General features: G+C 41.1%; 4 protein-coding genes and 106 non-coding genes across 110 annotated transcripts; 5 read left to right on the top strand and 105 right to left on the bottom strand.

Annotated features, from left to right (window-relative positions):
- Positions 1-34,927: 34,927 nt before the first annotated feature.
- LOC141363815 (uncharacterized) lies at positions 34,928-38,448 on the top strand. The gene is made up of 2 exons (XM_073867336.1): positions 34,928-36,208; positions 36,499-38,448. The coding sequence occupies exons 1-2, from the start codon at positions 35,122-35,124 to the stop codon at positions 38,301-38,303; spliced, it is 2,892 nt and encodes a 963-aa protein (XP_073723437.1). The 5' UTR covers positions 34,928-35,121; the 3' UTR covers positions 38,304-38,448.
- Positions 38,449-83,619: 45,171 nt separating this feature from the next.
- On the bottom strand, positions 83,620-83,735 carry LOC141364035 (U5 spliceosomal RNA). Its single transcript, XR_012369785.1, has one exon. It is a non-coding gene; the product is annotated as a U5 spliceosomal RNA (small nuclear RNA).
- A 2,064-nt stretch (positions 83,736-85,799) lies between these two features.
- On the bottom strand, positions 85,800-85,915 carry LOC129415172 (U5 spliceosomal RNA). The gene has a single exon (XR_008634757.2). It is a non-coding gene; the product is annotated as a U5 spliceosomal RNA (small nuclear RNA).
- A 1,024-nt stretch (positions 85,916-86,939) lies between these two features.
- Positions 86,940-87,011, bottom strand: trnag-ucc (transfer RNA glycine (anticodon UCC)). The gene has a single exon. It is a non-coding gene; the product is annotated as a tRNA-Gly (tRNA).
- A 972-nt stretch (positions 87,012-87,983) lies between these two features.
- On the bottom strand, positions 87,984-88,099 carry LOC129415140 (U5 spliceosomal RNA). Its single transcript, XR_008634727.2, has one exon. It is a non-coding gene; the product is annotated as a U5 spliceosomal RNA (small nuclear RNA).
- Positions 88,100-89,123: 1,024 nt separating this feature from the next.
- On the bottom strand, positions 89,124-89,195 carry trnag-ucc (transfer RNA glycine (anticodon UCC)). The gene has a single exon. It is a non-coding gene; the product is annotated as a tRNA-Gly (tRNA).
- Positions 89,196-90,168: 973 nt separating this feature from the next.
- LOC129415158 (U5 spliceosomal RNA) lies at positions 90,169-90,284 on the bottom strand. The gene has a single exon (XR_008634742.2). It is a non-coding gene; the product is annotated as a U5 spliceosomal RNA (small nuclear RNA).
- A 2,071-nt stretch (positions 90,285-92,355) lies between these two features.
- On the bottom strand, positions 92,356-92,471 carry LOC129415113 (U5 spliceosomal RNA). The gene has a single exon (XR_008634700.2). It is a non-coding gene; the product is annotated as a U5 spliceosomal RNA (small nuclear RNA).
- Positions 92,472-93,495: 1,024 nt separating this feature from the next.
- Positions 93,496-93,567, bottom strand: trnag-ucc (transfer RNA glycine (anticodon UCC)). Its single transcript has one exon. It is a non-coding gene; the product is annotated as a tRNA-Gly (tRNA).
- A 973-nt stretch (positions 93,568-94,540) lies between these two features.
- On the bottom strand, positions 94,541-94,656 carry LOC141364036 (U5 spliceosomal RNA). Its single transcript, XR_012369786.1, has one exon. It is a non-coding gene; the product is annotated as a U5 spliceosomal RNA (small nuclear RNA).
- Positions 94,657-95,680: 1,024 nt separating this feature from the next.
- Positions 95,681-95,752, bottom strand: trnag-ucc (transfer RNA glycine (anticodon UCC)). Its single transcript has one exon. It is a non-coding gene; the product is annotated as a tRNA-Gly (tRNA).
- A 973-nt stretch (positions 95,753-96,725) lies between these two features.
- Positions 96,726-96,841, bottom strand: LOC129415144 (U5 spliceosomal RNA). The gene has a single exon (XR_008634730.2). It is a non-coding gene; the product is annotated as a U5 spliceosomal RNA (small nuclear RNA).
- A 1,024-nt stretch (positions 96,842-97,865) lies between these two features.
- Positions 97,866-97,937, bottom strand: trnag-ucc (transfer RNA glycine (anticodon UCC)). The gene has a single exon. It is a non-coding gene; the product is annotated as a tRNA-Gly (tRNA).
- A 973-nt stretch (positions 97,938-98,910) lies between these two features.
- On the bottom strand, positions 98,911-99,026 carry LOC141364037 (U5 spliceosomal RNA). The gene has a single exon (XR_012369787.1). It is a non-coding gene; the product is annotated as a U5 spliceosomal RNA (small nuclear RNA).
- An 852-nt stretch (positions 99,027-99,878) lies between these two features.
- On the bottom strand, positions 99,879-99,950 carry trnag-ucc (transfer RNA glycine (anticodon UCC)). The gene has a single exon. It is a non-coding gene; the product is annotated as a tRNA-Gly (tRNA).
- A 973-nt stretch (positions 99,951-100,923) lies between these two features.
- On the bottom strand, positions 100,924-101,039 carry LOC129415160 (U5 spliceosomal RNA). The gene has a single exon (XR_008634744.1). It is a non-coding gene; the product is annotated as a U5 spliceosomal RNA (small nuclear RNA).
- A 1,024-nt stretch (positions 101,040-102,063) lies between these two features.
- Positions 102,064-102,135, bottom strand: trnag-ucc (transfer RNA glycine (anticodon UCC)). Its single transcript has one exon. It is a non-coding gene; the product is annotated as a tRNA-Gly (tRNA).
- Positions 102,136-103,108: 973 nt separating this feature from the next.
- On the bottom strand, positions 103,109-103,224 carry LOC129415165 (U5 spliceosomal RNA). The gene has a single exon (XR_008634750.2). It is a non-coding gene; the product is annotated as a U5 spliceosomal RNA (small nuclear RNA).
- A 1,024-nt stretch (positions 103,225-104,248) lies between these two features.
- On the bottom strand, positions 104,249-104,320 carry trnag-ucc (transfer RNA glycine (anticodon UCC)). The gene has a single exon. It is a non-coding gene; the product is annotated as a tRNA-Gly (tRNA).
- Positions 104,321-105,293: 973 nt separating this feature from the next.
- Positions 105,294-105,409, bottom strand: LOC129415151 (U5 spliceosomal RNA). The gene has a single exon (XR_008634737.2). It is a non-coding gene; the product is annotated as a U5 spliceosomal RNA (small nuclear RNA).
- A 1,024-nt stretch (positions 105,410-106,433) lies between these two features.
- trnag-ucc (transfer RNA glycine (anticodon UCC)) lies at positions 106,434-106,505 on the bottom strand. The gene has a single exon. It is a non-coding gene; the product is annotated as a tRNA-Gly (tRNA).
- Positions 106,506-107,478: 973 nt separating this feature from the next.
- Positions 107,479-107,594, bottom strand: LOC141364038 (U5 spliceosomal RNA). The gene has a single exon (XR_012369788.1). It is a non-coding gene; the product is annotated as a U5 spliceosomal RNA (small nuclear RNA).
- Positions 107,595-108,618: 1,024 nt separating this feature from the next.
- Positions 108,619-108,690, bottom strand: trnag-ucc (transfer RNA glycine (anticodon UCC)). Its single transcript has one exon. It is a non-coding gene; the product is annotated as a tRNA-Gly (tRNA).
- Positions 108,691-109,663: 973 nt separating this feature from the next.
- On the bottom strand, positions 109,664-109,779 carry LOC141364039 (U5 spliceosomal RNA). The gene has a single exon (XR_012369789.1). It is a non-coding gene; the product is annotated as a U5 spliceosomal RNA (small nuclear RNA).
- Positions 109,780-110,631: 852 nt separating this feature from the next.
- trnag-ucc (transfer RNA glycine (anticodon UCC)) lies at positions 110,632-110,703 on the bottom strand. Its single transcript has one exon. It is a non-coding gene; the product is annotated as a tRNA-Gly (tRNA).
- A 973-nt stretch (positions 110,704-111,676) lies between these two features.
- Positions 111,677-111,792, bottom strand: LOC141364040 (U5 spliceosomal RNA). Its single transcript, XR_012369790.1, has one exon. It is a non-coding gene; the product is annotated as a U5 spliceosomal RNA (small nuclear RNA).
- A 1,024-nt stretch (positions 111,793-112,816) lies between these two features.
- trnag-ucc (transfer RNA glycine (anticodon UCC)) lies at positions 112,817-112,888 on the bottom strand. The gene has a single exon. It is a non-coding gene; the product is annotated as a tRNA-Gly (tRNA).
- Positions 112,889-113,861: 973 nt separating this feature from the next.
- Positions 113,862-113,977, bottom strand: LOC141364041 (U5 spliceosomal RNA). The gene has a single exon (XR_012369791.1). It is a non-coding gene; the product is annotated as a U5 spliceosomal RNA (small nuclear RNA).
- Positions 113,978-115,001: 1,024 nt separating this feature from the next.
- On the bottom strand, positions 115,002-115,073 carry trnag-ucc (transfer RNA glycine (anticodon UCC)). The gene has a single exon. It is a non-coding gene; the product is annotated as a tRNA-Gly (tRNA).
- Positions 115,074-116,046: 973 nt separating this feature from the next.
- LOC141364042 (U5 spliceosomal RNA) lies at positions 116,047-116,162 on the bottom strand. The gene has a single exon (XR_012369792.1). It is a non-coding gene; the product is annotated as a U5 spliceosomal RNA (small nuclear RNA).
- A 971-nt stretch (positions 116,163-117,133) lies between these two features.
- Positions 117,134-117,205, bottom strand: trnag-ucc (transfer RNA glycine (anticodon UCC)). Its single transcript has one exon. It is a non-coding gene; the product is annotated as a tRNA-Gly (tRNA).
- A 973-nt stretch (positions 117,206-118,178) lies between these two features.
- LOC141364043 (U5 spliceosomal RNA) lies at positions 118,179-118,294 on the bottom strand. The gene has a single exon (XR_012369793.1). It is a non-coding gene; the product is annotated as a U5 spliceosomal RNA (small nuclear RNA).
- A 1,024-nt stretch (positions 118,295-119,318) lies between these two features.
- Positions 119,319-119,390, bottom strand: trnag-ucc (transfer RNA glycine (anticodon UCC)). The gene has a single exon. It is a non-coding gene; the product is annotated as a tRNA-Gly (tRNA).
- Positions 119,391-120,363: 973 nt separating this feature from the next.
- Positions 120,364-120,479, bottom strand: LOC141364044 (U5 spliceosomal RNA). The gene has a single exon (XR_012369794.1). It is a non-coding gene; the product is annotated as a U5 spliceosomal RNA (small nuclear RNA).
- A 1,024-nt stretch (positions 120,480-121,503) lies between these two features.
- Positions 121,504-121,575, bottom strand: trnag-ucc (transfer RNA glycine (anticodon UCC)). The gene has a single exon. It is a non-coding gene; the product is annotated as a tRNA-Gly (tRNA).
- A 973-nt stretch (positions 121,576-122,548) lies between these two features.
- LOC129415149 (U5 spliceosomal RNA) lies at positions 122,549-122,664 on the bottom strand. Its single transcript, XR_008634734.2, has one exon. It is a non-coding gene; the product is annotated as a U5 spliceosomal RNA (small nuclear RNA).
- Positions 122,665-123,688: 1,024 nt separating this feature from the next.
- On the bottom strand, positions 123,689-123,760 carry trnag-ucc (transfer RNA glycine (anticodon UCC)). The gene has a single exon. It is a non-coding gene; the product is annotated as a tRNA-Gly (tRNA).
- A 973-nt stretch (positions 123,761-124,733) lies between these two features.
- LOC129415148 (U5 spliceosomal RNA) lies at positions 124,734-124,849 on the bottom strand. The gene has a single exon (XR_008634733.2). It is a non-coding gene; the product is annotated as a U5 spliceosomal RNA (small nuclear RNA).
- Positions 124,850-125,873: 1,024 nt separating this feature from the next.
- Positions 125,874-125,945, bottom strand: trnag-ucc (transfer RNA glycine (anticodon UCC)). The gene has a single exon. It is a non-coding gene; the product is annotated as a tRNA-Gly (tRNA).
- A 973-nt stretch (positions 125,946-126,918) lies between these two features.
- On the bottom strand, positions 126,919-127,034 carry LOC141364010 (U5 spliceosomal RNA). The gene has a single exon (XR_012369760.1). It is a non-coding gene; the product is annotated as a U5 spliceosomal RNA (small nuclear RNA).
- Positions 127,035-131,457: 4,423 nt separating this feature from the next.
- trnag-ucc (transfer RNA glycine (anticodon UCC)) lies at positions 131,458-131,529 on the bottom strand. Its single transcript has one exon. It is a non-coding gene; the product is annotated as a tRNA-Gly (tRNA).
- Positions 131,530-132,405: 876 nt separating this feature from the next.
- On the bottom strand, positions 132,406-132,521 carry LOC141364011 (U5 spliceosomal RNA). Its single transcript, XR_012369761.1, has one exon. It is a non-coding gene; the product is annotated as a U5 spliceosomal RNA (small nuclear RNA).
- A 1,027-nt stretch (positions 132,522-133,548) lies between these two features.
- Positions 133,549-133,620, bottom strand: trnag-ucc (transfer RNA glycine (anticodon UCC)). Its single transcript has one exon. It is a non-coding gene; the product is annotated as a tRNA-Gly (tRNA).
- A 973-nt stretch (positions 133,621-134,593) lies between these two features.
- Positions 134,594-134,709, bottom strand: LOC141364028 (U5 spliceosomal RNA). The gene has a single exon (XR_012369778.1). It is a non-coding gene; the product is annotated as a U5 spliceosomal RNA (small nuclear RNA).
- A 1,024-nt stretch (positions 134,710-135,733) lies between these two features.
- Positions 135,734-135,805, bottom strand: trnag-ucc (transfer RNA glycine (anticodon UCC)). Its single transcript has one exon. It is a non-coding gene; the product is annotated as a tRNA-Gly (tRNA).
- Positions 135,806-136,778: 973 nt separating this feature from the next.
- Positions 136,779-136,894, bottom strand: LOC141364012 (U5 spliceosomal RNA). Its single transcript, XR_012369762.1, has one exon. It is a non-coding gene; the product is annotated as a U5 spliceosomal RNA (small nuclear RNA).
- A 1,024-nt stretch (positions 136,895-137,918) lies between these two features.
- trnag-ucc (transfer RNA glycine (anticodon UCC)) lies at positions 137,919-137,990 on the bottom strand. The gene has a single exon. It is a non-coding gene; the product is annotated as a tRNA-Gly (tRNA).
- Positions 137,991-138,963: 973 nt separating this feature from the next.
- Positions 138,964-139,079, bottom strand: LOC141364013 (U5 spliceosomal RNA). Its single transcript, XR_012369763.1, has one exon. It is a non-coding gene; the product is annotated as a U5 spliceosomal RNA (small nuclear RNA).
- Positions 139,080-141,150: 2,071 nt separating this feature from the next.
- Positions 141,151-141,266, bottom strand: LOC129415164 (U5 spliceosomal RNA). Its single transcript, XR_008634749.1, has one exon. It is a non-coding gene; the product is annotated as a U5 spliceosomal RNA (small nuclear RNA).
- A 1,016-nt stretch (positions 141,267-142,282) lies between these two features.
- On the bottom strand, positions 142,283-142,354 carry trnag-ucc (transfer RNA glycine (anticodon UCC)). Its single transcript has one exon. It is a non-coding gene; the product is annotated as a tRNA-Gly (tRNA).
- A 974-nt stretch (positions 142,355-143,328) lies between these two features.
- Positions 143,329-143,444, bottom strand: LOC129415153 (U5 spliceosomal RNA). Its single transcript, XR_008634739.2, has one exon. It is a non-coding gene; the product is annotated as a U5 spliceosomal RNA (small nuclear RNA).
- Positions 143,445-144,467: 1,023 nt separating this feature from the next.
- trnag-ucc (transfer RNA glycine (anticodon UCC)) lies at positions 144,468-144,539 on the bottom strand. The gene has a single exon. It is a non-coding gene; the product is annotated as a tRNA-Gly (tRNA).
- A 973-nt stretch (positions 144,540-145,512) lies between these two features.
- Positions 145,513-145,628, bottom strand: LOC129415111 (U5 spliceosomal RNA). The gene has a single exon (XR_008634699.2). It is a non-coding gene; the product is annotated as a U5 spliceosomal RNA (small nuclear RNA).
- A 1,011-nt stretch (positions 145,629-146,639) lies between these two features.
- trnag-ucc (transfer RNA glycine (anticodon UCC)) lies at positions 146,640-146,711 on the bottom strand. Its single transcript has one exon. It is a non-coding gene; the product is annotated as a tRNA-Gly (tRNA).
- A 973-nt stretch (positions 146,712-147,684) lies between these two features.
- On the bottom strand, positions 147,685-147,799 carry LOC129415109 (U5 spliceosomal RNA). Its single transcript, XR_008634697.2, has one exon. It is a non-coding gene; the product is annotated as a U5 spliceosomal RNA (small nuclear RNA).
- A 1,597-nt stretch (positions 147,800-149,396) lies between these two features.
- LOC129415169 (U5 spliceosomal RNA) lies at positions 149,397-149,512 on the bottom strand. Its single transcript, XR_008634753.2, has one exon. It is a non-coding gene; the product is annotated as a U5 spliceosomal RNA (small nuclear RNA).
- Positions 149,513-150,536: 1,024 nt separating this feature from the next.
- trnag-ucc (transfer RNA glycine (anticodon UCC)) lies at positions 150,537-150,608 on the bottom strand. Its single transcript has one exon. It is a non-coding gene; the product is annotated as a tRNA-Gly (tRNA).
- Positions 150,609-151,581: 973 nt separating this feature from the next.
- LOC129415141 (U5 spliceosomal RNA) lies at positions 151,582-151,697 on the bottom strand. The gene has a single exon (XR_008634728.2). It is a non-coding gene; the product is annotated as a U5 spliceosomal RNA (small nuclear RNA).
- Positions 151,698-156,120: 4,423 nt separating this feature from the next.
- On the bottom strand, positions 156,121-156,192 carry trnag-ucc (transfer RNA glycine (anticodon UCC)). The gene has a single exon. It is a non-coding gene; the product is annotated as a tRNA-Gly (tRNA).
- Positions 156,193-157,068: 876 nt separating this feature from the next.
- LOC141364014 (U5 spliceosomal RNA) lies at positions 157,069-157,184 on the bottom strand. The gene has a single exon (XR_012369764.1). It is a non-coding gene; the product is annotated as a U5 spliceosomal RNA (small nuclear RNA).
- A 1,027-nt stretch (positions 157,185-158,211) lies between these two features.
- trnag-ucc (transfer RNA glycine (anticodon UCC)) lies at positions 158,212-158,283 on the bottom strand. Its single transcript has one exon. It is a non-coding gene; the product is annotated as a tRNA-Gly (tRNA).
- A 973-nt stretch (positions 158,284-159,256) lies between these two features.
- Positions 159,257-159,372, bottom strand: LOC141364015 (U5 spliceosomal RNA). Its single transcript, XR_012369765.1, has one exon. It is a non-coding gene; the product is annotated as a U5 spliceosomal RNA (small nuclear RNA).
- Positions 159,373-160,396: 1,024 nt separating this feature from the next.
- On the bottom strand, positions 160,397-160,468 carry trnag-ucc (transfer RNA glycine (anticodon UCC)). The gene has a single exon. It is a non-coding gene; the product is annotated as a tRNA-Gly (tRNA).
- A 973-nt stretch (positions 160,469-161,441) lies between these two features.
- Positions 161,442-161,557, bottom strand: LOC141364016 (U5 spliceosomal RNA). Its single transcript, XR_012369766.1, has one exon. It is a non-coding gene; the product is annotated as a U5 spliceosomal RNA (small nuclear RNA).
- Positions 161,558-162,581: 1,024 nt separating this feature from the next.
- Positions 162,582-162,653, bottom strand: trnag-ucc (transfer RNA glycine (anticodon UCC)). The gene has a single exon. It is a non-coding gene; the product is annotated as a tRNA-Gly (tRNA).
- A 973-nt stretch (positions 162,654-163,626) lies between these two features.
- Positions 163,627-163,742, bottom strand: LOC141364017 (U5 spliceosomal RNA). The gene has a single exon (XR_012369767.1). It is a non-coding gene; the product is annotated as a U5 spliceosomal RNA (small nuclear RNA).
- Positions 163,743-164,768: 1,026 nt separating this feature from the next.
- On the bottom strand, positions 164,769-164,840 carry trnag-ucc (transfer RNA glycine (anticodon UCC)). Its single transcript has one exon. It is a non-coding gene; the product is annotated as a tRNA-Gly (tRNA).
- A 973-nt stretch (positions 164,841-165,813) lies between these two features.
- LOC141364018 (U5 spliceosomal RNA) lies at positions 165,814-165,929 on the bottom strand. The gene has a single exon (XR_012369768.1). It is a non-coding gene; the product is annotated as a U5 spliceosomal RNA (small nuclear RNA).
- A 1,016-nt stretch (positions 165,930-166,945) lies between these two features.
- Positions 166,946-167,017, bottom strand: trnag-ucc (transfer RNA glycine (anticodon UCC)). Its single transcript has one exon. It is a non-coding gene; the product is annotated as a tRNA-Gly (tRNA).
- A 974-nt stretch (positions 167,018-167,991) lies between these two features.
- On the bottom strand, positions 167,992-168,107 carry LOC141364019 (U5 spliceosomal RNA). The gene has a single exon (XR_012369769.1). It is a non-coding gene; the product is annotated as a U5 spliceosomal RNA (small nuclear RNA).
- Positions 168,108-169,129: 1,022 nt separating this feature from the next.
- Positions 169,130-169,201, bottom strand: trnag-ucc (transfer RNA glycine (anticodon UCC)). Its single transcript has one exon. It is a non-coding gene; the product is annotated as a tRNA-Gly (tRNA).
- A 973-nt stretch (positions 169,202-170,174) lies between these two features.
- On the bottom strand, positions 170,175-170,289 carry LOC141364033 (U5 spliceosomal RNA). The gene has a single exon (XR_012369783.1). It is a non-coding gene; the product is annotated as a U5 spliceosomal RNA (small nuclear RNA).
- A 1,004-nt stretch (positions 170,290-171,293) lies between these two features.
- On the bottom strand, positions 171,294-171,365 carry trnag-ucc (transfer RNA glycine (anticodon UCC)). The gene has a single exon. It is a non-coding gene; the product is annotated as a tRNA-Gly (tRNA).
- Positions 171,366-172,338: 973 nt separating this feature from the next.
- Positions 172,339-172,453, bottom strand: LOC141364029 (U5 spliceosomal RNA). The gene has a single exon (XR_012369779.1). It is a non-coding gene; the product is annotated as a U5 spliceosomal RNA (small nuclear RNA).
- A 1,016-nt stretch (positions 172,454-173,469) lies between these two features.
- On the bottom strand, positions 173,470-173,541 carry trnag-ucc (transfer RNA glycine (anticodon UCC)). Its single transcript has one exon. It is a non-coding gene; the product is annotated as a tRNA-Gly (tRNA).
- Positions 173,542-174,515: 974 nt separating this feature from the next.
- LOC141364020 (U5 spliceosomal RNA) lies at positions 174,516-174,631 on the bottom strand. Its single transcript, XR_012369770.1, has one exon. It is a non-coding gene; the product is annotated as a U5 spliceosomal RNA (small nuclear RNA).
- Positions 174,632-178,549: 3,918 nt separating this feature from the next.
- Positions 178,550-187,404, top strand: LOC141363890 (uncharacterized). The gene is made up of 6 exons (XM_073867430.1): positions 178,550-179,449; positions 179,545-179,643; positions 179,748-180,942; positions 181,146-182,229; positions 185,807-185,879; positions 186,003-187,404. The coding sequence occupies exons 1-6, from the start codon at positions 179,224-179,226 to the stop codon at positions 187,055-187,057; spliced, it is 3,732 nt and encodes a 1,243-aa protein (XP_073723531.1). The 5' UTR covers positions 178,550-179,223; the 3' UTR covers positions 187,058-187,404.
- Positions 187,405-189,041: 1,637 nt separating this feature from the next.
- On the bottom strand, positions 189,042-189,157 carry LOC129415118 (U5 spliceosomal RNA). Its single transcript, XR_008634706.2, has one exon. It is a non-coding gene; the product is annotated as a U5 spliceosomal RNA (small nuclear RNA).
- An 832-nt stretch (positions 189,158-189,989) lies between these two features.
- trnad-auc (transfer RNA aspartic acid (anticodon AUC)) lies at positions 189,990-190,061 on the top strand. Its single transcript has one exon. It is a non-coding gene; the product is annotated as a tRNA-Asp (tRNA).
- A 119-nt stretch (positions 190,062-190,180) lies between these two features.
- On the bottom strand, positions 190,181-190,252 carry trnag-ucc (transfer RNA glycine (anticodon UCC)). The gene has a single exon. It is a non-coding gene; the product is annotated as a tRNA-Gly (tRNA).
- Positions 190,253-191,226: 974 nt separating this feature from the next.
- LOC141364024 (U5 spliceosomal RNA) lies at positions 191,227-191,342 on the bottom strand. Its single transcript, XR_012369774.1, has one exon. It is a non-coding gene; the product is annotated as a U5 spliceosomal RNA (small nuclear RNA).
- Positions 191,343-192,365: 1,023 nt separating this feature from the next.
- Positions 192,366-192,437, bottom strand: trnag-ucc (transfer RNA glycine (anticodon UCC)). Its single transcript has one exon. It is a non-coding gene; the product is annotated as a tRNA-Gly (tRNA).
- Positions 192,438-193,411: 974 nt separating this feature from the next.
- Positions 193,412-193,527, bottom strand: LOC141364031 (U5 spliceosomal RNA). The gene has a single exon (XR_012369781.1). It is a non-coding gene; the product is annotated as a U5 spliceosomal RNA (small nuclear RNA).
- Positions 193,528-194,551: 1,024 nt separating this feature from the next.
- Positions 194,552-194,623, bottom strand: trnag-ucc (transfer RNA glycine (anticodon UCC)). The gene has a single exon. It is a non-coding gene; the product is annotated as a tRNA-Gly (tRNA).
- A 973-nt stretch (positions 194,624-195,596) lies between these two features.
- On the bottom strand, positions 195,597-195,712 carry LOC141364032 (U5 spliceosomal RNA). Its single transcript, XR_012369782.1, has one exon. It is a non-coding gene; the product is annotated as a U5 spliceosomal RNA (small nuclear RNA).
- Positions 195,713-196,736: 1,024 nt separating this feature from the next.
- Positions 196,737-196,808, bottom strand: trnag-ucc (transfer RNA glycine (anticodon UCC)). Its single transcript has one exon. It is a non-coding gene; the product is annotated as a tRNA-Gly (tRNA).
- Positions 196,809-197,781: 973 nt separating this feature from the next.
- LOC141364021 (U5 spliceosomal RNA) lies at positions 197,782-197,897 on the bottom strand. Its single transcript, XR_012369771.1, has one exon. It is a non-coding gene; the product is annotated as a U5 spliceosomal RNA (small nuclear RNA).
- A 1,024-nt stretch (positions 197,898-198,921) lies between these two features.
- On the bottom strand, positions 198,922-198,993 carry trnag-ucc (transfer RNA glycine (anticodon UCC)). The gene has a single exon. It is a non-coding gene; the product is annotated as a tRNA-Gly (tRNA).
- Positions 198,994-199,967: 974 nt separating this feature from the next.
- LOC141364025 (U5 spliceosomal RNA) lies at positions 199,968-200,083 on the bottom strand. Its single transcript, XR_012369775.1, has one exon. It is a non-coding gene; the product is annotated as a U5 spliceosomal RNA (small nuclear RNA).
- Positions 200,084-201,106: 1,023 nt separating this feature from the next.
- Positions 201,107-201,178, bottom strand: trnag-ucc (transfer RNA glycine (anticodon UCC)). Its single transcript has one exon. It is a non-coding gene; the product is annotated as a tRNA-Gly (tRNA).
- A 974-nt stretch (positions 201,179-202,152) lies between these two features.
- On the bottom strand, positions 202,153-202,268 carry LOC141364022 (U5 spliceosomal RNA). The gene has a single exon (XR_012369772.1). It is a non-coding gene; the product is annotated as a U5 spliceosomal RNA (small nuclear RNA).
- A 1,024-nt stretch (positions 202,269-203,292) lies between these two features.
- Positions 203,293-203,364, bottom strand: trnag-ucc (transfer RNA glycine (anticodon UCC)). Its single transcript has one exon. It is a non-coding gene; the product is annotated as a tRNA-Gly (tRNA).
- Positions 203,365-204,338: 974 nt separating this feature from the next.
- LOC141364026 (U5 spliceosomal RNA) lies at positions 204,339-204,454 on the bottom strand. Its single transcript, XR_012369776.1, has one exon. It is a non-coding gene; the product is annotated as a U5 spliceosomal RNA (small nuclear RNA).
- A 1,023-nt stretch (positions 204,455-205,477) lies between these two features.
- Positions 205,478-205,549, bottom strand: trnag-ucc (transfer RNA glycine (anticodon UCC)). Its single transcript has one exon. It is a non-coding gene; the product is annotated as a tRNA-Gly (tRNA).
- A 973-nt stretch (positions 205,550-206,522) lies between these two features.
- LOC141364023 (U5 spliceosomal RNA) lies at positions 206,523-206,638 on the bottom strand. The gene has a single exon (XR_012369773.1). It is a non-coding gene; the product is annotated as a U5 spliceosomal RNA (small nuclear RNA).
- A 1,024-nt stretch (positions 206,639-207,662) lies between these two features.
- trnag-ucc (transfer RNA glycine (anticodon UCC)) lies at positions 207,663-207,734 on the bottom strand. The gene has a single exon. It is a non-coding gene; the product is annotated as a tRNA-Gly (tRNA).
- A 974-nt stretch (positions 207,735-208,708) lies between these two features.
- LOC141364027 (U5 spliceosomal RNA) lies at positions 208,709-208,824 on the bottom strand. The gene has a single exon (XR_012369777.1). It is a non-coding gene; the product is annotated as a U5 spliceosomal RNA (small nuclear RNA).
- Positions 208,825-209,847: 1,023 nt separating this feature from the next.
- On the bottom strand, positions 209,848-209,919 carry trnag-ucc (transfer RNA glycine (anticodon UCC)). Its single transcript has one exon. It is a non-coding gene; the product is annotated as a tRNA-Gly (tRNA).
- A 974-nt stretch (positions 209,920-210,893) lies between these two features.
- On the bottom strand, positions 210,894-211,009 carry LOC129415163 (U5 spliceosomal RNA). The gene has a single exon (XR_008634748.2). It is a non-coding gene; the product is annotated as a U5 spliceosomal RNA (small nuclear RNA).
- A 1,023-nt stretch (positions 211,010-212,032) lies between these two features.
- trnag-ucc (transfer RNA glycine (anticodon UCC)) lies at positions 212,033-212,104 on the bottom strand. The gene has a single exon. It is a non-coding gene; the product is annotated as a tRNA-Gly (tRNA).
- A 973-nt stretch (positions 212,105-213,077) lies between these two features.
- Positions 213,078-213,193, bottom strand: LOC141364030 (U5 spliceosomal RNA). The gene has a single exon (XR_012369780.1). It is a non-coding gene; the product is annotated as a U5 spliceosomal RNA (small nuclear RNA).
- A 1,024-nt stretch (positions 213,194-214,217) lies between these two features.
- On the bottom strand, positions 214,218-214,289 carry trnag-ucc (transfer RNA glycine (anticodon UCC)). The gene has a single exon. It is a non-coding gene; the product is annotated as a tRNA-Gly (tRNA).
- A 971-nt stretch (positions 214,290-215,260) lies between these two features.
- LOC141364034 (U5 spliceosomal RNA) lies at positions 215,261-215,375 on the bottom strand. The gene has a single exon (XR_012369784.1). It is a non-coding gene; the product is annotated as a U5 spliceosomal RNA (small nuclear RNA).
- Positions 215,376-218,047: 2,672 nt separating this feature from the next.
- trnag-ucc (transfer RNA glycine (anticodon UCC)) lies at positions 218,048-218,119 on the bottom strand. The gene has a single exon. It is a non-coding gene; the product is annotated as a tRNA-Gly (tRNA).
- A 974-nt stretch (positions 218,120-219,093) lies between these two features.
- On the bottom strand, positions 219,094-219,209 carry LOC129415159 (U5 spliceosomal RNA). Its single transcript, XR_008634743.2, has one exon. It is a non-coding gene; the product is annotated as a U5 spliceosomal RNA (small nuclear RNA).
- A 1,025-nt stretch (positions 219,210-220,234) lies between these two features.
- On the bottom strand, positions 220,235-220,306 carry trnag-ucc (transfer RNA glycine (anticodon UCC)). Its single transcript has one exon. It is a non-coding gene; the product is annotated as a tRNA-Gly (tRNA).
- Positions 220,307-221,278: 972 nt separating this feature from the next.
- Positions 221,279-221,394, bottom strand: LOC129415114 (U5 spliceosomal RNA). Its single transcript, XR_008634701.2, has one exon. It is a non-coding gene; the product is annotated as a U5 spliceosomal RNA (small nuclear RNA).
- A 1,015-nt stretch (positions 221,395-222,409) lies between these two features.
- trnag-ucc (transfer RNA glycine (anticodon UCC)) lies at positions 222,410-222,481 on the bottom strand. The gene has a single exon. It is a non-coding gene; the product is annotated as a tRNA-Gly (tRNA).
- Positions 222,482-237,361: 14,880 nt separating this feature from the next.
- LOC129419880 (zinc finger MYM-type protein 1) lies at positions 237,362-243,420 on the top strand. Its single transcript, XM_073867432.1, has 8 exons — positions 237,362-237,904; positions 238,185-238,265; positions 238,406-238,495; positions 238,635-238,724; positions 238,871-240,246; positions 242,857-242,955; positions 243,084-243,140; positions 243,239-243,420. Exons 1-6 carry the CDS (start codon positions 237,847-237,849, stop codon positions 242,857-242,859), a joined length of 1,698 nt encoding a protein of 565 aa, XP_073723533.1. The 5' UTR covers positions 237,362-237,846; the 3' UTR covers positions 242,860-242,955; positions 243,084-243,140; positions 243,239-243,420.
- A 27,142-nt stretch (positions 243,421-270,562) lies between these two features.
- On the top strand, positions 270,563-273,981 carry LOC129413370 (uncharacterized). The gene is made up of 2 exons (XM_073867337.1): positions 270,563-270,676; positions 271,060-273,981. The coding sequence occupies exons 1-2, from the start codon at positions 270,584-270,586 to the stop codon at positions 272,152-272,154; spliced, it is 1,188 nt and encodes a 395-aa protein (XP_073723438.1). The 5' UTR covers positions 270,563-270,583; the 3' UTR covers positions 272,155-273,981.
- The last annotated feature ends 6,323 nt before the right edge of the window (positions 273,982-280,304 follow it).

Below are 280,304 nucleotides of genomic sequence, written 5' to 3' on the forward strand. Positions count from 1 at the left end.
AGCAGTGAAAAAAAAATCAATCGAAAATTACAACAGAAATTCAAATGAACACATATTTGCTAAAAGAAAAGTGAAACATGTTCTGCAATAATATTGGCATGTTGTGCAATTCATCCTCATAAAGAATATAGTTAACAGAACGAAATAATGAACAAAAATTTAATTTTCGTCAATGTGTCCGTCTGGCGGAGCAGATATAGATGCATTTACGTAGACAGATAGATAGATAATTAAGGAGATATATAGATAGATAGATAAATAAATAGATAGATGTATTAATTGTCCACTGGGGAAAGTTGTTTTCATAGTAAACCATATCTTCATAATCTACGGAATTATGGTATTCATGCATATGCCTTTAGTGTGTTTTATTTTTGATAAAACAATGTATGGCGTATGTCTAAACCATTCAGAAAGCAACAAGAAATTACATTTGCGCTGAACATTGTCCCCTTTCCCCCACCCGTGGCAGACACACTCTGGCGATGGAGCGCTAGACGTTTTTTTTGCCTCGACTTTGATGTCCGACCATTTCTTTTTTATTTCGGCCCCGGTCCGAGGTTGTGAGGCTACAGCATTTAAGGCGTCTGCCACCGTTTGCCACTCAAGTGCCTTTTTTGGCATTAGTAATGCCCACACTGTGCCCTCCAAACAACATTTTTCTCCTCTTGTCCACCTCGCCAACGATAACTTCTACTTCACATTGAGTGAAGTTACGTTTTTTTGATTTCCTCTCTGTGTTTGCCATGATTTCGCAATCAATGCATATTAACTTGTGGGCGTTTTACGGACTATTTATGGGCAACTATGGGCGTGTCATGAAGCCGCAAAAGCTGCGCTACATTTAGAATTGATTGTGATTTATCAAGGGAAAAATGCGTAGGATGTGCGTGTGCACGGTTTTATAAATCCGAATATTTCTGTGCGTACGCACGTCCTATGTTTCATCCGTACGCCACTTCTGACGCAAATCCTACGCAAAGTTTTATAAATGAGGCCCCAGGTCACTGCATGAAAGATCATGGTGAGGGCAACTTGTTTCAGGTCGATGAGAAAGTCAAATAACATAAACTGAGTGTATATGAAAACACGAAAGACAGCTAAAATGCATTTTAAGCAGATGTTTTTGTGGGTTCTACATCTGTGCATAGACAGGCTAAATCTGTTCATAAGTGCTTCAGTTTAAAGCAATAGTCCACTTTGAAATTAAATTCTGATATGTTTTAGCTTACCTCAAGGGCATCCAAGATGCAGGTGTCTTTGTTTCCGCGGTAGTTCCACTTTTGATATTTTTATGTAACACGGGTTAGAATTCAGCAATATATGAAACAGAGGGAAAATAATATAATTTTCAAATAATTTTAATTCTAATAAAATGCTAAAAGTAGTAAACAAAAAAAGCTGATTAAAGTCATTGTAGTTTAAAATAATAAATAATAAATTGATTAAAAATGATTAAATGCTTAAGTGATGTAATCAGTCTAAGCCGAGACTGCGTGTGATGTCATAGACGTGAGACGCAGAGCAGTGAGAGACACGCATTGCTGATCGCGAGAGAAACACCAAAGTGAATCTAAGGCAAATATCTAAATAATCCTTTCTGATATTCAAATAATATGATGCATATTATGTTGTAGACCTATTATTTAACTATATTGGGTGATTTTTAGAACGGGATTATTGATATTGTCGCGGATGATTCCTGATTGAGAACCCCTGTTAAAAATCCAATGCGGGTATAAAAGTGTATGAAACCCCCCGGATTTGGTGAGTTTCAACCTTATATTGTTCAAACTATTGAAAACTTGAATGGTTTATATGTTTACTGAAGTTCTATATTCCAATTAAGCACTTAAATGCTGTTTTGCACATGATTACATATTCTTGTATATTTTACATATGCTGAATGATATAGAAAATGATTTTGTGTGTGAAATAGTTTCTGAAGAAGTGTGAAATGCAATATAATATTCCATTTGAGCACTTAAATGTTACACAGTACATGATTACATATTCTAGTATGTATATATGTTGAATATGAGATGTTAAAGGTTTTTGAATACTATTTTCATATAGATAGTTAAATGATGAATGTGTAGTGTATATTGAGATGTTCTAAATAATATGGTGTAAATGCTTTTGAAACTTAAGATGCTGTTTGTATAAACAGGTCAGGTTTTTTTTTGTGATTGGATCAAACCCTTCATATACCGTGATGGCGAGCCTCCCAACCGAACTGTTGATTTGAGAGAACTGCAGACGAAGAAATCCTTTGCAAACCATTGGATTAGTGTTTACTACTGATCAGGTGGAATTCATTTCATTGTGTATATTCTGATCGGAGGGAAATCAGATTTTCCTTCATTGATTTCTTTGCACTACTGACTATTGAAACACAGTTCTCATCTACACTGAAGGACTTTTGCATACACTAACATATCTTTTCATTCGGATGACAAAAGAACATTCATTTATACACAGACTGAGAAGATATTGACTGATATATTGCCTGATTGTTCAAAGAGTTAAACTGTTCTAATTGAACTATTGTGATGAGGTACTTTTAAATGATGTACTTTTCTTTATTTTGATTGTTTTATTTGGGTAAATCTTTTCTATGAGTAAAATATAAAAGGTTGAACAGGAGAACACTAAAACTCAAATATAAGAAAAGCTCTTATTAAACTGAAAGTTAGTGAAACTAAATATCTATAAACCAAAATAGAAACTAAACAACTTAAACATAAATAAAATAACTAGAAGCAAATAGAAAGTAAACTATTTAAATAGTTAAAAGAGCTCAAAGAGAAAAGAAGAACAAAAGGACAATTATTTCATTTTTTTATTTGTTTTATTTTTATTGTGATTGTGATACATTTGTTTCCAGTATTATTTTGCACTAACAAAAATACAATTCAGTCGTTTCTACGTATTATCTGTGTCCTTGTGTGCCTTAATTACTTACCCTCCTGTAACGAACCTAATCACTGGTCCAATATCAGGTATTTAGAGCAACCTGTACCTGTTTTAGAAACTGTGGTTACAGAAGTGGCGAGCCAGCAGCCAGGAGTGGTATAGTTTGTAAAGTCTAAAAATTTTAAAAGGCACAGAAAAAAAATCAAACTAAGTGGTGCAAATAGTCAAAATGGAAGTAATCGAGCTTGAAAACGTTGTAATTGAAAATGCAGTAATAATTAGGGGACTAACCAACACAGAAATTGATGAAGATCTAACTGACTTCCTGAACAAATATGGTAGAATCCATAGACACCTTACCATTGACGATCCCAAATCGCCTTACCATAGAGAAGTAATTGTAGAGTATGGCAGTCATTCTGCAATAATGGCTCTCAAACCCCGGTTGCCCTACATTTTCAATAGCCCACACAACGTAGCTTACCACATAAAGCTTCTAGCAAGTGTTTATGCATCAGCAGTAACTGAGAGTGCTACAACGCATTATTTTGCTGAATTGAAGATGATAGCAAAGCTCAGTGGGAAAACTTTCGACGATCTCTTGAAAGAGCAGCTTCTTGCAAATGCAACTGATGTCTTTGACAATCCAGCAGACGAAGATGACCGTGAGTCAATTAAAATTACTGGTCACTCTCCCTCTGACATTCCGCTTCCAACCAAGCGAACTGAGCATTCAGATGAGAGATGGAACTCTGATACAGCCAGAAGAGTCAGTACAGGAAGTTTCTCACCCATACTTGAGACAAAAGATGTAAACCCACCTGAAGTCCAAAGAATGATCATTGAGCACATTGTAAAAAGTGAGGGAGCTTCAAACTCTAGTGCGTCATTCAGGCTAAGAGTGTTCTCAGGCAAAGTTCCCAGACCGATTAGTGAAGTCGATTATGATACCTGGCGGAACAGCGTAGAATTAATTCTCCAAGATCCTTCTCTGTCTGACTTGCATCGTTCCAGGAAGATCTTAGACAGCTTGCTGCCGCCAGCTTCGGAGATTGTCAAGCAGTTAGGTGCAAAAGCCTTACCTGCTGCTTACCTTGATGTTCTTGATAGTGCTTTTGACACCGTAGAAGATGGTGATGATCTCTTTGCTAAGTTTTTGAACACGCTGCAAAATGCAGGGGAAAAACCTTCCTTGTACTTACAACGATTGTACACCAACCTTCTCAAAGTGATGAAAAGAGGCGGTATTCCTGTCCATGAAGCTGACCGACAGCTCCTAAAACAATTCTGTCGAGGCTGTTGGGATGAGACTCTAATAACCAACCTTCAGCTTGAACAAAAAAGGAACAAACCACCTGCTTTCCCTGAACTACTTTTGCAATTGAGAAGTGAAGAGAACAAATACTTCACAAAAGAAAGTCGCATGAAGCAGCACTTAGGAGTACAGAGACAGAAAGCTAGTTCTCATGTCGTCACTGCAAATCCTCTTGATCTTAACCACAATGAAGTTTCAGAACATACAGAAGTGGCCGAATTAAAGAAACAAATCGCTACACTTCAGAGCCAGCTCTCTAAGCAGAGGAGCGTACCGACAAGACAAAGTGAATTGCCGTCAAATGATCCTGTTCTTGAGCTAAAGCAACAAGTCACAGAGCTCCAGAGTCAGATGACCAAGCTCAGAATACAAAAGAACTCCGAGCCAAAGAGCAATTTAAGCAAATCAAAGCAAGGAAACACACAAGTTCGCAAAGACCCTCCTACAGCTGACCATAAGCAATCTCACAGGCCTAAGCCAGGCTATTGCTTTCGATGTGGCGAGGATGGACATGTTGTTTCAATTTGTGAGAATGATCCAAACCCATCCCTTGTGAATGATAAGAGAAAGCAGTTAAAAGAACGTCAAGTCCAATGGGATAGTCAGTATGGTCCAAGTGCCTCAGAAACTTTAAACACCACCCAGCTCTTGTAGCGAGACGTACGAGGGCTGTCACTTGTCATAATAGTCTCAAGAAACCAGTGAACATGTGCAACTTGAATTCCCATGCTAAAAACCGTCCAGTTGGTATACCCAAAGGATTAATTGGTACCAAATGCACTGCTCAAGTGAACATTGAAGGAAAACCTTGCTCTTGTCTACTTGACACAGGGTCTCAAGTGACCACTATTTCCCATTCGTTTTATGAACAGAATTTACCTGGACTAAGCATAACTTCTCTAGACGACCTGCTGGAAATAGAAGCAGCAAATGGACAAGCAGTACCCTACCTGGGGTTTGTTGAAGTGAAAATTGCATTCCCCAAAGACTTTCTTGGATCTGACGTTGAAGTCTCTACTCTTGCCCTGGTTATTCCAGAAACTGGTGGCACTGCCCAACCAAAGGTGCTAATTGGCACGAACACCTTGGATCTCGCATACGACAAACATCTTGAAACAAATGATTCAGTCTGTCAAGCCGTCCCCTTTGGTTACAAAGCTGTGCTTCAGACTATCGAACACAGACGTCAGCAGAAAATAGACAGCAGCATAGGAATCGTTAGGCTTCCTGATGTTACCCCCACTGTTGTTCCTGCGGGTCAAAATGTTGTTCTTGAAGGAGTGGTTAGTGTAAAGGGACAAGTAGCTGAAAAATGGGCTGTGATGGAACCTCCTTCACGTTCACCTTTTCCAGGAGGATTGCTAGTTGCCACTTGTTTACTTAACCTACCTCGGCATCCATCACATAGAGTCCCAGTGGTGTTGAAGAACGAGACCGAGCATGATATCATCATCCCTGGGAAAAGTGTGATTGCGGATATTCATGCACTGCAGAAAGTGATGTCAGACAATGTTGTGCAACCTGATGGTTCAGAGTCAAGTGTCCATGCAAAATCCACAAAAGAACTTTCCTTTGACTTCGGTGATTCCAGTTTGCCAGAAGAGTGGAAAAGAAGAATCACTCAGAAACTGCGCGCCATGCCCGAAGTTTTTGCATTGCACGACATGGATGTTGGACAAACAAGCAAAGTAAAACACACCATCAAATTACATGACGAAACCCCCTTCAAGCACAAAGCAAGACCGATCCATCCCAACGATCTTGAAGCTGTCCGCAGACATTTAGAGGAATTGCTTGATGCTGGTATCATCCGTGAATCAGAGTCATCCTTCTCTTCCCCTATTGTCGTAGTAAGGAAGAAGAACGGCGACATAAGACTTTGCATCGACTACCGCAAGTTGAATACGCAAACTATCAAGGATGCATATGCCTTACCTAACTTGGAGGAAACCTTTTCAGCACTTCGAGGTTCAAAATGGTTCTCAGTGCTTGATCTTAAATCTGGGTATTACCAGATCGAACTAGAAGAGAAAGACAAACACAAGACCGCTTTCGTATGCCCTTTAGGTTTCTGGGAATTTAACAAGATGCCTCAAGGGATAACGAATGCTCCCAGCACATTCCAAAGGCTGATGGAGAAATGCATGGGCGACATCAACCTCTCAGAAGTCCTAGTGTTCTTGGATGATTTGATTGTCTTCTCAGATACCCTAGAAGAGCACGAAAGACGTCTTCTCCATGTTTTGGGACGTTTGAAAGATTATGGATTAAAGCTTTCGTTGGAAAAGTGCAAGTTTTTCCAAACGTCAGTAAAGTATCTTGGTCACATCGTTTCAGAAAGTGGTGTGGAGACAGATCCCCAGAAAGTAGAAGCCATCAAGACCTGGCCAAGTCCGAAGAACTTGAAGGAGTTGCGTTCCTTCCTGGGATTCTCCGGTTATTACCGACGATTTATAAAGGACTATGCAAAGATAGTGAAGCCATTAAATGAATTAACTGTGGGATATCCTCCGCTTCAGAAGAGTTGCAGGATGAAAAGTAAGGAAAGGACTTACCTTGACCCCAAAGCACTTTTCAAAGAGCGATGGACAGCTGACTGTCAGCAAGCATTCGAAACACTCATCTCAAAGCTTACTGAAGCACCAGTGTTAGGATTTGCAGATCCTGGGTTGCCGTATGTGCTACATACAGACGCGAGCACTACTGGACTAGGTGCAGCACTCTATCAGGAGCAAGAGGGAGTGCTACGAGTAATTGCGTACGCCAGTCGAGGGTTGTCAAGAAGTGAAGCCCGGTATCCTGCTCACAAGCTAGAATTCCTAGCCTTGAAATGGGCGGTTACGGAAAAGTTTTGCGATTATCTCTATGGAAGCAGTTTCAAGGTGATCACTGACAGCAACCCCCTTACTTATGTATTAACTTCAGCCAAGTTGGATGCAACAAGCTATAGGTGGTTGTCTGCCTTGTCTACTTTTTCCTTTACTCTTCAATATCGACCTGGAAAGAACAATCTCGATGCGGATGCACTTTCGAGACGACCTCATGGTGATCTGGTAAATGATCCTACATCTCAAAAGGAACAAGATCGAATACGCCAGTTTACTTTGTACCATTCACCTGAAATGACAAATTCCAGCTCTGTTTCCATGGATGCAATCCAAGCAGTCTTTGAAAGACATTCCTTATGCGAAGCAGGTGACAGTAATTGTATCACTCTTGTTGAGTCACTTTCCATGAGCCCAGAAGCAATTCCTAAAGATTATGAGCAAATGGAAGGATCTTCTGTTGTTCCCAGCATGACAGAACAGGAAATGAGAGAGAAACAGAGAAATGATCCAGCCATGCGGGAAATAATTATTCAATTGGAGTCAGGATGTACTATCTTACCTGTACTTAGACGTGAGCTTTCAGAACTTCCTTTCCTGTTGAGAGAATGGAAAAGACTTGAGTTAAAGAATGGAGTTCTCTATCGCAAAAGAGCCGTAGGAGACTGTACAACTTACCAGCTTGTCCTACCACCTGACTTAAGAGCCATGATCATGGAGAGTCTACACGATAATATGGGTCACATGGGAATAGAACGGACCCTTGATCTCATCCGGTCCCGTTTCTATTGGCCCAAAATGGCCATGGATGTGGAAAATAAAGTCAAGACCTGTAATCGCTGTGTGTGCAGAAAAACCTTACCAGAAAGAGCTGCCCCACTAGTGAACATCCAAGTTACCCGGCCACTAGAGTTAGTGTGCATGGACTTTTTGTCATTGGAACCCGACCGTAGTAACACCAAAGACATCTTGGTAATAACAGACTTCTTCACTAAGTATGCAGTCGCGATTCCCACCCCAAATCAAAAAGCCAGAACGGTTGCAAAAACTCTGTGGGAACACTTCATAGTGCATTACGGTGTGCCTGAAAAACTCCACAGTGATCAAGGACCAGACTTTGAATCCAAAACGATCAAAGAACTCTGTGAAATTGCTGGTATCAGAAAAGTCAGAACTACACCGTATCATCCTAGAGGGAACCCGGTTGAGCGTTTCAACCGCACGCTGCTAGGAATGCTCGGTACCTTGAAGGCTCAAGAGAAAACCAGATGGAAAGAATTTGTGAAACCACTTGTACATGCTTATAATTGTACAAAGCACGAAACGACAGGATTCACACCGTACGAACTAATGTTCGGACGACAACCAAGGTTGCCAGTTGATTTGATTTTCAACACTACAGTAAGTCAAGACAATCCTAAGTTCCACTCGCAGTATGTGCAATCACTGAAATCTCATCTCCAAGAGAGCTATAAATTATCTCAGAAGAATGCAGCTAAATCTGCGGAAAGAAACAAAGTCCTTTTCGACCGTAAAGTAATTGAGTCATCTCTCGAGGAAGGTGACCGTGTCGTGGTCAGAAATGTGAGAATACGCGGAAAACACAAATTGGCTGACAGATGGGATCCCGTGGTACACATTGTAGTGAGTCGTGCTGGTGAATTACCTGTCTATACAGTGAAACCCGAAAGACAAGAAGGTCCCTTACGAACATTACACAGAGATTTGTTGTTACCCTGTGGATTCTTATCCCCGCTGATGGAAGATGAAACTGATGTAACAAAACCTCAGAAAAAGCGGGTAACTAGACAAAACAGAGATGAGGAAACCGACGACTGTCAGGAGAACTATCAAAGTTCCGATGAAGATGACTATGTACCCCAATTCTCTGAAGTTCCAACCATTACCACACAAAGGTTCATCAAAGAGTACAATGTGGTCAGGAAACCTAAAGACATTTCTTATAACTCTGACTCTGAAATTCAAACTTCTGTCCCAAGTCATGGTTCAGATACTGTGAATGCAAGAAATGTACACAGAGAAAATGATTCTTCTAAAATGGAACACTTACCTGATGTTCAGTACTTACCTGAAACCCAGACTTCATCCCTTGGAACAGGACCTGTAAAGGAAAACCTGGAAGAAAGAAACAACTTACCTCAAGTAGAGCAGCAAACACTAGATGTACCTGATGGAAATGAGGACAATAACACACAAGCTGTCCAAGTTGAGGAAAATGTAGCTGATGTTCCATTAAGGAGAAGCAGAGCAGAAACAGCTGAATCTACTGAACTTACTGAACCTGTGAAAGAAACAGATCAAAGTGAAAGTGAGGATGAAATTCAGTTAAGAAGGTCCAAAAGAGTGAAGCAGAAGTCAAAAAGACTGACTTACCCAGAAATGGGAAACCCAATGATATCCATTATCCAATCCCTGTTGCAAGGACTGAACACTGCTTTTGTAGAGTCACTTGCAGAACATCCCAAACCTATAAGACACCCCAAGGTCTAAAGTCTTAGGTCTTAGCTATGCAAAGGGACTTGCATAGATTTAAGAGGGGAGGGTGTAACACGGGTTAGAATTCAGCAATATATGAAACAGAGGGAAAATAATATAATTTTCAAATAATTTTAATTCTAATAAAATGCTAAAAGTAGTAAACAAAAAAGCTGATTAAAGTCATTGTAGTTTAAAATAATAAATAATAAATTGATTAAAAATGACTAAATGCTTAAGTGATGTAATCAGTCTAAGCCGAGACTGCGTGTGATGTCATAGACGTGAGACGCAGAGCAGTGAGAGACACGCATTGCTGATCGCGAGAGAAAAACCAAAGTGAATCTAAGGCAAATATCTAAATAATCCTTTCTGATATTCAAATAATATGATGCATATTATGTTGTAGACCTATTATTTAACTATATTGGGTGATTTTTAGAACGGGATTATTGATATTGTCGCGGATGATTCCTGATTGAGAACCCCTGTTAAAAATCCAATGCGGGTATAAAAGTGTATGAAAGCCCCCGGATTTGGTGAGTTTCAGCCTAATATTGTTCAAACTATTGAAAACTTGAATGGTTTATATGTTTACTGAAGTTCTATATTCCAATTAAGCACTTAAATGCTGTTTTGCACATGATGACATATTCTTGTATATTTTACATATGCTGAATGATATAGAAAATGATTTTGTGTGTGAAATAGTTTCTGAAGAAGTGTGAAATGCAATATAATATTCCATTTGAGCACTTAAATGTTACACAGTACATGATTACATCTGCTAGTATGTATATATGTTGAATATGAGATGTTAAAGGGTTTTGAATACTATTTTCATATAGATAGTTAAATGATGAACGTATAGTGTATATTGTGATGTTCTAAAGAATATGGGGTAAATGCTTTTGAAACTTAAGATGCTGTTTGTATAAACAGGTCAGGTTTTTTTTTTGTGATTGGATCAAACCCTTCATATACCGTGATGGCGAGCCTCCCAACCGAACTGTTGATTTGAGAGAACTGCAGACGGAGAAATCCTTTGCAAACCCTTGGATTAGTGTTTACTACTGATCAGGTGGAATTCATTTCATTGTGTATATTCTGATCGGAGGGAAATCAGATTTTCCTTCATTGATTTCTTTGCACTACTGACTGTTGAAACACAGTTCTCATCTACACTGAAGGACTTTTGCATACACTAACATATCTTTTCATTCGGATGACAAAAGAACATTCATTTATACACAGACTGAGAAGATATTGACTGATATTGCTTGATTGTTCAAAGAGTTAAACTGTTCAATTGAACTATTGTGATGATGTACTTTTAAATGATGTACTTTTCTTTATTTTGATTGTTTTATTTGGGAAAATCTTTTCTATGAGTAAAATATAAAAGGTTGAACAGGAGAACACTAAAACTCAAATATAAGAAAAGCTCTTATTAAACTGAAAGTTAGTGAAACTAAATATATATAAACCAAAATAGAAACTAAACAACTTAAACATAAATAAAATAACTAGAAGCAAATAGAAAGTAAACTATTTAAATAGTTAAAAGAGCTCAAAGATAAAAGAAGAACAAAAGGACAATTATTTCATTTTTTTATTTGTTTTATTTTTATTGTGATTGTGATACATTTGTTTCCAGTATTATTTTGCACTAACAAAAATACAATTCAGTCGTTTCTACGTATTATCTGTGTCCTTGTGTGCCTTAATTACTTACCCTCCTGTAACGAACCTAATCACTGGTCCAATATCAGGTATTTAGAATAACCTGTACCTGTTTTAGAAACTGTTGTTACATTTAGGTCAAACCGTTCTTGTCTGTCAGTCATATAATGCAGGTCTATGGTCACTTAGTAAACCTTACTTCAAAGAGCATGCACAGAGAAGTCCAAATTAAACAATTCCCCATCGTAAGTACCGGATGGCCTAAGACACGAAACGAGTGGTTTGTGTGAGAAAACGAACACTATTTATATAGTTTTTGCCTCTGGTACACAACCACGTCCGAGTGATCTGTGTGCTTAGTCTGCGCATGTGCCGGAAAGCGCCGGAAGTGATCTCTCGCGCATTTACGTCACTCATTGTTTACACAGAACATAGATTGTAGGTAAGAAGGCTAATAGAGATGGTACTAATTTGTGCTTATCCGGGATGTTTAAACCGACGTAAAAGAAAACAATTACGTATGCTCGCGCGAACTCATCCAGGACTGCTAAGTTTTCACGAATTCCCAATGTCTAATCCTTATCTCTTGGAGTTATGGTTAATTGCTCTTCGGCTGGATATCAACACACCCATGAACGTAATAAAGTTGTGGAGGGTTCTGCAGCTATCATTTTACCCCTGATGATTTTACAACCCGATGAGAGGATCGCATAGTACTGAAATCATCAGCTGCGCCTATGGTGTTTTCGCATCCAACATAGGTATGTTAACAACGTCTTTGTATGTACTTTCTATTTGTAAAGCGGGCATTACATGATTTTTTTTTGGGGGGGGGGGGGTACTTGCATTTCTACTACAACTTTTTAATATGGGCACAATATATTTGGTAAGAATGGTTTTACATGAGAGAGATATGTAGTCAAACCAATGTGAAACTATGTACTACTTATAAGGGTGCAGTCAATGATACTACTACTACTACTACTACTACTACTAATAATAATAATAATAATATTAATACACAGTGTATTCATGTATGTGGAGCTCTACTTAGTGTTGACTTAGTAATTAGGAAAGTGTACATGTACATGAACATGAACCACACCAGCCAACAGAACACAAGTCAGATAAAGATCAAGCAACAGAGTGCCTTGGTGCATACATCGAATTTAAAGATGTTCCACAATCAACACCTCAGAAGGCAATGAAAACTGATGCTGAAACATGCAATGGACAAGAAGATAAATCACACAAGCATTTGCTGTTACTACTAACAAGTCCCGAGTCGTCTGAAAAACATACACATCCCTCCACATCTGGGACATATTATGCTATTCCAGCTGCAAGGAGCCAGCTTGTAAGTATGAGACTGGGTCTTAATTTTACATGTCAGCATAAAAATAGTTCCATGTCCTGGTAACACTAAGACCTGTAAATCGAATACAGTTGATTTTAATGTTAAATTGTACTAATTGTTTTTAAACATATCTACACAAGCTGTTAAAAATAATTCCTTTTGTCTTGAAGGATGAACCACCATCTGAAAAGAAAGATGTTAGTTTTGTTCCACACAGTTCCACATCTGCATCCAGTTCAACCACTACAACAGATGAAGAGGAGGAACAGACATGGCAAGAATGGAAATGGATTGTTAATAAATCAGCTTTGAAGCAACAATTAAGAAGATGTCAATACTGTGGTGCACTGATCTCTGGGAAAATATCACATCTGTAGGGAGCCTAAATAGCATTATTTGGCAATGTGAACAAGGACATAAGGGGCACTGGAAATCTTGTTCTGATGTGCGTCGAATGCCATCAAACAACTTTCTAGTTTCAACAAGTACTGTGTTTACGGGGTCCACATATGCAGACATCTCTGGGCTTAACCTTCAGGTCCCTCACAAAACAACTTTTAATGCAATACAGTTTTCATACCTCATACCTGCAATTTATGAGGTATTCAAAGAACAACAGAGTGCCGTACTGGATACTTTAAAAGCAGGAAGCACAGAAAGAAAGGAAATTCATTTATCAGGAGATAGGAGATCTGACAGGTAATTTTATAGGTTAGTGATAATTTTTGATGTGATGTTAAGCAGTTTTTTAGTTACAATTAACTTCTTTTATATCTCAACATATCTCAACATAGTGGATATTCAGCGAAGTACACCACATACAGCTTGATGGATGACATCAAAGACAAAGTGGTACACTTTGAACTGGTGCAACTATGTGTCCATGAAAATAGTGAAATATGTTTTGGTTATTTTATAATTACTCTATCAAGTGTAACCACTGTTTTTATTTTTATTACAGGTTACAGAATCATCAAGCTCTGTAACAATGGAGTCAACTGGTTTTCGGAGAGAGCACTCAACAAAATCCTAGATGACAACATTGGAGTAAGTGTGGTGACAACAGACAGATCCCCATCACAAAAACATGCATCATGAGTTTGATGTATGGCATTTGGCAACAGGTATGTTTTTGAAAACAATGCCTACTGCAATCTGGTATGTTAATTTTTATACTGGTATGTAGTGATAGAAAAATGCAGCATTCAACTGTACCAATAAGTCAGATACAAATAATGACTGTGATGTTGAACGAATCATTTTGAATGAGGATGAACAATGTTTTATTTTGTTATAGGAATGATCAAGAAACTGGCTTCACTGTCCAGATACAAAGACAACAGAGTACTTCAGCCATGGATTTAGAGTATAGGCAATCATCTGTGGTTTTCATGTTCATCTTGTGGGGGTGACCCAGATGTATGTCTCCTGATTGTGAATCTTTAACTTGTTTTATACGATACACTATAGAACAAATTGAAATATTTATATTCAATTTGTCAGGAACTAATTAAAAGGTGGAAGTCACTTCTGCACCACATTTGTGGTGTTTATTCTTGGATCGAAAACGGAGAACCACAAAAATGTATGCATAGTGAGCTTAGCTCAGAGGAGCAAAGAAAAAAATGGATTGACCAAACTTCCAGGGCATTCATTACCTTAGAGCAGTGGTTCTCAATCCTGGTCCTGGAGGCCCACTGCTCTGCACATTTTGTATGTCTCTCTTATCTGACAGACAATGAGATCTCTGCTAATGCGCTGATTAGTGATGCACCGAAATGAAAATTCTTGGCTGAAACCGAAAACCGAAAAAAGGAAACCAAGGCCGAAAAACCGAAACTGAAACACTGAAAGAAATTATTATGCCAATTATTAGTACAATTGCATTTATGGCTATCACTGTGTGCTAACTTTACTAAGGGTGTGTGACGGATAAAAAAACTCACAGTTCGGATCACATTACAGTTTTTGAGGCACAAATCAGATTATTTTTCGGATCAGCAAAAATCTAATAAACAATAAAGAAATTGCAAACATTTATATAAGAGAACAAAGTTGTACATTAACTCTTTCCCCGCCATTGACGGGATATCTCGTCAATTAAGAGAAAACGCTTCCCCGCCAATGACGAGATTTTCTGTCTTTCCGCAATACCGCTATTATCCACCAGGTGGCACCCTTCCGCAACTTTTCAAAACCGGAAGTATTGCCCTATGACAAGCTGCTGCATGTCCGTGTCTGTTTTAAAGATCGCTCTGAATAGGATCTCTATGAAAAGTCCGTCACAAAAATGGAAATATCTCTGCTTTTTGATCAAAATGTGGTGTTTTTGCAGAAACCTACCCATATTCAAAAGCTGATTACAAAAGAACTCCTAAAGGTAGGATGAAACGGTTTTTTTTGTTTGAAAGCAGAGGGTCTGTTCTTTCATTTGGTATATTGTATGTTTATATATTTGAATAAGAACATTTTCTGGAAGACATTAAACTTTTTTGAAAATAACAAAACGCTAGCGCTGGCTGGCAACTTTTTTAAAAAACGCTGGCGGTGAAAGAGTTAATAAGGTCTGAAATTACCATTAGGTACAGAAATCAAATTAAATTAATCATAACACAATAAATTTAATATATTATTATTTTTTAGAGCTATTTGTCTCTTTGTCATGGGTTGTTTGATCAACATTAATGACACAGACTTCAGTAGGTTAATCTGACTGTAATCTATACTGACATAAACAAATGTTTTTATTAGAAAAAGAATACTGTGGAGAGAATTTTGTTTATATGTGCCCTGTCAATAACAGAGAGAATTTATGTTTGCTTGTTTGTTTTTAAACGCGTCTCTATTCAAATTATTACTCTAGTGCAGCACTGATTTGGAGACATTTACAGTACATTAAAACATTAGGATAGGTGAAGAAAAGAAACCGATCCACCATTGCAAACACAGTTTAGAACAAACAAAAAGACAACAAAGAACAGGAATCAAACAATATGGTAACAAACATGCTCCACAGCTTTCTGTTTATGGATGAAATAAAATTAAAGAAGAAAAACGATAGTATGTGTGCAAATGCTGTCTATTTCCTTTGTATAATTGTTTGTAGTGGAGTGTCCTATCTAAATATTTTCACGCGCATGCGATGTTGTACGCAGACTGTACGCGCACTGTCCGTGCGATCTCAAATTTTGGGCTGCACGCGGACGGTCCGCGCTGCCGGCCGCGGACCCTCCTGATGACGAAAATGATGGCGCGCATACGCGGACGTCCCTAGTATACTTTCGGCTTTAAGTGCACTTAAACGCATGCATATACAGAGACTGATGGTGAATCCCAAACAGCGCAACAGTCGCTCCACATAAAAACGTTACGTTGTGTTTCATTGCTTTATTCGCCAAATGTACGTTAATGGATTACAGTAAGAGACACATAGCGCGACTCTCTCTAAAGTTTACACATCAAGACATTCTTAATCTTTGCAGACGCGTGCAAACAGCTGGACCCTGAGTGAGCACGAAGGGGAGGGGTGGGAGACGACTGATCACCGTGAGGCTGAGTGAAACCCAAGCGCTAGTGCACAGATGAAAGGGGCGCGGTTGACATTCATTTTCGGTTTACATTTTCGGATGGATTTTTTATTTCGGCCCGAAACCGATAATGCCATTTTCGGACGAAATTTTCGGCGACCGAAATTTCGATGCATCCCTAGTGGAGTGGATAGAAGACGTAAGCAGATGGCCAAAATAAAGTTGCCAGATAAATATATACGTATATTATTATATTATATTAGTGCAACCAAACGCAACAACCGGACATTTTGATGTTGGGAAACCGTTTTAATAAACTTTCTAAGTTGCTACCACGTTAGAACCAATGGGGAATAACACCACTTCCGTTGCCCAATTGCGCGCGCAGGCTATTTGATCACGTGAGCTGTAAAAGGGTCTATTTAAGCCAATTTAACAAGAATGGACTACAGTTGAAGGAACACTTCCTCCTTATTCTTGATAAATATATTTGCTTCTAGGCCTAAGTGCCACTCCCTGGCTAAAGCGCAGAACAGGGCAGTTTTATGGACAGAAGTGCATGAGCTTATATTTTGGGTTAAGCTGAGTTGTTTCTACATTGTGGTTAATAATATAAAATAAACAAAATGTATTAGCCTTTTTACCTGTTATTATCAATCTAAAATCTACTGCGAAATATGATATTTTTAGATTTTACTTTGACTTTTTAAAGGTCTGTTTATTGAAGCATTGCTAATTTGCCTACGCTACCCAACATAAAATTAATTTCGCATTCATTATTTTAAATGATCTATAACAGTTTCTTTTATTCTAAAAGGGAATTCATTTTATTTAAACTTTTCGTTAATTTAAATGTATGAAGCTGGTTATAAATTAAGCTATAGCCTAGTGTTCTTTATTTATAAGGCATACAGTTAGTTCATTTATTTTTTCTTTAAATTTCATTTTACTTTATTTACATTTCGTTTTTCTTTATTTAAATCTACCCTTTTAAGTAAAAAAGTAAAGTAAAAATATTTGACTACCTTATTAAAAGTATATGTTGTTAACAGACCTGTGCGCCACAGTTAACAGTGCCAACAGGCAAGGTTGGGGGGGGGGGGGGCTTTGGCTTAAGGGGGCCCGTACATTTTTTTTGCATATGGGCCTGGGACTGACTTGCTACGCCACTGAATGGAAGTGTATTCTTTTGGGGCAGTACTTCAGGAGCAGTGAATGGAACACTTCCAGCTTACCTTTATAAAAATTTCGGCCGAAAATTTCGTCCGAAAATGGCATTATCGGTTTTGGGGCCGAAATAAAAAATCCAGCCGAAAATGTAAACCGAAAATGAATGTCAACCGCGCCCCTTTCATCTGTGCACTAGCGCTTGGGTTTCACTCAGCCTCACGGTGATCAGTCGTCTCCCACCCCTCCCCTTCGTGCTCACTCAGGGTCCAGCTGTTTGCACGCGTCTGCAAAGATTAAGAATGTCTTGATGTGTAAACTTTAGAGAGAGTCATGCTATGTGTCTCTTACTGTAATCCATTAACGTACATTTGGCGAATAAAGCAATGAAACACAACGTAACGTTTTTATGTGGAGCGACTGTTGCGCTGTTTGGGATTCACCATCAGTCTCTGTATATGCATGCGTTTAAGTGCCCTTAAAGCCGAAAGTATACTAGGGACATCCGCGTATGCGCGCCATCATTTTCGTCATCAGGAGGGTCCGCGGCCGGCCGCGCGGACCGTCCGCGTGCAGCCCAAAATTTGAGATCGCACGGACAGTGCGCGTACAGTCCGCGTACAACATCGCATGCGCGTGAAAATATTTAGATAGGACACTCCAATACAAACAATTATACAAAGGAAACAGACAGCATTTGCACACATACTATCGTTTTTCTTCTTTAATTTTATTTCATCCATAAACAGAAAGCTGTGGAGCATCTTTGTTACCATATTGTTTGATTCCTGTTCTTTGTTGTCTTCTTGTTTGTTCTAAACTGTGTTTGCAATGGTGGATCGGTTTCTTTTCTTCACCTATCCTAATGTTTTAATGTACTGTAAATGTCTCCAAATCAGTGCTGCACTAGAGTAATAATTTGAATAGAGACGCGTTTAAAAACAAACAAGCAAACATAAATTCTCTCTGTTATTGACAGGGCACATATAAACAAAATTCTCTCCACAGTATTCTTTTTCTAATAAAAACATTTGTTTATGTCAGTATAGATTACAGTCAGATTAACCTACTGAAGTCTGTGTCATTAATGTTGATCAAACAACCCATGACAAAGAGACAAATAGCTCTAAAAAATAATAATATATTAAATTTATTGTGTTATGATTAATTTAATTTGATTTCTGTACCTAATGCTAATTTCAGACCTTATTAATGTACAACTTTGTTCTCTTATATAAATGTTTGCAATTTCTTTATTGTTTATTAGATTTTTGCTGATCCGAAAAATAATCTGATCTGTGCCTCAAAAACTGTAATGTGATCCGAACTGTGAGTTTTTTTATTCGTCACACACCCCTAGTAAAGTTAGTACACAGTGATAGCCATAAATGCAATTGTACTAATAATTGGCATAATAATTTATTTCGGCGTTTCGGTTTTTCGGCCTTGGTTTCCTTTTTTCGGTTTTCGGTTTCGGCCAAGAATTTTCATTTCGGTGCATCACTACACTCCACTATAGTACATGGATCTGGAAGCTGTGTTAAAAATGTTGATAAAGTCAACTTTTTAAAATAACTTACTGTTTGTGTTGCTTCACTGTTGATTCTTACGATACTTCCGTTGCCTAAATGCGCGCCCATACGCTGCCACGTCATCATTGTGTACAAACAGTAAAAGGGTAGATAAGATAATTGTAAAAAAAATTGTATTGCATTTTGCCAGATTTTATAGTGTAAACATATTCAAAGCACGAATAATGACAACTTCAAATGGGATGCCAAAAAAAACCTTTTTAAACACTTTTAAACTACTGATCTTGGCACGGCGGCCAAAGTGCAAAAACATAAAACTACTCAGTCCTTTTGGCACGGCGGCCAAAAATGTAAAAACACAAAAACTCACTAATTTTAGTTGCATTCTCCGGGCCTTTCTTTCGGCAAATTCATCCACGATGAACGTGGTGTTTAATTCATGGCTTCGTGCATTCTCGATGGAAAGAATTGCCAGTCCCGATAATAAATAATTTTTTATTAGTTTCAGTTTTGAAAATGAGCGCTCCGCTGAAGCAACAGTAACAGGAATTGTAAGAAAGAGAAATAAAACGGTGCACATGTCACTGAAGCTAGATGTGATGGAATTGTTCTCAACAATCAAAAAATTGGCCAGATCTTAAACTGTTTTCATCCCAGAGATTTGTCTTTTAAAGGCGGCACGGAATGCGATCAATTGTTGTGTAAGGGCTGGGGACAACTCTTGGTTGTAGCTCTCCACTAACCTCTGTGCCCCTTCGTATATTGTGTCCTTCTCTTCAGTTGCAAGTATACGTGGCTGGATCACTCTAAAGAAATCGGCAACTGATCGCAAAGTTGAAAATCGCAGACTCAGCTGCGAAATGATAATGTCTAGGCAAGCGTTAAAAACATTTACCTTGAAGTAACTTTCAGCATCAGCCAAACGTTCATCCTGACAGAATTCATTGAAATGGCGCTTTGCTCTTCTAATTCTTTCATTTTCAAAGATTTGTTTCGCTCCCCACTTTTCAGCCATGAATTGTGCTGTTGCTTTTGCCTCCTCGAAATTTTCCCTGAACCTTGTCAACTCCACGATGGCAGTGTTGAATAATTCTGTAGCTTTAAGGAGATCAGCATCCTTTGCCTGTAGCATTTTTGAAGTGACATTGATCTGTTCCAAGACTTCACTTTGAAAAACTAAAATAAAAACAAAGTCAAATCTTTCCATCAGCTTTATCAAAGACATAGACTCGTTGCGCTCATCTGTCTTTTTACTGGTAAGCGAAATTTTGGCCAGGGCCTTCAACACGTCAACATATCTGTATCTGAGTGCAGACACGGCATCATTACGCGATGCCCACCTAGTAGTGCACAGTAGTTTTTTCAGTGTGACACCCGCACCAGGAGTGGGTTTTTCAGTCATTTCAACCAATACATTCCACCTCTTTATACTGTGCGCAAAAAACACGTATAATTTTTCCATGGTGTTGTAAAACTTTGTCAGCTCGTTTATTGACTTAACGGAATCATTGAGGACCAGATTTAAATTATGGGCAGCACAGTGTAAATAAGTGGCATTTGGTTGTCTCTCCTGTATCCTTGCCTGAACTCCCGTGTATATGCCACTCATGTTCGCAGCCCCATTAAATCCTTGGCCGCGGCATTTTGAAATATCAAGACCCATTTCCTCAACCGAACGTAAAATTTCATTGGCTAATGTGCCAGCGGACGAGTCAGGCATTTGCTGGAATCCCAGAAAAGACTCGTTGATTTTCACAGCCATTACAGCACCCTGGCTATCTCTCTCTACGGTTACATACCGAAAGATTTGACTCATCTGATCCACTTTAGATACATCTTGAGTCGTATCCATGATCACAGAGAAAAACGGCGCAGCTTTAATTTCACTGATAATTTCTTTCTGGACAGACTCAGAGAGTAAACCAATCAGTTAATTTTGAATTTCTGGGCTGACTGAGGGCGACTCAGCAGCTCCTTCAAATATGGATCATACTTGGCCAGTAGGTCGATGATGGAGAGAAAATTACCTTTATTTACACTTTTAGTGTCTTCGAAGTGTCCACGAAATGCAAGGTTGTTTGATGCCAGAGTTAAAGTGACATTAATGATGCGCCCTACAACCTGCCTCCAAAAATTAACTTGTTGACGGATTTGGTGTTCTAATGCTTCGTCGATAGTTCCATGCAAACGCCACTGATCATAAACACTGCAAGCTGCTACATGGCACTCTGCGCTTTCATGCTTGAAAATTTTATTTGACAGGGTTTGCCATGTTCCTATTCCTCGTGTCCATGCCATGTTGTAGCTTTTGTGACTACGGTCAGCAAACAACCAGCATGGTTCACAATATGCAGCGTCAAGCTTAGGCGAGTAACACAGCCAGGATCTTGGTAGCTGAATACCAGCTTTTGTTGTGTGGAGTAAAAACTCGTCGAAAAGCACCTGTCACCTTGCAATGGATCTCGAGGAAATGGACGGGGCGGTTTGCATGAACCTTGCGACACAATAAAATGCTTTACTTGCCCATCTGTTACTGTGTCCGGATAATTAACTTTATCTGTTGGGTAACCCGGTGACATATTTCCCACCGAATAGCCAGCTTTTGGCTAGTCTGCGACTGCTTCTTCGCTGTCCGACTCTATGCACCTCATTAAGCTGTCAGCTGCATTGTTGTTCTCATCCAAAGACGTGCAACTGCTCTTAGCTGTCAAAACTTCCCTCTCACCTTCGACATCGACTTCCCTATCACCTTCGACGTCGTCGTTGTTGTTCTTCGCACTAACGTTAGGTCGGCAAAAAAAACTGTCTATTTTCGGTAGTTTTTGTGTCGTTACTAACTTCTCTGCCTTTTTTTTTCTCTTTAAGGCTCCACTTTTGTTTATATTTGTCCATCCTCACGGTTCATATAGAAAGCCACTGTTGTAACCTCTCACACTGTGTTTTCTTTTTTTTATGGCCACGGCGATGCGTCATGTAAAAAAATGATGGCGTAGTAGTCTCCAACAGCCGCGGAGTGCAAAAAATAATAAACGCAGACAAGAAATGAGACATTACAGAGAAATAAGAAATCACCACACATGATATGCATACAAAAATATTTTTATTTCAGCCACAAATAAAAATTAAATTGAAGGAAAAAAATGTTTAATTAAAAGCTGGGGCGGAGCCGGGCCCGCAGCTGGGCCCCCTATTGGCCCGGGCCCATTTGCACGTGCATACCCTGCATGCCCAGACGCTACGCCACTGCTTCCATTACACTTCAATGCTTGCACGTACCCAGTTAGCAGTGCTTGACCACAATGAGAATGTTCATAGACAGCAGGCCAGAACCAAAACTGGTAAGTTTGACTTATAATATATAACTGACTATAATGCCATAATGCATTAAAAAAATATTTAGCATTCATTTAATTAATTAATTTACTTTAAAGGTACACCCAGGTTCAATGTATTGTTCCCAAAACACTCCAAACAGTGGGTGGCCAAAAAGCTTTATGATTCCCCAACTCAAAATTTCAGAGTAGAACTCGTACGGCGCGTACTTCAGAGGCACATGGACAACAGTACTATTTACAGGGACTCTTCTTCACATTTGGAAAAAAAAACCTCTACCAAAGAACATAGCACAACAGACAAAACAGTCTAAGGAAGACACAGTTTCAAAACATTTTTCACGATTCTCCAATTAGTTTTTTACAGACTGACAACGGTGTAAGTTCCCTTTCAGTTGGTCACTACGACGTCACGTTGCTGATCCCTGTGCGCATCATCAACTGAGCATCTAGAGTGAATTTCCCTGAAAGAGTGATACAGAGAGCTTTGTGCCTTGTTAAAAGCAGCCACTCTCTCGTATAACCGGAGATCAGCGTCCTTTTCAGGATGGCTTTTCGTCCGTGTGTTCTTGGATGCGGCAAGTACATGGGTCCAAAGGACGGTCACGAGCGCTGTCTTTCATTCTTGGGCATCGAGCATGTGGAGGCTGCGTTCGCTGGGGGTGCATGTTCTCACTGTGAGGAGATGTCCCTTCTGGATTTACGCAGACGGTTGTTGTTTCTACGGGAACGGTGTCTGCGTCCGGTGAGTTCTGACCGCCGCCATGGTGCGGCCGCGAAGCTCTCTAAGGACGATCTGCGTCTAACTGTGCTGAGCCGGTCGGGGGATTCGTCCTCCGGCTCTCAGCCTTCCCGTCCTCAGCCGGTAGAGGTGCCTATGGAGACTGCAGCATTGTGTTCTACGAGCGTTGTAGAATCCAGTGTGCCTCCCTCTGGACCCGCTTCGACCGCAACAGCCGAGGGTGGAGCCCCTCTTTCCGAAGCTGACTCCGACGTTCTTCATCCCTCTGGTCGGGTCGTGACGCCGGAGTTTGACCCGGAGACGGTGGCTGTGCTCTCTCGAGCGGCGGAGACCGTAGGGTTAGAGTGGGTTAACCCCTCCTCAGGCCGAACCGTCCCGCCTGGATGATTGGTTCTTTGGAGCTGCCCGGGCTGCAGATCCATCAAGCGAAGGCCTTATGAGATCTGCATGAGGGAGGGCACGATTCACCCGTCTTCTCGGAGCTCCAGGCTGCCACTGATTTGGCTCTCCGCGCAACGAAGGTGACGGCGCAGGCGATTGGTTGTGCGATTTCTACACTCGTGGTCCAAGAACGCCACCTATGGTTATGTCTTGCTGACATGACGGAAGCGGACAAGAACAAGTTCCTGGATGCTCCAGTGTCACAGACTGGCCTATTCGGCAAATCGGTGGAGTCTTTTGCTCAGCAATTCACCGCCGCTCAGAAGCAGACTGAAGCGATCTCCAAGATCATGCCCCGGCGCAAGAGGCCTGCCTCTCATCCACCAGCGCCGGCTGCCCAGTCTGCTCCTCGCCGAGGGCGCCCTGCGGCGGTTGCCTCCGTCCCCCCCAGGACGTCATCCAGGCAACGGAGGGGGAACAACCGTTGACAGCCTGCCCCGCCCGCTCGATCCGCTTCCCGTGGTGGCAAACGGGGATCTAAGCGGCCCTGAGACGGGCGACCTGGAATCGGATGGGATCACTCTTCGGGAGACGGCGAACGCACCACTCCTTCCCCCGGAGGAAGGGCCGGGTGGAGAATCTTTGGTTTCGTTTTGTTTCTGTTCCGCCGGCTTCTCAGCCGGCACCCACAAAACCACTAAAAGAGTGCATTCCTATTCCTTCTTCAGGTCTTCAGAGGATCGAGAGAGCCGTGAGCGGGCGTTCATCTGCTCATCCTCCCTCTCCTTCATCGCCAGCGGGTGTTCTGAGGAGTCTGAGCTCTCCACTGCAGAGACCGGACCACCAGCACCCTCAGCGGTCTCAGGCCAGTGTCACAACCCACACATTGTAGTTGCGTGCGCTCCTACGGTGCGCGCACCGGCAGTCTCACCTGTTCCCCTCGTCTGCCCCACCGCGAGCTCTCCGGTTGTGCCCTGGAAGCTTGGCTTCAGCTTACCAGCCTGTCCCGATGGGTATTACGCACGAAATTCAATTCAACCGGCACACACCCAAATTCTCGGGCATTCGTTTCACTACAGTGAAAGCATCCGATGCACATGTACTACGTGCAGAACTCGATGTCCTCCTGGCGAAGGACGCGATCGAGCCGGTCCCTCAAGCCGAGATGAGCTCAGGCTTTTACAGTCCGTATTTCATAGTTCCAAAGAAGGGCGGTGGGTTAAGACCGATCTTGGATTTGCGCGTTCTGAACCGATCTCTCCAAAAACGATCCTTCAGAATGTTAACACCGAAACTGATATTTCAGTCAATACACACCCAAGATTGGTTTGCAGAAATAGATCTGAAAGACGCATACTTTCATGTGTCCATTCTCCCTCGCCACAGACCGTTTCTGCGCTTTGCGTTCTAGGGGCGGGCATAGCAATACAAAGTACTACCATTCGGGCAGTCTCTCTCTCCCCATGTATTCATGAAAGTAGTGGAAGCGGCGTTAAAGCCCCTGAGAGAGAGCGGTGTTCGCATATTCGCTTACCTCGACGATTGGCTTATAATAGCGCATTCTCGGCGGACACTTTGCCAACACAGAGACTTGACGCTTCGGCATCTTGCCCATCTGGGTCTTCGGGTCAACTGGGAAAAGAGCAAACTTTGCCCCACGCAGAGATCTCTTTTCTCGGGATGGAACTGGACTAGATCGATTTATCGGCACGTTTAACAGAAGCGCGCGCCCAATCAATTCTGACTTGCCTCGGTTCTTTCCGAGGGAAGAATGCGGTCCCTCTGAAACAATTTCAGAAGCTCCTGGGACATATGGCAGCAGCCGCGGCCATGACACCGCTCGGGCTGCTCCATATGAGACCGCTTCAGCGTTGGCTTCACGATCGAGTCCCGAGGAGAGCGTGGCGCCCCGACATTCACCGTGTAACCATTACACCTGCGTGTCGTCTAACATTCACCCCGTGGTCAGACCCTGCGTTTCTGAGAGCAGGGGTTTCCATGAAACAGATTTATTGGCATGCTGTTGTACACACAGATGCATCCAACACGGGGTGGGGAGCCTTGCAGCTTCAGGGGTGTGGACAGCACCCCAGCTGCACTGGCATATCAATTGCCGCGAGTTGTGGGCTGTATATCTGGGACTCATCGCTTCGCTACGGAGCTGCGAGGGAAGGATGTACTAGTATGCACCGACAACACTGCGTATATTTACCATCAAGGCGGTTTGCGCTCTCGTCACATGTCGCATCTCACCCGTCATCTCCTCCCTTGGAGTCAGAAGCATCTGAGGTCCCTTCGTGCCATTCACATTCCAGGTTCGCTCAATACAGCGGCAGACGCACTTTCCCGAGCTGCGCGCCCCGGAGAATGGCGACTCCACCCCCAGACGGTCCAGCTAATTTGGAAGAAGTTCGGTCGTGCGCAGATAGATCTATTTGCGTCACCGGGTGATACCCACTGTCGCCTATTTTATTCACTAACCGAGGGCAGCCTCGGCGTGGATGCGCTGACACAGCTGGCCGCGGGGGATACGCAAATACGCATTTCCACCAGTGGGTTTAATCGCACAGACACTGTGCAAAGTCAGGCAGGACGAGGAGAGCCTTCTACTGGTCGCACCTTACTGGACGACCAGGAATTGGTTTCCAGAACTGATGCTCCTTGCGACAGCCCCTCCCTGGCGGATTCCCCTGAGGAAGGACCTTCTTTCTCAAGGAGGGGGCACATTATGGCACCCGCGCCCCAACCTGTGGGATCTCCATGTATGGTCGTTGAGCGCACGCAAGGTTTAGGTGATTTATCGCAAGCGGTATCTAACACCATTGCCGCGGCTCGAGCTCCGTCCACAAGACGGGCTTACGCGCTTAAATGGAACCTTTTGGTTGATTGGTGCTCTTCGCAACGCGAGGACCCCCGAGAATGCCCCATTAATATCGTGCTTTCATACCTTCAACACCGGTTAGATGGTAGGCTGTCACCCTCCACCATTAAAGTTGATATCGCTGCAATTTCTGCTCATCACTCACTTATTAACGGCAGATCAGTCGGCCAGCACGACTTAGTTATTAGGTTTTTAAGAGGCGCTCGTAGGCTAAACCGCTCGCGCCCTCCCTCTATTCCTCCTTGGGACCTGTCCATGGTGCTGAAAGCCCTGCAGGGAAACCCATTCGAGCCTTTGCAGTCTGTGAGTCTGAAGTTTTTATCAATGAAAACTCTGACCCTGCTCGCATTGGCCTCTGTTAAGAGGGTAGGTGACCTTCATGCATTCTCCATCGACCATTCGTGCCTTCAGTTTGGTTCTGATGTCTCGAGCGTAACACTCAGACCCAGACCAGGCTACGTGCCCAAAGTTCCCACCACTCCCTTTAGAGATCAGGTGGTGAGCTTGCAAGCGCTGCCCCCGGAGGAGGCAGACCCAACCATGGCTTTATTATGCCCTGTACGAGCGTTACGCATTTACGTGGATCGCACACAAAGCCTCAGGACTTCAGATCAGCTCTTTGTTTGCTACGGTGGTCAGCAGAGAGGGAAAGCTGTCACTAGGCAGAGGATGTCTCATTGGATAGTTGATACTATTGCCCTTGCTTATAATCTGCAGGGCATTCCTTGTCCATTTAATTTGAGAGCTCACTGTACTAGAAGTGTTGCCTCATCTTGGGCACTCGCTCGTGGTTCCTCGCTAACAGACATCTGCAGAGCTGCTGGTTGGGCGACACCTAATACGTTCATTAGATTTTACAGTGTTCGTGTCGGGTTTGTCTCCTCTTGTGTTCTTTCCTCGTTAGGGGAAGCACAGAGAACAGGCTCGCAGGTCGGCTTGCAGCCTCCGACTGCTGCTCCAAACTGAGCTCAGTATGGAAGGCCATCGAGGCAAAAACGCGTAATAATTTGTTTTGCCTTCCTCCGCTGCCTTGGCAGCCTGATGTTGCGGAGCATCCACTGCCAGCCTCTCACTAGCTGCATCCTCGCAAACCTGTGTTTGGCTCGGGCATCCACATTGCGTCCCACCGGGTTTCTTTGTATTTTTCCGCGGGGTTAATCCTACTAGCCCACGTTTCCCTCAGTAGAGCACTGCTTTGCTTACACAGCCACGGCTATCATTTATACCTCAACTACGGTTGACTTTTGCCCACCAATAGCCCTTAACGGGGCGGTGGCTTCCGCAGCGTTTCCTATACCGCTCAGATAAGGTGCTTCCCAGTCGCTGGCACTACTGTGGGGTTAAAGGAACATCTAGTGCCCAGCCTTCTGCCTTAAAACCTAATTCTCATTATTCTTAAGTGGAACCGGAGGGCTTTACGCAGACACTGGAAGAGGTCAGCCCTCAGTGGCGTTTTGGTAGGGATTCCCAATTCGTCGGTCACGACGTGACGTCGTAGTGACCGACTGAAAGGGAACGTCTCGGTTACGTATGTAACCCACGTTCTCTGAAGGAAGGGAACGGAGACGTCACGTCCCGTCGCCACAGGGTTGCTCCCTGCTGTTTATCGGCCGGTCACACTTTCCGGCTTTCTCAGCGAAACAAAGCTAATTTCCATATTTGCACCTGAGGCTTATATGCGCACCTGGTGGGGTGGCGCCAGCATTATGCAAATATCTCAATGCCAAGTTCATTGGCGTTTTAGTAGTTATCGAAGCAGATTGGTCCCTCTAAGCGAGTTCCCAATTCGTCGGTCACGACAGAGACGTTATCTTTACAAAGTAATGGTAATATATTCCACATTCCATGGTGGTTTTCTTAAGTTGTACAAGGTAATTTTATTGTGATTATCGATTGGAAATTACACCACTTTTGTTGCCTTTTTTGTATTTATTAGGCCTTTATTTTATTTTTCTCTTTGATTTGCAACTATAGTTTTGTTTGATTCCCTTGTTGCTGAAAAATACTGTTCATTTGTGAATGTTACAGAAATGCTACAGAAAAATAAACTTACAATGCTTGCTTTTATGTAAAGTGTCATTACTCTTTATTCTAAATATCTATATATAAATATGAAGCCATTATAATACAGATTGTTAATTGGTGCAAATTACAATGCAAATGTATTGTGAATTTATTTTTATTTTAGAAATTCAAATTTTACAATATAATGCCAACAGGCAGCACTTTCAGAAAGTCCTTGATTGCACATTTGTCAATGAAAACTGGTAATTCCTGTAAAATAAGGAAAAGGCTTACATTACAAGGAAAAAAAATATAGAACGTTGTGACAAATTATAACACAATTTTAATACAAATTTCTACAACATTGCAAATGCATTGTCTGCCTTTGTGAAGCCAACATAACGTCCGGAGGGGGATGGATATTTATCGCGGATGGCTTTCACCACACAAGAGGGTAAAAAATTTCTATTACGTCTGCCCAGAAATTCCCCCTTCAGCATCCACTCCAAAACCACACGATACGCCACCAATCTGCACTGTCTAAAATATAATGCAGTAATTGTAATTAATTAATTGGTTTATAATGCACCCTATAATCGTTGCGATAATATTAAAAATACATTACTCACTCTATTGACAGCGTGCCATTGAGTCTCTCTGCCCTTGGACGTCGCCTCCAGTTTATATGTGGTAAACTAAACACAACGTGCAAAACGCCGTGGCTCAACAGCGGAGAAAACTCAGGATCTTCAGTCAGGCAGTTGTATGATAGGATACTGTCAATGTCGTCGTCTTGTAGTTGTGGCATTGCTATGTTCCATTCGTGACAACATTGTCACGGTAGAAATAAAGAGAGAACCCAAACACAGACAACTGTAAAATAAACCAAAAGTTTATTTAAACAATAAACACAAAAACCCACAAGGGGGTAAAACAGGTGATGAATGACGATATAAATAACAAAACCAGGAACAAACACTGAATACAAAATAACAGAAACTCTGAGGACTAGATTCAGGTGACACGGAAAGACGTGAATCACACACATTGAATCTTAGACGAACGAACGAGCACAAGACAGAGAACGAGAGGGCATTATAAAGACAGCAACACAAATGGGGAACAGGTGCAAATCATTACATAATCAGGACGGGAGCACACAAGGGAGTGGGGTAAAAGTGACAAGACACTGGGAACACGTGGCCAAAACACACAATGATACTCCACATGTCCCCACACAAAACACAGTACTGCAATAATCTTGCCCTATGGAATCAGACCTCAATCTAACACAAAGGTCTGATAAGACCATGACAGCGACAAGACACTGGGAACACGTGGAAGCCACACACACAATATGACTCCACGTGTCCCCACACAGAACATAGTACTGTCATGGTCTTGCCATATGAACTCAGACCTGAATCTAGCACAAAGGTCTGGCAAGACCATGACAAACATATGTTCTCCACTTCTGTTGGCATCTCACAACACTTGCTTACAAGAACACCACCAATTTTGAAGAGATCTCGGTCTCTCTGAGGCTTGAAAACGTGCTGCTACAGCGGATGCTTCCTCCATCTCTCTGAGTTCTTGATTTGTGTATTCTGGTTCAAATAAATATGGTTGTGAAAAAAATTCAACGCTGTCTGTTGATATATCGAAATCGTCTTCCGTTGCGATTTCCTGTATGTCTAAATATGTTTAGATTAAAGGTTACACCTCCGAAATCTCGGTGTAAATAATGAGTGATGTACACGCGCGAGAGATCACTTCCAGCGCATACGCAGACTAAGCACACAGATCACTCGGACGTGGTTGTGTACAAGAGGCAAAAACTATATAGATAGTGTTCCTTTTTTGTCACACAAACCACTCGTTTCGTGTCTTAGGCCATCAATCTGTACTTACGATGGGGAATGTTTAGTTTGGACTTCTCTGTGCATGCTCTTTTGAAGTAAAGTTTACTAAGTGACCATAGACCTGCATAATATGACTGACAGACAAGAACGGTTTGACCTAAAAATATAAAACGTGAAATTACCACGGAAAAAAAGACACCTACTTCTTGGAAGCCCCTGAGGTAAGCTAAAACATATCAGATTTTAATTTCAAAGTGAACTATCCCTTTAATGACAGTAGCCTACCCAGATAGCACAGGTACGTCTGCAAGATGTCTGGTAAAGATCTGGAGATCTGGAATCCATCTGGTGTGTAAAAACATCTTATAAAGGTCTTAGAAAGAGCTGCTTTACATACATTCTAAATCAAAAACGTCTTGCAGACATCTTCAATATGTCTATATGACATCTTTTAGGAAACGTCTCAGAGACTTATTGCAGATGAGCAAACAATCTAAATAATACGTCTTGCAGATGTAAACGCAGACATCAAATAGACGTCTTCGAAATGTATGTGTGCTATCAGGGTAGTAAATAGAGTTTACATGTGTCATATTTAGAATCAGTTTACATATAACATTGATTCTTAATTCTTAATATTGTTTAATGTCATTTATTCACAGATTGTATTAAAGGACTCTTGTTGTGTAATACTGTCACAGAGCAGTTTGTTCTTGTGTTGCTGGGACAGCACATTGTTGCACTACTCAGGGCTTGGCATCAGTGAAGTTCACAGCTGTACTGAAACGGTTGAGAGCTGACACAGACCTAGAACAATGGTAATTTTTATTTAATCTACATTTTACTGTAATGTAGTATTCCAAATTTTGCTGTAATTTGTATTAATGTTAATATGGCCACTGTGTGTTTTCTGTGTATTTTCAGAGGTCCTGTCTGCAAGACACAAAGAAAGGAAGCTTGCTGAAGTATTAAGGTACAACACAAACATTTTGCAATGTAGTACTTTACACACACAAACACACACACACACACACACACACACACACACACACACACACACACACACACACACACACACACACATTCTGGTTTCCATGTTTTGTGGGGACATTCCATAGGCGTAATGCATTTTATACTGTACAAACTGTATATTCTATTCCCCTTACCTACCCCAGTCCCTAACGCCAACCATCACAGAAATCTTTCTTTTACCTTAGATTTTCAATAAACATCATTCTGTTTGATTTATAAGCTCAAAACGTCACAAAAACACTGGTATTCCTATCAATTGGTCCCCACAACGTGATAATTACCAGGTACACACACACACACACTTCCCAAAAGACATACTGTATGAGATCAGGCTCATTTCACTGAAAATGTTTATGTAACAGATAAAGTCCATACGAGTGGTTATTACAGAATAATCCATTACAATGTGCAAAACAATAGTCCTGTCCAGATTGAGGCTGCGGTGTGACATTCAGGACGTCAGACGATTAGAAGTATTGCAAACTGCCATGTAATAAGAAGCAGTATTTGATAAAAAAATATGAAATATTAAAACTGCAAGCAGTGATGGAAAGGCCCTCGCACACATGACACCGCCACACAGTGGCATAAGTATTAAAGGGAACAGTAGTAAATAGGCATTTAAGCATGTAAACATAGGTGAACCATGTAAAAGTGTAGTATAATGTGCCACAGTTCCTGTTGCTAATTACAAATGACAGTGAGGTAGCATCGTGTAAGATAGCATGAGCGAGAGAGCTAGTGTGTGAGTGTGAGAGTGAGTGTGTGAGTGAGAGAGTGAGTGTGAGTGAGAGAGACTATATGTAAATATTGGCACGTAGATGTGTTCAGTCCAGGACTCTTAATTTATTTATTTATTATTCTTTATTACAGACACATAGGTCCATATCAAAAAGACATACAAACATACTTATTTACAAACAATACACACAAGAAAGGAGGGGGGAAAAGACATTTAAAAAAAATACAGGCTTTTACTCCAGTGCTTTCAGAAACGGGAGTTATCCCTTGTGTCACTCAATTTAATATTGTTTAACAAAACTATAATACTATTTTTTTATGATAATGACAAATGTAGGGCAGATCTGACATTGAATAATCATTGTTGTAGCGATTCAGCGGGAGGAGGGGAATAACGGTATTTGAAACACTATGTACCTCCAACCGAAACACTACGGGGATTCCCAAGGGAATCTTAGATTTTAGCTCAAGAGGGAATACTAGGTATAATTAACTGTAATTAACTATACAAATTGATCAGGGTTTACATGGGGTAGCAGAATTAATAATAACAATTAATTCATATGTTCGTCCACATACCCATAACCGTACATTAACGTCTAAGAAATGTTAATTTCATGGCCTTTAAAATTAACTTTCTCACTGATGTACAGTGCTACTCGCAGCTTGTAGCTGGATCAAAAGGCAGAAATAGCTCATTGTGATCTTTAAACGTGATTTCATCAGAGACATATAGTCCGTGCCCCCTGCTGTGTCTCTGGCAATTGTCATTCGATCGGCTCTCAGGTTTCTCTGGTGGAATTCCTTTGAAGCTCATTTGAAGAATGCATTTGTTTTAATTGTTGCCCATTTTACAACCTTGATAGGTGATAGAGATCTGGGTGATTGTGTTATGAGGAGACAGGGTTATCTAAAGTCACAATTTTAGAGCTGTTACGATCCAGATGCCCAATGGCCTCGATCTGACTCTGAGCCATCTGTTACATTGTAAACATGTCACTTCTTTTTGCCAGCTGGTGGTGATATGGCCATAAGTGACTATTGGCATGTAGATGTGTTCAGTCCAGGACTCTTATCAATCATGTGGAGTTTGTGACAGATTGGACAATGCATAATCATTTTAAACATGTCACTTCCTGTTGCCTGCTGGTGGCGCTATGACCATAAATGACTATTGGCATGTAGATGTGTTCAGTCCAGGACTCTTATCAATCATGTGAAGTTTGGGACAAATCTGACATTGTATAATCATTGTAAACATGTCACTTTCTGTTGCCAGCTGGTGGTGCTATAACCATAAGTGACTATTGACATGTAATCATGTGAAGTTTGGGACAGATCGGACACTGTATGCCTGACTTCCAGCAACCTGTTTCATCAAATTTTGGCGGGCCGAAACAGACACAAATTTTAATATAGAATCAAATCCTTCGCAATTTAGCATCACAAAGGCCTTAAGATGAGACTCGCCAAATATGATGATGATCCGACGAAAACTGTATTCAATTCAATTCAATTTTATTTTTTATATAGCGCTTTTCACAATTTGGTAATTGTATCAAAGCAGCTTTACATGTAGGAGGAGTTAGTTAAAGTATGACTGCTGGAAATGAGAAAAACTGAGCCAAAATCTGAGAAATAATTCAAAATAGCTGACTTCCTGTTTGGTGTAGGGCGTTGCTCCAAGATACTTTTTTGTAGGGCTTGTAATAATACATGAGCATACCGAAATTCGTACATGTAAGTTAAACACAGTCCAAGGGCTGCTTCATTCAATATTTGAAAGTGGCGCTAAAACATGTCCCTTCAGGTTGCCAGTTGGTGGCGCTATGACTATAAATGAAAATGGGTATGTAGATGTGTTCAGGTCAGGACTCTTAGCAATCATGTGAAATTTGGGACAGATCGGACATTGTATGCATGAGTTCCAGCAACTTCCTGTTTCATTGGAAAACATCAAACTTTGTCGGGCCAGAACCGACACAAATTTTTACGTAGAGTCAAATCCTTCGCAATTTAGCATCACAAAGATGACACTCACCAAATATGAAGATGATCCAACGAAAACTGTAGGAGGAGTTAGTTAAAGTATGACGCCTGGAAATGACAAAAACTGCGCCAAAATCACTAAACTAACTCCGAATAGCTGACTTCCTGTTTGGTTTACGGCTTCGCTCCAAGAGACTTTTTTGTAGTTCTTGTCATGCTACAGAAGCCTACCGAATTTCGTAATTGTACGTCAAACACAGTCCGAGGGCTGCTTTGTTGAAAATTTGTAGGTGGCGCTATAGAGCCATTTTCCCACGCCTAATTCCAAAGCCTATACCACATGTACATTTTCATCACTCTTGACATCTGCGCAAAATTTCATGAGTTTTCGAGCATGTTTAGGCCCTCTAAAGTCCCGCTGAAGTCGGAGAGAAAAAAAATAAATAAAAATAACTCCTTGAAGAACAATAGGGTCCTGAAGATGAGATGAAAATGTCTTTAATCGTTTAAAAGGTTCTTAACGGGATATATGAACGTGCACCCGGCACATTCTCTGTCACCGCCGGTGAGCGATCTTTAATGCGCGTGAACATAGAGAGCGGGGGTCGTGAAAAGACTCACGGATCTCGTGAACCGGTTAAAATTTTATTTAGTTTAGACTTTAGTCTAAAGATTGTAGTATTGATGACCCCCGAAGGTTATGGCATAGGGGATTGCTTAAACTATACACGTATACGGAATATATTAAATATTTGTGATGTTACAAACTTTTAGACTCTGCAGTGTTTGCCATAAGCGCTGGTGCTCCACCTAAAATCTAAAATAAACTTTTCTTTTTACTTTTCGGCAGAGTGGACCGTATTACATTTTACCAATATGGTTTTAAAAGTCTCTAACTCATTAGTTTACAATCTGCCCTTGCTGTGAATTATCTCACACGCACACACACACACACACACACACACACGCACACACACACACACACACACACACACACACGGTCATAAGAGCAGCTTGTGAAAGCTTGTGGCTGATCAGTAAAATAGCCTATAGTTGAAAAGATAATATCAGATTTAGGTTTAACCAGATACATAAAATATTTGAAATCTTGATCGTCTATAAGAAACTTTTGACAAAACAAACGTTTATATCAAGCTGTATTTGTGCTCAGAGCCTCCATGTGCCACTAGCCGTCCCCCAAAGTCTTCTGTCCGAGGCAAAGGTGCGAATCAAGTGGCCACAGGCCTGTAAAACGGCAGTCTGGAGGCAGTTTGACGAGGACATTGACAAGGTGCTTGAAGCAACAGAGAAGGGAGATGTGGATCGAAGGCTTCAGGCAATGACGACCATCATCTCCAGCCTAGCTCGGGAGAGGTTCGGTGCTGAGGAAAAGCGATCGACTCCAACCACCTACTCCATGAACCACAGGGCAGCAAAGATCCACAAAATCCGGCAGGAGTTAAAGTCCCTTAAGAAGCAGCACAAGGAAGCCAGTGATGAGCAACGGCATCCCCTGAAGGAGTTGACAGCTATCTTGAGGAGAAGGTTAATGAGCTTGCGCAGGGCAGAATGGCACCGAAGGCGCAGAAAGGAGAGATCCAGGAAGAGAGCTTCGTTCATTTCCAACCCCTTTGGCTTTACTAAACAGCTCCTTGGACAGAAGCGTGACGGAAAGTTGCTCTGTTCAAAAGAGGAAATTGACCAGCATCTGCAGAGCACTTATAGTGACCCTCAGCGGGAGGAAGAGTTGGGTCAGTGTAGCATTCTTGTAGATCCATTGCCCCCCACCAAGGAGTTTGACAGTAGGGAACCACTCTTGAAAGAAGTTCAAGAGGTTGTGCGGAAGGCACGATCTAGTTCTGCCCCTGGTCCAAGTGGAATCCCATACAAGGTTTACAAGAACTGCCCCTTGCTACTCAGGCGACTCTGGAAGATCATTCGAGTCATTTGGAGAAGAGGAAAGGTGGCACAACAGTGGAGATTTGCTGAGGGAGTCTGGATCCCCAAGGAGAAAGATTCAAAGAAGATCAATCAGTTCAGAATAATCTCATTGCTGAGCGTGGAAGGAAAGATCTTCTTTAGTATAGTAGCAAGGCGTCTGACCAACTTCCTCTTAGCTAACAACTACATAGATACATCTGTGCAAAAGGGAGGAATTGCTGGAGTGCCAGGTTGCTTAGAACACACAGGAGTGGTGACTCAGCTCATCCGGGAAGCTCGTGAACATAAGGGAGACCTTACGGTACTGTGGTTAGACCTAGCCAATGCATATGGGTCTATCCCCCACAAGCTGGTCCAGACCACCATGACCAAACACCATGTGCCACATCATATTGCAGATCTGATCTTGGACTATTACAACCATTTCAGGATGCGAGTCTCTGCAGGAGGTGTGACATCAGATTGGCACAAACTCGAGGTGGGAATAATAACTACACTTTATATTTATATACACACACACTTTATTTATTTAACACCATACTTAGTATACACTTAAATTTTGCACACAATATATGTATATACATAACTTTACTGTGTAATATACCTGCCTACAATTGTCATTTGTGTACTATCATTCACTGTCTATATATTTGTATTTTTTATTCCTTATTACGTGTTTTTTGTTCTGTCACTGTCATTCTGTTGTATTGCGGAGCTTCTGTCACGAAAACAAATTCCTCGTATGTGTAAACATACCTGGCAATAAAAAGCTCATTCATCACAGGCTGCACCATATCAGTGATCCTATTTGCTGTGGCGATGAATATGATTGTCAAATCGGCAGAGCCTGAGTGTCGAGGGCCCCAAAGCACAGGAGGAGTCCGCCAACCACCAATTAGAGCATTTATGGACGACTTGACAGTCACCACAGAGTCAGTGTCAGGAGGCAGGTGGATACTACAAGGGCTGGAAAAGCTCATCCGGTGGGCTCGGATGGAGTTCAAACCAACCAAGTCCCGTTCACTAGTGCTGAAGAAGGGTAAGGTCACGAACAGGTTCCATTTCAGCATCGAAGGGGCAAAGATACCACCACTGTCAGAACAGCCGGTGAAAAGCTTGGGCAAGGTTTTTGACAGCAGCCTCAGAGACTCCGCATCAGTCCAGTCAACCTGCCAGGAGCTGGGAAGCTGGTTAAGAGCAATAGACCGTTCTGGCCTCCCCGGCAAGTTTAAAGCATGGATCTACCAACATGGTATCCTGCCAAGAATACTCTGGCCACTACTGGTGTATGAGGTTCCCATTTCTACGGTGGAGACCTTGGAAAGAAAGGTCAGCAGCTGTCTCAGGAGATGGTTAGGGTTGCCCAGGAGCCTCAGTAACATTGCCCTCTATGGGAACACCACAATGCTCCGGTTGCCGCTGAAATCCTTGGAAGAGGAGTTTAAAGTGACTCGGGCACGTGAGGTGCTGATGTACAGAGACTCCAACGACCCAAAGGTGGCCCAGGCAGGAGTGCTGGTGAAGACAGGGAGAAAGTGGAGCGCCCAAGCCGCTGTGCTGGATGCACAGGCTCGACTGCGGCACAAAGAGCTTGTGGGAGTGGTGGCCCAAGGCAGAGCTGGCTTGGGGATGTTCCCAACACCTCCTCGACATAAGGAGTTGAAGGGGAAGGAGAAACGCAGCCAAATACAGGAAGAGGTCAGAGCTGCTGTGGAGGAAGGAAGGACGAGTAGAGCAGCTGGAATGGGGCAACAGGGGGCCTGGACCAGGTGGGAGCAGGCCATGAATCGCAAGGTCACCTGGACGGAGCTGTGGCAAAGTGAGCCGCACCGCATAACCTTCCTGATTAGGGCAGTGTATGATTTCCTGCCTAGCCCAGCAAACCTCTGTATGTGGGGGAAAGCAGACACACCAACTTGCCATTTGTGCCCAGCTCGTGGAACATTGGAGCACATTCTCAGTTCCTGCCCAACAGCGCTCGGCCAGGGTCGGTACACTTGGCGTCACAACCAGGTGCTGAAATCTATTGCAGACACCATCAGCAAAGAGATCAGCAAAGGCGGCCGAGGGAGCAATACAAATTGCTCAATCTCATTTGTTAGGGCAGGAGAACAGCCACAAGCAGGGAGGAAGGCACCAGCAGGGATCCTGGCATCAGCCAAGGACTGGAAACTCTCTGTAGATTTGGAGAAGCAGCTTAAATTCCCCCAGCACATTGTCAGCACAACGATGAGGCCAGATATTATCCTAGTCTCAGAGAGCACCAAGAATATCATCATCATGGAGCTGACTGTGCCATGGGAGGACCGTTTGGGAGAAGCCCACGAAAGGAAGATGACCAAATATGAACATCTGGTCACAGACTGCCGAGCACAGGGCTGGAAGGCGAAATGCATGCCTATCGAGGTTGGCTGCAGAGGATTTGTGGGCCGCTCGCTCCACAAAGCCTTTACTGCGCTGGGCATTGTAGGAACAACAAGGAGCAGGGCCATCAAGAACATCACCGATGCAGCCGAGAAAGCTTCAAGATGGCTCTGGATTCGTAGAGGAGCACCATGGGGGCAAGCGAGTGCTACCTGAACACAAGTCGCGGTCTGATCAACCGTGGCTGGGTCACCTGGGCGAGGGTGTCTGATGTTGAAAGACCCGAAACACTTGAGGACCTCAGGTTACATCACTGATGATGTGTTCAGGTGCATCTGAAGATGTGTTTCAAGAACTGTCATTAAATACACGCTGCCACTTCACCTAAAATCTAAAATAATACTTTATTTTTGTCAGAGCAGATAATATAAGATTCGTTATATTCACTCTATTGTAACCGCCGGTGCGCGATCTTTAATGGTGTGATCAGAATACTATGCATGAAAAGATTCAACTTTTATTTAGTTTAAAAAAATAAACTTTAGTCTAAAGAATGTAGTATTGATGGCCCCCGGTGGTTTTGGCACAGTTCATTGCTATACACATACTGAATATTTCATTAAATAATTTGTGATGTTACAAGCAATAGTTTTATTTTTGTCAGAGTGACCATATTACACCTTACCACCGCTGATTTAAAAGACATTAGTTTACAATCAGCCCCTGCTGTGAATTATCTCACACACACACAGATGCTCACAGAGCAGCTTCTGTAAGTTGACTGATCAGAAAAATAGCGTATAGTTAAATAGATAATAGATAATCAGATTTAAGTTTAACCAGATAGAACTAAAATATTTGATTCTTGCTTGACTTTAAAGAAGCTCTTGACAAAACAAACATTTATATTAAACAGCATTTGTCATAAAATACACGCTGCCACTTCACCTAAATCTAAAATAATACTTTATTTTTGTCAGAGCATACATGATAAGATTAGTTGTATAATATACACATATTCACACATGGTTTTAAGAAGCCTATAATAAAAAACAAACCCTGAAGATGGGATGAAAACCTCTTAAAACATTTAAAAGTTTATTAACGTCAGATATAAGTTCTCTGTCACCGTCGGTGCGCGCATTCACATGTTTTAATCAGAGACTTGGTTCAAGAAATCCCTTAATCTAAAATAAACCTTTATTTTGCCAAAGCGGACAGAATTACATTTATTACGTTTATTTTAAAATGGCAGAAATGAACGCGCACGCAGTTCGTTCTCTATCACCACCGGTGAGCGAGCTTTAATGCGCGTGAACATAGAGATAGGGTCGTGAAAAGACTCACGGATCTCATGAACCGGCTAAAATTTTATTTAGTTTAAAATATACAGGTTTTCATCTAAAGAAACAGACAGGACCTCTGAACACCGGCCCCCGCTGTGAGACACGCAGTGGGGGCGAGAAGCGCGGACGGGAGGGGAGAGCACACAGACCGGTTGTAAAAACTGACAGCCCAGAAACTGGACAGCCTAAAACATTAAACTATTTTGACAGCAATAAACATGACAAACATTCGCGTGACAAAAAACACACACACAGAGGAATAACAACATGTTGATTGACACATCGTAAAACACGCACAGCTCCGGACAACCGCTGTCTAAAAGACCATAAAATACGACTCTCAATACTAGACAGCATGTACACCTTTTGATTGATAGTCCCTCCCACCTGTCAAAGGTGGTCATAAGTCAATCAAATTTTGACAATAAGCGACCTCTACAACTACTCACACAAAATCACAGCAGCAGTGACTGATAATGGCTCTAATTTTGTTAAAGCATTTAAGAGGTGCCAGCCACTTGAGGAAAGTGATTCTGAAGAAGACAATGAAGATGAGGTGACGTTTACAGACATTAATGATACTCTACATGCAACTGATCATAATGATGGTGATGTTGTGATCACTTTGCCCCCCCACAAGAGATGTGCATCACACACACTAAACCTGATTTCATGCACTGATGTTGAAAAGTGGCTGCTGTCAAAATCTGGAACAAAGGCTGTTTATAGAAGTGCTACTGCCAAATGTACTGCCCTATGGAACAAGACTAGTCGATCTGCTTTGGCTACTGAAACAGTTGATGAGTTGGTGTCAAAAAAGCTGCTTGTACCTTGTACAACACGATGGAATTCCTTCTATGATGCCCTGGCTAGAATCTGTGAAATATCAATGGTTGACCTTAACACCATTTCATCCAAATTAGGACTGGCAGCGATAACAGAAAGGGAACACCAGTTTTTAAAGGAGTACTGTACTGCGATGAAGCCCCTTACCAGGGGCGTAACTACCGGTAAGCAGGGTAAGCGTTGCTTACGGGCCCGGACCAATCAGGGGCCCGCCCGACTGGAAGAATTTGATTGACAGTCGGCGGGCCCTATCACATATTCGTAACTATCCGCTGTTCCCAGGCTTTCTCATGGGTTTTCAATAGGCTTGTTCGACTTCATGTGGCGCCGTGGGAACCGGCATCCGGGTGGCGTCAAGGTTCCGCGAGAGCGATTTAAAAGCAAACTCCTCCTTATGGTTTCGCGAATCACTCTCGCGGTAATTTGACGTCACCCAGCTGTTAATTCTTATGGCGCATGAAGTCGAACAAGCCATCGCCCAATGAAATCACCGCTAGCAATAGAGCCCAACCAATCACAGCCCAGAGTTTCTGTGCACATTTGAAATCGGCTGGTTTGTATATTTTGGTTTCTTAGCACAAACAAGAAACGATAACGTTTTAAATACCCAAACACTACACAAGACACATAAAGCAAAGCACAAAGTGCAGCAGTAAGTAAACACATGATTTTAAACGGTATGGATACTCCTGCGTATGTAATGATTGAGCTGTGTTTTGTCTGAAGTGCTGTGTGCATCATGCCATCCAGAAGTGAAGCCCGGAAAATGCCTCTACAAATTATAATGTGGTTATAATGTAACGCTATAGCCTATAATGTAAGTGAGCATCTTTTTATGTATTTAGACCTAGGTGTGTGTGTGTGTAGTCATAGCAGTGAGTAACAATATGTTATAGTGTGCTGTCACCAGCAGTGTTTTTTCATATGTTATGGTGTGCTGTCACCAGTGTTATGTTTTTGTTGTGGTGCACGTAGGCTATTTCTGATTTTTCAGTCATCTAATGTCTCTATGATCCTGTCCTGTTAGGGTGACCAGATGAGATTGGCTGAAATTCGGGACGGGGGGGGGGGGTCATCCAATAATAGTTTTATTTATTAATTTTATTTAATAATAAAAGACAATGAATTTCAAACTAAATCAATCATATTAATATAAGTACATATGCTTATAAATAAATTGATATAATACGTCATATTTTATACTTTATACAATAATAGTTCGTACAATAATAGTTTTCTTTATTTTTATAAAAATAAGGAATTTCAAACTGAAGTTACTGAACTAATCATATTTTTATTAATATAAGTATTAAGTACATATGCGTATAAATTTATATAATATGTATAGAAGTTTAGAAATTTTTTTAACAAAGTGCTTTGCGTGCACTCGACCAATCTGACTCCTTCACGCGACTGACTGTCACTGCCTGCACTTTCAACTGTCCTCGCGGCTGCTGCAACTTTCGCTCTCTTAGTCAACTCTATAAAACAAAAAGGTCCTATTGTCTTTGTGCATATAGATGAATTAGATAAATTAATAGAAACAATAAACGTCAGCATATTTCGCGGAGGTTTTAACTGCTGCCAGCACAATGAGAGCCTACAGTATAAAAGCAAGATGCTGCAGCCAATGAGCAGCTGGCGGCGGCTGGCTGCAGCCAATGAGCAGCCGGCTGGGGCTGGCTGCAGGATGACTTAACCTCCTCGCTCATGTTTTATCAGACAACTACTACTCAAAATTTTGCTTTAGTATAATTTTCGGGGAAATTAAAGCGCGATTCGGGATTAAGATTTTGCTTCAGTATGATTTTCGGGACAATTAGAGCAGGATTCGGGATTCGGGACACTAGCTTAGATTTCGGGACTGTCCCGAATTTTTCGGGACGTCTGGTCACCCTATGTCCTGTCCTATTCATTGTAGCCTGCATGTGGACATTGCGCCATCACGTGTTGTAGTAAAGGGCCCGCCTTGATAATCCTGCTTAGGGGCCCGGTGCTGGCTCGTTACGCTACTGCCCTTTACAGTTGCCTTGGATATACTTCAGGGAGAAGACAACTGTTTTTATGGTACACTCTTACCAACGATCGAGACATTAATGTTGAAGACAGAAGCCCTTAAAGTGACCTGCAAATACTGAGGGACCTTCCTGATGCCATAGTAAGAACTTGAATTTGACATTTTATTATTTATTAAGTGAACATTGCTATAGTACACATAATAGTAAATACAACTGCTACTAATTATGATAATAATAATAATATCACTGATTTGTGTTGATACATGCATTTAATGTTATTATTCTTATCATTTCAGTCTATCAAAACCAGATTTGCTGACGTCCTGGGAAATGAAGAGGCTATACTTGCTGCTGTAACTCTTCCAAAATTCAAACTTCGCTGGCTGCGTTCACAGGAGTTAAAGGATAAGGCTAAGGCAAATTTGCTGGCAGAGTGCCGAAGAATTGTCCTCGACGAACCACAGCCAGGTCCCAGCACATCTTCACATCACACAGATTCAGCCAAAGAGAACGATTTCTTTTCCTTTGAGGAGGATGAGGAGGAAACCTCATCTTCAGCAGAAAACCAAGTGGCAGACTATATTAGATCTTCAGCACAAAACTTTAACTCTCTGTGTGAATTTTCTTTCATCAAGAAAATTTCACTACGTTACAATGCTGCTACTCCATCTAGTGCACCTGTTGAGAGACTGTTCAGCCTGGGCAAGCTTGTCTTCTCTCCGAAGAGGAACAGACTTGGGGTGGCCATTCGTGCCAGTTCCGTCGGACACATCCCGAACATGTTTTTGGGTTCGTTCTCCGGAAGTCGTGTTGGTCGACCGCATACGTCATCAAGGTTTAATATTTCGGGTTTAATTTCAGAAAAGCAACCGTTACATTTCAAGGTAAGAATGAAACTACAATGATTGTATGTCTTAAAAGAAATAAATCTTAATTTTCGAATGTATTTTAACTGAAATGTGAGAACCTCAATGACGTATGCGGTCGAGCAACGCGACTTCTGGAGAACGAACCCGAAAACATGTTCAGGACGTGTCCGGCGGAACTGGCACGAAAGGCCACCCTAAACAGACTGTCAGACAAAAGATTCGAAAAGCTTCTCCTCCTACGTTACAACCACTGGTTTAGTTGTTAGATGAGAGGAGTATTTTAGTATAGATTAATGTATTGTTTATTCTCACTGAGAACAAACAACATGTTAATCTACATACATAGAGAGTTGGATAGTGTTCTGTTTATTGTGCAATAATATACAGGTACAGAGATTTATACTACTTAATGGCCAGATCTTCCTTTGTTTGTTTTTACACAAGTTTATATTTGTTTGTCTTACTTTGCACTTGATTGCAAAGTGTGTGAATAACTGAATATTATATATTTTTAATATTTAATTTGTATTACTTTACTGAATATTTAAGAGTTGGATAGTGCTATGTTTATTGTGCAGCATTATAGAGAAACAGATAATTGCACTAATTAAAGGCCAAATTTTCCTTTGTTTCTTATTACACAAGTTTACAGTTGTGTGTTTTGCACTTGAATGCAAAGTGTGTGAACATTATTTATTTTCAATATTTAATTTTGTTACTGTACTGAATATTTAAGAGTTGGATAGTGTTCTGTTTATTGTGCAGTAGGCCTAATATAGAGTTACAGAGATTTGCACTAATGGCCAGGTTTTCCTTTGTTTCTTTTTACCCAAGTTTACATTTGTGTGTCTTAATTTTGCACAATATTCATTTTTTACATGTTTTTATTTCTATGCATATATGGCAGGCTGCAATCTATTGAGTTCAAATAAATACCAAATGTTCTAAAATACTGTATATAGTGTTTTTATTTTCAGTTAATATACATCTTTGATATTAAAGATGTTATAGAACGTAATAGCGTTATACAACATAAAAAATAATGTCACAGTTACTTTGCTGAGTAACTAATTACTTTTACAATGTGGTGACTGAGTTACTAACTCAATTACTTTTTGGAAGAAATAATTTGTAACTGTAACTAATTACTTTTTTAAAGTAAGATGACCAACACTGCCCTGCACTATAAATGTTTACATGTCGTGTCAAATAAAAACATGAAAACGTATAACAGCTGTTAGTATTAGTTTAAGCAGACTGTGTTTCTCTATTGTTGTGACTTAGATGAAGATCAGAACACATTTTATGACCAATTTATGAAGAAAGCCCAAAGGGTTCACATACTTTTTCTTTCAACTGTATATCTACATGTTTGTATTTTTGAGAGAAAAATGTTTATGCTTGGTTTTTAAAAAGCAAAATTTTTAACTCACTGATATAAGTCCACAAAACCCATACTAAACATGTTTTCACAAGACTTTTCTAAACAGAATCTAGTAGTCTAGAGTTTTTTCCTATAAAATGATGTGAAAATCATTCTGTCTACTCATATTGATTAAGAAATTGTAAGACACTTTTTGTTTAGAGGGGCCGTATGCGAGAAGGATTGATTGACAGCTGAGGAAACAAAAGACTCACGTAATGAGCTGCATAATGAGTCTAACTACAGTAAAGAATGTGAGGACAAAATAAATGTATACATGTTTGTTTGTGGTTTATTAAGAAGTTAACAATATAATCAAAATAAAAAATAAATGTCAGTGGGACATTTTCAGTTTATTTGGAAACAAACCCTATTCAAAAACTTAACTTGTATAAACTAAGAAGCTGCTACACAACAAAGCTATAAACTTAATGGGGCTCATGTTACCATATAACTTTATGTCCAAAAGTGTGAATATGTTTTTCCACTTCATAGAGGCTGTTTACACTTGGTATTAACATGTGTTTTCGTTGATCGGATCACAAGTGGACGACGTTAATGCCAGGTGTAAACGGTGTTCAAAACATTTTGAGCTCGTCCACTTTCAACCACATCCAGAGGTGGTCGAAACCACTTTCGATCGGATTGCTTTGGAGTTGCGGAACGCACATGTGGTTGAATGCGTTCGAACAGCCACACGCGACCGCCCTCTCTCCGCCCATTTATCTAATCTGAGGTATTAAACACAAGTTTTACGTCTTTTTTGACTTCTGGCGTGAACATTCGGTGAACAGCGCTATTTTTAGCATTTCATTGATAAAACTAAGCGGCTGATCTCCGTAGTTTCGTTTTGAAAGCGTGTGAAAGTTGCGCGATCCTATTTCATCAATTGCGCTGAAAATTCAAAGAAAGCTCTTACATACTCATGTACAAAACACTGTGCAGCATGTTTACTTGCTAAACAAGCAGTGCACTCCGACAAAATATTAGTTTGCGTCCATATAAACTCATAATTACTCCCGCTCGGGTTTGAATGACAGCAGAGAGACTCGCGCACCGTCTCACAGACCACCCCCTCATAGTATTCAGCACAGAAGTGGTCGAAAGTGGACAAAAGAGACGGATTTAAATACCAGGTGTAAACGTAATGTGTCTCTCTCGTCCACTTGTGATCCGATCGATGAAAACACATCTTAATGCCAAGTGTAAACAGCCCGATAGTGTTTTACTAATGAGAGGGATGCAGACCTGTAAGAGAGTTAAATAACAGCTGTTAGCATAAATTGTCCACAGAAATACCACATACACTTACATGCATAACTGATGGGTAAATGTCACTGATAGCACTACAATCGGATAAACTATCATGTACATAAACTAAATTCAGAACATCTCAGATAAACATCTGCAGTGATTAGTTTTATAAAAAGCTGTTTTCAGATGACTGTTTTCAGATGCCAATCGACTAATCGTCTAGCTTCTGTTCTTAACAATGTTTTAATGTGTATTTGTAAGCGCATATGAACTTTAAAAACACATTGCGCGAATACTCGCGTCTCAACGTAAACAACGCATAAAAAGGTGTTGCGTGTAAAGCGCAATGTATGGAATTACGTTGCATGTAAATAATATATTGAATCATATTACAGCACACACTTAAAAGATCATGCAGTGTAGCCTTACTGAAAGTTGCCATGAAGGATACGAAAGTGAATTACTGTGTTTAACACTGTACGGCATGTAACTTATCCGCCATTAAGTTACGGCATGTAAGTTATCCGCCATTACATGCCAGTACACACGTCCTCGTTTGTAAACAATGCAAAAGTTTTTCAATCCGAAGCGTGCAGTCTGCTGAGGTCACTTATGTAGGCTGAACTGCACGAGCCATAAGCATATTACATGATAGCAAATATAAATGAGGATAAATTACTTAACTTACTTGAGGAATATATCCTCCTCCATTGTTCTTCATCTTAGGTAATGTTAACATTAAAGATAAACGCTTCTCTTCCTCAATGTCCAGACATAAATAATGATCTTCCTCACGTGTGTGTATAAAGTTAATAATCCAAGCATGCGGTAAAGTCTTTAAATCTGATAAAACTTTGTTTTGTTTTTCATTGTTTGAACTGTTCGTCTGTTCATTACCATGTGAACAGCGGGAACCGCCTGTTGGCATGACTGCATTAGAGATAATGAAGCCAGCCAGGAAAAACAGTACTTCAATGCAGATTATATAAACAGGCAATATTTGTTTTTGATTATAATTAGTTTAAACGTAGACATTTGAAGCTTTCTTTAGATATTTTTTAGTTTATTTTAGTTTATTTATTTAAGGACAGTGCACATTAATAAACATTTCTGTAAATGTGCCAGTATTACCCAGCAGGCTAATTTTCAACTGTAGTCCATTTGGCAAGATGTTATATGCACATAGTAGCTAAAAACGAAACATATCAAATCACAGAACAATTAATATACATACTGCCATAATACTGGCTACAGTAAACATAAATTCATAAAACCTAAAACATATAACCAGACAGACATACAACTGTTGGGAAATTAATAAAATTACCATCTATCAGTCATACATAGTATACCATAAGTTACATAAAGCTAAAATGTAAATACAAGCATATATAAATTATTATGAAAAATGCTCACATCTTTGTGTACACAGAAGCCAGTCCTTAATATAATTTTTGAATGTATTGTATGAGGTGGGATTTCTGTCCTCTGGCAATTGGTTCCATAATTTAGATGCTCTCACAGAAAAACATAATTGACCAAAGGAACTGAACCTAAGAGGGACTACACAGTCCCCTCTAAAGGCAGACCTTGTGGTTCTGCTGCCAATTAACTTTTGCTTTATAAAAGTACAAAGTGGAGGTGGGGCATTCCCATTAATGATTTTAAAAATGAGGCATGCATCATTATATTTTAAAATATTTTCCCAATTAAGTAGACTGTATTTGTTAAGAATGTTACAGTGATGATACAATTTGTTTTTTTATCTAAGACTTTAAGAACTTGTTTGTAAAGTGTTAAAATTGGCCTTAGCGTTGTGCTACATACTTGGGTCCAGCTAGTCATACAATATGTTAAGTGTGGAATTATCATAGTATTCATGTATAGCTTAGCTACAGGTGTTGACAAACAGTTCCTTATATACCTAAAATTTGCTAGGTTATATTTTGTTATTTGCACAACCTTTCTCACTTGTTGTTTAAATGATGTTTTATTAACAAAGTTCGGGAGGAACATGTCAAATAAAATACCTAAGTGACTTCAGCTGTTTTCAATCAGTAGTCAATGGCACCAGCCGCTTTCAATCGGTAATCAACAATACACCCAATCAGCTCGAAAGCAAGCCATATATAAATCACAGTTGAACTCACTGAAAATCCTTGGCATCTTTCAGAATCCCTCCTCCACCCTGTCTCCTCTCACTTACCAAGTTATTTCCTTAAGGGGGGGGGGGGGGTACTCTGTGTTTCAGGCTCATTCCCTGCTCAGAGCCCTCTCCCCGGACAGCACGCCAAATACATTTACTAATTTAATTCTTTTAACTTATTTGTAAGTGTGAACTCGTGAAATGACAGTGTAGAGTCAAGAATAATGCCTAGATATTTAAATTGTGTAACTGTTTGAATGACCTCCCCAGACACACAGACATTGCTTTCACTGTGAGATACAGTGTTGCTTTTGCTAAAAAACATACAGACTGTCTTCTTAACATTAAGATTCAACTGTGAGCAAGTAAGCCATTTACATACATGTATCATTATGTCACTGAGTTTAGCAGCAGCTTGGGCTTTAGTTCTCGCATGAACATAAATTACTGTATCATCAGCATACATCTGCACCTCACATCCAGTGCACACTAATGGTAGGTCATTTATGTAGATGCTGAACAAAATAGGCCCTAAGACAGATCCCTGGGGTACACCCATTTCATTTTTCAGGGGTGGTGATGTCACACTGTTTACTCTCACATACTGAACTCTATTTGACAGATATAGACTCAGGAGAGAGTGTGTACGTAGTGTACGCACTTTTCTTAGTGACGTATGACAAATCGGAGGGCGGGGGACAGAGCAGCAACAGAGAAACCGCTGTCTATGCTGCGTAAGCGCTCATCCTGAATGCATATGACTCTAAAATGGCGGCGCTACCGGAAGCTAGTTAATAAAGTTAATAACATTTTAAATATGGATATTTCTACAACAACACCGCACGGATTACCCCCAGAAGACCTTTGTTTATCATCCTGGAGCCGTTTGGATTTAATTTGTGAAGGATGGACGCACTTTTTTTGGACTTAAAGGTTGTGGACTAATGCTGGACCCCGTAACATTACATTTAATCACAAGAAAGATCTAAAATATTTTCTAAAATATCCGAAAATGTGTTTGTCTGAAAAACGATGGACATATGCAACTCGGACAGCTTGGGGGTGAGTAAATCATGGGTTTAATATCGTTTTTGGCCGAACTATCCCTTTAAGATGCTTAGTCAATTGCTCAGCAACGCATTTCTCTGAGATCTTAGACAAGACAGGTAAGATACTAATTGGCCTATAATTATTCATATCAGTTTTATCTCCTGATTTATAGACTGGCACAATAATAGGTGACTTCCAGTCATTTGGAAATTTTTCCTCCTTAAAGGAGGTGTTTATGATTTTAGTAACAGGCCCTGTGAGGGAGGTCGCATGCTTCTTTAAAAACATGGAATCCAGTCCAAATATGTCTTTTGATTTAGTATTCTTAAAAGAAGTTATTATGGACTTTTGTGACGAGAATTTGCGGAGTTTCAATTGATTTTTGTAACGTGTTTTGAGAGACAGCTGGCGGAGACAGAAATGTCTGAATGCGCACCCTGTTTATTTTCTTTATTTGACAAAAACACAAAGATGTGTTGTTATTGTGAATGTAAACAAATGAAAGAAGACCCTTCCCAGTTTCAAATGATGTCAAGCACGTAAGTGTATGATTATTAATGATGGAGTATTTTAAGTTGATTCTGCTATGATAAGGAGAAAACACGTCAAAATGCGGAGCCGCTTTTTGGACCCCAGGGGGTTAAACTGCAATCCTACAATAGGATGAAGAGATAGGCCTAAACCACTCTAAATACGTCCCATTAAAACCCACTTAATGAGAAAGCTGGTTTATAAGAATCACATGGTCTATGGTATCAAAGGCTGCACTCAAATTCAATAAAATCAGAGCTGCAGAATTACCTGCATCTCTAATTATAAGAAGGTCATTTACAACTCTTTTAACGCAGACTTAGTACTGTGACCTGCCCTAAAACTAGACTGAAATTTATCTAGATTCTCATATTTACTTAAAAAAAGACATGAACTGTGAAAAAAACACCTCTAAAATTTTTGAGAAGCAAGGGAGTTTTTAATAATGTATAAAACTTGGGCCAGTGAAATCTGTTTTAAGTGCATAAAACTCAGGCCGATGACATCACAGACTCAACTCACGGTGTAGCCAGCCCAGGGCTTTGAACCAGAATTTTTTTCCAATTGGTTCGTTCCGAACAGAAACATTATTTTAACGTTTCCGGTTTTCTGTTCAACACTAAAGTTGATGTTCCTGAACCGGTTAGAACAAAAAAAATAAAGTTCCCGAACCAGTTAATAGCGTTCCATGTCAGCTGTGGGACATATAAATAAGTAGGCTGATCATTAGGACATTTAACTTAAATTATTAGCCTACATAATTTTTTTCTCTATCTTGTCATCAAACATAAAAAAGGCTACATTATGTAAGCAGCATAACCATGGGCGGCGGTAGAGGTGGGCTAGCGGGGCTTGAGCCCCGGACCTATTTTGTAAAGCCCCGATTGTTATAATATGGGCTTCACTAATTTTAATCCGTTAAAATATTTTCTATTACAGCCGAACTGTAAATCTCTCGTCAAGAACTGTCAACTTGCTCGTTTGATTATTTATGTAAACGGTTAAAACGCGTGTTATAGACCTTTCTTTTCCCTTCCAAAGCGCGTGAGAGGTAGCGCGTCTTTCGTGGCCATGTACGCAACCATGAGCGCGCTCTCCGTGACGGCGAGTAAACTAATTAATGCATGATCGGATTTAAATTGCTCATATGCACCACACGTCAATCATATCATTGCCACCATGCAATCAGTTAATCTTGTCGGGACTTTGGAGTTTTCGTCTAGAGAAGATCTGTTACTCTGTCTGTGGGGTTACTCAGCTGTTACTCAAAGAGCTGCGGTAAGGTTAAGAAAATGTTTATAATGTTAAATATACAGTGCAATATAAACAGTGGTTACTGTGGTAAATAATAGAAAAATATGTAATTTACAGAAATATTGTGTATTTTATGTTAAAAAAGCTTTGCAGCCCTGCAACAAGATGTCAATCTTGTGTTTGAGTTTGAGATCCAGGAACATATCCTGGATGAAATTTTTATTTATCCTGGATGAATTGAGTGTGAGTGTGAAAGGGGGGAAAATATTACATTAAAAAGAAATCCAACAAGAAAAAATTAAAATGTATATTAAAGAGAGAACAGTTGTGGTGTCACGGCTAGTCCGTGACATGTTTTGTGTATTGCACTGATCCGTCTCACCTGGACTCTCATTTACTCATTACGCCAATACACCACACCTGTCTTATGTTAATTGTCTTTGTATTTATATGCCTTGTTTCTGTCACACCGGTTGCCGGATCATTGTCATTGTCATAACTTCCCTGTCTGTTCCTGTTTCTTGTATTGGATGTTTCCTTTGTTACCTGCCCGTTGTTTTATTCTCGTGTTTTGTTTCTCGTTTAGTTAATAAATGTTATTTATTTCAATGTGAACTCTGCACTTGCGTCCTAGCTTCCTCACTCCTGCATCCGAGTCGTGACAGAATGATCCGGCCAAACTGGACGCAGCAAGTTCACGCAGGGCGGCTCCCCCAGGAGTTTCGTCGAGGGGGAGTAGTGACATCGGGGTTCATTCCCCATCAGCCCCGATGTCTCTTGGGGACCACCGTGAGCGATCGCTCGCTCCTGCGGGCCTGCGGGAGGAGGATCGGCCCAGGCGGTCCCCCAACGGTTGAGTCGTCGTCGACGGTCCCTCGGAGGACCACCGTAGGGGGATCCGGAACGGACCACGCCCGATCATTTCCCTGTGGTGGCTACCGAGTGAGGGTCTCCATTTCCGCGAGGGGACGGGAGATGACTTCCGGGGGGCACCTCATTGTCGACAATTCCCAGAAGGGGGGTAATTCGTCTGCCTCGGTTCTCTGAACGATCGCTCCGGTTCTCCTGGCGCAGTCCGGCCCACTGTTCTGTTAGTTTCGTCCTGGCGGCTGCCGGCTTCGCCAGGGTCCCCAAGCCCTCCACCCCTCCCTTGGACTCTCGCTACCAGACTTTGTTTTTGTTTTGTTTTTATGTGAGTGTCTGGTAGCCACTCGTAGAGGGAGGGGTTATGTCACGGCTAGTCCGTGACATGTTTTGTGTATTGCACTGATCCGTCTCACCTGGACTCTCATTAACTCATTACGCCAATACACCACACTTGTCTTATGTTAATTGTCATTGTATTTATATGCCTTGTTTCTGTCACACCGGTTGCCGGATCATTGTCATTGTCATAACTTCCCTGTCTGTTCCTGTTTCTTGTATTGGATGTTTCCTTTGTTACCTGCCCGTTGTTTTATTCTCGTGTTTTGTTTCCCGTTCAGTTAATAAATGTTATTTATTTCAATGTGAACTCTGCACTTGCGTCCTAACTTCCTCACTCCTGCATCCGAGTCGTGACATGTGGATAAAATAAAGGAACAATGAATTAAGTGGAGAGTAAAAAAGAGCCAATATGTTAAAAAAAACTGTTTGCCCCCTTTGACTTACATTAGTAAAAGTCATTGGGGAGAAGTGTTAGGGTTACCAATATTTTTCTAAATATATTATTTTGTGTTCTGCAGAAGTCATACAGGTTTAAAATAACAAGAAGTGGAGGAAAAAATGACAGAAATTTCATTTTGAGGTGAACAACTTCTTTGATATCAGTGTTCTCAGTTTAACTCAGTGGAACATTGTTATTTTAATGAGCACTATTAAAAAGTTAATCTAGCAAAAATAATACTACTTAGAAAAAGTTTATCATGTTTTAGCTATTAAAATTGTATTTTTGACACATGATTGGATGTCTTTGGGCTAAGCCCCGGATATCCACTGACCCTAGAGCCGCCCCTGGGCATAACTGTAATTCTGATATGCCTACATTTGTTGAGTGCACTTGAACCCGCGTGCACAGACAGACAGAGGATGAATTCCAAACGGCGCTTCGGGAAGAAGATGCAGCATACATACATACAGTCGCTCCACATAGAGTGAAAATTAAGTTGTTTTTCAGTGCTTTGTTCCCTAGATGTATTTTAATGGACTATAATATGAGACACAGTAGCGCATCTCTCTCTCTAATTTATACATCAAGAGTTCTGATCTTTGAAGGGCATAGGGATAATCATGTTTAATTGGAGTTGGACTGGATACATTTAACCGTATGTGCGTCTGTGCGTACAGAAAATTGCTCACTTAAGTGCCTATTTGTGGTTAAATTGTTTAAAATCTCTTAAGTATGAACATTTGCAAGCATTTGAAACACGTGCAAATCATCAAATTTAACCTATCTGAATTTGTGTATAAATCCGTGAATCACATACGAGCCACGCCAAGTCACGCCTCTTTCAAAACACATGAACATGCACAGATCAGACGGTCACATCTCATGTCTCATTCACCAGTGAGAAAACTTTGCAGTACAAAGTGAATACAGTGTTGCCAACTATTTTCAATGGAAAGTAGCTAAAGCTTGCTTGGAAAGTCGCTAAATGTCGCTAGATTACGTCATTGCCTCATTAGCATACCAGTGACGTCATCACGTCGTATTTGCATTCTTACTACATTGGCTGTTTCATGTTTCTCTTTCTCTCTGAACTTTCACAAATTTAATTTTAATACACATAAATGCCTAAAAGTGTTTTCTCGTTCGTTTATCTGCTTCTGTTCTTATAAAACGAAACGTGTGTATGTTTATATTTAAATGTCCAAACAGTCCAATTTCAAAACATATGAGGATACGCTGATAAATGATGGAAAACATTGTTTTCTAGGTACATAGCTCATTAACGCGTTGATCAGCTCCATAACAGTTTGTCTGTTCTGAATGTGTTGCTGCTCAGCTCACTCAAATACATTTATTTTTTAGGTACATTGATTTTTTTTATTCAAAGATCATTTTACATTTACACCCTAGTATAAATGTAAGTCATTGAAGGATCAGCCAGCTCCGGCTTCCCACATGCACGATTATGCCGTCTGAACGCTGAGAGGTTAAACACATCTCCTGCCCTGACTGTATGCAGCTGGGAGAGAACTGGTCTGCTGCGCGAGGACTACCCCGCCTGTGAGTGCTTTGGCATGGGGGTGGCGCCTTCGGAAGCGGCGGCAGCTGCTCGTTGAGAAGAGTAAACGACACGCGCTTTCACGTCAAAGTCTCCAAAAGTCTCCAACAATGCCAAAAAAAGTCGCTAGATTTGTCGCTAGTCGCTTTTTAAAAAATAAGTCGCCAAGGGGGTCTGAAAAGTCGCTAAATCTAGCGACAAAGTCGCCAAGTTAGCAACACTGAGTGAATAACACTTCCAAAATAACCAACATAAACAACTGGTTTACATCAGAATAAGTTTAAGCACACTTTCGGTTGTGTAGACATAGTAACTATATCGTTACGCTAATACGTTAACGAACACAAACTTCATAAGCAACACAATGTTTCATCAAAGTAGAATATCTGAATCCATTTGCAAACTTGCCAACACTTATTCCTTTAAATCAGGAGACTTAAATCCTTTTAAGTGGAATCTACAAAGCTCACATATGGTTTAAGAAATGCCTTACAGATAATATCTGATCACACTGTAAAGGTTTATATAACTGCATGGCAGGTTACATCTGATCACATAGTAAATGTTAAATATAACTGCATGACAGGTAACAGCTGATCACATAGTAAAGGTTTAATATAATTGCACAACATCTGATCACATTGTAAAGGTTTAATATAAATGCACAACATCTGATCACACTGTAAATGTTTAATATCACTGCATGACATCTGATCACATATGAAGGTTTAATGTAACTTTACAACAGGTAAAGCAAGACCACCCTGCAATAAATTAAGACACAGCTTTATCGGAGTCATCAGGAGCTGATCCCAAGTGTATATCTGGAAGCTGTTGGTGTATGTACTGGTAAAGTGCTTGGTGACTGTGTAATGGATGCAATATCAACCCTCTGTAAAGCTGACACAAAGATGGTTGTTTCTCAGCAGAGATATGTACATTTGTGCCAGCTCAACACATTCCCTGATAGCACACAAACATCTCTAAGACGTCTATTTGATGTCTGTGTTTACATCTGCAAGACGTATTATTTAGATTGTTTGCTCATCTGCAATACGTCTCTGAGACGTTTCCTAAAAGATGTCATATAGACGTACTGAAGACATCTGCAAGACGTTTTTGATTTAGAATGTGTGTAAAGCAGCTCTTTCTAAGACCTTTATAAGACGTTTTTACACACCAGATGTATTCCGGATCTCCAGATCTTTACCAGACATCTTGCAGACGTACGTGTGCTATCTGGGTTGAAGCAGATTCTCGGACAGGGTTTACAGGACTAGGATTTAATTATATTAGGACATTTTCGTTTTTACAAACAAACCCTACAAAAAAAAAACAAGACTGGTGCGCATCTTGTGACAAAACAATGGCACTCATATATGTTGAGGTATGTCAGTACCAGTGTTGGGGGTAACGAGTTACAAAGTAACGGATTACAGTAACTATATTACTTTTTTGGGTAACGAAGTAAAGTAACGCATTACACTAATAATATTGGTAACTACACTACTTTACTAGACTATAGGAACGCGCTTTCCTGCGTTACCCAAGCAGTGTTTGCCTGGGTGTAAAGTTCTGTCTGTTTAAGTGGTGCGTGCATGCGTGTCCCTGTACGTGTGCCGTTGCCATAGAGATTGATTTGACGTAGCTGCTGGTGCAAAGGGGAGCGGGAAATAAAGACGGAGGGTTTCAGCCACTGGGGCGATATTCACATTACTTTCAGCGTATTGCTCGAAAGTACAAAAATATTCGTGTGAAATGCACACTATGCCCACACGACAAGTGTCTTTCAACTGCTGACAACGCGATGAGCAACCTGTCTGAGCATTTGTAAGCCCAGCATGGCAATACAACACTTGTGGCGAAAGATCCTGCTTAATTTAACGGTCAGGGATCGAGAGGTCCGAACCCGAAGACGGAATTAGGTAAGTTAATGAACCTCAATCGAGTCAGACCCAGAGCATAATTCTTTTAAAGAAAATTATTTGAACGTAACACGAACAGCAATGTCGCGTGCGCCCAATTTATAGAAAAAAGCCAGGAGTCAGAACCGCTGTTTTCTTCATAATCTTCCTTCCAAATCTAATCCTATAAACTTTTCGGTGTTTCATGAATCGCTGTTACCGCCCTGCCAGACTGTCTTAAATAGAGAAATAAGTTAATTCCTTGATTTGCGTTGTTGATTCATTTATAAATAATTCCCCCAAGGGTTTAGTTTATGCGCAAAAAGCATTAAAATGAATAGAACGTGATGATTACGTCTTTCTTTGGTGAAAAAATAATAAAATAAATAAGCCTATATGAAATGTGTTTCACTTAAATAATTAGCAAATCAACAAAACGAATTCAAAAGTAGCCTATAGCCTATATGAGTTTATTTTTTGTGTGACGTGCTCCCAAACCGATGCAGCACAAAACACTTTTTACCTATTTAAAATAGCACAATGTTTTGTTATTATTGCGAGTGTTACTTTACATAAATAAATGTACACATTACAGTTTTGAATGTTGTTTTACTTTTATTTGTATGACCATAATTTAAGGTAATTTAAGGTAATGCAAAATGCAAGCTCCTCACGCGTTTCATGCCATCACCCGCGTGGGTTTACACAGGGCAGCGAGAAAGAGACATTAAACTTTAAACATTTAACATTCTACTTGAGTTTTTTTGGACATCCCTTTGAAATCACTGCAATCATATCATCAATTTATAAGGTAATAATAAATATAAGCGCAGCACTTATGAGTGTTCAAACACTGCTGTCCGCTCAGCTGTCAATCTGCCGACCCTCACAAAGTTTCACATTAAATGATAATATATTTGAACAGTCATGGTCCTGTGCTTATTTCTGTCAATGTTCTGCATGAAGAACTTTAAAGGTTTCTACTTACATCACGATTTGCGGTGCGGCCGGTCGCAAACTTTATGTAAAACGGTATGAAATAAATTGATGCTGATGTCGGATAACGGGTCAACTGTTATTTTAATCGCGCGGATGCGGGTTATCAAACAGGACTGTGCATGACTCGTATAAGGAAAATGGAATGACAACATGAAAATTATAAAATAGCCTAACTTGCGGTGTTAAAGGGACAGTTCACCCAAAAATAAAAAATTCTGTCATCATTTACTCTCCCCGATTTTGTTGCAAACCTGTATGGATTTCTTTGTTCTGATAAACACGAAGCAACATATTTTGAGAAATGTTAATAACCAAACCAAGCATGAGCCCCATTCACTTCTATAGTATGAAAAAAATAATACTATTGAAGTGAATGGGGCTCATGGGTGGTTTGGTTACAAACATTCCTCAGAATGTTTTCGTTCGTGTTCACCAGAGCAGGGACATTTGTGCGGGTTTGTGGCAACGTGAGGGTGAGTGGATTATACAGAATTTTAATTTTTGGGCGAACTATAAATCCGATGGGGTCAAAAATTAGGGTGCACCTAACTTTTGTGCTGGTGCACCTAAGAAAAAATGTTAGGCGGACCAGTGCAACCAGTGCAAAAAGTTATTGTAGAGCCCTGGCCGGTCATTTAAAGTAGTCACTCATCATCAGCCGACCCCGCCTAAACCATGTCCTTGTATCTATGTGGTAAATTAAGAAAAAGGAAAGTAAAGTAATAAGTAGTGAAGTTACTTTTCAAATGCAGTAACTAGTAAAGTAATCTCATTACAATTTAAAGAAGTAACTTGTAACTAGTAACTAATTACATTTTTTGAGTAACTACCCCAACACTGGTCAGTACAAGGTGTTTTTAAATTATTGTAGCTCAAATATGCATTTTAGCCTGGTACCAGGATAAGCCCTGTCAGGGAAACTGCACCATTGTTTTCATATATCAGATGTAGGTTCCTTCAGGTTGAGTTGTGATTTAAAAGTGTAGTTGTGGTCAGAGACGGATGGATCCTCCCATTGTGTTTCTGCATCACAGTTTAGGAACATGTTGAATGTATCATCCTCACAGTTGTCCACTGCATCACTAAACATCAATGCATCTGTGAAAATAATATAACCATAAACAGTTTTATGTTAGTATTTAAAATAAACTTGCATCATGAGAATTAATATATAAATGGCACCCATACTTAAACAGAACAGTGTGTAAGAGAGAGATGCATTAAAAAGAGACAGTAACATTATACACACAACCTTTAACTTCAGTGTTAAATAATACATTGTTTAATAGGTCATTATCAATATCTGAATGAGAAATGAACTGACATTCTAGCATCTGAAATCTCAGTAACTTTTAGGAATCACGTGGGCTACTGTAAGAATATAATGTAGTACTATAATATCTCGTTGTACTATCGTAAATATAAAAATATAGGTGGACAATTAAAACCATTCAAATAGTTGCATTTTATAAACTAACGTTACTGATCTTAAGTGTATTTGTAGAACGGACTTCACAAATCTAACTATAGGCAAACGAGCACAAAGTTAGCTAAGATAGCTTACCTGAAACTGGCCACCTTTTCAACACCCGGCATGGTTTAAAGTTGTTTAAGTTGTTTAAAGTGGTTTAAACCGGAACATCGTAGTCGAACCATTACTTGGGATAAGGGTGTTCCTCAGTTGGCATAAATTGGTAAGAAACAAACATAAAGGCGCTCGAGTGAGCTTTTTAAGCTTAACGCGTCGCCGTCAGTCACTGCCTCAGCTGCTCATCGTTTATGCGGCCGGAAGAACGTTGACAAAATGAGCGCAATGGCGCCACCCTTGTTGTCGTGAAAAATAAGGTGAATAGCCTAGCTACAAAACGAAACGAAATAAACATGATACCGAATAAACACGCAACCTGCCTTATCTTACAACTTCGCTATGCATAGGCTATATATATATATATATAGGTCCTGCTGTTAATAAGCAACAGCTGCATTGTAAATCTGTGGCTGGCTGTGCTTATAGCGGACTCGTGCTATAGGTTAAAAGTCTTACTACGTTTGTTTTGCAATCATCGTCTGTCAAAATGTTATTTTAATTAAATTAAAAAATATAAAAAGACGGAGAAGCCTAAATAAGCCCGAGGTCAGCCCGCATATCAGCTTTGACGTTAAAGGGACCATTTAAAATATCCGCCAAAAAAAAAATCAATTCATACTCCACACTCCAAACAGACGGGGGCAGTATACCTCCAGAAAGTGAGTTGGTCTATTTTAATTAAGCAGCTGCAAATTTAGCAGCATATATCAAGTTTGATTTACATTAGCAACTAAGTTATCATTAGTCACAAAAAAAAACATTCAGTCACAAAAAAAAACATTCGGTCTCATTAAAATTGCAATGTTTTCCGCTACTTTTCGTGCGTCCATTTGGTGTTCATTATCATCGAAGACATTTCAAGCTTCTTAGCTAATGTTACATTTTAGCATTAGCTTGGTAGATAACGGGTGAAAACCGGATCGGATCTGTGGGTAGAGCTAACTATTAAACGCTAACAGCTAAGGATGCGCGATAATTTGCATGTGATAGTTATTGCGCTTCTCGTCAGTGAAGCCTGTTTCTTGATTAAAAGTGAATCGCCATTAGCTGCTTTCAGATGGAGCCACATTTACTGCACAAAGCCGTAGTTCATGTACAAGCTGAGCATAGGTTATCGCAATGTATATTATAAGTGAACTTTTAGCGAAATACTAACAGCATCTTACTTACCAATCGAAAAGAAATGTTGTCATTTCGGAGTCGAACCTCATTTCTTTCATGTCCATTAGTTGTCTCCAGCGATGAAAAGCAGTGCCAGTATTTACTCTGGTTCGGTTCCTTTATTTATCATATTTTATTTGTGATTCTGAGCGCGTTGTTCCCTGCAGCAAATGGTTGTGGTAGTGGTAAATGTCTCTTGCTTTAGCCATTCTTCCGCTCTCTTCCCTGAACTGAAATACGTCCGAAAACCCTATTGCAAGGCAGGAAGGCATGTCCGAATCTATGGCTGTCCGAATTGCATTTCTCTGAGCTTCCTTCATGCTTCTTAAGTCAACAAGTCAGCTTCGGACGCAGCGGTAGTAGTAGAGGGCTGTACTCCCACACACGTGACTTATTCGTGTATTGCAGTTTGGCTGGCGGTTATGTGCGTGGCCCGCATACCGCCTCCCATGGTCGAAACTGGTATTACAACACCAGTCGGGCTGTAGCTAGTAATTTAGCATGCTAATTCAGATTTATATTTCTGCAGCACTATACCTTGTCATTTTTTTAATGACATCTTTGCCCTTATTTCTTCTCATTCTTTTGATGCATGTAGCTAATTTTCTAAAATCTTCTACCTCAATTATTACAATTGGCACCTTTAAAATTGGCTGAAACCCGACCTGAGAGGTGTAAAAAGGTCGGGCTTGGGCTGAAATGCAGGGCTCTACCATCAGTTGCATTCATTGAGAAAAATGTAATGCATGCTCATCATGAAAGCTCTTTACAAAATAATATCCCTCTGGGCTTTTGGTTCAAAGGCGTGCATGTTTAGAGAAATATTGATTGAGTTTATATGTTTACTTCAAATTTCTAAAGAGAGGAGTAATATTTATTCAATTTTGTCCAAACACGGCATACTATTAGCTGAAGTTGTTTTACTGATATTTCCAATAGTCTGTGTTCATAATTCATACGTGATTATGATATTTTGTGTCAGTATACAGTGTCAGTACACTGAAAAAAATTATTCATTGAATTTAATCCGTTTTTTTAAGGTAAGTGGTTGCAATCAATTTATTTAAGCTACATTTAAACAAAAGTTTTATATTTTATTTTACTTTACTAATCTTTTTTGTTTAAATGTAGCTTAAATAAATTGATTGCAACCACTTACCTTAAAAAAATTATAAAATTCAATGAATCCTCTTTTTCAGTGTACTACATTTAAAGGTGCAGTGTGTAAATTTTAGAAGCATCTAGTGGTGAGGTTGCAAATTGCAACCAACGGCTCAAGCCTCTCCCCCCTCGCTTTTGAAACGCATAGAGAAGCTACAGTAGCCGCCACCGGTAAAATATGTCATTGTCAGAGACAACTTAGTAAAAAAAGTTTGTCCGTTAAAGGTTTCTGTAGAAACATGGCGGCACAAAATGACGACCTCCACGTAAGGAGACCCTCTGTGTATGTAGATAAAAACGTCTCATTCTAATGTAATAAAAACATAACGGTTCATTATAAAAAGGTCTTTATACACCCCTGATAATATAGTTTTGTATATTATTTTGCATTTCTATCAAGAGATCCTTCTAAAAATTACACACTGCACCTTTAACTAAATGTTTTATACAATGTATAATATGGAATATTCGTGGGTCCTGAATCTGATAATGCCAAATGTCTTGTTACCAGTAAAAAGTAAGGGGTGGGGGGCCCTCTAAGATTATCTTGTCAGGGCCCAGGCAAGACTGTCAGCTGGCCTGATCACCAGTACCTATCTAGTATGATAAGAATAGGGGCAGTTGGAAAATGATAACAGATGCAGTCGCAATGTACACTGCTAAAGATATGGTCCCCATATATAGGCTACTGTGGAAATAAAGTTAAAAACTTGTTTTGAACAATTTCTTTGCAAGCTGCAGAATGATTTTTCAGTAGGGGGAAAAATCGATTTAAATCGTAAATCGGATTTTTGTGAAAAAATCGGGGATTTTTATTTTGGGCCACATAGCCCAGCCCTACTTGGTAGCCTACAATAGTTACCTCTTATGATTGAGCATTAGAGACTTGGGCTTGAGTAGCTACTTCAGTGTTTCCCACAGGATTTTTTGTTAAAGATTTTATTCACTTTCTATTGCTGTTCATCAATGTGTTTATCCTGTAATAATATCAGTTATGTTGTAAGTTATATTGCATTGTGTAAACAGTGCTAATGGTGTAAAATGTGCCATTTAAGACACGTCTGATTATATGTTATTGGGTTAATGTATGAGGAGAAGCTGTAGCTATATTTGTTAATGTTATGTATGTTTATGTGCATTAATGTTACTTTGGGAATCCTGTTGTTATCTGTTGCAGGGAAACCACATCTCCACCTGCCTATCTGGCTAAGCTCTCAAATATACAGTTGTTTTCAAAATTATTCAATGCCCAATGCTATAAAGGGTTTTAGGGATTTTAGTGTACATTTTTAATTGTATTCACAATGAAATCCTACAAGGACTTCTTAAAGAACAATATGCAACTAAATGACATCAATTGGTTTTGTAATACAGTAGTAAATGTTTCTTTTGTGAATTCTTCATTGACACAATTATTCAACCCCTTAAAGACTACCACTCTGAAGAACAGAGGTTCATTGAGGTGTTTTCAATCAGGTATTGAAAACACCTGTGGATGTCAGGGAGCAGCAATAAAGCCTAATAAGCACCAATTAGGCAGCTTTAAAATGACTGTGATACTCAGCTCCTTCTAAACATTTACTGGTGTGGTTACAAACATGGTGAAGTCAAGAGAATGGTCCAGGAAGACAAGAGAAGAGATGATTACTCTTCACAGGAAGGGCAATGGCTATAAGAAGATTGCAAAGATGTTAAGCATACCAAAAGACACCATAGGAAGCATCATTCACAAATTCAAGGCAAAGGGCACTGTTGAAACCCTACCTGGTCGTGGCAGAAATAAGATGCTGACTTCGACTGCTGTGCGCTACCTGAAGCGTAGAGAGGAGAAAAGTCCCCATGTGACTGCTGAGGAACTGACAAAAGATTTGTCAGATGTGGGTACTAAAGTTTCTGCTCAGACAATACGGCGCACCCTGCGTACTGAAGGCCTCCATGCCAGAACTCCCAGCTGCCCCCCCTTGCTGTCTCCAAAAAATAAGAAGAGTCGACTGCAGTATGCCAAAAGTCATGTGGACAAACCACAGAAGTTCTGGGATAGTGGTCTGTGGACTGATGAAACAAAATTAGAACTGTTTGGGCCCATGGATCAACGCTATGTTTGGAGGAGGAAGAACAAGGCCTATAAAGAAAAGAACACCTTGCCTACTGTGAAGCATAGCGGGGGGTCAATCATGCTTTGGGGCTGTTTTGCTTCTGCAGGTACAGGGAAGCTTCAGCCTGTGCAAGGTACCATGAATTCTCTTCAGTACCAGGAGATATTGAATGACAATGTGATGCAGTTCGTCACAAACCTGAGGCTTGGGAGACGTTGGACCTTTCAACAGGATAATGATCCCAAGCATACCTCCAAGTCCACCAGAGCATGGTTGCAGATTAAAGACTGGAACATTTTGAAGTGGCCATTGCAGTCACCAGACTTAAATCCGATTGAGAACCTCTGGTGGGACTTAAAGAAAGCAGTTGCAGTGCGCAAGCCTAAGAATGGGACTGAACTGGAGGCTTTTGCTCATGATGAATGGGCGAAGATACCCGTAGATCGCTGCAAGACACTTGTGTCAAGCTATGCTTCACGTTTAAAGGCAGGGTAGGCAGGAATTATCTAAAAAACTTTTTTACAAGTTTGTCTTAACTGTCTTTATATACAAATGCATAATTAAAATGTAAGTACTCTGAAAAAGAGAGTATAAAACTCGGGTGTCTGTGGACCTCTCACGACTGTGTTAAACGCAGTTAATTATTTCCATCCGGGACGAAACATATGATTAGCTTGCTCAAATATCACTCTCTCTCGCGACCATGGCTCCACCCGTTGCTATGGGATCTGCCCAGACATGCGCACACCCGATTGATTTGAACGTGCACAAGGCAATAGGAAGAGCAAAAGTACAGCAGAGAAATAGCATTCACAACTCACAGAAACTGCATTCACATCTTACAGTACCTGCATATCCAGTCAGCGAAGGCAAAAAAGGAATAAACGAAGCAATCAAACGAGAGTAAATATCGCGTGGCTTTTCCTCGAGTCGATGATGCGGTAGCAGTATTGTCTGCGGAGTGTAGCCCTCGTCAGAGTCAACAATGCTTTCATCACAGAAACTCTTCCATGCAAAACACTGGCTGAGTGAGTACTAAAAGCCATCCGTTTATAAAAGCCATCTGTTTATATTCCTAGTGATAAAGTTAGGTGTATTATTACATGTGATTGTGACTTGATGTTATTACATGCACCACCGCGCTCCTTCCTCTCCGCTTGTCTGAGGTAATTTGCGCGTTCATGTGTTCTGGGGGCGTGGCTTAAGAAGAAACCCAGAAGGGAGGGGGTGGAGTGAATGGAAAAGTTAGCTGTGTTTAAAACAGTGCTGAGAGGTCTACAGACACTCGATTTTTGTGCTCTCTTTTTCAGAGTACTTACATTTTACTTATGTATTGGTGTGTAAGGTCAGTTTAAACAAGTTTGTAAGGAAGTTTTTTTTGGATGGTTCCTGCCTATCCTGCCTTTAAAAGCTGTTTTAACTGTAAAAGGATGTTGTACTAAGTACTAAGTTTGAATGTCACTTGGGGGTTGAATAAAACTGATAATGATGTGAGCACAGAAAATACATTTGTGGTTATTTCATTATAAATGTTATGTTATATTTGTCTGACCTACACGTGCCTCTTTGATTTAATTGTAAGCAGGATGACTGAATGATCAAATCAAACCGGCCAAAACAATCAATTTCAGTTGGGGTTGAATAATTTTGAACACAACTGTAGCCAGGCACTCATGCATCTCCATTCACATGTCATGCAACCAAGCTCATAAATACAGCTATGGCCTGTCTCTACTAAAGGAGCATACCCTCATCCTGTGCACAGCTTCAATAAAGGACTACTACCAGTATTCACCATTACCTTCATCAACGCCTGCTCTGCTCTCCACTACGTTGTGCCTTTCATCAGAGATGGGGAGTCGAGTTTGAGACTTAAGTCGCACACACAGTGACTTCAGACTCAACTTGAGACTCGACCCTCAAAGACTTCAGACTCGACCTCAAGCCGCGCGACTCGTGAACAATGTTTATTTTTAGGAAACGTCTGATGAGCTCGCTGTCATAGCTCCCTCCGTTACCTACAACCTGCCCACGAAGTAACACGTGACGTATCTGCTCCGCGCGCGCGGCCGCAAACATACATGTCGACTGTACCTGCAGGCAGCCGCTGCTGTGGCATTCATCTGAAGCTTTGGGTAGTGCTGTGACGGATCCGCGGTTCGGCTCGCATGTGATTTGCGGATTAATATGCAATTTAAATAGGGTAAGTTTATCATTAACGTGTTTCTAAGGCTTGCAATTGTTTAAATGGTTAAACAATTTAACAGCAAAAAGGCGCTCAAGTGAGCAGATTTCTGTAGCAGCCTGTACGCACATGCAGTTCAGTGTATCCGGTCCAGCTCCAGTCAGGTCCAGAGTTGCGCTACTTTGTGTCATACTGTAGTCCATTAACATACATTTGCTAAATAGAGCAATGAAAAACAACGTAAGGTTTTTATGTGAAGCGACTGCTGCATCTTCTTCCTGAAGCGCTGTTGGAATTCGCCCTCTGCCTGTGTTTGAGCACGCGTTTAAGTGCCCTCAGTAGTTCACATACAGAGAGAAGTGTTTCAAAAGTTAAGCCAACATAAAATCTTTCTTTTCTTGACAAGGCACATACACGCAAAATGATCTCACAGTATTCTTTTTCTAATAAATTTTTTTGTTTATGTCTTAAGAAACCAGTCAGAAACCAGTCTGAGCTTATTTGTTCTTAATAAAGAGACAGTAACCTCAATTAACCTACTTAAGTCTGTGTCATTTATGTTAATCAAACAACCCAAGACAAACAGAAAATCACTTCTATTGCTCAATAACAATAATAATAATATTTAATTTGTACAATAAAGACAGTGTTATTATCCACTTAATTTAATTTCTGTACCTAATGCTAATTTTAGAACTTACTTAATGTGCAACTTTGTTTTTTTTATAAATGTTTATAATTTCTTTATTTGTTATTAGAGTTTTATTTGTTACAACGAGACTTGAGACTTGACTTGGACTCGAGCCCAGAGACTTCAGACTTGACTTGGATTCAAGCTCAAAGACTTCAGACTTGACTTGGACTCGAGGTCAAAGACTTCAGACTTGACTCGGACTCGAGCTCAGAGACTTGTGAACATCTCTGCCTCTCATTCAGAGTTCTGTGCTGTGTGTGCTACCTCATAAATAGACCTGTTTGAGTCATGACTCACTCGGATCTTTCACCCGGATCTTTAAATTAACTCATGAGTCGTGAGTCTCTAGTATCATTAACCCGGATCAGTTGAGTCCTACTACAATTCAATGTAAAACCATAAACAGCGCCACCACACACACAAACTTCTTTCAACATTATTAATGAGACTTCGCTCGCTCTACAGATCCACTCGTAACCGGCTTATCTGCACAATAACTGACCCGAGATTATCACTCAGAGCCGGGAAACATTGCAAACTTGAGAGACCTGCTGATCCGCGTGAGCTGCGAACTGACCTGAGATTCTCACTCGGAGCCGGAAACAATGCAAACTCGAGAGACATGCGGATTTGCTCTGACTCGAGAATCTCTCAACTCGTAACCGGCTGATCCGTATCCGCGCGAACTGTCTCTCGAATCAAAGCCGGAAGCACTGCAGATTCGCAGATCCGCAGGAAACATTGCAGACTCTCCGGGTGAAAGATCCAAGTTTTTTTTACCCCGGGGAGGTAGCCTGCTTGGGCTTAACTTAGCTTCTTCTTCTAGACGTTACATTAGTAATACGCTCGCTCATAATGTCGAGTCATAGCCGCAGCAAATTTGACTGCTTATGCTATTGTGTATTATGTTGTGCTATCTGTCGTTTTTTTGTGTGCTTTTACTGCTTCTATTAATGTAAAGCTGCTTTGAAACAATTAAGTATTGTGAAAAGCGCTATATAAATAAAATTTAATTGAATTGAATAATCAGGACACAGTTTTTTCTACATTTTCTCTATATTATTTTGATATTATTATTAGGCCTATTTTTTTAAATGGTCGACCATACACACCAAATCTAAAACCTATAAGCATGTTTTTCAGAAGTTTTCTTTTGTTGTGGATTTGTTTTTGAGGAGACTTCAGTCGCTCTATATATCCACTAGCCGGTTAGTGGATCTGTAGAGCGAGTGAAGTCTCATGAGTCCCATGGTCTGCGAGTCTGCAATGTTCCTGCTCTGAGAATCTCGAGTCGAGTGGATCAGCCGGTTACAAGTGGGTCTGTACTGAGTTTCCTTGGCGATTTAGCAATACTGACTCAAATGACTCAAGTGACTCACACAACCCGGATCACTTTAGTGAGTGACTCACAGTAACCCGGATCCTTAAAAGGAATCGTGTTTGCCAGGCCTACTCATAAATACTGAATGCTGGCTCTCCCCTATCTAATGTATGTTCTCTTGTGTGCCTAGTAAACGGCTCAAGTTGATTTAACGCTCTCTATTCTGTTCTGACAGACACCCTGGTACACTGCTATATTCATTCGTAACTAGCCCCCTACACTTCAGAGTAGCGTTCGCTACCATCATAGTTACGTGGTGACATTTGCTTACAGATAGTTTGTATCTAACGTGGCACATTTTATTATGACATGACAAAACAACTCTTTTACCTCGTTCTCAGACTACAGAACTAATCATTTAATTACACATTATGCATTATGGTATGTTTTAAATGAACAAGAAATTTCTGTGGTGTCTACATCTTAATGGTAAGAAGGTTTAATTTGTCAAAACTGTTAGATAGTCTTACAGTGTTGTTTTTTTATTTTCCCTTTATGCTTTGAACAAGCTTATGCTCTTACTGCCATTAACAGTAAAATTCATAGATGTAAGCTGGATTTTTTCACAAGTATGCAATCAAACAAGTGGTATGTTATTTGTTTTTTATTTTGTGTGAGTTATTTTAGGAGGAAGTGCAAATGAGTGGGGGTGCATTCAGCTGATGGAGATGTTTGCCTAAAAGGGATATGACAGACTCTACTTGACCAGGTGCTACAGATGATCAACAAAATGCCCCCTGAAAGGTCCTGAGCGGGGAATTCTCTGAAGTAAAGGATAAATTTGTGTTCATATTTCAGGTTCAAGAGGAAATTGATTTTTTTGTCATACTGTGTTAATGAACAAGGCCTGAAGGTCAATGCTGTGTTTCTCAATCAGCAATTGCAGTAGACAGGAGTGAAAAGCGTAAAATCCCTGAATTTCAGACTACTTTGAGGGCTTTCACAAACCTCTCCTTAAAAGTCTCATTGTTCTGCTTATATACTACTTATAAACCTAGGTTAAAGTAAAGCAGTCTATCTCAGTCCTCCAACATCACATAACGTGTCATTAAAAAAAATCTTAAACACACACTGACTGTTTTCTGACAGTTAACTGTGTCTTTATTTTCATGTTCACAACTAAATTTGGCTGCATCTGCCTTTAAACAAGCTTACAGTAAGCAAAAAAGAATGTGTGTGTCTGTTTGTTATCATGTTTTTATATGAATAGGTTATTTTCATTGCCATTAATGTGCAATTAATGAACATAAGGAGCTTGATAAAATGCTTATTTTAGAATTTCAAATGGAACTTTTCTGTTTTTGCAAATCAACTCTACATTTATTATAATATATAAAACATGTTTCTTTAAAAACATACTTTATTCTTTTATTTTTATAAGTATATAGATTCTTTAGGAAGGAATTAAATAAAATACAATCCAGTTTTTATTCGTATGTATTTTCTACATTTAAGTAAGGTGTCCGGTTATGTGTAGGGGAGAACAGGCGAAAAGTAAAATTTTTCAGAATTTTTTTTTTTAAAGTTTTTTTTTTAATTTTTAAAGATAATGTTTCAGACAGAGATAGATTTTTGCTGTTGTCAGTAACTATCAATACCAGGTGGAATTTTGAACAAATGTAAAATTACTAGTATAATTTCACTTTGAACATAAGTGGTGAATTGTAGATTTTCGTGTTACACTTGTTTTTATTAACTATACAAGACTATGACCTCTTTAATATGTAACTGCAAACATATTTTGTAATTTATCTTTGTAAAAAATAATGAAATTATATTTTCATTTTAAATTTCAGTTTTATAAGAAGAGTTACACCGCACTCACGATCAATAAGGTGCCAGACAATAAAGTAGTCAATGAAAATAAAGACGTCTTATTATAATATTATTTCACACACTGTTTTTGTCATATGCGCTCTTGTGCAAGCAATGAAAATTACTCTAACCTTACAAACAACACACGTTCACATCTGCACATTTCCATATCATTTCCTCATAAAACTAAAATTGAACAGCATAATGTTAAGTCTTTCATTAATAATACGGGGAAACCGGGGCAAAAGTAACGCTGGACGAAAGTAACAAAGCGATTTTCTCAGAGGACTGATAACATTTGCATCCCAAACTATGACAGCATCTTTGCAACTCTTGACAGAGCTGACAAATATTGCGTTATTTACTCACCATTTTCCGGGTGTAGATCCAGAAAGGTGTTTTCAACCATAAGTAAATTCCAAAAGCGGTCATTGTTTTCTTATAACGCGTTGTGTTTCTCGTTTCATCAATCTTCAGGTTATTTAGTGCTCTAACACATCCTGAAGTTTGACTTCTCAAGAGTTTTTCAAAATAAAAGTAAATCGGGTTTAAATGTGAGGAGATCCTGTCGGGACGAAAGTAACACTTACTTTTGTACCATTTATATTATTCTAATTTTATTTAATTTAATTTTCATAGGGGTGGTTTCCCGGACAGGGATTAGACTAGTCTTAGACTAAAACATTTTTAAGTGCTGTCCAAACTGTGCAAATCTTGCACTGACATATCTTAAAATACATCAGGGCCCTTTGTTTTGCCTCACAATGCACACAGGTAATATTTTTAGTAAGATATGTTTGTTAAAACTAGAGCCCTGCACGGGCCGGAAATCTAGGCCCTGACCCGGCCCTGGCCCGAGACGCTTAGGCCCTAGCCCGGCCCATGTCCGACAGCTTATCAGAATTCTCAGCCCGAGTCCGACCCGAGTCCGAACTTTTTAATTCTCCCCATTAGAAATCTGTGTCCGCATCACTGCATTGCGTGTGTTTGTGAGTAGACGTCTGTGCTGTCTGCTGTGAGGTTTTTATGAGAGAAACACAAACTTTTTAATAGCCTATTTAATATGTAAACTTGAATTTGAAATAAAACTTACTGCGGAGAAGTTAATGAGATCTCTCTTGCTACGTGACGCGACAATTATTTATTATTTAAAACCGGTTAACAAGATAAATATATAAACATTGTGATGTTAAACTGATGAAATTATCTTGCTATACGCTACATTCATTATGAGAAGCTTTTTCTTTTTACTCTTACACTGTAGACAGTAATATATGTAATTTATATAAAACTCTATGGTCGTGACAGCACATTTTCCATTATCTGTTGGTTCATGTTGGTCCAGTTTAATTCAGGGTAATCCTTTAATAAAATGTATAATATAGTTATAAAATATTTTATTGTTTTGTAATATTCACAGCGCACATTCTCTCAGATCATTTTAAAACATTTGAAATCATTCTGCAAAATTCCGCATAGATTTTGCAAAAGAAATCCAAAGAAATAGCAAAAAATAACTCCTTACACAGCTTGTACAGCTGTACTCTTGCAGCAATTAAAGCAGTTCAGTTTTGTTTTAAATGGCAAAATAGTTATATTTCTTTTTTTATTAACATTTTAGAGCATTTTTTGTTTAAGTTTTTTATTATAAGGGGTTAGCAGCCGACAGCAAGTTGACGACATGTTTGATGAATTGAGCCTCTCAAATCAACACTTCACTTGCCTATAATAACAACTATATAAAATATATATTTTCAGCATATCACAATGTTAGTTTAAACGTTTATTATAAACACACTATATTTTTAAAAAGCGAAGGCAGGTTGCTCTGCTGCTCGCAGTTGCAACGGGAGCAGAAATAAAAAAATAAAAAGGGCTATATAAAACGAAACGAAATAAACATGAAACAGAATAAACATGAATGTTGCCTTATCTAACAACTTCGCAATGCATATACATTTTTTTTAAATGTAAGGACTTACCACAGAACATGGCTATATGTATCCACTCAACAGTTAAACTAAGAAAAAAAGTCGATCCATACACAAACAAGAAATAAAGACACAGCCTTCTTACACGAAATGAATACAGGGAGAAGTCTTTAATAGATTATGTCTTGGATGCTGTCTGCATAGATTATGTACAGTATCCAAGGTTTTAATCTAGTACTCCATTTATAATTTTTCCTGGTGGGCTGAAGGTCCTGCTGTTATACGCAACAGCTGCATTGTATATGTGGCTGTGCGTAGCGGACTCATGCGATAGGTTAAACGTCTTCCTATGTTTGTTTTGCAATCATCAATGTCTGTCAAAAGGTTCTTTTAATTAAATTGAAAAATATAAAAAGATGGAGAAGCCTAAATAAGCCCGAGGTCCGGCCCGCGTATCTGCTGTGACGTTAAAATTGGCCCGAAACCCGACCCGAAGGGCGTAAACAGGTCGGGCCCCGTTGGGCTCGGGCTGAAATACAGGGCTCTAGTTAAAACTAGTTATATTTCCTAATTAAACTAAGGCCTAGTCCTGGATTAAGCTAATCCCTGTCCGGGAAACCGCCCCATAGTGTTCAAACTGTTGAATTTAAGTTTGGACTATTGGTTGCTTTTGAAACATTTGATAAAACTGAAATTTGATGAAAATAAAGACGTCTGCACACTTAAATCCTTAGCAGCAGGTTTTAATAACCAAGCTTTCGGTCAAAAGACCATCTTCAGGGTATACAAACAACAAATGCGGCACATCGCTTAACCATGTTCAGATACATCAAGACAATCAACAATGATTGCCGCACCTGTGAAAGTCATGTGGGAGAGTTGTAGTTCAGTATTGGGAGTTGTAGTTTTTACTTCTGTAATCAACACCACAATCTCCCCATAGTGAAAAAGACATCAATTCACAAAAGAAATGTAAAGAAAGAAACATACAGAAAAATATAAGAATACATACATACTCAATAAGTACAAGAAAACTGCACAAACATCAGTAACACACTTCATAAATTGCAGTATTCAAGACTTAAACTGGTTTTATATACAACTTCAACTATAACATAACACTCATATCAAAATCCACATTTAAACCTTTGGGATGTAAAGTGTCCAGCGTGTGAATCCAGTACAATTCCCTTTGACATAACACTTTATCAATGTTGCCACCTCTAGGTAATTTAATCTGTTCAATTCCCTGGAAACGTAAAGAAGAAACTGCATGAGCATACTCAGTGAAATGGCAGGCCACAGGGTAATTAGGATCAGCACGTCTGATAGAACTTTTATGTTCACTAATTCTCTGTTTTAAACACCGCGTGGTCTTTCCCACGTATACCATGTCACAAGGGCATTTCAAAATGTAGATAACATTTTTAGTTTTACATGTGATGAAGCCCTTAACTCCATACCTCTTGCCGGATCTAGGGTGTTTAAAATTACAGGTCTTATGTGTATTATGGCAATGAGCACAATTACCACATGGATAGTTCCCATCTCTAAGAGGTGCTAAAAGTGTTTGGGAAGGAACTGATCTCATACATGCTCTAACCAGCTTGTTACGGAGGTTATGGCCCCATCTAGATACAAATAGAGGTGGATCCTTAAACTTGTCTTGAAGAGAATCATCATCAGCTATAAGGTGCCAGTACTTCATAATAGTGTTTTTAATGATAAAAGATCTAGGGGTATAAGTTGTAATGCAAGACACAGAGAATTTTTTTTCTTTTTTAACACTTTTCTTTAGAAGTTGTGGACATGGTGTAAGGAGGGCGATATTATAAGCCTCTTCAATACTCTTAATACAGAATATCCCCTATCTAAAAATCTTTGTTTCATATCTATACTGTAGCATTTTCTTTAAACTATTCAATCGAATGACAAATCCGTCTCAATCTATAGAATTGGCTCTTAGGTAAACCATTTTTTAAGTTGTAAGGGTGTGAGCTACTAGCCGAAAGGAACGAATTTCGGTCAGTCTCTTTTCGATAAAGAGTTGTAGTCAGTTTCCTATTTTCCAGTTTAATCCACATGTCTAAAAAATGTACACGTTTGGAGTCAAATTCCATAGTAAATTTAAGATCTGGACTCATCCCATTCAGGTGAGAGGTAAATTCGTTCAACTCATCATGAGTCCCTTTAAAAACACATAGGACATCATCTAAATATCTGAAGTATCTGATGATTTTACTGAAAAAGGGGTTTCTATCCTCATTAAAAATGAACTGTTGTTCAAAGAATCCAACATACAGGTTAGCATAGCTGGGTGCAAAAGTACTCCCCATACTAGTACCTTTAATTTGGAGATAATATTCTCCCTGATGGAAGGCAAAGAAATTTAATCTGAGGATTAGCGCAGCCAAATCACAGATAAAAGTGTTAGGAGGTTTTTGTTCCTCTAAACGATACTGTAAATAATACTCAAGAACTGTAATACCTCGTTCATGAGAAATATTGGTGTACAGGCTTTCAACATCAAACGTAGCTAGGATAGTATTAGAAGGGAGATCCCGGAGTTCAGAGATTTTGTTTATCACATCAGTGGAATCTTGTACATAAGCAGGTCAGACCTGCAAACTCCTCAGAGAAAAAAAGGTGACAGTCCCAGATGGCATGCAACCATTGAGACAATGTTGGAAATCGTTGATTTGTCGGTGTTGATACCATTGAATCAATATCGGGTTTGCACCCTCCATTAATATTGAAAAAATATTGACATTTCAACAAATCACCATTATCGTGATCATTGTTTGCTTTAGTTGGGCCCTTTACCCTTGTGTTTTAATGGTAAGTTTTCTTTGACTGCTGAAGCAGAGTTTTAAAATACATCTGCTATTGCAAATAAAACAAAGATCTAATGTTATCAAGAAGTTTAATTCTTGTAGATATACCTAAATGATATTAATGAAATACTGTTAAAGTTATTAAAAAAAATGGATTTTACAGTACTAGTTGGAAACAGTGTCAGGTCTGTTATTTTGAGATTTACATAAAAACATATAGAAAGCGGAACTACGGAATCTATCTCTGACATCATGAATCGGTCTATGAATCTCGTCAATGGTGACGATCAACAAAAGAAAGCTTCATGCTGCAATGCATGCTGGGTATCATCGTAGTACTAAACTAATTTATAACTCCCAGCATGCATTGCAGTTGATAGTTTTATATGAATTTGTTTGATGATTGTCACCATTGTTGAGATTTGTAGGATGAGTAATGATGTCTAAATGTGTCAGCTGTTGTTCTGTTTGTCTTGTCACAATGTACTTACAAACCAAAACAATTATAAATGTCAAAAAATGGATCAACATAATCATGTAAAGCAGCTTAATTTTATATAATCTTGACTTCTTCACAATAAGCAATCAGTTTTAACTTAACTTTGAAACACATATTTCTTTTCCAGTGCACATGTGTTTCTACATAAACACATACAAACACTAAAAAAAAGAAAAGAAAGATTTAACTTAGTGAATAACAGGAGTCAAGGACCCAACTAAAGCAAACACTGATCACAATAATGGTGATTTGTTAAAATCTCAATATTTTTTCAATATTAATGGAGGGTGCAAACCTGATATTGATTCAATGCAGTTAACATTGACAAATCAACTGTTTTTAACATTGTTTCAATGGTTTGCATGCTATCTGGGAGTGTCACGTTGGGGGGGGGGGTGTGCTTTTGGGGCGGTTACCCCAGCTCTATTTTTTGTGTGATTTTAATATGATTCTGGACGTGACTTAACAAAAATCACCATACTTTAATCAAAAATCAATTTTAAAACATCCTTGAAGCTTAAGGAGAATGACACATTTAATATTTTACAAATGTTTTTATTTACAACTCACGGAAACGCCTGGAAGTGTTGTGAAGCATGACACTGAAATAAAAAATAACAAGAGACAGACAGAAATAAAAATATATATATATATTTTGCCGATGTTCGTGCGACAGAGCCACTTTGTCCTCAGCCGGCATCTGTGCAAGGATGACGATGATGGGCCATTGTGAATGGCAGTGAGTGCTCAACCAAAGTGCCCAGAACCATTGCCTGAAAGTAAATTAAAATCATTAAAATATAACCTTGCAAACTATCATACATAGGACTAATATGATAAAACAACGTGTCTCCATACTGTATGGCTGATATGCAGTGAATATCAACATACATTTCTGTTCAATAATTATTATAATAATGAATTTTATATGTAGGGCTCCTTATATTGAATAAACAATCTCAAAGTGCTAGTGTTCATAATGTAAATTCAACTTGCAACACAATGTAAAGATTTCATTGACAGACTTTGATGCAAAATGTAGCCCTTTATTATACAGAAATTTGCTGTTGGTGTATTAGCCTAGGACAACACGCTCGCCAGATTGTTTTGTCTAAACAGCCCTGTTGTTAAAAAATACTGTTTACCAGGTATACAGCCACCAGGAATAAACGGGGCTAGGCTTAATCACATTCACAACGCGATGTACAAAGATTAAGTGCATGCATTTAAAAAATATAGGTATGTATTAATTAGTTTAAGTTGAGGTAAGAACATAGTAAAATATTGAAAAACGGTGGGTTTTCCTTTAACATTACTCTCGCATCAGCTATTGTGTAAACATTTACCCACATCACGAATGACTGCCTGGCCTGCGCAAGCGCGCACGCCAGCCACCGTAATGAAGTTATTCAGGGTAACGTTACCTCAGAGTTCGAGTAGTAGCCATATATCTCGGAACTCAGGGCAGAGAACTCGGGTAACGATAAGCCTAGCTAACATTCGTCCTGCTAAGTTAGCTAACATTAGTCATTTTGCTCGAAGCATAAGCAAACTTTATGCAAGGTCTACGTTTGTGCATTACTCGGCGTAGACTCGTTCCTAAAAATACAATATAAGCGGTAGCTAACGCTAATTTAAATCAAGCAAACAAGTAGTTGTTGTTTTTGGTCCAAAAAAGTTGACTTACCTTGAATAAGATGGTTCCTTCACGTTAAAAGTGTCCATCAGAGTCGCGTGGTAGCCAGGTGTGTCTCTCATCCAAAGGACAGCGCTCGCGCGCTGTCTTCAAGATTCTGAAGGAAGTGCTAAGATTCCGATTGGCCCAGAGAAAAGCAAATGCCAAGATTCCGATTGGCCCAGAGAAGTGTCAATTATAAGAATTATCCAATAAGGTTTGGCAATTCTAGCCCGCATGGCATTCAGATAAAGGGCAGCCTCCCGACCCCCCCCACCACCTCAAAAAAAAAAAAACTCTCCGGTTCTACGCGATTCACGTGAATGACCCAATTGACCAAGAAAACGGCGATTGTCGCCGAAAAGCGACAAGTTTGCAGGTCTGGCAGGTAAATCCTTCACAAAAGGTTTAATGAAATAATCCGCAAAGTTTGATAATGGCTCCAGTAATGACTCATTACTCACCACTATGGGTCTACCCTTAGGTTTGATAAAGCTTTTGTGTATTTTAGGAAGCATATAGAATACTGGAATAACCGGATGTTGTCTATTGAGGTAACTAAATTCCTCTTTGGTTATCCAATTTAATTCTAAAGCCTGGGTCGTCAGTTCCCCAATTATTTTTTGAAAATCAACAGTGGGATCACCCTTAAGCTTCCTATAAAATGTTTCGTCATTCAATTGACGATATGCTTCTGTAAAATCACGGAAAAACAAAATAGGAAACCAAGGAAGACGAGGAGAGGACAAAAGAAACGGATCGGAGATGGGACCAGTGACACGCCAACAGGCCAGAGTCCGGTCGTGAACCTCTCTGACAAGGTACTTACTCCTCAACATTTTGCGGCCCTAAGCAAGGGACTAAGTTTTGTTCCAACAAGCCATACAAACTGTTTTGAGATTAAGACTGATTTGTTCCTTTTCTTTAGAAGGATAAAATTGAGACATATGTTTGGGTCTATGAATGGAAATCAGAGTCTAACTAAACCTAATTTTAAACCTAAAAGTACTTTTGTACCCCATGTTAACCATCCCTCTATCGATAATTTTGTAGAGTTGTTGAAAAAGAGATCTTTGAGAAGTTACAGACAATGCCTTACTCCCATCAGTTAAATTTATGTCAGGATGAAAGAAATGCCATTCAGGAACTGGCTAAAGATACTGATATTATTATTAAACCTGCAGATAAGGGAGGAGCTATTGTAATCCTCAATACTAGAGCCCGACCGATTTATCGTTTTGCCGATTTTATCGGCCGATATGAGCATGTCGCAGATATATCTGTATCGGCGTATAAGCCGCAGATATGCGCAGATATGAACGTTTGTTACAGAACACATTAAATGCATTTGAAAGATGTAAGTACTTGTTTGTCCAGCAGAGTGCGCCATACTGGTTGCTAATGGCGACCCAGATCACTCACTGTAGTGACACCAGCCAATCCCCCACCCCCTTCACTTCAGTTCAGTCAGTCACTCTCTCAGTTCAGGTGGCATGGAAGCAGTCACGCAGTGTCTTCTTCACAACATTGTTACACCTGGTATTAAGACGCGCTTTGGTCGATTGGATTATAAATGGACAAGAGAGATGCATTCCCGCTTACATTTGGTGTTTTTAATCCGTCTCTTTGTCGACTTGCGAGTTAAAACGCAAGCGGGAGAAATGACGCGAGACGGAGAAATGACGCGAGACGGAGAAATGACACGTTTAAACTACACGCAGCCGTGCACTTATATATCACTATATGAGATTACTGCTGCTTGTGTTGTTAGGTAACATGCTCATTTCAGAGCAATTGATTCAATAAGCTCACGCAACTCTACACCCTTGCTAAATAAAAGAGGCAGAGCGAAGGCGCTTTATTTTTATAAAAGTCTAAAGTTTGCACGGAACCCTGGGTTTGTGTTATAAAAACGTTGTGCACAACATTAAACGTAGTGTACATTAGTATGTGCTCCGTCAAGCATTGTCTTCGTAACTGTGAGTGGCTAACGTTAACTAATTTGTGAAGAACACAACTTACTGTAAAGCTAATATTAATCAATGACTTCATAAGTTTCTCTTTATAACGTTCTCGTCAAAACTGCAAATGATGCAAGTTTTATGTATTTTGTTCTCTTTGTGTTTTAAAGTTATTTATAATAAGTCAAGTTTACTGTTTAGTGCACTGATATCCAACTAATTTTGGATAATAAAGTTTATTGTTAACTTCTTGCCTATAGTACATATCTTTGTCACATCAATATAAGTGTTGGATCACCACATTTGTGAGTGATCACCACATATGTGAGTGATCATTGCATTGCATTGTATTTATTCATATACAGTATATTATGTTAAAGTATATAGTGTATTCTATGTACAGTACTTTAGTATAATATACTGTAGTATATACTGAACTATAATATACACATATAGAATATCGGCCGATATATCGTTATCGGTCTTTTTTTACTCCCTAATATCTGTATCGGCATCGGCCCCAAAAAACGGATATCGGTCGGGCTCTACTCAATACAACTGATTATGTTACAGAAGCATATCGTCAATTGAATGACGAAACATTTTATAGGAAGCTTAAGGGTGATCCCACTGTTGATTTTCAAAAAATAATTGGGGAACTGACGACCCAGGCTTTAGAATTAATTTGGATAACCAAAGAGGAATTTAGTTACCTCAATAGACAACATCCGGTTATTCCAGTATTCTATATGCTTCCTAAAATACCTAAAAGCCTTATCAAACCTAAGGGCAGACCCATAGTGGCGAGTAATGAGTCATTACTGGAGCCATTATCAAACTTTGTGAATTATTTCATTAAACCTTTTGTGAAGAACTTACCTTCTTATGTACAAGATTCTATGGATGTGATAAATAAAAGATCCCTTCTAATACTATCCTAGCTACGTTTGATGTATAAAGCTTGTACACCAATATCTCTCATGAACGAGGTATTACAGCTCTTGAGTACTATTTACAGTATCGTTTAGAGAAAATTAATCCTCCTAACACTATTATCTGTGATTTGGCTGCGCTAATCCTCAGATTAAATTTCTTTGCCTTCCATCGGGGAGAATATTATCTCCAAATTAAAGGTACTAGTATGGGGAGTACTTTTGCACCCAGCTATGCTAACCTGTATGTTGGATTCTTTGAACAACAGTTCATTTTTAATGAGGATAGAAACCCCTTTTTCAGTAAAATCATCAGATACTTCAGATATTTAGATGATGTCCTATGTGTTTTTAAAGGGACTCATGATGAGTTGAACGAATTTACCTCTCACCTGAATGGGATGAGTCCAGATCTTAAATTTACTATGGAATTTGACTCCAAACGTGTACATTTTTTAGACATGTGGATTAAACTGGAAAATGGGAGACTGACTACAACTCTTTATCGAAAAGAGGCTGGCTGAAATTCATTTCTTTTGGCTAGTAGCTCACACCCTTACAACCTAAAAAATGGTTTACCTAAGAGCCAATTCTATAGATTGAGACGGATTTGTCATTCGATTGAAGAGTTTGAAGAAAATGCTATAGATATGAAACAAAGATTTTTAGATAGGGGATATTCTACTAAGAGTATTGAAGAGGCTTATAATATTGCCCTCCATACACCACGTTCACAACTTCTAAAGAAGAGTGTTATTATTTCCTTTATTTAGCCAGGAAAATCACATTGAGATATTTCTATCTCTTCTTCCAGTGAGACCTGGTCAAGACGACGGCACATTGAGTTTCATACAAAAAGAATACAATTGACAACAACACAATTTACAACAATCACATAATGAAAGGTCTAAAACAAGAACGCACATACAACAAATCAGTTAAAACAATTGCAAGTATCCATTAAAACCTTTTGTAAAAGACGTTTAAAAGTGCTTAGAGTTGGAAGTGCATTCAAATTAAGAGTATTTTGCAATTCATTCCAAGCCCGAGGAGCATAGGAAGAGAAAGCACATTTGCCAAATTCTGACAATACCCTTGGGACTTTTAAGCGAATATAAGAACCAGATCTAGTACCATGAATATTTGTATAATAATTAAGAAGATTTGATATATAAGAGGGTAATTTGCCTAAAAGAGCTTTTGCGATGAATAAGTACATATGTAATCTTCTCCTTTGATGTAACGATGATCACGCTAGGGAAGTGTATAAAATACAGTGATGCGTCCGTGGCTCTGCGCCGGAGACAAAGCGTAAAGCTGCGTGATACACAGAGTCTAGTTTTTTAAGTAGCAATGTAGTTGCGTGCATATAAAGAAGATCACCATAATCTTTTTTCTTAAAAAAGAAAAAAAATTCTCTGTGTCTTGCATTACAACTTATACCCCTAGATCTTTTATCATTAAAAACACTATTATGAAGTACTGGCACCTTATAGCTGATTATGATTCTCTTCAAGACAAGTTTAAGGATCCACCTCTATTTGTATCTAGACGGGGCCATAACCTCCGTAACAAGCTGGTTAGAGCATGTATGAGATCAGTTCCTTCCCAAACACTTTTAGCACCTCTTAGAGATGGGAACTATCCATGTGGTAATTGTGCTCAATGCAATAATACACATAAGACCTGTAATTTTAAACACCCTAGATCCGGCAAGAGGTATGGAGTTAAGGGCTTCATCACATGTAAAACTAAAAATGTTATCTACATTTTGAAATGCCCTTGTGACATGGTATACGTGGGAAAGACCACGCGGTGTTTAAAACAGAGAATTAGTGAACATAAAAGTTCTATCAGACGTGCTGATCCTAATTACCCTGTGGCCTGCCATTTCACTGAGTATGCTCATGCAGTTTCTTCTTTACGTTTCCAGGGAATTGAACAGATTAAATTACCTAGAGGTGGCAACATTGATAAAGTGTTATGTCAAAGGGAATTGTACTGGATTCACACGCTGGACACTTTACATCCCAAAGGTTTAAATGTGGATTTTGATATGAGTGTTATGTTATAGTTGAAGTTGTATATAAAACCAGTTTGAGTCTTGAATACTGCAATTTATGAAGTGTGTTACTGATGTTTGTGCAGTTTTCTTGTACTTATTGAGTATGTATGTATTCTTATATTTTTCTGTATGTTTCTTTCTTTACATTTCTTTTGTGAATTGATGTCTTTTTCACTATGGGGAGATTGTGGTGTTGATTACAGAAGTAAAAACTACAACTCCCAATACTGAACTACAACTCTCCCACATGACTTTCACAGGTGCGGCAATCATTGTTGATTGTCTTGATGTATCTGAACATGGTTAAGCGATGTGCCGCATTTGTTGTTTGTATACCCTGAAGATGGTCTTTTGACCGAAAGCTTGGTTATTAAAACCTGCTGCTAAGGATTTAAGTGTGCAGACGTCTTTATTTTCATCAAATTTCTGTTTTATCAAATGTTTCAAAAGCAACCAATAGTCCAAACTTAAATTCAACAGTTTGAACACTATGGGGCGGTTTCCCGGACAGGGATTAGCTTAATCCAGGACTAGGCCTTAGTTTAATTAGGAAATATAACTAGTTTTAACAAACATATCTTACTAAAAACATTACCTGTGTGCATTGTGAGGCAAAACAAAGGGCACTGATGTATTTTAAGATATGTCAGTGCAAGATGTTTTCAGTTTGGACAGCACTTAAAAATGTTTTAGTCTAGGACTAGTCTAATCCCTGTCCGGGAAACCACCCCTATGAAAATTAAATTAAATAAAATTAGAATAATATAAATGGTACAAAAGTAAGTGTTACTTTCGTCCCGACAGGATCTCCTCACATTTAAACCCGATTTACTTTTATTTTGAAAAACTCTTGAGAAGTCAAACTTCAGGATGTGTTAGAGCACTAAATAACCTGAAGATTGATGAAACGAGAAACACAACGCGTTATAAGAAAACAATGACCGCTTTTGGAATTTACTTATGGTTGAAAACACCTTTCTGGATCTACACCCGGAAAATGGTGAGTAAATAACGCGATATTTGTCAGCTCTGTCAAGAGTTGCAAAGATGCTGTCATAGTTTGGGATGCAAATGTTATCAGTCCTCTGAGAAAATCGCTTTGTTACTTTCGTCCAGCGTTACTTTTGCCCCGGTTTCCCCGTATTATTAATGAAAGACTTAACATTATGCTGTTCAATTTTAGTTTTATGAGGAAATGATATGGAAATGTGCAGATGTGAACGTGTGTTGTTTGTAAGGTTAGAGTAATTTTCATTGCTTGCACAAGAGCGCATATGACAAAAACAGTGTGTGAAGTAATATTATAATAAGGCACTGCACAAAGTGACACTTACCGCCGTGTTGTTTCAGGTTGGAGCTTGAATTCCTGTACGCTGAGATGTCAGTTCGTTTTGGTGCACAAAGCATACATCGCATTATGAAACTATTCTTTTTGACCTTTTGTAGTGTAAACATAGACAAAACTTGAGGCCACGCGTGATCTGCCTCCGATAGCTTGCATAGGTCATCCTCCGCTTCAGTCATCTCCTTTCATCTACGCGCGCTAAAGGGTGATACGTAGCCACCCCTCGCAGCGCACGCAGCCTCTCTAACGTCTCGCGAGACTTTCAAACAAGCCATATAAACTTAAAAAATTAAATATATTCATTAATTATTACCATTTGAAAGTAGCGTAGTAACGCCACCGAATGTAGCGAAATAAAAGTACAGTTTTTTCATTAGAAATGTACTTGAGTAAGAGTAAAAAGTACCCATCCTTAAATTAACTCTAAAAGTACTAGTTACCCAAAAAATTGACTCAAGTAAATGTAACGAAGTAAATGTAATTCGTTACTACCCACCTCTGGTCAAGCCAAGCCAGATTTATTTATCTAGTGCTTTTTAGAAAGTTGCATTGCTTCAAAACAGCTTTACAAGAATGAAGAAAAAACAGGGAAATTTCTAAATTAATAGTAAATGTAATAGGTTATATAGTATTATTACAAACGGCTTTAAGACGTCTTTAAGATTGTAGCCAGATTATTTCAAGAAAAGCTATATGCTATATTAACAGAATTTACAAAACGCTAAGCGTAGTTAATGTCATCAGGAAACAAATCAACACGGCAACAGAAAGAACCGAAACGCCACGTGTGGGGAAAACAACTGTGAAAAACTGGTTTTAATCAATTTAAATTGACAAATATTAACCTTGACGTACCTTACCACAAAGTGTATTACGAGAATCCCTAGTAAAGAATTATTGACAACTGTAAACAGTGCCCGTTCAAAATAGTGTTAAAGCAGATCTTTCCAAACATTTTACACTTTATTTTACAAAATAATAGCAAGATTTGTATTAAAACATGTTTAAAAAATGTTTTGAACTTAATTAAGACATAATTAAAAGTGTATTGTGTGTTTTTCAGTTGTATTTAGGGCAAACAAATCATTAAAACCATCTCCCCTTTTAATTATGCACATTTTTGTCATTAAATCTGATTTTCGAAACGATTCGAAACAGTTATGACGTAATGAAGCCTCGTTTGCTAAAATCACGTGACTTGGCCAGTTTGAAACACGCTCCGAGCCGATTGACTCGAAACAAAAGATTTGTAAAAGTTTCGAAGCCTCACGAACCTGCGCTTCGAAAGCGACCATCGTTACTGAACACCTCGCGACAAACAAAACCATAAAGAAAGATTTTCTACAATTGACCAAAGTTACGCAGCTCTGCTGTGCGCAGAGCACCCAAAAATACAATAAACTCACAACGGTCCCCCTCCACGGAAATCTTTAGTAAAAGGCGAAAGATTTATACGCAGTTGAAGGAAAACTTGAGTCATGCCCAACAAACCTCGACCCAGTGTGCTCCCTGTGCCACACCATAATGTTCAAAAAGGGTAATTTCTGGTTCAGGATCCACCCAGACCCTTCCACCTGGGAGGAGCCAAAGAGGTAGAAATACCTTCCTGCCCAAAATAAAGACACAGGCACAGGCTACTAACATGTCACAGTGTGATCTTTTGCTGAGAGGTTTTGGGGAATGAAACTCTGTGCACATTACACAGAGGATGCACCGGCACAGGTTACCTCCAATCTCCATCCCATTAGGTTTTCAAATCTCAAAAAACAAAAAAATAATAAAAGCCAGCCCAAAATTGACAGAAGAGGAATTTTCTTCCAAGCCAGGGGAATCTTCATTCATTTCCATAGCCTCTAGAAAATAAAAGGAAAAAGAAAGGGCCCCAACAGAAGAACAAGGTCTAAGACCTTCAGCTTAATAGATCATTTTCAATTCAAACATTCTTTTTGGGGCTATGATAGCTGGTGTTAGGGCAGGGTGTAGTTTATGGTTAATTTATTTCAGGTAAATAGTAAAAAAGCAAGGGGATGGGTTGAGCTTCAGAATGGGGTAGGGTTGTCCTTTTAAAGGACCAATCTAGGGGGTTTACTGATTTTGGGGTAAGGATGGTAGTTGGCTGGGGAAGTAGAAGGGAATGTTTTTTAAAAAAACAGGTAAAGAAACTTTTTAAAATAGAAACAAACACACAAAATAAACAAACAAAAAATAAACGGGGAGAATAAACAGGAAGGCTGTCATCACAAATGGGGAGTGTGTTATAAGCTGCGTTCTGGGTTCACTATCCGGCTCGGCGACTCAACCCAGACGTGAAGTCCTCGTTAGTATAGTGGACAGTATCTCCGCCTGTCACGCCGAAGACCGGGATCTGTGTTTCCGAAGATCTGTGTTTCGTTTGACTTCTCAAACAACTTGCGCGAGCCACCTTTTACGAATCAAAATCGGCTGTAGAAGTGCGCTGCTTTGCTCTCCTCCTCACGATGGGGTCGAGCGAAAAGCGATGCGTTGGCCGGGAATCGAACCCGGGTCAACTGCTTGGAAGGCAGCTAGGCTCACCACTATACCACCAACGCAGGCGGACAGGTGTTGCTCAACAGGACTTGTGAATATCCTGAACCAACTGTTGTTTCAGAGCTGCACTGAATTGATCACGGATTCAGTCGATTCCCTTCCATGCCTCCTGCTGGTGTCTGTAACTTGATAACCACAGAATCCCAAGACTACTCTTTCGAAGGGGAGGTTGGCGGGCGTGACGCCAGGGCGAGAGAGAGAAGTCCTCGTTAGTATAGTGGACAGTATCTCCGCCTGTCACGCGGAAGACCGGGGTTCGATTCCCCGACGGGGAGGTTTGCTTTGTCTATGCACTGCCGATTGAAATGCAAGCGGTATGGCACAAGCTGAACGCTGCTGTTCGTCCGCCGTTTTCGCACCTCTTGCCGTCCCTATGTTGGAGTCACAAGGCGCCTTTGTTTAAAGCCACTGAACACTAGTGATGGCAGAAACGAAGCTTTTCGAACTTCGAATCAATTGAACCTATTGCTTCGGATATTGATTCAGTTTTTCGAAGCGTTCGAAACACCACACTCGCTGGCGACACCTGCTGGTCAAAATAGTGTTAAAGCAGATCTTTCCAAACATTTTACACTTTATTTTACAAAATAATAGCAAGATTTGTATTAAAACATGTTTAAAAAATGTTTTGAACTTAATTAAGACATAATTAAAAGTGTATTGTGTGTTGTTCAGTTGTATTTAGGGCAAACAAATCATTAAAACCATCTCCCCTTTTAATTATGCACATTTTTGTCATTAAATCTGATTTTCGAAACGATTCGAAACAGTTATGACGTAATGAAGCCTCGTTTGCTAAAATCACGTGACTTGGCCAGTTTGAAACACGCTCCGAGCCGATTGACTCGAAACAAAAGATTCGTAAAAGTTTCGAAGCCTCACGAAGCTGCGCTTCGAAAGCGACCATCGTTACTGAACACCTCGTGACAAACAAAACCATAAAGAAAGATTTTCTACAATTGACCAAAGTTATGCAGCTCTGCTGTGCGCAGAGCACCCAAAAATACAATAAACTCACAACGGTCCCCCTCCACGGAAATCTTTAGTAAAAGGCGAAAGATTTATACGCAGTTGAAGGAAAACTTGAGTCATGCCCAACAAACCTCGACCCAGTGTGCTCCCTGTGCCACACCATAATGTTCAAAAAGGGTAATTTCTGGTTCAAGATCCACCCAGACCCTTCCACCTGGGAGGAGCCAAAGAGGTAGAAATACCTTCCTGCCCAAAATAAAGACACAGGCACAGGCTACTAACATGTCACAGTGTGATCTTTTGCTGAGAGGTTTTGGGGAATGAAACTCTGTGCACATTACACAGAGGATGCACCGGCACAGGTTACCTCCAATCTCCATCCCATTAGGTTTTCAAATCTCAAAAAACAAAAAAATAATAAAAGCCAGCCCAAAATTGACAGAAGAGGAATTTTCTTCCAAGCCAGGGGAATCTTCATTCATTTCCATAGCCTCTAGAAAATAAAAGGAAAAAGAAAGGGCCCCAACAGAAGAACAAGGTCTAAGACCTTCAGCTTAATAGATCATTTTCAATTCAAACATTCTTTTTGGGGCTATGATAGCTGGTGTTAGGGCAGGGTGTAGTTTATGGTTATTTTATTTCAGGTAAATAGTAAAAAAGCAAGGGGATGGGTTGAGCTTCAGAATGGGGTAGGGTTGTCCTTTTAAAGGACCAATCTAGGGGGTTTACTGATTTTGGGGTAAGGATGGTAGTTGGCTGGGGAAGTAGAAGGGAATGTTTTTTAAAAAAACAGGTAAAGAAACTTTTTAAAATAGAAACAAACACACAAAATAAACAAACAAAAAATAAACGGGGAGAATAAACAGGAAGGCTGTCATCACAAATGGGGAGTGTGTTATAAGCTGCGTTCTGGGTTCACTATCCGGCTCGGCGACTCAACCCAGACGTGAAGTCCTCGTTAGTATAGTGGACAGTATCTCCGCCTGTCACGCGGAAGACCGGGGTTCGATTCCCCGACGGGGAGATCTGTGTTTCGTTTGACTTCTCAAACAACTTGCGCGAGCCACCTTTTACGAATCAAAATCGGCTGTAGAAGTGCGCTGCTTTGCTCTCCTCCTCACGATGGGGTCGAGCGAAAAGCAATGCGTTGGCCGGGAATCGAACCCGGGTCAACTGCTTGGAAGGCAGCTATGCTCACCACTATACCACCAACGCAGGCGGACAGGTGTTGCTCAACAGGACTTGTGAATATCCTGAACCAACTGTTGTTTCAGAGCTGCACTGAATTGATCACGGATTCAGTCGATTCCCTTCCATGCCTCCTGCTGGTGTCTGTAACTTGATAACCACAGAATCCCAAGACTACTCTTTCGAAGGGGAGGTTGGCGGGCGTGACGCCAGGGCGAGAGAGAGAAGTCCTCGTTAGTATAGTGGACAGTATCTCCGCCTGTCACGCGGAAGACCGGGGTTCGATACCCCGACGGGGAGGTTTGCTTTGTCTATGCACTGCCGATTGAAATGCAAGCGGTATGGCACAAGCTGAACGCTGCTGTTCGTCCGCCGTTTTCGCACCTCTTGCCGTCCCTATGTTGGAGTCACAAGGCGCCTTTGTTTAAAGCCACTGAACACTAGTGATGGCAGAAACGAAGCTTTTCGAACTTCGAATCAATTGAACCTATTGCTTCGGAAATTGATTCAGTTTTTCGAAGCGTTCGAAACACCACACTCGCTGGCGACACCTGCTGGTCAAAATAGTGTTAAAGCAGATCTTTCCAAACATTTTACACTTTATTTTACAAAATAATAGCAAGATTTGTATTAAAACATGTTTAAAAAATGTTTTGAACTTAATTAAGCCATAATTAAAAGTGTATTGTGTGTTTTTCAGTTGTATTTAGGGCATCAAATCATTAAAACCATCTCCCCTTTTAATTATGCACATTTTTTTCATTAAATCTGATTTTCGAAACGATTCGAAACAGTTATGACGTAATGAAGCCTCGTTTGCTAAAATCACGTGACTTGGCCAGTTTGAAACACGCTCCGAGCCGATTGACTCGAAACAAAAGATTCGTAAAAGTTTCGAAGCCTCACGAAGCTGCGCTTCGAAAGCGACCATCGTTACTGAACACCACGCGACAAACAAAACCATAAAGAAAGATTTTCTACAATTGACCAAAGTTACACAGCTCTGCTGTGCGCAGAGCACCCAAAAATACAATAAACTCACATCGGTCCCCCTCCACGGAAATCTTTAGTAAAAGGCGAAAGATTTATACGCAGTTGAAGGAAAACTTGAGTCATGCCCAACAAACCTCGACCCAGTGTGCTCCCTGTGCCACACCATAATGTTCAAAAAGGGTAATTTCTGGTTCAGGATCCACCCAGACCCTTCCACCTGGGAGGAGCCAAAGAGGTAGAAATACCTTCCTGCCCAAAATAAAGACACAGGCACAGGCTACTAACATGTCACAGTGTGATCTTTTGCTGAGAGGTTTTGGGGAATGAAACTCTGTGCACATTACACAGAGGATGCACCGGCACAGGTTACCTCCAATCTCCATCCCATTAGGTTTTCAAATCTCAAAAAACAAAAAAATAATAAAAGCCAGCCCAAAATTGACAGAAGAGGAATTTTCTTCCAAGCCAGGGGAATCTTCATTCATTTCCATAGCCTCTAGAAAATAAAAGGAAAAAGAAAGGGCCCCAACAGAAGAACAAGGTCTAAGACCTTCAGCTTAATAGATCATTTTCAATTCAAACATTCTTTTTGGGGCTATGATAGCTGGTGTTAGGGCAGGGTGTAGTTTATGGTTAATTTATTTCAGGTAAATAGTAAAAAAACAAGGGGATGGGTTGAGCTTCAGAATGGGGTAGGGTTGTCCTTTTAAAGGACCAATCTAGGGGGTTTACTGATTTTGGGGTAAGGATGGTAGTTGGCTGGGGAAGTAGAAGGGAATGTTTTTTAAAAAAACAGGTAAAGAAACTTTTTAAAATAGAAACAAACACACAAAATAAACAAACAAAAAATAAACGGGGAGAATAAACAGGAAGGCTGTCATCACAAATGGGGAGTGTGTTATAAGCTGCGTTCTGGGTTCACTATCCGGCTCGGCTACTCAACCCAGATGTGAAGTCCTCGTTAGTATAGTGGACAGTATCTCCTCCTGTCACGTGGAAGACCGGGGTTCGATTCCCCGACGGGGAGATCTGTGTTTCGTTTGACTTCTCAAACAACTTGCGCGAGCCACCTTTTACGAATCAAAATCGGCTGTAGAAGTGCGCTGCTTTGCTCTCCTCCTCACGATGGGGTCGAGCGAAAAGCGATGCGTTGGCCGGGAATCGAACCCGGGTCAACTGCTTGGAAGGCAGCTATGCTCACCACTATACCACCAACGCAGTCGGACAGGTGTTGCTCAACAGGACTTGTGAATATCCTGAACCAACTGTTGTTTCAGAGCTGCACTGAATTGATCACGGATTCAGTCGATTCCCTTCCATGCCTCCTGCTGGTGTCTGTAACTTGATAACCACAGAATCCCAAGACTACTCTTTCGAAGGGGAGGTTGGCGGGCGTGACGCCAGGGCGAGAGAGAGAAGTCCTCGTTAGTATAGTGGACAGTATCTCCGCCTGTCACGCGGAAGACCGGGGTTCGATTCCCCGACGGGGAGGTTTGCTTTGTCTATGCACTGCCGATTGAAATGCAAGCGGTATGGCACAAGCTGAACGCTGCTGTTCGTCCGCCGTTTTCGCACCTCTTGCCGTCCCTATGTTGGAGTCACAAGGCGCCTTTGTTTAAAGCCACTGAACACTAGTGATGGCAGAAACGAAGCTTTTCGAACTTCGAATCAATTGAACCTATTGCTTCGGAAATTGATTCAGTTTTTCGAAGCGTTCGAAACACCACACTCGCTGGCGACACCTGCTGGTCAAAATAGTGTTAAAGCAGATCTTTCCAAACATTTTACACTTTATTTTACAAAATAATAGCAAGATTTGTATTAAAACATGTTTAAAAAATGTTTTGAACTTAATTAAGACATAATTAAAAGTGTATTGTGTGTTGTTCAGTTGTATTTAGGGCAAACAAATCATTAAAACCATCTCCCCTTTTAATTATGCACATTTTTGTCATTAAATCTGATTTTCGAAACGATTCGAAACAGTTATGACGTAATGAAGCCTCGTTTGCTAAAATCACGTGACTTGGCCAGTTTGAAACACGCTCCGAGCCGATTGACTCGAAACAAAAGATTCGTAAAAGTTTCGAAGCCTCACGAAGCTGCGCTTCGAAAGCGACCATCGTTACTGAACACCTCGCGACAAACAAAACCATAAAGAAAGATTTTCTACAATTGATCAAAGTTACGCAGCTCTGCTGTGCGCAGAGCACCCAAAAATACAATAAACTCACAACGGTCCCCCTCCACGGAAATCTTTAGTAAAAGGCGAAAGATTTATACGCAGTTGAAGGAAAACTTGAGTCATGCCCAACAAACCTCGACCCAGTGTGCTCCCTGTGCCACACCATAATGTTCAAAAAGGGTAATTTCTGGTTCAGGATCCACCCAGACCCTTCCACCTGGGAGGAGCCAAAGAGGTAGAAATACCTTCCTGCCCAAAATAAAGACACAGGCACAGGCTACTAACATGTCACAGTGTGATCTTTTGCTGAGAGGTTCTGGGGAATGAAACTCTGTGCACATTACACAGAGGATGCACCGGCACAGGTTACCTCCAATCTCCATCCCATTAGGTTTTCAAATCTCAAAAAACAAAAAAATAATAAAAGCCAGCCCAAAATTGACAGAAGAGGAATTTTCTTCCAAGCCAGGGGAATCTTCATTCATTTCCATAGCCTCTAGAAAATAAAAGGAAAAAGAAAGGGCCCCAACAGAAGAACAAGGTCTAAGACCTTCAGCTTAATAGATCATTTTCAATTCAAACATTCTTTTTGGGGCTATGATAGCTGGTGTTAGGGCAGGGTGTAGTTTATGGTTAATTTATTTCAGGTAAATAGTAAAAAAGCAAGGGGATGGGTTGAGCTTCAGAATGGGGTAGGGTTGTCCTTTTAAAGGACCAATCTAGGGGGTTTACTGATTTTGGGGTAAGGATGGTAGTTGGCTGGGGAAGTAGAAGGGAATGTTTTTTAAAAAAACAGGTAAAGAAACTTTTTAAAATAGAAACAAACACACAAAATAAACAAACAAAAAATAAACGGGGAGAATAAACAGGAAGGCTGTCATCACAAATGGGGAGTGTGTTATAAGCTGCGTTCAGGGTTCACTATCCGGCTCGGCGACTCAACCCAGACGTGAAGTCCTGGTTAGTATAGTGGACAGTATCTCCGCCTGTCACGCGGAAGACCGGGGTTCGATTCCCCGACGGGGAGATCTGTGTTTCGTTTGACTTCTCAAACAACTTGCGCGAGCCACCTTTTACGAATCAAAATCGGCTGTAGAAGTGCGCTGCTTTGCTCTCCTCCTCACGATGGGGTCGAGCGAAAAACGATGCGTTGGCAGGGAATCGAACCCGGGTCAACTGCTTGGAAGGCAGCTATGCTCACCACTATACCACCAACGCAGGCGGACAGGTGTTGCTCAACAGGACTTGTGAATATCCTGAACCAACTGTTGTTTCAGAGCTGCACTGAATTGATCACGGATTCAGTCGATTCCCTTCCATGCCTCCTGCTGGTGTCTGTAACTTGATAACCACAGAATCCCAAGACTACTCTTTCGAAGGGGAGGTTGGCGGGCGTGACGCCAGGACGAGGGAGAGAAGTCCTCGTTAGTATAGTGGACAGTATCTCCGCCTGTCACGCGGAAGACCGGGGTTCGATTCCCCGACGGGGAGGTTTGCTTTGTCTATGCACTGCCGATTGAAATGCAAGCGGTATGGCACAAGCTGAACGCTGCTGTTCGTCCGACGTTTTCGCACCTCTTGCCGTCCCTATGTTGGAGTCACAAGGCGCCTTTGTTTAAAGCCACTGAACACTAGTGATGGCAGAAACGAAGCTTTTCGAACTTCGAATCAATTGAACCTATTGCTTCGGAAATTGATTCAGTTTTTCGAAGCGTTCGAAACACCACACTCGCTGGCGACACCTGCTGGTCAAAATAGTGTTAAAGCAGATCTTTCCAAACATTTTACACTTTATTTTACAAAATAATAGCAAGATTTGTATTAAAACATGTTTAAAAAATGTTTTGAACTTAATTAAGACATAATTAAAAGTGTATTGTGTGTTTTTTTCAGTTGTATTTAGGGCAAACAAATCATTAAAACCATCTCCCCTTTTAATTATGCACATTTTTGTCATTAAATCTGATTTTCGAAACGATTCGAAACAGTTATGACGTAATGAAGCCTCGTTTGCTAAAATCACGTGACTTGGCCAGTTTGAAACACGCTCCGAGCCGATTGACTCGAAACAAAAGATTCGTAAAAGTTTCGAAGCCTCACGAAGCTGCGCTTCGAAAGCGACCATCGTTACTGAACACCTCGCGACAAACAAAACCATAAAGAAAGATTTTCTACAATTGACCAAAGTTACGCAGCTCTGCTGTGCGCAGAGCACCCAAAAATACAATAAACTCACAACGGTCCCCCTCCACGGAAATCTTTAGTAAAAGGCGAAAGATTTATACGCAGTTGAAGGAAAACTTGAGTCATGCCCAACAAACCTCGACCCAGTGTGCTCCCTGTGCCACACCATAATGTTCAAAAAGGGTAATTTCTGGTTCAGGATCCACCCAGACCCTTCCACCTGGGAGGAGCCAAAGAGGTAGAAATACCTTCCTGCCCAAAATAAAGACACAGGCACAGGCTACTAACATGTCACAGTGTGATCTTTTGCTGAGAGGTTTTGGGGAATGAAACTCTGTGCACATTACACAGAGGATGCACCGGCACAGGTTACCTCCAATCTCCATCCCATTAGGTTTTCAAATCTCAAAAAACAAAAAAATAATAAAAGCCAGCCCAAAATTGACAGAAGAGGAATTTTCTTCCAAGCCAGGGGAATCTTCATTCATTTCCATAGCCTCTAGAAAATAAAAGGAAAAAGAAAGGGCCCCAACAGAAGAACAAGGTCTAAGACCTTCAGCTTAATAGATCATTTTCAATTCAAACATTCTTTTTGGGGCTATGATAGCTGGTGTTAGGGCAGGGTGTAGTTTATGGTTAATTTATTTCAGGTAAATAGTAAAAAAGCAAGGGGATGGGTTGAGCTTCAGAATGGGGTAGGGTTGTCCTTTTAAAGGACCAATCTAGGGGGTTTACTGATTTTGGGGTAAGGATGGTAGTTGGCTGGGGAAGTAGAAGGGAATGTTTTTTAAAAAAACAGGTAAAGAAACTTTTTAAAATAGAAACAAACACACAAAATAAACAAACAAAAAATAAACGGGGAGAATAAACAGGAAGGCTGTCATCACAAATGGGGAGTGTGTTATAAGCTGCGTTCTGGGTTCACTATCCGGCTCGGCGACTCAACCCAGACGTGAAGTCCTCATTAGTATAGTGGACAGTATCTCCACCTGTCACGCGGAAGACCGGGGTTCGATTCCCCGACGGGGAGATCTGTGTTTCGTTTGACTTCTCAAACAACTTGCGCGAGCCACCTTTTACGAATCAAAATCGGCTGTAGAAGTGCGCTGCTTTGCTCTCCTCCTCACGATGGGGTCGAGCGAAAAGCGATGCGTTGGCCGGGAATCGAACCCGGGTCAACTGCTTGGAAGGCAGCTATGCTCACCACTATACCACCAACGCAGGCGGACAGGTGTTGCTCAACAGGACTTGTGAATATCCTGAACCAACTGTTGTTTCAGAGCTGCACTGAATTGATCACGGATTCAGTCGATTCCCTTCCATGCCTCCTGCTGGTGTCTGTAACTTGATAACCACAGAATCCCAAGACTACTCTTTCGAAGGGGAGGTTGGCGGGCGTGACGCCAGGGCGAGAGAGAGAAGTCCTCGTTAGTATAGTGGACAGTATCTCCGCCTGTCACGCGGAAGACCGGGGTTCGATTCCCCGATGGGGAGGTTTGCTTTGTCTATGCACTGCCGATTGAAATGCAAGCGGTATGGCACAAGCTGAACGCTGCTGTTCGTCCGCCGTTTTCGCACCTCTTGCCGTCCCTATGTTGGAGTCACAAGGCGCCTTTGTTTAAAGCCACTGAACACTAGTGATGGCAGAAACGAAGCTTTTCGAACTTCGAATCAATTGAACCTATTGCTTCGGAAATTGATTCAGTTTTTCGAAGCGTTCGAAACACCACACTCGCTGGCGACACCTGCTGGTCAAAATAGTGTTAAAGCAGATCTTTCCAAACATTTTACACTTTATTTTACAAAATAATAGCAAGATTTGTATTAAAACATGTTTAAAAAATGTTTTGAACTTAATTAAGACATAATTAAAAGTGTATTGTGTGTTTTTCAGTTGTATTTAGGGCAAACAAATCATTAAAACCATCTCCCCTTTTAATTATGCACATTTTTGTCATTAAATCTGATTTTCGAAATGATTCGAAACAGTTATGACGTAATGAAGCCTCGTTTGCTAAAATCACGTGACTTGGCCAGTTTGAAACATGCTCCGAGCCGATTGACTCGAAACAAAAGATTCGTAAAAGTTTCGAAGCCTCACGAAGCTGCGCTTCGAAAGCGACCATCGTTACTGAACACCTCGCGACAAACAAAACCATAAAGAAAGATTTTCTACAATTGACCAAAGTTACGCAGCTCTGCTGTGCGCAGAGCACCCAAAAATACAATAAACTCACAACGGTCCCCCTCCACGGAAATCTTTAGTAAAAGGCGAAAGATTTATACGCAGTTGAAGGAAAACTTGAGTCATGCCCAACAAACCTCGACCCAGTGTGCTCCCTGTGCCACACCATAATGTTCAAAAAGGGTAATTTCTGGTTCAGGATCCACCCAGACCCTTCCACCTGGGAGGAGCCAAAGAGGTAGAAATACCTTCCTGCCCAAAATAAAGACACAGGCACAGGCTACTAACATGTCACAGTGTGATCTTTTGCTGAGAGGTTTTGGGGAATGAAACTCTGTGCACATTACACAGAGGATGCACCGGCACAGGTTACCTCCAATCTCCATCCCATTAGGTTTTCAAATCTCAAAAAACAAAAAAATAATAAAAGCCAGCCCAAAATTGACAGAAGAGGAATTTTCTTCCAAGCCAGGGGAATCTTCATTCATTTCCATAGCCTCTAGAAAATAAAAGGAAAAAGAAAGGGCCCCAACAGAAGAACAAGGTCTAAGACCTTCAGCTTAATAGATCATTTTCAATTCAAACATTCTTTTTGGGGCTATGATAGCTGGTGTTAGGGCAGGGTGTAGTTTATGGTTAATTTATTTCAGGTAAATAGTAAAAAAGCAAGGGGATGGGTTGAGCTTCAGAATGGGGTAGGGTTGTCCTTTTAAAGGACCAATCTAGGGGGTTTACTGATTTTGGGGTAAGGATGGTAGTTGGCTGGGGAAGTAGAAGGGAATGTTTTTTAAAAAAACAGGTAAAGAAACTTTTTAAAATAGAAACAAACACACAAAATAAACAAACAAAAAATAAACGGGGAGAATAAACAGGAAGGCTGTCATCACAAATGGGGAGTGTGTTATAAGCTGCGTTCTGGGTTCACTATCCGGCTCGGCGACTCAACCCAGACGTGAAGTCCTCGTTAGTATAGTGGACAGTATCTCCGCCTGTCACGCGGAAGACCGGGGTTCGATTCCCCGACGGGGAGATCTGTGTTTCGTTTGACTTCTCAAACAACTTGCGCGAGCCACCTTTTACGAATCAAAATCGGCTGTAGAAGTGCGCTGCTTTGCTCTCCTCCTCACGATGGGGTCGAGCGAAAAGCGATGCGTTGGCCGGGAATCGAACCCGGGTCAACTGCTTGGAAGGCAGCTATGCTCACCACTATACCACCAACGCAGGCGGACAGGTGTTGCTCAACAGGACTTGTGAATATCCTGAACCAACTGTTGTTTCAGAGCTGCACTGAATTGATCACGGATTCAGTCGATTCCCTTCCATGCCTCCTGCTGGTGTCTGTAACTTGATAACCACAGAATCCCAAGACTACTCTTTCGAAGGGGAGGTTGGCGGGCGTGACGCCAGGGCGAGAGAGAGAAGTCCTCGTTAGTATAGTGGACAGTATCTCCGCCTGTCACGCGGAAGACCGGGGTTCGATTCCCCGACGGGGAGGTTTGCTTTGTCTATGCACTGCCGATTGAAATGCAAGCGGTATGGCACAAGCTGAACGCTGCTGTTCGTCCGCCGTTTTCGCACCTCTTGCCGTCCCTATGTTGGAGTCACAAGGCGCCTTTGTTTAAAGCCACTGAACACTAGTGATGGCAGAAACGAAGCTTTTCGAACTTCGAATCAATTGAACCTATTGCTTCGGAAATTGATTCAGTTTTTCGAAGCGTTCGAAACACCACACTCGCTGGCGACACCTGCTGGTCAAAATAGTGTTAAAGCAGATCTTTCCAAACATTTTACACTTTATTTTACAAAATAATAGCAAGATTTGTATTAAAACATGTTTAAAAAATGTTTTGAACTTAATTAAGACATAATTAAAAGTGTATTGTGTGTTTTTCAGTTGTATTTAGGGCAAACAAATCATTAAAACCATCTCCCCTTTTAATTATGCACATTTTTGTCATTAAATCTGATTTTCGAAACGATTCGAAACAGTTATGACGTAATGAAGCCTCGTTTGCTAAAATCACGTGACTTGGCCAGTTTGAAACACGCTCCGAGCCGATTGACTCGAAACAAAAGATTCGTAAAAGTTTCGAAGCCTCACGAAGCTGCGCTTCGAAAGCGACCATCGTTACTGAACACCTCGCGACAAACAAAACCATAAAGAAAGATTTTCTACAATTGACCAAAGTTACGCAGCTCTGCTGTGCGCAGAGCACCCAAAAATACAATAAACTCACAACGGTCCCCCTCCACGGAAATCTTTAGTAAAAGGCGAAAGATTTATACGCAGTTGAAGGAAAACTTGAGTCATGCCCAACAAACCTCGACCCAGTGTGCTCCCTGTGCCACACCATAATGTTCAAAAAGGGTAATTTCTGGTTCAGGATCCACCCAGACCCTTCCACCTGGGAGGAGCCAAAGAGGTAGAAATACCTTCCTGCCCAAAATAAAGACACAGGCACAGGCTACTAACATGTCACAGTGTGATCTTTTGCTGAGAGGTTTTGGGGAATGAAACTCTGTGCACATTACACAGAGGATGCACCGGCACAGGTTACCTCCAATCTCCATCCCATTAGGTTTTCAAATCTCAAAAAACAAAAAAATAATAAAAGCCAGCCCAAAATTGACAGAAGAGGAATTTTCTTCCAAGCCAGGGGAATCTTCATTCATTTCCATAGCCTCTAGAAAATAAAAGGAAAAAGAAAGGGCCCCAACAGAAGAACAAGGTCTAAGACCTTCAGCTTAATAGATCATTTTCAATTCAAACATTCTTTTTGGGGCTATGATAGCTGGTGTTAGGGCAGGGTGTAGTTTATGGTTAATTTATTTCAGGTAAATAGTAAAAAAGCAAGGGGATGGGTTGAGCTTCAGAATGGGGTAGGGTTGTCCTTTTAAAGGACCAATCTAGGGGGTTTACTGATTTTGGGGTAAGGATGGTAGTTGGCTGGGGAAGTAGAAGGGAATGTTTTTTAAAAAAACAGGTAAAGAAACTTTTTAAAATAGAAACAAACACACAAAATAAACAAACAAAAAATAAACGGGGAGAATAAACAGGAAGGCTGTCATCACAAATGGGGAGTGTGTTATAAGCTGCGTTCTGGGTTCACTATCCGGCTCGGCGACTCAACCCAGACGTGAAGTCCTCGTTAGTATAGTGGACAGTATCTCCGCCTGTCACGCGGAAGACCGGGGTTCGATTCCCCGACGGGGAGATCTGTGTTTCGTTTGACTTCTCAAACAACTTGCGCGAGCCACCTTTTACGAATCAAAATCGGCTGTAGAAGTGCGCTGCTTTGCTCTCCTCCTCACGATGGGGTCGAGCGAAAAGCGATGCGTTGGCCGGGAATCGAACCCGGGTCAACTGCTTGGAAGGCAGCTATGCTCACCACTATACCACCAACGCAGGCGGACAGGTGTTGCTCAACAGGACTTGTGAATATCCTGAACCAACTGTTGTTTCAGAGCTGCACTGAATTGATCACGGATTCAGTCGATTCCCTTCCATGCCTCCTGCTGGTGTCTGTAACTTGATAACCACAGAATCCCAAGACTACTCTTTCGAAGGGGAGGTTGGCGGGCGTGACGCCAGGGCGAGAGAGAGAAGTCCTCGTTAGTATAGTGGACAGTATCTCCGCCTGTCACGCGGAAGACCGGGGTTCGATTCCCCGACGGGGAGGTTTGCTTTGTCTATGCACTGCCGATTGAAATGCAAGCGGTATGGCACAAGCTGAACGCTGCTGTTCGTCCGCCGTTTTCGCACCTCTTGCCGTCCCTATGTTGGAGTCACAAGGCGCCTTTGTTTAAAGCCACTGAACACTAGTGATGGCAGAAACGAAGCTTTTCGAACTTCGAATCAATTGAACCTATTGCTTCGGAAATTGATTCAGTTTTTCGAAGCGTTCGAAACACCACACTCGCTGGCGACACCTGCTGGTCAAAATAGTGTTAAAGCAGATCTTTCCAAACATTTTACACTTTATTTTACAAAATAATAGCAAGATTTGTATTAAAACATGTTTAAAAAATGTTTTGAACTTAATTAAGACATAATTAAAAGTGTATTGTGTGTTTTTCAGTTGTATTTAGGGCAAACAAATCATTAAAACCATCTCCCCTTTTAATTATGCACATTTTTGTCATTAAATCTGATTTTCGAAACGATTCGAAACAGTTATGACGTAATGAAGCCTCGTTTGCTAAAATCACGTGACTTGGCCAGTTTGAAACACGCTCCGAGCCGATTGACTCGAAACAAAAGATTCGTAAAAGTTTCGAAGCCTCACGAAGCTGCGCTTCGAAAGCGACCATCGTTACTGAACACCTCGCGACAAACAAAACCATAAAGAAAGATTTTCTACAATTGACCAAAGTTACGCAGCTCTGCTGTGCGCAGAGCACCCAAAAATACAATAAACTCACAACGGTCCCCCTCCACGGAAATCTTTAGTAAAAGGCGAAAGATTTATACGCAGTTGAAGGAAAACTTGAGTCATGCCCAACAAACCTCGACCCAGTGTGCTCCCTGTGCCACACCATAATGTTCAAAAAGGGTAATTTCTGGTTCAGGATCCACCCAGACCCTTCCACCTGGGAGGAGCCAAAGAGGTAGAAATACCTTCCTGCCCAAAATAAAGACACAGGCACAGGCTACTAACATGTCACAGTGTGATCTTTTGCTGAGAGGTTTTGGGGAATGAAACTCTGTGCACATTACACAGAGGATGCACCGGCACAGGTTACCTCCAATCTCCATCCCATTAGGTTTTCAAATCTCAAAAAACAAAAAAATAATAAAAGCCAGCCCAAAATTGACAGAAGAGGAATTTTCTTCCAAGCCAGGGGAATCTTCATTCATTTCCATAGCCTCTAGAAAATAAAAGGAAAAAGAAAGGGCCCCAACAGAAGAACAAGGTCTAAGACCTTCAGCTTAATAGATCATTTTCAATTCAAACATTCTTTTTGGGGCTATGATAGCTGGTGTTAGGGCAGGGTGTAGTTTATGGTTAATTTATTTCAGGTAAATAGTAAAAAAGCAAGGGGATGGGTTGAGCTTCAGAATGGGGTAGGGTTGTCCTTTTAAAGGACCAATCTAGGGGGTTTACTGATTTTGGGGTAAGGATGGTAGTTGGCTGGGGAAGTAGAAGGGAATGTTTTTTAAAAAAACAGGTAAAGAAACTTTTTAAAATAGAAACAAACACACAAAATAAACAAACAAAAAATAAACGGGGAGAATAAACAGGAAGGCTGTACACAACTTGCGCGAGCCACCTTTTACGAATCAAAATCGGCTGTAGAAGTGCGCTGCTTTGCTCTCCTCCTCACGATGGGGTCGAGCGAAAAGCGATGCGTTGGCCGGGAATCGAACCCGGGTCAACTGCTTGGAAGGCAGCTATGCTCACCACTATACCACCAACGCAGGCGGACAGGTGTTGCTCAACAGGACTTGTGAATATCCTGAACCAACTGTTGTTTCAGAGCTGCACTGAATTGATCACGGATTCAGTCGATTCCCTTCCATGCCTCCTGCTGGTGTCTGTAACTTGATAACCACAGAATCCCAAGACTACTCTTTCGAAGGGGAGGTTGGCGGGCGTGACGCCAGGGCGAGAGAGAGAAGTCCTCGTTAGTATAGTGGACAGTATCTCCGCCTGTCACGCGGAAGACCGGGGTTCGATTCCCCGACGGGGAGGTTTGCTTTGTCTATGCACTGCCGATTGAAATGCAAGCGGTATGGCACAAGCTGAACGCTGCTGTTCGTCCGACGTTTTCGCACCTCTTGCCGTCCCTATGTTGGAGTCACAAGGCGCCTTTGTTTAAAGCCACTGAACACTAGTGATGGCAGAAACGAAGCTTTTCGAACTTCGAATCAATTGAACCTATTGCTTCGGAAATTGATTCAGTTTTTCGAAGCGTTCGAAACACCACACTCGCTGGCGACACCTGCTGGTCAAAATAGTGTTAAAGCAGATCTTTCCAAACATTTTACACTTTATTTTACAAAATAATAGCAAGATTTGTATTAAAACATGTTTAAAAAATGTTTTGAACTTAATTAAGACATAATTAAAAGTGTATTGTGTGTTTTTCAGTTGTATTTAGGGCAAACAAATCATTAAAACCATCTCCCCTTTTAATTATGCACATTTTTGTCATTAAATCTGATTTTCGAAACGATTCGAAACAGTTATGACGTAATGAAGCCTCGTTTGCTAAAATCACGTGACTTGGCCAGTTTGAAACACGCTCCGAGCCGATTGACTCGAAACAAAAGATTCGTAAAAGTTTCGAAGCCTCACGAAGCTGCGCTTCGAAAGCGACCATCGTTACTGAACACCTCGCGACAAACAAAACCATAAAGAAAGATTTTCTACAATTGACCAAAGTTACGCAGCTCTGCTGTGCGCAGAGCACCCAAAAATACAATAAACTCACAACGGTCCCCCTCCACGGAAATCTTTAGTAAAAGGCGAAAGATTTATACGCAGTTGAAGGAAAACTTGAGTCATGCCCAACAAACCTCGACCCAGTGTGCTCCCTGTGCCACACCATAATGTTCAAAAAGGGTAATTTCTGGTTCAGGATCCACCCAGACCCTTCCACCTGGGAGGAGCCAAAGAGGTAGAAATACCTTCCTGCCCAAAATAAAGACACAGGCACAGGCTACTAACATGTCACAGTGTGATCTTTTGCTGAGAGGTTTTGGGGAATGAAACTCTGTGCACATTACACAGAGGATGCACCGGCACAGGTTACCTCCAATCTCCATCCCATTAGGTTTTCAAATCTCAAAAAACAAAAAAATAATAAAAGCCAGCCCAAAATTGACAGAAGAGGAATTTTCTTCCAAGCCAGGGGAATCTTCATTCATTTCCATAGCCTCTAGAAAATAAAAGGAAAAAGAAAGGGCCCCAACAGAAGAACAAGGTCTAAGACCTTCAGCTTAATAGATCATTTTCAATTCAAACATTCTTTTTGGGGCTATGATAGCTGGTGTTAGGGCAGGGTGTAGTTTATGGTTAATTTATTTCAGGTAAATAGTAAAAAAGCAAGGGGATGGGTTGAGCTTCAGAATGGGGTAGGGTTGTCCTTTTAAAGGACCAATCTAGGGGGTTTACTGATTTTGGGGTAAGGATGGTAGTTGGCTGGGGAAGTAGAAGGGAATGTTTTTTAAAAAAACAGGTAAAGAAACTTTTTAAAATAGAAACAAACACACAAAATAAACAAACAAAAAATAAACGGGGAGAATAAACAGGAAGGCTGTCATCACAAATGGGGAGTGTGTTATAAGCTGCGTTCTGGGTTCACTATCCGGCTCGGCGACTCAACCCAGACGTGAAGTCCTCGTTAGTATAGTGGACAGTATCTCCGCCTGTCACGCGGAAGACCGGGGTTCGATTCCCCGACGGGGAGATCTGTGTTTCGTTTGACTTCTCAAACAACTTGCGCGAGCCACCTTTTACGAATCAAAATCGGCTGTAGAAGTGCGCTGCTTTGCTCTCCTCCTCACGATGGGGTCGAGCGAAAAGCGATGCGTTGGCCGGGAATCGAACCCGGGTCAACTGCTTGGAAGGCAGCTATGCTCACCACTATACCACCAACGCAGGCGGACAGGTGTTGCTCAACAGGACTTGTGAATATCCTGAACCAACTGTTGTTTCAGAGCTGCACTGAATTGATCACGGATTCAGTCGATTCCCTTCCATGCCTCCTGCTGGTGTCTGTAACTTGATAACCACAGAATCCCAAGACTACTCTTTCGAAGGGGAGGTTGGCGGGCGTGACGCCAGGGCGAGAGAGAGAAGTCCTCGTTAGTATAGTGGACAGTATCTCCGCCTGTCACGCGGAAGACCGGGGTTCGATTCCCCGACGGGGAGGTTTGCTTTGTCTATGCACTGCCGATTGAAATGCAAGCGGTATGGCACAAGCTGAACGCTGCTGTTCGTCCGCCGTTTTCGCACCTCTTGCCGTCCCTATGTTGGAGTCACAAGGCGCCTTTGTTTAAAGCCACTGAACACTAGTGATGGCAGAAACGAAGCTTTTCGAACTTCGAATCAATTGAACCTATTGCTTCGGAAATTGATTCAGTTTTTCGAAGCGTTCGAAACACCACACTCGCTGGCGACACCTGCTGGTCAAAATAGTGTTAAAGCAGATCTTTCCAAACATTTTACACTTTATTTTACAAAATAATAGCAAGATTTGTATTAAAACATGTTTAAAAAATGTTTTGAACTTAATTAAGACATAATTAAAAGTGTATTGTGTGTTTTTCAGTTGTATTTAGGGCAAACAAATCATTAAAACCATCTCCCCTTTTAATTATGCACATTTTTGTCATTAAATCTGATTTTCGAAACGATTCGAAACAGTTATGACGTAATGAAGCCTCGTTTGCTAAAATCACGTGACTTGGCCAGTTTGAAACACGCTCCGAGCCGATTGACTCGAAACAAAAGATTCGTAAAAGTTTCGAAGCCTCACGAAGCTGCGCTTCGAAAGCGACCATCGTTACTGAACACCTCGCGACAAACAAAACCATAAAGAAAGATTTTCTACAATTGACCAAAGTTACGCAGCTCTGCTGTGCGCAGAGCACCCAAAAATACAATAAACTCACAACGGTCCCCCTCCACGGAAATCTTTAGTAAAAGGCGAAAGATTTATACGCAGTTGAAGGAAAACTTGAGTCATGCCCAACAAACCTCGACCCAGTGTGCTCCCTGTGCCACACCATAATGTTCAAAAAGGGTAATTTCTGGTTCAGGATCCACCCAGACCCTTCCACCTGGGAGGAGCCAAAGAGGTAGAAATACCTTCCTGCCCAAAATAAAGACACAGGCACAGGCTACTAACATGTCACAGTGTGATCTTTTGCTGAGAGGTTTTGGGGAATGAAACTCTGTGCACATTACACAGAGGATGCACCGGCACAGGTTACCTCCAATCTCCATCCCATTAGGTTTTCAAATCTCAAAAAACAAAAAAATAATAAAAGCCAGCCCAAAATTGACAGAAGAGGAATTTTCTTCCAAGCCAGGGGAATCTTCATTCATTTCCATAGCCTCTAGAAAATAAAAGGAAAAAGAAAGGGCCCCAACAGAAGAACAAGGTCTAAGACCTTCAGCTTAATAGATCATTTTCAATTCAAACATTCTTTTTGGGGCTATGATAGCTGGTGTTAGGGCAGGGTGTAGTTTATGGTTAATTTATTTCAGGTAAATAGTAAAAAAGCAAGGGGATGGGTTGAGCTTCAGAATGGGGTAGGGTTGTCCTTTTAAAGGACCAATCTAGGGGGTTTACTGATTTTGGGGTAAGGATGGTAGTTGGCTGGGGAAGTAGAAGGGAATGTTTTTTAAAAAAACAGGTAAAGAAACTTTTTAAAATAGAAACAAACACACAAAATAAACAAACAAAAAATAAACGGGGAGAATAAACAGGAAGGCTGTCATCACAAATGGGGAGTGTGTTATAAGCTGCGTTCTGGGTTCACTATCCGGCTCGGCGACTCAACCCAGACGTGAAGTCCTCGTTAGTATAGTGGACAGTATCTCCGCCTGTCACGCGGAAGACCGGGGTTCGATTCCCCGACGGGGAGATCTGTGTTTCGTTTGACTTCTCAAACAACTTGCGCGAGCCACCTTTTACGAATCAAAATCGGCTGTAGAAGTGCGCTGCTTTGCTCTCCTCCTCACGATGGGGTCGAGCGAAAAGCGATGCGTTGGCCGGGAATCGAACCCGGGTCAACTGCTTGGAAGGCAGCTATGCTCACCACTATACCACCAACGCAGGCGGACAGGTGTTGCTCAACAGGACTTGTGAATATCCTGAACCAACTGTTGTTTCAGAGCTGCACTGAATTGATCACGGATTCAGTCGATTCCCTTCCATGCCTCCTGCTGGTGTCTGTAACTTGATAACCACAGAATCCCAAGACTACTCTTTCGAAGGGGAGGTTGGCGGGCGTGACGCCAGGGCGAGAGAGAGAAGTCCTCGTTAGTATAGTGGACAGTATCTCCGCCTGTCACGCGGAAGACCGGGGTTCGATTCCCCGACGGGGAGGTTTGCTTTGTCTATGCACTGCCGATTGAAATGCAAGCGGTATGGCACAAGCTGAACGCTGCTGTTCGTCCGCCGTTTTCGCACCTCTTGCCGTCCCTATGTTGGAGTCACAAGGCGCCTTTGTTTAAAGCCACTGAACACTAGTGATGGCAGAAACGAAGCTTTTCGAACTTCGAATCAATTGAACCTATTGCTTCGGAAATTGATTCAGTTTTTCGAAGCGTTCGAAACACCACACTCGCTGGCGACACCTGCTGGTCAAAATAGTGTTAAAGCAGATCTTTCCAAACATTTTACACTTTATTTTACAAAATAATAGCAAGATTTGTATTAAAACATGTTTAAAAAATGTTTTGAACTTAATTAAGACATAATTAAAAGTGTATTGTGTGTTTTTCAGTTGTATTTAGGGCAAACAAATCATTAAAACCATCTCCCCTTTTAATTATGCACATTTTTGTCATTAAATCTGATTTTCGAAACGATTCGAAACAGTTATGACGTAATGAAGCCTCGTTTGCTAAAATCACGTGACTTGGCCAGTTTGAAACACGCTCCGAGCCGATTGACTCGAAACAAAAGATTCGTAAAAGTTTCGAAGCCTCACGAAGCTGCGCTTCGAAAGCGACCATCGTTACTGAACACCTCGCGACAAACAAAACCATAAAGAAAGATTTTCTACAATTGACCAAAGTTACGCAGCTCTGCTGTGCGCAGAGCACCCAAAAATACAATAAACTCACAACGGTCCCCCTCCACGGAAATCTTTAGTAAAAGGCGAAAGATTTATACGCAGTTGAAGGAAAACTTGAGTCATGCCCAACAAACCTCGACCCAGTGTGCTCCCTGTGCCACACCATAATGTTCAAAAAGGGTAATTTCTGGTTCAGGATCCACCCAGACCCTTCCACCTGGGAGGAGCCAAAGAGGTAGAAATACCTTCCTGCCCAAAATAAAGACACAGGCACAGGCTACTAACATGTCACAGTGTGATCTTTTGCTGAGAGGTTTTGGGGAATGAAACTCTGTGCACATTACACAGAGGATGCACCGGCACAGGTTACCTCCAATCTCCATCCCATTAGGTTTTCAAATCTCAAAAAACAAAAAAATAATAAAAGCCAGCCCAAAATTGACAGAAGAGGAATTTTCTTCCAAGCCAGGGGAATCTTCATTCATTTCCATAGCCTCTAGAAAATAAAAGGAAAAAGAAAGGGCCCCAACAGAAGAACAAGGTCTAAGACCTTCAGCTTAATAGATCATTTTCAATTCAAACATTCTTTTTGGGGCTATGATAGCTGGTGTTAGGGCAGGGTGTAGTTTATGGTTAATTTATTTCAGGTAAATAGTAAAAAAGCAAGGGGATGGGTTGAGCTTCAGAATGGGGTAGGGTTGTCCTTTTAAAGGACCAATCTAGGGGGTTTACTGATTTTGGGGTAAGGATGGTAGTTGGCTGGGGAAGTAGAAGGGAATGTTTTTTAAAAAAACAGGTAAAGAAACTTTTTAAAATAGAAACAAACACACAAAATAAACAAACAAAAAATAAACGGGGAGAATAAACAGGAAGGCTGTCATCACAAATGGGGAGTGTGTTATAAGCTGCGTTCTGGGTTCACTATCCGGCTCGGCGACTCAACCCAGACGTGAAGTCCTCGTTAGTATAGTGGACAGTATCTCCGCCTGTCACGCGGAAGACCGGGGTTCGATTCCCCGACGGGGAGATCTGTGTTTCGTTTGACTTCTCAAACAACTTGCGCGAGCCACCTTTTACGAATCAAAATCGGCTGTAGAAGTGCGCTGCTTTGCTCTCCTCCTCACGATGGGGTCGAGCGAAAAGCGATGCGTTGGCCGGGAATCGAACCCGGGTCAACTGCTTGGAAGGCAGCTATGCTCACCACTATACCACCAACGCAGGCGGACAGGTGTTGCTCAACAGGACTTGTGAATATCCTGAACCAACTGTTGTTTCAGAGCTGCACTGAATTGATCACGGATTCAGTCGATTCCCTTCCATGCCTCCTGCTGGTGTCTGTAACTTGATAACCACAGAATCCCAAGACTACTCTTTCGAAGGGGAGGTTGGCGGGCGTGACGCCAGGGCGAGAGAGAGAAGTCCTCGTTAGTATAGTGGACAGTATCTCCGCCTGTCACGCGGAAGACCGGGGTTCGATTCCCCGACGGGGAGGTTTGCTTTGTCTATGCACTGCCGATTGAAATGCAAGCGGTATGGCACAAGCTGAACGCTGCTGTTCGTCCGACGTTTTCGCACCTCTTGCCGTCCCTATGTTGGAGTCACAAGGCGCCTTTGTTTAAAGCCACTGAACACTAGTGATGGCAGAAACGAAGCTTTTCGAACTTCGAATCAATTGAACCTATTGCTTCGGAAATTGATTCAGTTTTTCGAAGCGTTCGAAACACCACACTCGCTGGCGACACCTGCTGGTCAAAATAGTGTTAAAGCAGATCTTTCCAAACATTTTACACTTTATTTTACAAAATAATAGCAAGATTTGTATTAAAACATGTTTAAAAAATGTTTTGAACTTAATTAAGACATAATTAAAAGTGTATTGTGTGTTTTTCAGTTGTATTTAGGGCAAACAAATCATTAAAACCATCTCCCCTTTTAATTATGCACATTTTTGTCATTAAATCTGATTTTCGAAACGATTCGAAACAGTTATGACGTAATGAAGCCTCGTTTGCTAAAATCACGTGACTTGGCCAGTTTGAAACACGCTCCGAGCCGATTGACTCGAAACAAAAGATTCGTAAAAGTTTCGAAGCCTCACGAAGCTGCGCTTCGAAAGCGACCATCGTTACTGAACACCTCGCGACAAACAAAACCATAAAGAAAGATTTTCTACAATTGACCAAAGTTACGCAGCTCTGCTGTGCGCAGAGCACCCAAAAATACAATAAACTCACAACGGTCCCCCTCCACGGAAATCTTTAGTAAAAGGCGAAAGATTTATACGCAGTTGAAGGAAAACTTGAGTCATGCCCAACAAACCTCGACCCAGTGTGCTCCCTGTGCCACACCATAATGTTCAAAAAGGGTAATTTCTGGTTCAGGATCCACCCAGACCCTTCCACCTGGGAGGAGCCAAAGAGGTAGAAATACCTTCCTGCCCAAAATAAAGACACAGGCACAGGCTACTAACATGTCACAGTGTGATCTTTTGCTGAGAGGTTTTGGGGAATGAAACTCTGTGCACATTACACAGAGGATGCACCGGCACAGGTTACCTCCAATCTCCATCCCATTAGGTTTTCAAATCTCAAAAAACAAAAAAATAATAAAAGCCAGCCCAAAATTGACAGAAGAGGAATTTTCTTCCAAGCCAGGGGAATCTTCATTCATTTCCATAGCCTCTAGAAAATAAAAGGAAAAAGAAAGGGCCCCAACAGAAGAACAAGGTCTAAGACCTTCAGCTTAATAGATCATTTTCAATTCAAACATTCTTTTTGGGGCTATGATAGCTGGTGTTAGGGCAGGGTGTAGTTTATGGTTAATTTATTTCAGGTAAATAGTAAAAAAGCAAGGGGATGGGTTGAGCTTCAGAATGGGGTAGGGTTGTCCTTTTAAAGGACCAATCTAGGGGGTTTACTGATTTTGGGGTAAGGATGGTAGTTGGCTGGGGAAGTAGAAGGGAATGTTTTTTAAAAAAACAGGTAAAGAAACTTTTTAAAATAGAAACAAACACACAAAATAAACAAACAAAAAATAAACGGGGAGAATAAACAGGAAGGCTGTCATCACAAATGGGGAGTGTGTTATAAGCTGCGTTCTGGGTTCACTATCCGGCTCGGCGACTCAACCCAGACGTGAAGTCCTCGTTAGTATAGTGGACAGTATCTCCGCCTGTCACGCGGAAGACCGGGGTTCGATTCCCCGACGGGGAGATCTGTGTTTCGTTTGACTTCTCAAACAACTTGCGCGAGCCACCTTTTACGAATCAAAATCGGCTGTAGAAGTGCGCTGCTTTGCTCTCCTCCTCACGATGGGGTCGAGCGAAAAGCGATGCGTTGGCCGGGAATCGAACCCGGGTCAACTGCTTGGAAGGCAGCTATGCTCACCACTATACCACCAACGCAGGCGGACAGGTGTTGCTCAACAGGACTTGTGAATATCCTGAACCAACTGTTGTTTCAGAGCTGCACTGAATTGATCACGGATTCAGTCGATTCCCTTCCATGCCTCCTGCTGGTGTCTGTAACTTGATAACCACAGAATCCCAAGACTACTCTTTCGAAGGGGAGGTTGGCGGGCGTGACGCCAGGGCGAGAGAGAGAAGTCCTCGTTAGTATAGTGGACAGTATCTCCGCCTGTCACGCGGAAGACCGGGGTTCGATTCCCCGACGGGGAGGTTTGCTTTGTCTATGCACTGCCGATTGAAATGCAAGCGGTATGGCACAAGCTGAACGCTGCTGTTCGTCCGCCGTTTTCGCACCTCTTGCCGTCCCTATGTTGGAGTCACAAGGCGCCTTTGTTTAAAGCCACTGAACACTAGTGATGGCAGAAACGAAGCTTTTCGAACTTCGAATCAATTGAACCTATTGCTTCGGAAATTGATTCAGTTTTTCGAAGCGTTCGAAACACCACACTCGCTGGCGACACCTGCTGGTCAAAATAGTGTTAAAGCAGATCTTTCCAAACATTTTACACTTTATTTTACAAAATAATAGCAAGATTTGTATTAAAACATGTTTAAAAAATGTTTTGAACTTAATTAAGACATAATTAAAAGTGTATTGTGTGTTTTTCAGTTGTATTTAGGGCAAACAAATCATTAAAACCATCTCCCCTTTTAATTATGCACATTTTTGTCATTAAATCTGATTTTCAAAACGATTCGAAACAGTTATGACGTAATGAAGCCTCGTTTGCTAAAATCACGTGACTTGGCCAGTTTGAAACACGCTCCGAGCCGATTGACTCGAAACAAAAGATTCGTAAAAGTTTCGAAGCCTCACGAAGCTGCGCTTCGAAAGCGACCATCGTTACTGAACACCTCGCGACAAACAAAACCATAAAGAAAGATTTTCTACAATTGACCAAAGTTACGCAGCTCTGCTGTGCGCAGAGCACCCAAAAATACAATAAACTCACAACGGTCCCCCTCCACGGAAATCTTTAGTAAAAGGCGAAAGATTTATACGCAGTTGAAGGAAAACTTGAGTCATGCCCAACAAACCTCGACCCAGTGTGCTCCCTGTGCCACACCATAATGTTCAAAAAGGGTAATTTCTGGTTCAGGATCCACCCAGACCCTTCCACCTGGGAGGAGCCAAAGAGGTAGAAATACCTTCCTGCCCAAAATAAAGACACAGGCACAGGCTACTAACATGTCACAGTGTGATCTTTTGCTGAGAGGTTTTGGGGAATGAAACTCTGTGCACATTACACAGAGGATGCACCGGCACAGGTTACCTCCAATCTCCATCCCATTAGGTTTTCAAATCTCAAAAAACAAAAAAATAATAAAAGCCAGCCCAAAATTGACAGAAGAGGAATTTTCTTCCAAGCCAGGGGAATCTTCATTCATTTCCATAGCCTCTAGAAAATAAAAGGAAAAAGAAAGGGCCCCAACAGAAGAACAAGGTCTAAGACCTTCAGCTTAATAGATCATTTTCAATTCAAACATTCTTTTTGGGGCTATGATAGCTGGTGTTAGGGCAGGGTGTAGTTTATGGTTAATTTATTTCAGGTAAATAGTAAAAAAGCAAGGGGATGGGTTGAGCTTCAGAATGGGGTAGGGTTGTCCTTTTAAAGGACCAATCTAGGGGGTTTACTGATTTTGGGGTAAGGATGGTAGTTGGCTGGGGAAGTAGAAGGGAATGTTTTTTAAAAAAACAGGTAAAGAAACTTTTTAAAATAGAAACAAACACACAAAATAAACAAACAAAAAATAAACGGGGAGAATAAACAGGAAGGCTGTACACAACTTGCGCGAGCCACCTTTTACGAATCAAAATCGGCTGTAGAAGTGCGCTGCTTTGCTCTCCTCCTCACGATGGGGTCGAGCGAAAAGCGATGCGTTGGCCGGGAATCGAACCCGGGTCAACTGCTTGGAAGGCAGCTATGCTCACCACTATACCACCAACGCAGGCGGACAGGTGTTGCTCAACAGGACTTGTGAATATCCTGAACCAACTGTTGTTTCAGAGCTGCACTGAATTGATCACGGATTCAGTCGATTCCCTTCCATGCCTCCTGCTGGTGTCTGTAACTTGATAACCACAGAATCCCAAGACTACTCTTTCGAAGGGGAGGTTGGCGGGCGTGACGCCAGGGCGAGAGAGAGAAGTCCTCGTTAGTATAGTGGACAGTATCTCCGCCTGTCACGCGGAAGACCGGGGTTCGATTCCCCGACGGGGAGGTTTGCTTTGTCTATGCACTGCCGATTGAAATGCAAGCGGTATGGCACAAGCTGAACGCTGCTGTTCGTCCGCCGTTTTCGCACCTCTTGCCGTCCCTATGTTGGAGTCACAAGGCGCCTTTGTTTAAAGCCACTGAACACTAGTGATGGCAGAAACGAAGCTTTTCGAACTTCGAATCAATTGAACCTATTGCTTCGGAAATTGATTCAGTTTTTCGAAGCGTTCGAAACACCACACTCGCTGGCGACACCTGCTGGTCAAAATAGTGTTAAAGCAGATCTTTCCAAACATTTTACACTTTATTTTACAAAATAATAGCAAGATTTGTATTAAAACATGTTTAAAAAATGTTTTGAACTTAATTAAGACATAATTAAAAGTGTATTGTGTGTTTTTCAGTTGTATTTAGGGCAAACAAATCATTAAAACCATCTCCCCTTTTAATTATGCACATTTTTGTCATTAAATCTGATTTTCGAAACGATTCGAAACAGTTATGACGTAATGAAGCCTCGTTTGCTAAAATCACGTGACTTGGCCAGTTTGAAACACGCTCCGAGCCGATTGACTCGAAACAAAAGATTCGTAAAAGTTTCGAAGCCTCACGAAGCTGCGCTTCGAAAGCGACCATCGTTACTGAACACCTCGCGACAAACAAAACCATAAAGAAAGATTTTCTACAATTGACCAAAGTTACGCAGCTCTGCTGTGCGCAGAGCACCCAAAAATACAATAAACTCACAACGGTCCCCCTCCACGGAAATCTTTAGTAAAAGGCGAAAGATTTATACGCAGTTGAAGGAAAACTTGAGTCATGCCCAACAAACCTCGACCCAGTGTGCTCCCTGTGCCACACCATAATGTTCAAAAAGGGTAATTTCTGGTTCAGGATCCACCCAGACCCTTCCACCTGGGAGGAGCCAAAGAGGTAGAAATACCTTCCTGCCCAAAATAAAGACACAGGCACAGGCTACTAACATGTCACAGTGTGATCTTTTGCTGAGAGGTTTTGGGGAATGAAACTCTGTGCACATTACACAGAGGATGCACCGGCACAGGTTACCTCCAATCTCCATCCCATTAGGTTTTCAAATCTCAAAAAACAAAAAAATAATAAAAGCCAGCCCAAAATTGACAGAAGAGGAATTTTCTTCCAAGCCAGGGGAATCTTCATTCATTTCCATAGCCTCTAGAAAATAAAAGGAAAAAGAAAGGGCCCCAACAGAAGAACAAGGTCTAAGACCTTCAGCTTAATAGATCATTTTCAATTCAAACATTCTTTTTGGGGCTATGATAGCTGGTGTTAGGGCAGGGTGTAGTTTATGGTTAATTTATTTCAGGTAAATAGTAAAAAAGCAAGGGGATGGGTTGAGCTTCAGAATGGGGTAGGGTTGTCCTTTTAAAGGACCAATCTAGGGGGTTTACTGATTTTGGGGTAAGGATGGTAGTTGGCTGGGGAAGTAGAAGGGAATGTTTTTTAAAAAAACAGGTAAAGAAACTTTTTAAAATAGAAACAAACACACAAAATAAACAAACAAAAAATAAACGGGGAGAATAAACAGGAAGGCTGTCATCACAAATGGGGAGTGTGTTATAAGCTGCGTTCTGGGTTCACTATCCGGCTCGGCGACTCAACCCAGACGTGAAGTCCTCGTTAGTATAGTGGACAGTATCTCCGCCTGTCACGCGGAAGACAGGGGTTCGATTCCCCGACGGGGAGATCTGTGTTTCGTTTGACTTCTCAAACAACTTGCGCGAGCCACCTTTTACGAATCAAAATCGGCTGTAGAAGTGCGCTGCTTTGCTCTCCTCCTCACGATGGGGTCGAGCGAAAAGCGATGCGTTGGCCGGGAATCGAACCCGGGTCAACTGCTTGGAAGGCAGCTATGCTCACCACTATACCACCAACGCAGGCGGACAGGTGTTGCTCAACAGGACTTGTGAATATCCTGAACCAACTGTTGTTTCAGAGCTGCACTGAATTGATCACGGATTCAGTCGATTCCCTTCCATGCCTCCTGCTGGTGTCTGTAACTTGATAACCACAGAATCCCAAGACTACTCTTTCGAAGGGGAGGTTGGCGGGCGTGACGCCAGGGCGAGAGAGAGAAGTCCTCGTTAGTATAGTGGACAGTATCTCCGCCTGTCACGCGGAAGACCGGGGTTCGATTCCCCGACGGGGAGGTTTGCTTTGTCTATGCACTGCCGATTGAAATGCAAGCGGTATGGCACAAGCTGAACGCTGCTGTTCGTCCGCCGTTTTCGCACCTCTTGCCGTCCCTATGTTGGAGTCACAAGGCGCCTTTGTTTAAAGCCACTGAACACTAGTGATGGCAGAAACGAAGCTTTTCGAACTTCGAATCAATTGAACCTATTGCTTCGGAAATTGATTCAGTTTTTCGAAGCGTTCGAAACACCACACTCGCTGGCGACACCTGCTGGTCAAAATAGTGTTAAAGCAGATCTTTCCAAACATTTTACACTTTATTTTACAAAATAATAGCAAGATTTGTATTAAAACATGTTTAAAAAATGTTTTGAACTTAATTAAGACATAATTAAAAGTGTATTGTGTGTTTTTCAGTTGTATTTAGGGCAAACAAATCATTAAAACCATCTCCCCTTTTAATTATGCACATTTTTGTCATTAAATCTGATTTTCGAAACGATTCGAAACAGTTATGACGTAATGAAGCCTCGTTTGCTAAAATCACGTGACTTGGCCAGTTTGAAACACGCTCCGAGCCGATTGACTCGAAACAAAAGATTCGTAAAAGTTTCGAAGCCTCACGAAGCTGCGCTTCGAAAGCGACCATCGTTACTGAACACCTCGCGACAAACAAAACCATAAAGAAAGATTTTCTACAATTGACCAAAGTTACGCAGCTCTGCTGTGCGCAGAGCACCCAAAAATACAATAAACTCACAACGGTCCCCCTCCACGGAAATCTTTAGTAAAAGGCGAAAGATTTATACGCAGTTGAAGGAAAACTTGAGTCATGCCCAACAAACCTCGACCCAGTGTGCTCCCTGTGCCACACCATAATGTTCAAAAAGGGTAATTTCTGGTTCAGGATCCACCCAGACCCTTCCACCTGGGAGGAGCCAAAGAGGTAGAAATACCTTCCTGCCCAAAATAAAGACACAGGCACAGGCTACTAACATGTCACAGTGTGATCTTTTGCTGAGAGGTTTTGGGGAATGAAACTCTGTGCACATTACACAGAGGATGCACCGGCACAGGTTACCTCCAATCTCCATCCCATTAGGTTTTCAAATCTCAAAAAACAAAAAAATAATAAAAGCCAGCCCAAAATTGACAGAAGAGGAATTTTCTTCCAAGCCAGGGGAATCTTCATTCATTTCCATAGCCTCTAGAAAATAAAAGGAAAAAGAAAGGGCCCCAACAGAAGAACAAGGTCTAAGACCTTCAGCTTAATAGATCATTTTCAATTCAAACATTCTTTTTGGGGCTATGATAGCTGGTGTTAGGGCAGGGTGTAGTTTATGGTTAATTTATTTCAGGTAAATAGTAAAAAAGCAAGGGGATGGGTTGAGCTTCAGAATGGGGTAGGGTTGTCCTTTTAAAGGACCAATCTAGGGGGTTTACTGATTTTGGGGTAAGGATGGTAGTTGGCTGGGGAAGTAGAAGGGAATGTTTTTTAAAAAAACAGGTAAAGAAACTTTTTAAAATAGAAACAAACACACAAAATAAACAAACAAAAAATAAACGGGGAGAATAAACAGGAAGGCTGTCATCACAAATGGGGAGTGTGTTATAAGCTGCGTTCTGGGTTCACTATCCGGCTCGGCGACTCAACCCAGACGTGAAGTCCTCGTTAGTATAGTGGACAGTATCTCCGCCTGTCACGCGGAAGACCGGGGTTCGATTCCCCGACGGGGAGATCTGTGTTTCGTTTGACTTCTCAAACAACTTGCGCGAGCCACCTTTTACGAATCAAAATCGGCTGTAGAAGTGCGCTGCTTTGCTCTCCTCCTCACGATGGGGTCGAGCGAAAAGCGATGCGTTGGCCGGGAATCGAACCCGGGTCAACTGCTTGGAAGGCAGCTATGCTCACCACTATACCACCAACGCAGGCGGACAGGTGTTGCTCAACAGGACTTGTGAATATCCTGAACCAACTGTTGTTTCAGAGCTGCACTGAATTGATCACGGATTCAGTCGATTCCCTTCCATGCCTCCTGCTGGTGTCTGTAACTTGATAACCACAGAATCCCAAGACTACTCTTTCGAAGGGGAGGTTGGCGGGCGTGACGCCAGGGCGAGAGAGAGAAGTCCTCGTTAGTATAGTGGACAGTATCTCCGCCTGTCACGCGGAAGACCGGGGTTCGATTCCCCGACGGGGAGGTTTGCTTTGTCTATGCACTGCCGATTGAAATGCAAGCGGTATGGCACAAGCTGAACGCTGCTGTTCGTCCGCCGTTTTCGCACCTCTTGCCGTCCCTATGTTGGAGTCACAAGGCGCCTTTGTTTAAAGCCACTGAACACTAGTGATGGCAGAAACGAAGCTTTTCGAACTTCGAATCAATTGAACCTATTGCTTCGGAAATTGATTCAGTTTTTCGAAGCGTTCGAAACACCACACTCGCTGGCGACACCTGCTGGTCAAAATAGTGTTAAAGCAGATCTTTCCAAACATTTTACACTTTATTTTACAAAATAATAGCAAGATTTGTATTAAAACATGTTTAAAAAATGTTTTGAACTTAATTAAGACATAATTAAAAGTGTATTGTGTGTTTTTCAGTTGTATTTAGGGCAAACAAATCATTAAAACCATCTCCCCTTTTAATTATGCACATTTTTGTCATTAAATCTGATTTTCGAAACGATTCGAAACAGTTATGACGTAATGAAGCCTCGTTTGCTAAAATCACGTGACTTGGCCAGTTTGAAACACGCTCCGAGCCGATTGACTCGAAACAAAAGATTCGTAAAAGTTTCGAAGCCTCACGAAGCTGCGCTTCGAAAGCGACCATCGTTACTGAACACCTCGCGACAAACAAAACCATAAAGAAAGATTTTCTACAATTGACCAAAGTTACGCAGCTCTGCTGTGCGCAGAGCACCCAAAAATACAATAAACTCACAACGGTCCCCCTCCACGGAAATCTTTAGTAAAAGGCGAAAGATTTATACGCAGTTGAAGGAAAACTTGAGTCATGCCCAACAAACCTCGACCCAGTGTGCTCCCTGTGCCACACCATAATGTTCAAAAAGGGTAATTTCTGGTTCAGGATCCACCCAGACCCTTCCACCTGGGAGGAGCCAAAGAGGTAGAAATACCTTCCTGCCCAAAATAAAGACACAGGCACAGGCTACTAACATGTCACAGTGTGATCTTTTGCTGAGAGGTTTTGGGGAATGAAACTCTGTGCACATTACACAGAGGATGCACCGGCACAGGTTACCTCCAATCTCCATCCCATTAGGTTTTCAAATCTCAAAAAACAAAAAAATAATAAAAGCCAGCCCAAAATTGACAGAAGAGGAATTTTCTTCCAAGCCAGGGGAATCTTCATTCATTTCCATAGCCTCTAGAAAATAAAAGGAAAAAGAAAGGGCCCCAACAGAAGAACAAGGTCTAAGACCTTCAGCTTAATAGATCATTTTCAATTCAAACATTCTTTTTGGGGCTATGATAGCTGGTGTTAGGGCAGGGTGTAGTTTATGGTTAATTTATTTCAGGTAAATAGTAAAAAAGCAAGGGGATGGGTTGAGCTTCAGAATGGGGTAGGGTTGTCCTTTTAAAGGACCAATCTAGGGGGTTTACTGATTTTGGGGTAAGGATGGTAGTTGGCTGGGGAAGTAGAAGGGAATGTTTTTTAAAAAAACAGGTAAAGAAACTTTTTAAAATAGAAACAAACACACAAAATAAACAAACAAAAAATAAACGGGGAGAATAAACAGGAAGGCTGTCATCACAAATGGGGAGTGTGTTATAAGCTGCGTTCTGGGTTCACTATCCGGCTCGGCGACTCAACCCAGACGTGAAGTCCTCGTTAGTATAGTGGACAGTATCTCCGCCTGTCACGCGGACACAACTTGCGCGAGCCACCTTTTACGAATCAAAATCGGCTGTAGAAGTGCGCTGCTTTGCTCTCCTCCTCACGATGGGGTCGAGCGAAAAGCGATGCGTTGGCCGGGAATCGAACCCGGGTCAACTGCTTGGAAGGCAGCTATGCTCACCACTATACCACCAACGCAGGCGGACAGGTGTTGCTCAACAGGACTTGTGAATATCCTGAACCAACTGTTGTTTCAGAGCTGCACTGAATTGATCACGGATTCAGTCGATTCCCTTCCATGCCTCCTGCTGGTGTCTGTAACTTGATAACCACAGAATCCCAAGACTACTCTTTCGAAGGGGAGGTTGGCGGGCGTGACGCCAGGGCGAGAGAGAGAAGTCCTCGTTAGTATAGTGGACAGTATCTCCGCCTGTCACGCGGAAGACCGGGGTTCGATTCCCCGACGGGGAGGTTTGCTTTGTCTATGCACTGCCGATTGAAATGCAAGCGGTATGGCACAAGCTGAACGCTGCTGTTCGTCCGCCGTTTTCGCACCTCTTGCCGTCCCTATGTTGGAGTCACAAGGCGCCTTTGTTTAAAGCCACTGAACACTAGTGATGGCAGAAACGAAGCTTTTCGAACTTCGAATCAATTGAACCTATTGCTTCGGAAATTGATTCAGTTTTTCGAAGCGTTCGAAACACCACACTCGCTGGCGACACCTGCTGGTCAAAATAGTGTTAAAGCAGATCTTTCCAAACATTTTACACTTTATTTTACAAAATAATAGCAAGATTTGTATTAAAACATGTTTAAAAAATGTTTTGAACTTAATTAAGACATAATTAAAAGTGTATTGTGTGTTTTTCAGTTGTATTTAGGGCAAACAAATCATTAAAACCATCTCCCCTTTTAATTATGCACATTTTTGTCATTAAATCTGATTTTCGAAACGATTCGAAACAGTTATGACGTAATGAAGCCTCGTTTGCTAAAATCACGTGACTTGGCCAGTTTGAAACACGCTCCGAGCCGATTGACTCGAAACAAAAGATTCGTAAAAGTTTCGAAGCCTCACGAAGCTGCGCTTCGAAAGCGACCATCGTTACTGAACACCTCGCGACAAACAAAACCATAAAGAAAGATTTTCTACAATTGACCAAAGTTACGCAGCTCTGCTGTGCGCAGAGCACCCAAAAATACAATAAACTCACAACGGTCCCCCTCCACGGAAATCTTTAGTAAAAGGCGAAAGATTTATACGCAGTTGAAGGAAAACTTGAGTCATGCCCAACAAACCTCGACCCAGTGTGCTCCCTGTGCCACACCATAATGTTCAAAAAGGGTAATTTCTGGTTCAGGATCCACCCAGACCCTTCCACCTGGGAGGAGCCAAAGAGGTAGAAATACCTTCCTGCCCAAAATAAAGACACAGGCACAGGCTACTAACATGTCACAGTGTGATCTTTTGCTGAGAGGTTTTGGGGAATGAAACTCTGTGCACATTACACAGAGGATGCACCGGCACAGGTTACCTCCAATCTCCATCCCATTAGGTTTTCAAATCTCAAAAAACAAAAAAATAATAAAAGCCAGCCCAAAATTGACAGAAGAGGAATTTTCTTCCAAGCCAGGGGAATCTTCATTCATTTCCATAGCCTCTAGAAAATAAAAGGAAAAAGAAAGGGCCCCAACAGAAGAACAAGGTCTAAGACCTTCAGCTTAATAGATCATTTTCAATTCAAACATTCTTTTTGGGGCTATGATAGCTGGTGTTAGGGCAGGGTGTAGTTTATGGTTAATTTATTTCAGGTAAATAGTAAAAAAGCAAGGGGATGGGTTGAGCTTCAGAATGGGGTAGGGTTGTCCTTTTAAAGGACCAATCTAGGGGGTTTACTGATTTTGGGGTAAGGATGGTAGTTGGCTGGGGAAGTAGAAGGGAATGTTTTTTAAAAAAACAGGTAAAGAAACTTTTTAAAATAGAAACAAACACACAAAATAAACAAACAAAAAATAAACGGGGAGAATAAACAGGAAGGCTGTCATCACAAATGGGGAGTGTGTTATAAGCTGCGTTCTGGGTTCACTATCCGGCTCGGCGACTCAACCCAGACGTGAAGTCCTCGTTAGTATAGTGGACAGTATCTCCGCCTGTCACGCGGAAGACAGGGGTTCGATTCCCCGACGGGGAGATCTGTGTTTCGTTTGACTTCTCAAACAACTTGCGCGAGCCACCTTTTACGAATCAAAATCGGCTGTAGAAGTGCGCTGCTTTGCTCTCCTCCTCACGATGGGGTCGAGCGAAAAGCGATGCGTTGGCCGGGAATCGAACCCGGGTCAACTGCTTGGAAGGCAGCTATGCTCACCACTATACCACCAACGCAGGCGGACAGGTGTTGCTCAACAGGACTTGTGAATATCCTGAACCAACTGTTGTTTCAGAGCTGCACTGAATTGATCACGGATTCAGTCGATTCCCTTCCATGCCTCCTGCTGGTGTCTGTAACTTGATAACCACAGAATCCCAAGACTACTCTTTCGAAGGGGAGGTTGGCGGGCGTGACGCCAGGGCGAGAGAGAGAAGTCCTCGTTAGTATAGTGGACAGTATCTCCGCCTGTCACGCGGAAGACCGGGGTTCGATTCCCCGACGGGGAGGTTTGCTTTGTCTATGCACTGCCGATTGAAATGCAAGCGGTATGGCACAAGCTGAACGCTGCTGTTCGTCCGCCGTTTTCGCACCTCTTGCCGTCCCTATGTTGGAGTCACAAGGCGCCTTTGTTTAAAGCCACTGAACACTAGTGATGGCAGAAACGAAGCTTTTCGAACTTCGAATCAATTGAACCTATTGCTTCGGAAATTGATTCAGTTTTTCGAAGCGTTCGAAACACCACACTCGCTGGCGACACCTGCTGGTCAAAATAGTGTTAAAGCAGATCTTTCCAAACATTTTACACTTTATTTTACAAAATAATAGCAAGATTTGTATTAAAACATGTTTAAAAAATGTTTTGAACTTAATTAAGACATAATTAAAAGTGTATTGTGTGTTTTTCAGTTGTATTTAGGGCAAACAAATCATTAAAACCATCTCCCCTTTTAATTATGCACATTTTTGTCATTAAATCTGATTTTCGAAACGATTCGAAACAGTTATGACGTAATGAAGCCTCGTTTGCTAAAATCACGTGACTTGGCCAGTTTGAAACACGCTCCGAGCCGATTGACTCGAAACAAAAGATTCGTAAAAGTTTCGAAGCCTCACGAAGCTGCGCTTCGAAAGCGACCATCGTTACTGAACACCTCGCGACAAACAAAACCATAAAGAAAGATTTTCTACAATTGACCAAAGTTACGCAGCTCTGCTGTGCGCAGAGCACCCAAAAATACAATAAACTCACAACGGTCCCCCTCCACGGAAATCTTTAGTAAAAGGCGAAAGATTTATACGCAGTTGAAGGAAAACTTGAGTCATGCCCAACAAACCTCGACCCAGTGTGCTCCCTGTGCCACACCATAATGTTCAAAAAGGGTAATTTCTGGTTCAGGATCCACCCAGACCCTTCCACCTGGGAGGAGCCAAAGAGGTAGAAATACCTTCCTGCCCAAAATAAAGACACAGGCACAGGCTACTAACATGTCACAGTGTGATCTTTTGCTGAGAGGTTTTGGGGAATGAAACTCTGTGCACATTACACAGAGGATGCACCGGCACAGGTTACCTCCAATCTCCATCCCATTAGGTTTTCAAATCTCAAAAAACAAAAAAATAATAAAAGCCAGCCCAAAATTGACAGAAGAGGAATTTTCTTCCAAGCCAGGGGAATCTTCATTCATTTCCATAGCCTCTAGAAAATAAAAGGAAAAAGAAAGGGCCCCAACAGAAGAACAAGGTCTAAGACCTTCAGCTTAATAGATCATTTTCAATTCAAACATTCTTTTTGGGGCTATGATAGCTGGTGTTAGGGCAGGGTGTAGTTTATGGTTAATTTATTTCAGGTAAATAGTAAAAAAGCAAGGGGATGGGTTGAGCTTCAGAATGGGGTAGGGTTGTCCTTTTAAAGGACCAATCTAGGGGGTTTACTGATTTTGGGGTAAGGATGGTAGTTGGCTGGGGAAGTAGAAGGGAATGTTTTTTAAAAAAACAGGTAAAGAAACTTTTTAAAATAGAAACAAACACACAAAATAAACAAACAAAAAATAAACGGGGAGAATAAACAGGAAGGCTGTCATCACAAATGGGGAGTGTGTTATAAGCTGCGTTCTGGGTTCACTATCCGGCTCGGCGACTCAACCCAGACGTGAAGTCCTCGTTAGTATAGTGGACAGTATCTCCGCCTGTCACGCGGAAGACAGGGGTTCGATTCCCCGACGGGGAGATCTGTGTTTCGTTTGACTTCTCAAACAACTTGCGCGAGCCACCTTTTACGAATCAAAATCGGCTGTAGAAGTGCGCTGCTTTGCTCTCCTCCTCACGATGGGGTCGAGCGAAAAGCGATGCGTTGGCCGGGAATCGAACCCGGGTCAACTGCTTGGAAGGCAGCTATGCTCACCACTATACCACCAACGCAGGCGGACAGGTGTTGCTCAACAGGACTTGTGAATATCCTGAACCAACTGTTGTTTCAGAGCTGCACTGAATTGATCACGGATTCAGTCGATTCCCTTCCATGCCTCCTGCTGGTGTCTGTAACTTGATAACCACAGAATCCCAAGACTACTCTTTCGAAGGGGAGGTTGGCGGGCGTGACGCCAGGGCGAGAGAGAGAAGTCCTCGTTAGTATAGTGGACAGTATCTCCGCCTGTCACGCGGAAGACCGGGGTTCGATTCCCCGACGGGGAGGTTTGCTTTGTCTATGCACTGCCGATTGAAATGCAAGCGGTATGGCACAAGCTGAACGCTGCTGTTCGTCCGCCGTTTTCGCACCTCTTGCCGTCCCTATGTTGGAGTCACAAGGCGCCTTTGTTTAAAGCCACTGAACACTAGTGATGGCAGAAACGAAGCTTTTCGAACTTCGAATCAATTGAACCTATTGCTTCGGAAATTGATTCAGTTTTTCGAAGCGTTCGAAACACCACACTCGCTGGCGACACCTGCTGGTCAAAATAGTGTTAAAGCAGATCTTTCCAAACATTTTACACTTTATTTTACAAAATAATAGCAAGATTTGTATTAAAACATGTTTAAAAAATGTTTTGAACTTAATTAAGACATAATTAAAAGTGTATTGTGTGTTTTTCAGTTGTATTTAGGGCAAACAAATCATTAAAACCATCTCCCCTTTTAATTATGCACATTTTTGTCATTAAATCTGATTTTCGAAACGATTCGAAACAGTTATGACGTAATGAAGCCTCGTTTGCTAAAATCACGTGACTTGGCCAGTTTGAAACACGCTCCGAGCCGATTGACTCGAAACAAAAGATTCGTAAAAGTTTCGAAGCCTCACGAAGCTGCGCTTCGAAAGCGACCATCGTTACTGAACACCTCGCGACAAACAAAACCATAAAGAAAGATTTTCTACAATTGACCAAAGTTACGCAGCTCTGCTGTGCGCAGAGCACCCAAAAATACAATAAACTCACAACGGTCCCCCTCCACGGAAATCTTTAGTAAAAGGCGAAAGATTTATACGCAGTTGAAGGAAAACTTGAGTCATGCCCAACAAACCTCGACCCAGTGTGCTCCCTGTGCCACACCATAATGTTCAAAAAGGGTAATTTCTGGTTCAGGATCCACCCAGACCCTTCCACCTGGGAGGAGCCAAAGAGGTAGAAATACCTTCCTGCCCAAAATAAAGACACAGGCACAGGCTACTAACATGTCACAGTGTGATCTTTTGCTGAGAGGTTTTGGGGAATGAAACTCTGTGCACATTACACAGAGGATGCACCGGCACAGGTTACCTCCAATCTCCATCCCATTAGGTTTTCAAATCTCAAAAAACAAAAAAATAATAAAAGCCAGCCCAAAATTGACAGAAGAGGAATTTTCTTCCAAGCCAGGGGAATCTTCATTCATTTCCATAGCCTCTAGAAAATAAAAGGAAAAAGAAAGGGCCCCAACAGAAGAACAAGGTCTAAGACCTTCAGCTTAATAGATCATTTTCAATTCAAACATTCTTTTTGGGGCTATGATAGCTGGTGTTAGGGCAGGGTGTAGTTTATGGTTAATTTATTTCAGGTAAATAGTAAAAAAGCAAGGGGATGGGTTGAGCTTCAGAATGGGGTAGGGTTGTCCTTTTAAAGGACCAATCTAGGGGGTTTACTGATTTTGGGGTAAGGATGGTAGTTGGCTGGGGAAGTAGAAGGGAATGTTTTTTAAAAAAACAGGTAAAGAAACTTTTTAAAATAGAAACAAACACACAAAATAAACAAACAAAAAATAAACGGGGAGAATAAACAGGAAGGCTGTCATCACAAATGGGGAGTGTGTTATAAGCTGCGTTCTGGGTTCACTATCCGGCTCGGCGACTCAACCCAGACGTGAAGTCCTCGTTAGTATAGTGGACAGTATCTCCGCCTGTCACGCGGAAGACAGGGGTTCGATTCCCCGACGGGGAGATCTGTGTTTCGTTTGACTTCTCAAACAACTTGCGCGAGCCACCTTTTACGAATCAAAATCGGCTGTAGAAGTGCGCTGCTTTGCTCTCCTCCTCACGATGGGGTCGAGCGAAAAGCGATGCGTTGGCCGGGAATCGAACCCGGGTCAACTGCTTGGAAGGCAGCTATGCTCACCACTATACCACCAACGCAGGCGGACAGGTGTTGCTCAACAGGACTTGTGAATATCCTGAACCAACTGTTGTTTCAGAGCTGCACTGAATTGATCACGGATTCAGTCGATTCCCTTCCATGCCTCCTGCTGGTGTCTGTAACTTGATAACCACAGAATCCCAAGACTACTCTTTCGAAGGGGAGGTTGGCGGGCGTGACGCCAGGGCGAGAGAGAGAAGTCCTCGTTAGTATAGTGGACAGTATCTCCGCCTGTCACGCGGAAGACCGGGGTTCGATTCCCTGACGGGGAGGTTTGCTTTGTCTATGCACTGCCGATTGAAATGCAAGCGGTATGGCACAAGCTGAACGCTGCTGTTCGTCCGACGTTTTCGCACCTCTTGCCGTCCCTATGTTGGAGTCACAAGGCGCCTTTGTTTAAAGCCACTGAACACTAGTGATGGCAGAAACGAAGCTTTTCGAACTTCGAATCAATTGAACCTATTGCTTCGGAAATTGATTCAGTTTTTCGAAGCGTTCGAAACACCACACTCGCTGGCGACACCTGCTGGTCAAAATAGTGTTAAAGCAGATCTTTCCAAACATTTTACACTTTATTTTACAAAATAATAGCAAGATTTGTATTAAAACATGTTTAAAAAATGTTTTGAACTTAATTAAGACATAATTAAAAGTGTATTGTGTGTTTTTCAGTTGTATTTAGGGCAAACAAATCATTAAAACCATCTCCCCTTTTAATTATGCACATTTTTGTCATTAAATCTGATTTTCGAAACGATTCGAAACAGTTATGACGTAATGAAGCCTCGTTTGCTAAAATCACGTGACTTGGCCAGTTTGAAACACGCTCCGAGCCGATTGACTCGAAACAAAAGATTCGTAAAAGTTTCGAAGCCTCACGAAGCTGCGCTTCGAAAGCGACCATCGTTACTGAACACCTCGCGACAAACAAAACCATAAAGAAAGATTTTCTACAATTGACCAAAGTTACGCAGCTCTGCTGTGCGCAGAGCACCCAAAAATACAATAAACTCACAACGGTCCCCCTCCACGGAAATCTTTAGTAAAAGGCGAAAGATTTATACGCAGTTGAAGGAAAACTTGAGTCATGCCCAACAAACCTCGACCCAGTGTGCTCCCTGTGCCACACCATAATGTTCAAAAAGGGTAATTTCTGGTTCAGGATCCACCCAGACCCTTCCACCTGGGAGGAGCCAAAGAGGTAGAAATACCTTCCTGCCCAAAATAAAGACACAGGCACAGGCTACTAACATGTCACAGTGTGATCTTTTGCTGAGAGGTTTTGGGGAATGAAACTCTGTGCACATTACACAGAGGATGCACCGGCACAGGTTACCTCCAATCTCCATCCCATTAGGTTTTCAAATCTCAAAAAACAAAAAAATAATAAAAGCCAGCCCAAAATTGACAGAAGAGGAATTTTCTTCCAAGCCAGGGGAATCTTCATTCATTTCCATAGCCTCTAGAAAATAAAAGGAAAAAGAAAGGGCCCCAACAGAAGAACAAGGTCTAAGACCTTCAGCTTAATAGATCATTTTCAATTCAAACATTCTTTTTGGGGCTATGATAGCTGGTGTTAGGGCAGGGTGTAGTTTATGGTTAATTTATTTCAGGTAAATAGTAAAAAAGCAAGGGGATGGGTTGAGCTTCAGAATGGGGTAGGGTTGTCCTTTTAAAGGACCAATCTAGGGGGTTTACTGATTTTGGGGTAAGGATGGTAGTTGGCTGGGGAAGTAGAAGGGAATGTTTTTTAAAAAAACAGGTAAAGAAACTTTTTAAAATAGAAACAAACACACAAAATAAACAAACAAAAAATAAACGGGGAGAATAAACAGGAAGGCTGTCATCACAAATGGGGAGTGTGTTATAAGCTGCGTTCTGGGTTCACTATCCGGCTCGGCGACTCAACCCAGACGTGAAGTCCTCGTTAGTATAGTGGACAGTATCTCCGCCTGTCACGCGGAAGACAGGGGTTCGATTCCCCGACGGGGAGATCTGTGTTTCGTTTGACTTCTCAAACAACTTGCGCGAGCCACCTTTTACGAATCAAAATCGGCTGTAGAAGTGCGCTGCTTTGCTCTCCTCCTCACGATGGGGTCGAGCGAAAAGCGATGCGTTGGCCGGGAATCGAACCCGGGTCAACTGCTTGGAAGGCAGCTATGCTCACCACTATACCACCAACGCAGGCGGACAGGTGTTGCTCAACAGGACTTGTGAATATCCTGAACCAACTGTTGTTTCAGAGCTGCACTGAATTGATCACGGATTCAGTCGATTCCCTTCCATGCCTCCTGCTGGTGTCTGTAACTTGATAACCACAGAATCCCAAGACTACTCTTTCGAAGGGGAGGTTGGCGGGCGTGACGCCAGGGCGAGAGAGAGAAGTCCTCGTTAGTAAAGTGGACAGTATCTCCGCCTGTCACGCGGAAGACCGGGGTTCGATTCCCCGACGGGGAGGTTTGCTTTGTCTATGCACTGCCGATTGAAATGCAAGCGGTATGGCACAAGCTGAACGCTGCTGTTCGTCTGCCGTTTTCGCACCTCTTGCTGTCCCTATGTTGGAGTCACAAGGCGCCTTTGTTTAAAGCCACTGAACACTAGTGATGGCAGAAACGAAGCTTTTCGAACTTCGAATCAATTGAACCTATTGCTTCGGAAATTGATTCAGTTTTTCGAAGCGTTCGAAACACCACACTCGCTGGCGACACCTGCTGGTCAAAATAGTGTTAAAGCAGATCTTTCCAAACATTTTACACTTTATTTTACAAAATAATAGCAAGATTTGTATTAAAACATGTTTAAAATTTTTTTTGAACTTAATTAAGACATAATTAAAAGTGTATTGTGTGTTTTTCAGTTGTATTTAGGGCAAACAAATCATTAAAACCATCTCCCCTTTTAATTATGCACATTTTTGTCATTAAATCTGATTTTCAAAACGATTCGAAACAGTTATGACGTAATGAAGCCTCGTTTGCTAAAATCACGTGACTTGGCCAGTTTGAAACACGCTCCGAGCCGATTGACTCGAAACAAAAGATTCGTAAAAGTTTCGAAGCCTCACGAAGCTGCGCTTCGAAAGCAACCATCGTTACTGAACACCTCGCGACAAACAAAACCATAAAGAAAGATTTTCTACAATTGACCAAAGTTACGCAGCTCTGCTGTGCGCAGAGCACCCAAAAATACAATAAACTCACAACGGTCCCCCTCCACGGAAATCTTTAGTAAAAGGCGAAAGATTTATACGCAGTTGAAGGAAAACTTGAGTCATGCCCAACAAACCTCGACCCAGTGTGCTCCCTGTGCCACACCATAATGTTCAAAAAGGGTAATTTCTGGTTCAAGATCCACCCAGACCCTTCCACCTTCTTCTTCTTCTTCTTTTGAATTTGCGGCAGCATAGACGCATCACCGGCGTATTACTGCCCTCCTCAGGTCATTAAGGGACTCGGTTTAGCCTTTAAATCCTTGCGTACAGTCCAGTCTTGCGCAGAAACTTTATAAAAATCTTTATGGACTCATAATCCTTTGGGTTAAGAATAGTCTGTACAGATATATTAGAGATTCCACACTCCAATAACTCTGAAATCATGTGTCGTCTTGCTGTATAATGGATGGAACACTCCATTATTACATGATTTACAGTTTCTTCTTGTCCACATCTACATCTGCCATCTGGATGTTTCCCAACCCTTGCTAACCCAAAGTTTAATGTACAATGGCCCAACCTTAATCTAGTCAAAATGACACTATCTTTCATTTCTAATGTTGTACTTACATTACATCCTACTATTGGCTGAACAGAATAATAATGTCTGCCTTTATATCCCTCATTCCATTCTTTTTGCCATAATTTTATTGTTCTTTCTTGGATAATACTTTTACATTCTACCCTACCGAACATAACCTCCAACTCCACTTCACTTCTATTTACTGCACTTCTTGCCATTTCATCTGCCTCTTCATTTCCCTTAACCCCAATGTGAGCAGGTACCCAAATAAATCCCACTATATTCCCCATTTTATTAACTCTATTAAGTGTTACTAAGATTTCTACAACTAGATCTGCCCTGACTTCACTTTTCCTTCCCTTTAATGCCATTAAAGCAGCACTTGAGTCTGAACAAATTATTCTTTTCCCCCGATCCATTTTCCTCCACCCACTCCAAGGCCAATAAAATAGCCACCAACTCTGCAGTAATGGCTGACATATTATCTGTTAGCCTCTTTCCATTCATTACTTTCAGCTGAGGGATACTTATTCCTATTGCTGTTCTCTTACTTCTTAAATTCATTGAACCATCCGTAAATATCTGCACATACTCGGGCCAGCTCTCCTTTAAATGCTTATACACCATATCCACAGGGTTACCTTCATATTCCTTTATTTGCTCTAAAATACTTAGGTCCACTTTAGGAACTGGCAGTAACCATGGAGGTACTGGAGGCCAAATAATTACTGGTACGATCATGATATCGTTCACTCCTGTATCCTGAGCTTCCTTACCTATTGACGTCTTCCTACTCTCTTTTTTATTTCCATCCCTTTCCTGAAGTTCCCAGTGCTCCTCTAATAAAATCCTAGCTGGGTTAACACAATTATAACTTCTTAACTTTGTCCAATAAAACAGGAATAATTTATTCCGTCGGAGCTCTAGTGTAGTCTCCCCCATTTCAATTAACAAAGCATTAAGTGGCGTAGATCTCATTGCTCCTCCACAAATTCTCAGTGCTTTTGCTTGTACTACATCCAATTTCTTTAAAACAGATCCTGATGCTGATCTATATACCATACACCCATAATCAATATTAGCTCTAATTATTCCCCTAAAAATCATCATTAAACACTCTCTACTTGCACCCCAGTCCATTCCCACTAAACATCTTAAGGTATTAATAACCCTCTCACACTTTTTCACTGTATTATTTATGTGCTCTTTCCAAGTCATTCTTTCCTCAAACCAAACACCTAAGAACTTAAATGATTTAACTTTTTCTATAGGACTTTTATAAATACTTAAAGCCTTATCTAAAATTTTCCTCTTTAAACCAAACACAACATATTTTGATTTTGATACTGAAATTCTAAAACCCCATTCATCTGCCCATGCCTCTACTTTATTAATTGCTTGTTGCATTTGTTTATAAATATAATTCAAATTCCGCCCTCTTTTCCAAACAGCTGCATCGTCAGCAAATAATGCCATTCCAAAACCTCTATTTAACTTACTAAAAATATCGTTAATCATTACATTAAATAACACTGGGCTAATAACGCTTCCCTGAGGGGTTCCATTTTCCACACTTTCCTTTCTGGACATTGACCCGTCTACTTTCACCTGAATGGTACGCTCCCTCAGAAAATCTTTAATCCAATTTAACATCCTACCTCTTACCCCAGCATCATATAACTTTATCATTAAGCCCTCTTTCCATACTGTATCATAGGCTTTTTCAATGTCTAAAAACACACTCATGACAACTTCCTTATTCGCCATAGCTCTTCTAATATCTAAGTCCAACACTAATACAGAGTCCATAGTAGACCTTCCCGCTCTAAAACCACTTTGGTACGGAACAAAGAATTCCTGTTTCTCAAGCATATATACTAACCGATCTGTAACCATACGTTCCATAATCTTGCATAAAACAGCTGTAAGAGCAATAGGGCGATATGATTTAGGATCATCTGCTTTTTTCCCCGGTTTTAATATTGGAACAATCGTTGCATGTTTCCAGTCCCTCGGCAAAATACTACATTCCCATACTACATTAACTAATTCCAACACTTCCTCTAACACGACATCATCCAAATGAAGAAATATTTGATATCCTATTCTATCTCTACCAGGCGTTGTATTTTTCCCCCTTGCGATTGCTTGTTTTAACTCTTCCAATGAAAAATATGCATTCACCACCCTCATGTTATCTTTATTATATTCAAGTTTATACTTCTCATTTTTTAATTTCTTTTCTCTTTCCTTTTTACTAATTGGGGTAATGCTTTCTGAACTATGCACCTCCTTAAAAGACTTAACTAACAGATCAGCTTTCTCCTTATTTTTAACTGCTTCCTGTCCCTCAAATTTTAACACCGGAATTTTATTAGTCCGATACTCTCCTGTCATCCTATGCACCAGTGCCCATAACCTCCTACTATTTGTTTCAGGTCCTAAAGTACCACAAAACTTACGCCAGCTTTCCCTCTTTGCCTCTTTTATAACTCTTCTAGCCTTAGCCCTTAATCTCTTATAATCTATTGCGTATTCTTCCATTGGACACTTCCTTACCTTTCGATATGCCTTATTTCGAGCTAACACTGCTTGAGTACATTTCTCATTCCACCAAGGCACAATTTGCCGTTCTTTTGGACAATCATACTTTGGAATAAACTCTTCTGCTACCTGAATCAACATACAGCACAAAGAATCATTCCACTTGTCTATATCATCTTTAACCACATAATTAATCTCTTCCTGAGCTCTTATATTAAATTCTTCCCATCTAGCCTTAGAATAATTATATTTTTCTGACCTATATTCCTGCTCTTTTACCAACTTCCTCCCAAATCTACTTAAAACTGGGACATGATCACTCCCAATCGTATATCGGTCCATTATATCCCACTCTGCTCTCATGGCTAACTCTGGAGAAGCAAACGTTAAATCTAAACAGGAACTACCCCCTTGATTAACCTGAAATCTAGTAGGTCTACCATCATTTAACACCACCAACCCATGTTTATCCAGACCCTTCCACCTGGGAGGAGCCAAAGAGGTAGAAATACCTTCCTGCCCAAAATAAAGACACAGGCACAGGCTACTAACATGTCACAGTGTGATCTTTTGCTGAGAGGTTTTGGGGAATGAAACTCTGTGCACATTACACAGAGGATGCACCGGCACAGGTTACCTCCAATCTCCATCCCATTAGGTTTTCAAATCTCAAAAAACAAAAAAAAATAATAAAAGCCAGCCCAAAATTGACAGAAGAGGAATTTTCTTCCAAGCCAGGGGAATCTTCATTCATTTCCATAGCCTCTAGAAAATAAAAGGAAAAAGAAAGGGCCCCAACAGAAGAACAAGGTCTAAGACCTTCAGCTTAATAGATCATTTTCAATTCAAACATTCTTTTTGGGGCTATGATAGCTGGTGTTAGGGCAGGGTGTAGTTTATGGTTAATTTATTTCAGGTAAATAGTAAAAAAAGCAAGGGGATGGGTTGAGCTTCAGAATGGGGTAGGGTTGTCCTTTTAAAGGACCAATCTAGGGGGTTTACTGATTTTGGGGTAAGGATGGTAGTTGGCTGGGGAAGTAGAAGGGAATGTTTTTTAAAAAAAAACAGGTAAAGAAACTTTTTAAAATAGAAACAAACACACAAAATAAACAAACAAAAAATAAACGGGGAGAATAAACAGGAAGGCTGTCATCACAAATGGGGAGTGTGTTATAAGCTGCGTTCTGGGTTCACTATCTGGCTCGGCGACTCAACCCAGACGTGAAGTCCTCGTTAGTATAGTGGACAGTATCTCCGCCTGTCACGCCGAAGACCAGGGTTCGATTCCCCGACGGGGAGATCTGTGTTTCGTTTGACTTCTCAAACAACTTGCGCGAGCCACCTTTTACGAATCAAAATCGGCTGTAGAAGTGCGCTGCTTTGCTCTCCTCCTCACGATGGGGTCGAGCGAAAAGCGATGCGTTGGCCGGGAATCGAACCCGTGTCAACTGCTTGGAAGGCAGCTATGCTCACCACTATACCACCAACGCAGGCGGACAGGTGTTGCTCAACAGGACTTGTGAATATCCTGAACCAACTTTCCGCCTTTCGAAGGGGAGGTTGGCGGGCGTGACGCCAGGGCGAGAGAGAGAAGTCCTCGTTAGTATAGTGGACAGTATCTCCGCCTGTCACGCGGAAGACCGGGGTTCGATTCCCCGACGGGGAGGTTTGCTTTGTCTATGCACTGCCGATTGAAATGCAAGCGGTATGGCACAAGCTGAACGCTGCTGTTCGTCCGCCGTTTTCGCACCTCTTGCCGTCCCTATGTTGGAGTCACAAGGCGCCTTTGTTTAAAGCCACTGAACACTACTGATGGCAGAAACGAAGCTTTTCGAACTTCGAATCAATTGAACCTATTGCTTCGGAAATTGATTCAGTTTTTCGAAGCGTTCGAAACACCACACTCGCTGGCGACACCTGCTGGTCAAAATAGTGTTAAAGCAGATCTTTCCAAACATTTTACACTTTATTTTACAAAATAATAGCAAGATTTGTATTAAAACATGTTTAAAAATTTTTTTGAACTTAATTAAGACATAATTAAAAGTGTATTGTGTGTTTTTCAGTTGTATTTAGGGCAAACAAATCATTAAAACCATCTCCCCTTTTAATTATGCACATTTTTGTCATTAAATCTGATTTTCGAAACGATTCGAAACAGTTATGACGTAATGAAGCCTCGTTTGCTAAAATCACGTGACTTGGCCAGTTTGAAACACGCTCCGAGCCGATTGACTCGAAACAAAAGATTCGTAAAAGTTTCGAAGCCTCACGAAGCTGCGCTTCGAAAGCGACCATCGTTACTGAACACCTCGCGACAAACAAAACCATAAAGAAAGATTTTCTACAATTGACCAAAGTTACGCAGCTCTGCTGTGCGCAGAGCACCCAAAAATACAATAAACTCACAACGGTCCCCCTCCACGGAAATCTTTAGTAAAAGGCGAAAGATTTATACGCAGTTGAAGGAAAACTTGAGTCATGCCCAACAAACCTCGACCCAGTGTGCTCCCTGTGCCACACCATAATGTTCAAAAAGGGTAATTTCTGGTTCAGGATCCACCCAGACCCTTCCACCTGGGAGGAGCCAAAGAGGTAGAAATACCTTCCTGCCCAAAATAAAGACACAGGCACAGGCTACTAACATGTCACAGTGTGATCTTTTGCTGAGAGGTTTTGGGGAATGAAACTCTGTGCACATTACACAGAGGATGCACCGGCACAGGTTACCTCCAATCTCCATCCCATTAGGTTTTCAAATCTCAAAAAACAAAAAAAAATAATAAAAGCCAGCCCAAAATTGACAGAAGAGGAATTTTCTTCCAAGCCAGGGGAATCTTCATTCATTTCCATAGCCTCTAGAAAATAAAAGGAAAAAGAAAGGGCCCCAACAGAAAAACAAGGTCTAAGACCTTCAGCTTAATAGATCATTTTCAATTCAAACATTCTTTTTGGGGCTATGATAGCTGGTGTTAGGGCAGGGTGTAGTTTATGGTTAATTTATTTCAGGTAAATAGTAAAAAAGCAAGGGGATGGGTTGAGCTTCAGAATGGGGAAGGGTTGTCCTTTTAAAGGACCAATCTAGGGGGTTTACTGATTTTGGGGTAAGGATGGTAGTTGGCTGGGGAAGTAGAAGGGAATGTTTTTTAAAAAAAACAGGTAAAGAAACTTTTTAAAATAGAAACAAACACACAAAATAAACAAACAAAAAATAAACGGGGAGAATAAACAGGAAGGCTGTCATCACAAATGGGGAGTGTGTTATAAGCTGCGTTCTGGGTTCACTATCCGGCTCGGCGACTCAACCCAGACGTGAAGTCATCGTTAGTATAGTGGACAGTATCTCCGCCTGTCACGCGGAAGACAGGGGTTCGATTCCCCGACGGGGAGATCTGTGTTTCGTTTGACTTCTCAAACAACTTGCGCGAGCCACCTTTTACGAATCAAAATCGGCTGTAGAATTGCGCTGCTTTGCTCTCCTCCTCACGATGGGGTCGAGCGAAAAGCGATGCGTTGGCCGGGAATCGAACCCGGGTCAACTGCTTGGAAGGCAGCTATGCTCACCACTATACCACCAACGCAGGCGGACAGGTGTTGCTCAACAGGACTTGTGAATATCCTGAACCAACTGTTGTTTCAGAGCTGCACTGAATTGATCACGGATTCAGTCGATTCCCTTCCATGCCTCCTGCTGGTGTCTGTAACTTGATAACCACAGAATCCCAAGACTACTCTTTCGAAGGGGAGGTTGGCGGGCGTGACGCCAGGGCGAGAGAGAGAAGTCCTCGTTAGTATAGTGGACAGTATCTCCGCCTGTCACGCGGAAGACCGGGGTTCGATTCCCCGACGGGGAGGTTTGCTTTGTCTATGCACTGCCGATTGAAATGCAAGCGGTATGGCACAAGCTGAACGCTGCTGTTCGTCCACAGTTTTCGCACCTCTTGCCGTCCCTATGTTGGAGTCACAAGGCGCCTTTGTTTAAAGCCACTGAACACTAGTGATGGCAGAAACGAAGCTTTTCGAACTTCGAATCAATTGAACCTATTGCTTCGGAAATTGATTCAGTTTTTCGAAGCGTTCGAAACACCACACTCGCTGGCGACACCTGCTGGTCAAAATAGTGTTAAAGCAGATCTTTCCAAACATTTTACACTTTATTTTACAAAATAATAGCAAGATTTGTATTAAAACATGTTTAAAAAATGTTTTGAACTTAATTAAGACATAATTAAAAGTGTATTGTGTGTTTTTCAGTTGTATTTAGGGCAAACAAATCATTAAAACCATCTCCCCTTTTAATTATGCACATTTTTGTCATTAAATCTGATTTTCGAAACGATTCGAAACAGTTATGACGTAATGAAGCCTCGTTTGCTAAAATCACGTGACTTGGCCAGTTTGAAACACGCTCCGAGCCGATTGACTCGAAACAAAAGATTCGTAAAAGTTTCGAAGCCTCACGAAGCTGCGCTTCGAAAGCGACCATCGTTACTGAACACCTCGCGACAAACAAAACCATAAAGAAAGATTTTCTACAATTGACCAAAGTTACGCAGCTCTGCTGTGCGCAGAGCACCCAAAAACACAATAAACTCACAACGGTCCCCCTCCACGGAAATCTTTAGTAAAAGGCGAAAGATTTATACGCAGTTGAAGGAAAACTTGAGTCATGCCCAAGAAACCTCGACCCAGTGTGCTCCCTGTGCCACACCATAATGTTCAAAAAGGGTAATTTCTGGTTCAGGATCCACCCAGACCCTTCCACCTGGGAGGAGCCAAAGAGGTAGAAATACCTTCCTGCCCAAAATAAAGACACAGGCACAGGCTACTAACATGTCACAGTGTGATCTTTTGCTGAGAGGTTTTGGGGAATGAAACTCTGTGCACATTACACAGAGGATGCACCGGCACAGGTTACCTCCAATCTCCATCCCATTAGGTTTTCAAATCTCAAAAAACAAAAAAATAATAAAAGCCAGCCCAAAATTGACAGAAGAGGAATTTTCTTCCAAGCCAGGGGAATCTTCATTCATTTCCATAGCCTCTAGAAAATAAAAGGAAAAAGAAAGGGCCCCAACAGAAGAACAAGGTCTAAGACCTTCAGCTTAATAGATCATTTTCAATTCAAACATTCTTTTTGGGGCTATGATAGCTGGTGTTAGGGCAGGGTGTAGTTTATGGTTAATTTATTTCAGGTAAATAGTAAAAAAGCAAGGGGATGGGTTGAGCTTCAGAATGGGGTAGGGTTGTCCTTTTAAAGGACCAATCTAGGGGGTTTACTGATTTTGGGGTAAGGATGGTAGTTGGCTGGGGAAGTAGAAGGGAATGTTTTTTAAAAAAACAGGTAAAGAAACTTTTTAAAATAGAAACAAACACACAAAATAAACAAACAAAAAATAAACGGGGAGAATAAACAGGAAGGCTGTCATCACAAATGGGGAGTGTGTTATAAGCTGCGTTCTGGGTTCACTATCCGGCTCGGCGACTCAACCCAGACGTGAAGTCCTCGTTAGTATAGTGGACAGTATCTCCGCCTGTCACGCGGAAGACCGGGGTTCGATTCCCCGACGGGGAGATCTGTGTTTCGTTTGACTTCTCAAACAACTTGCGCGAGCCACCTTTTACGAATCAAAATCGGCTGTAGAAGTGCGCTGCTTTGCTCTCCTCCTCACGATGGGGTCGAGCGAAAAGCGATGCGTTGGCCGGGAATCGAACCCGGGTCAACTGCTTGGAAGGCAGCTATGCTCACCACTATACCACCAACGCAGGCGGACAGGTGTTGCTCAACAGGACTTGTGAATATCCTGAACCAACTGTTGTTTCAGAGCTGCACTGAATTGATCACGGATTCAGTCGATTCCCTTCCATGCCTCCTGCTGGTGTCTGTAACTTGATAACCACAGAATCCCAAGACTACTCTTTCGAAGGGGAGGTTGGCGGGCGTGACGCCAGGGCGAGAGAGAGAAGTCCTCGTTAGTATAGTGGACAGTATCTCCGCCTGTCACGCGGAAGACCGGGGTTCGATTCCCCGACGGGGAGGTTTGCTTTGTCTATGCACTGCCGATTGAAATGCAAGCGGTATGGCACAAGCTGAACGCTGCTGTTCGTCCGCCGTTTTCGCACCTCTTGCCGTCCCTATGTTGGAGTCACAAGGCGCCTTTGTTTAAAGCCACTGAACACTAGTGATGGCAGAAACGAAGCTTTTCGAACTTCGAATCAATTGAACCTATTGCTTCGGAAATTGATTCAGTTTTTCGAAGCGTTCGAAACACCACACTCGCTGGCGACACCTGCTGGTCAAAATAGTGTTAAAGCAGATCTTTCCAAACATTTTACACTTTATTTTACAAAATAATAGCAAGATTTGTATTAAAACATGTTTAAAAATTTTTTTGAACTTAATTAAGACATAATTAAAAGTGTATTGTGTGTTTTTCAGTTGTATTTAGGGCAAACAAATCATTAAAACCATCTCCCCTTTTAATTATGCACATTTTTGTCATTAAATCTGATTTTCGAAACGATTCGAAACAGTTATGACGTAATGAAGCCTCGTTTGCTAAAATCACGTGACTTGGCCAGTTTGAAACATGCTCCGAGCCGATTGACTCGAAACAAAAGATTCGTAAAAGTTTCGAAGCCTCACGAAGCTGCGCTTCAAAAGCGACCATCGTTACTGAACACCTCGCGACAAACAAAACCATAAAGAAAGATTTTCTACAATTGACCAAAGTTACGCAGCTCTGCTGTGCGCAGAGCACCCAAAAATACAATAAACTCACAACGGTCCCCCTCCACGGAAATCTTTAGTAAAAGGCGAAAGATTTATACGCAGTTGAAGGAAAACTTGAGTCATGCCCAAGAAACCTCGACCCAGTGTGCTCCCTGTGCCACACCATAATGTTCAAAAAGGGTAATTTCTGGTTCAGGATCCACCCAGACCCTTCCACCTGGGAGGAGCCAAAGAGGTAGAAATACCTTCCTGCCCAAAATAAAGACACAGGCACAGGCTACTAACATGTCACAGTGTGATCTTTTGCTGAGAGGTTTTGGGGAATGAAACTCTGTGCACATTACACAGAGGATGCACCGGCACAGGTTACCTCCAATCTCCATCCCATTAGGTTTTCAAATCTCAAAAAACAAAAAAATAATAAAAGCCAGCCCAAAATTGACAGAAGAGGAATTTTCTTCCAAGCCAGGGGAATCTTCATTCATTTCCATAGCCTCTAGAAAATAAAAGGAAAAAGAAAGGGCCCCAACAGAAGAACAAGGTCTAAGACCTTCAGCTTAATAGATCATTTTCAATTCAAACATTCTTTTTGGGGCTATGATAGCTGGTGTTAGGGCAGGGTGTAGTTTATGGTTAATTTATTTCAGGTAAATAGTAAAAAAGCAAGGGGATGGGTTGAGCTTCAGAATGGGGTAGGGTTGTCCTTTTAAAGGACCAATCTAGGGGGTTTACTGATTTTGGGGTAAGGATGGTAGTTGGCTGGGGAAGTAGAAGGGAATGTTTTTTAAAAAAACAGGTAAAGAAACTTTTTAAAATAGAAACAAACACACAAAATAAACAAACAAAAAATAAACGGGGAGAATAAACAGGAAGGCTGTCATCACAAATGGGGAGTGTGTTATAAGCTGCGTTCTGGGTTCACTATCCGGCTCGGCGACTCAACCCAGACGTGAAGTCCTCGTTAGTATAGTGGACAGTATCTCCGCCTGTCACGCGGAAGACCGGGGTTCGATTCCCCGACGGGGAGATCTGTGTTTCGTTTGACTTCTCAAACAACTTGCGCGAGCCACCTTTTACGAATCAAAATCGGCTGTAGAAGTGCGCTGCTTTGCTCTCCTCCTCACGATGGGGTCGAGCAAAAAGCGATGCGTTGGCCGGGAATCGAACCCGGGTCAACTGCTTGGAAGGCAGCTATGCTCACCACTATACCACCAACGCAGGCGGACAGGTGTTGCTCAACAGGACTTGTGAATATCCTGAACCAACTGTTGTTTCAGAGCTGCACTGAATTGATCACGGATTCAGTCGATTCCCTTCCATGCCTCCTGCTGGTGTCTGTAACTTGATAACCACAGAATCCCAAGACTACTCTTTCGAAGGGGAGGTTGGCGGGCGTGACGCCAGGGCGAGAGAGAGAAGTCCTCGTTAGTATAGTGGACAGTATCTCCGCCTGTCACGCGGAAGACCGGGGTTCGATTCCCCGACGGGGAGGTTTGCTTTGTCTATGCACTGCCGATTGAAATGCAAGCGGTATGGCACAAGCTGAACGCTGCTGTTCGTCCGACGTTTTCGCACCTCTTGCCGTCCCTATGTTGGAGTCACAAGGCGCCTTTGTTTAAAGCCACTGAACACTAGTGATGGCAGAAACGAAGCTTTTCGAACTTCGAATCAATTGAACCTATTGCTTCGGAAATTGATTCAGTTTTTCGAAGCGTTCGAAACACCACACTCGCTGGCGACACCTGCTGGTCAAAATAGTGTTAAAGCAGATCTTTCCAAACATTTTACACTTTATTTTACAAAATAATAGCAAGATTTGTATTAAAACATGTTTAAAAATTTTTTTGAACTTAATTAAGACATAATTAAAAGTGTATTGTGTGTTTTTCAGTTGTATTTAGGGCAAACAAATCATTAAAACCATCTCCCCTTTTAATTATGCACATTTTTGTCATTAAATCTGATTTTCGAAACGATTCGAAACAGTTATGACGTAATGAAGCCTCGTGTGCTAAAATCACGTGACTTGGCCAGTTTGAAACACGCTCCGAGCCGATTGACTCGAAACAAAAGATTCGTAAAAGTTTCGAAGCCTCACGAAGCTGCGCTTCGAAAGCGACCATCGTTACTGAACACCTCGCGACAAACAAAACCATAAAGAAAGATTTTCTACAATTGACCAAAGTTACGCAGCTCTGCTGTGCGCAGAGCACCCAAAAATACAATAAACTCACAACGGTCCCCCTCCACGGAAATCTTTAGTAAAAGGCGAAAGATTTATACGCAGTTGAAGGAAAACTTGAGTCATGCCCAACAAACCTCGACCCAGTGTGCTCCCTGTGCCACACCATAATGTTCAAAAAGGGTAATTTCTGGTTCAGGATCCACCCAGACCCTTCCACCTGGGAGGAGCCAAAGAGGTAGAAATACCTTCCTGCCCAAAATAAAGACACAGGCACAGGCTACTAACATGTCACAGTGTGATCTTTTGCTGAGAGGTTTTGGGGAATGAAACTCTGTGCACATTACACAGAGGATGCACCGGCACAGGTTACCTCCAATCTCCATCCCATTAGGTTTTCAAATCTCAAAAAACAAAAAAATAATAAAAGCCAGCCCAAAATTGACAGAAGAGGAATTTTCTTCCAAGCCAGGGGAATCTTCATTCATTTCCATAGCCTCTAGAAAATAAAAGGAAAAAGAAAGGGCCCCAACAGAAGAACAAGGTCTAAGACCTTCAGCTTAATAGATCATTTTCAATTCAAACATTCTTTTTGGGGCTATGATAGCTGGTGTTAGGGCAGGGTGTAGTTTATGGTTAATTTATTTCAGGTAAATAGTAAAAAAAGCAAGGGGATGGGTTGAGCTTCAGAATGGGGTAGGGTTGTCCTTTTAAAGGACCAATCTAGGGGGTTTACTGATTTTGGGGTAAGGATGGTAGTTGGCTGGGGAAGTAGAAGGGAATGTTTTTTAAAAAAAACAGGTAAAGAAACTTTTTAAAATAGAAACAAACACACAAAATAAACAAACAAAAAATAAACGGGGAGAATAAACAGGAAGGCTGTCATCACAAATGGGGAGTGTGTTATAAGCTGCGTTCTGGGTTCACTATCCGGCTCGGCGACTCTACCCAGACGTGAAGTCCTCGTTAGTATAGTGGACAGTATCTCCGCCTGTCACGCGGAAGACCGGGGTTCGATTCCCTGACGGGGAGATCTGTGTTTTGTTTGACTTCTCAAACAACTTGCGCGAGCCACCTTTTACAAATCAAAATCGGCTGTAGAAGTGCGCTGCTTTGCTCTCCTCCTCACGATGGGGTCGAGCGAAAAGCGATGCGTTGGCCGGGAATCGAACACGGGTCAACTGCTTGGAAGGCAGCTATGCTCACCACTATACCACCAACGCAGGCGGACAGGTGTTGCTCAACAGGACTTGTGAATATCCTGAACCAACTGTTGTTTCAGAGCTGCACTGAATTGATCACGGATTCAGTCGATTCCCTTCCATGCCTCCTGCTGGTGTCTGTAACTTGATAACCACAGAATCCCAAGACTACTCTTTCGAAGGGGAGGTTGGCGGGCGTGACGCCAGGGCGAGAGAGAGAAGTCCTCGTTAGTATAGTGGACAGTATCTCCGCCTGTCACGCGGAAGACCGGGGTTCGATTCCCCGACGGGGAGGTTTGCTTTGTCTATGCACTGCCGATTGAAATGCAAGCGGTATGGCACAAGCTGAACGCTGCTGTTCGTCCGCCGTTTTCGCACCTCTTGCCGTCCCTATGTTGGAGTCACAAGGCGCCTTTGTTTAAAGCCACTGAACACTAGTGATGGCAGAAACGAAGCTTTTCGAACTTCGAATCAATTGAACCTATTGCTTCGGAAATTGATTCAGTTTTTCGAAGCGTTCGAAACACCACACTCGCTGGCGACACCTGCTGGTCAAAATAGTGTTAAAGCAGATCTTTCCAAACATTTTACACTTTATTTTACAAAATAATAGCAAGATTTGTATTAAAACATGTTTAAAAAATGTTTTGAACTTAATTAAGACATAATTAAAAGTGTATTGTGTGTTTTTCAGTTGTATTTAGGGCAAACAAATCATTAAAACCATCTCCCCTTTTAATTATGCACATTTTTGTCATTAAATCTGATTTTCGAAACGATTCGAAACAGTTATGACGTAATGAAGCCTCGTTTGCTAAAATCACGTGACTTGGCCAGTTTGAAACACGCTCCGAGCCGATTGACTCGAAACAAAAGATTCGTAAAAGTTTCGAAGCCTCACGAAGCTGCGCTTCAAAAGCGACCATCGTTACTGAACACCTCGCGACAAACAAAACCATAAAGAAAGATTTTCTACAATTGACCAAAGTTACGCAGCTCTGCTGTGCGCAGAGCACCCAAAAATACAATAAACTCACAACGGTCCCCCTCCACGGAAATCTTTAGTAAAAGGCGAAAGATTTATACGCAGTTGAAGGAAAACTTGAGTCATGCCCAACAAACCTCGACCCAGTGTGCTCCCTGTGCCACACCATAATGTTCAAAAAGGGTAATTTCTGGTTCAGGATCCACCCAGACCCTTCCACCTGGGAGGAGCCAAAGAGGTAGAAATACCTTCCTGCCCAAAATAAAGACACAGGCACAGGCTACTAACATGTCACAGTGTGATCTTTTGCTGAGAGGTTTTGGGGAATGAAACTCTGTGCACATTACACAGAGGATGCACCGGCACAGGTTACCTCCAATCTCCATCCCATTAGGTTTTCAAATCTCAAAAAACAAAAAAATAATAAAAGCCAGCCCAAAATTGACAGAAGAGGAATTTTCTTCCAAGCCAGGGGAATCTTCATTCATTTCCATAGCCTCTAGAAAATAAAAGGAAAAAGAAAGGGCCCCAACAGAAGAACAAGGTCTAAGACCTTCAGCTTAATAGATCATTTTCAATTCAAACATTCTTTTTGGGGCTATGATAGCTGGTGTTAGGGCAGGGTGTAGTTTATGGTTAATTTATTTCAGGTAAATAGTAAAAAAGCAAGGTTGAGCTTCAGAATGGGGTAGGGATGTCCTTTTAAAGGACCAATCTAGGGGGTTTACTGATTTTGGGGTAAGGATGGTAGTTGGCTGGGGAAGTAGAAGGGAATGTTTTTTAAAAAACAGGTAAAGAAACTTTTTAAAATAGAAACAAACACACAAAATAAACAAACAAAAAATAAACGGGGAGAATAAACAGGAAGGCTGTCATCACAAATGGGGAGTGTGTTATAAGCTGCGTTCTGGGTTCACTATCCGGCTCGGCGACTCAACCCAGACGTGAAGTCCTCGTTAGTATAGTGGACAGTATCTCCGCCTGTCACGCGGAAGACCGGGGTTCGATTCCCCGACGGGGAGATCTGTGTTTCGTTTGACTTCTCAAACAACTTGCGCGAGCCACCTTTTACGAATCAAAATCGGCTGTAGAAGTGCGCTGCTTTGCTCTCCTCCTCACGATGGGGTCGAGCGAAAAGCGATGCGTTGGCCGGGAATCGAACCCGGGTCAACTGCTTGGAAGGCAGCTATGCTCACCACTATACCACCAACGCAGGCGGACAGGTGTTGATCAACAGGACTTGTGAATATCCTGAACCAACTGTTGTTTCAGAGCTGCACTGAATTGATCACGGATTCAGTCGATTCCCTTCCATGCCTCCTGCTGGTGTCTGTAACTTGATAACCACAGAATCCCAAGACTACTCTTTCGAAGGGGAGGTTTGCGGGCGTGACACCAGGGCGAGAGAGAGAAGTCCTCGTTAGTATAGTGGACAGTATCTCCGCCTGTCACGCGGAAGACCGGGGTTCGATTCCCCGACGGGGAGGTTTGCTTTTGTCTGTGCACTGCCGATTGAAATGCAAGCGGTATGGCACAAGCTGAACGCTGCTGTTCGTCCGCAGTTTTCGCACCTCTTGCCGTCCCTATGTTGGAGTCACAAGGCGCCTTTGTTTAAAGCCACTGAACACTAATGATGGCAGAAACGAAGCTTTTCGAACTTCGAATCAATTGAACCTATTGCTTCGGAAATTGATTTAGTTTTTCGAAGCGTTCGAAACACCACACTCGCTGGCGACACCTGCTGGTCAAAATAGTGTTAAAGCAGATCTTTCCAAACATTTTACACTTTATTTTACAAAATAATAGCAAGATTTGTATTAAAACATGTTTAAAAAATGTTTTGAACTTAATTAAGACATAATTAAAAGTGTATTGTGTGTTTTTCAGTTGTATTTAGGGCAAACAAATCATTAAAACCATCTCCCCTTTTAATTATGCACATTTTTGTCATTAAATCTGATTTTCGAAACGATTCGAAACAGTTATGACGTAATGAAGCCTCGTTTGCTAAAATCACGTGACTTGGCCAGTTTGAAACACGCTCCGAGCCGATTGACTCGAAACAAAAGATTCGTAAAAGTTTCGAAGCCTCACGAAGCTGCGCTTCGAAAGCGACCATCGTTACTGAACACCTCGCGACAAACAAAACCATAAAGAAAGATTTTCTACAATTGACCAAAGTTACGCAGCTCTGCTGTGCGCAGAGCACCCAAAAATACAATAAACTCACAACGGTCCCCCTCCACGGAAATCTTTAGTAAAAGGCGAAAGATTTATACGCAGTTGAAGGAAAACTTGAGTCATGCCCAACAAACCTCGACCCAGTGTGCTCCCTGTGCCACACCATAATGTTCAAAAAGGGTAATTTCTGGTTCAGGATCCACCCAGACCCTTCCACCTGGGAGGAGCCAAAGAGGTAGAAATACCTTCCTGCCCAAAATAAAGACACAGACACAGGCTACTAACATGTCACAGTGTGATCTTTTGCTGAGAGGTTTTGGGGAATGAAACTCTGTGCACATTACACAGAGGATGCACCGGCACAGGTTACCTCCAATCTCCATCCCATTAGGTTTTCAAATCTCAAAAAACAAAAAAATAATAAAAGCCAGCCCAAAATTGACAGAAGAGGAATTTTCTTCCAAGCCAGGGGAATCTTCATTCATTTCCATAGCCTCTAGAAAATAAAAGGAAAAAGAAAGGGCCCCAACAGAAGAACAAGGTCTAAGACCTTCAGCTTAATAGATAATTTTCAATTCAAACATTCTTTTTGGGGCTATGATAGCTGGTGTTAGGGCAGGGTGTAGTTTATGGTTAATTTATTTCAGGTAAATAGTAAAAAAGCAAGGGGATGGGTTGAGCTTCAGAATGGGGTAGGGTTGTCCTTTTAAAGGACCAATCTAGGGGGTTTACTGATTTTGGGGTAAGGATGGTAGTTGGCTGGGGAAGTAGAAGGGAATGTTTTTTAAAAAAACAGGTAAAGAAACTTTTTAAAATAGAAACAAACACACAAAATAAACAAACAAAAAATAAACGGGGAGAATAAACAGGAAGGCTGTCATCACAAATGGGGAGTGTGTTATAAGCTGCGTTCTGGGTCACTATCCGGCTCGGCGACTCAACCCAGACGTGAAGTCCTCGTTAGTATAGTGGACAGTATCTCCGCCTGTCACGCGGAAGACCGGGGTTCGATTCCCCGACGGGGAGATCTGTGTTTCGTTTGACTTCTCAAACAACTTGCGCGAGCCACCTTTTACGAATCAAAATCGGCTGTAGAAGTGCGCTGCTTTGCTCTCCTCCTCACGATGGGGTCGAGCGAAAAGCGATGCGTTGGCCGGGAATCGAACCCGGGTCAACTGCTTGGAAGGCAGCTATGCTCACCACTATACCACCAACGCAGGCGGACAGGTGTTGCTCAACAGGACTTGTGAATATCCTGAACCAACTGTTGTTTCAGAGCTGCACTGAATTGATCACGGATTCAGTCGATTCCCTTCCATGCCTCCTGCTGGTGTCTGTAACTTGATAACCACAGAATCCCAAGACTACTCTTTCGAAGGGGAGGTTGGCGGGCGTGACGCCAGGGCGAGAGAGAGAAGTCCTCGTTAGTATAGTGGACAGTATCTCCGCCTGTCACGCGGAAGACCGGGGTTCGATTCCCCGACGGGGAGGTTTGCTTTGTCTATGCACTGCCGATTGAAATGCAAGCGGTATGGCACAAGCTGAACGCTGCTGTTCGTCCGCCGTTTTCGCACCTCTTGCCGTCCCTATGTTGGAGTCACAAGGCGCCTTTGTTTAAAGCCACTGAACACTAGTGATGGCAGAAACGAAGCTTTTCGAACTTCGAATCAATTGAACCTATTGCTTCGGAAATTGATTCAGTTTTTCGAAGCGTTCGAAACACCACACTCGCTGGCGACACCTGCTGGTCAAAATAGTGTTAAAGCAGATCTTTCCAAACATTTTACACTTTATTTTACAAAATAATAGCAAGATTTCTATTAAAACATGTTTAAAAAATGTTTTGAACTTAATTAAGACATAATTAAAAGTGTATTGTGTGTTTTTCAGTTGTATTTAGGGCAAACAAATCATTAAAACCATCTCCCCTTTTAATTATGCACATTTTTGTCATTAAATCTGATTTTCGAAACGATTCGAAACAGTTATGACGTAATGAAGCCTCGTTTGCTAAAATCACGTGACTTGGCCAGTTTGAAACACGCTCCGAGCCGATTGACTCGAAACAAAAGATTCGTAAAAGTTTCGAAGCCTCACGAAGCTGCGCTTCGAAAGCGACCATCGTTACTGAACACCTCGCGACAAACAAAACCATAAAGAAAGATTTTCTACAATTGACCAAAGTTACGCAGCTCTGCTGTGCGCAGAGCACCCAAAAATACAATAAACTCACAACGGTCCCCCTCCACGGAAATCTTTAGTAAAAGGCGAAAGATTTATACGCAGTTGAAGGAAAACTTGAGTCATGCCCAACAAACCTCGACCCAGTGTGCTCCCTGTGCCACACCATAATGTTCAAAAAGGGTAATTTCTGGTTCAAGATCCACCCAGACCCTTCCACCTGGGAGGAGCCAAAGAGGTAGAAATACCTTCCTGCCCAAAATAAAGACACAGGCACAGGCTACTAACATGTCACAGTGTGATCTTTTGCTGAGAGGTTTTGGGGAATGAAACTCTGTGCACATTACACAGAGGATGCACCGGCACAGGTTACCTCCAATCTCCATCCCATTAGGTTTTCAAATCTCAAAAAACAAAAAAATAATAAAAGCCAGCCCAAAATTGACAGAAGAGGAATTTTCTTCCAAGCCAGGGGAATCTTCATTCATTTCCATAGCCTCTAGAAAATAAAAGGAAAAAGAAAGGGCCCCAACAGAAGAACAAGGTCTAAGACCTTCAGCTTAATAGATCATTTTCAATTCAAACATTCTTTTTGGGGCTATGATAGCTGGTGTTAGGGCAGGGTGTAGTTTATGGTTAATTTATTTCAGGTAAATAGTAAAAAAGCAAGGGGATGGGTTGAGCTTCAGAATGGGGTAGGGATGTCCTTTTAAAGGACCAATCTAGGGGGTTTACTGATTTTGGGGTAAGGATGGTAGTTGGCTGGGGAAGTAGAAGGGAATGTTTTTTAAAAAACAGGTAAAGAAACTTTTTAAAATAGAAACAAACACACAAAATAAACAAACAAAAAATAAACGGGGAGAATAAACAGGAAGGCTGTCATCACAAATGGGGAGTGTGTTATAAGCTGCGTATCCGGCTCGGCGACTCAAACCAGACGTGAAGTCCTCGTTAGTATAGTGGACAGTATCTCCGCCTGTCACGCGGAAGACCGGGGTTCGATTCCCCGACGGGGAGATCTGTGTTTCGTTTGACTTCTCAAACAACTTGCGCGAGCCACCTTTTACGAATCAAAATCGGCTGTAGAAGTGCGCTGCTTTGCTCTCCTCCTCACGATGGGGTCGAGCGAAAAGCGATGCGTTGGCCGGGAATCGAACCCGGGTCAACTGCTTGGAAGGCAGCTATGCTCACCACTATACCACCAACGCAGGCGGACAGGTGTTGCTCAACAGGACTTGTGAATATCCTGAACCAACTGTTGTTTCAGAGCTGCACTGAATTGATCACGGATTCAGTCGATTCCCTTCCATGCCTCCTGCTGGTGTCTGTAACTTGATAACCACAGAATCCCAAGACTACTCTTTCGAAGGGGAGGTTGGCGGGCGTGACGCCAGGGCGAGAGAGAGAAGTCCTCGTTAGTATAGTGGACAGTATCTCCGCCTGTCACGCGGAAGACCGGGGTTCGATTCCCCGACGGGGAGGTTTGCTTTGTCTATGCACTGCCGATTGAAATGCAAGCGGTATGGCACAAGCTGAACGCTGCTGTTCGTCCGCCGTTTTCGCACCTCTTGCCGTCCCTATGTTGGAGTCACAAGGCGCCTTTGTTTAAAGCCACTGAACACTAGTGATGGCAGAAACGAAGCTTTTCGAACTTCGAATCAATTGAACCTATTGCTTCGGAAATTGATTCAGTTTTTCGAAGCGTTCGAAACACCACACTCGCTGGCGACACCTGCTGGTCAAAATAGTGTTAAAGCAGATCTTTCCAAACATTTTACACTTTATTTTACAAAATAATAGCAAGATTTGTATTAAAACATGTTTAAAAAATTTTTTGAACTTAATTAAGACATAATTAAAAGTGTATTGTGTGTTTTTCAGTTGTATTTAGGGCAAACAAATCATTAAAACCATCTCCCCTTTTAATTATGCACATTTTTGTCATTAAATCTGATTTTCGAAACGATTCGAAACAGTTATGACGTAATGAAGCCTCGTTTGCTAAAATCACGTGACTTGGCCAGTTTGAAACACGCTCCGAGCCGATTGACTCGAAACAAAAGACTCGTAAAAGTTTCGAAGCCTCACGAAGCTGCGCTTCGAAAGCGACCATCGTTACTGAACACCTCGCGACAAACAAAACCATAAAGAAAGATTTTCTACAATTGACCAAAGTTACGCAGCTCTGCTGTGCGCAGAGCACCCAAAATACAATAAACTCACAACGGTCCCCCTCCACGGAAATCTTTAGTAAAAGGCGAAAGATTTATACGCAGTTGAAGGAAAACTTGAGTCATGCCCAACAAACCTCGACCCAGTGTGCTCCCTGTGCCACACCATAATGTTCAAAAAGGGTAATTTCTGGTTCAAGATCCACCCAGACCCTTCCACCTGGAGGAGCCAAAGAGGTAGAAATACCTTCCTGCCCAAAATAAAGACACAGGCTACTAACATGTCACAGTGTGATCTTTTGCTGAGAGGTTTTGGGGAATGAAACTCTGTGCACATTACACAGAGGATGCACCGGCACAGGTTACCTCCAATCTCCATCCCATTAGGTTTTCAAATCTCAAAAAACAAAAAAATAATAAAAGCCAGCCCAAAATTGACAGAAGAGGAATTTTCTTCCAAGCCAGGGGAATCTTCATTCATTTCCATAGCCTCTAGAAAATAAAAGGAAAAAGAAAGGGCCCCAACAGAAGAACAAGGTCTAAGACCTTCAGCTTAATAGATCATTTTCAATTCAAACATTCTTTTTGGGGCTATGATAGCTGGTGTTAGGGCAGGGTGTAGTTTATGGTTAATTTATTTCAGGTAAATAGTAAAAAAGCAAGGGGATGGGTTGAGCTTCAGAATGGGGTAGGGATGTCCTTTTAAAGGACCAATCTAGGGGGTTTACTGATTTTGGGGTAAGGATGGTAGTTGGCTGGGGAAGTAGAAGGGAATGTTTTTTAAAAAACAGGTAAAGAAACTTTTTAAAATAGAAACAAACACACAAAATAAACAAACAAAAAATAAACGGGGAGAATAAACAGGAAGGCTGTCATCACAAATGGGGAGTGTGTTATAAGCTGCGTTCTGGGTTCACTATCCGGCTCGGCGACTCAACCCAGACGTGAAGTCCTCGTTAGTATAGTGGACAGTATCTCCGCCTGTCACGCGGAAGACCGGGGTTCGATTCCCTGACGGGGAGGTTTGCTTTGTCTATGCACTGCCGATTGAAATGCAAGCGGTATGGCACAAGCTGAACGCTGCTGTTCGTCCGACGTTTTCGCACCTCTTGCCGTCCCTATGTTGGAGTCACAAGGCGCCTTTGTTTAAAGCCACTGAACACTAGTGATGGCAGAAACGAAGCTTTTCGAACTTCGAATCAATTGAACCTATTGCTTCGGAAATTGATTCAGTTTTTCGAAGCGTTCGAAACACCACACTCGCTGGCGACACCTGCTGGTCAAAATAGTGTTAAAGCAGATCTTTCCAAACATTTTACACTTTATTTTACAAAATAATAGCAAGATTTGTATTAAAACATGTTTAAAAAATGTTTTGAACTTAATTAAGACATAATTAAAAGTGTATTGTGTGTTTTTCAGTTGTATTTAGGGCAAACAAATCATTAAAACCATCTCCCCTTTTAATTATGCACATTTTTGTCATTAAATCTGATTTTCGAAACGATTCGAAACAGTTATGACGTAATGAAGCCTCGTTTGCTAAAATCACGTGACTTGGCCAGTTTGAAACACGCTCCGAGCCGATTGACTCGAAACAAAAGATTCGTAAAAGTTTCGAAGCCTCACGAAGCTGCGCTTCGAAAGCGACCATCGTTACTGAACACCTCGCGACAAACAAAACCATAAAGAAAGATTTTCTACAATTGACCAAAGTTACGCAGCTCTGCTGTGCGCAGAGCACCCAAAAATACAATAAACTCACAACGGTCCCCCTCCACGGAAATCTTTAGTAAAAGGCGAAAGATTTATACGCAGTTGAAGGAAAACTTGAGTCATGCCCAACAAACCTCGACCCAGTGTGCTCCCTGTGCCACACCATAATGTTCAAAAAGGGTAATTTCTGGTTCAGGATCCACCCAGACCCTTCCACCTGGGAGGAGCCAAAGAGGTAGAAATACCTTCCTGCCCAAAATAAAGACACAGGCACAGGCTACTAACATGTCACAGTGTGATCTTTTGCTGAGAGGTTTTGGGGAATGAAACTCTGTGCACATTACACAGAGGATGCACCGGCACAGGTTACCTCCAATCTCCATCCCATTAGGTTTTCAAATCTCAAAAAACAAAAAAATAATAAAAGCCAGCCCAAAATTGACAGAAGAGGAATTTTCTTCCAAGCCAGGGGAATCTTCATTCATTTCCATAGCCTCTAGAAAAAAAAAGGAAAAAGAAAGGACCCCAACAGAAGAACAAGGTCTAAGACCTTCAGCTTAATAGATCATTTTCAATTCAAACATTCTTTTTGGGGCTATGATAGCTGGTGTTAGGGCAGGGTGTAGTTTATGGTTAATTTATTTCAGGTAAATAGTAAAAAAGCAAGGGGATGGGTTGAGCTTCAGAATGGGGTAGGGTTGTCCTTTTAAAGGACCAATCTAGGGGGTTTACTGATTTTGGGGTAAGGATGGTAGTTGGCTGGGGAAGTAGAAGGGAATGTTTTTTAAAAAAACAGGTAAAGAAACTTTTTAAAATAGAAACAAACACACAAAATAAACAAACAAAAAATAAACGGGGAGAATAAACAGGAAGGCTGTCATCACAAATGGGGAGTGTGTTATAAGCTGCGTTCTGGGTTCACTATCCGGCTCGGCGACTCAACCCAGACGTGAAGTCCTCGTTAGTATAGTGGACAGTATCTCCGCCTGTCACGCGGAAGACAGGGGTTCGATTCCCCGACGGGGAGATCTGTGTTTCGTTTGACTTCTCAAACAACTTGCGCGAGCCACCTTTTACGAATCAAAATCGGCTGTAGAAGTGCGCTGCTTTGCTCTCCTCCTCACGATGGGGTCGAGCGAAAAGCGATGCGTTGGCCGGGAATCGAACCCGGGTCAACTGCTTGGAAGGCAGCTATGCTCACCACTATACCACCAACGCAGGCGGACAGGTGTTGCTCAACAGGACTTGTGAATATCCTGAACCAACTGTTGTTTCAGAGCTGCACTGAATTGATCACGGATTCAGTCGATTCCCTTCCATGCCTCCTGCTGGTGTCTGTAACTTGATAACCACAGAATCCCAAGACTACTCTTTCGAAGGGGAGGTTGGCGGGCGTGACGCCAGGGCGAGAGAGAGAAGTCCTCGTTAGTAAAGTGGACAGTATCTCCGCCTGTCACGCGGAAGACCGGGGTTCGATTCCCCGACGGGGAGGTTTGCTTTGTCTATGCACTGCCGATTGAAATGCAAGCGGTATGGCACAAGCTGAACGCTGCTGTTCGTCTGCCGTTTTCGCACCTCTTGCTGTCCCTATGTTGGAGTCACAAGGCGCCTTTGTTTAAAGCCACTGAACACTAGTGATGGCAGAAACGAAGCTTTTCGAACTTCGAATCAATTGAACCTATTGCTTCGGAAATTGATTCAGTTTTTCGAAGCGTTCGAAACACCACACTCGCTGGCGACACCTGCTGGTCAAAATAGTGTTAAAGCAGATCTTTCCAAACATTTTACACTTTATTTTACAAAATAATAGCAAGATTTGTATTAAAACATGTTTAAAATTTTTTTTGAACTTAATTAAGACATAATTAAAAGTGTATTGTGTGTTTTTCAGTTGTATTTAGGGCAAACAAATCATTAAAACCATCTCCCCTTTTAATTATGCACATTTTTGTCATTAAATCTGATTTTCAAAACGATTCGAAACAGTTATGACGTAATGAAGCCTCGTTTGCTAAAATCACGTGACTTGGCCAGTTTGAAACACGCTCCGAGCCGATTGACTCGAAACAAAAGATTCGTAAAAGTTTCGAAGCCTCACGAAGCTGCGCTTCGAAAGCAACCATCGTTACTGAACACCTCGCGACAAACAAAACCATAAAGAAAGATTTTCTACAATTGACCAAAGTTACGCAGCTCTGCTGTGCGCAGAGCACCCAAAAATACAATAAACTCACAACGGTCCCCCTCCACGGAAATCTTTAGTAAAAGGCGAAAGATTTATACGCAGTTGAAGGAAAACTTGAGTCATGCCCAACAAACCTCGACCCAGTGTGCTCCCTGTGCCACACCATAATGTTCAAAAAGGGTAATTTCTGGTTCAAGATCCACCCAGACCCTTCCACCTTCTTCTTCTTCTTCTTTTGAATTTGCGGCAGCATAGACGCATCACCGGCGTATTACTGCCCTCCTCAGGTCATTAAGGGACTCGGTTTAGCCTTTAAATCCTTGCGTACAGTCCAGTCTTGCGCAGAAACTTAATAAAAATCTTTATGGACTCATAATCCTTTGGGTTAAGAATAGTCTGTACAGATATATTAGAGATTCCACACTCCAATAACTCTGAAATCATGTGACGTCTTGCTGTATAATGGATGGAACACTCCATTATTACATGATTTACAGTTTCTTCTTGTCCACATCTACATCTGCCATCTGGATGCTTCCCAACCCTTGCCAACCCAAAGTTTAATGTACAATGGCCCAACCTTAATCTAGTCAAAATGACACTATCTTTCATTTCTAATGTTGTACTTACATTACATCCTACTATTGGCTGAACAGAATAATAATGTCTGCCTTTATATCCCTCATTCCATTCTTTTTGCCATAATTTTATTGTTCTTTCTTGGATAATACTTTTACATTCTACCCTACCGAACATAACCTCCAACTCCACTTCACTTCTATTTACTGCACTTCTTGCCATTTCATCTGCCTCTTCATTTCCCTTAACCCCAATGTGAGCAGGTACCCAAATAAATCCCACTATATTCCCCATTTTATTAACTCTATTAAGTGTTACTAAGATTTCTACAACTAGATCTGCCCTGACTTCACTTTTCCTTCCCTTTAATGCCATTAAAGCAGCACTTGAGTCTGAACAAATTATTCTTTTCCCCCGATCCATTTTCCTCCACCCACTCCAAGGCCAATAAAATAGCCACCAACTCTGCAGTAATGGCTGACATATTATCTGTTAGCCTCTTTCCATTCATTACTTTCAGCTGAGGGATACTTATTCCTATTGCTGTTCTCTTACTTCTTAAATTCATTGAACCATCCGTAAATATCTGCACATACTCGGGCCAGCTCTCCTTTAAATGCTTATACACCATATCCACAGGGTTACCTTCATATTCCTTTATTTGCTCTAAAATACTTAGGTCCACTTTAGGAACTGGCAGTAACCATGGAGGTACTGGAGGCCAAATAATTACTGGTACGATCATGATATCGTTCACTCCTGTATCCTGAGCTTCCTTACCTATTGACGTCTTCCTACTCTCTTTTTTATTTCCATCCCTTTCCTGAAGTTCCCAGTGCTCCTCTAATAAAATCCTAGCTGGGTTAACACAATTATAACTTCTTAACTTTGTCCAATAAAACAGGAATAATTTATTCCGTCGGAGCTCTAGTGTAGTCTCCCCCATTTCAATTAACAAAGCATTAAGTGGCGTAGATCTCATTGCTCCTCCACAAATTCTCAGTGCTTTTGCTTGTACTACATCCAATTTCTTTAAAACAGATCCTGATGCTGATCTATATACCATACACCCATAATCAATATTAGCTCTAATTATTCCCCTAAAAATCATCATTAAACACTCTCTACTTGCACCCCAGTCCATTCCCACTAAACATCTTAAGGTATTAATAACCCTCTCACACTTTTTCACTGTATTATTTATGTGCTCTTTCCAAGTCATTCTTTCCTCAAACCAAACACCTAAGAACTTAAATGATTTAACTTTTTCTATAGGACTTTTATAAATACTTAAAGCCTTATCTAAAATTTTCCTCTTTAAACCAAACACAACATATTTTGATTTTGATACTGAAATTCTAAAACCCCATTCATCTGCCCATGCCTCTACTTTATTAATTGCTTGTTGCATTTGTTTATAAATATAATTCAAATTCCGCCCTCTTTTCCAAACAGCTGCATCGTCAGCAAATAATGCCATTCCAAAACCTCTATTTAACTTACTAAAAATATCGTTAATCATTACATTAAATAACACTGGGCTAATAACGCTTCCCTGAGGGGTTCCATTTTCCACACTTTCCTTTCTGGACATTGACCCGTCTACTTTCACCTGAATGGTACGCTCCCTCAGAAAATCTTTAATCCAATTTAACATCCTACCTCTTACCCCAGCATCATATAACTTTATCATTAAGCCCTCTTTCCATACTGTATCATAGGCTTTTTCAATGTCTAAAAACACACTCATGACAACTTCCTTATTCGCCATAGCTCTTCTAATATCTAAGTCCAACACTAATACAGAGTCCATAGTAGACCTTCCCGCTCTAAAACCACTTTGGTACGGAACAAAGAATTCCTGTTTCTCAAGCATATATACTAACCGATCTGTAACCATACGTTCCATAATCTTGCATAAAACAGCTGTAAGAGCAATAGGGCGATATGATTTAGGATCATCTGCCTTTTTCCCCGGTTTTAATATTGGAACAATCGTTGCATGTTTCCATTCCCTCGGCAAAATACTACATTCCCATACTACATTAACTAATTCCAACACTTCCTCTAACACGACATCATCCAAATGAAGAAATATTTGATATCCTATTCTATCTCTACCAGGCGTTGTATTTTTCCCCCTTGCGATTGCTTGTTTTAACTCTTCCAATGAAAAATATGCATTCACCACCCTCATGTTATCTTTATTATATTCAAGTTTATACTTCTCATTTTTTAATTTCTTTTCTCTTTCCTTTTTACTAATTGGGGTAATGCTTTCTGAACTATGCACCTCCTTAAAAGACTTAACTAACAGATCAGCTTTCTCCTTATTTTTAACTGCTTCCTGTCCCTCAAATTTTAACACCGGAATTTTATTAGTCCGATACTCTCCTGTCATCCTATGCACCAGTGCCCATAACCTCCTACTATTTGTTTCAGGTCCTAAAGTACCACAAAACTTACGCCAGCTTTCCCTCTTTGCCTCTTTTATAACTCTTCTAGCCTTAGCCCTTAATCTCTTATAATCTATTGCGTATTCTTCCATTGGACACTTCCTTACCTTTCGATATGCCTTATTTCGAGCTAACACTGCTTGAGTACATTTCTCATTCCACCAAGGCACAATTTGCCGTTCTTTTGGACAATCATACTTTGGAATAAACTCTTCTGCTACCTGAATCAACATACAGCACAAAGAATCATTCCACTTGTCTATATCATCTTTAACCACATAATTAATCTCTTCCTGAGCTCTTATATTAAATTCTTCCCATCTAGCCTTAGAATAATTATATTTTTCTGACCTATATTCCTGCTCTTTTACCAACTTCCTCCCAAATCTACTTAAAACTGGGACATGATCACTCCCAATCGTATATCGGTCCATTATATCCCACTCTGCTCTCATGGCTAACTCTGGAGAAGCAAACGTTAAATCTAAACAGGAACTACCCCCTTGATTAACCTGAAATCTAGTAGGTCTACCATCATTTAACACCACCAACCCATGTTTATCCAGACCCTTCCACCTGGGAGGAGCCAAAGAGGTAGAAATACCTTCCTGCCCAAAATAAAGACACAGGCACAGGCTACTAACATGTCACAGTGTGATCTTTTGCTGAGAGGTTTTGGGGAATGAAACTCTGTGCACATTACACAGAGGATGCACCGGCACAGGTTACCTCCAATCTCCATCCCATTAGGTTTTCAAATCTCAAAAAACAAAAAAAAATAATAAAAGCCAGCCCAAAATTGACAGAAGAGGAATTTTCTTCCAAGCCAGGGGAATCTTCATTCATTTCCATAGCCTCTAGAAAATAAAAGGAAAAAGAAAGGGCCCCAACAGAAGAACAAGGTCTAAGACCTTCAGCTTAATAGATCATTTTCAATTCAAACATTCTTTTTGGGGCTATGATAGCTGGTGTTAGGGCAGGGTGTAGTTTATGGTTAATTTATTTCAGGTAAATAGTAAAAAAAGCAAGGGGATGGGTTGAGCTTCAGAATGGGGTAGGGTTGTCCTTTTAAAGGACCAATCTAGGGGGTTTACTGATTTTGGGGTAAGGATGGTAGTTGGCTGGGGAAGTAGAAGGGAATGTTTTTTAAAAAAAAACAGGTAAAGAAACTTTTTAAAATAGAAACAAACACACAAAATAAACAAACAAAAAATAAACGGGGAGAATAAACAGGAAGGCTGTCATCACAAATGGGGAGTGTGTTATAAGCTGCGTTCTGGGTTCACTATCTGGCTCGGCGACTCAACCCAGACGTGAAGTCCTCGTTAGTATAGTGGACAGTATCTCCGCCTGTCACGCCGAAGACCAGGGTTCGATTCCCCGACGGGGAGATCTGTGTTTCGTTTGACTTCTCAAACAACTTGCGCGAGCCACCTTTTACGAATCAAAATCGGCTGTAGAAGTGCGCTGCTTTGCTCTCCTCCTCACGATGGGGTCGAGCGAAAAGCGATGCGTTGGCCGGGAATCGAACCCGTGTCAACTGCTTGGAAGGCAGCTATGCTCACCACTATACCACCAACGCAGGCGGACAGGTGTTGCTCAACAGGACTTGTGAATATCCTGAACCAACTTTCCGCCTTTCGAAGGGGAGGTTGGCGGGCGTGACGCCAGGGCGAGAGAGAGAAGTCCTCGTTAGTATAGTGGACAGTATCTCCGCCTGTCACGCGGAAGACCGGGGTTCGATTCCCCGACGGGGAGGTTTGCTTTGTCTATGCACTGCCGATTGAAATGCAAGCGGTATGGCACAAGCTGAACGCTGCTGTTCGTCCGCCGTTTTCGCACCTCTTGCCGTCCCTATGTTGGAGTCACAAGGCGCCTTTGTTTAAAGCCACTGAACACTACTGATGGCAGAAACGAAGCTTTTCGAACTTCGAATCAATTGAACCTATTGCTTCGGAAATTGATTCAGTTTTTCGAAGCGTTCGAAACACCACACTCGCTGGCGACACCTGCTGGTCAAAATAGTGTTAAAGCAGATCTTTCCAAACATTTTACACTTTATTTTACAAAATAATAGCAAGATTTGTATTAAAACATGTTTAAAAATTTTTTTGAACTTAATTAAGACATAATTAAAAGTGTATTGTGTGTTTTTCAGTTGTATTTAGGGCAAACAAATCATTAAAACCATCTCCCCTTTTAATTATGCACATTTTTGTCATTAAATCTGATTTTCGAAACGATTCGAAACAGTTATGACGTAATGAAGCCTCGTTTGCTAAAATCACGTGACTTGGCCAGTTTGAAACACGCTCCGAGCCGATTGACTCGAAACAAAAGATTCGTAAAAGTTTCGAAGCCTCACGAAGCTGCGCTTCGAAAGCGACCATCGTTACTGAACACCTCGCGACAAACAAAACCATAAAGAAAGATTTTCTACAATTGACCAAAGTTACGCAGCTCTGCTGTGCGCAGAGCACCCAAAAATACAATAAACTCACAACGGTCCCCCTCCACGGAAATCTTTAGTAAAAGGCGAAAGATTTATACGCAGTTGAAGGAAAACTTGAGTCATGCCCAACAAACCTCGACCCAGTGTGCTCCCTGTGCCACACCATAATGTTCAAAAAGGGTAATTTCTGGTTCAGGATCCACCCAGACCCTTCCACCTGGGAGGAGCCAAAGAGGTAGAAATACCTTCCTGCCCAAAATAAAGACACAGGCACAGGCTACTAACATGTCACAGTGTGATCTTTTGCTGAGAGGTTTTGGGGAATGAAACTCTGTGCACATTACACAGAGGATGCACCGGCACAGGTTACCTCCAATCTCCATCCCATTAGGTTTTCAAATCTCAAAAAACAAAAAAAAATAATAAAAGCCAGCCCAAAATTGACAGAAGAGGAATTTTCTTCCAAGCCAGGGGAATCTTCATTCATTTCCATAGCCTCTAGAAAATAAAAGGAAAAAGAAAGGGCCCCAACAGAAAAACAAGGTCTAAGACCTTCAGCTTAATAGATCATTTTCAATTCAAACATTCTTTTTGGGGCTATGATAGCTGGTGTTAGGGCAGGGTGTAGTTTATGGTTAATTTATTTCAGGTAAATAGTAAAAAAGCAAGGGGATGGGTTGAGCTTCAGAATGGGGAAGGGTTGTCCTTTTAAAGGACCAATCTAGGGGGTTTACTGATTTTGGGGTAAGGATGGTAGTTGGCTGGGGAAGTAGAAGGGAATGTTTTTTAAAAAAAACAGGTAAAGAAACTTTTTAAAATAGAAACAAACACACAAAATAAACAAACAAAAAATAAACGGGGAGAATAAACAGGAAGGCTGTCATCACAAATGGGGAGTGTGTTATAAGCTGCGTTCTGGGTTCACTATCCGGCTCGGCGACTCAACCCAGACGTGAAGTCATCGTTAGTATAGTGGACAGTATCTCCGCCTGTCACGCGGAAGACAGGGGTTCGATTCCCCGACGGGGAGATCTGTGTTTCGTTTGACTTCTCAAACAACTTGCGCGAGCCACCTTTTACGAATCAAAATCGGCTGTAGAATTGCGCTGCTTTGCTCTCCTCCTCACGATGGGGTCGAGCGAAAAGCGATGCGTTGGCCGGGAATCGAACCCGGGTCAACTGCTTGGAAGGCAGCTATGCTCACCACTATACCACCAACGCAGGCGGACAGGTGTTGCTCAACAGGACTTGTGAATATCCTGAACCAACTGTTGTTTCAGAGCTGCACTGAATTGATCACGGATTCAGTCGATTCCCTTCCATGCCTCCTGCTGGTGTCTGTAACTTGATAACCACAGAATCCCAAGACTACTCTTTCGAAGGGGAGGTTGGCGGGCGTGACGCCAGGGCGAGAGAGAGAAGTCCTCGTTAGTATAGTGGACAGTATCTCCGCCTGTCACGCGGAAGACCGGGGTTCGATTCCCCGACGGGGAGGTTTGCTTTGTCTATGCACTGCCGATTGAAATGCAAGCGGTATGGCACAAGCTGAACGCTGCTGTTCGTCCACAGTTTTCGCACCTCTTGCCGTCCCTATGTTGGAGTCACAAGGCGCCTTTGTTTAAAGCCACTGAACACTAGTGATGGCAGAAACGAAGCTTTTCGAACTTCGAATCAATTGAACCTATTGCTTCGGAAATTGATTCAGTTTTTCGAAGCGTTCGAAACACCACACTCGCTGGCGACACCTGCTGGTCAAAATAGTGTTAAAGCAGATCTTTCCAAACATTTTACACTTTATTTTACAAAATAATAGCAAGATTTGTATTAAAACATGTTTAAAAAATGTTTTGAACTTAATTAAGACATAATTAAAAGTGTATTGTGTGTTTTTCAGTTGTATTTAGGGCAAACAAATCATTAAAACCATCTCCCCTTTTAATTATGCACATTTTTGTCATTAAATCTGATTTTCGAAACGATTCGAAACAGTTATGACGTAATGAAGCCTCGTTTGCTAAAATCACGTGACTTGGCCAGTTTGAAACACGCTCCGAGCCGATTGACTCGAAACAAAAGATTCGTAAAAGTTTCGAAGCCTCACGAAGCTGCGCTTCGAAAGCGACCATCGTTACTGAACACCTCGCGACAAACAAAACCATAAAGAAAGATTTTCTACAATTGACCAAAGTTACGCAGCTCTGCTGTGCGCAGAGCACCCAAAAATACAATAAACTCACAACGGTCCCCCTCCACGGAAATCTTTAGTAAAAGGCGAAAGATTTATACGCAGTTGAAGGAAAACTTGAGTCATGCCCAACAAACCTCGACCCAGTGTGCTCCCTGTGCCACACCATAATGTTCAAAAAGGGTAATTTCTGGTTCAGGATCCACCCAGACCCTTCCACCTGGGAGGAGCCAAAGAGGTAGAAATACCTTCCTGCCCAAAATAAAGACACAGGCACAGGCTACTAACATGTCACAGTGTGATCTTTTGCTGAGAGGTTTTGGGGAATGAAACTCTGTGCACATTACACAGAGGATGCACCGGCACAGGTTACCTCCAATCTCCATCCCATTAGGTTTTCAAATCTCAAAAAACAAAAAAATAATAAAAGCCAGCCCAAAATTGACAGAAGAGGAATTTTCTTCCAAGCCAGGGGAATCTTCATTCATTTCCATAGCCTCTAGAAAATAAAAGGAAAAAGAAAGGGCCCCAACAGAAGAACAAGGTCTAAGACCTTCAGCTTAATAGATCATTTTCAATTCAAACATTCTTTTTGGGGCTATGATAGCTGGTGTTAGGGCAGGGTGTAGTTTATGGTTAATTTATTTCAGGTAAATAGTAAAAAAGCAAGGGGATGGGTTGAGCTTCAGAATGGGGTAGGGTTGTCCTTTTAAAGGACCAATCTAGGGGGTTTACTGATTTTGGGGTAAGGATGGTAGTTGGCTGGGGAAGTAGAAGGGAATGTTTTTTAAAAAAACAGGTAAAGAAACTTTTTAAAATAGAAACAAACACACAAAATAAACAAACAAAAAATAAACGGGGAGAATAAACAGGAAGGCTGTCATCACAAATGGGGAGTGTGTTATAAGCTGCGTTCTGGGTTCACTATCCGGCTCGGCGACTCAACCCAGACGTGAAGTCCTCGTTAGTATAGTGGACAGTATCTCCGCCTGTCACGCGGAAGACCGGGGTTCGATTCCCCGACGGGGAGATCTGTGTTTCGTTTGACTTCTCAAACAACTTGCGCGAGCCACCTTTTACGAATCAAAATCGGCTGTAGAAGTGCGCTGCTTTGCTCTCCTCCTCACGATGGGGTCGAGCGAAAAGCGATGCGTTGGCCGGGAATCGAACCCGGGTCAACTGCTTGGAAGGCAGCTATGCTCACCACTATACCACCAACGCAGGCGGACAGGTGTTGCTCAACAGGACTTGTGAATATCCTGAACCAACTGTTGTTTCAGAGCTGCACTGAATTGATCACGGATTCAGTCGATTCCCTTCCATGCCTCCTGCTGGTGTCTGTAACTTGATAACCACAGAATCCCAAGACTACTCTTTCGAAGGGGAGGTTGGCGGGCGTGACGCCAGGGCGAGAGAGAGAAGTCCTCGTTAGTATAGTGGACAGTATCTCCGCCTGTCACGCGGAAGACCGGGGTTCGATTCCCCGACGGGGAGGTTTGCTTTGTCTATGCACTGCCGATTGAAATGCAAGCGGTATGGCACAAGCTGAACGCTGCTGTTCGTCCGCCGTTTTCGCACCTCTTGCCGTCCCTATGTTGGAGTCACAAGGCGCCTTTGTTTAAAGCCACTGAACACTAGTGATGGCAGAAACGAAGCTTTTCGAACTTCGAATCAATTGAACCTATTGCTTCGGAAATTGATTCAGTTTTTCGAAGCGTTCGAAACACCACACTCGCTGGCGACACCTGCTGGTCAAAATAGTGTTAAAGCAGATCTTTCCAAACATTTTACACTTTATTTTACAAAATAATAGCAAGATTTGTATTAAAACATGTTTAAAAAATGTTTTGAACTTAATTAAGACATAATTAAAAGTGTATTGTGTGTTTTTCAGTTGTATTTAGGGCAAACAAATCATTAAAACCATCTCCCCTTTTAATTATGCACATTTTTGTCATTAAATCTGATTTTCGAAACGATTCGAAACAGTTATGACGTAATGAAGCCTCGTTTGCTAAAATCACGTGACTTGGCCAGTTTGAAACACGCTCCGAGCCGATTGACTCGAAACAAAAGATTCGTAAAAGTTTCGAAGCCTCACGAAGCTGCGCTTCGAAAGCGACCATCGTTACTGAACACCTCGCGACAAACAAAACCATAAAGAAAGATTTTCTACAATTGACCAAAGTTACGCAGCTCTGCTGTGCGCAGAGCACCCAAAAATACAATAAACTCACAACGGTCCCCCTCCACGGAAATCTTTAGTAAAAGGCGAAAGATTTATACGCAGTTGAAGGAAAACTTGAGTCATGCCCAACAAACCTCGACCCAGTGTGCTCCCTGTGCCACACCATAATGTTCAAAAAGGGTAATTTCTGGTTCAGGATCCACCCAGACCCTTCCACCTGGGAGGAGCCAAAGAGGTAGAAATACCTTCCTGCCCAAAATAAAGACACAGGCACAGGCTACTAACATGTCACAGTGTGATCTTTTGCTGAGAGGTTTTGGGGAATGAAACTCTGTGCACATTACACAGAGGATGCACCGGCACAGGTTACCTCCAATCTCCATCCCATTAGGTTTTCAAATCTCAAAAAACAAAAAAATAATAAAAGCCAGCCCAAAATTGACAGAAGAGGAATTTTCTTCCAAGCCAGGGGAATCTTCATTCATTTCCATAGCCTCTAGAAAATAAAAGGAAAAAGAAAGGACCCCAACAGAAGAACAAGGTCTAAGACCTTCAGCTTAATAGATCATTTTCAATTCAAACATTCTTTTTGGGGCTATGATAGCTGGTGTTAGGGCAGGGTGTAGTTTATGGTTAATTTATTTCAGGTAAATAGTAAAAAAGCAAGGGGATGGGTTGAGCTTCAGAATGGGGTAGGGTTGTCCTTTTAAAGGACCAATCTAGGGGGTTTACTGATTTTGGGGTAAGGATGGTAGTTGGCTGGGGAAGTAGAAGGGAATGTTTTTTAAAAAAACAGGTAAAGAAACTTTTTAAAATAGAAACAAACACACAAAATAAACAAACAAAAAATAAACGGGGAGAATAAACAGGAAGGCTGTCATCACAAATGGGGAGTGTGTTATAAGCTGCGTTCTGGGTTCACTATCCGGCTCGGCGACTCAACCCAGACGTGAAGTCCTCGTTAGTATAGTGGACAGTATCTCCGCCTGTCACGCGGAAGACAGGGGTTCGATTCCCCGACGGGGAGATCTGTGTTTCGTTTGACTTCTCAAACAACTTGCGCGAGCCACCTTTTACGAATCAAAATCGGCTGTAGAAGTGCGCTGCTTTGCTCTCCTCCTCACGATGGGGTCGAGCGAAAAGCGATGCGTTGGCCGGGAATCGAACCCGGGTCAACTGCTTGGAAGGCAGCTATGCTCACCACTATACCACCAACGCAGGCGGACAGGTGTTGCTCAACAGGACTTGTGAATATCCTGAACCAACTGTTGTTTCAGAGCTGCACTGAATTGATCACGGATTCAGTCGATTCCCTTCCATGCCTCCTGCTGGTGTCTGTAACTTGATAACCACAGAATCCCAAGACTACTCTTTCGAAGGGGAGGTTGGCGGGCGTGACGCCAGGGCGAGAGAGAGAAGTCCTCGTTAGTAAAGTGGACAGTATCTCCGCCTGTCACGCGGAAGACCGGGGTTCGATTCCCCGACGGGGAGGTTTGCTTTGTCTATGCACTGCCGATTGAAATGCAAGCGGTATGGCACAAGCTGAACGCTGCTGTTCGTCTGCCGTTTTCGCACCTCTTGCCGTCCCTATGTTGGAGTCACAAGGCGCCTTTGTTTAAAGCCACTGAACACTAGTGATGGCAGAAACGAAGCTTTTCGAACTTCGAATCAATTGAACCTATTGCTTCGGAAATTGATTCAGTTTTTCGAAGCGTTCGAAACACCACACTCGCTGGCGACACCTGCTGGTCAAAATAGTGTTAAAGCAGATCTTTCCAAACATTTTACACTTTATTTTACAAAATAATAGCAAGATTTGTATTAAAACATGTTTAAAAATTTTTTTGAACTTAATTAAGACATAATTAAAAGTGTATTGTGTGTTTTTCAGTTGTATTTAGGGCAAACAAATCATTAAAACCATCTCCCCTTTTAATTATGCACATTTTTGTCATTAAATCTGATTTTCAAAACGATTCGAAACAGTTATGACGTAATGAAGCCTCGTTTGCTAAAATCACGTGACTTGGCCAGTTTGAAACACGCTCCGAGCCGATTGACTCGAAACAAAAGATTCGTAAAAGTTTCGAAGCCTCACGAAGCTGCGCTTCGAAAGCAACCATCGTTACTGAACACCTCGCGACAAACAAAACCATAAAGAAAGATTTTCTACAATTGACCAAAGTTACGCAGCTCTGCTGTGCGCAGAGCACCCAAAAATACAATAAACTCACAACGGTCCCCCTCCACGGAAATCTTTAGTAAAAGGCGAAAGATTTATACGCAGTTGAAGGAAAACTTGAGTCATGCCCAACAAACCTCGACCCAGTGTGCTCCCTGTGCCACACCATAATGTTCAAAAAGGGTAATTTCTGGTTCAAGATCCACCCAGACCCTTCCACCTGGGAGGAGCCAAAGAGGTAGAAATACCTTCCTGCCCAAAATAAAGACACAGGCACAGGCTACTAACATGTCACAGTGTGATCTTTTGCTGAGAGGTTTTGGGGAATGAAACTCTGTGCACATTACACAGAGGATGCACCGGCACAGGTTACCTCCAATCTCCATCCCATTAGGTTTTCAAATCTCAAAAAACAAAAAAATAATAAAAGCCAGCCCAAAATTGACAGAAGAGGAATTTTCTTCCAAGCCAGGGGAATCTTCATTCATTTCCATAGCCTCTAGAAAATAAAAGGAAAAAGAAAGGGCCCCAACAGAAGAACAAGGTCTAAGACCTTCAGCTTAATAGATCATTTTCAATTCAAACATTCTTTTTGGGGCTATGATAGCTGGTGTTAGGGCAGGGTGTAGTTTATGGTTAATTTATTTCAGGTAAATAGTAAAAAAAGCAAGGGGATGGGTTGAGCTTCAGAATGGGGTAGGGTTGTCCTTTTAAAGGACCAATCTAGGGGGTTTACTGATTTTGGGGTAAGGATGGTAGTTGGCTGGGGAAGTAGAAGGGAATGTTTTTTAAAAAAAACAGGTAAAGAAACTTTTTAAAATAGAAACAAACACACAAAATAAACAAACAAAAAATAAACGGGGAGAATAAACAGGAAGGCTGTCATCACAAATGGGGAGTGTGTTATAAGCTGCGTTCTGGGTTCACTATCCGGCTCGGCGACTCAACCCAGACGTGAAGTCCTCGTTAGTATAGTGGACAGTATCTCCGCCTGTCACGCCGAAGACCGGGGTTCGATTCCCTGACGGGGAGATCTGTGTTTTGTTTGACTTCTCAAACAACTTGCGCGAGCCACCTTTTACAAATCAAAATCGGCTGTAGAAGTGCGCTGCTTTGCTCTCCTCCTCACGATGGGGTCGAGCGAAAAGCGATGCGTTGGCCGGGAATCGAACCCGGGTCAACTGCTTGGAAGGCAGCTATGCTCACCACTATACCACCAACGCAGGCGGACAGGTGTTGCTCAACAGGACTTGTGAATATCCTGAACCAACTGTTGTTTCAGAGCTGCACTGAATTGATCACGGATTCAGTCGATTCCCTTCCATGCCTCCTGCTGGTGTCTGTAACTTGATAACCACAGAATCCCAAGACTACTCTTTCGAAGGGGAGGTTGGCGGGCGTGACGCCAGGGCGAGAGAGAGAAGTCCTCGTTAGTATAGTGGACAGTATCTCCGCCTGTCACGCGGAAGACCGGGGTTCGATTCCCCGACGGGGAGGTTTGCTTTGTCTATGCACTGCCGATTGAAATGCAAGCGGTATGGCACAAGCTGAACGCTGCTGTTCGTCCGCCGTTTTCGCACCTCTTGCCGTCCCTATGTTGGAGTCACAAGGCGCCTTTGTTTAAAGCCACTGAACACTAGTGATGGCAGAAACGAAGCTTTTCGAACTTCGAATCAATTGAACCTATTGCTTCGGAAATTGATTCAGTTTTTCGAAGCGTTCGAAACACCACACTCGCTGGCGACACCTGCTGGTCAAAATAGTGTTAAAGCAGATCTTTCCAAACATTTTACACTTTATTTTACAAAATAATAGCAAGATTTGTATTAAAACATGTTTAAAAAATGTTTTGAACTTAATTAAGACATAATTAAAAGTGTATTGTGTGTTGTTCAGTTGTATTTAGGGCAAACAAATCATTAAAACCATCTCCCCTTTTAATTATGCACATTTTTGTCATTAAATCTGATTTTCGAAACGATTCGAAACAGTTATGACGTAATGAAGCCTCGTTTGCTAAAATCACGTGACTTGGCCAGTTTGAAACACGCTCCGAGCCGATTGACTCGAAACAAAAGATTCGTAAAAGTTTCGAAGCCTCACGAAGCTGCGCTTCAAAAGCGACCATCGTTACTGAACACCTCGCGACAAACAAAACCATAAAGAAAGATTTTCTACAATTGACCAAAGTTACGCAGCTCTGCTGTGCGCAGAGCACCCAAAAATACAATAAACTCACAACGGTCCCCCTCCACGGAAATCTTTAGTAAAAGGCGAAAGATTTATACGCAGTTGAAGGAAAACTTGAGTCATGCCCAACAAACCTCGACCCAGTGTGCTCCCTGTGCCACACCATAATGTTCAAAAAGGGTAATTTCTGGTTCAGGATCCACCCAGACCCTTCCACCTGGGAGGAGCCAAAGAGGTAGAAATACCTTCCTGCCCAAAATAAAGACACAGGCACAGGCTACTAACATGTCACAGTGTGATCTTTTGCTGAGAGGTTTTGGGGAATGAAACTCTGTGCACATTACACAGAGGATGCACCGGCACAGGTTACCTCCAATCTCCATCCCATTAGGTTTTCAAATCTCAAAAAACAAAAAAATAATAAAAGCCAGCCCAAAATTGACAGAAGAGGAATTTTCTTCCAAGCCAGGGGAATCTTCATTCATTTCCATAGCCTCTAGAAAATAAAAGGAAAAAGAAAGGGCCCCAACAGAAGAACAAGGTCTAAGACCTTCAGCTTAATAGATCATTTTCAATTCAAACATTCTTTTTGGGGCTATGATAGCTGGTGTTAGGGCAGGGTGTAGTTTATGGTTAATTTATTTCAGGTAAATAGTAAAAAAGCAAGGTTGAGCTTCAGAATGGGGTAGGGATGTCCTTTTAAAGGACCAATCTAGGGGGTTTACTGATTTTGGGGTAAGGATGGTAGTTGGCTGGGGAAGTAGAAGGGAATGTTTTTTAAAAAACAGGTAAAGAAACTTTTTAAAATAGAAACAAACACACAAAATAAACAAACAAAAAATAAACGGGGAGAATAAACAGGAAGGCTGTCATCACAAATGGGGAGTGTGTTATAAGCTGCGTTCTGGGTTCACTATCCGGCTCGGCGACTCAACCCAGACGTGAAGTCCTCGTTAGTATAGTGGACAGTATCTCCGCCTGTCACGCGGAAGACCGGGGTTCGATTCCCCGACGGGGAGATCTGTGTTTCGTTTGACTTCTCAAACAACTTGCGCGAGCCACCTTTTACGAATCAAAATCGGCTGTAGAAGTGCGCTGCTTTGCTCTCCTCCTCACGATGGGGTCGAGCGAAAAGCGATGCGTTGGCCGGGAATCGAACCCGGGTCAACTGCTTGGAAGGCAGCTATGCTCACCACTATACCACCAACGCAGGCGGACAGGTGTTGATCAACAGGACTTGTGAATATCCTGAACCAACTGTTGTTTCAGAGCTGCACTGAATTGATCACGGATTCAGTCGATTCCCTTCCATGCCTCCTGCTGGTGTCTGTAACTTGATAACCACAGAATCCCAAGACTACTCTTTCGAAGGGGAGGTTTGCGGGCGTGACACCAGGGCGAGAGAGAGAAGTCCTCGTTAGTATAGTGGACAGTATCTCCGCCTGTCACGCGGAAGACCGGGGTTCGATTCCCCGACGGGGAGGTTTGCTTTTGTCTGTGCACTGCCGATTGAAATGCAAGCGGTATGGCACAAGCTGAACGCTGCTGTTCGTCCGCAGTTTTCGCACCTCTTGCCGTCCCTATGTTGGAGTCACAAGGCGCCTTTGTTTAAAGCCACTGAACACTAATGATGGCAGAAACGAAGCTTTTCGAACTTCGAATCAATTGAACCTATTGCTTCGGAAATTGATTTAGTTTTTCGAAGCGTTCGAAACACCACACTCGCTGGCGACACCTGCTGGTCAAAATAGTGTTAAAGCAGATCTTTCCAAACATTTTACACTTTATTTTACAAAATAATAGCAAGATTTGTATTAAAACATGTTTAAAAAATGTTTTGAACTTAATTAAGACATAATTAAAAGTGTATTGTGTGTTTTTCAGTTGTATTTAGGGCAAACAAATCATTAAAACCATCTCCCCTTTTAATTATGCACATTTTTGTCATTAAATCTGATTTTCGAAACGATTCGAAACAGTTATGACGTAATGAAGCCTCGTTTGCTAAAATCACGTGACTTGGCCAGTTTGAAACACGCTCCGAGCCGATTGACTCGAAACAAAAGATTCGTAAAAGTTTCGAAGCCTCACGAAGCTGCGCTTCGAAAGCGACCATCGTTACTGAACACCTCGCGACAAACAAAACCATAAAGAAAGATTTTCTACAATTGACCAAAGTTACGCAGCTCTGCTGTGCGCAGAGCACCCAAAAATACAATAAACTCACAACGGTCCCCCTCCACGGAAATCTTTAGTAAAAGGCGAAAGATTTATACGCAGTTGAAGGAAAACTTGAGTCATGCCCAACAAACCTCGACCCAGTGTGCTCCCTGTGCCACACCATAATGTTCAAAAAGGGTAATTTCTGGTTCAGGATCCACCCAGACCCTTCCACCTGGGAGGAGCCAAAGAGGTAGAAATACCTTCCTGCCCAAAATAAAGACACAGACACAGGCTACTAACATGTCACAGTGTGATCTTTTGCTGAGAGGTTTTGGGGAATGAAACTCTGTGCACATTACACAGAGGATGCACCGGCACAGGTTACCTCCAATCTCCATCCCATTAGGTTTTCAAATCTCAAAAAACAAAAAAATAATAAAAGCCAGCCCAAAATTGACAGAAGAGGAATTTTCTTCCAAGCCAGGGGAATCTTCATTCATTTCCATAGCCTCTAGAAAATAAAAGGAAAAAGAAAGGGCCCCAACAGAAGAACAAGGTCTAAGACCTTCAGCTTAATAGATAATTTTCAATTCAAACATTCTTTTTGGGGCTATGATAGCTGGTGTTAGGGCAGGGTGTAGTTTATGGTTAATTTATTTCAGGTAAATAGTAAAAAAGCAAGGGGATGGGTTGAGCTTCAGAATGGGGTAGGGTTGTCCTTTTAAAGGACCAATCTAGGGGGTTTACTGATTTTGGGGTAAGGATGGTAGTTGGCTGGGGAAGTAGAAGGGAATGTTTTTTAAAAAACAGGTAAAGAAACTTTTTAAAATAGAAACAAACACACAAAATAAACAAACAAAAAATAAACGGGGAGAATAAACAGGAAGGCTGTCATCACAAATGGGGAGTGTGTTATAAGCTGCGTTCTGGGTCACTATCCGGCTCGGCGACTCAACCCAGACGTGAAGTCCTCGTTAGTATAGTGGACAGTATCTCCGCCTGTCACGCGGAAGACCGGGGTTCGATTCCCCGACGGGGAGATCTGTGTTTCGTTTGACTTCTCAAACAACTTGCGCGAGCCACCTTTTACGAATCAAAATCGGCTGTAGAAGTGCGCTGCTTTGCTCTCCTCCTCACGATGGGGTCGAGCGAAAAGCGATGCGTTGACCGGGAATCGAACCCGGGTCAACTGCTTGGAAGGCAGCTATGCTCACCACTATACCACCAACGCAGGCGGACAGGTGTTGCTCAACAGGACTTGTGAATATCCTGAACCAACTGTTGTTTCAGAGCTGCACTGAATTGATCACGGATTCAGTCGATTCCCTTCCATGCCTCCTGCTGGTGTCTGTAACTTGATAACCACAGAATCCCAAGACTACTCTTTCGAAGGGGAGGTTGGCGGGCGTGACGCCAGGGCGAGAGAGAGAAGTCCTCGTTAGTATAGTGGACAGTATCTCCGCCTGTCACGCGGAAGACCGGGGTTCGATTCCCCGACGGGGAGGTTTGCTTTGTCTATGCACTGCCGATTGAAATGCAAGCGGTATGGCACAAGCTGAACGCTGCTGTTCGTCCGCCGTTTTCGCACCTCTTGCCGTCCCTATGTTGGAGTCACAAGGCGCCTTTGTTTAAAGCCACTGAACACTAGTGATGGCAGAAACGAAGCTTTTCGAACTTCGAATCAATTGAACCTATTGCTTCGGAAATTGATTCAGTTTTTCGAAGCGTTCGAAACACCACACTCGCTGGCGACACCTGCTGGTCAAAATAGTGTTAAAGCAGATCTTTCCAAACATTTTACACTTTATTTTACAAAATAATAGCAAGATTTCTATTAAAACATGTTTAAAAAATGTTTTGAACTTAATTAAGACATAATTAAAAGTTTATTGTGTGTTTTTCAGTTGTATTTAGGGCAAACAAATCATTAAAACCATCTCCCCTTTTAATTATGCACATTTTTGTCATTAAATCTGATTTTCGAAACGATTCGAAACAGTTATGACGTAATGAAGCCTCGTTTGCTAAAATCACGTGACTTGGCCAGTTTGAAACACGCTCCGAGCCGATTGACTCGAAACAAAAGATTCGTAAAAGTTTCGAAGCCTCACGAAGCTGCGCTTCGAAAGCGACCATCGTTACTGAACACCTCGCGACAAACAAAACCATAAAGAAAGATTTTCTACAATTGACCAAAGTTACGCAGCTCTGCTGTGCGCAGAGCACCCAAAATACAATAAACTCACAACGGTCCCCCTCCACGGAAATTTTTAGTAAAAGGCGAAAGATTTATACGCAGTTGAAGGAAAACTTGAGTCATGCCCAACAAACCTCGACCCAGTGTGCTCCCTGTGCCACACCATAATGTTCAAAAAGGGTAATTTCTGGTTCAAGATCCACCCAGACCCTTCCACCTGGAGGAGCCAAAGAGGTAGAAATACCTTCCTGCCCAAAATAAAGACACAGGCTACTAACATGTCACAGTGTGATCTTTTGCTGAGAGGTTTTGGGGAATGAAACTCTGTGCACATTACACAGAGGATGCACCGGCACAGGTTACCTCCAATCTCCATCCCATTAGGTTTTCAAATCTCAAAAAACAAAAAAATAATAAAAGCCAGCCCAAAATTGACAGAAGAGGAATTTTCTTCCAAGCCAGGGGAATCTTCATTCATTTCCATAGCCTCTAGAAAATAAAAGGAAAAAGAAAGGGCCCCAACAGAAGAACAAGGTCTAAGACCTTCAGCTTAATAGATCATTTTCAATTCAAACATTCTTTTTGGGGCTATGATAGCTGGTGTTAGGGCAGGGTGTAGTTTATGGTTAATTTATTTCAGGTAAATAGTAAAAAAGCAAGGGGATGGGTTGAGCTTCAGAATGGGGTAGGGATGTCCTTTTAAAGGACCAATCTAGGGGGTTTACTGATTTTGGGGTAAGGATGGTAGTTGGCTGGGGAAGTAGAAGGGAATGTTTTTTAAAAAACAGGTAAAGAAACTTTTTAAAATAGAAACAAACACACAAAATAAACAAACAAAAAATAAACGGGGAGAATAAACAGGAAGGCTGTCATCACAAATGGGGAGTGTGTTATAAGCTGCGTATCCGGCTCGGCGACTCAAACCAGACGTGAAGTCCTCGTTAGTATAGTGGACAGTATCTCCGCCTGTCACGCGGAAGACCGGGGTTCGATTCCCCGACGGGGAGATCTGTGTTTCGTTTGACTTCTCAAACAACTTGCGCGAGCCACCTTTTACGAATCAAAATCGGCTGTAGAAGTGCGCTGCTTTGCTCTCCTCCTCACGATGGGGTCGAGCGAAAAGCGATGCGTTGGCCGGGAATCGAACCCGGGTCAACTGCTTGGAAGGCAGCTATGCTCACCACTATACCACCAACGCAAGCGGACAGGTGTTGCTCAACAGGACTTGTGAATATCCTGAACCAACTGTTGTTTCAGAGCTGCACTGAATTGATCACGGATTCAGTCGATTCCCTTCCATGCCTCCTGCTGGTGTCTGTAACTTGATAACCACAGAATCCCAAGACTACTCTTTCGAAGGGGAGGTTGGCGGGCGTGACGCCAGGGCGAGAGAGAGAAGTCCTCGTTAGTATAGTGGACAGTATCTCCGCCTGTCACGCGGAAGACCGGGGTTCGATTCCCCGACGGGGAGGTTTGCTTTGTCTATGCACTGCCGATTGAAATGCAAGCGGTATGGCACAAGCTGAACGCTGCTGTTCGTCCGCCGTTTTCGCACCTCTTGCCGTCCCTATGTTGGAGTCACAAGGCGCCTTTGTTTAAAGCCACTGAACACTAGTGATGGCAGAAACGAAGCTTTTCGAACTTCGAATCAATTGAACCTATTGCTTCGGAAATTGATTCAGTTTTTCGAAGCGTTCGAAACACCACACTCGCTGGCGACACCTGCTGGTCAAAATAGTGTTAAAGCAGATCTTTCCAAACATTTTACACTTTATTTTACAAAATAATAGCAAGATTTGTATTAAAACATGTTTAAAAAATTTTTTGAACTTAATTAAGACATAATTAAAAGTGTATTGTGTGTTTTTCAGTTGTATTTAGGGCAAACAAATCATTAAAACCATCTCCCCTTTTAATTATGCACATTTTTGTCATTAAATCTGATTTTCGAAACGATTCGAAACAGTTATGACGTAATGAAGCCTCGTTTGCTAAAATCACGTGACTTGGCCAGTTTGAAACACGCTCCGAGCCGATTGACTCGAAACAAAAGACTCGTAAAAGTTTCGAAGCCTCACGAAGCTGCGCTTCGAAAGCGACCATCGTTACTGAACACCTCGCGACAAACAAAACCATAAAGAAAGATTTTCTACAATTGACCAAAGTTACGCAGCTCTGCTGTGCGCAGAGCACCCAAAATACAATAAACTCACAACGGTCCCCCTCCACGGAAATCTTTAGTAAAAGGCGAAAGATTTATACGCAGTTGAAGGAAAACTTGAGTCATGCCCAACAAACCTCGACCCAGTGTGCTCCCTGTGCCACACCATAATGTTCAAAAAGGGTAATTTCTGGTTCAAGATCCACCCAGACCCTTCCACCTGGAGGAGCCAAAGAGGTAGAAATACCTTCCTGCCCAAAATAAAGACACAGGCTACTAACATGTCACAGTGTGATCTTTTGCTGAGAGGTTTTGGGGAATGAAACTCTGTGCACATTACACAGAGGATGCACCGGCACAGGTTACCTCCAATCTCCATCCCATTAGGTTTTCAAATCTCAAAAAACAAAAAAATAATAAAAGCCAGCCCAAAATTGACAGAAGAGGAATTTTCTTCCAAGCCAGGGGAATCTTCATTCATTTCCATAGCCTCTAGAAAATAAAAGGAAAAAGAAAGGGCCCCAACAGAAGAACAAGGTCTAAGACCTTCAGCTTAATAGATCATTTTCAATTCAAACATTCTTTTTGGGGCTATGATAGCTGGTGTTAGGGCAGGGTGTAGTTTATGGTTAATTTATTTCAGGTAAATAGTAAAAAAGCAAGGGGATGGGTTGAGCTTCAGAATGGGGTAGGGATGTCCTTTTAAAGGACCAATCTAGGGGGTTTACTGATTTTGGGGTAAGGATGGTAGTTGGCTGGGGAAGTAGAAGGGAATGTTTTTTAAAAAACAGGTAAAGAAACTTTTTAAAATAGAAACAAACACACAAAATAAACAAACAAAAAATAAACGGGGAGAATAAACAGGAAGGCTGTCATCACAAATGGGGAGTGTGTTATAAGCTGCGTTCTGGGTTCACTATCCGGCTCGGCGACTCAACCCAGACTTGAAGTCCTCGTTAGTATAGTGGACAGTATCTCCGCCTGTCACGCGGAAGACCGGGGTTCGATTCCCCGACGGGGAGATCTGTGTTTCGTTTGACTTCTCAAACAACTTGCGCGAGCCACCTTTTACGAATCAAAATCGGCTGTAGAAGTGCGCTGCTTTGCTCTCCTCCTCACGATGGGGTCGAGCGAAAAGCGATGCGTTGGCCGGGAATCGAACCCGGGTCAACTGCTTGGAAGGCAGCTATGCTCACCACTATACCACCAACGCAGGCGGACAGGTGTTGCTCAACAGGACTTGTGAATATCCTGAACCAACTGTTGTTTCAGAGCTGCACTGAATTGATCACGGATTCAGTCGATTCCCTTCCATGCCTCCTGCTGGTGTCTGTAACTTGATAACCACAGAATCCCAAGACTACTCTTTCGAAGGGGAGGTTTGTGGGCGTGACACCAGGGCGAGAGAGAGAAGTCCTCGTTAGTATAGTGGACAGTATCTCCGCCTGTCACGCGGAAGACCGGGGTTCGATTCCCCGACGGGGAGGTTTGCTTTTGTCTGTGCACTGCCGATTGAAATGCAAGCGGTATGGCACAAGCTGAACGCTGCTGTTCATCCGCAGTTTTCGCACCTCTTGCCGTCCCTATGTTGGAGTCACAAGGCGCCTTTGTTTAAAGCCACTGAACACTAATGATGGCAGAAACGAAGCTTTTCGAACTTCGAATCAATTGAACCTATTGCTTCGGAAATTGATTTAGTTTTTCGAAGCGTTCGAAACACCACACTCGCTGGCGACACCTGCTGGTCAAAATAGTGTTAAAGCAGATCTTTCCAAACATTTTACACTTTATTTTACAAAATAATAGCAAGATTTGTATTAAAACATGTTTAAAAAATGTTTTGAACTTAATTAAGACATAATTAAAAGTGTATTGTGTGTTTTTCAGTTGTATTTAGGGCAAACAAATCATTAAAACCATCTCCCCTTTTAATTATGCACATTTTTGTCATTAAATCTGATTTTCGAAACGATTCGAAACAGTTATGACGTAATGAAGCCTCGTTTGCTAAAATCACGTGACTTGGCCAGTTTGAAACACGCTCCGAGCCGATTGACTCGAAACAAAAGATTCGTAAAAGTTTCGAAGCCTCACGAAGCTGCGCTTCGAAAGCGACCATCGTTACTGAACACCTCGCGACAAACAAAACCATAAAGAAAGATTTTCTACAATTGACCAAAGTTACGCAGCTCTGCTGTGCGCAGAGCACCCAAAAATACAATAAACTCACAACGGTCCCCCTCCACGGAAATCTTTAGTAAAAGGCGAAAGATTTATACGCAGTTGAAGGAAAACTTGAGTCATGCCCAACAAACCTCGACCCAGTGTGCTCCCTGTGCCACACCATAATGTTCAAAAAGGGTAATTTCTGGTTCAGGATCCACCCAGACCCTTCCACCTGGGAGGAGCCAAAGAGGTAGAAATACCTTCCTGCCCAAAATAAAGACACAGACACAGGCTACTAACATGTCACAGTGTGATCTTTTGCTGAGAGGTTTTGGGGAATGAAACTCTGTGCACATTACACAGAGGATGCACCGGCACAGGTTACCTCCAATCTCCATCCCATTAGGTTTTCAAATCTCAAAAAACAAAAAAATAATAAAAGCCAGCCCAAAATTGACAGAAGAGGAATTTTCTTCCAAGCCAGGGGAATCTTCATTCATTTCCATAGCCTCTAGAAAATAAAAGGAAAAAGAAAGGGCCCCAACAGAAGAACAAGGTCTAAGACCTTCAGCTTAATAGATCATTTTCAATTCAAACATTCTTTTTGGGGCTATGATAGCTGGTGTTAGGGCAGGGTGTAGTTTATGGTTAATTTATTTCAGGTAAATAGTAAAAAAGCAAGGGGATGGGTTGAGCTTCAGAATGGGGTAGGGTTGTCCTTTTAAAGGACCAATCTAGGGGGTTTACTGATTTTGGGGTAAGGATGGTAGTTGGCTGGGGAAGTAGAAGGGAATGTTTTTTAAAAAAACAGGTAAAGAAACTTTTTAAAATAGAAACAAACACACAAAATAAACAAACAAAAAATAAACGGGGAGAATAAACAGGAAGGCTGTCATCACAAATGGGGAGTGTGTTATAAGCTGCGTTCTGGGTCACTATCCGGCTCGGCGACTCAACCCAGACGTGAAGTCCTCGTTAGTATAGTGGACAGTATCTCCGCCTGTCACGCGGAAGACCGGGGTTCGATTCCCCGACGGGGAGATCTGTGTTTCGTTTGACTTCTCAAACAACTTGCGCGAGCCACCTTTTACGAATCAAAATCGGCTGTAGAAGTGCGCTGCTTTGCTCTCCTCCTCACGATGGGGTCGAGCGAAAAGCGATGCGTTGGCCGGGAATCGAACCCGGGTCAAGCGGGAGCCGAAAGTAGTTAAGCTTAACTTCCCTTAACTTTTCCCATTCATTCTCTATGGTAGTGCTTAACACTACGGATGCAATATACTTTTGGCCACACTTAGACGTCATGGCGCTGTTTCGTTTTTCCGCGGCGGGGATTTTAAGAAGCCCAGTGTTATCTGAGCAGGGGAGGAGCAGCGATTTACGATCGGAGAGGTATCTGTTTACAGATTTGTCAGATAAAAAACTTGTTTTGTTTTCTACAAAATAATATTTACTGTCTAAACAACCTTAAGAAAGATATTTACCAACGGTGACTGCTGTTTACGCAATCAGCCTGACAAACCGAAAAGGTAAGGTGAATGATTTACTTTAGCAATACTAACTTACTGTATTGCATATACATTATCATAATATATTTTATCATTTAAATTGCATGTATGTTATCATGCAATCGTATTGTTAATTGTGTTGAATGGTTTGTGACGTTAGGAAACAGTAAACCAAACTATTATAAAACTACAGTAAACCAAACTATTATAAAAAATAAAAACTCTTATAAAATTAAGCTGTTTTTATAAGAGTATATTTGTTTGTAAAGGGGAATGTTTCATCATTGATCTAACTATGTACTTTAAAAAAATTAATTACAAAAATTGTGTGTACAATTTAGTGTAATAATATATGAATAACATTTTACTATGAAAAAAATAGATAGTTAAACACACTAATAATCTGTGGATATTGTGAAATATATTAAACAGCAAATGTTGTACTATATATATAGTATATAGTATAGTATATATATGTATTTATTGATTTATTTATTTGATCAATTATTAATTACAATGTTTAATAATTATTTAGTTATTTCAGAATAAACAAGTACATTTAATTGATGCTTTATTTATTTAAAAAATATATTCAAATTAAAATAGAAGTGTGTTAATTAATTAAGTGTGTTAATGCAACAGACCATTAACACTAGTCAGCTCTTTGTGTACAGCACAACACGATGAAGGTGAAGTGATCTTCCCAGGAAAGATCAAAGTGTGCTTCAGGAAAGGACCAACTGGATATCTGAGACAAGATCCCTCAGATGAAGCCAAGACGATCAAAGACAACCCCAGTCTCCAGGACAAATCAGCCCCTCAAAGGGAAGACAAGGTGAAGGAGAATGCCCGCTCTGTTGTCTTCATGAGAGGAGGAGATGTTTCAGACAGACAGGAGGTGCTGGGAGAGTATGTGCTTCAGTTTGGAAAAAACAAAGGCAAGTCATTCCGGTGGCTGCTAGAGAATGATGTAGGCTATACCATATTCTTGACTAAGAAGGTTGAGGAGGAGGAGAGAGCCGGACAGTTTAAACCAGAGGGTCCCAAGAAGGACAGCCTAGTTTCATTTCTAGAGTACAGTAAAAGCTTCCAGGAAATCGAGGACCTTATAAAGTATTTAGCTGGGAGATCAGTGGCACCACCTGCGAGGAATGAAGATGACAACTTGGTTGGCTTTGGGATTCATGCAGATAAGACTTGGAGGGATATTTGGGAAAGCAGAGCAGATGGATATGCTTCATTCATCCTCCAGACACAGCCTTTTCCAGGCAACAAAATGTATCGGCTGCAGCAGTACCTCGCTCGGAAAAAACCCCAGCTTAAGACTGTTTCCTCTGGCCTTGCAACATCTGCCTCTCATCCTCCAGGTTTGTTGACAGTACAGTTGAGTATATTAGGTCAAATTGAAATGTGTAAATGTGGTATGACATATGATTTGCATCTTTGCTTTTACGCTTTGTTTCACAGAAATGGAGGATGATGACGAATTGGAAAAAATTATGCTTTCTATATCCCCATCCAAAATCCAGGATGGCCAAAAACCTCACACAGACATAGGTGCATGTACACACACACACACACACACACACACACACACACACACACACACACACACACACACACACACACACATATTTATTGTGTTTGATATGCATCTTTTTCTGAAAGTGCACCCTTATGAATGTGAACTCAGGGTATTGCTGTAAAATACCTTAAGGCTCATCCAGTTTTCCCTGAATTAACAACAGTTGATTATATTTACAATTCCATATTTTTATACCAATCTTTGGTTTGTTCTTTTTACATAGAAGTGGAGGAGAGTGAAGAATTGGGGAGAAAGATGCTACCCACATATTCGTCTAAAATAACAGGCCAACTGAGTGAGAACCAAATACATGCATCCACATACCAAAAAACACTTCAGTCCTCTATATGTGATATTGGGTCCCTAATGAATGGATAATTGAAAATATGGGATACCCAGAATATCCATATCTAATAATCAAATATCTAAATGAATACATAACCAATAGTTAGGATTAATTCCTAATTAGATTCCTTATCTAAATGTAATAACCATTTGAAATTGGAGTCAGATTAAGCGTGCAGCTGAAGTAAAAGGGACCCTAAAAAAACTAAACGCATTATATCTTTGCTGTTGGATTCCGTCGTTGGGCCAACGGGTAATAATACTAATTCAGCGTTATTTAAGATGGTAAATGTTTGGGATGTTACATTGTTTCTGTGCTGTGCACTCAGGTTCACAAGTTGTTGGAGTCCATATTGGTTTTACTCTGACTGCACACAGATGATTCTGACATCAATCAGGATTATCCATCCAACACACTGACAAATCACTGTTTGTTTATTATTAGGCGTGATCAGGCCTGTTTTAATGCCTGTAAACTGTTATATTAACAGTAAAGGCTTTTATATCTCATTCTGTCTGTTTATGTAATAAATGCTTTAAGGTAAAACTATCTTCACTATGCTTTCAGGTTCAGAGGTTGTTGGAGTTCCAGTGGTCAAAGGTCTTATTCCTAATGCACACTAGGATTCATTCTGACTTGAATCAGGATTATCTGTTCTGCATTGATTTGTTGCTGTGTGTTGGTTAGGCCATGTTCAGGCCTGTTCTAATTCTTGTGTTCAATTGTTGTAACATTGAAAATATTTATATCTCATCATTGAGGGTAAGTACAGAGTTCTTGTTTTGCATGTTTTTTTTTTTTTTTTGTTTTTTGCATGTTATAATTTAAAGGTTTGGTATGTACATGATCTACAGAGTAAAAGATTTACATCTCCAAAATGCAGAAGTGCAGCAAAAATACAAATATGTATTAATTATTAATTAATTTGGACTAGAATGATGCATCCCATCTGATACATGAAGCTGTAAATTACTCATGTAATGTAGAACCATTATCATACCACACCCCTAATATTATAAAGATTCTTAACATGTGTTCTATGGGTTTGCATGCATTTACATTACTATTTATTAACACATTTACTAAGGCAGTGGTTCTCAAACTTTTTTGGCTTGCGGCCCCCTTGTGTATGGTGCATCCTTTCCTGACCCCCCAAAGTAAATGTATGACATAAATCATTCTAAAATGTAAAATCTGAATTAAACAAAGCATATTAAATGTTACAACGTAGTGGTGTTGCTTAGTAGCCTTATTTGTTTAGGTTTAATTATACAATTTATAATACATTATAAAATGTTTTTTATAAAATGTCATCAAACCGGGGCCCCCCTGGCACCATCTCAGGGCCCCCCAGGGGGCCACGGCCCCCAGTTTGAGAACCACTGTACTAAGGGACAGTTCTACAGGGTAATAAGAATGACATTACATTGTTCTGTGTTAGGGAGGTGTAAACCACCAGCAACTCTGTCAAAACCAGCCCGTCCTAATGAATTTAGGGCTACTTCATCTCCACGGCCAGGTTAGTATATAGACGTATACACATGCCAACTCTACTGTAAGGATATGCCTATTCCTGATCAGTGTTATTTTTTTCACCACTTCCCTTTGATCCAGTGAGGGTTCCTTTGCCAGTACCTCCACAGTTGCTTGAGTTATCTACAAGTAAGACCACATCACCTTTAAGACCAGTGCAGGAAACCGTGTTCTGTCAGTGTAAGGACTTCATTTAACATCATTTTACTTAATCAATTTGAAACCAGATTTAACAAATGTAATGCTCATCTATGACTAATGTCATTCTGCATCCCTCCTCGCAGTGACCTCTGCACAGCCTACAGACTCTACTCCTGCCTCAGGACCCCCTGCAGCTGCTGGCCAGTCTTTCTCTAGACTCCCTGCAGCCTCTCCTGGGTACCCCTCAACTCATTTGGAGGAGAAGCATACTGTTCCACCACTGCCAAGCTATGAGCAGGATGTGATCCGATGGAACTGCTCTCAACAGCAGAGAATCTGGATGAAAACAGAAATGGAAGCCTTGGGACTGTGGCCAGGTTCTAGACCGGTGAGACATCCAATGAAGATGATCTCTTTGTGGCGTTACCCACCTCAGCCTGAGCTTATTGATGCTGTCCATGAGCTGCCGTCGCCAAAATACTTTCAACTTCATCCATTCTTCATTTGGAAACCTGAGCACACGATTATGGAAAGAGTCCGTAACAACTACACTCTGCCATGTCTGTACAGCTGCCCGAATCCCCACGTTGTCTCCTCAGGAGTCGGACGACCCCGTGTCATTATTGGTACAAGCAGCCAGTACTACATACTGGCCTCTCGGCTCAGCTGTAAAGTCTGTAAAAAGTACTGGTTTGCAGACAAACCCCAATGGATAGACATGCTGCCGAGTCGGTTCTCCAACATTTTGCCAGCTTTTATGACGCACAAGAAGGCCATATGTAAGACAGTGATGGATGAGTTGCGGCGCACAGCAAAGTCTCCCAATGATATGGCCAATCAGTTGAATGAAGCTCTCCACCTCAAGTATGAGCGTGCACACCTGGCTTACCTGTCCACTGTTAAGAATGTGCTGGATGGAGAAAGTGGACTTTATGGTCAGCAGACTATCACAGGGGCACTAAGAGCAACAAATACTCCTGCTCCATTTGGTGAGTATGGTGATGTGGTCGGCTGGTGCGGAGTTACAGTCTCATCCCACTACTTGGTTGACTGCCTCATTCAGGAATACCATAGGCAGGAGAGCACACTCAATCTGCTCCTTCAAGGCACGTTTGGACAAACCTTAAGGGCTGACCATACACGCAAGGTGGCCCGGAAAGTTATGCTTGCATCAGGTACTATGTCATCCTATGCTGTGATGAATGAAAACTGGATGATCTTGTCCTGGGTGATGCTGCAGTCTGAAAGTGATAAATCCCTGCAGCCAATGTATGAGGGGCTGTCTCGTCGTTACATTTTTGCAGGACTGCCAAAAGCCAACTACCAGTGGGTTGACAGGTAAGAACCAGCCGTCACATTTTGGCCAGCCGTCACATTTTCCTTCCCACCTGTGTTATATTTGTAAAGTAAACTAAATAAAGTATAGTATAATATATAGTAAAATATAGTATAGTATAGTATAGTACTATATAGTATACATGTTTCCTAATGTATTTAAATGTTTAATGTTTAAAATATACTTCTCTTTGTGTGTGGAACAGAGATTGCTGTGCTGCCTTCAGGATCCCAAACCCTGAGCCCCAGGAGCACCTCCTCTGGGATTCTTGGAAGACCACTGAAGCTATAATGGCTGCTGCAACCTCTGGGCATCTCATTAACAACTGTGCCTCCCGCAAAGAATATAACAGCAACATCAACATTAAGCTGGACTTGTTCCACTGCATGCGTCGGTTCTCCAGAGAGTGTGTGTCAGAGCACCATCCACTGCACAGTGCTTTCTGTAAGTATCTGTCAACAGCTTTTAGTGTTGTGGACCAGACGGACCTAGAGAGACTGAAGCAGGCTTATGTCTTCTGTGGGATAGTGCCTGCAAATCCAACAAATCAACACATCAGGGAGCACTGCCGCACCAGGATTCCACACCCCAAAGAACTGCTTGATAGAGTGGAGAGAGTTCTCAAAGGATTCTTTTTAGAATGCGATCCTGATGGTGTGCCACTGTTCAAACCATCGATGTTGAAGACGTGGAGGATTCAGCGAGTCCACATCCTCAGAGGCTGCCTGAGTGACCCAGAGGTTACAGAGGGGATCCTCTATAGGCATGGGGGAACGGTCCAGCTGAACCATGTGAAGGGGGAGGCAGCAGCTGTACCTGTGTGGATCCCTGTGAGAGGCACCTCTCAGCAGGAGGGGTTCCATTTCCATCAGGCGAGATGGGTCACAGGCACACAGGTATCAACAGAACTTTTCCAGGCACAAGGCATGATTGGAGTGGCACGCTGGAATTTCCAGCACCTTGTAGACCTGAAGCATCCTGGAGTTAAGTTGCCTGGAGTTTTTGATCCTGTGCTGATCATGGAACTGAACAAGCTCTCAGAGGTGGTGACAGGCCAGGCCAAGTACCCTGCCTTACTTGTCTCACAGACAGACACCAGAGAAAGGTTTGGACTGCAGTATGTGGAGCCTGGTTGTCGTCCTGTCCCCCTGGACTGGGAAAAGCACAAGTCCCAGAAGGTACCTGTTGCAGAGGAGGGAGAGCATCAGTCCTTAGAGCCGTCTGTTCTTAGTGAGAGATTCCCACCCGATGACCCACCTGAGGAGGTGACAGAGGAACATGTTGCTCAGGTAACTTAACTGTTGTACTTACAAATATCCTCACTCACTAAAACACAAAGGGGCGGTTTCCCAGACAGGAGCTGTGTCCCAATTCAAAGGCTGCGACCTTCTAAGGACGTATTTTAAGACCGATTGCGTCACAGCAGCGCGACTTAAGGCCAGTAAGGCCGTCCCATTTCAAAAGATGCTTAGAATGAAGCCTCAAAATGCGTCCTCATTTCTCCGCGCTGTTAAGGATAGAACGAATGGATCCTTAACAGCCAAGGATATCCCAAGAGTCATTGCGTCTGCAACGGCTGCATATAATGGGTGGATATTCTAAAATAAACAATTAAAACCTTTATTAAATAAAAGTGTATTTATCAGAAAACATTTTTTCTTGTCACTGTTTTAGTATTATAAGTTATGTTTTGTGTTAATAATATTCTTTTTATGTTGCGTATATTTATAAGGTTGATTAATTTGGTATACTGTTGAATAGTTTAATATACATCAACGTGTCATATTTCTAAAATAAGTAAGTTAATAATTTTTCTGATGTCATATTTAGTTTAATAAGTCAGAAACGTGCAGGTGGGCGCGTGCAGCAGGTGACGCTAATTATGGGTCCTCCGAAGGTTAGACCGTCTCATTTCAGTTCTAACTTCTGAGGCTTCCACCTTGAAAGACCGAGTGCTCACCTTTTAAGGTCGAATGCTCATAAGGTTGCAGCCCTTGAATTGGGACACAGCTAGGGATTAGACTAGTCCTAGACTAAAATAAATGTAAGAGCTGTCCAAACTGAAAACAACTTGAACTGACATATATTAAAATACATCATTGCCCTTTGTTTTGCCTCAAAATGCACAAAGTAATGTTTTTAGTAGTAGTTATATTTTGGTAGTTATATTTCCTAATTAAACTAAGGCCCAGTCCTGGTTTAAGCTAATCCCTGTCTGGGAAACCAACTCAAAATGTACACTTTTGTATGGTAAGATTTTTTTAAATGTTTTTAAAAGAAATCTCTTCTGCTCACCAAGGCTTTATTTAATTGATCCAAATTACAGCAAAAACAGTAATATTAATAATAAATAATTGTTTTCTATTTAAATCAGGGTTCTTGCAGGTTTCAGCAAGTTAAATTTAAGACCTTTTTAAGACCTTTTAAGACCATTATGAGTAAAATTTAAGACCAACACGACACATTACTAGAAGCATTCAAATGATCTCAGAAATTCTTAAAACGTTCTATTTTTATTGATTCAGTTATAGAAAAATATAAAATGAACGCAGTTTTAAAACAGATAATCAAAATACATGGAAATACATTATGCTTAACTCTATTAGACCGCGAGTGTTGGCGCCGACAAATTTTACCCATAGCCCTTTAGGAAGAGACTTCTGACAATGGAAGCCCAAAAATGGCTCATAGTGAGCCATTGATATACATTGAGTTAGAGGCAAAGAGCTGTGATTTTTCTTAATTAATAGTCAAGAAATGCATTGATTTACAATATTTATACATCACACTAAAATGTGTAAGTAGTATTTTTATAAAATTCTATCAACAATGTTATTTGACAAATACAATTCACTAATATTAGATCAGTTAGTATGGTCAGCTGCTGGTTTGTGCCTAGTTTTACACTGCCTCATACAACTTTAAAGCTTTAAAATGCATCACACTCTGTAGTACGTAAGCTTATAGGGGAGGTTTCCCAGACAGGGATAAGAGCTTTCCAAACTTGAAAACAATTTGCACTGACATATCTTAAAATACATCAAAATGCACACAAGTAATGGTTTTAGTAAGGCATGTTTATTCAAACTAGTTATATATGTCATAATTAAACTAAGACCTTGTCCTGGTTTAAGCTAATCCCTGCCCGGGAAACCACCCCATAATGTTTAATGTACAACTGACTGTGTGCTGTGTATATATCTTGTGCCTGTTTATAAATATACAAAGAACAAAAGATCACTTTCAATTATTATTAATCCCTAAAAGCATTAATATATGCATTTTATTAATACAAGTTTTTAATAAATTAATGTATTGCATTTAATTGAATACAGAATCACAGAGCCAAAAAAACACTCCACCCATACGTTTTATGCATAAATATGCACTATATACTGCCATCAGGTTTAATAGCCTCTCTAATTACACAATAACGGATGAATCTGCATTAAGAAAATGAAATTTACCATTTAAAGGCTGTTTGATATGTGCTGCTAACGTTATCCACTAAGACCGTTTCTCAATCCGAAGGCTGTAGCCTCCGAAGGGTCGCATTTCTTATTTCAAAAATGGTCTTATTTCAGAATATTAACTTTGAAATTAACTTTAAAATATTGATTATTATTCTTAGTTAATCGTTAATTGTTGTAATATGCTTATGACTTGCGAATGTAATGCTCAGTTAACTTAAATAAACCAGGCGATGCCGTATGCAGCAGCCTGCCTGTGCGAAAGGGCTCTGATCTACCGCTGTTCATTTAACCGTAACTCCTGAAGCATTTGCGCAATCAAAAAGTTTGAATTGTTCCTAAAAGAAAACAATTGCACTTTTTTTAAATATATGGTTTATTACGGTACTTTCTTGCTTTCCGTCTGCCAATCGCTGCTGTTTGTGCAGAGCTGAAGGGAAAGCGTGTTAGGTTCAAGTGCATCGCAGCAAAGAGCAATATTAAAGTCTAAAATATAAAACTGTGTAACACTAAAGTTGACACGCTGTTGGTGGCTCGTGACTCGACGGCCCGACTGTTTAAGTTGATTTTCAATAAAGCAGCATTGATTTTTGTTCGCTTCTGTGTCCTCCTTCAGAACCTGGCAAATGCTCAGGTAAGCCACGGGCTTATAAATTACCCCAAAAAAGATTTTTGCTTATACAGAACTAAGTTTAAGGATTGTTTCTCGCCAAACCCACAGTAAACAGTCAGATCACAACACCTGAAATATAGCTTATGGCACGACGATTTGCGTGGATTATGACAAAGGGCGGAACGTTTCTTTTTAGAGACCCACCATCATACACTTTCTGCCTCGGCTACTGATTAAGTTAGTTCTTCAGCGTTTTAAATTACTATTTTATATTCTGCGGACAACGCTTTTTGGGAATGAAAAGAGGTAAGAAATTTAAGACTTGGGTAAATTAAATTTAAGACCTGGGATAAAAATCTGGGTGTTTTAAGACTTTTTAAGGCCTTAAATTTAACATTCTGAATTTTAGACTTTTTAAGACTTTTTAAGACCCCGCGGGAACCCTGTTAAATACATTTTAAAATGCAATTAATTTCTGTGTTGGCAAAGCTGAATTTTCAGCATCATTACTCCAGTTTTCAGTGTCACATGATCCTTCAGAAATCATTATAATATGATTTGCTGCTCAAGAAACACTTCTAATTATTGTCTTGTACATTTTTTTCATGATTATTTGATAAATATAACTTTGAAAAGACCTGCTGTATTTTGAAACAAATAAATGAAACCTTGGTGAGCAGAAGAGACTTATTTTAAAAACATCTTATCACCCAGAAACTTTTGACCGGTAGTGTAACTATGTAATCACAGATTGTAACCCAAATGAATTACCCTTTGCCCCAGGATGACATCTTTGGTGTGGCTTCTCTTGGCTTGAGAACAATGATCCAGCCTGCACATCCCACCAAAGCAAAAGGTAATTCAGCTCACATATTCATCCCTTAATTATTCCTTATTTATATAAATACTACAGATAATTCAGAAATACTGTAAAAGGGAAAATTCTTTATTCTTTTCTGTCCCTTTTCCTCTCCTTTAGATGAGATGACACCACCACTGCCCTTTGCTCCCTCTCCACGAGCTGCACGCACAGGTCCCATCAAGGCCGGTGGTTTACTTTATGTCCTGGACCATTTTCGTTGGACACAGCCCATGAGGGATTGCATTAATGGCCTTCTGGCAAAGTACCATGGGCAGAAAGACCTTCTCACCCAGGTGGATGCAGAGTATGCTGCCCTTGTGCAGGCTGCATCCAAGGATCCCAATAGCCTCTTACACCCCACTACGAAACATCATATCTCACGCTATGTGAAACACCTGGCCAAGATGACGAACACAAGTTCGTCCCTAAACACCAGTTCAGAGAAACTCAAAGAGACCCAGCAGCTGTGGCATCACCTCACAGAAGGTAGTGAAACTGTAAGTGTTCCAGTGGTAACCCTGCCACCTGCCCCAGTGAACCCACCCAGCAATAAGCCCCAGGAGTTCTCGCTAAATAAGGGTGAGATTGAACAAATGGTGAAAGAGATTGTGGAGAAACAGCAGCAACAGCAACAACAGCAGCCTGTTATAAAAAGGACAAGGAACTGTCTTGCTTGTGGCCAGCCTAAGTCACGTTATCTTGGTGATGGCTCCTCCATTCATTTTTTTTATCAATCTGGGAATGTGAAGTACTTTTACTGCTCCACAAAGGTATACCAGATGTATGTAGCGGAAGGCCTCACCAATCCTCGAATGCCATTTGCTGACTTTGCTGAAACACCTTTTTTTAATCGAGAGCTACAGGCTACAAAGCAGCGTTCTGCAGAGGCAAGACAGGTACTGGAGGAGCGGAGAAAGAGAAAGGCCATGGAGCAGCAACCCACTGGTCGCCTCTGTAGGTTCTGCCACAAGCCACTCAAACAAAGCCCAGAAAGTCCACACATACATACTGGATTTCCTGGTGTGGCAGGAAAATATGTCTATTGTCCTGCCAGAGTGTTTTCCCTATATCGGACAGAGGGGATGACTCATGAGATGACTTGGGGAGAGTTCTGTCAGTCTTCCTTTTATGAGGCTGAAAAGAATAGATGGGCAGCAGAAAAGGGAAAGTGACTGCCCTCAAGTTTTCTGGTTCTATTGTAATTATTGTATCATAAAAATATAATTTTGTATCTTGTTTGTCATGGATGTCTGTTACATGCTGGTATGTTCTTGCCTTATTAGTCTTTCTGTTTCCTTTTTGATAGTTTTTTTTTTACTTAAGAATGCCATGTTGACTCCATGCAGGATTGTAAAATGTAAATAAAATAATTTGTGTTAAATATGCATATATTTTTATTTATTAATGAGAATGTTTTTACCATTGTTTGCATGGCCTGCATTGTTTGGAGGCATGCATTTTATGTTTCGTTATGTTCGTTTAATGTTTAGTTTTTATTAAAAAATTATTTAACTGAAAATGCCCTGAAAAGTCTTGTTATTTTTGTATCACTAAAAAGTATCCTTCAGAAACAAGTTTCATACTAAAAAAACAAAGTAAAGTAATAACTGGTCCATAATCTTTAATCTTATTAATGAGTCAGTTTGTCAAAAGGTATAAATAACATCTTCATTTTCACCTTAACTGGGATTCTAACTGATGTATCATTGCGGGAAAGCCTGGGATAAAGTTATAAAGGTATAACTGATTTATAATCATTAAATATATGAATGAGTGAAGGCATTTTTATTGTATTCTTTTGAATGTTTATTTTTTATTAAAAAGTTTTTTATCTAAAAATGTCCTGAAAACTAGTTATACACTATAAACACTATAAAGTTCTATATTATAACACATTGCATCAGTAAAAAGTATTCAGAAACAAGTTTCATAAAAAAAAAACAAAGTAAAGTGATAACTGATTTATAATCATTAAATATATGAATGAGTAAATGTGTCAAAAGGTATAAATAACGTCTTCATTTTCACCTTAACTGGGATTCGAACCGATGTTTCAGTGCGGCCAACCTGAGACACGCCCTCAAATTTTTCCTCGCTTCTGATTGGCTAGTCACCGTTCTACAGGTATACACGGCCGGCCTTCGCGTGGAAGGCAGCTATGCTCACCACTATACCACCAACGCAGGCGGACAGGTGTTGCTCAACAGGACTTGTGAATATCCTGAACCAACTGTTGTTTCAGAGCTGCACTGAATTGATCACGGATTCAGTCGATTCCCTTCCATGCCTCCTGCTGGTGTCTGTAACTTGATAACCACAGAATCCCAAGACTACTCTTTCGAAGGGGAGGTTGGCGGGCGTGACGCCAGGGCGAGAGAAAGAAGTCCTCGTTAGTATAGTGGACAGTATCTCCGCCTGTCACGCGGAAGACCGGGGTTCGATTCCCCGACGGGGAGGTTTGCTTTGTCTATGCACTGCCGATTGAAATGCATGCGGTATGGCACAAGCTGAACGCTGCTGTTCGTCCGCCGTTTTCGCACCTCTTGCCGTCCCTATGTTGGAGTCACAAGGCGCCTTTGTTTAAAGCCACTGAACACTAGTGATGGCAGAAACGAAGCTTTTCGAACTTCGAATCAATTGAACCTATTGCTTCGGAAATTGATTCAGTTTTTCGAAGCGTTCGAAACACCACACTCGCTGGCGACACCTGCTGGTCAAAATAGTGTTAAAGCAGATCTTTCCAAACATTTTACACTTTATTTTACAAAATAATAGCAAGATTTGTATTAAAACATGTTTAAAAAATGTTTTGAACTTAATTAAGACATAATTAAAAGTGTATTGTGTGTTTTTCAGTTGTATTTAGGGCAAACAAATCATTAAAACCATCTCCCCTTTTAATTATGCACATTTTTGTCATTAAATCTGATTTTCGAAACGATTCGAAACAGTTATAACGTAATGAAGCCTCGTTTGCTAAAATCTTGTGACTTGGCCAGTTTGAAACACGCTCCGAGCCGATTGACTCGAAACAAAAGATTCGTAAAAGTTTCGAAGCCTCACGAAGCTGCGCTTCGAAAGCGACCATCGTTACTGAACACCTCGCGACAAACAAAACCATAAAGAAAGATTTTCTACAATTGACCAAAGTTACGCAGCTCTGCTGTGCGCAGAGCACCCAAAAATACAATAAACTCACAACGGTCCCCCTCCACGGAAATCTTTAGTAAAAGGCGAAAGATTTATACGCAGTTGAAGGAAAACTTGAGTCATGCCCAACAAACCTCGACCCAGTGTGCTCCCTGTGCCACACCATAATGTTCAAAAAGGGTAATTTCTGGTTCAGGATCCACCCAGACCCTTCCACCTGGGAGGAGCCAAAGAGGTAGAAATACCTTCCTGCCCAAAATAAAGACACAGGCACAGGCTACTAACATGTCACAGTGTGATCTTTTGCTGAGAGGTTTTGGGGAATGAAACTCTGTGCACATTACACAGAGGATGCACCGGCACAGGTTACCTCCAATCTCCATCCCATTAGGTTTTCAAATCTCAAAAAACAAAAAAATAATAAAAGCCAGCCCAAAATTGACAGAAGAGGAATTTTCTTCCAAGCCAGGGGAATCTTCATTCATTTCCATAGCCTCTAGAAAATAAAAGGAAAAAGAAAGGGCCCCAACAGAAGAACAAGGTCTAAGACCTTCAGCTTAATAGATCATTTTCAATTCAAACATTCTTTTTGGGGCTATGATAGCTGGTGTTAGGGCAGGGTGTAGTTTATGGTTAATTTATTTCAGGTAAATAGTAAAAAAGCAAGGGGATGGGTTGAGCTTCAGAATGGGGTAGGGATGTCCTTTTAAAGGACCAATCTAGGGGGTTTACTGATTTTGGGGTAAGGATGGTAGTTGGCTGGGGAAGTAGAAGGGAATGTTTTTTAAAAAACAGGTAAAGAAACTTTTTAAAATAGAAACAAACACACAAAATAAACAAACAAAAAATAAACGGGGAGAATAAACAGGAAGGCTGTCATCACAAATGGGGAGTGTGTTATAAGCTGCGTTCTGGGTTCACTATCCGGCTCGGCGACTCAACCCAGACGTGAAGTCCTCGTTAGTATAGTGGACAGTATCTCCGCCTATCACGCGGAAGACCGGGGTTCGATTCCCCGACGGGGAGATCTTTGTTTCGTTTGACTTCTCAAACAACTTGCGCGAGCCACCTTTTACGAATCAAAATCGGCTGTAGAAGTGCGCTGCTTTGCTCTCCTCCTCACGATGGGGTCGAGCGAAAAGCGATGCGTTGGCCGGGAATCGAACCCGGTTCAACTGCTTGGAAGGCAGCTATGCTCACCACTATACCACCAACGCAGGCGGACAGGTGTTGCTCAACAGGACTTGTGAATATCCTGAACCAACTGTTGTTTCAGAGCTGCACTGAATTGATCACGGATTCAGTCGATTCCCTTCCATGCCTCCTGCTGGTGTCTGTAACTTGATAACCACAGAATCCCAAGACTACTCTTTCGAAGGGGAGGTTTGCGGGCGTGACACCAGGGCGAGAGAGAGAAGTCCTCGTTAGTATAGTGGACAGTATCTCCGCCTGTCACGCGGAAGACCGGGGTTCGATTCTCCGACGGGGAGGTTTGCTTTTGTCTGTGCACTGCCGATTGAAATGGAAGCGGTATGGCACAAGCTGAACGCTGCTGTTCGTCCGCAGTGTTCGCACCTCTTGCCGTCCCTATGTTGGAGTCACAAGGCGCCTTTGTTTAAAGCCACTGAACACTAATGATGGCAGAAACGAAGCTTTTCGAACTTCGAATCAATTGAACCTATTGCTTCGGAAATTGATTTAGTTTTTCGAAGCGTTCGAAACACCACACTCGCTGGCGACACCTGCTGGTCAAAATAGTGTTAAAGCAGATCTTTCCAAACATTTTACACTTTATTTTACAAAATAATAGCAAGATTTCTATTAAAACATGTTTAAAAAATGTTTTGAACTTAATTAAGACATAATTAAAAGTGTATTGTGTGTTTTTCAGTTGTATTTAGGGCAAACAAATCATTAAAACCATCTCCCCTTTTAATTATGCACATTTTTGTCATTAAATCTGATTTTCGAAACGATTCGAAACAGTTATGACATAATGAAGCCTCGTTTGCTAAAATCACGTGACTTGGCCAGTTTGAAACACGCTCCGAGCCGATTGACTCGAAACAAAAGATTCGTAAAAGTTTCGAAGCCTCACGAAGCTGCGCTTCGAAAGCGACCATCGTTACTGAACACCTCGCGACAAACAAAACCATAAAGAAAGATTTTCTACAATTGACCAAAGTTACGCAGCTCTGCTGTGCGCAGAGCACCCAAAAATACAACAAACTCACAACGGTCCCCCTCCACGGAAATCTTTAGTAAAAGGCGAAAGATTTATACGCAGTTGAAGGAAAACTTGAGTCATGCCCAACAAACCTCGACCCAGTGTGCTCCCTGTGCCACACCATAATGTTCAAAAAGGGTAATTTCTGGTTCAGGATCCACCCAGACCCTTCCACCTGGGAGGAGCCAAAGAGGTAGAAATACCTTCCTGCCCAAAATAAAGACACAGGCACAGGCTACTAACATGTCACAGTGTGATCTTTTGCTGAGAGGTTTTGGGGAATGAAACTCTGTGCACATTACACAGAGGATGCACCGGCACAGGTTACCTCCAATCTCCATCCCATTAGGTTTTCAAATCTCAAAAAACAAAAAAATAATAAAAGCCAGCCCAAAATTGACAGAAGAGGAATTTTCTTCCAAGCCAGGGGAATCTTCATTCATTTCCATAGCCTCTAGAAAATAAAAGGAAAAAGAAAGGGCCCCAACAGAAGAACAAGGTCTAAGACCTTCAGCTTAATAGATCATTTTCAATTCAAACATTCTTTTTGGGGCTATGATAGCTGGTGTTAGGGCAGGGTGTAGTTTATGGTTAATTTATTTCAGGTAAATAGTAAAAAAGCAAGGGGATGGGTTGAGCTTCAGAATGGGGTAGGGATGTCCTTTTAAAGGACCAATCTAGGGGGTTTACTGATTTTGGGGTAAGGATGGTAGTTGGCTGGGGAAGTAGAAGGGAATGTTTTTTAAAAAACAGGTAAAGAAACTTTTTAAAATAGAAACAAACACACAAAATAAACAAACAAAAAATAAACGGGGAGAATAAACAGGAAGGCTGTCATCACAAATGGGGAGTGTGTTATAAGCTGCGTTCTGGGTTCACTATCCGGCTCGGCGACTCAACCAAGAAGTGAAGTCCTCGTTAGTATAGTGGACAGTATCTCCGCCTGTCACGCGGAAGACCGGGGTTCGATTCCCCGACGGGGAGATCTGTGTTTCGTTTGACCTCTCAAACAACTTGCGCGAGCCACCTTTTACGAATCAAAATCGGCTGTAGAAGTGCGCTGCTTTGCTCTCCTCCTCACGATGGGGTCGAGCGAAAAGCGATGCGTTGGCCGGGAATCGAACCCGGGTCAACTGCTTGGAAGGCAGCTATGCTCACCACTATACCACCAACGCAGGCGGACAGGTGTTGCTCAACAGGACTTGTGAATATCCTGAACCAACTGTTGTTTCAGAGCTGCACTGAATTGATCACGGATTCAGTCGATTCCCTTCCATGCCTCCTGCTGGTGTCTGTAACTTGATAACCACAGAATCCCAAGACTACTCTTTCGAAGGGGAGGTTTGCGGGCGTGACACCAGGGCGAGAGAGAGAAGTCCTCGTTAGTATAGTGGACAGTATCTCCGCCTGTCACGCGGAAGACCGGGGTTCGATTCCCCGACGGGGAGGTTTGCTTTTGTCTGTGCACTGCCGATTGAAATGCAAGCGGTATGGCACAAGCTGAACGCTGCTGTTCGTCCGCAGTTTTCGCACCTCTTGCCGTCCCTATGTTGGAGTCACAAGGCGCCTTTGTTTAAAGCCACTGAACACTAATGATGGCAGAAACGAAGCTTTTCGAACTTCGAATCAATTGAACCTATTGCTTCGGAAATTGATTTAGTTTTTCGAAGCGTTCGAAACACCACACTCGCTGGCGACACCTGCTGGTCAAAATAGTGTTAAAGCAGATCTTTCCAAACATTTTACACTTTATTTTACAAAATAATAGCAAGATTTCTATTAAAACATGTTTAAAAAATGTTTTGAACTTAATTAAGACATAATTAAAAGTGTATTGTGTGTTTTTCAGTTGTATTTAGGGCAAACAAATCATTAAAACCATCTCCCCTTTTAATTATGCACATTTTTGTCATTAAATCTGATTTTCGAAACGATTCGAAACAGTTATGACGTAATGAAGCCTCGTTTGCTAAAATCACGTGACTTGGCCAGTTTGAAACACGCTCCGAGCCGATTGACTCGAAACAAAAGATTCGTAAAAGTTTCGAAGCCTCACGAAGCTGCGCTTCGAAAGCGACCATCGTTACTGAACACCTCGCGACAAACAAAACCATAAAGAAAGATTTTCTACAATTGACCAAAGTTACGCAGCTTTGCTGTGCGCAGAGCACCCAAAAATACAACAAACTCACAATGGTCCCCCTCCACGGAAATCTTTAGTAAAGGGCGAAAGATTTATACGCAGTTGAAGGAAAACTTGAGTCATGCCCAACAAACCTCGACCCAGTGTGCTCCCTGTGCCACACCATAATGTTCAAAAAGGGTAATTTCTGGTTCAGGATCCACCCAGACCCTTCCACCTGGGAGGAGCCAAAGAGGTAGAAATACCTTCCTGCCCAAAATAAAGACACAGGCACAGGCCACTAACATGACACAGTGTGATTTTTTGCTGAGAGGTTTTGGGGAATGAAACTCTGTGCACATTACACAGAGGATGCACCGGCACAGGTTACCTCCAATCTCCATCCCATTAGGTTTTCAAATCTCAAAAAACAAAAAAATAATAAAAGCCAGCCCAAAATTGACAGAAGAGGAATTTTCTTCCAAGCCAGGGGAATCTTCATTCATTTCCATAGCCTCTAGAAAATAAAAGGAAAAAGAAAGGGCCCCAACAGAAGAACAAGGTCTAAGACCTTCAGCTTAATAGATCATTTTCAATTCAAACATTCTTTTTGGGGCTATGATAGCTGGTGTTAGGGCAGGGTGTAGTTTATGGTTAATTTATTTCAGGTAAATTGTAAAAAAGCAAGGGGATGGGTTGAGCTTCAGAATGGGGTAGGGTTGTCCTTTTAAAGGACCAATCTAGGGGGTTTACTGATTTTGGGGTAAGGATGGTAGTTGGCTGGGGAAGTAGAAGGGAATGTTTTTTAAAAAAACAGGTAAAGAAACTTTTTAAAATAGAAACAAACACACAAAATAAACAAACAAAAAATAAACGGGGAGAATAAACAGGAAGGCTGTCATCACAAATGGGGAGTGTGTTATAAGCTGCGTTCTGGGTTCACTATCCGGCTCGGCGACTCAACCCAGACGTGAAGTCCTCGTTAGTATAGTGGACAGTATCTCCGCCTGTCACGCGGAAGACAGGGGTTCGATTCCCCGACGGGGAGATCTGTGTTTCCTTTGACTTCTCAAACAACTTGCGCGAGCCACCTTTTACGAATCAAAATCGGCTGTAGAAGTGCGCTGCTTTGCTCTCCTCCTCACGATGGGGTCGAGCGAAAAGCGATGCGTTGGCCGGGAATCGAACCCGGGTCAACTGCTTGGAAGGCAGCTATGCTCACCACTATACCACCAACGCAGGCGGACAGGTGTTGCTCAACAGGACTTGTGAATATCCTGAACCAACTGTTGTTTCAGAGCTGCACTGAATTGATCACGGATTCAGTCGATTCCCTTCCATGCCTCCTGCTGGTGTCTGTAACTTGATAACCACAGAATCCCAAGACTACTCTTTCGAAGGGGAGGCTGGCGGGCGTGACGCCAGGGCGAGAGAGAGAAGTCCTCGTTAGTATAGTGGACAGTATCTCCGCCTGTCACGCGGAAAACCGGGGTTCGATTCCCCGACGGGGAGGTTTGCTTTGTCTATGCACTGCCGATTGAAATGCAAGCGGTATGGCACAAGCTGAACGCTGCTGTTCGTCCGCCGTTTTCGCACCTCTTGCCGTCCCTATGTTGGAGTCACAAGGCGCCTTTGTTTAAAGCCACTGAACACTAGTGATGGCAGAAACGAAGCTTTTCGAACTTCGAATCAATTGAACCTATTGCTTCGGAAATTGATTCAGTTTTTCGAAGCGTTCGAAACACCACACTCGCTGGCGACACCTGCTGGTCAAAATAGTGTTAAAGCAGATCTTTCCAAACATTTTACACTTTATTTTACAAAATAATAGCAAGATTTGTATTAAAACATGTTTAAAAAATGTTTTGAACTTAATTAAGACATAATTAAAAGTGTATTGTGTGTTTTTCAGTTGTATTTAGGGCAAACAAATCATTAAAACCATCTCCCCTTTTAATTATGCACATTTTTGTCATTAAATCTGATTTTCGAAACGATTCGAAACAGTTATGACGTAATGAAGCCTCGTTTGCTAAAATCACGTGACTTGGCCAGTTTGAAACACGCTCCGAGCCGATTGACTCGAAACAAAAGATTCGTAAAAGTTTCGAAGCCTCACGAAGCTGCGCTTCGAAAGCGACCATCGTTACTGAACACCTCGCGACAAACAAAACCATAAAGAAAGATTTTCTACAATTGACCAAAGTTACGCAGCTTTGCTGTGCGCAGAGCACCCAAAAATACAACAAACTCACAATGGTCCCCCTCCACGGAAATCTTTAGTAAAGGGCGAAAGATTTATACGCAGTTGAAGGAAAACTTGAGTCATGCCCAACAAACCTCGACCCAGTGTGCTCCCTGTGCCACACCATAATGTTCAAAAAGGGTAATTTCTGGTTCAGGATCCACCCAGACCCTTCCACCTGGGAGGAGCCAAAGAGGTAGAAATACCTTCCTGCCCAAAATAAAGACACAGGCACAGGCCACTAACATGACACAGTGTGATTTTTTGCTGAGAGGTTTTGGGGAATGAAACTCTGTGCACATTACACAGAGGATGCACCGGCACAGGTTACCTCCAATCTCCATCCCATTAGGTTTTCAAATCTCAAAAAACAAAAAAATAATAAAAGCCAGCCCAAAATTGACAGAAGAGGAATTTTCTTCCAAGCCAGGGGAATCTTCATTCATTTCCATAGCCTCTAGAAAATAAAAGGAAAAAGAAAGGGCCCCAACAGAAGAACAAGGTCTAAGACCTTCAGCTTAATAGATCATTTTCAATTCAAACATTCTTTTTGGGGCTATGATAGCTGGTGTTAGGGCAGGGTGTAGTTTATGGTTAATTTATTTCAGGTAAATTGTAAAAAAGCAAGGGGATGGGTTGAGCTTCAGAATGGGGTAGGGTTGTCCTTTTAAAGGACCAATCTAGGGGGTTTACTGATTTTGGGGTAAGGATGGTAGTTGGCTGGGGAAGTAGAAGGGAATGTTTTTTAAAAAAACAGGTAAAGAAACTTTTTAAAATAGAAACAAACACACAAAATAAACAAACAAAAAATAAACGGGGAGAATAAACAGGAAGGCTGTCATCACAAATGGGGAGTGTGTTATAAGCTGCGTTCTGGGTTCACTATCCGGCTCGGCGACTCAACCCAGACGTGAAGTCCTCGTTAGTATAGTGGACAGTATCTCCGCCTGTCACGCGGAAGACAGGGGTTCGATTCCCCGACGGGGAGATCTGTGTTTCGTTTGACCTCTCAAACAACTTGCGCGAGCCACCTTTTACGAATCAAAATCGGCTGTAGAAGTGCGCTGCTTTGCTCTCCTCCTCACGATGGGGTCGAGCGAAAAGCGATGCGTTGGCCGGGAATCGAACCCGGGTCAACTGCTTGGAAGGCAGCTATGCTCACCACTATACCACCAACGCAGGCGGACAGGTGTTGCTCAACAGGACTTGTGAATATCCTGAACCAACTGTTGTTTCAGAGCTGCACTGAATTGATCACGGATTCAGTCGATTCCCTTCCATGCCTCCTGCTGGTGTCTGTAACTTGATAACCACAGAATCCCAAGACTACTCTTTCGAAGGGGAGGCTGGCGGGCGTGACGCCAGGGCGAGAGAGAGAAGTCCTCGTTAGTATAGTGGACAGTATCTCCGCCTGTCACGCGGAAAACCGGGGTTCGATTCCCCGACGGGGAGGTTTGCTTTGTCTATGCACTGCCGATTGAAATGCAAGCGGTATGGCACAAGCTGAACGCTGCTGTTCGTCCGCCGTTTTCGCACCTCTTGCCGTCCCTATGTTGGAGTCACAAGGCGCCTTTGTTTAAAGCCACTGAACACTAGTGATGGCAGAAACGAAGCTTTTCGAACTTCGAATCAATTGAACCTATTGCTTCGGAAATTGATTCAGTTTTTCGAAGCGTTCGAAACACCACACTCGCTGGCGACACCTGCTGGTCAAAATAGTGTTAAAGCAGATCTTTCCAAACATTTTACACTTTATTTTACAAAATAATAGCAAGATTTGTATTAAAACATGTTTAAAAAATGTTTTGAACTTAATTAAGACATAATTAAAAGTGTATTGTGTGTTTTTCAGTTGTATTTAGGGCAAACAAATCATTAAAACCATCTCCCCTTTTAATTATGCAAATTTTTGTCATTAAATCTGATTTTCGAAACGATTCGAAACAGTTATGACGTAATGAAGCCTCGTTTGCTAAAATCACGTGACTTGGCCAGTTTGAAACACGCTCCGAGCCGATTGACTCGAAACAAAAGATTCGTAAAAGTTTCGAAGCCTCACGAAGCTGCGCTTCGAAAGCGACCATCGTTACTGAACACCTCGCGACAAACAAAACCATAAAGAAAGATTTTCTACAATTGACCAAAGTTACGCAGCTCTGCTGTGCGCAGAGCACCCAAAAATACAATAAACTCACAACGGTCCCCCTCCACGGAAATCTTTAGTAAAAGGCGAAAGATTTATACGCAGTTGAAGGAAAACTTGAGTCATGCCCAACAAACCTCGACCCAGTGTGCTCGCTGTGCCACACCATAATGTTCAAAAAGGGTAATTTCTGGTTCAGGATCCACCCAGACCCTTCCACCTGGGAGGAGCCAAAGAGGTAGAAATACCTTCCTGCCCAAAATAAAGACACAGGCACAGGCTACTAACATGTCACAGTGTGATCTTTTGCTGAGAGGTTTTGGGGAATGAAACTCTGTGCACATTACACAGAGGATGCACCGGCACAGGTTACCTCCAATCTCCATCCCATTAGGTTTTCAAATCTCAAAAAACAAAAAAATAATAAAAGCCAGCCCAAAATTGACAGAAGAGGAATTTTCTTCCAAGCCAGGGGAATCTTCATTCATTTCCATAGCCTCTAGAAAATAAAAGGAAAAAGAAAGGGCCCCAACAGAAGAACAAGGTCTAAGACCTTCAGCTTAATAGATCATTTTCAATTCAAACATTCTTTTTGGGGCTATGATAGCTGGTGTTAGGGCAGGGTGTAGTTTATGGTTAATTTATTTCAGGTAAATAGTAAAAAAGCAAGGGGATGGGTTGAGCTTCAGAATGGGGTAGGGTTGTCCTTTTAAAGGACCAATCTAGGGGGTTTACTGATTTTGGGGTAAGGATGGTAGTTGGCTGGGGAAGTAGAAGGGAATGTTTTAAAAAAAAACAGGTAAAGAAACTTTTTAAAATAGAAACAAACACACAAAATAAACAAACAAAAAATAAACGGGGAGAATAAACAGGAAGGCTGTCATCACAAATGGGGAGTGTGTTATAAGCTGCGTTCTGGGTTCACTATCCGGCTCGGCGACTCAATCCAGACGTGAAGTCCTCTTTAGTATAGTGGACAGTATCTCCGCCTGTCACGCGGAAGACCGGGGTTCGATTCCCCGAAGGGGAGATCTGTGTTTCATTTGACTTCCCAAACAACTTGCGCGAGCCACCTTTTACGAATCAAAATCGGCTGTAGAAGTGCGCTGCTTTGCTCTGTTCCTCACGATGGGGTCGAGCGAAAAGCGATGCGTTGGCCGGGAATCGAACCCGGGTCAACTGCTTGGAAGGCAGCTATGCTCACCACTATACCACCAACGCAGCCGGACAGGTGTTGCTCAACAGGACTTGTGAATATCCTGAACCAACTGTTGTTTCAGAGCTGCACTGAATTGATCACGGATTCAGTCGATTCCCTTCCATGTCTCCTGCTGGTGTCTGTAACTTGATAACCACAGAATCCCAAGACTACTCTTTCGAAGGGGAGGTTTGCGGGCGTGACACCAGGGTGAGAGAAAGAAGTCCTCGTTAGTATAGTGGACAGTATCTCTGCCTGTCACGCGGAAGACCGGGGTTCGATTCCCCGACGGGGAGGTTTGCTTTTGTCTGTGCACTGCCGATTGAAATGCAAGCGTTATGGCACAAGCTGAACGCTGCTGTTCGTCCGCAGTTTTCGCACCTCTTGCCGTCCCTATGTTGGAGTCACAAGGCGCCTTTGTTTAAAGCCACTGAACACTAATGATGGCAGAAACGAAGCTTTTCGAACTTCGAATCAATTGAACCTATTGCTTCGGAAATTGATTTAGTTTTTCGAAGCGTTCGAAACACCACACTCGCTGGCGACACCTGCTGGTCAAAATAGTGTTAAAGCAGATCTTTCCAAACATTTTACACTTTATTTTACAAAATAATAGCAAGATTTCTATTAAAACATGTTTAAAAAATGTTTTGAACTTAATTAAGACATAATTAAAAGTTTATTGTGTGTTTTTCAGTTGTATTTAGGGCAAACAAATCATTAAAACCATCTCCCCTTTTAATTATGCACATTTTTGTCATTAAATCTGATTTTCGAAACGATTCGAAACAGTTATGACGTAATGAAGCCTCGTTTGCTAAAATCACGTGACTTGGCCAGTTTGAAACACGCTCCGAGCCGATTGACTCGAAACAAAAGATTCGTAAAAGTTTCGAAGCCTCACGAAGCTGCGCTTCGAAAGCGACCATCGTTACTGAACACCTCGCGACAAACAAAACCATAAAGAAAGATTTTCTACAATTGACCAAAGTTACGCAGCTCTGCTGTGCGCAGAGCACCCAAAAATACAACAAACTCACAACGGTCCCCCTCCACGGAAATCTTTAGTAAAAGGCGAAAGATTTATACGCAGTTGAAGGAAAACTTGAGTCATGCCCAACAAACCTCGACCCAGTGTGCTCCCTGTGCCACACCATAATGTTCAAAAAGGGTAATTTCTGGTTCAGGATCCACCCAGACCCTTCCACCTGGGAGGAGCCAAAGAGGTAGAAATACCTTCCTGCCCAAAATAAAGACACAGGCACAGGCTACTAACATGTCACAGTGTGATCTTTTGCTGAGAGGTTTTGGGGAATGAAACTCTGTGCACATTACACAGAGGATGCACCGGCACAGGTTACCTCCAATCTCCATCCCATTAGGTTTTCAAATCTCAAAAAACAAAAAAATAATAAAAGCCAGCCCAAAATTGACAGAAGAGGAATTTTCTTCCAAGCCAGGGGAATCTTCATTCATTTCCATAGCCTCTAGAAAATAAAAGGAAAAAGAAAGGGCCCCAACAGAAGAACAAGGTCTAAGACCTTCAGCTTAATAGATCATTTTCAATTCAAACATTCTTTTTGGGGCTATGATAGCTGGTGTTAGGGCAGGGTGTAGTTTATGGTTAATTTATTTCAGGTAAATAGTAAAAAAGCAAGGGGATGGGTTGAGCTTCAGAATGGGGTAGGGATGTCCTTTTAAAGGACCAATCTAGGGGGTTTACTGATTTTGGGGTAAGGATGGTAGTTGGCTGGGGAAGTAGAAGGGAATGTTTTTTAAAAAACAGGTAAAGAAACTTTTTAAAATAGAAACAAACACACAAAATAAACAAACAAAAAATAAACGGGGAGAATAAACAGGAAGGCTGTCATCACAAATGGGGAGTGTGTTATAAGCTGCGTTCTGGGTTCACTATCCGGCTCGGCGACTCAACCAAGACGTGAAGTCCTCGTTAGTATAGTGGACAGTATCTCCGCCTGTCACGCGGAAGACCGGGGTTCGATTCCCCGACGGGGAGATCTGTGTTTCGTTTGACCTCTCAAACAACTTGCGCGAGCCACCTTTTACGAATCAAAATCGGCTGTAGAAGTGCGCTGCTTTGCTCTCCTCCTCACGATGGGGTCGAGCGAAAAGCGATGCGTTGGCCGGGAATCGAACCCGGGTCAACTGCTTGGAAGGCAGCTATGCTCACCACTATACCACCAACGCAGGCGGACAGGTGTTGCTCAACAGGACTTGTGAATATCCTGAACCAACTGTTGTTTCAGAGCTGCACTGAATTGATCACGGATTCAGTCGATTCCCTTCCATGCCTCCTGCTGGTGTCTGTAACTTGATAACCACAGAATCCCAAGACTACTCTTTCGAAGGGGAGGTTTGCGGGCGTGACACCAGGGCGAGAGAGAGAAGTCCTCGTTAGTATAGTGGACAGTATCTCCGCCTGTCACGCGGAAGACCGGGGTTCGATTCCCCGACGGGGAGGTTTGCTTTTGTCTGTGCACTGCCGATTGAAATGCAAGCGGTATGGCACAAGCTGAACGCTGCTGTTCGTCCGCAGTTTTCGCACCTCTTGCCGTCCCTATGTTGGAGTCACAAGGCGCCTTTGTTTAAAGCCACTGAACACTAATGATGGCAGAAACGAAGCTTTTCGAACTTCGAATCAATTGAACCTATTGCTTCGGAAATTTATTTAGTTTTTCGAAGCGTTCGAAACACCACACTCGCTGGCGACACCTGCTGGTCAAAATAGTGTTAAAGCAGATCTTTCCAAACATTTTACACTTTATTTTACAAAATAATAGCAAGATTTCTATTAAAACATGTTTAAAAAATGTTTTGAACTTAATTAAGACATAATTAAAAGTGTATTGTGTGTTTTTCAGTTGTATTTAGGGCAAACAAATCATTAAAACCATCTCCCCTTTTAATTATGCACATTTTTGTCATTAAATCTGATTTTCGAAACGATTCGAAACAGTTATGACGTAATGAAGCCTCGTTTGCTAAAATCACGTGACTTGGCCAGTTTGAAACACGCTCCGAGCCGATTGACTCGAAACAAAAGATTCGTAAAAGTTTCGAAGCCTCACGAAGCTGCGCTTCGAAAGCGACCATCGTTACTGAACACCTCGCGACAAACAAAACCATAAAGAAAGATTTTCTACAATTGACCAAAGTTACGCAGCTCTGCTGTGCGCAGAGCACCCAAAAATACAATAAACTCACAACGGTCCCCCTCCACGGAAATCTTTAGTAAAAGGCGAAAGATTTATACGCAGTTGAAGGAAAACTTGAGTCATGCCCAACAAACCTCGACCCAGTGTGCTCGCTGTGCCACACCATAATGTTCAAAAAGGGTAATTTCTGGTTCAGGATCCACCCAGACCCTTCCACCTGGGAGGAGCCAAAGAGGTAGAAATACCTTCCTGCCCAAAATAAAGACACAGGCACAGGCTACTAACATGTCACAGTGTGATCTTTTGCTGAGAGGTTTTGGGGAATGAAACTCTGTGCACATTACACAGAGGATGCACCGGCACAGGTTACCTCCAATCTCCATCCCATTAGGTTTTCAAATCTCAAAAAACAAAAAAATAATAAAAGCCAGCCCAAAATTGACAGAAGAGGAATTTTCTTCCAAGCCAGGGGAATCTTCATTCATTTCCATAGCCTCTAGAAAATAAAAGGAAAAAGAAAGGGCCCCAACAGAAGAACAAGGTCTAAGACCTTCAGCTTAATAGATCATTTTCAATTCAAACATTCTTTTTGGGGCTATGATAGCTGGTGTTAGGGCAGGGTGTAGTTTATGGTTAATTTATTTCAGGTAAATAGTAAAAAAGCAAGGGGATGGGTTGAGCTTCAGAATGGGGTAGGGTTGTCCTTTTAAAGGACCAATCTAGGGGGTTTACTGATTTTGGGGTAAGGATGGTAGTTGGCTGGGGAAGTAGAAGGGAATGTTTTAAAAAAAAACAGGTAAAGAAACTTTTTAAAATAGAAACAAACACACAAAATAAACAAACAAAAAATAAACGGGGAGAATAAACAGGAAGGCTGTCATCACAAATGGGGAGTGTGTTATAAGCTGCGTTCTGGGTTCACTATCCGGCTCGGCGACTCAATCCAGACGTGAAGTCCTCTTTAGTATAGTGGACAGTATCTCCGCCTGTCACGCGGAAGACCGGGGTTCGATTCCCCGAAGGGGAGATCTGTGTTTCATTTGACTTCCCAAACAACTTGCGCGAGCCACCTTTTACGAATCAAAATCGGCTGTAGAAGTGCGCTGCTTTGCTCTGTTCCTCACGATGGGGTCGAGCGAAAAGCGATGCGTTGGCCGGGAATCGAACCCGGGTCAACTGCTTGGAAGGCAGCTATGCTCACCACTATACCACCAACGCAGGCGGACAGGTGTTGCTCAACAGGACTTGTGAATATCCTGAACCAACTGTTGTTTCAGAGCTGCACTGAATTGATCACGGATTCAGTCGATTCCCTTCCATGTCTCCTGCTGGTGTCTGTAACTTGATAACCACAGAATCCCAAGACTACTCTTTCGAAGGGGAGGTTTGGGGGCGTGACACCAGGGTGAGAGAGAGAAGTCCTCGTTAGTATAGTGGACAGTATCTCCGCCTGTCACGCGGAAGACCGGGGTTCGATTCCCCGACGGGGAGGTTTGCTTTTGTCTGTGCACTGCCGATTGAAATGCAAGCGTTATGGCACAAGCTGAACGCTGCTGTTCGTCCGCAGTTTTCGCACCTCTTGCCGTCCCTATGTTGGAGTCACAAGGCGCCTTTGTTTAAAGCCACTGAACACTAATGATGGCAGAAACGAAGCTTTTCGAACTTCGAATCAATTGAACCTATTGCTTCGGAAATTGATTTAGTTTTTCGAAGCGTTCGAAACACCACACTCGCTGGCGACACCTGCTGGTCAAAATAGTGTTAAAGCAGATCTTTCCAAACATTTTACACTTTATTTTACAAAATAATAGCAAGATTTCTATTAAAACATGTTTAAAAAATGTTTTGAACTTAATTAAGACATAATTAAAAGTTTATTGTGTGTTTTTCAGTTGTATTTAGGGCAAACAAATCATTAAAACCATCTCCCCTTTTAATTATGCACATTTTTGTCATTAAATCTGATTTTCGAAACGATTCGAAACAGTTATGACGTAATGAAGCCTCGTTTGCTAAAATCACGTGACTTGGCCAGTTTGAAACACGCTCCGAGCCGATTGACTCGAAACAAAAGATTCGTAAAAGTTTCGAAGCCTCACGAAGCTGCGCTTCGAAAGCGACCATCGTTACTGAACACCTCGCGACAAACAAAACCATAAAGAAAGATTTTCTACAATTGACCAAAGTTACGCAGCTCTGCTGTGCGCAGAGCACCCAAAAATACAACAAACTCACAACGGTCCCCCTCCACGGAAATCTTTAGTAAAAGGCGAAAGATTTATACGCAGTTGAAGGAAAACTTGAGTCATGCCCAACAAACCTCGACCCAGTGTGCTCCCTGTGCCACACCATAATGTTCAAAAAGGGTAATTTCTGGTTCAGGATCCACCCAGACCCTTCCACCTGGGAGGAGCCAAAGAGGTAGAAATACCTTCCTGCCCAAAATAAAGACACAGGCACAGGCTACTAACATGTCACAGTGTGATCTTTTGCTGAGAGGTTTTGGGGAATGAAACTCTGTGCACATTACACAGAGGATGCACCGGCACAGGTTACCTCCAATCTCCATCCCATTAGGTTTTCAAATCTCAAAAAACAAAAAAATAATAAAAGCCAGCCCAAAATTGACAGAAGAGGAATTTTCTTCCAAGCCAGGGGAATCTTCATTCATTTCCATAGCCTCTAGAAAATAAAAGGAAAAAGAAAGGGCCCCAACAGAAGAACAAGGTCTAAGACCTTCAGCTTAATAGATCATTTTCAATTCAAACATTCTTTTTGGGGCTATGATAGCTGGTGTTAGGGCAGGGTGTAGTTTATGGTTAATTTATTTCAGGTAAATAGTAAAAAAGCAAGGGGATGGGTTGAGCTTCAGAATGGGGTAGGGATGTCCTTTTAAAGGACCAATCTAGGGGGTTTACTGATTTTGGGGTAAGGATGGTAGTTGGCTGGGGAAGTAGAAGGGAATGTTTTTTAAAAAACAGGTAAAGAAACTTTTTAAAATAGAAACAAACACACAAAATAAACAAACAAAAAATAAACGGGGAGAATAAACAGGAAGGCTGTCATCACAAATGGGGAGTGTGTTATAAGCTGCGTTCTGGGTTCACTATGCGGCTCGGCGACTCAACCCAGACGTGAAGTCCTCGTTAGTATAGTGGACAGTATCTCCGCCTGTCACGCGGAAGACCGGGGTTCGATTCCCCGACGGGGAGATCTGTGTTTCGTTTGACTTCTCAAACAACTTGCGCGAGCCACCTTTTACGAATCAAAATCGGCTGTAGAAGTGCGCTGCTTTGCTCTCCTCCTCACGATGGGGTCGAGCGAAAAGCGATGCGTTGGCCGGGAATCGAACCCGGGTCAACTGCTTGGAAGGCAGCTATGCTCACCACTATACCACCAACGCAGGCGGACAGGTGTTGCTCAACAGGACTTGTGAATATCCTGAACCAACTGTTGTTTCAGAGCTGCACTGAATTGATCACGGATTCAGTCGATTCCCTTCCATGCCTCCTGCTGGTGTCTGTAACTTGATAACCACAGAATCCCAAGACTACTCTTTCGAAGGGGAGGTTGGCGGGCGTGACGCCAGGGCGAGAGAGAGAAGTCCTCGTTAGTATAGTGGACAGTATCTCCGCCTGTCACGCGGAAGACCGGGGTTCGATTCCCCGACGGGGAGGTTTGCTTTGTCTATGCACTGCCGATTGAAATGCAAGCGGTATGGCACAAGCTGAACGCTGCTGTTCGTCCGCAGTTTTCGCACCTCTTGCCGTCCCTATGTTGGAGTCACAAGGCGCCTTTGTTTAAAGCCACTGAACACTAATGATGGCAGAAACGAAGCTTTTCGAACTTCGAATCAATTGAACCTATTGCTTCGGAAATTGATTTAGTTTTTCGAAGCGTTCGAAACACCACACTCGCTGGCGACACCTGCTGGTCAAAATAGTGTTAAAGCAGATCTTTCCAAACATTTTACACTTTATTTTACAAAATAATAGCAAGATTTCTATTAAAACATGTTTAAAAAATGTTTTGAACTTAATTAAGACATAATTAAAAGTGTATTGTGTGTTTTTCAGTTGTATTTAGGGCAAACAAATCATTAAAACCATCTCCCCTTTTAATTATGCACATTTTTGTCATTAAATCTGATTTTCGAAACGATTCGAAACAGTTATGACGTAATGAAGCCTCGTTTGCTAAAATCACGTGACTTGGCCAGTTTGAAACACGCTCCGAGCCGATTGACTCGAAACAAAAGATTCGTAAAAGTTTCGAAGCCTCACGAAGCTGCGCTTCGAAAGCGACCATCGTTACTGAACACCTCGCGACAAACAAAACCATAAAGAAAGATTTTCTACAATTGACCAAAGTTACGCAGCTCTGCTGTGCGCAGAGCACCCAAAAATACAATAAACTCACAACGGTCCCCCTCCACGGAAATCTTTAGTAAAAGGCGAAAGATTTATACGCAGTTGAAGGAAAACTTGAGTCATGCCCAACAAACCTCGACCCAGTGTGCTCGCTGTGCCACACCATAATGTTCAAAAAGGGTAATTTCTGGTTCAGGATCCACCCAGACCCTTCCACCTGGGAGGAGCCAAAGAGGTAGAAATACCTTCCTGCCCAAAATAAAGACACAGGCACAGGCTACTAACATGTCACAGTGTGATCTTTTGCTGAGAGGTTTTGGGGAATGAAACTCTGTGCACATTACACAGAGGATGCACCGGCACAGGTTACCTCCAATCTCCATCCCATTAGGTTTTCAAATCTCAAAAAACAAAAAAATAATAAAAGCCAGCCCAAAATTGACAGAAGAGGAATTTTCTTCCAAGCCAGGGGAATCTTCATTCATTTCCATAGCCTCTAGAAAATAAAAGGAAAAAGAAAGGGCCCCAACAGAAGAACAAGGTCTAAGACCTTCAGCTTAATAGATCATTTTCAATTCAAACATTCTTTTTGGGGCTATGATAGCTGGTGTTAGGGCAGGGTGTAGTTTATGGTTAATTTATTTCAGGTAAATAGTAAAAAAGCAAGGGGATGGGTTGAGCTTCAGAATGGGGTAGGGTTGTCCTTTTAAAGGACCAATCTAGGGGGTTTACTGATTTTGGGGTAAGGATGGTAGTTGGCTGGGGAAGTAGAAGGGAATGTTTTAAAAAAAAACAGGTAAAGAAACTTTTTAAAATAGAAACAAACACACAAAATAAACAAACAAAAAATAAACGGGGAGAATAAACAGGAAGGCTGTCATCACAAATGGGGAGTGTGTTATAAGCTGCGTTCTGGGTTCACTATCCGGCTCGGCGACTCAATCCAGACGTGAAGTCCTCTTTAGTATAGTGGACAGTATCTCCGCCTGTCACGCGGAAGACCGGGGTTCGATTCCCCGAAGGGGAGATCTGTGTTTCATTTGACTTCCCAAACAACTTGCGCGAGCCACCTTTTACGAATCAAAATCGGCTGTAGAAGTGCGCTGCTTTGCTCTGTTCCTCACGATGGGGTCGAGCGAAAAGCGATGCGTTGGCCGGGAATCGAACCCGGGTCAACTGCTTGGAAGGCAGCTATGCTCACCACTATACCACCAACGCAGGCGGACAGGTGTTGCTCAACAGGACTTGTGAATATCCTGAACCAACTGTTGTTTCAGAGCTGCACTGAATTGATCACGGATTCAGTCGATTCCCTTCCATGTCTCCTGCTGGTGTCTGTAACTTGATAACCACAGAATCCCAAGACTACTCTTTCGAAGGGGAGGTTTGCGGGCGTGACACCAGGGTGAGAGAGAGAAGTCCTCGTTAGTATAGTGGACAGTATCTCCGCCTGTCACGCGGAAGACCGGGGTTCGATTCCCCGACGGGGAGGTTTGCTTTTGTCTGTGCACTGCCGATTGAAATGCAAGCGTTATGGCACAAGCTGAACGCTGCTGTTCGTCCGCAGTTTTCGCACCTCTTGCCGTCCCTATGTTGGAGTCACAAGGCGCCTTTGTTTAAAGCCACTGAACACTAATGATGGCAGAAACGAAGCTTTTCGAACTTCGAATCAATTGAACCTATTGCTTCGGAAATTGATTTAGTTTTTCGAAGCGTTCGAAACACCACACTCGCTGGCGACACCTGCTGGTCAAAATAGTGTTAAAGCAGATCTTTCCAAACATTTTACACTTTATTTTACAAAATAATAGCAAGATTTCTATTAAAACATGTTTAAAAAATGTTTTGAACTTAATTAAGACATAATTAAAAGTTTATTGTGTGTTTTTCAGTTGTATTTAGGGCAAACAAATCATTAAAACCATCTCCCCTTTTAATTATGCACATTTTTGTCATTAAATCTGATTTTCGAAACGATTCGAAACAGTTATGACGTAATGAAGCCTCGTTTGCTAAAATCACGTGACTTGGCCAGTTTGAAACACGCTCCGAGCCGATTGACTCGAAACAAAAGATTCGTAAAAGTTTCGAAGCCTCACGAAGCTGCGCTTCGAAAGCGACCATCGTTACTGAACACCTCGCGACAAACAAAACCATAAAGAAAGATTTTCTACAATTGACCAAAGTTACGCAGCTCTGCTGTGCGCAGAGCACCCAAAAATACAACAAACTCACAACGGTCCCCCTCCACGGAAATCTTTAGTAAAAGGCGAAAGATTTATACGCAGTTGAAGGAAAACTTGAGTCATGCCCAACAAACCTCGACCCAGTGTGCTCCCTGTGCCACACCATAATGTTCAAAAAGGGTAATTTCTGGTTCAGGATCCACCCAGACCCTTCCACCTGGGAGGAGCCAAAGAGGTAGAAATACCTTCCTGCCCAAAATAAAGACACAGGCACAGGCTACTAACATGTCACAGTGTGATCTTTTGCTGAGAGGTTTTGGGGAATGAAACTCTGTGCACATTACACAGAGGATGCACCGGCACAGGTTACCTCCAATCTCCATCCCATTAGGTTTTCAAATCTCAAAAAACAAAAAAATAATAAAAGCCAGCCCAAAATTGACAGAAGAGGAATTTTCTTCCAAGCCAGGGGAATCTTCATTCATTTCCATAGCCTCTAGAAAATAAAAGGAAAAAGAAAGGGCCCCAACAGAAGAACAAGGTCTAAGACCTTCAGCTTAATAGATCATTTTCAATTCAAACATTCTTTTTGGGGCTATGATAGCTGGTGTTAGGGCAGGGTGTAGTTTATGGTTAATTTATTTCAGGTAAATAGTAAAAAAGCAAGGGGATGGGTTGAGCTTCAGAATGGGGTAGGGATGTCCTTTTAAAGGACCAATCTAGGGGGTTTACTGATTTTGGGGTAAGGATGGTAGTTGGCTGGGGAAGTAGAAGGGAATGTTTTTTAAAAAACAGGTAAAGAAACTTTTTAAAATAGAAACAAACACACAAAATAAACAAACAAAAAATAAACGGGGAGAATAAACAGGAAGGCTGTCATCACAAATGGGGAGTGTGTTATAAGCTGCGTTCTGGGTTCACTATCCGGCTCGGCGACTCAACCAAGACGTGAAGTCCTCGTTAGTATAGTGGACAGTATCTCCGCCTGTCACGCGGAAGACCGGGGTTCGATTCCCCGAAGGGGAGATCTGTGTTTCATTTGACTTCCCAAACAACTTGCGCGAGCCACCTTTTACGAATCAAAATCGGCTGTAGAAGTGCGCTGCTTTGCTCTGTTCCTCACGATGGGGTCGAGCGAAAAGCGATGCGTTGGCCGGGAATCGAACCCGGGTCAACTGCTTGGAAGGCAGCTATGCTCACCACTATACCACCAACGCAGGCGGACAGGTGTTGCTCAACAGGACTTGTGAATATCCTGAACCAACTGTTGTTTCAGAGCTGCACTGAATTGATCACGGATTCAGTCGATTCCCTTCCATGTCTCCTGCTGGTGTCTGTAACTTGATAACCACAGAATCCCAAGACTACTCTTTCGAAGGGGAGGTTTGCGGGCGTGACACCAGGGTGAGAGAGAGAAGTCCTCGTTAGTATAGTGGACAGTATCTCCGCCTGTCACGCGGAAGACCGGGGTTCGATTCCCCGACGGGGAGGTTTGCTTTTGTCTGTGCACTGCCGATTGAAATGCAAGCGTTATGGCACAAGCTGAACGCTGCTGTTCGTCCGCAGTTTTCGCACCTCTTGCCGTCCCTATGTTGGAGTCACAAGGCGCCTTTGTTTAAAGCCACTGAACACTAATGATGGCAGAAACGAAGCTTTTCGAACTTCGAATCAATTGAACCTATTGCTTCGGAAATTGATTTAGTTTTTCGAAGCGTTCGAAACACCACACTCGCTGGCGACACCTGCTGGTCAAAATAGTGTTAAAGCAGATCTTTCCAAACATTTTACACTTTATTTTACAAAATAATAGCAAGATTTCTATTAAAACATGTTTAAAAAATGTTTTGAACTTAATTAAGACATAATTAAAAGTTTATTGTGTGTTTTTCAGTTGTATTTAGGGCAAACAAATCATTAAAACCATCTCCCCTTTTAATTATGCACATTTTTGTCATTAAATCTGATTTTCGAAACGATTCGAAACAGTTATGACGTAATGAAGCCTCGTTTGCTAAAATCACGTGACTTGGCCAGTTTGAAACACGCTCCGAGCCGATTGACTCGAAACAAAAGATTCGTAAAAGTTTCGAAGCCTCACGAAGCTGCGCTTCGAAAGCGACCATCGTTACTGAACACCTCGCGACAAACAAAACCATAAAGAAAGATTTTCTACAATTGACCAAAGTTACGCAGCTCTGCTGTGCGCAGAGCACCCAAAAATACAACAAACTCACAACGGTCCCCCTCCACGGAAATCTTTAGTAAAAGGCGAAAGATTTATACGCAGTTGAAGGAAAACTTGAGTCATGCCCAACAAACCTCGACCCAGTGTGCTCCCTGTGCCACACCATAATGTTCAAAAAGGGTAATTTCTGGTTCAGGATCCACCCAGACCCTTCCACCTGGGAGGAGCCAAAGAGGTAGAAATACCTTCCTGCCCAAAATAAAGACACAGGCACAGGCTACTAACATGTCACAGTGTGATCTTTTGCTGAGAGGTTTTGGGGAATGAAACTCTGTGCACATTACACAGAGGATGCACCGGCACAGGTTACCTCCAATCTCCATCCCATTAGGTTTTCAAATCTCAAAAAACAAAAAAATAATAAAAGCCAGCCCAAAATTGACAGAAGAGGAATTTTCTTCCAAGCCAGGGGAATCTTCATTCATTTCCATAGCCTCTAGAAAATAAAAGGAAAAAGAAAGGGCCCCAACAGAAGAACAAGGTCTAAGACCTTCAGCTTAATAGATCATTTTCAATTCAAACATTCTTTTTGGGGCTATGATAGCTGGTGTTAGGGCAGGGTGTAGTTTATGGTTAATTTATTTCAGGTAAATAGTAAAAAAGCAAGGGGATGGGTTGAGCTTCAGAATGGGGTAGGGATGTCCTTTTAAAGGACCAATCTAGGGGGTTTACTGATTTTGGGGTAAGGATGGTAGTTGGCTGGGGAAGTAGAAGGGAATGTTTTTTAAAAAACAGGTAAAGAAACTTTTAAAAATAGAAACAAACACACAAAATAAACAAACAAAAAATAAACGGGGAGAATAAACAGGAAGGCTGTCATCACAAATGGGGAGTGTGTTATAAGCTGCGTTCTGGGTTCACTATGCGGCTCGGCGACTCAACCCAGACGTGAAGTCCTCGTTAGTATAGTGGACAGTATCTCCGCCTGTCACGCGGAAGACCGGGGTTCGATTCCCCGACGGGGAGATCTGTGTTTCGTTTGACTTCTCAAACAACTTGCGCGAGCCACCTTTTACGAATCAAAATCGGCTGTAGAAGTGCGCTGCTTTGCTCTCCTCCTCACGATGGGGTCGAGCGAAAAGCGATGCGTTGGCCGGGAATCGAACCCGGGTCAACTGCTTGGAAGGCAGCTATGCTCACCACTATACCACCAACGCAGGCGGACAGGTGTTGCTCAACAGGACTTGTGAATATCCTGAACCAACTGTTGTTTCAGAGCTGCACTGAATTGATCACGGATTCAGTCGATTCCCTTCCATGCCTCCTGCTGGTGTCTGTAACTTGATAACCACAGAATCCCAAGACTACTCTTTCGAAGGGGAGGTTGGCGGGCGTGACGCCAGGGCGAGAGAGAGAAGTCCTCGTTAGTATAGTGGACAGTATCTCCGCCTGTCACGCGGAAGACCGGGGTTCGATTCCCCGACGGGGAGGTTTGCTTTGTCTATGCACTGCCGATTGAAATGCAAGCGGTATGGCACAAGCTGAACGCTGCTGTTCGTCCGCAGTTTTCGCACCTCTTGCCGTCCCTATGTTGGAGTCACAAGGCGCCTTTGTTTAAAGCCACTGAACACTAATGATGGCAGAAACGAAGCTTTTCGAACTTCGAATCAATTGAACCTATTGCTTCGGAAATTGATTTAGTTTTTCGAAGCGTTCGAAACACCACACTCGCTGGCGACACCTGCTGGTCAAAATAGTGTTAAAGCAGATCTTTCCAAACATTTTACACTTTATTTTACAAAATAATAGCAAGATTTCTATTAAAACATGTTTAAAAAATGTTTTGAACTTAATTAAGACATAATTAAAAGTGTATTGTGTGTTTTTCAGTTGTATTTAGGGCAAACAAATCATTAAAACCATCTCCCCTTTTAATTATGCACATTTTTGTCATTAAATCTGATTTTCGAAACGATTCGAAACAGTTATGACGTAATGAAGCCTCGTTTGCTAAAATCACGTGACTTGGCCAGTTTGAAACACGCTCCGAGCCGATTGACTCGAAACAAAAGATTCGTAAAAGTTTCGAAGCCTCACGAAGCTGCGCTTCGAAAGCGACCATCGTTACTGAACACCTCGCGACAAACAAAACCATAAAGAAAGATTTTCTACAATTGACCAAAGTTACGCAGCTTTGCTGTGCGCAGAGCACCCAAAAATACAACAAACTCACAACGGTCCACCTCCACGGAAATCTTTAGTAAAAGGCGAAAGATTTATACGCAGTTGAAGGAAAACTTGAGTCATGCCCAACAAACCTCGACCCAGTGTGCTCCCTGTGCCACACCATAATGTTCAAAAAGGGTAATTTCTGGTTCAGGATCCACCCAGACCCTTCCACCTGGGAGGAGCCAAAGAGGTAGAAATACCTTCCTGCCCAAAATAAAGACACAGGCACAGGCCACTAACATGACACAGTGTGATTTTTTGCTGAGAGGTTTTGGGGAATGAAACTCTGTGCACATTACACAGAGGATGCACCGGCACAGGTTACCTCCAATCTCCATCCCATTAGGTTTTCAAATCTCAAAAAACAAAAAAATAATAAAAGCCAGCCCAAAATTGACAGAAGAGGAATTTTCTTCCAAGCCAGGGGAATCTTCATTCATTTCCATAGCCTCTAGAAAATAAAAGGAAAAAGAAAGGGCCCCAACAGAAGAACAAGGTCTAAGACCTTCAGCTTAATAGATCATTTTCAATTCAAACATTCTTTTTGGGGCTATGATAGCTGGTGTTAGGGCAGGGTGTAGTTTATGGTTAATTTATTTCAGGTAAATAGTAAAAAAGCAAGGGGATGGGTTGAGCTTCAGAATGGGGTAGGGTTGTCCTTTTAAAGGACCAATCTAGGGGGTTTACTGATTTTGGGGTAAGGATGGTAGTTGGCTGGGGAAGTAGAAGGGAATGTTTTTTAAAAAAACAGGTAAAGAAACTTTTTAAAATAGAAACAAACACACAAAATAAACAAACAAAAAATAAACGGGGAGAATAAACAGGAAGGCTGTCATCACAAATGAGGAGTGTGTTATAAGCTGCGTTCTGGGTTCACTATCCGGCTCGGCGACTCAACCCAGACGTGAAGTCCTCGTTAGTATAGTGGACAGTATCTCCGCCTGTCACGCGGAAGACAGGGGTTCGATTCCCCGACGGGGAGATCTGTGTTTCCTTTGACTTCTCAAACAACTTGCGCGAGCCACCTTTTACGAATCAAAATCGGCTGTAGAAGTGCGCTGCTTTGCTCTCCTCCTCACGATGGGGTCGAGCGAAAAGCGATGCGTTGGCCGGGAATCGAACCCGGGTCAACTGCTTGGAAGGCAGCTATGCTCACCACTATACCACCAACGCAGGCGGACAGGTGTTGCTCAACAGGACTTGTGAATATCCTGAACCAACTGTTGTTTCAGAGCTGCACTGAATTGATCACGGATTCAGTCGATTCCCTTCCATGCCTCCTGCTGGTGTCTGTAACTTGATAACCACAGAATCCCAAGACTACTCTTTCGAAGGGGAGGTTGGCGGGCGTGACGCCAGGGCGAGAGAGAGAAGTCCTCGTTAGTAAAGTGGACAGTATCTCCGCCTGTCACGCGGAAGACCGGGGTTCGATTCCCCGACGGGGAGGTTTGCTTTGTCTGCACTGCCGATTGAAATGCAAGCGGTATGGCACAAGCTGAACGCTGCTGTTCGTCTGCCGTTTTCGCACCTCTTGCCGTCCCTATGTTGGAGTCACAAGGCGCCTTTGTTTAAAGCCACTGAACACTAGTGATGGCAGAAACGAAGCTTTTCGAACTTCGAATCAATTGAACCTATTGCTTCGGAAATTGATTCAGTTTTTCGAAGCGTTCGAAACACCACACTCGCTGGCGACACCTGCTGGTCAAAATAGTGTTAAAGCAGATCTTTCCAAACATTTTACACTTTATTTTACAAAATAATAGCAAGATTTGTATTAAAACATGTTTAAAAAATTTTTTGAACTTAATTAAGACATAATTAAAAGTGTATTGTGTGTTTTTCAGTTGTATTTAGGGCAAACAAATCATTAAAACCATCTCCCCTTTTAATTATGCACATTTTTGTCATTAAATCTGATTTTCAAAACGATTCGAAACAGTTATGACGTAATGAAGCCTCGTTTGCTAAAATCACGTGACTTGGCCAGTTTGAAACATGCTCCGAGCCGATTGACTCGAAACAAAAGATTCGTAAAAGTTTCGAAGCCTCACGAAGCTGCGCTTCGAAAGCAACCATCGTTACTGAACACCTCGCGACAAACAAAACCATAAAGAAAGATTTTCTACAATTGACCAAAGTTACGCAGCTCTGCTGTGCGCAGAGCACCCAAAAATACAATAAACTCACAACAGTCCCCCTCCACGGAAATCTTTAGTAAAAGGCGAAAGATTTATACGCAGTTGAAGGAAAATGGATGGAACACTCCATTATTACATGATTTACAGTTTCTTCTTGTCCACATCTACATCTGCCATCTGGATGTTTCCCAACCCTTGCTAACCCAAAGTTTAATGTACAATGGCCCAACCTTAATCTAGTCAAAATGACACTATCTTTCCTTTCTAATGTTGTACTTACATTACATCCTACTATTGGCTGAACAGAATAATAATGTCTGCCTTTATATCCCTCATTCCATTCTTTTTGCCATAATTTTATTGTTCTTTCTTGGATAATACTTTTACATTCTACCCTACCGAACATAACCTCCAACTCCACTTCACTTCTATTTACTGCACTTCTTGCCATTTCATCTGCCTCTTCATTTCCCTTAACCCCAATGTGAGCAGGTACCCAAATAAATCCCACTATATTCCCCATTTTATTAACTCTATTAAGTGTTACTAAGATTTCTACAACTAGATCTGCCCTGACTTCACTTTTCCTTCCCTTTAATGCCATTAAAGCAGCACTTGAGTCTGAACAAATTATTCTTTTCCCCCGATCCATTTTCCTCCACCCACTCCAAGGCCAATAAAATAGCCACCAACTCTGCAGTAATGGCTGACATATTATCTGTTAGCCTCTTTCCATTCATTACTTTCAGCTGAGGGATACTTATTCCTATTGCTGTTCTCTTACTTCTTAAATTCATTGAACCATCCGTAAATATCTGCACATACTCGGGCCAGCTCTCCTTTAAATGCTTATACACCATATCCACAGGGTTACCTTCATATTCCTTTATTTGCTCTAAAATACTTAGGTCCACTTTAGGAACTGGCAGTAACCATGGAGGTACTGGAGGCCAAATAATTACTGGTACGATCATGATATCGTTCACTCCTGTATCCTGAGCTTCCTTACCTATTGACGTCTTCCTACTCTCTTTTTTATTTCCATCCCTTTCCTGAAGTTCCCAGTGCTCCTCTAATAAAATCCTAGCTGGGTTAACACAATTATAACTTCTTAACTTTGTCCAATAAAACAGGAATAATTTATTCCGTCGGAGCTCTAGTGTAGTCTCCCCCATTTCAATTAACAAAGCATTAAGTGGCGTAGATCTCATTGCTCCTCCACAAATTCTCAGTGCTTTTGCTTGTACTACATCCAATTTCTTTAAAACAGATCCTGATGCTGATCTATATACCATACACCCATAATCAATATTAGCTCTAATTATTCCCCTAAAAATCATCATTAAACACTCTCTACTTGCACCCCAGTCCATTCCCACTAAACATCTTAAGGTATTAATAACCCTCTCACACTTTTTCACTGTATTATTTATGTGCTCTTTCCAAGTCATTCTTTCCTCAAACCAAACACCTAAGAACTTAAATGATTTAACTTTTTCTATAGGACTTTTATAAATACTTAAAGCCTTATCTAAAATTTTCCTCTTTAAACCAAACACAACATATTTAGGGGTCAAGCACCGAAGGTGCTGTGACACCTATTGGAATTGTTAGTATTATTATTATTATTATTCTGCTTCCTCTTCTTAGCCATTGGTGTCTATGGCAGCCCTATGAACCGTACATAGGAAAATGATGAAATTTGGCACAGTTGTAGAGGTGGTCCTGAAAAGTCAAGTGACCAAAAATGGGGTCTCTAGAAGTAACTCTATAGCGCCACCATCAGCTCAAAAATTCAATGTTCAAAAAGGGTAATTTCTGGTTCAAGATCCACCCAGACCCTTCCACCTGGGAGGAGCCAAAGAGGTAGAAATACCTTCCTGCCCAAAATAAAGACACAGGCACAGGCTACTAACATGTCACAGTGTGATCTTTTGCTGAGAGGTTTTGGGGAATGAAACTGTGCACATTACACAGAGGATGCACCGGCACAGGTTACCTCCAATCTCCATCCCATTAGGTCAAAAAACTCAAAAAATCTCAAAAAATCTCAAAAAACAAAAAAATAATAAAAGCCAGCCCAAAATTGACAGAAGAGGAATTTTCTTCCAAGCCAGGGGAATCTTCATTCATTTCCATAGCCTCTAGAAAATAAAAGGAAAAAGAAAGGGCCCCAACAGAAGAACAAGGTCTAAGACCTTCAGCTTAATAGATCATTTTCAATTCAAACATTCTTTTTGGGGCTATGATAGCTGGTGTTAGGGCAGGGTGTAGTTTATGGTTAATTTATTTCAGGTAAATAGTAAAAAAGCAAGGGGATGGGTTGAGCTTCAGAATGGGGTAGGGATGTCCTTTTAAAGGACCAATCTAGGGGGTTTACTGATTTTGGGGTAAGGATGGTAGTTGGCTGGGGAAGTAGAAGGGAATGTTTTTTAAAAAACAGGTAAAGAAACTTTTTAAAATAGAAACAAACACACAAAATAAACAAACAAAAAATAAACGGGGAGAATAAACAGGAAGGCTGTCATCACAAATGGGGAGTGTGTTATAAGCTGCGTTCTGGGTTCACTATCCCGCTCGGCGACTCAACCAAGACGTGAAGTCCTCGTTAGTATAGTGGACAGTATCTCCGCCTGTCACGTGGAAGACCGGGGTTCGATTCCCCGACGGGGAGATCTGTGTCTCATTTGACTTCCCAAACAACTTGCGCGAGCCACCTTTTACGAATCAAAATCGGCTGTAGAAGTGCGCTGCTTTGCTCTCCTCCTCACGATGGTGTCGAGCGAAAAGCGATGCATTGGCCGGGAATCGAACCCGGGTCAACTGCTTGGAAGGCAGCTATGCTCACCACTATACCACCAACGCAGGTGGACAGGTGTTGCTCAACAGGACTTGTGAATATCCTGAACCAACTCTTGTTTCAGAGCTGCACTGAATTGATCACGGATTCAGTCGATTCCCTTCCATGCCTCCTGCTGGTGTCTGTAACTTGATAACCACAGAATCCCAAGACTACTCTTTCGAAGGGGAGGTTTGTGGGCGTGACACCAGGGCGAGAGAGAGAAGTCCTCGTTAGTATAGTGGACAGTATCTCCGCCTGTCACGCGGAAGACCGGGGTTCGATTCCCCGACGGGGAGGTTTGCTTTTGTCTGTGCACTGCCGATTGAAATGCAAGCGGTATGGCACAAGCTGAACGCTGCTGTTCGTCCGCAGTTTTCGCACCTCTTGCCGTCCCTATGTTGGAGTCACAAGGCGCCTTTGTTTAAAGCCACTGAACACTAATGATGGCAGAAACGAAGCTTTTCGAACTTCGAATCAATTGAACCTATTGCTTCGGAAATTGATTTAGTTTTTCGAAGCGTTCGAAACACCACACTCGCTGGCGACACCTGCTGGTCAAAATAGTGTTAAAGCAGATCTTTCCAAACATTTTACACTTTATTTTACAAAATAATAGCAAGATTTCTATTAAAACATGTTTAAAAAATGTTTTGAACTTAATTAAGACATAATTAAAAGTGTATTGTGTGTTTTTCAGTTGTATTTAGGGCAAACAAATCATTAAAACCATCTCCCCTTTTAATTATGCACATTTTTGTCATTAAATCTGATTTTCGAAACGATTCGAAACAGTTATGACGTAATGAAGCCTCGTTTGCTAAAATCACGTGACTTGGCCAGTTTGAAACACGCTCCGAGCCGATTGACTCGAAACAAAAGATTCGTAAAAGTTTCGAAGCCTCACGAAGCTGCGCTTCGAAAGCGACCATCGTTACTGAACACCTCGCGACAAACAAAACCATAAAGAAAGATTTTCTACAATTGACCAAAGTTACGCAGCTCTGCTGTGCGCAGAGCACCCAAAAATACAACAAACTCACAACGGTCCCCCTCCACGGAAATCTTTAGTAAAAGGCGAAAGATTTATACGCAGTTGAAGGAAAACTTGAGTCATGCCCAACAAACCTCGACCCAGTGTGCTCCCTGTGCCACACCATAATGTTCAAAAAGGGTAATTTCTGGTTCAGGATCCACCCAGACCCTTCCACCTGGGAGGAGCCAAAGAGGTAGAAATACCTTCCTGCCCAAAATAAAGACACAGGCACAGGCCACTAACATGACACAGTGTGATTTTTTGCTGAGAGGTTTTGGGGAATGAAACTCTGTGCACATTACACAGAGGATGCACCGGCACAGGTTACCTCCAATCTCCATCCCATTAGGTTTTCAAATCTCAAAAAACAAAAAAATAATAAAAGCCAGCCCAAAATTGACAGAAGAGGAATTTTCTTCCAAGCCAGGGGAATCTTCATTCATTTCCATAGCCTCTAGAAAATAAAAGGAAAAAGAAAGGGCCCCAACAGAAGAACAAGGTCTAAGACCTTCAGCTTAATAGATCATTTTCAATTCAAACATTCTTTTTGGGGCTATGATAGCTGGTGTTAGGGCAGGGTGTAGTTTATGGTTAATTTATTTCAGGTAAATAGTAAAAAAGCAAGGGGATGGGTTGAGCTTCAGAATGGGGTAGGGTTGTCCTTTTAAAGGACCAATCTAGGGGGTTTACTGATTTTGGGGTAAGGATGGTAGTTGGCTGGGGAAGTAGAAGGGAATGTTTTTTTAAAAAAACAGGTAAAGAAACTTTTTAAAATAGAAACAAACACACAAAATAAACCAACAAAAAATAAACGGGGAGAATAAACAGGAAGGCTGTCATCACAAATGGGGAGTGTGTTATAAGTTGCGTTCTGGGTTCACTATCCGGCTCGGAGACTCAAGCCAGACGTGTAGTCCTCGTTAGTATAGTGGACAGTATCTCCGCCTGTCACGCGGAAGACCGGGGTTCGATTCCCCGACGGGGAGATCTGTATTTCGTTTGACTTCCCAAACAACTTGCGCGAGCCACCTTTTACGAATCAAAATCGGCTGTAGAAGTTCGCTGCTTTGCTCTCCTCCTCACGATGGGGTCGAGCGAAAAGCAATGCTTTGGCCGGGAATCGAACCCGGGTCAACTGCTTGGAAGGCAGCTATGCTCACCACTATACCACCAACGCAGGCGGACAGGTGTTGCTCAACAGGATTGTGAATATCCTGAACCAACTGTTGTTTCAGAGCTGCACTGAATTGATCACGGATTCAGTCGATTCCCTTCCATGCCTCCTGCTGGTGTCTGTAACTTGATAACCACAGAATCCCAAGACTACTCTTTCGAAGGGGAGGTTGGCGGGCGTGACGCCAGGGCGAGAGAGAGAAGTCCTCGTTAGTATAGTGGACAGTATCTCCGCCTGTCACGCGGAAGACCGGGGTTCGATTCCCCGACGGGGAGGTTTGCTTTGTCTATGCACTGCCGATTGAAATGCAAGCGGTATGGCACAAGCTGAACGCTGCTGTTCGTCCGCCGTTTTCGCACCTCTTGCCGTCCCTATGTTGGAGTCACAAGGCGCCTTTGTTTAAAGCCACTGAACACTACTGATGGCAGAAACGAAGCTTTTCGAACTTCGAATCAATTGAACCTATTGCTTCGGAAATTGATTCAGTTTTTCGAAGCGTTCGAAACACCACACTCGCTGGCGACACCTGTTGGTCAAAATAGTGTTAAAGCAGATCTTTCCAAACATTTTACACTTTATTTTACAAAATAATAGCAAGATTTGTATTAAAACATGTTTAAAAAATGTTTTGAACTTAATTAAGACATAATTAAAAGTGTATTGTGTGTTTTTCAGTTGTATTTAGGGCAAACAAATCATTAAAACCATCTCCCCTTTTAATTATGCACATTTTTGTCATTAAATCTGATTTTCGAAACGATTCGAAACAGTTATGACGTAATGAAGCCTCGTTTGCTAAAATCCCGTGACTTGGCCAGTTTGAAACACGCTCCGAGCCGATTGACTCGAAACAAAAGATTCGTAAAAGTTTCGAAGCCTCATGAAGCTGCGCTTCGAAAGAGACCATCGTTACTGAACACCTCGCGACAAACAAAACCATAAAGAAAGATTTTCTACAATTAACCAATGTTACACAGCTCTGCTGTGCGCAGAGCACCCAAAAATACAATAAACTCACAACGGTCCCCCTCCACGGAAATCTTTAGTAAAAGGCGAAAGATTTATACGCAGTTGAAGGAAAACTTGAGTCATGCCCAACAAACCTCGACCCAGTGTGCTCCCTGTGCCACACCATAATGTTTAAAAAGGGTCATTTCTGGTTCAGGATCCACCCAGACCCTTCCACCTGGGAGGAGCCAAAGAGGTAGAAATACCTTCCTGCCCAAAATAAAGACACAGGCACAGGCTACTTACATGACACAGTGTGATCTTTTGCTGAGAGGTTTTGGGGAATGAAACTCTGTGCACATTACACAGAGGATGCACCGGCACAGGTTACCTCCAATCTCCATCCCATTAGGTTTTCAAATCTCAAAAAGCAAAAAAATAATAAAAGCCAGCCCAAAATTGACAGAAGAGGAATTTTCTTCCAAGCCAGGGGAATCTTCATTCATTTCCATAGCCTCTAGAAAATAAAAGGAAAAAGAAAGGGCCCCAACAGAAGAACAAGGTCTAAGACCTTCAGCTTAATAGATCATTTTCAATTCAAACATTCTTTTTGGGGCTATGATAGCTGGTGTTAGGGCAGGGTGTAGTTTATGGTTAATTTATTTCAGGTAAATAGTAAAAAAGCAAGGGGATGGGTTGAGCTTCAGAATGGGGTAGGGTTGTCCTTTTAAAGGACCAATCTAGGGGGTTTACTGATTTTGGGGTAAGGATGGTAGTTGGCTGGGGAAGTAGAAGGGAATGTTTTTTTAAAAAAACAGGTAAAGAAACTTTTTAAAATAGAAACAAACACACAAAATAAACAAACAAAAAATAAACGGGGAGAATAAACAGGAAGGCTGTCATCACAAATGGGGAGTGTGTTATAAGCTGCGTTCTGGGTTCACTATCAGGCTCGGCGACTCAACCTAGACGTGAAGTCCTCGTTAGTATAGTGGACAGTATCTCTGCCTGTCATGCGGAAGACCGGGGTTCGATTCCCTGACGGGGAGATCTGTGTTTTGTTTGACTTCTCAAACAACTTGCGCGAGCCACCTTTTACGAATCAAAATCGGCTGTAGATTTGCTCTCCTCCTCACGATGGGGTCGAGTGAAAAGCAATGCGTTGGCCGGGAATCAAACCCGGGTCAACTGCTTGGAAGGCAGCTATGCTCACCACTATACCACCAACGCAGGCGGACAGGTGTTGCTCAACAGGACTTGTGAATATCCTGAACCAACTGTTGTTTCAGAGCTGCACTGAATTGATCACGGATTCAGTCGATTCCCTTCCATGCCTCCTGCTGGTGTCTGTAACTTGATAACCACAGAATCCCAAGACTACTCTTTCGAAGGGGAGGTTGGCGGGCGTGACGCCAGGGCGAGAGAGAGAAGTCCTCGTTAGTATAGTGGACAGTATCTCCGCCTGTCACGCGGAAGACTGGGGTTCGGTTCCCCAATGGGGAGGTTTGCTTTGTCTATGGACTGCCGATTGAAATGCAAGCGGTATGGCACAAGCTGTTTTCGCACCTCTTGCCGTCTCTATGTTGGAGTCACAAGGCGCCTTTGTTTAAAGTCACTGGGAGGTTGGCTGGCGTGACGCCAGGGTGAGAGAGAGAAGTCCTCGTTAGTGTAGTGGACAGTATCTCTGCCTGTCATGCGGATCAACCATAAATCAACCATTCCCTGAATTGGAAAAGTGATAAAACAATCATTTCCCTAATAAGGGTGGTGGATAAATATCAAAATTAATAATTGTAATTAGTAATAAATGACTCATCATTTTTCAAAATGGTGATTGGTTGTTTTAAACAACACTATTCTGAAACCCCAAGTTTGTTCAGCTACCTTTATGGTATAGGCCCCTGGTAGGCTACTTTGAATAAGTGTTTAAAAACTTTATTAAACACTTTAATTAACACTATTTATGCTTTTGAGGTTTTTGAATAAGCTTGATGTGTGTTTGGGAAGATGTTCTGTTTAAGTTTTGTTGACATGTTGAGTGTTTTCTGTATTTTATTTAGTTTTTTAGACTAATGCTAATTGGGATATTGTTCAGCAGCTGGCTAAATTCGGTCATGTATGTAGCATGCAATGTATAAAGTTGTAAAGATAAAGATTCTTGTTTTGTATTTATGTGGACTGCGCGACCGATCGAGCCCACGCAGTCCGCACCGATGACACAGCCATCTGCGCATCATCCGCCGCCACAGCCGTCTGCGCATCAGCTTCAGCTACCACTGCCCAAGCCCGTTTTGTTGGCTTTGTTTATTGGGTCATGTGCCTCTGGCGTCTTGTCTTTTGTCCCTGCCCCCTCGTTCTCGTGCTTTTTAGTAATCATTAGGTGTGTTCAACTTCATGCTGCACTGCACAGACCGATCGGTGGCTGACTTGAAGCAGTGCATGCCAGTTAATAATTTTGTCCAACTTGAGCTGGCGCTGAAGGCATGTGACTGTGTCATATGGTTTTAAAGTACCGCAAGAGCGTTTTGAGAGTAGCTGGCTAGCTCAGCCAGTGCAGCCTCTCCAGAGCGGCTACACAAAGTTGTGATGACAACACAGCTCTTCGTAATTGGTCGCCTCACTGATGATAACGATCATGTGTGTTTCATGTTTAATCCAACCTTCAGTTCAACAAATAAACATTATAAATGTATGTTTTTATAACAGGAAAAAACTTAACGTTAATATTCATAAATATGTTATATTGTGTTGTGAAATAAAATAAAAAGAAGCAAAATACCAAACTATATTGGTATTTTATTAATGTAGGCTTGTTTCTCGTTATTTTCGGGCATACAGTATAAGCAGCAATTCAAATATTCAATATAACATGTTCCTGGTTGCAACTTTTTATTAAAAGGTTTGTTCACCAAATTCATCAAACCATGATCACATGCTTTCGTGTTTATTTAATGCTTGTTTAATTGTTTTTAATTTAATATTTACAGTAATATTAATGTAGTTTTTGTTTACAGGTTTATTTTGGCATTCTTCTTCATACACATCCTTTACAATATTCAGCAGCATAAAAATAAATATTGTTTAAAAATAACTTTTCTGTGTGGGCAAAATCAGTGCTTTAAGTGGGCCGGTACGTGCAGGTCTTTAGTACCGCCGCTTACAAATATAGCTATTTAGCGTACCAACACTTCTCTGTGTGCCCAGAACATGCTTTTAGCATACCGTAACGCTCTTTTGCACATCTGTTTAAATCAGAGGATTAAATCCTTTGGTTGCGCTGCCGCTTTTCAGAGCTCCATTCACAATGCACGCTTCCTTATTCATCTCACTGAGAGCAGAGACTACATTACCCATACACCATTGAGTTTTACACGTTAAAAGCGCATGCGCCGCTTTTGCTGTGCTATAAGTGTCAACTCAGCGTGGCCCGGGGAGGTGTGTGTTTGTGTGTGAAACGCGCAACCATAGATGCTCGGTTAAAATAAAAATACAGTGAACACTTAGTATGCCCTCCTGGGTTTAGACTGAGTACTAGTAAAAGAACAAGGTCAGAATCAGAGGACTCGCTGGCTGACATCCCACCCAGACAGAATGATATTGCTGCAGGTCAGACGCAAGCTTTTTCCAATTGCCTTTTGTAGGTACGTGACAATCTCCGCTGTTGCGACTGTCAGTTTGGTTCCCCTTGACGCAACTTCTGATTTCCTCAGGCAAGGTGCGGAGTAAAAACATTCTTGAAATTGTAATAGACATTTAGACAATAGACGTTTAATTGCTAAACTGAGTGAACGAAATTTCAATGAATTTGAACGACGCGCACGGGAGTTTTACCACCCACAAAATGGAAAACAATGGGACAAAATAGAGTGATGACTTTCGAGTTTCAAATGGCCAGTATTTTGTTATTCTTGAACCCATAGACATGGTCTTGGTGTCATTTTAAAGTTTTTTTCAAGCTCTTTCTATCTAAACAGCTAGTTTTAGCATTTAACCATGTTGAAAGTTTTACACACATACCTACCTTTTGCACATTTTATTTATGTTCAATAGCTTTTTCTACAGTAGCTCTTTCTAAGGGTATTTTTTTCAAAGTCCTTTTGCACATTTTATTTATGTTCAGTAGCTTTTTCTAGCCCAAGAAAATCCACAAACTAATAAAAGGATTTATTATTGTTTACAAGGTCGTCTGTTGACTGCTGGATATAAAACCCCTTCAATATAGTTGTTGTAACCTCAGGGGAGGAGTCGAGTCAGCAAAAAAAAAAATAATAGAGTACCGGCACCTCTTTTGGGCCACTTAAAGCACTGGGCAAAATAAACCTACACAACAGAATACACTTCTTTGTAGTAAACAAACTGCTGACAACTAAGACTGCAAATATATCATAACAGGAACACATTCTGGGGCCCGTTTCAATAAGGAGGTTCAACCAACTCTGAGTTCAAACTTGAACTAGTAGTTGACTTACTCTGAGATGGGAAACTCTGAGTTTTTGGTTACAGAACAGCTGATCTGAGTTAGTTTTATCGACTCTGAGTAGGTTGACTCTGAGTTAAGCGTGTGCACAACCACTATGAAAAGCCATCATCAATGGAGCTCAGATATTATGATTTACCATGGCAACAGCACGTGACAAAGAGGTCTAAATCTTTTTTTGAGTGTTTCAAATAACCCTGTGTCCTGATTGGGAAACTTTTGTTTTATGCTCAATCCAAAAGGACTTCTAATATAATGGTGAATCTCACCCCATGGGCTGCAGGCCACAGGGATTAATTGGATCCCAATGAATGGGTTCCTCACATTTGTCCTTTATATGGGTTTGTTGCATAGAAGGTTCCAAGCTGACAGTGGTAGCTGCATGAGTGGATTCCTTTGCATTTCTTCACCCTTTCTGGAATCCAAATTCATCTGGACATTTTGCTGAGGCAATGGACATTTCAAATGAACACCTCAGATAAGCTTTTTCACATTGTTCATCGTCATCAATCTTACCACTAAACTGTTGTTTACCTTTTATGTAATGTGTGTGTGTGAAATTGAGAACTATATATCTTCATGGTAAATTATTGTTATATTGGTTTTGTGTTTTGATACAGTTTTCAATATATATAATTTCACTTCAATTCACTGTTTTGTTGTGGTCTCCTTACACACATTTGTATCTAAACTCGCAATTGGTTTTCTAAGCCCTCCCAAATTTCAGATTTATAATAATCTAATTACAAGGTGTAGTCTGTGATTGTTATAGTACATTATTATATCCATTTTCATGCAGATGCAATCCCATGGATAAAAAGATGACAGCAGCTCAGCTAAAAATCAAATTAGGCATAATACTTAGGCATAAAAGGCTACAAACTTTTCAAATGTTTGTCATGAATAAAACAGAAATACGCCGAGACGGGATTCGAACTCAGGTTGCCGACAGTATGTCTGCCCTAAAGACAGCTAAAAACATATTTTACAGTGTACGTAATAAAAATGTGTGCAATGAATGAATTTACTAAAGCAACTAACAAGATTAAACACAGATACTTCTTTAAAAATGGGGAAGAGACTGCCAGAAACTCAGAGTTTACAAGATAAAACCTGCTCCCGACCAGGTTAGGTTCTGAGAGTAAGTTACTCCGGAAACAGACTCTGAGTATAAGTTACCTCTCCTTCTGAAACAGGCTTGACTTACCCCACTGTCTCAGGTTTAACCTACTTCCCATTTTGAAACAGAAAACTCGGAGTTTCCCTCATTTCACTTAACCACCTTTCTGAAACGGGCCCCTGGTCGCTTTCATATAAATTAATTTTATGAACTGAAATCCATCAGAATTGTTTTTCTTTATTTGAAAAAAAATTAATCTAAAATATGTATCTTAAACGACCTTATAAAGTCACCCGAGATTAAGTTTATTTTTAGATTACTTTAATCATGCTATAGCAGAAACACCCATGTAATTTATTAGAAAAAATTGTACACCCTGACTCTATTTATCTGTCTTCAAAAACGTATATGTCTAAGGCTATGTTTACACGCACATGGTTATTTTGAAAAACTGAGACATTTACCTTTGTTTGCGCCCTTCGTTTACACGTAAACGTAGATTTCGCCTCTGAAACGATTCTTTTTAAAAACTCCTGCCAAAGTGGATATTTTGAAAACCTTTGTTTGCACGCTTGTATGTAAACTGAGACCAACGGATGTTTAGGCGGCCAACGTCACAGTATGCGCCAGAGCTCACACCTACGTCAAAAGTGCGACCTATGTTTACATGGAACCCTGCTATCACAATAAAACATAAATATAAAACCAAACTCTTGTTGCAGAGTCCTGACAGTACCCTCCCCCTAAGGAGCGACTACCAGACGCTCCTCAGGTGAACACACAAGACAAAACCAATGCACTAAACAAAACACACATGAGTCCATGATAACACATAAAAGTCCATGGAACAAAGTCTGTATTCACAGCTCCGCGGGACAAGTCGACCGTGTGAGCTGTGCGGGACGGGACAACTGTGCAGACTTCGGCGGCTCTGGCTGCGCTGAACGCGCAGGCTTGGGCGGCTCCGGCTGCGCTGGCTTGGGTGGCTCCGGGTGCGCTGAACGCGCTGGCTTGAGCGGCTCTGGCCACGCTGAACTGCGCTGGCTTGGGTGGCTCCGGTCGCGCTGGCTTGGGCGACTTCGGCTGCGCTAAACACGCTGACTTGGGCGGCTCCGACTGCGCTGAACATGCCGGCTTGGTGACCTCCGGCCATGCTGGCCTCGGCGGCTCCGGCCGTGCTGAACGTGCTGACTTCGGCGGCTCTGGTCGCGCTAACCGCGTTGGCAGCTCGGGTGACGCTGTACGCACTGACATCGACGGCTCCGGCGAGGAACAAGAGAACCCAAGCGCAGATGATATCGGGGAGTGAACATAGAACATTTATTATATATAAAACATGAAAACAAAAAGCCCACGAGGGGGCAACACAACATTAAACATGAATTAACAACACTGACTTGACATGAAACACTCTGATGAAAACATTAAACTGAATGAACACGAAAGACTGCATAACATGACATGTATCAACACAATGATCCAGCACAAGACAAGAGACAAGAGGAGATTAAATAGGGCAACTAAACGAGGGCAACACAGGTGCGAGGGATAACTCATAATGAATAATTAACAGGGAGAACAAGGGGGGCGGGGACTAGAAACGTGACATCAGAGGCACATGCAACAATAAACAAGGCATGCGCCTCCACATGAAACAAGAGACTGTCAGAACCCTGCCATCACAATAAAATGTAAATATAAAACCAAACTCTCGTGGCAGAGTCCTGCCACGTGCAAACTCGTTTCGTGTGTTTGTATTTGCAAATACAGCTGCTCCATGATGTCGAGGAGCTGAGACGAGTGCTCAGAGGTCAGCAATTTTACAGTGTTCGACTTCATGCGGTGCTGCAAGAACCGACAGGCAGATAATGTCAACGTACCGTGAGAGCGAATTGAGAAATCACACGTAGAGGTCTAATTTCAAATTGCTTTCGTGGTGCTTTGACGTCATCGGACATCTACTGTAACAACTTCTCCCTCCAACATGAAGAAGCAGTCCGCATCAACCCCAGGGGCCCGTTTCAGTAAGGAGGTTCAACCAACTCAGAGTTAAAACTTGAACTCTGAGCTGACTTACTCTGAGATAGGAAACTCTGAGTTTTCGGTTACAGAATAGTTGATCTGTGTTAGTTCAATCGACTCTGAGTAGGTTAACTCTGAGTTAAGCGCGTGCACAACCACTATGAAAAGCCATCATCAATGGAGCTCTGATATTACGATTCACCATGACAACAGCACATAATAAAGAGGTCTAAATCCTTTTTACTACTAAAACTGAAAATGTTACTGCAAGTGTACAGAAATTACCAGCATATATTTTAAAGAAAATTGTTGTTGTTCTAAATTGCTACTCTAGAAAATGTGTACATTAAATTTTTTATCACCGTTAAAATATCAGAAATGAATCAAGTTTAGTGCAATATATAAAAATATAAAGTAGTACGTTAAAATGGTTTGCACTGGCAATTTAATTATAACTTAAAGACAGCTAAAAATATGTTACAGTGTACATAATAATAATGTGCGCAATGAATGAATATACTAAAGCAACTAACAAGATTAAACACGGCTACTCTTTTAAAAATGGGGAGGAGACCACAAGAAACTCTGAGTTTTCAGGATAAAACCTGCTCCCAACCAGGTTAGGTTCACAGAGTAAGTTACCGCGGAAACAGACTCTAAGTTACCTCTCCTTCTGAAACAGGCTTGACTTACCCGGCTGTCTCAGGTTTAACCTACCTCCCTTTTTGAAACAGAAAACTCAGAGTTTCCCTCATTTTAGGGTTAACAAACTCAGAGTTTTCACTTAACCACCTTTCTGAAATGGGCCCCGGCTCTGCTGGTGATTGGCTTACATGGGCTTGAGCTTCTCTTGACAGCATATATCCACGGGTACGTGTAAATGAACACTTTTCTGAAAACTGACATGTGTGCATGATATTATTTTTGAAACCGAAGAGGTTAAAATGTGTGTTTATGAAAATTGCCGCCCTTGTGTAAACATAGCCTAAATATTTCAGCTTAATTAACAGACTTCTACAGAAAAACGCACCACTTAAAAGTTTGTTTAAACATAAATAATAAAAACACCATAACAATCGTTACTAATTTAAAGTTGGCATGAAGGGTGTATCTGCATTGATTGGTACCTATTAGTAATAATAAACAGAACAGGTGTTGACTATAGCCCAATTGTTCCTTTGGATCAAGGTTATTATAGTTTTGCATTTTTCATTAGTTTTTATTTTTATTTCGTTTTGACTTTTTGTTTTCAAATTCAGTTTAGTTTTAATTAGTTTTTAAAGTGGGTTTGCTAGTTTAGTTTAGTTTTTATTTTTTGAAAATGCTTAGTTTTAGTTTAGTTTTTATTAGTTTTAGTGTTAGTTTTAGTCTTTTTCGTAATTTGGGTTATTTGTCAGGGGCAAGAATTAAAAAAGGTCAGAAAAAGAATTGTGTGATAATAACTCAACAAAAACGTCATACATTTTTAGAAAATATTCATTCAAAAATAAAACCAGTTAAAAAATGTACATATGGGCACAAATATGTAAACAGTCTCAAGTTTAACACTCCACAGTAAGATGTGATGTGTGCCAGTAAAAAACTTAAAGAGCCAACAGACTAAACAAGACATACATGAACCGCATGTATTCAACCCATTTTTGAGCCACAACAAGACATTTCTGTCAGATTGTCAGGGAGCTCAATCTGAGAAAAGAACATGACAAATAACCAGAGGTGGAAAGAGTAGACAAAAACTTGACTCAAGTAAAAGTACAAGTAACTAAAGAAAAAAATACTCAAGTAGCAAGTTACTAGTTACTCTTGAGAAAAAAAATATACATGCACACACAGTATACAGTACACACCACAAGGATCAGGACAGTAAAAGTTTGCTGTGGAGACCAGAAATTGGTAAGATGAATATCAGTGTGTCAGAAGTACAGAAGTCACATTTGATCAACCTTTGATTATGTTTCAACACATACATGCTTTAACAACAAAGAAAAACAGCCTTTAATGCTGACTTGTATGTTGTGCCCAAACGCAAAACTCAAAAGAAATGGATCAAACTGACACTACATACTGTATGTGTGTGAACAATTAATGCATTAGGACACAGTTCATCACTTGAACACTCAATGGTCTCAACGTGGCCATATTAGATAGTATTAAAATACAAACGTGTTGTGTCATTGAGTTAAAATATTGTGCATTTTAAAACAGGTGACATTTCTGTACTTTTGTCTATTCATCTTTTAATGTTTAGACATTTCTTGACTCCACAGCAAACTGAGGATTTTTGCATGTTTTGTCTGAAAACTTTTGAAAGGCACGTAGGCCTACAGTAGGCTATATATGTGTAAAATTGCAAAATACACAAACAGTACATATTAAAGAATACTTTAGACAAACACAGAATAGACAAGCATTTCTATTAAATTAACTTGTGTCTAAAGGTTGACAGCTTATAGCTGAAATATCAGACAAGTTAACCGACACAGTTTTGCATTCAGTTATGCATATTAAAGTTAACTCAGAAAATCTTAGATGGTCTGAGGACATCGACAGTTTACACTTACATGAAATACAAACTGATTTTAGACAAAACTTATGTTTGTTTTATGTTGTGAATCTCATGTCACGTGTGTGTGTGTTGTGAGAAGCACTTACATTATACACAGTACAGTATACAGCGAATCAGACGTCAATCATAGATGGACTTTCTTCATTCAGTCACGTGTACACAGTGCTTCTGGAGGTTGCGCGCGTTTAAATGTTTCTGACGACGAACAGGTCCGCGCATAATGGCGGGTACACGTGTGAAGCTTTGCTTTTAGTTAAAAGATTAGTTAATTCATATTCACGTAATCCAACACTCTTTATGTTCTGCGTGTTTCTAGACACGAGCAAAACCGCATCAGACGATTCAGTTTTTGAAGCGATCTAAACAATTCATTTAAACTGATTCGCGAACCAATTCAAACAGTTTGACCCGTTTGCTTTGTAAAGAATCGACTCAAAAGACTCATTTACTTGCAACACCCTGTAAGGAATCAACTTAAATGAGTCATTAATTTGCGAATGTGTGTGTGTGACGCGCGAGTGAGAGACGCATGGAAAGGAATTTGAAGCTTAACTCTTAACGTAATTTGCTTTATGAAAGACATTAACAAAGACGAAAACTAAGGACATTTAATCTATAATTTTATTTTATTTTAGTTAGTATTGCCAGACACACATTACAGTTTTAGTTAGTTATCGTTTTTTTGTAATGCCTCGTTTTTATTTTTATTTCAGTTAACGACAATGTTTTTCCCCACCTAGTTTTCGTTTTTTCGTTCGTTTTCGTTAACGATTATAACCTTGCTTTGGATATATAAATAACATGCATTGCCTTGTGCAACACAAAACAACATGGATAATGTAATAATTCATGTGAAGGACAACACAGGTAATGTTGTAACACTTACAGTGTCCAAGGAAATTGCTGAAAGGATGAAAATGGTAAGTAAATGACAGAACTTTGAAATAAGAAGTCACCAATAATGTTTTTTAAAATGTCTTTTAATAATTTTTTTCTTCTCCAGATCAAAAGTTAATTTCCTCTGTCATGGAGAAGGAAAAAGCCACAGAAATGACAAAAGGTTTACTTTTACACAATTTTCTTTATTAAAAGTTTGACCTTGTCTCAAAATATTTTTGTAATTGACAATGACTACATTTAATGCTTTCTCTCCAAACAGCCCTCATCAGTGGCCCAGCTTCTATCCCAAAGGTTCCTCAACCTACCACTCTATGTACTAGTACCTCCACTAGGTCCCCTGTACCCCTAAATCTCTGTGTGAAGCCGCCATCACCACTATTGCTACTGGACCTAACAAAAACCTATCAACAACTGTACTTTAGCAACAAACCGGCTTTCTATCAAAAATTCGAACAGCATTCACACAGGGGGTACAACCTGTCAACAGAAAGAATTCGCAAAAAGCTATCAAACATGTTAAAGTTCACGTTCTTCCTGATCCCATTTTTTAAACCCTAGTTAGTGTGTAATGTTGCTATAATAGCACAAATAATACCTGTAAAACGATAAAGCTCAAAGTTCACTGCCAGACGATATACTTTCTTTAATAGAATTCCTCTTTCAAAGCCTACGGTGAACGGACGGTTTGGACTACAGCCCTCTATTTCCTGCTTTAATGACGTCAGTAGAACAGTTTGTTGACTAAACTCTGCCCACAGGAATATGTCAGTCACCAGCTTTGGCTCAAACGGCTCTGCTAAGCTAAGCTGCTATCGAATATTCACAATACACTAAACAAACTACACAATCAGAACTCGATACGTATTTCTGAAGGAGGGACTTAACAGAACAAGGAAGATATCAGCTCGTTTTGAGGACAGTGAAAACAGCGCTATACAGATAAGTCAATTGTGTGGAAAAATACAGTGTTTTTTTACACATGAACACATGTTATATTGCCCACTATAAACACAATCAAAGCTTCAAAAACACAGAAAGAACAGGAGCTTTAACAACCTACAAAGGACAGACGGCGTGTCACTGGGGAGGGAAAGAATGCCTGGGAGTACTACACAGTAAGTGTAAAACCATATTGTATTACTTGGTGACTGAAGATTAGAAATTTTCATTGTGCGTTGCTTTTTTTCCCTACAGCTAATGGAAGAGTTATTTGGCTCATCAGGGATTGGTTCTGCACCACCTGGTACAATTTACTCCACGCCAGAGCGCCTGAAGCAACGAATGTAAACACCTTTCCCTCCAGTAAAGTGTATTGGCCCAGTGTGGAGGTATGGGCCTTATTTATCACAAACAGAAGTGTGGAGTGCCATGTGTGAGTGTGCATTATTGACGTGTGTGCACCTGAAGTATTTGCAGTGCTGTGCCGTGTCTCCTCTCGCTCATACCATCCCTAGGGCAAACCAGTTGCTGTGAGGCACACCGTGGAGCTGCTGGGGCGTGATTATCATCGTGGACGTACCTGTTTATTCCCCCCGCCTGCGTGTCCTGGATCTGCATGTTGTGGAAAGGATCATAGTGGAAGTTAAGGGAAGTAGAGAAATTGTGGAGACATCTACTAACTATTGTGTGTAACCCTGTGTGGAGAGAGAGTCTAGCCGCCTGTCCCACCAGTATAGGTATCGTGCTGACCTCGAGGGGGAAGCGGAGTTGACGGGTCTGCTACGGACACCATCATACAGTCCCATCTGCTCCTCGCCGAGGATTAAAGTCAGGTGATGTACAACCTTTTGCCACCTACGTTGTAATACTTGCTTGTCATACTTACCTGAAGAGCTTGTTGAAATAGAACCCAAAAAGCGTACGTACCTTATCTTTCCTGTTGATACAGAGCTGCACGCCATCGAATTACAGAGCCAGAGCTAAGAGCTATATGTCCTCGAACTGCCTTGTCATTACCGAGCTGCATGCCATTGAACCGCAGAGCCACATCAGAGCCCGAGCTAAGAGATACATGCACCTGAGCTGTCTTGTGATTACAGAAGCTGTACGCCATTGAACCGCAGAGCTAAGAGCTACATGTATCTGACCTGTCTTGTATTTACAGAAGCTGTATGCCACTGCACTGCCGCGTGCATCAGAGCCAGGGGCACAGAACTGTACGTACCTGAACCGTCCAGTTGACTGTCGAGTCATCCTAGAGTGAGTAGAAGCTAAACTTACCTGAGAAACCGCAACTGTTCTGTTGACTGCCGAGCCATCCTAGAGTAAACAAAAGTTAATCTTACCTGAGCAAACCATAGGTCCAGTCCTGCACGCCGAGCAAAGTCCCCGTCTACCTGGTACGTCCACAGGCCTAGGATTTTAATTTTACTTACCTGTTTCGTCTGATTGGTCATTGGGGTGCTTTTGGGGAACTCCTCGAGGTGGAACGCCCTGGAGGGGCATTTAGCAGCCCGCTCCGGCTGGTAACATATACACGTATTACAAAACCAACCTCAATAAAATGTTTTCAAAAATAAATGTTGCATTTTGACTTTTAAATGTTTACTACCTGTGCAAATGTATTTCTTCAAAGGTTCCCTTTTGTTGGAATTATCCTTGTGTTACACAATTTTTAAAGAAACTCATTTGTTCAAAAATATACAGTACTGACTAAATGCTTACTCATTCCTTATATTTTTTCCTCACCTTTTCAATTAGTAAATGCCTCAAGTGGCAGAATTGTAAATGGAAATAGTTGACAAACTGTTATATTTTAGGAGTTGTCACCCTTTGACTTATGTTCAAATTCATTCCCTGGCCACTTCTGGAGCTGTCACGAAGAGCTTTTTAAGAGTATTAAAGCTCAAGTAACGCACGCTGTTTCTGCATTTCTGATGTTAATCTGGAGTACCTATAGAGTAGTATGACATCCTTTATATCTCCGAAGAGTCTTTAGTTTAATCAGATTTATAAAAGAAAGATTAGCTTTACCGAATCTTTCTGATAACGTACGAAAAAAATGAAGAAGGAGGAGTTACTACCGTGTGAGGAGCTAGTACGAGGCATGCAACACTATACAACACTGTTTTAATTTATGATTCACTAAATGATCGTGTCATTTATATAATATGCACGCAACTATTTCCAACATAAGACAGAAGCCTTACTCGCCGCGTGCAACTCGTCATGACCCGGTTGGGAAAATCCACCGCATCAAACACACACGCAAAACTCCGCTGCTACCCCGGATAATAAACTACATGAGGAAACAACTCTATAACTGTGTTAATAAGTCAGAATGCTTGAAATACCATTAAACCCCCCCCTTTAAAATGTCCTTCTATGCAGGGCTACATTTAGCAGGGGATTTTGTCCAAAACGACATACAAAGATTAGGAAACAAAACCGATGTATCATAGAAGGCAATGGAACAAAAGGTGCTTATAACAAGATTCAAGTTTTTACTATTTTTAACAATATGTTTGAGAGAGTAAGTGTAGGTCTTAAATACCCCCCATGACAGACTCTTCAGAGTTTGACAGGGCTCTATTAGCTGCTTTATGATTTGGTCCAAGTCTAATAAAATAATTTTGTTGGCACAATTATATTTTTGTCTAGAAAAGTAAATTAAAACCTTTGACCAGTAGTACACACTGTTCTTTTTCTCATTAAAATTTGTTTAATTTAAAATGGATGTGTAATGTTACACTGTGTTAACTTTACTCCACACTCCCAGCTTGTCTTACAAAGTTATCTAAAATTCTACATTACATTACTACAAGATCTCCATAATCTTTTTTTTACCACCACTTAGACCTCTTAAACAGAGTTAAATTTGCTCTGTAAATTTACCCAGTAAAGTCACTAAAGTCTCTTAGACATCTTAAGTCAAATAAGAACAGCATTCTTTTATTAACACAAACTAGGTCAAAACATAACTCTAAGGGTATCTTTGTCAAAAAAAAAAAATCCTTACAAAATAATTGCATCAGTATTTTCTTCTTTTATGTTAGATTTGGTTACAAATTATATCTCTGTAAATGCTTGCAGTAGTGTTGTGGGGTTTCTGGGGAGGTGGTTCATCATCATCATCTTTTACAACAACTTGGTCACTTGGCTCTAAACAAATATTGTGTAAAATGCAGCATGCCGAGACTGCTGAACTAATATTTGAAATGCTTCTCATTTGCAGGCATTGCAGCCTCCTAAACTTGGATTTTAGAATGCCAAATGTATGCTCAATGACCGAGAAGGCCACTCCAGCATCTTTTCCCCGACCAAGCTTTAGTTGATTTGGAGGTCTGCTTGGAATCTTTATCTTGCTGGATGATCCTCTTTAAAATGACCTGGTATTTCTAGGAATCCATGATGCCAGGTACATGATCAAGATTGCCAGTTCCTGCCACAGAAAAACAGCCCCACGTCATCAATGACCCACCTCCGTGCTTGACCGTGGGGATGGTATTCTTTTGGTCATAAGCCTGATCTTTTGCTTGTCAGACATCCATATGTCCAAGAAGTTCCAGTTTGGTTTCATCAGTCCATAGAACTGTCTCCCAGAACTCTATAGTTTTATCCAAATTCCTGGCATATTCTAGTTTACTCCTGATGTTCCTTGAGGTCAAGTGTGGAGTGCGTCTTGGGGTCCGGCCATGAAGTTCTTGCTTTTTCAGTGCATGTCTTATAGTTGCCACTGAAGCACTTGTAACAGTCTTCATCAGGTCATCCTGTAGCTGTCTTGCAGTCACACAGGGGGTTTTCTTAGCTGTCCTGACTAAGTTGCTAAGGGCCCTTGATGAAATTGTGGGCTTTCTTCGACAGCCAGACAGGTTTGCACCTGTTCCATAAGTTTTAAACTTCCTTATAATGCTCCCAATGGTGTCTCTTGGAATGTTAAATATTTTGGAAATCTTCTTATACCCAAGGCCCTTCAGATGTGATGAAATAATCTTCTTTCAGCTTTTGTGGAAGCTCCTTTGTCTTTCGCATGATTGCAACTCACTTTTTTATAAATGTTTTATACAGGGGCGGACTTACCCATTAGGCAAAGGTCGGCAATTGCCTTGGGCCCCCGACTACCTAGGGCCCCCGAAATTTCTAATAACTTTTATTAATATGTTATAAAAACATTTTATACTTTACGCAAATTATATATTTTTTAAACTCGTTCGCTAAAATGACATTAAAGCTTGTTGTTTAGTGTTGCAGAGGGGCCCACCCCTATTCTATTGGACTATTCCATTTTCTCACGTTACTGCGCAGCTGCGGAAGTGATAGACACATGTTCAAGTAGTTGGAGGGAAGTTCTAAAATGAAGCGAAACTATCCAAGCGGTGCTGAAAAAAGGAGGAGGCGGGAGGAAAACAAAAAGAATATTGCAAAGTTGCCAAAGCTAACAAGTTTTTTTTGTGACGGGTGCTGCAGCTGCTGCTGCCAACACAAAAGCCATTGAAGAACAGAAAGAAGCAGAAGCCGAAGTCAATGCTAATGCTAGCGTGGATGAGTCACAAGTGGCTGCCGACAGTGCTATGCCCAGCGGCTCAAGTGATGCTGCTTTGGCTATATGCAAGAATATTTCAACACCAGGTTAAAAAATCTCTGTGTCAGTGTTTATTTTCAATGATGATGATGATGATGATAGAGAAATAACTAATAAGTACTACTACTAGCAGCATTAGCTAAGCTGTCGTTTTGACCAGTGTGTTTGTGTTACACTTAAATATGTGTTAGTGTTTATTTGCAATGATGATGATATGATGTCTTAACAATGATGGTGATACAGATAAAAAAACTAATAAGTACTACTACTAGCACTAGCTGTTGTCTGACCAGTGTGTTTGTGTTACACTTAAATATGATAACATAGCTGCTGATGATGACAGTGCCAGCCCAGGCTGCTCAAGTGATGCTGCTGCTGTTGCTATATGCAAGAATACTTTAACAGAAGGTAAGAAAACCTATGTGTTAGTGTTTATTTGTAATGATGATGATGTGATTTTATAACAAGTGATACAGATAAAAAACTAACAAGTACTACTACTAGCACTAGCTGTCGTTCTGACCAGTGTGTTTGTGTTATACTTAAAGATGATGATATAGCTGCTGATGAAAGTGCCAGCCCAGGCTGCTCAAGTGATGCTGCTGCTGTTGCTATATGCAAGAATACTTTAACAGAAGGTAAGAAAACCTATGTGTTAGTGTTTATTTGTAATGATGATGATGTGATTTTATAACAAGTGATAAAGATAAAAAACTAATAAGTACTACCACTAGCACTAGCTGTTGTCTGACCAGTGTGTTTGTGTTACACTTAAAGGTGATGACATAGCTGCTGATGACAGTGCCAGCCCAGGCTGCTCAAGTGATGCTGCTGCTGTTGCTATATGCAAGAATACTTTTACAGGAGGTAAGAAAACATATGTGTTAGTGTTTATTTGCAATGAAGATGATGTGATTTCTTAATGATGGTGATACAGATAAATAACTAATAAGTTCTACCTACTACTAGCACTAGCTGTCGTTCTGATCAATGTGTTTGTATCACACTTAAAGATGATGACCCAGCTCTCTGGCCAAAACATCTTACTGACAACGAGTGCTGCTTACTAGTGCAGAGAGGCCCAGTTCAAATCAAAGACAGAAATTATCCAAAAAATCATGAGGGGCGAAGATTTTCTAACCACCACTTTTACCTGCAAATGAAAAATGGAGAAAAGATAAAGAGGTCATGGCTTGTGTACAGTGAAAAAAATGACTCTGTTATTTGCTTTTGTTGCCGCCTGTTTGGTAACCGAGAAAGGGACACTCTGCTAAGTGGGGATGGTTTCAACAACTGGAAGAATCTTTCAGCCCACTTGAGACAACATGAGACATCTGCTAAACACATTGCAAACATGGATACTTGGCGCAATCTTTTCCAGAAACTTCAAACAAACACAGCTATAGATCAGGTAAACCAAGATCTAATTGCTATTGAAGTAAACCGCTGGAAAGAGATTTTGAGAAGACTTGTTGCAATTGTAAATCATCTGGCAGAGCACAATCTTGCTTTTCGTGGCCACTCAGACAGATTGTTTGAGTCTGGTAATGGAAATTTCCTTGGACAAGTCCAATTAATGGCTCAGTTTGACCCAGTGATGCGAGAGCATTTGAGAAGAATTCAAACAAAACAACAAAGTGACACCTATTTAAGCAAGACAATTCAAAATGAACTAATTTCCCTTGTAGCAAAATGTACCACTGATGCCATTATAGAGAGAGTAAAAGCAGCCAAATATTATGCCGTTATCATGGACTGCACTCCAGATCTCAGTCACAATGAGCAGCTATCAGTAGTGCTACGAATACTTAATTGTGAGTTGTCAAAGGGTGTCTCCATTCATGAGCACTTCGTTGGATTTCTTGAGGCACTTGACACAACAGGAAAAGGCCTATGCGAGACATTTTTAACCCATTTAGAAACACTTGGATTGGATCTTTGCAACTGTCGAGGCCAATCGTATGATAATGGGAGCAACATGCAGGGTAAAAAGCATGGAGTGCAAAAGAGATTGCTGGAATTGAACGAAAAAGCATTGTGTGTTCCTTGTGGGAGTCACACTTTGAATCTTGTTGTTGGTGATGCAGCTAAATCTTCAGTTATGTCCATCAGCTTCTTTGGGCTGTTACAGCGGCTTTACACTCTCTTCAGCTCCTCAGTTAACCGTTGGACCATTCTCAAAGAACATCTGAAGAATTTTACACTGAAGGCTTTGTCAACAACCAGATGGGAGTGCAGAGTTGAAGCTGTTAAAGCTGTTCGCTACCAGCTGCCTGAAATTGTCAAGGCATTAACTGCTCTAAAGGAGTACGCCACAGAGAAACGAGATGCTGATGTTGTCTCTACAGCTGAAAGCATATGCAAGGAGCTGCAAAGATGGCCTTTCATGGTAAGTACCATTGTGTGGTACAATGTGTTGTTTCAAATAAATAAAGTAAGTAAGATCCTCCAGAGCCCCAAAGTTTCAGTCGAGACTGTGAGGAAAGAAATCAGGGCTGTAAAAGAATTTCTTCAGGATTTCCGAAATGAGGGATTCACTTCTGCCCATTCCCACCCATATCTCATCACCATTGGAAATGCTTGACCATATATACAGTCTTGTTCAGGGTGGTGGCAGTGCAATGTGACTAACCGGAGTGATCAAGGTTTTTGGTGTATTTTTTGTTGCTGCGTGGCAGGCAAGTTGCCGGTGGGTTCAGTGGATTCTCGGGGAACAAACAAGACCCAGCGTTCGTGGTGTGCGCGCTCTTGGGGCTGTGCAGTTGGGCAATTGGTTGAAAGGGGTGTGTTCAAAAAAATAGCAGTGTGGCATTCAATCACTGAGGTCATCAATTTTGTGAAGAAACAGGTGTGAATCAGGTGGCCCCTATTTAAGGATGAAGCCAACACTTGTTGAACATGCATTTGAAAGCTGAGAAAATGGGTCGTTCAAGACATTGTTCAGAAGAACAGCGTACTTTGATTAAAAAGTTGATTGGAGAGGGGAAAACCTATAAAGAGGTGCAAAAAATGATAGGCTGTTCAGCTAAAATGATCTCCAATGCCTTAAAATGGAGAGCAAAACCAGAGAGACGTGGAAGAAAACGGAAGACAACCATCAAAATGGATAGAAGAATAACCAGAATGGCAAAGGCTCAGCCAATGATCACCTCCAGGATGATCAAAGACAGTCTGGAGTTACCTGTAAGTACTGTGACAGTTAGAAGACGTCTGTGTGAAGGTAATCTATTTTCAAGAATCCCCCGCAAAGTCCCTCTGTTAAAAAAAAGGCATGTGCAGAAGAGGTTACAATTTGCCAAAGAACACATCAACTGGCCTAAAGAGAAATGGAGGAACATTTTGTGGACTGATGAGAGTAAAATTGTTCTTTTTGGGTCCAAGGGCCACAGGCAGTTTGTGAGACGACCCCCAAACTCTGAATTCAAGCCACAGTACACAGTGAAGACAGTGAAGCATGGAGGTGCAAGCATCATGATATGGGCATGTTTCTCCTACTATGGTGTTTGGCCTATTTATCGCACCAGGGATCATGGATCAGTTTGCATATGTTAAAATACTTGAAGAGGTCATGTTGCCCTATGCTGAAGAGGACATGCCCTTGAAATGGTTGTTTCAACAAGACAATGACCCAAAACACACTAGTAAACGGGCAAAGTCTTGGTTCCAAACCAACAAAATTAATGTTATGGAGTGGCCAGCCCAATCTCCAGACCTTAATCCAATTGAGAAGTTGTGGGGTGATATCAAAAATGCTGTTTGTGAAGCAAAACCAAGAAATGTGAATGAATTGTGGAATGTTGTTAAAGAATCATGGAGTGGAATAACAGCTGAGAGGTGCCACAAGTTGGTTGACTCCATGCCACACAGATGTCAAGCAGTTTTAAAAAACTGTGGTCATACAACTAAATATTAGTTTAGTGATTCACAGGATTGATAAATCCCAGAATTTTTTTTTTTGTACAAAATAGTTTTGAGTTTGTACAGTCAAAGGTAGACACTGCTATTTTTTTGAACACACCCCTTTCAACTAATTGCCCAATTGCACAGCCTTAAGAGCATGCATGTCATGAATGCTGGGTCTTGTTTGTTTTCTGAGAATCTACTGAACCTACTGGTAACTTGTTTGCCACGTAGCAATAAAAAATATACTAAAAACCTTGATTATTCTGGTTAGTCACATTGTACTGCTATTATTTTGAACAAGACTGTACAAAGAGAATATACTTGACATATATCCAAATTTAAGTACAGCTTTAAGGCTGCTACTTACTCTTCCTGTGACAGTAGCTTCAAGTGAGAGAAGTTTCTCCTCACTGAAACTTATTAAAACATACCTCAGGACAACTATGTCACAGGACAGGCTGTCTGCACTTGCTGTTATCTCCATCGAGCAAGAAGTCACAAAGGCCGTGGATATGGAATCAATGATAGCAAGATTTGCTGAGGCCAAAGCTCGTAAGGTCAGATTTTAGACCTGAACTGTTCCCAGTCATTCAAAATATGATGTTCCATAATAGAAAACAATTTCTGAAAGTCCTTGGAAAAATCACGGATCTGAGTACATAGAAATACAGCAGCCAGCAGCCCAACAAATTGTTTAAATTTTTCTTTAAAAATGTTTTATTAGTAAGAGAAAGCAAGAGAAACTCACTGTATATAAAATGCATTGAAGAAAGGGAAGAGAAGACAAAGAGAAAAATCTGGTGTAAGGGAAGACAAACAAAAATTAACAGAAGAGGGTGAAGATGAAAGACAGACAAAGGTAAAATACAAAAGGGAGAAGAGGGAAAGACTTAATGAAGAAAGAACAGAGACAAAACTGAGAAGATTAGTTGGACAGATGCAAAGACAAGGAGGTAGATAAAGAGAAGATCAGAAACAGAAGAGGGAAAGAAGAGCAAGAGATAGGCAGAGAAACGGTAAGCATTTAAATAGTATATTATTTTACTTTTGTGTGTTCAAAATTGATAACAGTGTCCTTTGTTTGTTCTCACTTTAGTAACACAAGACATGTGATCCTAAACAACTAGTCCAATTTAGGCCCCAGCAAGCAGATCTATTCAGGAGATTCTGTCAGAGAACCCGCTGAAAGACCAAGGTAAATGAAAACCAATGACAACTCTCTTGTAAACAGACAATACATTTTACTGTGCACAAACATGTTGCGAAAAAAATATTTTACAATGGATACATTTGTTAAACAGAATGTTATGCTCTGTTTTATAGATATGAACAGTTGCAACAAATGTGCATATATCATGTGTGAGGAGTGCTGATGAAAAGGTCAGTAACATAGAATGTTAAGCATTTTAAACAGTATTTTATATTTTGTGTGTTCATAATTGATAACTCATGGTCCTCTTTGTTTCTTCTCACTTTAGTAACACATGACAGAGGACATCATAAGACATCGTAACGCATCATAACTGTATGAGGACTGCTGAGATAAAAAATTACAAGTAGGTCTTAGATAAGGAGTGACAAAAGGGTAGAAAAAGAGATGCGGAGGGGCCCATGTTTGTTCTCGCCTTGGGCCCCAAAATGGCTAAATCCGCCCCTGGTTTTATATATGCATCACAGCTGAAGCAAATGAAGGATCGTTATAGAGTTCCCAAAGGCGTAATGATGTTTCAGCTCCACGTCAGGCCATAAAAACTGAAAGCTTTAAAAATAACAATATTATATAGGGGTTAAATAATTGGGACATGATCCTATTTTAACGATCTAAGCGCATTGTCTAAATGGGCGTGTCCAAATCCACTTTTGGTAATTTACGATGGGAAAAATGGTTTATGCGCCGAGCGCATGGTCGAAAAGGGTTGGTCCTATTTTTTTAATGAGTAACGGGAATATTTTGAGGCGTAACGTGCAATAAACAAATGAGAGTCTCAGCTGTCATCCCCTTTAAAAGCCTGTTGCGCTGGCGATATGTCTAATCCCTATTTAGATGACGAGTTAAGAGATTCTTGAGTCAGAGCCGGAAACATTGCAGATTCGCATGTCTCTCGAGTCCGCAATGTTTCCGGCTCTGAGTTAGAATCTCCGGTCAATTCGTGGCTTGCGCGGATCCGCAGGTCTCTCGAGTTTGCAATGATTACGACTCTTGAGTGAGAATCCCGGGTCAGTTCTCGCGCAGATCAGACGGTTACAAGTAGATATGCAGAGTGAGCGAAGTCTCATTTATAATGTTGAAAGAGGTTTGTTTGTGTGGTGGCGCTGTTTATGGGTTTACATTGAATTCTAGTAGGACTCAACTGATCCGGGTTAATGATACTAGAGACTCTTAAATTAACCCTCTGGGGTCCGACCATTTTGGGACACTCTCAGAGGTTCTGACATGCTCTTACATTTGGTCTTTTTTCAGTTGCTTTAAACATAATAATGGGAAGTGTCTCATACCACTGCGTTCAGCACAAACTGGGCTAAAATATTATACGAGCTACATGTATGTACATGTTTGTATTTTTGAGAGAAAAATGTTTATGCGTGGTTTTTAAAAAAGCTACATTTTTAAGTCACTGATATAAGTCCACAAAACCCATACTAAACATGTTTTAACAAGACTTTCCTAAACATAATCAAGTAGTCTAGAGTTTTTTCTTTAAAATGATGTGACAATCACCATGCCTACTTATTCACATAAAACAATGTATTCATTTAGAAATTGTAAGACACTTTTTGTTTAGACGGGCTGTATGCGAGAAGGATTGATTGACAGCAAGCAAACAAAGGCTCGCATAATGAGCTGCATAATTAGGCAGGAATGTGAGAATGAACTACAGTGAAGAATGTGAGGACAAATGTATACATGTTTGTTTGAGGTTTATTAAGTTAACAATATAATCAAAATAGAAATGATGGTTAGTAGGACATTTTAAGTTTATTTGGAAACATACCCTATTCCTAAAACTTTGTATAAACTAAGAAACTGATACACAACAGAGCTGTAAACTTCATGTGGCTCATGTTACCATATAACTTTATGTCCAAAAAGTGTTTTTCCACTTCATAGTTTTGTACTGATGAGAGAGATGCATACCTCTAAGAGAGGTATAAACAGCTGTTAGCATAAATTGTCCACAGAAATACCCTTACTTATATAACTGATGGGTAAATGTCACTGATACTAAGTTACATTCATATACTGTCTTGTACATAAACTTAATCTCAGATAAACATTTGCAGCAATTAATATAAAAAGCTGTTTTCAGATGACTGTTTTCAGATGCCCATCCCCTTATTGTCTAGCTTCTGTTTTAAACGTGTTTCTGTAAGCGCGTATGAACTTTAAAAACACATCGCATGTGCGCGAGCTCGCGTCTCCGTGCGCAGCGCTCATAAAAACGGTGTCGCGTGTAAAGCGCAATGTATGGAATTACCTTGCATGTAAACAATATGGAATCATTTTACAGCAAATCCCGCAGTGCAGCATTTACTCAAAGTTGCCATGACAGATACGAAAGTGAATAACTGTGTCTTAACACTGTACAACATGTAACAGATATCCGCCATTATGGGAGGTCACGCGTACTCGTTTGTAAATCAGCATGTAAACATGGAATCATATTACAGCACACACAAATACAACAGTTCAGGCTTACTGAAAGTTTCCACGAAGGATATAAGTGAATAACTGTGTTTAACACTGTTATTGCATGCAACAGTGAAATCCGCCATTACGTGAGATCGCGTCCGTTTGTAAACAATGCGAAACTTTTTCAATCCGAAGCGTGTAGTCTGCTAAGGTTGATTAACGTTACTGTATGTAGGCTGAACTGCACAAGCCATGAGCATATTAAATTACATGATAGCATATATAAATGGTATAAATTAACTGTTAACGTTACTTACTTCTAATCCAGCAGTGCGTTTTCCATTGTTCTTCTTAGGCTGGGTACACACCAGAAGATAATCGGGCTGATTTTGGGCCGATTTCCACCCTTCTGACAATCCTAGCTATGTCCAGAGTATCACGATGGTTCTACAGATTATTTTATCAGATTGTCCCTTCGTGTGAGGTGTGTTAAGAGTGTCCGAACCTGCTCGGAAGCACGTCGGAGCCGCGTCGATCGCGAATCGTAAATATTCAACATGTTGAATATTTACGATCAGAAATCCTGATGTGTGTGGGGAATCCCGAGGACAAACGCGAGCACGCTATTGAGATTATCACGTGAAACGAAACCATATCCAATCAGAAAACGAGATGAGGGAAGACGGATGCAGTCATGGCGCAGCACAAAGGCCGCTTCTCAATCCGTAGGTCGCATTTCCAGGCTGCATAGACATCATCAAGACTGTCTTATTTCAGAATATTAACAGTTATAAAATTAACTATTATTCCTAGTATCGTATATTGTTGTAATATACTTATGACTTGCGAATGTAATGCTCAGTTAACTTGAATAAACCAGGTTTCATGACGTATGCAGCCTGCATATGCAACCTCTGCAGGCTACTTCCTTCGGATTGAGAAACGTGAAGTTGAACAAAGTGAAGTTGATGTGGACAGCAGAGATGGAGGATCAGCTTGTTGATTTGTGGCAAAAGTACAAATGTTTATACAACGTGTCTTGTAAAAATTATTCCAATCACTCTCATTGAAATGTCTTCCTGACCTGCATATCGTCCGCCATGCTTATTCTGAAGTCTCGCGAGATTGAGGGATTTCTTGTGTTCACAGTCGAGACTCTGGTTAAAAATCTGTTTGTGTGTGGTGTGCTGTCTTTGACACATAATGGCACACCACACACTACAGGAGCAAAACGGTTAAATCTAGGATTTTTATCCTCATGTTTGTGGTCTATCACATTTTGACAATCTTATAAGATGTAAAAAATCTTCTGGTGTGTACCCAGCCTTAGGTAATGTTAAAGATAAATGCTTCTCTTCCTCAATGTCCAGACATAAATGAAGATATTCCTCACGTGTGTGAATAAAGTTTATAATCCAAACATGCGGTAAAAAGTCTTTAAATCTGATCAAACTTTACGCTTTGCTTGTTATGGTTGAACAGCTCGTGTCTTCATTACCATGTCAACAGCTGTGGGCGTGACCAAATTAAAGATAATGAAGTCAGCCAGGAAAAACGGTACTCTCTTTACTTCAATGCAGATTACATAAACTGGCAATATTTGTTTTCGATTATATTTAGCTTGTTTAAAAGTAGACATTTCAGGCTTTCTTTGGATATGTGTATCATGCTTGTGTGACGAGTAATCGCGGAGTTTCAATTGATTTTTGTAACGTGTTTTGAGAGACAGCTGGCAGAGACAGAAATGTCTGGATGGACACCCTGTTTATTTTCTTTATTTGACAAAAACACAAAGATCTGTTGTTATTGTGAATGAACACATATTAAAGAAGACCCTTTACCGTTTCAAATGATGTAAAACACGTAAGTGTATGATTATTAATGATGGAGTATTTTAAGTTGATTCTGCCATGATAAGGAAAAAACACGTCAAAACGCGGCCCCGCGTTTTTGGACCCCAGGGGGTTAATAACAACTATCATAGCGGTGGATTCATATTAAAACTTATTTGCAGTTTCTAGCTTAAAAAACTAAAAAATTACACATTATCTTTTCAGATCCCAATTTATCATTGAAATCTTATTGAAACTCTATAGGGACAACCAACCCCATACCCTGTGACAACCAACCCCGTGATGGGGTTGGTTGTCACATTGTGTCAGAGTGTCTTTGATGGTTAATTACTTCCTGTTACAATACATTCTAAAAGTAAAAAGTATACACATTTATAGCCAAGACTCCAAAGTTTCATTTCATGTAGGAATTACTGCTGAAAGATTTTTTGAAGATGAGCAATTCATGCATGAGTAAAAATTGTGACAACCAACCCCGGTCTCCCCTAGTTGTTTTGACGGATAGCTGCTGCTAATGGTTCAATGTAAATGGTGAATAATGAAGGGGAGAGTGGGCATCCTTGTCTAGTCCCACGACACAGTGTGAAGATGTGTGATGTTAGTCCATTGGTGATGACAGTGGCTGAAGGTGATGTATACAGAATTTTAATCCAATTAATGAATGACTCCCCAAACCCAAACCTCTCTAATGTGGAAAACAGGAATTTCCATTTGACCCTATCAAAAGTTTTTTCTGCATCGAGAGTAACTATGATGGTTTTGTTTTTCTGGGTTGATGAATAATGCATTAAGTTAAATAGTCTGCGTGTGTTGTTGGATGAGACTCTACCTTTGATAAAACCGGTTTGATCTGGATGGATTATTGATGGTGTGACTTTTTCTATTCTATGTGCTAGTGCTTTTGAAATAATTTTAATATCTACATTGATTAGGGAAATCGGACGATAACTTGACGGTAACGTTGGGTCTTTATTTAGTTTAAGGAGGAGTGAAATTGTGGCTGTATTCATTCTATCTGGGAGTTTTGATTTTTGTTTTGATTCAGTAATCATTCGAATGAAGAGTGGTGATAAAATGGACCAAAAGTGTTTGTAGAACTCAGCAGGGAATCCATCGGGGCCTGGTGCTTTATTGTTTGGCACGAGTTTGAGGGCATTAGAGAGTTCTTGTTCTGTTAAGGGAGATTCAAGAGAATTTATTTGATGTTTACTGAGTTGAGGCAAGTTGATATTGTTGAGAAATGAGTCAATGTCTCTCTGTTCCGGGTCTTTTTCTGAGGAGTATAATTTACTGTAAAAAAAATTAAAAATTTGATTTATTTCTTCTGGTGAGTTGGTGGATTTCCCTGCTGTGTCCAAAATGACTGGGATTGTAGCTTTTTCCTTATTTTGTTTGATTTGATTTGCCAAATATTTACCAGATTTGTTACTATGATGGAAGTTTTCCTGTCTTAGCCTTTGAATTAGGAATTGTGTATGTTTATTGATTATTTCATTCAATTTGAGTTTATATTTTCTTAATGAATCCTGTGTTTCTTCTGTTGGATTATTTATGTTTATGTCTTCTAATGGTTTGATTTTTTGTTCCAGTTCTGTTTGTCGATCTTTTTCTTTCCTTTTTTTGTAAACGGAGAATGAAATAATTTTTCCTCTTAGAACTGCTTTCCCTGTTTCCCACAAAAGAGATGGAGAAAAAAAATAAATAAATGAAATATGATGGGGTGACCATGCGTGCCATTTTCCCCAGGCGCGTCCGACCAGGATTTTGGGTGTGTCCTCTGGAGGTCACATTTGTCGACCGCATACATCAGTAAGGTACTCACATTTCAGTTAAAAACCATATAAAATTAAGATTTATTGCTCAGTTAAAGGAATAGTCTACTCATTTTCAACATCAAAATATGTCACCACCCCAACCAAGAACCGTTGAATCATCCCTCCACCATCCGCGCGCGCGCACGCAAGCGCCGGAGCGCGCCGCGACGCCACGACAGCATCCAGCCTAGCCCCATTCATTCAACGGTACCATTCAGAGACAAAGCCAGAAGTGACCAAACACATCAACGTTTTTCCTATTTAAGACGAGTAGTTATACGAGCAAGTTTGGTGGTACAAAATAAAACATAGCGCTTTTCTAAGCGGATTTAAAAGAGTAACTATATTTTATGGCGTAATAGCACTTTTGGGAGTACTTTTTAAACAATAAGCATAAAAAAATTACCTAAAGTTGCTCTTTAAGTCATACCTCCGTTCCTGAGATGCGCTGTCCACAGAAACACAAAACGAAAAGCACTTCAATCCATTTTTAATCATCTTTTTTTTTAAGAGGATGCACATAATAGTGCACGCAAATCCTGCCAAAGACTATATTTCAGGTGTTGTGAAATGTATAGGCTACAGCGAGTTTGGCGAGAAACAAGCATGTGGCTTACCTAAGCATTAGGTTCTGAAACATAACAGGACCCAGAAGCGAACAAAATCAACACTGCTTTATTGAAAATCAACTTAAACAGTCGGGCTGTCGAGTCCCAAGGCACCAACAGCGCGTCAACAGTGTTATACATTAAGGAGGCTTTTTTCACCTCACTGGTTCAAAGGCGTTTAACGGTGTTACTCCCTTTTCTCAGGGATTAATAATAATTTAAAGTGAGATGACATCTCCCATCAGATGTTCATATTAACAACAAAAAGAAAATCTTGTTCTTTGTATATTTATAAATCCAACAGGCACAATATATACACAGCAGACAGCTTTAAAGTTGTTGGATGTAACGCAAAACATTGTAATAAGGCACATACCAGCAAATGTTTTACAGATTTCCATACTTTCATACTTCACATATTAGTGATTAATATGCATAAGAAGATGACTCCACCAATCCACATAATGGCACTTTTTAAGGAAAAAATAGGAAAAGATAAAAAATCATGTTTATGTCCAATCACTCATTAGTAACAAGGTTAAAAATTTTGCCAGTAATTTAACTAAGGTTTACTACAGTGTGACTCCAAAATGTTTTATCTCATATGGCAACATACCGTAATACCGTTATACTGGCTGAAGAGTGAAAAATACCTTGATATAAATTTTTGCTCATACCGCCCACCCCTAGTACATACATGTCCCAAAATGGTCGGACCCCAGAGGGTTAAGGACCACTTATAAAATACTGACAAGAAAAATCTTCACCAAAACCTTCAAAAAAGTTTTTTAAAATAATAAAAAGACTACCTAACCTCACACAATTAATAAATAAGTGATCAACTTTCTCTTTAATTGCACAAAAAGGACATTCCCTTCCCACTGCTGAATTCAGGTGTGCCACGTGTCTGTTTGTAGCTATAGCACTGTGACACTGTCACACAGGACACATGTTTTAACCTCTCAGTATATATTATAATGGTTTTATATGTATTTGATTGCTTATGGTTTTACATGTCCATCCATTTTATTCATTTTATCTGTTTTATCTGTGTATGTCTTTAAATTGAGCAATCACATGACAGGAAGTAGAAGACCATAAAGGATCAGCATGGCAAACATGGGGGAGGATGGTATCGAAGTAGAAGGGGAGGGGACGTTCGCGTGGAATGAAACGGCGTCCTCGTGTGTTTGAAATCAAGTCAAGCTTGCGGTGACTATAGTATTGGTTTTGTGTTTTGTAAAATAGTAAAGAAGTTAGTTGTGGATATTGTGGAAGAAGTTAGTTGTGGATATCGTCCGACGGCCTGTATAGGTCCGGAACGATAGATGATAGGAAAGCGAAGGGGAAGGTAGTAGGCACGGGAATTAATGGGTTGAGGTAAGGAGTAGGGAAAAAGGCCGGAAAAGAAGGAAAGAGGATTCATCTAGTTTGGAAGGGTCAGAGAATGAGAGAAGGGAGATGAGGAGTGCAGAGGAGGAATTGCTAAATATTGTAGTTATGTTTGAGGGAGTAGGAGGGATTAGGAAGATTGATCCGATTAAACTCACAAATATTATAAAAGGACAGGTTGGAGAAGTAAAATATGCAAGAGTGAGAGAAACTGGCGGTAAAGGAGTGATCTATGGTATACCTGTAAGTGTTAAGATTAAGGATGTGGAAAAACATTTGAAAGTAGCAGGAAATAGGGTGAATAGTGCAAAAAGATTGACCAGAGGAATAGAGAGGAGAGAAACTGAATCCATTCTGCTAATATTTGAGGGAGAAATGATACCAAAAGAGGTATATTTTGGATTTGTAAGATATAATGTGAGGGAGTACTTTAAAAAACCTACAAGATGTTATAATTGCCAAGAGTTTGGACATATAGCAAAGATGTGTAAGGGAAAAAGGAAATTTGCTAGATGTGGGGGGATCATGAGTATGAGAAATGTGAGGAGGGTGTGAGACTTAAATGTTGTAATTGTGGAGGTAATCATAGTGTGGCATTCTGGGAAGTGTATAAAAAACAAGTGGAGGTGCAGCAAATGAAGGAAAAAAAAGGTTTCATATGTTGTTGCAGTTAGAATGGTAGAGCAGGGAAATAAGAGTAAGGAAGGAACCACTAAAGAGAAGGTGATGGGAGAAAAAGGTCAAGACAAGAGGAAGGCATGGATAGAGAAGAAGAAAATGGTGACATTCATAGCAGGGGTAATAAATGCAACATATGAAATCAAATCAAAAACAGAAAGGATCCAGATTATTGTTAAAGCAGCGGAACATCATCTGAATATAATTGGATTGAAATGGGAGGAGATAAATTATGAATTGAGAATGCAAGCCAGTCAAGAAATAGTATGTGGTGGAAGCTAATACTAATGGTGTTAATACTACAATGGAATGCGAGGAGTCTGATAGCTAATGGACAGGATTTTAAACGGTATGTATTAGAAAGAGAGGAAAGACCAGATGTTGTGTGTATACAAGAAACGTGGTTAAAACCAAGGTTAGATTTTATATTGTATGGATATATTGCAGTAAGAAAAGACAGAAGGGAAGGTGGGGGAGGAGGATGTGTTACATTTGTAAAACAGGGTATAACATATGGAGTAATTGATGAAAGTGAAAAGAGTAAGCAAGAATGTGTAATAGTGAAGATATTGGCAAGAAATAAAGAAATTATAATAATTAATTATTATAATCCATGTCAAAGGTTAGAACTAAAAGAACTAGAGGAAATAGGAAGTCAGAATAGTGGTAGTATTGTGTGGTGTGGTGATTTTAATGGGCATAATACATTGTGGGGTGGTGAAAGAACAGATAGTAATGGACAGATAATAGAAAAGTTAGCAGATGAGATGAATTTAGTGTGTTTAAATGATGGTAGGGGCACAAGAATAGATCTCAAGACGGGAAAAGAGTCTATTCTTGATTTAACATTGGTGTCAAGTAGTATAGCAGCAAAGTGTAATTGGACAGTATATCAAGAAGGAACAATAGACCCCTTCAAAGTTTGTAAACATTGAATGACTATCGGGTGCGCGCGCAGCAAGGGGTCAAACTGTTCATACCATCCAGGCTTTATAATGTAATCTAACAGGGCTGAAAAATTATGACTTACCTCAAATGAAGTGAACACAACAAACACAAGCCTCTTTGATATTTGCATTGTTCCAGTCTGCACGTTAATTGCTTGCAGCTGCAGATGTTGTATTTTTTTGTTTTTGAGATTCTGCATGAATCGCGAAAACTTAACGAAAGACCTGGTGCGATTTTCACAACCCACGACGTAAGTAAGATATCAACCAAACAGATTTTATGTGTAAAACACGTAAACACAGTTAATTAAACATTATTTAAACACTTTTTAGAGGAGCTGATAAAAACATACCTCTCATTGCAGTAACATTTAGCGAACGAGAGAAAACCGGAAATTACGTCAGCTCTACCCTCACATTTATACAGACAATTTCTACTTAAGATTTTATACACATAAACAATTTCACCAGAAAAGAGAACTAACCCAATAACAAAGAAATACATATTGCATATGTAAAAAGAAATAAAATAAAAAGATAACTATCACGCTTGTGGTCACATGACCATTGATCACAGTGCAATTTTCAAAATAAAAGTCTCTTGCGTGTTAGTGCCATTATTTATAATAATAATAAATGTAAATAATAATAATAATAAATAATCTAGTGTAACAACATTACACTCGCCACATTCACCCCCACTGTTTTACACTAGATTATTGGACAACCCACTTCTAGACATATTAGCGTAGTCACTTCACATAAACCACCTTTGGTTATACAGCTTTGAAGCTATCTCATTAAAGATTCAGACAGACCGAGGGTAGCTAATCCCCAAACTATCATTTGAAAAACCATGCCATATACATAGTCACCATAATGACTTACACTAACAGTCACTTTGTATGCTTATTCTCTTAAGCAAATTCATGTGTTATAAACCCAAAAAGGTTATTCCACCAATCAAATTAACAGGTGTACATTCAATCAAATACACTTAAAAACAATACAAAAAAAAATTACACTTCCAGAACAGGACAAACTCTTTGAGTTGACATAGTTTGTATTAATCTACTCACAGGTTTAATCAATCTACCAAATCTGGTCCGTGTTGTCTGCTGTTCACTAGATTCCCCTACATTGCGACAAGAATATGTCGTAACTTGAGATAGACCCACAGGCATCTCACTCACTATTGCAGAAACATCACAGACATGATCGACAACAGGCATTACAGTTTGGGATACAGAGTCTTCAGTCTGAACATCAGATACAAGTGATTTCTCATCATTTGACACAACAGACAAAGACACTAAAGTACTGGACATTCTTTTAGAAATGTCCTGACACACTGCCCCTTCAATCTGGTCGTTTTGACGCTCTACTTCAAGATCAGAAATATCATGTTCACTACTGTGAATAACATCATCTCTCAGTTCACCACTCTCCATCCTTGAAACTACATCTAGATCAGCAATCCATTGAGAAGTCCTGTCTACAGTTTCACTTTTCTGAAGGTCAGTACTTCATGAATCACAGATTGAACTCAAATCACATTGTGAACTCACTGAATCCCCCCAAGCTGGCAATGGTAAAAAGTTTACCGGCATTAAAAGATTCCGGTGTACAGTTTTGACACGACCATTAATAGGGTGACGAATCTTGTATGTTTTCAAAGAACTGTTCTTACTCACAACAATGTACACTGTGCTTTCCCAACGGTCTGCTAATTTTCTTTTACCTTTTTCCCCTTTGTTCGCCAGCAGGACTCTATCTCCCAACTCTAATGAATGACCCTTGCACTTGCGATTATAATGTTCAGCCTGTTTGCTCTGCTGCTGACGTGCATTCTGTTGTGCAAGTGACATTGCATCCCTTAAGTCCTTACCCAGAGACTGGACATATTTACTCACATCTACAGTCCCCCCATCCAAAATAACATTCTCAAATAAAACATCTACTGGCAATCTCGGGGTACGACCAAACATCAAAAAGAATGGTGGGTAGCCAGTAGTCTCATGCCTGGTACAATTGTATGAAAAAGTCAGTGTGTTCAACATTTGAGGCCAATTAGCTTTAGACCTTGCAGGCAAGGACCGTATCATGTCACCAAGGGTACGATTAAACCGTTCAGTTTGACCATTACCCATAGGGTGGTAGGGTGTGGTATGAGATTTGAAAACACCTGATAAACTCAACAGCTCTGCAATAAGAGAACTCTCAAAGTTTGCACCCTGATCCGAATGGATTCGAGCTGGGAACCCATATACACAAAAGAAGTTGTTCCACAGAACACGGGCGACAGACTTTGCAGTTTGATTCGGGCAAACGTATGCACATGCAAGTTTTGTAAAATGGTCGGTTATTACCAACACATCAACTGACTTGTTATTGACATACTCAGCCGTCCAGAAATCGATACAAACCAACTCTAATGGTGCTGTTGAAGTTATAGATACAAGTGGTGCTCTAGCCTGAGGCTCAGGAGTTTTACTCAACACACATCTCTTGCATTGTGACACATACAGTTTCACGTCTTTTTCCATGGAGTTCCAGTAGAATCTCTGTCTCGCCAGCCAAAGAGTGCGGTGCTGGCCCTGATGGCCAGCTTCATCATGCACCCCATTTAGGACCAGACCTCTTAAAACTGTCGGCACAACATACTGATAAGATTTTTTCTTGGTTGCAGGATTTTTAGACACACGGTAAAGTATACCTAACCTGAATGTAAATTTGCCCCACTGTCTGAGTGTTCGTATAGTTTCTTTTGACTCATTAACCTTTTCTCTCCTAGAAGGACGTCTAGCTCGCTCCACAAAGAATCTCACCCTACTAATCACTGGATCAAGACATTGCTTTTCGAGCAGCTCATCATGGGTAAGTTTATTGAGTGGGCACTGTGCCTCTTCCTCAAACCCCTTCAAATGTTGAACATATGTGACTGCTCTAGCTGCTGCACCTTCCTCCCAGTGACAATGAGAACGAAACACAGCTGACATCTCCTCACAGGACACTTTCCCCGGAGTAAGACTCTGAACCAGGTTAGTCACTTCGTGACACTTCTGTGTCTCAGACATGTTCTCAACAACCTCCTCTTTTGTACGTTCACAGGACAAATGAAACATACCCTGTACCTGCTCAACCCTAAGCGTCTCTGCCTCATGTCTCAATATGTCATATGGTGTTCTGGTCAGCCTATGTAGAATCCTGGAAGCAGCGAAAGGCTCTCTACTCAACGCATCGGCTACAACGTTTTTCGATCCAGGTATGTATAGTATGTCAAATTCAAAAGGGGCCAGCTTCGCAACCCATCTCTGTTCGCAGGCATCAAGTTTCGGTTTGGTCAAGATATACTTGAGCGGGTTATTATCTGTCCAAACCGTAAACCTGTGCCCGCGAAGCCAATGGCTGAATTTATCACAAATGGCCCATTTCATGGCCAAAAATTCAAGCCTATGAGCCGGGTACTTGGACTGAGCATGATTAAGTGACTTTGATGCAAAGACGATTGGCCTCGCAATGGCATGACCTTCCTGAACTTGGGAAAATACAGCCCCAAGTCCACTCGTCGAAGCATCAACTGACAGTAAAAATAATTTAGAAAAGTCAGGGTGAGCCAGTAGGACTTGATCTACCAGCACAGTCTTAAGATTCTCGAACGCCTCTCTACACTCATCGGTCCAGTCATTAGGAGTGAGCTTTCGGACAGTTCCCAACCTTTTTCCCACACCCCTCCCTTTTCTAGGTCTTTTCTGACCAGACATCAACTGAAAGAGAGGCTTTGCAATCATGGAACAATTTTCAATGAAATGTTGATAGTATATGACCATACCCAAAAAATCATGGAACAATTTTCAATGAAATGTTGATAGTATATGACCATACCCAAAAATGACCTGATTTTCCCCACAGACGGGGTAACACCATCAACTTCCATCAAATCTTTCTCAGACACATTCACGATAGCCTCTACCTTCATAGGATCACTGGCCACTCCATCCTGTGAGATAATGTGACCCAAGAATTTGACTGATCTCCGCAAAAACCTACACTTGGCTGGTGAAAGTTTCAAGTTGTGATCTCGGAGATGTTGAAACACTACCTCGAGTCTCTGAAACTTTCTTCCTCAGTCTTACCAAAAACTAACAGATCGTCCAGGTAACATAACAAACTCGTGAAATTTTGGTCACCGAAAATAGTCAGCATCATCCTCATGAATGTACCAGGACTGTTGCAGAGCCCTTGAGGTAAGCGGTTAAATTCATGTAAACCAAGAGGAGAACTGAAAGCTGTAAATTTCTTATCTTCCTCATGTAAGGGGACGTTGTAGTACCCCGATGTCAAATCCATTGTACAAAAGAAAGTATTCCCTCCCAACGCCGCCAGAACATCTGCTTGGTGAGGGAGAGGATGTGCGTCCCTCACCGTACGAGCGTTAAGCCACCTAAAGTCAGTGCACAACCGTAAATCATCATCCTCATGAATGTACCAGGACTGTTGCAGAGCCCTTGAGGTAAGCGGTTAAATTCATGTAAACCAAGAGGAGAACTGAAAGCTGTAAATTTCTTATCTTCCTCATGTAAGGGGACGTTGTAGTACCCCGATGTCAAATCCATTGTACAAAAGAAAGTATTCCCTCCCAACGCCGCCAGAACATCTGCTTGGTGAGGGAGAGGATGTGCGTCCCTCACCGTACGGGCGTTAAGCCACCTAAAGTCAGTGCACAACCGTAAATCACCGTTCTTTTTCCAAACTAACACTAACGGTGATGCAAACTCACTGGTCGATTTCCTGATTATTTCCATCTGTTCCATCTCATCAAGTGTTTCCCTCAATTTCTGATAGTGAGCCGGGGACACTCAGCGATACGGTAACCGTAAAGGTTTGTCATCGGTCAACCGAATACGGTGACAAAACCCCTTAGCCTCACCGCAATCCAACGAGTGCCTAGAGAAAACGCACTCATATTTCTTTATCAGATCAATGAGCTTGTTTCTCCAAAAAGGCGACACTTCACAGTCATTTAAATTTAAGTCTTTGAGACCCAGCTCATCCAAACCAATGTCACTGAAGTGCTTAGCACCTGTCACTGAGCTCTTCACGGATAAACTACCACAAGAACTGCCACTGCCCATGGCTACATTCTGGAAAACACTCTGTCCCTGCACATGATCAAAATCTTCCAGAGCAATGCATGGGTAAACATCAGCCAATTTTGCATTTTTGCGCAGCACAATTTCAGAGTTAGTTGGGTTTATCATTTTCACCGGGAGCCAACCATCACCCCATAAAGGAGAGATTACTCTACCGATAAGCACATTACGATGGACGCAGCGAGAGGTACTCGGTTCAATCACAACAGTGCTGCCCACTGAAAGTTTTAGCCCCGGTGGCAGACGACCCCAGACAAGGTGTTCACTCATAGGTTGCAAAACCACAGCAGATTTAGACTTTAAAGTGCCAACCTTGTCAGGGATAGTACCACCCCTCCACCTCTCAATGCTTGAAAGCATATGAAGAAACTGACTGTCTTCAGTATGATTTGATTGATCTGGTTTATTCAAAACTTTCCAGAATCCCTCATTTGATTTCATTTCTCTGATCAGAGGTTTCAACACATTGGTACTAGGGGTGGCACGGTTCTCGAAACCCTCGGTTCGGTTCGTATCACGGTTCTATGGTCACGGTTCTCGGTTCAGTACGGTTCTTGTTGTTATTTTTTTAACACTCCAAAAATGTATTATCTTATTAATTATCCATAATTTAAGATACAGTATTAAAAAAAGTTATCATGTAATCATGCACAAACTGAATTTGACTTTAAGCACATTATTGGGAACATCCCTGAGGAAAGCCAGGCGAGATTTTGACACAGCGAGAGGAAAGACATTGATGATTTCAACATGCTTTTCATTTATTTGGCAAAAAAGAGAATGTATATTGCCATCTACATGAACTTTGTGTGCATTTTTAGCACACAAAGATAAATTGCATTTATCAAAATGCCAACTTCAGTGTAGCTTTAAGATTTATCACTGAGAGGCTGCTTAAATACTGCAGAGAGAATATGTGAACGAGAGAGAAACATAACATTTACACCTGTAATATTTAAATCCGTCTCTTTTGTCCACTTTTGACCACTTCTGTCCCGATTACTTTAAGGGGCAGTTTATGAAATAAGATCGCGCAACTTTCACACGCTAGCAAAATGAAATTACGCGGAAATCAGCCGCTTTTGTTTTATCAACGAAAGGCTAAAAATAGCGCTGAATACGAAAAGACGTAAAACAGTGTTCATTACCTCAGATTAGATAAATGGTCGGAGAGAAGGCTGTCGCGTGTGGCTGTATCTATTGTTTTATTTCCGCTGTCATCATAGGTAACATGAAATAAAAAATGTTTCCACACACCAAACTTATACGACGCTGGCGCATCCTCCAACTGTGGGCAGACTTCTTTTTCTCTCCCTTTTGCCATTTCTACACGTAACATGACCGGCAGCACTCACTCTCCACACTAGTCACCTCTTCTTTCGCGCTATTCGCGAAAGGCGAACACGTTATCTGAGGTCACATACAGGGACCGAGGCTACATACATTGCGCATGCCATGAACCGTTGAACCGTACGACACACACGCGCTCCGAACCGAGACAAGCGAACCGAACGGTTCGGATTTTTGTCATGAACCGTGCCACCCCTAATTGGTACCAATGATAAGCTGGTCCACTTGTCCACTCACGACAAGGACTGGTACACTAAAAGTAAATCCATACACGTCAAGTTTCAGTTCACACATACCTTCAGGACTAGTCTGTTTCCCACCGCACCCAACCAAGACAATGTCAGATGGGGGAAACAACTCATGTTCCAGGACTCCAGCTTCTCTCAGTTGTGGTACCACATTAGCACTCAAAGTAGTCGCCATAGAGCCACTGTCCAGCATTCCTTTAAGACAAACTTTGTCCTGTACTAAAACACTGGTATAAAACAGACTGTCATTCTGCATTGACTGAATAGTATTTTGAAAAATTACAGTTTTATCTTTGCTCACACTCTCACAATAAAATGAATACACTGATTCAGCATCAACATCCAAGGAGGAACTGTCATTATGCCCCACATTGCCCTCCCCCCAATGGAGGCTCTCTAGTTTCCCTGGGCAAGACCTTCTCACAATTAAAGCTCATATGCCCCGAAGAAAAACACTTAAAGCAGAGATTATACATCTTGCAGTGAGCAGTGGTACTGTGATCTTTGCTGGTACAAACTCTACATTCACGGCCCTGTTTGTTAGAATTCTTGGGCCAACCATCACGTACAGATTGAGCATTGCAAACAAGAGCCTTTTCCAGCATGGTAAGAACTTTGTCCAAAGTGTTATTATCGGCTGCTGGTATGGCTGTTTCTGATTTATGAGGAGACAGAGAAGTTGTATCATTAATGGGCTCCAAAACCCTGACTGTTTGTTGGCATGCAACTTGTTTTTTCACTTTCTGTTCCCTAAGCATCTCATCTAATCTCTCTTGGACCTCCGAAGCTGTCCACGACTGTGTCGGTTTGCTTTTGAACACGATAGACAGTTCCTTATCAGGGCAATTTCGAATAAACATTACAGCCAATTCTCTGCTACGATTTTCTAAAGTTCTGCCCTCCTCTCTAAGGCTTTGCTCAGCCACCTCAGCTGCTTTGTTTAACCTTATCCAATAATCCAGAGGGCTCTCATTGGAGTAAGGTTTTACAGAGTAGAAATCGGCATTCCTGAGCTACTGGAATCACTAAAATGGTGTCTCAATACTGTGAACACAGCATCTACAGTTGGAGTAACTGTTCTGTTGCTCAGCTAGACCTTTATAATGTCCCTGGCCCTGCCCATTAGTCTGTTCATTACTTCTTCAACCCTTTCAGATCCAACCACTTCCTTTTTGTTTAAGTACACTCGCATCAGTTCTTCCCACTCAATCATGGAACATTTATCTGTACCATCTCCACGATAATAAGGTGGTGCAGTTATCTCAGACTTCAGTACTAAGTTTAACTTAGAAGCATCAATAATGGTTGCATTCAGCATCTTAGTGTCAAAAAGGTTACCGTTTGCTTCAAAACAACCACTAGATGGCATACTAGGATGTCTAGTTTGCAACAAACTGTCCCTGATAGCTTCACCAATTTCAGATCCAATTTGTCTGATGAGGTTACTCATGTCATTAGGTAGCACCGATTCATTTTTGGTATGCTCCGGGCTACCAGGTTTTGGTATTGGACTACAGCTTAATTCAGTTCTGGCATTTAACGAGCCTAGTATCCCACCCCTCCCAGTGCTTGCATACTCAGGACCCATAAACTGAAAACCTCTGTCAGGTGTGGTTAGCAGCACACTCCTCCCTCTACCAGCCATCATGCTGTGCTCAAATGTGAACCTTTCATCTGCCATAACGAAGACCCTCAATTTTACATAAACATACAAAAAAATGAATTTCAAAAATCAAAAGTCCTTAAAGACAAATGTCCATATGTTTGATTGTCTTTTCAGAAAGAATTGTCCCTTCAAAAGAGAAAGTCAGAGTCCAAACCAGTCACAGATGAGCCGTTCCAGCCACGCAGATTGGCGATGATATAACCACAGTCCCAGAAAACGATCAAACTTGCAGCATCCCGGGCGGCCAGCTACCAGCAAACCAAACGACGGGTCACTGGCACCATTTTGTAGTGGGTTTTCTTCTGCGTTGTGTATAATAAAAGAGACCTCACACCAAAATACAGTCGTCATCTGGTTTACTCTTTAGTTGTCTTTGTGACAGTATAACAAAGACCATCAGGTAACAGGATGATATCTGACTTAGCAGTGCCTCTCATTGCAGTAACATTTAGCGAACGAGAGAGAACCGGAAATTTTTACATACAATAGCAATTATAAAAACAATTACAATTGTAGTATCAGAAGAAAATACAGGAAAAGAAATCAATACCAACTTATAATATGAGAAAGAAGAAAATACAGAAAGAGACATCAATACTAAAATGATCCATTTACATACCTGTGTGAAAGTATAACAAAGACCATCAGGTAACAGGATGATATCTGACTTAGCAGTGCCTGTCAATCATCACATACTGTTACAATGTATATTTATGTACACCAAACACACTCAAATCTCAAAATGGATCATTAAAGCTCCACTGTGTAATTTTTTAAAGTTAATTCTTAGCAAAAACACATGTTTTCTTTCAAAAGTATGCGCTCATTCATGTGTAATTACTTCCACCCCACTAATCAAAGTATTCTCGTAAGTGTAGAGTCTGCTATTTAAAATACATACCGTCGAATCGCTCTATGGCTGAATCCATGTTGTGCCTCCATCTTTGAAATACATTCGCCGACGAGGGACATTCCTGAAATTCAAGCTCCGCCTTTCGCGCTTTCATGCTGGCCGCTAGCTGAAGCCTCCCGAGGTTGCATGTGTAGGCGGTATACGTCATCAAGACAGTCTTATTTCGGAATATTAACAATTATAAAGCTGACAATTATTCTTAATTAATTGTAAATTGATGTAATATGCTTATGACTTGCGAATGTAATGCTAAGTACATTTAAATAAACCAGGCTTGATGACGTATGCAGCCCGGATATGCGACATGCGTAGACTGAATCTTTCGGATTTTACAACAGCCGCACGCCGAGATAAACCTGTGATCTAATGCTTTGATTGGAAAGCCTGTTGAAGACATATTTTCGAGGACATTAAAACAAGTCGCCAAGGAAGCGAAACGGGGATTTAAAACAACAACGCGACAGGAAAAACATCAAGACCAAAGTCAATATTGGAGTTAGTTTTCCAAGATGGGGCTCAATGGACAGTGACGTTGCTACTTTCTATCTTCTCCACAGGTAATTCAGCATATTTGTTTACATCTATATACAGTCTATGTTGTAAACTTGAAGTTTTATAGTTCCTTGGCTAACTATAGCATGGTTATGCAGTTAGTGTAAACACGCATGTGGTTTAATGTGTTCAAACAGCCACACGCCGTCTCTCCGCCCATTTATGTAATCTGAGGTACTGAGATAAATGTTTTTTATCTTTTCTGATCTCTAGCACAAACACACGGTGACAGCCCTATTTTTAGCCTTTCATTGATAAAACGCCACTGATCTTTTGTTTCATTTTACAAGCGTGTGAAAGTTGTGTGATCTTATTTCACCAATATCAGAGAAAGCTCTTACATATTCACGGACATGTAACATTTACTTAAAACATAAGCATTGGACTCTGACATAATATTAGTTTCGTGTCCATTTAAACCTGTCATTTCTCCCGCTCATGATTAAATGACAGGAGAGGGACTCGTCCACAGACCATCTCCTCAGTAATCTGGAGAGAAGCGGTCGAAAATGGACAAAAAGAGACGGATTTAAACACCAAGTGTAAACGTGATGTGTCTCTCTCGTCCACTTGTGATCTGATCGACGAAAACACATCTTAATACCAAGTTTAACAGCCCCTGTGATAATTTTCCTCGCGTCAATGAAAAAGTGTCTAAGCTACGTTTATGGTTGCTTTTTGTATGTGATTTTAAGCGGACATATCATGACAATCAGACTTTTTACATGTTTAACATAAATCTGTGTGCTTTGACGGATCACAGGCAAAGGACATTGCAAATTGTTAATTTGTTTCATTGCTTTTGCTTTAGCTACTGGAAGCCATGATAACCTTGGCATGACAGGGCCACCGTACTAGTTAAAACACGTTCCGAATGGGGGGGGGGGCTAGAAAGTAATATTCAGTTGGTTGTCATATAGAATTTTACAGCTAGATGGGAGTAGATCCTACACAGTGGGGCTTTAAAGAAAGACAGATAGATAGAAATTTACACACTCAAATGTATATCTCATAACACATAAAACTTTTAACACTGTTTTACCGAAATATGCTTCATTAATGTAATGAAATTCAGCAACATACTACACGTGTGTAATGAAATTCAGCAACATACTACACGTGCGCAATGGCGGCCAAACTAACTAACCCAATAACAAAAAAAAAATATATTGTATATGTAAAAAGAAATAATAATAAAATGATAACTATCACACTTGTGGTCACATGACCATTGATCACAGTGCAATTTTCCAAATAAAAGTCTTTTGCGTGTTAGTGCCATTATTTATAATAATAATATAAATAATAATAATAAATAATCTAGTGTAACAACATAACACTCGCCACACTATGGAAGAGAGGAAGAAATATTGAACATGTAGTTAGGAAGTTGCAAGATGGTATCAGCCAAGTGGAAAAATAGGGTGATGAATGGGGCTTTAAATTTTCAGTTGAAAAGACTAAGGTAGTATTTTTAACAAGGAAAAACGTAGGAGAATACCAGTTAAAGCTGTATGGGAACAACTTCACCCAGTCACCCAGGTACTTTGCTACTCCGCAGCGCGTGGATACCCGCCGGACTAAAATAATCCGAAAATAAACACTTATTATATGTGTACCATGGTGATTCATTATAAGACAAAAACACGGCTTGAAAGATTGATTCGTGATGTACTCGCTCATTATAAACATAACGTAAACATTTTGTAAGATTTGAACAAAAAAGTTGCATCACAACACTTTTAACTGATTCTCACTCTGCATGTGTTTCACGCTGAATGACGGACGGGCTAAGCGATGCATGTACAGAGAAGTAGAAGATGCTGAAGCACCCCTAAAAAGGGGCTAGCCTCGCCCATGAATTAGATTATGGATGTATAGCGTATGGGTCAGCATCGAAGACTGCATTAAGAGAACTAGATATAATCTAAGCTCGAGCTTTAAGAATTTGTATTGGAGCAGTAAGTTATAACGTATTAATCCACGTAACATTAAGTTAACTAACATTAAGTAACAGCTCCCAAATGCACACTACAGGTGTGTGAAAATAGTTTGGACATCCAAAGTTATCTTAAAAGGTACTAGTTATACTAATCGATAACAATAATAAACTTAACACCAAGAAGAAGAATTTTAGCTGCAAGGTTTTTCGTCTGCCTAGCCCTCTTCACTGCGAAGTTGTTCGTGGGACTGCACTACAAATTCTGGTCGTCTGTGCGGTTTTAAAATGATATCGGTGCTGTCCACCTTCACCATGTCAGAGTCTGGGAAATAAAACAGACCATAGCTAGGAAGCGACATGATGTCCGTGTTGTGCCGTGTCGGAAAATCGCGTTCGCAGTTCGCACGCCGTCTGCAACATGGACTTTCAAATGACAGTCTGTGATTGGACAATTAGCTACAAAGTCCATTTGAAATACTTGGCTCTAATTGGTGAAAAAGAAAAACACAGTGACGCCAAAAAACAAGTACTACAACGTATATTGATACAGTTAAATTATTTTCGTTACTGTCGCCTGGAATGCTTCTGGCACTAAAGTGAGAGCAATGAAGAAATACAAATCATACCTGAATTCACAAGTTAATGACATTCCAAGAACTACAGATTATCGCATTAAAAAGCTGGGTACAAAGAATAAAGAGGTAATGTTTTTTTCAATTACACTATTATTAAGTTAAATGTATTTTCCTGAATTGTTTTGTATCAAGATCTGCCAAAAATGTTATATATTAGTTTGCCTGCTGTATAAGAATTACAGCATGCTTGTATTGTCTGTGACATACAGGGTGTGAAACATCTTTTTTTCTTTCTTTACAGAACATACATCCACATGGTTACAAAAACTATGTGTGCTTTAATGGTTCTGAATTACCAAGAACAACTGAATACAGGAGAAGGAAAACACTGGTAATATTGTTTTTGAGTTTATGGTTAGATGAAACATAAAAGTGTTGTAAAACCTGATTTTTTTATCATTATTTAGTAATGGTGTGACGAGATTAAATATGTATCGCAAAAATAATTATGTCACGAGATTTCTCGGGGAGGTGTAATGCTGGCCGTTTCTCCAACAAAAGGCTGCATCCTTTGGAGGTTGCATTTTTTAGACTGCATACTTCATAAAGACTGTCTTATTCATAGGTGTGACATACGCACGCATACACACACACATACATAAAATGAAATACAGTTGAAATATAATTTGAGCTCAAAATTGATAGATCTGAGTGGCCAATCGTCAATCTGCGTGGGCAAGTGCCACCCTGACCATTATATAGCCTTGCCACTGTATCAGACTAAACAAAATCAGTCACTTTGTGCATTTAAAGGTAAATATATCAGTGTGGTGCATTTTGAGAGTAATAATAAGTGACTGGATCTATGAGGATTTTTATGTTTTTGTTAATAAATTTGTGCTCTTTTAGTAAAATCTTTGGTTGCATATGGTAATAATAATAAGGCACACAAGCCACATACACAACTTGATAAATGAGATTTGCCATTGGTCAAAACATGTTTAATGTTTAAAGAATAATTAGTGGGGGCATTTAATACAGATTAATTTACAACATTTGAACGCTGAATTTAAAGTGGATACTGTTACATTAAACTTACTTCATTCAAATGTTGTGACTTTCTGGAAAGGCAGTCAAGTGCATTTGTCACAGTCGAGCTATGCGTTTCACACACACACGCACACGGGCAAACCAGATCCATGAATGTGTTTGTTTGTCATTATATTATTCTGTAATCGCAAGATTCACAAACCATTAAGAGGAGCAAATACAGGCCTGTGTTCGTCAGGATGACGTTGGATCCGATTCGCGCATATGCGTGCGTTAACGTAAGTGATTACAGAATAATAATGCAAGCAAACGTTTTGACACAAACACAACTTTATATTGATATTGCGAGACAGCATTTCACCTCGACGAGAAATCTGATATTTACATTACTGGCATAGCCTGATTTAAAACGGACAGTTTTGTCAAAGCAGCAAACACCTGTCTGGTTCTCTTAATTTTGCTGTTTGTCTCTGCCTATTCCTTCTATCCATGCCCAGCGCCACTGATTTAAGTCCTTTATATATAAGGTCATCTTACCTAGGCTAGGCTTCATTTACTTAATCTTCATCCTGCTGACAACGTTAACTTGTTGTGACTTTTTCGCGGCCGCGCGACATCTGTAGCTGGATTTCATCCGCACCTCAAAGACCCCTCCCTATTCTACTTCTGATTGGCTAGTTTGTTAGTTTGGTTGAGAGTGAAAGATGTGTTTCTCTCATTCTATTTGTAGGCAAACGCATTATTTTTTTTTTAATTCGCAGCCGAGCCAACACCACACGCCGGAGATCCGACTGCAAGCTCTTTGGTGAGCTCTGCTTTGAATGAAGTTCCATCGTGACAAATAAATAAACTACTTGCGGAGTGATATGAGGTCATTTATAACGGTGCCTTGCAACACCCCCCCCCCCACACACACACACATACACACACAAAAAAATTGGATTTGCATGATTCAGGAAAGCCTCATTTTCAGGTCGGAAAAGCCGGAATTCCGGATTTATCCGGAAGAATCACACCCCTGCTTATTACAGAATATTAACAATTATACCGTTTACTATTATATTAAGTTAATCGTATAAATTGTTGTAATATGCTTATGACTTGCGAATGTAATGCTCAGTTAACTGAAATAAACCAGGCTTAATGATGTATGCAGCCTGCAAATGCGACCTCTGGAGGATGCAGCCTTTTGTTGGAGAAACGGTCACTGTCAGCATAAATTTAAGTTTTGGGTAAACCTTTTCCAGTGCAGTGTGCATGCATTATATTCAGTCTTTTACTGCGTCTGCTTTTGTGTTTGGGCTTCCAATAATGTTCGTCTACGTGTGCGATTGTCTGTTGATCAGTGTCAGAAGTGTCTTAGCAGAATAAACCCTCACTCAGAGTTTACATGATTTTATCTTTGCATGTTCTTGATCAAGAATAAAAGTGGCTATTATAATTTCTGTTGTAACAAATTGGACAAATATTAAAGATTTAAATGGATTTAAACATTGTTTGGTTAAAAGGGGCCAAAGTTTAGATTCTAAAGTGAAAGTAACAAAAGCGGGTCCGTTAGGGCTCCCTGCAGGCATTTGTTATAATAGATAATGCTGGTTTTTATTACAAAAGCTACTTATTACTGTGTTTACTTGTTTTGATACTTTATTTGAACAAATGATTATTGCATCGTCATTATTATGTAAATATTATTATTATTTAAAGGTTATTGCTAAATTGGGTCTATTTTTATTACCAAAAATATCAAAATACTTCATTATCAATTAGCAAAATAATTGTTAGGGACAGTCCTAGATTACTTAAAACATTTTTAAAAATGTGATTTCAGTTTCCCCATTCATTTCTTTTATCATTGAGGATTTCTTAAAAAATTTAAAAAAATCTTGTCTCGTTCTTGTGAACCTAATCTCGTGTCTCGTCTCGTAGATTAAGTGTCTGGTCACACCCCTGTTATTACTACTAAGTACTACATATCTAAGTTCTACATTTCTTTTTTAATCATTAATAATCCAGAAGCAGTTTTTTTTACTTAATCCCCTAACGAAATGATTCTAACACCAACTTGGTATGTTATAGCTCTCCATTAATTTGAATAACAATGAGGCCACCAAGGAAAATGATAGTGTCCACTATACTCAGTGTCCAATACCAGCAAAGAGATACAAAATGGAAAACCAAGTGCAGGAAGTGGTTGAGTGGGTAGGTAAAATGCTGTGTGGACATATGTTATTCATTTATAATGTTATTCACACATAATATATATCAGAGGTGGAAAGTAACGAATTACATTTAGTTTTTTTGTGTATTTTTAAAATCTGTACTTATACTTTTACTGAAGTATGTTTTATTTAAAGTATTGTACTTCGCTACATTTTAAATCATATCCGTTACTGAGTAAAAAAATATTTTAAAAAGCAAGGTGATAAAGACGCGCAACAGATGTAAATGGGCGGGGCCCGGGGGAACGCGCAAAAAGAACCATGGAGACGGACGAGACAGGCGCGCGCTAATGCAGACCCGCAGTTCAAATCTTATGAAAGAAACCCCTGGTCATATTTAAGCGACCACTTTCCACTGACGCGAAGTGAGTGTTTCATTTCTATGAAAGGTAGGATTCATGCTCTTAAGTACGAAATTGCACGTCGCGTTTTTAATACCATGCGCATTATCTTCCGAGGTCTAGCAGCTTCCCGTCAAGTCAAACACAACTTCAAAACGTCCTCGAGAATGCGCAGGTCATTAGATATTGCAGAGAGAGAGAGAGCGAGAGAGAGAGCGCGAGAGAGAGAGAGAGAAAGAGAGAGAGAGAGAGAGAGAGAGAAGAATAAAGGTGACATCAGTTCCCCAGGTCAGGGAAGTACGAAGATAATAAACGTGTCAAATGTATATAGACATGGCACTCATCTCATTATATGCTCATTTAAACTATATATAGTTTAATAAAATAATGTGTTACCAGCAATACATCAATTACAACCTTACTATAGTGATTGTATTTACAAGCTGCTGACCACCTTCAAAAGTGCATAACTCACGTGTAAAAATCATTAAACAATTCCATAAATGTTTCTTACTTTAAAAAAGCTTTTTATTTTATTAACTTTATGTTATTGCACTTTAATTGTAAAGATGTTCCTTCAATTAAAAACAACTAGTTTGAGATGTATATTCCCTTGTCGTTTTTGAACTATACTAGAATCCTCCACCTCTTCCCGCTGTAAAAAAAAGTAACTTTTACTCTGAGTAAAGTTAAAATGACTTACTTTTTACTTTTACTTGAGTAGATTTTTAGACAAGTAACTTTACTTTTACTTAAGTAAAATATTATTAAAGTAACTTTACTTTTTTTTTTAAACATTCTCTTTATTGGTTTTTTGCATTGGCACAAAGAAAAATTTCAACAATATTCACTTTGCAGATACAGTATACAATACTATTCTTTCATATGTAAGTAAATTATATTTGAGTACAGGTAATAATATAGAGGAGAAAGAAAGAGAGAAGGGGAAAAAAAAAGGAAAAAAAAAAGAAGGGGGGGATCATGGGATCAGGGTTCAATTATTGCTGTCTTATTAAAGTAATTAATAAACGGTTCCCATACTGCATAAAAGTTATCAGTCTTGTTTTTTAAAGAAAATCTAATCTTTTCGAGCTGAAGGTGGTACATAATATCTTTAACCAGGACAGAGCAACGAGGTGGATTTTTCTGTTTCCAATTAAGCAAAATCAGTCTGCGTGCTAGGAGTGTAATAACACCAAGAGAGCTCCAAGAGAGCTCCATACTGTCACTACTAGTAAAGTAACTTTACTTTTACTTGAGTACAATATTTTATTACTTTTTCCACCTCTGGTATATATATATATATATATATATATATATATATATATATATATATATATATATATATATATATATATATATATATATATCATGTAGACTGAACATTTATTAAACTTTGTTTGGTATAGAGTGTTAATGAAGAGAATGATGATGAAAGAAGGCTGTCTTTTGAGGAAAACCTGTGCCAGTCTCCTGAGAGACATCATGAAGAAGCAAACGTACATCAGGTAAATATATTATTATTAATATATTATATTAACTAAAACTAAAAATATTTTTAAGATGCCATTAAACAGACATCTATCATGTAGATTGAACATTTATTAAAATTTGTTTGGTATAGAGTGTTAATGAAGAGAATGAAGATGAAAGAAGGCTGTCTTTTGAGGAAAACCTGGCATAATGAAGAAGCAAAGGTACATCAGGTGAATATATTATTTGTTGCTATCATCATCAACAATTCACATACAGTATGTGGCTAGATTGATTCTGTCAAACTAATGTCACAACAAATACACAAATTAAGTATTGGAATTGTTAAAGTGTTATAGGTTCTTTTTGTATGTATTATAACAAATCTATTCAACAGACAATTCGGGACAGCACTGGTATGGTTTGTGGGGGACACCATGACCATGTAACTGATTTGCAACCATCTGAAATACCGCACCTGAAACAAGCTCAAACTCCAAATTCATCACAGGTATTGTCATAAAATATTCATGGTGTGGTTTTATGAGTTGCAGCCGTGATATAAATGACATTGAAATTAAAGGAATCTAATTATAATGCTTTAATTATTACAATTCATAAGTAGGACATGATGTTGAGAGGACAAACATGTTATGCCCTTTCAATTGGTTAATAATTATAAAAATCACAAAGAACAAAAGCATTGTTTCACGGTCTATTTATAATTTTCCATGACTTAATTGTTTCATAGCGGTTTGTTTTTCTTTTTGCAAGATTTAAAGAAAGTATAAACCAATTCATTTTGGTCTGGAACCAAAATAGTTTCTTTAGAAATGTAAGATCACTGTTTCTAGTTACTAATCTGTTTGTTTAATTGTATTTGTCTTCTTTTAGGGATCAGAAGATGATGAGCTTCTTTACCCAGGAGCATCTATCTCCAGAGGGCAAAGTCTGCTGCTTTTGATGTCCTTTCTTTTGCGACACAACCTCACAGGGACAGCTCTTGAAGACCTCCTCAAATTGTTTAATGTACATTTTCCAGGATCGGTGCCAGCTACTTCTTACCTTTTTAATAAAACTTATGGGCAGTACGGACAATATGAATCACACTTTTACTGTTCAGGATGGACCAACTATATAGGTAAGGTTAATGGTCAGACACAGTGTTCTGTATGTCACATGACATTTGAAGCAGACATAAATTTGAAAAAAGCGTCTTATTTTCTGGTTTTAAAATTATCTAGTCAAATTAAGGACATTCTGGAAAATTCCAAGAATAATTTAGACAGAAAAATGTCTAATAATGGTATTATAAATGACATACATTCTGGAATAGAGTATGAAAAGCTAATCAGGAGTGGTAAAATTAGCAAAGAGGATGTGAGTTTACTGTGGAACTGTGATGGTATCCCAGTTTTCAAGAGCTCTAAGTGTCAGTTATGGCCTGTTCAGTGCCAGATCATTGAACTGGATCCAAAAGAACGAAAAAATAATATCTGCATACCATGTATTTGGTTTGGAGAGAAGAAACCCAACATGGCAACTCTGTTAACTCCATTTGTTGATGAGCTTCAAGAACTGGAGCAAAATGGAATACAATGGACGGACAAACAGAACCAGCAACATTCCTCTAAGGTGCATGCCCTGATCTGTAGTTCAGATTCAGTGGCTCGCCCCCAAATTCGAAACACAAAACAGTTTAATGGCACATATGGCTGTGACTTTTGTTATCATAAGGGTGGGGGTTCATACTCTTACATGTATCCTGAACCTGCTCTCAGATGTGAAACTGAGCATTTTCAGCATGCTATGGCTGCAACTCCTAAGCAGCCGGTAATGGGAGTGAAAGGTCCCTCTCCTTTGATGAAGCTATCAAACTTTCAGATGGTTAATGGATTTGTGCCTGAATATCAGCACAGTGTTTGCCTAGGAGTGACACGGCAGCTAATGGCATTATGGTTGGATTCCACTAACCATGACAAACCATAGTACATTGACACCAAAACTGAGATCATTGATAGCCAGTGCTTGGTGGTGTTCTTTCCAAGAAATACTGGAACCATCTTTTCCTTCTTGTTTTTGGTATTTATACTTTGGTTCAGGAAAATATACAAGTGGTTGAGATTGATAGAGCAGAGAAAGCACTGAAGAAATTTGTTATGGAATTTGAGAAGTTGTATGGCAAGGAAAACATGACATTTAATGTGCACTTGATGACACACATTTCTGCAAGTGTGAGAAACTGGGGACCTCTGTGGGCTACATCCACCTTTTCTGTTGAGTCTTTTAATGGTACGCTCTTAAAGTTCTTTAATGGAACCACTCATGTCCAACAACAGATAGTCCAGAAATTCCTCAAATGGAGAGACCTCACAATCAAGGCTGACAAGGGCATGAATAATGCCAAAGACACAGCCAAAAAACTGTTCTATGATATGCAGCACAGCAAGCAAGAGACGGCTAAATCAGCACACATGTCAGAGAATGTTAGGGTTTTTGGTAATTCTCATTCAGTGACCATGCCAGTACGGCACAGGCTTGCTATTGAAGATCTTTTTGGTGTCAAGGTACAGCAAGGGCTGTATTATGATCGTTTTCTTATTGGGGGTGTACTTTATCAAACAGAAAGTAACACAAGGCTTCAAAAAAGAAAAAACTCAGTTGTAGAATTACCTGATGGCACATTATGCAAGACTCTTGATTGTGGCATTCAAACCTGAAGGTTGTAATGCACCAATGAGTTGTGTTTTGGTTAAGGAGCTTTGCAGGACTAGAAAAATGCTTTGTAGGGATCTTGACCTTAAAATTTGTTCAAAGTTTATTCATGAAGTTAAAGAGTCAAATACTGTTTATGCAGTGCATACACAGTCTTTGAAACAAAAATGTGTGATGATTGAGTTGAAAGACACAATTTATGTCATAGCTCTGCCAAATAACATTGAAAGGGACTGAAATGATTGCCGTTGTCTTAATGAAAGGCTTGAATTAATAAACTGCATATGTAAAATGCTTTATAAACAGCACTTTGTCACTATGGAACTTAGTATATAACTAAATGGTAAGATTTAAGTTTTGTTTGTTTTGGATTTTATTGTACTGTATGTGTAACTAATCTTTTATATTCATGTGTGCAAGTACTGGTTCAGATGTGAGTTTTAAGTTGATTGTTTAAGCTACCTTATTATTGAAAGACATAGGGCCCTATCTTGCACTCAGCGCAATTGACTTTGTCAGTGACGCATGTATCATTTCGTATTTTGCACCGGCGCACAGCAGGTTTTTCCCTCCACAGACGCACGTCGGCAAACTAGGGAATGAACTTGCGCTCCCTGGGCGGTTCAGCGCAAAAAAAGGAGGCGTGTTCCGGCGCAAACCATCCTTGATGCTATTTTGCAGTTTCAAAAAACAATTGCGCTACTAACAAAAAAAAAACTAGTCTAAAGTCAGTGGTGCGTTGCGCGTAGTTCATTATGCTATTTTAAGGGCGCATGCTTGACCATAATGTATAGCGTGCATTGCTTATCTAATCTACACAGATGCAACAGTTATATTTGCAAATCATAAATTGTTACAATAAAAAATATTAACACATGAGATAAGGGAAATCATAGTGGTAAGCATTGTGGTAATAGTTTTTATTTATTGTGTGGCTGCGTTAAAAAAATTCTCATGCAAATAACGATTAAAATATTTTCATAAGTTTGTTGTGTGGCTGTATTACGTTTATTTTATGTAAATAATAATTAAAATGTTTTCATAAGAAACCTTAATGTATATGAACTTGATTTGTAAGTGTACTTTGGGGTTGGACCTTTCTTGCGTTTCCGATTTCAAAGCAAACCCTTTCAGTGGTGAGGGTGTACGCAGCGATGTCCTCTGCTGGCGTCAGGTCATGTGTAGAGGCAGATCCACCTCCCGTTACACGCCGTGCCCGATTTATGCTGGCAAGCTTGGGATTCCCCCGTCTCCTGATATCATTGTAGCGGATGCCAGCTGATGAGACAATTGTGGCTATATTTCCTTTCACGCCTGTTTAACCGACGCTGATTTGTGCGGGTTTCTCCCAAGTCCCATCCCCATACAAAACAACTTCTCTGTCTTTGACTGCTCTTACAAGAACGGAGGTCTCCTCGGCTGTGAACCACTCCTGGCGTGCGCCTGGTAAATCCATCATTATAATAGCAACCCGCCATGGAACTTGCGCCCTTGCGTTTAAAGGGAATGTTGGATAGTGTTCTGATTGGTTTATTTGACGTTACGCCCAAACCACACCTATGAATAATGAACCTACTTCAGACTAACCCCTTATTGATTTGCGCCTCGCGCAAGAGTCATTTCTCCCGCTGGGAAAATAGCAACAGCGCCCAAGATCCGCCCACAAAGTCACTTGCGCTTTGCACTTGTGTTTCAGATCGTTAAAATAGGGCCCATAATGTTAAAAAAACTGTAAAATGTTACTGCTTAAACTTATAATTTTATCCTGTAAAAAACAAATAACTTGTTTGGAGTGAAATGTAGATATTCTAGCACATTTCTGGCAAATAGAGTATTTGGGTAACTAATGCACATTTACATAATATGTTTTTAAAGTGCAATAAAATGACTTTTTAATTGTCCCAAAAACCATAATGTATGTTTGTGTAAACCAAAAATATGTTTGTGTTTTGTATATTTCTTTAAATAATTACACGTATATTTATTACCAACGTTCTTCTACTACGCTTTTTAGAAATAAAAGAAAAATGTGTTAAAATTTAGCATATTTCTTAAAAGTGTATTTAAGCATATATTTATTACCAGTGTACTTCTAGTACCCTTAATATAAATACATTAAAAATATACTTAAGTTAAGCATAATTCTTAAAAATATAATAAAGCATGTATTTATTACCAGAGTACTCCTCGGGTATACTTTAAAAAAAATATGTTAAAATGCAATTTAACATATTTTTAATACACTTCAAATAAGTATGTTGAAAATACAAATGTATTATAAACATACTATTTGTATTTTAAGTATATTTTAAATACATTAAATACTACGTCTTTTTGACCTGGGAATAGTCATCTGCGCTTTGCGATGTACATTGTGAACAAATATCTGTGTCCCTCAGAAAAGGCTTTGTAAAAGGAGACGGGCCGACTACCAAAACACACTTACAGCCAATCAGCAGTGAGGAGCGTGTCTTCTAACTGTCATCCTTGCCGGGTTGCGTATGTGTGGGGCGGGTCTATCAACAGAAGGTCCCGAGGGCTATTTCATAAAACTCGCTTGGAAAAGCGAGGATTAAAGTTACAAACTAGACTTGAATTAACCTAACAAATGAGGCGAGGCTAAAGCGGTTTCAAAAAAGGCAAATGAAGCTTACGCAATCCAACTAATATGATCCAGATTTCCCTAGTCAAGATACAGTAATTGCGCGTGCACGTTATTCTTGAGCAGCTCTAGAGGTCGAGCGTGGATCAAATCGATCAAAGTTAAAGAGAAAGCGGTAATTTTTGATAAAAATGTATGAAAAATGTACTACTGACTGAAAATTATAATACTGCTGCAATAAACAAACCCATAAAATAGTTGGAAAGTCCTTATGGATTAAATCATTGCATGCAGAAACTAAATTTAAATATTTTGTCTTATTTTAAAGCGATCACATGAAAGCATGAAACACCGTCAGAAATGATGGCCTAGTGGTTAGTGCTCTCAGCAGCGCATGCGGCGGTCTGTGTTCGATCCCCGTCAATGCTCATGTAGCTTTGCTTTGCTAATTTTTATATACTGTACCTTTTAAAAAATAACACAAATCTTAACTTTTAAAAGACAATTTGTAGTTTACTAAGTAATCTATATAATACATATTTAGCAGATGAATGATTTTAATACATTTACAGTAACTTTAAATGTAACTTAAATTTATTTATTTTTTGGGGGTACATTTCAAAAGCAGCTACTTGAGTAGACAATAAAGTAACATGTAAAAATAAAACATAAATATATTGTTCATAAGAAGTGTAGTTGATTTAAGCATAATCATAGAAGTGTCTAATCTCATAATGTTAGCTGCTAAAGATGTTAACTGGCAATGAGGAGAGCACTGGCATCTATCAGCAGCACAGCTTTACTCCTGCAGATGAACTGTTCTTCAAAGAAAAAAATGGGCTCACTGAGAGCATGGTGGGTGAACAGCATCTGCATTTCTGAATTTACAGTAGTACAAGAAATGATTGTGTAAAATCATATATGTTACACATATTCTTGACCAATCATTATTACTTGACATGTTACTCAAAACATTTTTGATGGCAAATTATGTGTGCGTTATAGAGCCACAAGTCATCATGTTAAACCCTGGGATATGAGAGATTTTAAACCACTGGTTTATTATCACACTGTTAAAAAATTAGCTGTAGTTATGCAGCTGTTTGCCAGTAACTTATGTAGATTTAAATGTATGTTATTTACTGGCAACAGTTTGTTCAAAGTTAAATCAACATTAAACATTAACAAGTCTATGATTTTACAGCATAAAACTATAAAATAACAGCCTCATGCAAAGCATTTTGTGAACCAGAAATCCTCATCAACCTTTTTCTGTTGTTTCCTTCATATTTTGGTTCCCAGAATGCTTTGCATGAGGCTGTTATTTGATGGTTTTATTCTGTAAATAAAAAGACTTGTTAATGTTTAATGTTCATTTAACTTTGAACAAACTGTTGTCAGTAATTAACATACATTTAAATCTACAGTAAGTTACTGGCAAACAGCTGACAGTAATACTGTAAGTTCTACATAATTTTTTAACAGTGTAGTGTTAAGTGTTGATAGATAAACAGAGTTTTATGAATGTTTACAGTGAGGATCAGTTGAAGAAAAGCCTGAGGTATAAGCACATTATATTGTAAGTCTATAGTGTAAGTTAGTACAAGCCTTGTGAGGTGAACAATTATTGTCTGCAGGACACTAACAATCTTCTCTGTGATAAAAAAAGAATTTTAAAGCTCACGTAACACACGCTGTTTCTGCATTTCTGATATTAATCTGGAGTACCTATGGAGTAGTATGACATCCTTTATATCTCTGAAGAGTCTTTAGTTTAATCAGATTTATAAAAGAAAGATTAGCTTTACCGAATCTTTCCGATAACGTACGAAAAAATGAAGAAGGAGGAGTTATAACACGGGAGGAGCGAGTACGAGTCATACAACACTATACAACACTGTTTTAACTTATGATTCACTACATGTTCGTGTCATTTATATAATATACACGCGCCTATTTCCAACATAAGACAGAAGTCTTACTTACCACGTGTAACTCGTCATGACCCGGTTCTGAAAATCCACCGCATCAAACACACACGCAAAACTCCGCTGCTAATCCGGATAATAAACTATATCCATTGTTTCCATAAGGCTGGATGTCTTCTCCTTACATCCAAAAACACACTTCTTGTTGTGCCATTGTTGACTTTTGAAATTAAACAAGGCTGAGTGGCGTGATAAGCTGTTAGCAAGCTCTAGCGTCTCCCGCTGACTGACGGCTGGGCGGGGTTTTCCGGGGGAAGTTTTCCGGCGGAAGCCCATATAAAGAAGTGATACGTATCGAAAACCCCTGAAACGTCAGTTAGAACCGTAATCGAAAAAAATTAGCCGAAACTTGTACGAACCCTGGCGAAGTGCATTCGGCACAGAAATACTCTGAAACACGCCCAACTGCATTTTTGACACTTTGCCTACGTTTAGCATGAGGAAACAACTCTATAACTGTGTTAATAAGTCAGAATGCTTGAAATACCATTAAACCCCCCCTTTAACTCATTACAACAAAATGCCACCAGCATACCATCACATAATTATATTGTATTCCTTCAGCCATGCAGACACCATAATTTTTTTTTAATTTCAAGAAAAATGTAACAACTAAAGAAAGATACAAATACTGTAGATCTTTAAAATAATGTGCATTTATTTAAATAAAATTTCCTCTTTGTGTGACAGACAATCTGAATAATATATATATATATATATATATATATATATATATATATATATATATATATATATATATATATATATATATATATATATATATATATATATATATATATGTGTGTGTATATATATGTATATATGAATTAAGATGCATCTTAAATATGTTAATAAACTATTATCCTTATATTGGGGTAGTTAAGATTATCATTTATATTCAACATTTGATAGGCCTATAATATACCATATTATGAAACACATGTCTATATTTTATTAATTATTATTGTATCAAAATGTATCAAATTTAATATATAAGTTGATTTTCTTTAATTGTTAGCTTAATAGTGGTTAATAAAGTCAAATAAAATGTCAAAGAGTCAGCTGTAATATCATTGCATTTACGTTTCAGTGTCAGTGGAAGTCTAGTTAAGCAACAACTGAGGCTTAGCCTGACAGTTAGCCTGCTCCGGACCAGGCTAGTTTCCAAGCATAAGTTTCCATAGTAACCGGGGTTGAACTAGTTCAAGTTTGTTTTATGAAACGAAATCCACCGGCAATAAGCCAGACTTAACAAAATAAGCCTGGCTTATTCTGTAATCTAGTTTTATGAAATAGCCCTCAGATTCTATTGGGGTAGGGGCGTGTTTGTTTAGCCGATTTCAAATATCAACATTGGCTTTCAAACATCGTTGACTCCACCTTTAAGTGGATTATTAGTTATATTGATCTTCGATTTAATTATGGATTTAACTTGTTGATACTGAAGGAATTGTTCCACTCCAATACCGTATCTCTGGGTTAGTGTTTTAAATGATACAAATTTATTTAAAGTAATGTTGAAAATTTGGAGCTTCTAGGCCACCTTGTAGTTTTGTTTTCTGCAATTTTGCCAGCGATATTTTAGGTGTTTTGTTTTCCCAGTAAAAATTAGAAATTAATGTATCTAATGTTTTAAACCATTTATCTGTGGGTGTTATTGGGAGCATTGAGAACAAATAGTTAATTTGTGGTAAAATCTTCATTTTGACTGTAGCAATGTGGCCAATAAGTGATAATGGGAGGTTAGTCCAGCGTTTGAGATCATCAGTCATTTTCTTTAAAAGGGGTGAATAATTAAGGTTAAATAACTCTGACAGTTTGGGGGAAATATTGATACCCAAATATGTAATGTTGCCCGTGTGAAGCGGAAGAGACATATTATGAGCTGTAGAATCCCAGGCGTCTTTGGAAAGAGGTAGTATGGTTGATTTGTTCCAGTTAATTGTGTAATCGGAAATCTTGGAGTAGGTATTAATAATTTTAAAGGTTTCTTCTAATAAGGTGTGCGGGTCTTGTAAACATAATAATAGATCGTCTGCATATAAACATATCTTGTGTTCTGTATTTAAATCTTGTATTCCTTTAATTTTATTATTTTGTCTAATTGCTGCCGCCAGTGGTATGAGACACTTGCCATTATTATGTTTTAAAGCAACTGAAAAAATACCAAATGTAAGAGCATGTCAGAACCTCTGACAGTGTCCCAAAATGGTTGGACCCCAGAGGGTTAATAATGTTTCGTCATCCTCGACATCAAAGTACCCTGTGAAGTCAATATCAGGCTTCAAATATAGTTCTTCAGGGGCCCGTTCTTCGTACGTCGCTAATTCAGTTAGCTGGATTTGATTGTTGACGATTTGGCATGATTTTGGATCGTTTGGTTCTTCAAAGCTCATCCTAGACTTGCTGTCATAGCAACCGGTCTGTAAGCTCAAACCTGCTCGGGAGCAGGCTTATTTCATGTAAACAAGATTAGTTTGTACCTTTTTAAGTGGATGTGATACGGAAAGTCTGACCCAGTCGCATATTCTCCATTATATCTGCGTAAGATGCATGATTAATATATAGAGCTTTCAAATTCAACACGTAATAAAAAAGGATAGATAAATAAAAATTTTTAGCGATGTTATTTAAAAAATACAGTCGTGGCCAAAAATATTAGCACCCTTGGTAAATATGATCAAATAAGGCTGTAAAAAATTCATCTGCATTGTTAATCCTTTTGATTTTTTATTTAAAAAATTCACAAAAATGTATCCTTTCATTGAATAATAGGAATTTAAAATGGAGGGGAAATATCATTATGAAATTAATGTTTTTCTCAAATACTCATT

This window comes from Misgurnus anguillicaudatus, chromosome 5, assembly GCF_027580225.2.
Source record: "Misgurnus anguillicaudatus chromosome 5, ASM2758022v2, whole genome shotgun sequence".
Lineage (NCBI taxonomy): Eukaryota > Metazoa > Chordata > Actinopteri > Cypriniformes > Cobitidae > Misgurnus > Misgurnus anguillicaudatus.

Bases quoted from the DNA above. Each gene is read 5' to 3' on its own strand.
- LOC129419880 (XM_073867432.1), top strand. From the start codon at position 237,847: ATGCCCAGCGGCTCAAGTGATGCTGCTTTGGCTATATGCAAGAATATT. The intron at 238,496-238,634 runs GTAAGAAAACCT...TTACACTTAAAG, and splicing joins CAAGAATACTTTAACAGAAG to GTGATGACATAGCTGCTGAT. The intron at 238,725-238,870 runs GTAAGAAAACAT...TCACACTTAAAG, and splicing joins CAAGAATACTTTTACAGGAG to ATGATGACCCAGCTCTCTGG.
- LOC129413370 (XM_073867337.1), top strand. From the start codon at position 270,584: ATGGTTTGTGGGGGACACCATGACCATGTAACTGATTTGCAACCATCT. The intron at 270,677-271,059 runs GTATTGTCATAA...GTCTTCTTTTAG, and splicing joins AAACTCCAAATTCATCACAG to GGATCAGAAGATGATGAGCT.
- LOC141363815 (XM_073867336.1), top strand. From the start codon at position 35,122: ATGACGACCATCATCTCCAGCCTAGCTCGGGAGAGGTTCGGTGCTGAG. The intron at 36,209-36,498 runs TAATAACTACAC...TAAAAAGCTCAT, and splicing joins GCACAAACTCGAGGTGGGAA to TCATCACAGGCTGCACCATA.
- LOC141363890 (XM_073867430.1), top strand. From the start codon at position 179,224: ATGTTTTTTATAAAATGTCATCAAACCGGGGCCCCCCTGGCACCATCT. The intron at 179,644-179,747 runs GTAAGGACTTCA...CCCTCCTCGCAG, and splicing joins GGAAACCGTGTTCTGTCAGT to TGACCTCTGCACAGCCTACA. The intron at 185,880-186,002 runs GTAATTCAGCTC...CCTCTCCTTTAG, and splicing joins ACATCCCACCAAAGCAAAAG to ATGAGATGACACCACCACTG.